This window comes from Delphinapterus leucas, chromosome 7 (genome assembly GCF_059928025.1).
Source record: "Delphinapterus leucas isolate spDelLeu-1000000601 "Yukka" chromosome 7, BTC_Dleu_Yukka2, whole genome shotgun sequence".
Lineage (NCBI taxonomy): Eukaryota > Metazoa > Chordata > Mammalia > Artiodactyla > Monodontidae > Delphinapterus > Delphinapterus leucas.
In genome coordinates, this window is record NC_143135.1 from 93,171,369 (window position 1) to 93,416,825 (window position 245,457).

The 245,457-nt window shown below is 47.9% G+C and overlaps 1 long non-coding RNA gene across 1 annotated transcript; it reads right to left on the reverse strand.

The window, feature by feature from the left end:
* Positions 1 to 45,553: 45,553 nt before the first annotated feature.
* Positions 45,554 to 207,492, reverse strand: LOC111166944 (uncharacterized). The gene is made up of 4 exons (XR_002642715.2): positions 202,104 to 207,492; positions 178,121 to 178,252; positions 173,081 to 173,219; positions 45,554 to 55,519 (listed from the first exon to the last, which is right to left on the reverse strand). It is a non-coding gene; the product is annotated as an uncharacterized LOC111166944 (long non-coding RNA).
* Between the last annotated feature and the right edge of the window lie 37,965 nt (positions 207,493 to 245,457).

Here is a 245,457-nt window from a genome sequence, read left to right on the forward strand (position 1 = left end):
ACTTGTTCAAGAAGGTGGTAGAGGGAGGGGAAAGAGAGAAAAACCTCTCAACCAAGACAAAGGCTCTAAATGCAGGAATGGGAAAGGAAGGAGAGGCAGTAATCCTAGAGTGTGCTTGGGTGCAGGGGCCACAGTGGGCAAGGACACTTGATTGGAGAGCCTAGAATGGAAATCAGGGACCATCAAGAGCCAAGGCTTCAAGGAGATGCCCAAAGAAAGGAGAGTGATCTGAAAGGGCACTTGTCCAGGAGCCTAGAAGGGCATGGGGACCAGGTAGCCCGAAGTTCAAGGCATAAGGAATAAGTTGGCCAACCTGATTAATGGGGTCATCTGAGTCACACCAAATTAAGTGACCATGTTGTGATTATGGAACTTGCCAAACAGTACATACTCTACACTCAGGACTTCCTTACACACAGCTGATAGACCTAGCTCGGGATGCATGCATGCCCTGTTAGGAGATGACACAAAGTATTCAAGTGAGGAGGCAGAATTCCCCTCCTGAGGATCCTTGGCCTGGCATAGATATGGGTGCAAAGGAAGGAGCAGAGGGTCTGGAGATCTGCTTTCAGACCACCCAGTCTCCTCCAGCATGTACCCTGTGCACACACGTGTGCAGGACACGCAACCCCCCTGTGCCCCACTCCCGGCTACCCACAGCTTGCCCATATTATCTTCACCCTCACCCCCAGCCTGGTCCTGAAATTATCCAAATCCATTGTTGTTTCACCAGCAACATCCGAGCCTGACTCTGCTCACCCCACCATGGGCCTTCCGATGGTGGGGAAGAAGCCAGGCCCGAAGCCTGTTCTGAGAGCCCTGGGGACTCCAGCTTCGTGGGCCAGGACCCAGCAGAACACATGCCACCCCCTCTGACCCCAGCGGTGGAGGATGTCAAATTTGATCAAGCTGAGCCTGACGTTTGAAGAGCGAGCCATTGGGTGGGCTGCTCCAAAGAGAAGAAGCAGACACAGCAGCAAGCGATTTCGTTCCTACTCTGCTGCCGGCTTCCAAAGAAAACAAGACAACTCTGAGGCAACCTGGGGCCATTGGGGTGCACGTCTGAGTACACTGGGGTACACATTTGCATTTGCTACTGAACTGATTCATGCAAGTAATAGCCAGCTCTCTGCAGATCCATGTGGAAAATAATTCATGGCCAATTTTTAACCCCTCCCCCACCATTCAGCACATTTCTAGGGCTCTCTCCAGATGGTCCAAGTCCCCACTAGGATTGCCCACCCACATTCTCTGCTTCTTCAAACCCTACCCACTCTTTTAAAGCCTAGCCCAAGCCCCCCAGCCTCCATGAAGCCTTCTTTAAAGACTCCAACCCAGGAAGAACAGCCCCATTTTGAACTCAGGCTGCATGTCTCCGTACAAGGCTTTTGTCATGAGGGTTCACTTGTCATGGAATGTAAGCTCCTTGAGGTCAAGGAAGACCCTGTCATGTACTGCTCTAGTGTTCCCTATAGCCCCCGATAAGGAAATGCTCAATAAAAACTTCCTTTTGAATCTATGTCAATAAGAACAGTGATCTCTTACAGGTTGTTACAGAGAACGACTTGATAACAGTTCAAGTTCTGGCTCTTTCCAGCTAGGTGAGCTCAAGGCATTGATTCAGCTTCTCTAAGCCCCCATTTCCTCATGGGGACAATGAAGGAATTAAGCACTACCTCACAGTGCTTTGAATCCAATGAAATAATGTGTGTTCAGGGTTTAAAACAAAAATTGACCTGTAATAGATGCTCAAACAGGGCTTGTCTGGTGCCACCAACTTCCCATGTGTGTTCAGTGCTTTTAATTTAACAAAACTCTTTCCTATACATCACCTCACCTGAGCCTCACAACAATAGAGGCTAATAGAATCCCAGGAGGTGGATTCTATTATTGATGGTATGCGTCTTACAGATGAAGAAACTGAGGTCTGGGAAGTTTACGTAACTCTAACCCAAGGTGACACCGCTAGTGAATACTAGAAGTAGGCTTCTAATAGAGTCCATCTGACTTTAAAGTCCAGGCGGCCTGGCTGGGACGCCGTGGCAAGGGGGCACCTAGAGGTGATGTCAGTTAGCGTGCAGACTCAAGCCAGTGTGCAGTGAAAGAACGAATATGGGGAGGCAGGGGCTATGGTGGGGCTCAGCAGTGTCTCACCCTGACCCATCACCCCGTGACAGGAAGGTACAGGGCCAGCAGGATCCAGGCATGACACCATTCTGCCTGGTTGGCTTTGCCTCTGTCAGGATGCTGAGAAATTCAGGCTGTAGGCAGTCGCCATGGCGATGGTGGTAGAGAAGGCATCCAGCGGAGAGCTCCTCCTGGCCCAGCCCTTCTTTTAGGGACAGAGAAACAAGATTCTCCAGGAACTTCTTGATCCCCAGACCTCAACCCACCCCACCCACTGGAGTCCGAGCCCTCCTTAGAGCCCCATCATCACAAGACTATGGGGCGGGGGACAAAGTAAGTGAGGAAACTTCAGGGGAGCCAAGAAAGGCTCTGCTGCCCCAGTGTCTCCCCTACCATTATGAATGCCACCTGCAAATGTTCATTGTGAGGCTTGAAGGAGGTGGCATGGGGCAGGGGTGCGGAAAGAAACTTGCTTCAATAGACACCAGCTGTGTCAAGCACTGTGCTACATCCTTGAGGTCCATGAGCCCTTTTGATCTCACAACATCCCTGATGAGGAAGGTATTAATATCTCCACTTTACAGATAAAGAAACTGAGACCCAGCTTAAGCACAAGCCAGTACTTAGCTCAGCCAAACTTTGAGCCCAAACACATCTGACTCAAAGTCTGTAACTTTGAAGGGGCAACACGTACACGTTTTATCATCCAACTGTTTGGGGAATGGGGCTATGACTGCTGGTTGGAAGGAAGGCTGAGGGAATAGTATAAAATTCAGGGCAGGTCAGGTTCACAGGTGGAAGATGAGGCATTGCTGGGGGGCAGCTCCAAAGCCAAAATTCAACTAAAGGAGTCATACTCTAGAAGCCTGTCTTTAAAGCCTGTCCTTCTCCTTTCCTCTGGCCCCCAACCTCTCCCTCTCACACCCCTTCTCCTGGGAATATGACAGGATGAAGGTGGAGGGTGAGGTAGGTGTAGAACACTGGTGTATATGCCCTGGAAGCCGCTTGGAGAGGGCAGCTGAGGTGGGGTGGCAGGTGGGAAGGGGAAGACCTGTCCCCCCAAGTCCCACAGCCAAGCGGAGACAGTCCCCCACTCTCATACAGACTTGTATTAAAGAGAATACGGAAAATAATTACAGGATAGAGAGGATTTATTAAATTGGATAAGTCCTGGCTACAGCCTTCTTTTTAGGCTTTGAGTGGTATATGTATTTTTTTCATCAAGGCTGCATAATAAAATAATTGCATAATTAGTAAGGAATTTGTTTCCTTTCAAGGAAGAGTCTTTAATCCCCCTAAAGAACACCTCCCGTCCCCCAGGCTCTGCCTTTATGATGGCTGAGGAAGAAATAAGAAAGAAATAAGAAATAAGGGAAGGAGGCTACCCTTCCCATCAACAACTCCTGGAGGTGAGAAATAAAAGTCACTCCCCACCCCACCCTACCTGCAAACTGGAATCACTGATGGCTTGGGCTGGCAGAGCCTCCTGGGGGTCATTCTATCCACCTACCTTATAGACCTAGACCACTCCCATGGCCCCTACCCATGTTCCCCAAATGTGGTTCTCAGAATCTTTGTCAAATGCAGAGTGCTGGGCTCCAGTCCTACATAAACCCAGGAGATTAGTGGAGTTGCACCTTTCTACACGGAGCATAACCTAGCGATAGTTATTCATATTATAGCTTGACAACCACTGGTCCATTCCCAACCCGGGGAGTGAGGCAGGGTACCAGGAAGAGGAGGGCTTGATGCTGTTGGAGAAGAGCCCAGGAAGAGCTGTGTGCCCACCCACCCATTCTCTCTCATAACATGAACAGTTAGGGAGATCCTCATTTATGATCAAGTCTAGCTACTTCTCTTCTCCTACTTGGTCCTCACTTTTCTCATCTGTATAATGGGGGATTGTGCCAGATTCTAAATTTCCTTCCAGCTCTGAGGTTCTTTGATTCAATGACCTGTTATCAACCAACTCCTTATGATCTACCATCTACTAGGATCTATTATCCCTCCCAGGTGCAGGCAGAAGTGACCCTATGATTCCGATGAAAGAAAATAGATGTCAAAACAGTTTAATCCTGGAAAGGACTCTCCTCTTCAGATTCCAGAATTAAAGCTCTGATCCCTAGTCTAACACAAACACAAACATCCCTGGGAAGGGTTAAGCTCTCATGAGCTTCTTTATTCTTCACAGCAGGTTTTAATAAGAGGAAGATGGAGAGAAAAATATAAGACTGATCAGCTAAGAAAGAAGTAAGAGGATGGAGAAATGGAGTGACATCAGTGGTCTGGGAGTCCAGGGTCCTGGATTCCAGTCCTAACCCTACAATGTATAACTGTGTGATGACAATGTTGGATTTTACCTGAGCCTGTGAGCCTGGAAAACAGTGCGGGCTAAAAAAATCCCCCACCCTCTGTCTTCCAGAAAACAGCATGCTGCAAAAATTCTCCCTTCCCCACATGACTTAGAAAAGATTCACAGATGTCCCCCTTTGTTTCCCCATGACAAGGCCAGACACAGACCCTCCAAATTCCCTTTCTTTGATCCATAATTGATTAGCTGAACTGCTCATTGCCACTGATCAATCGGAACTTAATGCTGCTTAACCAGGTTTTGGTTCTGCCTCTCCCTTTCCACCAGGCCCTGAACTTGGGCCCTGTCTTCCTGAGACAGCCCCTCCTGAGGACCAGCTGGCCTCAGGGTGAGCCGCTCCCTGGTCTACTGTCCCCTCACATCCCCTGTCATCCCCCTCCCCACACCTGGCTCTTCCTAGCTTGTTTACTGGTCTCTACAAAAGAACCCCTGTTTGCCCCACTTTTTTTAAAATTTATTTTATTGAAGTATAGTTGATTTGCAATGTTGTGTTAATTTCTGCTGTACAGCAAAGTGATTCAGTTACGCATATGTATACATTCTTTCTCATATTCTTTTCTATTATGGTTTGTCACAGGATATTGCGTATAGCTCCCTGTGCTATACAGTAGGACCTTGTTGTTTATCCATTCTATATATAATAGTTTGCATCTGCTAATCCTAAACTCCCACTCCATCCCTCCCCCAACCCCCTCTACCCCTTGACAACCACAAGTCTGTTCTCTATCTCTGTGAGTCTGTTTCTGTTTCGTAGAGAAGTTCATTTGTGTCATATTTTAGATTCCATATATAAGTGATATCAGATATTTTTTTTACATCTTTATTGGAGTATAACTGCTTTACAATGGTGTGTTAGTTTCTGCTTTATAACAAAGTGAATCAGTTACACATATACATATGTTCCCATATCTCTTCCCTCTTGCGTCTCCCTCCCTCCCACCCTCCCTATCCCACCCCTCTATGTGGTCACAAAGCACCGAGCTGATCTCCCTGTGCTACGCGGATGCTTCCCACTAGCTATCTACCTTACGTTTGGTAGTGTATATATGTCCATGCCTCTCTCTCGCTTTGTCACAGCTTACCCTTCCCCCTCCCTGTGTCCTCAAGTCCATTCTCTAGTAGGTCTGTCTCTTTATTCCTGTCTTACCCCTAGGCTCTTCTTCTGTGGTGCTTGCAGATCTCGTGGACAGATCATCCTCCCTACTGCAGTAGTTCCTTTCCCTGCCTCATAATCATCCTTCCGAAAGACTCGTATCTCTCCTTACCAAGTCTGGATTTGTTTTCATTTGACAATGACCACAGACAAATCATTTCACTAGAGTGTCTGTATCTGTCAAGTAAAAAAAGAAAAAAAAGTCACAAAGCTATAAAATCAGAGACATAAGTTATATAAAAGTACTTTGCATGCCATAAGAAAAGAAAATACAGGTCTAGGGGATGCTCAAAGTCCTCCACCCTGGACTTCCTGCCAAGCATGTCCTCCAGCACCCACCCGCCTTACGCTCCACCCCAGCTTAGCCGTTCTCTGTCTCTGGACCATCCCCGGCTCCTGCCCAAGTTTCCTGGGGCAATTCAGCTCTGTGGACTCAATCCAGAAAGCCACCCCTCCCTTCTCCGGGTGCAGCCATCCCTCATTCATCACTGTCACATCCCACAGAGGGCTTTTATTTAACAACCAATTTATTTCCAATTTAACTAATATGGGGATGGGCCATCTCTCTCTCACGCAAACCAACGATGCCTGGGTTGTAAATAGACTTACAAACGGTGTGCTGAATAATATAAACTCTCATCACAGCCACATCAGGAGAGAGGGGAGAGGAGGGAACAGGGGTGAGAGAGGAGATGGCACCGTGATGAAATATGCAAGCCCCCAAGGTAAACAACCCCTGCTACGCTCCCTCCAGGCCCCTGCACTCGGGTACCGCCTGGAATTTCTATTTATTTGTCTCTCACTGATTTCCCGGCTCCCCTTGAGCTCAGACAAATGCTTCATAAACAACGTATGAGATGCCAACTTGAGGTTGGGTGGGAGCGCACAGGTGCTTAGGAGGTGGCCATGATCCGGCCTGAAACCAAGGCCCCCTGACCCCACGCCCAGCCCCTGGCAAAGTTGCTTATACTTGGGTGAGACAGTGGCCCCAGATGAGAGAAAACTTGCTCTTTGAGTGGGATATAGCTCATCAGTAGTCTACAAGGCCCAGCCTGCCCAAAGAATACGTATTGATCCACTGGAGGTATCTGAGAGTAGGAGGGCTTTGTTTACAAGGCCCATGGGGCTAGGTCAAGGCTCAGGGTATCCCCCAGACTGGGTGGGTCACCAGTAAGCCCGGAGGCTGCCTCCATGTCTTGGTTTCCCTGCCACCCCCTCTCTCTAGATTCTCAGATTGTGTGCAGACCCCAGGAGTCCCATCCAGGGCTGGGGCCCTAGCTAGGGGTAGAGGCATCAGGTCAGGAAACTGGGTTTTAGAAAGAGTGGAGCCACTTCCTAGCTGGGTGATTTGGGGTAAATCATCTCCCCTCCCACCTCAGTTCCCTTCTCTGAAATGAAGGCCTTGAACGAGACAATCTCTGAGGTCTTTCCAGCTCTACCTCTTAGAGGTGGAGCCACAAAGAAGGCAACAAGGCTGTGAGAGAGATTTATCCCCAGCCTGGGAGGCCCACCAACACGACTTTAAATTACACCTCCTTAAACTCTGCGTAACTCGGCACTTTCCGGGGCTACCTTGGAGGGCAGAGCGAGTTTATGTTGAACAAACACCACTTGGTTAACAGAAACATATTTATAGTGGCTGTGCAGCTCCAGGAATGGAGAATCCTACCCAGGCCAGGCTTTCAGGAAGGATGTCCCCACTGAGCAGCTCTCTCCAGCCCCCAGAACAGGACCCTCCCTTCCCAACCCTGATTTCTGCTCTCTGCAGCTGCCATAATTCCATGCCTGTATCATGCGCCTGGTGTCTGGGGAAACCCAACTTACAGGCCTGCTGATTCCATTTAAAAGGCTGATGCACGTGGGAATGATTTTTAGTTGGGTATCCAACTCAGTTCTAAACCAACTAGAAGAGGGTGTGTTTATTGGGAGAGCCAGGGGCATCTGTTTTAGAGCCGACTTCAGAATGCTGGTTGTATGTTAGAGATATGGGTTGTAGGTGGGAACCCTCTATCTTAAGAGCAGGGAAAAAGCCCAGGAACAAGAGAAGGGGGAGAGGGTCCTCCCAGCAGAGCCATCATTCTCTGAGGAGAAAGCTGAGGACAAAAAGAGAAAGAAGCAATAAGACTTCCTTGCCCCTCCCCTTCCCCACATCCCACGGTTACATGGCTGGATTCCTCTAGTGGCCGGCAATATTTAATCGAATACTTTTGTTTGGATCTTGCATCCCTGGTAACCTGAAGATGTTACCATGGCAATCCCTGAGTAATACATCTCGATTATTTATGGCCTTGCAAACAGGGTGGGGAACCACTCTAGGCCTCACAGAAACAGCAGGGAGCTAGAGGCCTCATTTCCTCTTCTCACTGTTTCCCATCAGTCCCAGAGGAAGGGGAAAAAGAAAATGCCACCTTGGTTGGCTGGAAATAGCTCAAAGCATCTCAAAGCATTTGGCACGGAAAAATCTCCACCCTCCCTCCCCAACCCCATTCCCCTTTTATGCCCCTTTTAGAACTTTCCTGTTCCCCAGCTCTTCCATTCTGGGGTCCCCATAGTTCTCCCAGGTTGCCCTCCATGGAATAGCCAAGGATGGAGGACAAGAGTATCTATCGACTTAGGCCCCCAGTTCCAACATAAGCTGGGCTAGAATCCTATTCACACCACCTATTACATCTGTGACCTCAGACACAGTACTTGACCTTCCAAAGCCTCTGGTTCTTCAAGTGTCAAACGAGGGTAAGAATGGGTCTTATATTCACACGGTTATTGAGAGAGTTAAATGAAATAACGCATGTAAAGCTCTTTGTATGGCACTTGGCACATAGTAAGTGCTCAGTAAATCATAGCCGTTCTATAGCAATTACGTTATCAACCATCCTAGCATATCCATGTTTGCGGATAGACGTTGGGACTGTCAAGAGGGCAACAAAGGGCAGGAGGACAGAGCTGAGGGTGGACAGGTGTTGGGGGGCAGGGAAGACAATTTTCTTCTCTTACCTGGACAGAGGAGCAGCAGGAACCCCAGCGGCCAAATCAAACCTGGACCCCCTCAGCCCAGTCTCAGCAGGCCATCACCCTGCTCCTAACGAACAAATCCTTCTCACAAGGTCAGCCCTAATGAGTGAGCCCTGTACTGGGTTGAATAGTGTCCCCCCATAATCCGTGTCCACTCTGAGAACAGGACCTTATATAAAAGTAGGGTCTTGGCACTTCCCTGGCGGTCCAGTGGTTAAGACTCTGTGCTCCCAGGGCAGGGGGCACAAGTTCAATCCCTGGTCGGGGAACTAAGATCCCACATGCTGAGCGGTGCAGCCTAAAAAATATATATATAAAATAAATAAAAGTAGGGTCTTTGCAGATTAAGATAAGGTCATACCGGATTAGAGGAGACCCACCCTAATCCAGCGACTGGTGTCCTTATAAGAAGAGGGAAGTTTGGACACAGGCACACCAGGGAGAATTTGACGTGACAAGAGGCAGAGGCTGGAGTGATGCTGCCAGAAGCCCAAGAACAAGAATTGCCAAAAGGGCTTCCCTGGTGGCGCAGTGGTTGAGAGTCCGCCTGCCGATGCAGGGGACGCGGGTTTGTGCCCCGGTCTGGGAGGATCCCATGTGACGCGGAGCGGCTGGGCCCGTGAGCCATGGCCACTGAGCCTGCACGTCCGGAGCCTGTGCTCCGCAACGGGAGAGGCCACAACAGTGAGAGGCCCACGTACCACAAAAATGAAAAATAAAAAAAATGATTGCCAGCAACCACCAGAGCCGGAGACAGGCATTAAACTGTCTCCCTCCGAGCCCCCCAGAAGGAAGCAATGCTGCTGACATGTGGATTTCCAACTTCCAGCCTCCAAAACTATGAATGAATACACTTCTGTTGTTTTAAGCCACCCGGTTTGTCGTATTTGTTACGGCAGCCTTTGGAAACTAATACAAGCCCCCAGACTCTGGCTAATTTACTGGCCCATGTGTGTGCCTTCAGCCGTCAGGAACAGCTCCGTCAAGAACTGACATCACTGGGTGCACTAGAAAGAGAACAGAGCTAGGCCCCAGTTTCCCAGGCCACACTGGTCTGGATCTTGCAGACCCTCCTTATCTGTTCTGCTCAGGTCTCTGTGTCTCTGCGACCTGTTCAGGTAGCTTTCCCAGGTCACACACTAGTTGTGTGATGGAAGTGGATTGCTTACCCTCTCTGAGCCACATCTATGAAATGGGGACATTGATGCCTGTCCCGCCTGCTTTGCAGGATTGTCAGAGATTTGCATTTGATCCCATCTATGAAATGTTTTATCTAAAGTAGGCTGTACATGCAGCCAATTAGTTCATGTTTCTGTGACGACACAGAAGAACTTGTGTTTCCCACGTCCCTCATGCCTGCAGGTCAAGGTCCCCACCCACAGTCTAGAGCAGGTGGAGGACTTCTCCCATCCAAACCCGGCTCCTGGCTCACAGCCTCTGGCCCCTACTCTCTTGTTGGCATCCCTGGCGTAGCCCTTCCACCAATGGCCCCAGGCAACCACAGCCCAGTGCGTAGACACTTATCCACCAGTTATAATCCAAGGTAAAAACTATTGCCAAAGAGACCGCTGGAATTCTGGCTAACTGGGGATGCTCAGAGGGCAGCAAATTGTAGGAAATTAGAGCATCAGTCTGAAAGGTCTTTCTAAAAGGCGCTTCTCCCCACCCCCTGCAGATACCGACCCTCACCTAGAACCGCAGTTGTCCCCCCTTCATTCTTGGTAGTCCCAGTCTCTCCTGCCCTCAGTGCTAGGTTCCTGCAACTCAGCTTGGCTTCTGGGTTGCCAGGAGGCATCTTTTTTGCCTGTGCTGACCTGGCCCTTGTTTACAATAAATTCTTGGTATCTAACAAAGCCTGGCAAATGCTGGGTATTAAAGAAATATATTTTGAGTGAATGAATGACACTTAGGGGCTCATTGCACTAGATTCACGGTATGAAAAACCGAATTCAGACTGCATATAGCCAGGATGGAAAGAATAACTTACATATGTTAATGCTCCTGTACATTTACGGTGATGTGAGACTGGAACATTGCATGTTTTAGACTAAGATTGAACTTTCCTCTGTTGGAAGAGAAGATGGTGGTGGTGGTGGTGATGGTGGGTGTGTGGGTGTGTGCGCGTGTCTGTTTGTCTGTCTGTCCATCTGAGGGAGTGAGTAGGGATCAGGGAAAGATTTAGGGAAGGAGGCTATTTACAAGACCACACGCCTGATGGTGGTGGTGGTACAGTGGTCATGATGAGTGTGTGTGTGTGTGTGTGTGCGTGTGTGTGTGAATGTGTACATGACTTCATGTGTGTGCATGTGTGCCCTGGAGGACCAGAGGGGGTGCCATGCTGTTCACTCTGTCCCTGGCAGCGGTGGCGCTTGGGGGCAGAGGGGTGTCTACAGCCCCCTCTGTGGAGGAAAGCTACCTGAACAGGTCGCAGAGACACAGAGGCCTGAGCAGAACAGATAAGGAGGGTCTGCAAGATCCAGACCAGTGGCCCCAATCTGCAGTCCTCAGACATTTACAGGTTCCCACAGGTAGTAATGGGGGCTCAGGAGCTATTTTTAATATTTCTGTATGCCTAGCAGAAATGACACACCAAAGATAAGACTGCACAGACTGCTAACTGAGACATCATTTCTTTGCTTTTGGCTGGAATTGTATCAACTCAGTGTGATAACACGGCTAATCTCACGCTAATCTGAGCCCCTGATTGGCAGTCATACATGGCTTTGATTAATAAAAAATGGGAAAACAAATTACTACTTGATAAATGCAGTTTGTTTGGTAGACAAAAATCTCTAAAAATACGGGGTGCGTGGTGCAGAGGGAGGGAGAGATTACGTGGCTGTTAAGAACACAGGCTCTGGAGCCAGACGCTCAGATTCAAATCCTAGCTCAACCACCTATAACAGTAAGTGGTACTAGTCTTTTAATTCTCTAAGCCTTAGTTTCTTCATCTACAAAATGGGAGTCATAATAATATCCATCTCCTAGGACTAGTGTGAGGATTAAATGAGATAATATAGAGAAAGCACTTAGCTCCTCGTCTGGCACAGGGAAGTATGCATTAAATATCAGGTCTCTTTATTGTAATCAGTATGTATTACTACTCTTACCATTAGTAGGGATGAAAAAGTTGGGAACCCCTAGGCTAGATTATTCATGAGATCCAAGACACATCTGTCATCACTGCTCCCACAATGAGGTGAGAACTAGAGGAAATTGACCCTCAGCCCACAGGTCAGACCTCACTCTGGGTGTTGGTAGTCTCTGGGGGATTAAAAGGTTTGAAGAAGAAGACAGGCAACCAGTTGACCTGGGGGGTGGGGAATCAGGTTTTATCTGCCATGTGAGGCCAGAAACTAGGAAGAATGGAGTCCAGGCCGAGTGACAGTGTATTAGTTTCTATTGCTGGATAACAAATTCCCACACATTTGGCAGCTTAAACGCACACCCATTTACTAGTATCTCACAGCCTATAGGTCAAAAGTCTGGGCAGGCTCAGTTGAGTTCTCTGGTCAGAATCTCACAGAGCTGAAATCAAGGTGTTGACCAGCCCTGTCCCTTATCTAGAGGCTCTGGGGAAGAATTCACTTGCAAGTTCCTTCGGGTGGTTGGCCAAATTCAGTTCCTGTGGTTGTAGGACTGAGGTCCCAACTCCCTTGCTGGCCATCAGCCAGGGCTGCTCTCCGTTCCTACAGGGGCCCACATCCCTCCTCCACGGTCCCCTCCATCTTCGAGCCAGCATGACTCACCAATCCTTCTTGTGCTTCTCTTGACTTTCCTTTCCACCACCATCCAGAAGGAGCTCTGGTTTTAAAGGAATTGTTTGATTAGATCAGGTCCACCCCAATCATCTCCCTATCTTAAGGTCAACTGTGTTGTGACATAATCACAGGAGTGATAGCACATTCACAGGTGAGGGTGAGGGTCACTAGGGGTCTTGGGGGCCATTCTTAGAATCCTGCCTATCTCGCACAGGACGCCGGACAGGGGGCAGCTGGCTTAGGATAAGGCACTGAGGGCTCGGTAAGGCCCTGTTTGCCCCACGGGAGATTGTGTATTTCTTTCAATTCAAGGGCGGCATAGTCATTATGAAGGAATATTATTAATACAGGTGAGGACCAACCTTCCCCAGTTTCCCCCAGCAACTGTCGGGGGCCCAGGGTTTTGGGGAGCAGGGCTGATTTGTGTATGTGTCACCCGGAACTGCATACTCTGAAAACAGATGCTCATTCACCTACTGGCTTCATTCCCTTCCCTTCCTTTTCCCACACCACACCCCCAGCTCAGGCTGGGCCACTGTTCCTCTTCTCACCTGGAGAAGGAAAGCCTTTTGTTATTCAGCCACCTTTCCCCTCTCCTCTGCTGGCTTCCGTTCAAAACGTTGTGACTCGTCTGCCGCCGTGGCCCCAGCCCTGTCTTAGGAGAGTCCCTTCTGTTCCCTTAACACGTGGAGTACGCGTCGCATTAACCCGTAGTGGATCCGAGACCCCATCTTTGGTCAGTCGATCCTGTTCTAGGGCCTGTTGTCCCCAACATATGTTTCCAACCCACCTGCACCCCGTGTGCCCAGCTACATCTGGCATGTGCCCCCAGCCCTCCAGTAAGCCTTCCACGTGGGGACCTCTGGATGGCGCTCCGACTCTCCACGGTCCCCCCAGGCCGGTGCTCTCTGTGTGGTCAGTGTCACCTGCACAGCAATCAGTCACCTTCCCAGAAGCCATTCTGCAGGTGTCCCAGCACTTGGAAATGACCTGCTCCGTCACACTCCACCTTACTCTCTACATCTGTAACAGGGGGACAGGGACAAGGCTAGATCAGCAGTTTAACTCTAGCTATGTAGCAAAATCACCTGTGGAATTGGTAAAATACAGATTTCTGGGTCCCACTTCCAAGAGGTGAGTTGAAGCTCTGGGGTGGGGTCAGGCTCTGTATTATTAGGGCATCCCCCAGGCAGTGCTGGTGGCCAGCTCAGGAGCTCTGGCCCTTCCAGATCTAACTTCCCGTGCTTCTGAAAACCTCTAGGTCACGGATGAGCCAGACAACTTACAGCCCTCTCTCTGTGAAGCCCTCCAGGGGTACACAAGCCCTCTTGAGGAAGAGGCAGGGGCTTTCTGCCCCCAGCCTCTCTAGAGTGTTTTAGGTCATTTCCAATGGCTGTTCTGACAACAAGAATGCCTGAGTGTAAGGGCATCCTCCTTGTTCTTGGGATAAAGGATTTCCTGCAGCCTTGATGGGGAGGGGCAAGGGCAATTCCACTGGAGCCAGCGCCCCACCCCAGGACCAGCCCCCTTCCTGTTGCCAGGGTGCTAGGAAGCGACTTGCTGCCAAAGTGCTCGGAGCAGCGATTGTTTTGTTGGCCTGGTTATTATGGAGGGATCCGACACAGAGGCAATCAAACCCCTTAGCTCACCTGCCAGAGGAAGAGAGCGAACGACAAGTGTAACAGGGGGAGAGAACAGATCTTCCATGTCACTCAGCTCACATTATCGCTGGTAATGAGCTCTGCCCAACAGACAGCTGCTCACACGGCTCCACAGGTACGGCGCTCACTCGCAGCCCCACGGTGCCAGGGAACCCAGAGGAGGCTTCTCTGCCCCCCCCGCCCCGCAAGTCTGAGGCTCTGCCAGGCTCCCTTCGGCCCCAGCCTCCCCTCCCCCAATCCCAGTTCGCTGAACAGGCAGGAAACCAAACCATCCTCAGGGCAGAGGCTCAGCTCCCTGCGGAAATGGACAGATCACGAGAGCCTGATGTTCTCACATCCCCTCATTTCGGATGCATAGAAACTGCGGCACCTTGGCCAGTCAGACAGGGGCTGTAAAGGACCTGGCTTGAGCCCTTTGTGTGTGTGTGTGTGTGTGTGTGTGTGTGTGTGTGTGTGAGAGAGAGAGAGAGAGAGAGAGAGAGAGCGAGAGAGAGAGAGAGAGAGAGAGAGAGAGAGAGAGAGACAGGCAGACAGACAGAGAAAGAGAGGGGGCTGTAGAACATCGCTCTCTGAGTTTACACTGGGGCGGGAGTGGGGGGATAATAAAGCTCCCTGATCTTGCAGCCCCTGATGAACAACACACAAGATTTTAGAAAGTGTACCTTGAAGGGTCAAATTGTCAGGGAGGACCAAGACCTGGGTGGAGGCTTCAGGGAGGAGATGAGAGTCACACTAAGCTCTGGAGGAGAGACAGGGCGGGTGACAGGTGTTAGATGATGTCAGAAGGGCAGGGGGGAGTAAAGGGACGGTGGGCTCCCCCTCTGGCTGGGAGAGGGCCAGCCTAGGTCACTAACGTCATCTCTCCTTAATAAGCTCCTCCCTCACTTAGGACAGGCAAGGTGAGCGAGCAAATCCGACTTGGAATAAGGTCTCTAAGTTCTTGGAGACCCGAAGGTTTTCTAAAAGCCTAGTGGGGGGGTCAGGAGAGGCGGCTTCCAGTCCCAGCTCGGCTTCTGACCAGGGCATGGCATTGGGCGAGCCACTCAGCTTCTCTCCTCTAGCCCTTCCTAAAACCCTGCCTTACAGCCTTGTCTGCCGTGGGGCTGGGTTTGAGCCCAGTTAAGGGTGAGGAAGGAGGCGGGAGAGGCAGGGGACCTTCCCTGCTGTATTACTACAATGTTAAATCTACAGCCTTTGTGTCCCCTAGAAGAGAAGCTCTCGCCAGCTCCCACGCAAGGTTTCCCCAGCAGACCTCCCCAGGAGCCCGCAGGTGGCAAAATAAAACAAACTATCAATTCTTTGTTTTCTTTTTCCTCCCCGGGGTGTAGTAAACCCATTATCAGTTAACAGTTGGCCTGCTTCCCGCCTCCCCCTCTCTCTGTTGCTGCCGGCAGCCTGAGAAGCCCAGACACCTGAGGGATGCTCTGGAGAGCCCGAGGCCCGGGAAGGGTCAGGGCCTGGAGGGCAGGCGAGCAGCCAACCCTCCCCAGCCCGGCTGGAGATCTGTCCGCTGCCCTCTCCCCATTGGCTCCTCTCCCTCCCACAGCCAATGAGTGCGCTCCTCAGGCCGGGCTGCACCCAATGAGACCGAGCCCAAGCGGGCCAGCCTGTCCAGCTAGACTAGCGGCAGGATGCAAGAAAGGGAGGGAGAGGGAGAGAAGCAACCTGGGGAGAGCAAGAAGCAGGGGCTTGGAAGAAAACTCAGTGGTTTCTGAACATTAAATGAGCTGGTGTTTAAATGGGATGCAAATGACATGCAAATGAGCCTCTCATACTTTTGAAAAGAGGCATCAAAGCTTGGCTAAGAGAATACCAGTTAATCTCTCAGCCCTCCAGGGACATCCAGAGTGACCCCCTCCTCTCCGGGGGACTCTCTACTGCATTTAGGAGCTGCCTGAGCTCCCCAAAGCAGTCCCTGCCCCACTAGGGCCGCCAGCGACTCTGCTTTCTTTGTTTTCCACAAGCTAAAGGGCAAGGGGTGAAGGAGCACCCCCAGATCTAGAATTCCCAGCACCATAGAAGTCCAGTGAAGGGAAGGACCCCGCTATCTTTGCTTCCCCCATTTCACACGTGAGGGCGCCTGACCGAGGCCACACAGCAGTTTGTAGCAGAGCCGGGCTTGGAACTCAGGGCCCCAAGACCCACTGACCCCCTGCTCCAGTTCACCATCTCACCCTGTGAGCGGAACCTCCCTTCTAAGTCCAGTGAGGTGGGGAACTGCTCATAGGAAAGAGGGCCCAACAGCACCCGAGAGAAACGGCACCTGTGTCTCATGTCGGGAACTTCAGCCAGATTCAGAGGAAGTGGGTCGACACTTCCCCAAGGACTCCATGCAGTTCTTGAAGCTTCTCTGATCTCCATGGACTCCCCACCAACAACCCCCCTGCTTTCCCCACCCTTTCCCAAACCAGACCCTGCACGGACATTCCTAGACCGGAGCCTCCACTCTTGGGGCCCCGCAATGGTCCGCACATGGGGTCTGGGAATGCCAGAAGGAAGAAAGTAGGCCACTGGCAGAGGAGGGCATCACTCGTGCAAACGGAAACAGCCTTTGCCAGAGCTTTTAGGGGCTTGAGACGTCAGAAACGACCTCCAGAGGGCAAAGGGGAGCTGGCTGAGCCCCCTGAGAAGACAGGCAGCCGGGAGGAGAGGCAGGCCGGGGCGGGGGGGAAGAGTCAACCAGAATCTACAGCCTGTTCCTGGGGAGGGGCTCCCCAGACCACGAAGCGCCAGGTGCCCAGAGGAAGAGTCAGACCCCCACTCATGTCCCTCAGCCCTTGGCAGGCTTCAGAGCCCACCTTCCGGCCCTCAGCGCTCCTGGCCCAGCCCTTCCCTGCAGTCCGCCCCAACCCCAGGACGCAGGGCCCCCAAGTGAGCACAGGCAGGAGATGGGGCTGGGAGTAAACGAGGAAGCAGCCCCGACACACACTCCCTGACAGGCACCCCTTTAGTTCAGAGCCGGGCCCCCTGTGCCCTTACTAAAAGCTTGATAAATAGACGTGTGAATTGATTGGCTAATAAATTGAATACTGTTGGAGACCTTTCAGCCAGGGACTTCTCACCTCCTCCCCAGGTCCTGTAGTCACCCCACAGAGCCACTCCTCTACGCAGCCTGGCCACCCAGTGGCCCTGAATTCGAGATCCAAGGATAGGGAAGGGGTGGCGTGGGCACATCTTCCCAACGATGCAGGGCTATGCCACCCATGAGCCTCAATCCTGAGCCCCCTGCAGGCTCTGAGAACTTGGGCGGCAGAAGCCACCTCCTTGACTGTCCAGGCATCTGATTCACGTCCTCCGTTGGCCCCTCCCCTAAATGGACAGAGGGCTTGTACAGAGCACAGGTGACAAACCTCTTCAGACTCAGATAGAGAACCCAAACCCCAGAGCGCAAGGTCACAGCTGCCCAGGGGCCAGATCTTCTGACTAAGACACCTGCCTTCCAGCAGAGGGCGGTGATTATCCCCACCCCAAGGAGGGCCAATCTGAGGGGAGAAGGTGAGGGCTTTGGGGAAGAGGACAATCGCTGGAATTTTCCATGTGCTCCTATCCCCAAGCTCCACTTTGGTTCTGCCCTTCCCCAGCGGATTTCTGTCAGTACTGGGAAGACCAGAAGCCTCTTGGTGGGCAGTCACCCGCCTAGGGTCACCGTAGAATTTATTTTGCAAACCAGGGCTCTTTCAAGAGTGAAAGGGAGCACGATTAATTATTCACCGGCACCGCAGGTGCCAACCTGGACTCTCCCTAGCAAACGGGGACATGCGTCACCCTGACCGTGGTTGACACAAGGCCCCGCCCTCTCTCAGTCAAAGCACCTCTGATCATCTGGGTGTGACCACTGTGTCCTCATCTGGTGGTCTTACCCGTGGGGATGAGGAGATCAGCCAGCGAGATGAGACCCGGGATGCTGCTTAGAGAAGTATGGGTTAGGTAACGGGGTAAATAAAGAACTGAGCACCTGGTCACAGCACAGTCTGCATTTTCCAGTCATTAATTTGGGAGATACTTACCTGCCTACAGTGTGCCCAGCGTAATGCTGTGTGTTGGAGAAACACTGGCCATTAACACAGACAGTGACTCTGTCCTCATGGAGTTTACAGACCACTGTAAATATTGAACATTAATTACACATCATGTTCTAAACAGGGAAATACTAGTGATGTGGGAACATTCAGGAAATACAAAAGCCAAGCCTTTTCTAAGGGAGTCTTGATTGGTTCAAATCAATCCAGTGTGGAAGGTGACCACTCAGGAGCTATGTGACTTTGAGCAATTAATATAACCTCTCTGAGCCTCAGTTTCCCCACTTGGAAAAGGAGAGTGATAACTACTTTACAGGTTTAATCTGAAAATAAAATTAGGTACTAAATGTGTGAAATTGTCTCCACAGTGTCTGGCACAAGATAGGTACTCAACAAACACTAATCCCCTTTTCTTTTATTTCTAGAGAAAATAATATTTGGCCTTTACTCCTGCCAACTATTCTCTCCTTCCCATTATCAACCTGGCAAACTCCTATTCATCCTTCAGTGCCCAGCACAGCAGCATGAAAGCCAGCAAAAAGTAGTAGTTAAACAAGTACAAGGTTTTTGACCCAGTGTTCCTGGATTTGAATTCTGATTCTGCCAATTGCTGTGTGATCTTAGATAAATCACTTAACTTCTCTGTACTAATATCCTCCTCTGTTTCACAGGATTATTATGAGGGTAAAACATGCATGATGCACTTAGACCAGTATGCACTACTTAGTAGGTGCTCTATGAATTTTTTAAGAATAAAATGGCCGGCTCAGATGTCATCTGGAAAATCTGATATGTTACTGAATTAAGCTGAGCTTGCGGCACTGCTCTTAGCTGTAAATGATCCTATCCTTGGGCTCCCCTCCACACTGCCCAGGGTGGCCTGTGTATCACAGGGCAGAGAGCGAAGGTCAGCAGATGAACTGTGAACTAAGTAGAGGAGCCAGGGCACAAGCTGGCTTGGGGACCAGGAGTCTAGAACCAATCCAAACCCCAGGCCTAACTACCTCTCACTTCTACAGTTACACTTCTGGGGAGTTTAAAAACGGGACAGATTCTCCTCTCAAATGGTTTAGACACTGTTCTTTCAGAGATCATTTCTCAAGGTCATTGCAAACACGGGATCTGACGGCCTCTCCCTGCAGCCTTCCTCCCTAGAAACATAGTCCCACCAAGACCCAACTCTAGCTTCAAGAATTCAAGATGTGTTCTGATCACTTCAGGCGCCCTACCACCCACCGCCAGCCCTCTATCCCCCTGAGTCAGGCAGCAGCACAGCCACTGTCAGGAAATCCTATCCAGCCCTGGCTTGACATTTCAACAGCCCAAGACCTGGAGATAAAAGTTGTCACTGAACAAAGTTCATTTCCCCCTCCCTCTCCTTTCCGGAGGCTTGATAGGCGTCACTGTGTGTGCCAAGATGGCCCTCTCTCTCTTGCTGCTGCTGCCGCAATTCCTGCTTTTTGGGAGGGGAGGGGGGAAACCCTCACAATTGATGATTACAAAGAAGCAGTTTATCACCTGTGCTTTTATGATTGTGGCAACTAAGGGGAAAAGATGTCCTTTCAGATAAGCATTTGAAGGAGGGGGGAGAAAGATTTTCAAAGCCTCCTTTGTTCTCCTGAAGAGCCATGCCATGGAGTTCTGGCAGGCAGCCCAGGAGAAAGGAGAATTTTAAAAACAATCTGAGCCGGCTTCCAAGCTGCTACACCATCCCTGTCATCAATTAGGGATGTTACTTAACAGGGGGTATGGACCATTGTCTCATCCAGCCTGCTCTCCCTAATTGAATGTGGACTTGTGATGAATTCTCCTGGAAAGGGCTCTATGTTTAGAGGTCCTCGTCTGGTCCTTGACACTCAAGGCCAGCTCGGGTTGGGCTGGCACAGAGAAGGACATTTCTGAGACCCCTCAGTGCAGGCAGAGAGCACAGACCCAGAACTCAGAGAAGGGCAGGCTGCTGGGAACTGCAGTCCATGCTGGGAGCTGAGCTTGGGTAGCCAGGGAGGGGATGGGGGGTTGATTCCACGCCCCCTGCCAACTGCATCCCTGCCCAGCCGCAGCCCGAGGTCCTTCCACGGTAGACCCAGCCCCCAACCCATGTTCTGAAGATGAGCCTCATCAGGGTGCAAAGAGCTTCAGGGCCTCAGTCGCCAAAGGGATGGATTGAGCTGCTGCAGACTCAATAAATATTGTGCTCAAGAAGCCCGTATACTCTGAGTCACAGCCTCGCCACTGCCAACGATCAAGAAACGACCATCTTCCCTAGCATACTGAAACTACAGTTTGTGATGGGAGAACTGCTGAGGTGAAAGGGAACTGGGATCGCATGGTGCCCTGGACCACCTAGGCCTCTGGAGAAGATGGAGCCTGGAGCTCAGGGTGATTCCCCACTTCACCTTGCAACCCCAAGTGTAGGGAGGAACATTTTCTTTACTCTCTACAGTGTAGTGAGATCAAGCTAGAATGTTACAGAAAACTTTACCAAAGCTCAGGAGGAACAAAAGGGAATAAACCCAAAGTAATACAAAACCAGATGATCTGGTTCAAGACCTACAATTGGTTCATGTTCATTGTGGAGCCCTCACACAGTTGCCCCGCACCGGGATGGACCCCGGCTTGGACTCTTGCCAGAAACTGCCTTTCCCCTCTCTTCCGGGATCCTGGAGGTCCATGTCCAAGTAAGTGAGATGAGATTTACCCTCCAACCTATCTAAGACTTGCCTTCTGATTTCTAGGTTCTGTCCCAGAACCGACCTCTTGCCTGGGTAATTAAGGCAGGGAATATCCAGCAAATACCTCTAGGAAGAAGCACATCTCACACCTCAGCATCATGAGCATAGAGAAATGTAATCCCATAGCCTCTCACATGAGCAAGAAACACAGAATTTAAAAGCAAAGGGCTGTTTTCCTAGCCTAAGCGGGCCTAGCCCACTCGAAGACTTGGTCTTCAGCCTATGTTTCCTGCTCATTCTTTCAGTTCTCTGTGGCAGTAAAGCCATGCCCTGCTTGGCTGGAGTCCTAATGCACCCCTGCCTAGCTCTTGCCAACTCCCTGCGCCATGCATGGTTCTGGTTGCAATTCCCTAGAACTCCTATTTGCCGGCTGGGTCCCTACATCGACCAGATGCATCATTTGTATCCACAATAAAACCTGACTTCCAGCACTGACAACTCCTTACCCAACCCTATAGCTGACCCTACTCTCTGACACCAATTTGAATAAAGGCGAAAAATCATCCCAAGACTTCTTAGAACTTATGAATGGAGGGTCTAGTTGTCCTTTTATCAAGGACCATCCACATTGCTGAGTGAGATGACAACCTTCAGGGCAACAGATGGAGAACTCTTCATTCTCCGGAATTCTCAAGAGAAGTTGAGTCCCCCCCCAAGAGGTCTGGAAATGAACAGAACTGTTCTACTTGAGGCAGGAATTTGCTTGATACTCTGAAGAGGGAAGAGAAAAAAAGAAAAGAAAGAGAAAGAGCTGGCAAGATGGCCAAAAGTTGAAAGTGAACCATCTCTTCAATCCCTGCCTCCTCTAACCTTCATCAAGTCTACAAAAACTCAGCAAATCCCAGAAGTGATTAGATGGCATATGGACACCAGCCAAGGAGAGGATGCAGACAGGCCTGGAAGTGGAGCATCTGAGGCATGAAACACTAAGTGAAGGAGATCAAGAAATCACAGGTTCATCGCACAGGCCACAGATTTGAAGTTCTGGTCAACTTTAACAGATCTCTAAGGGTCAGGAGGTCCCAGCTCATAGCTTAAAGTATAATCGTTATAGCCACCATTTTACTGAGTACCGACTATGTGGTAAATTTTGCATAATTTGTTTTTTTTTAAGCCTATATAACCCTGTGAGTTAGGTACTATATCCATCATAGTGATGAGGAAACTGAGGTTCAGAGTGGTTAAATAACTTCCCCAAGGGACTTCCCTAGTGGCACAGTGGTTAAGAATCTGCCTGCCAATGCAGGGGACATGGCTTTGAGCCCTGGTCCAGGAAGATCTCACATGCCGCGGAGCAACTAAGCCCGTGCGCCACAACTATTGAACCTGTGCTCTAGAGCCGGCGTGCCACAACTACTGAAGCCCGCGCACCTAGAGCCCGTGCTCCCCAACATGAGAAGCCACCGCAATGAGAAGCCCGCACACCGCAATGAAGAGTAGCCCCCGCTCACCGCAACTAGAGAAAGCCCGTGCACAGCAACGAAGACCCAATGCAGCCTAATTAATTAATTAATTAAAATAACTTCCCCAAGATCATACAACTATTTTGTCAAAGCCGACCTTTTGGGCAGCTGAGTCTAAAATCCATGCTCTTCCCACTATGATGTGTTGGACTTTAGAAGTCTCCTAGTTCCCTTCCATCTTCAGCTTGGTTTCTTCCCATTTTCCTTTAGTCTGCTCCTGACAGCCCAGCTTGAGTCTATGGTGAGATCAGCTCAGTTAGACCACAGTCAGCCACTTTAGAAACATTTCTCAAACTCTTACCATTTGCCAGGAATTGTGCAAGACACTAAGGATTCCAACACAAACAATGACCAAGTGCTCGGTGCCATGATGGATACGTACCTATGGTACTATGGGACAGCACAAGGGGAGCCCATGTTCTGCCTTGGGGCAAGTAGTGGAGAGCAGGTCATTGGAAGTGCTGGGTGGTTCTTTGGCCAAAATGGACCACACACAGTCTCCCGAAGCCAAACAGCTGAGCCTAGAGCTCTCTAGGGGCTATTTCTTTTTTTTTTTCACTTTATTCCTTTGCCAATCAGGAAAGAACAGAAAATGCAGAAGCCTTAACAGATGCAATCCTACGCTGAAGGAAAGGAAAACTCAAGCTAACATTTTCTGAGTATCTATGCGCCAGGTACCCCTTCAGTTCCCACAACTTCATTTTCCTGCGAGAATCACAGGGTAGTTAAATAACTTAACCTAGGGCGTTCAGCTGGAAAAGGCAGAGCTGGGCTTCAGACCCAGCCCCACCTACTCCAAGGGCCATGAACGATCTTTGTCTCACCGCCTCTGGGCAGAAGCTGCTGGATGCCCACTTGAATCGACTGGTTGATTAAACGTGGGCACAGTATGTGGCATGTGCTGCATGGGACTGTACCAACCTGCCCTTGTTGGACCCTCCCCACGTCAAGGGATACAAAATAGTGAAACGTCTGAGGGCTCGGGGCCTTGCTTGTCCACGCTCTTCAGCCTCTTCGGCACCGAAGAGCCTCCCCTCAAGGCTGCCTTGATCCCCTTCATCTCCACCTGTCCTGCGCATCCGGGAAGCCTGAGCACCAGCCTCAGGAAAATGTCAGCCAGGCCTGGCCAAGCATATGCCTGTGTCATTGGCACCACGGGGAGCTCCAGCTGTCGGGAAGTGGAAGAACCCGGTGCCAGGGGCGGGGCAGGTGGCATGTCATCGGCCCCGCCACTGCTCTGAGAACCCTCCCACCTACTCTTGGCTTCCTCACTGATACAAGGGCTGCCCACGAACCTTCCTCCCCCATGTCCATGGCAACCCACCGGCCCGCGGTGCCATGCCAACCCACGAGCTGGCAGAGACACTACCGTGGCGAGATCCCCTCTGCCACCTGCCCGTTGTCACTCTCCGTTGATCGTCACTGCCCTTGCACGGGGCTGCAGTCCCAGGCTCCAGGCTTCCAATCTGCTCTCTGGGAGGCTGACAGAGGATGCGCAGGGCTCGGGGAGACCTCCGTTCCTCACTCCCACCAGCTCCTTGCCCAGGGCCTGGATGTTGGAACAAGAGCTAGGAGCCCAGATGGTAATCACTGCCATCTAATTATGCATGCATATGACACCAGCCAAAAGCATTTGACGGTCTCCTGCAGGCTCGGGCAGATCAAATGAAGAGGCGCGCGGGTTCGAGGATTACTCCAGCAGGGTAACGGCTGACAAGACTGCCTGCTGCCACTCAGGCGGCCACTGGCAGGCTGTCTCCTCCCATCACACTCCTCAGTCTTCACCTAAGGGAAGAGGAAAAGCTGGGGCCAGCGGGGGCTGGGGTCCTCCAAGGTGCGCGGCTCTTGGCCTTTCCCTAACCATGACCTGCCAGTCACAGTACTGAAGACCTTGAACTTCACCAGGAGAGAAGCAAAGGGTTCGTGTGTCCCCAGAAGGGCAGCTAAGTGCGCATGGAGAATTCTGTTCATGTCCCAATAACCACGAAGGAGTCCCACGTTCTTCTGAGATTACCATCTCTATCTCACCAGTTGATAATCCTTATCTAAAAGGAAACTTCAACCCATGTGGCACTTTTTTGCAATTAATTGGGAACTATTATTGCCTTGGCCTTGCCCAGTTTCCTGAAGGTTAGATACCCTAACCTTGGTTTTATTATCTTTCTGGAACCTAAGATACTTAGCACATGCCTTGCACACGTTAGGGGCTCAAGACATGTTTCTTGAGCTCAATTTCACAATTCAAGTCAGCTGCTCTCCGGTTATCTGCTATGACAGGTACCATGCCAGACACTGGGAGACAGACATGAGCAACCCACAGTTCCTGCCCTAGAAAATTCTCATCTAACCCACTAAGAGTTAATTGTGAATGACGGCAGAAAGGGAAGAGGGGTCCTCAAGAAGGAAAAAGACAAGTGGGAGAATCATCAGAGAAGGAAGAGTTTAGGCGATGGATCAGCAAGGACTTGCTGAGGGTTTCAACATTTGCATCGTCAACATTTGCATCATTCACTGCACCCACTGTGTATGAGGTGGGGGGTTCGCAGAGGGTCTCTGATCTCAAGGAATGTACAAGGAAGTCGAGGGAGCAGGACAGGTCTGTACAAAGATAGCATTGCTTCCTATACTCATCACTTAAGAAGCAAGAGAATGGCATGGAGAAAGCCCTGGTGACCACAGCAGTCAGAGGGCTTCATGGGCTGTTGGGATTTGCCAGAGCAGAGCAGAGTCAGTCTCTGAGAGCAGGATGGAGAAGGCAGGATGCAGCAGGGAGCCAGCACTTAGGTGCCCCTCGGGTGGGCTAGGTGCTGCGGAAGCTGACCCAGCTGAGGATAATGACATTTGAGGCTCAGTCTGGTGAACAAGCAGGTACCAAGGGACAGAGCTCTCTCCTGCCAGAACTAGAATTCAGGTGCATAAACAATGTCATCAGAACTGGTACCTGGCATCAAGGCAGGGCCAGCAAAGAGGATTGCGGAGCGTTCTCCCCTGGGTCCCTTTGGAGTAGCCCTGGACACAGGATTCCCTCTGGCCTGGACACAGGGTGAGGCCTCCTTCATGGGAAGGACCAGAACTCCAGCTGTGGGCAGGATAAGCTAGAACAAGAGGGAAGGGCATTATTGGCAGAAGCATGGAGTTAGAAAAGACACAGAGGTGGAATTTTTGTATAGCATGCTTCTGGTCCAGTTGGTAAATATGTTCTATCGGAGTGCAATATTAAGCTTAAAGAGTATTACTTATTACATTGGGGAATACAGATAGGGGCTAGATTGTAGGGGCGAGCTGAATATCAGACAAAGGAGTTTGGGAATTTTTCTGGAGGAACTCTAGAGCTGAAGAGATATAGATACAGTGCAGGTGGAGGATTGCATCTAGGTAAGGTGACCCTTGGGATCTCACATTATCTATGGAAAATCCAAAAAGAGAATAGCAAATACTCTCATAACCAGTGGGAGAGTTCCAGGTAGGAAGCAAGGAAAGAGATTGACTCAGGCAGTGCGTGCGTGCGAGTGAGAGAGAGAGAGAGAGTGTGTGTGTGTGCGTGCAGGGCTAGGTGCTGGACAAGAATAGCCATGCTTACGTTGTGCTCTCTGTGTTCACCCCACACCTGGCTTTGGGTCCAGGGCTCAGCTTTGGAATTAGACTTGGTATAAAGACAATGCAACACCAGCTGCCAGTTCATACCTTTCCCTCCAGCAGCTTTCTTCTCCTTTCCCTCCTCTTCCCTCTCTCTTGGTCTCCAGACAGGATGCCTTCCCTACTTCCACGTCCTTCCCCAGCAGCATGACTTCCTTCCAGCCACAGGGAAGCGGGTGTGTCAGGTTGTGGATCACCACAGAAGGGTTGACACCTCATGGGTAATGAAGAGAGAAAATGTATCAGGGATGTTTAGGGGAGATGACAGCTGATCACAGAGACCTCCTCCTCGCCCAGATGTATTTTGTCAACTGATCACTCAGCAGACCGGAGTTGGAGTTCAGTCAAGACCCCTGGGTGCTCCGGAGAGACGGGGACTCTTTTGATCCCAGATGCGCATAGCTCTGGTCTTAGCCACACTCCCGCTCTTCCCGTGGTGGGGAGGAATGAGGAGGGAACAGACTCCCTTTGAAGCTCATCCTGGGATGGGGCAGAGCTTCCTTTCCCTGTAGAAAAATGAGAGGGGCAAGCTGTGATGTGCTTGGAAATCAAATCCGCTGAGAGCAGAGAAGATGTTCTGGCCAGGGGTACTGTGGCTTTTTGCGTGGCCCTGACTTTCCCATGGCTCCTCCAGCCTGCGTTGACAACAACAGAGCCATGTGACCGTGAAAAGCCACCAAATCTCTCTGAACTTCAGCCTCATTATCTGCAAAACAGGCAGGATTCTGTATTTTCTTAACTCTAAGACGCCATTGATTTTAAGACCCATCATTGTTTTATTTACCACTAAGAAAAAAAAGTAAATGCTACCAATTAAACTATGACATGCCCTCAATTGTAAGACCCATCCCGATGTCAGAAATGTTAAAGTGAGAAAAAATGTCAGTGTGAACATTTATGAAATAGGATAATAATAATTCTCAGTGCAAGAGGTTTTCGAGAGGATCAAGTGAGCTGAGAAGCAGGGAACGTGTTTTGTAAACTCTGCACCCCAGGGACAGGGCGTGAAAAGATTCAAGATGGACCTGAGCTCTGTGCCCCTAGGAGCATTTCTTGGCCTCTCAAATTGGGTGGGCACATCCTTCATGGGTGGTCGTGAGGCTTACACACAAAGCATGTCACCCAGTACCTGACCATTATTATAGTCTGCCCAGAATGGTTCTTTATCTGTGGAGGGGAGAGTAAAACCACCTCCTAGGGTTGTCACAAGGATTAAGAGACAACTAATGTATTCGTATAGTAGGATTTCAAAAACATGAGCTCCTTCTAATTCCTTTTCAGTGCTTATCACGTTCTGCCATTTAGTATATTTACTTGTGTACTTATCTATCTTGTTCTTTATGGTGATTTATGCTCACTTAGCAGAGGCAGGATGGAACTGTGGCGATAAAATGGGTTTTAGAGTCAGACAGAAAGACCTAGATTCAAATCCAGGGACACTGCTTACTCACCAGTGGAGTGACCTTGGATAAATTGCTTCATTTTGTTAAGCTTCCATTTCCACATCTAAAAATGTCATCTCTAAAAATACTCCAGGGACTTCCCTGGTGGCACAGTGGTTAAGAATCCACCTGCCAATGCAGGGGACATGGGTTCGAGCCCTGGTCAGGGAAGATCCCACATGCTGCGGAGCAACCAAGCCCGTGCGCGACAACTACTGAGCCCACGTGCTGCAACTACTGAAGCCTGCACGCCTAGAGCCCATGCTCCACAACAAGAGAAACCACCACAATGAGAAACCCGCGCACCGCAAGGAAGAGTAGCCCCCGCTCACCACAACTAGAGAAAGCCTGCGCGCAGCAACGAAGACCCAACGTAGCCAAAAATAAATTAAAAAAAAAAATACTACAGTGGAAGTGCCTGGCTCGTGAAACATGAGTAGTAATATTCGTTGAGTGTGCGAATGAAGAGGCAAGAGAGAAGCTGCCCCAGTTGGCCTCCTTTCCAGTTGCTCATGCGAAAACCTGGTCACCCTCTTCTGCTCTCTAACCCCCTCACCTGATGAGTCACCAAGTTCTGGTCATGCTGTCTCCTTAATAGTTTATAATCTCTTTCTCCTTGTTGTCTTGCTGGTAATCTCTCAACCCAGGCCACCAGGCTTTCCAGGCTGAATTCCCGCAGGAGCCGCTACAAGATCTTCCATAGCAGATGCTTCTTGCTGCCTACCCAGAGTTGCCTCTCAGGTGTCCAACTCTTTCCCACGTGGTGCAAAGGTAAGTCTGGATTCACCAGAGCCAATCATGGTAAACTCATTCCCCTTGTCCGTGATTCATTTAGGAAGGGGCAGGGGACCCAAACCTGGCCAGTGAGGAATAGGAGGACATCTGCTGGGGTCTTCAAGGAAGGGTTTCCTTGCTGATAAAGAGAGACATACAGGAAGAGACGTGTCCTCCTGTTCCACCGAAGGCTGTCGCGTCTGTGCAGGTAGCCATCTCCCACTGTGAGGGGTCACGGCCAACATGCTGAGGACCGCAGAGCAGGAAGATGGGAAGGACCTGGGTTCTCAATGGCAGGATGGAGCTGGACGCAGTGTCCAAGCCTGGACACTCCCTGAGGCCCTGCTGCTCTCCACGTGAGATGAATGTTTTCCAGAAGCCTTGGGAAACGAATACAAGTACACATTTGACAACAGTGTCAGAACCAGAGTTGGAACTTTATCAATAGTTGTGGAAGGAAGGAAAGGAGGAAAGGGGAAAAGGAAAAAAATGAAACTGCCTTTTACCCCTTGCTCTCCGTCTAGACAGTTGTCATGGGTTTTTAGGCTCTGCATATGGGAAGAGAAGATTCCTTCCATAGAGTGTTATAAACATGCACTTGATGCATTCTCCTGAAAGAGCAAGTGAGTGAAGCTGAAGAAATGTTTCCTTCCAATAACAAAATAACATGAGGCTATAAAGCTAGAGTATCCCAATGGCCTCGTAAGCTTGGAGGGAGAATGAAACACTTTAAAAAAAAATTGTAAGAGGCAGCCCTGTCTAATTTCTCTTAAGTGTCTTCTGGTGTCAATAATAGACAGTGCATCTGGTGTGGGAACTGTCTTGGTGGGGAGGGTAAAGAATAGGGTGATGTTCACTGCGCTCCTTTCCTTCCTCCCTTTTTTCCACAAATATTGATAAAGTTCCAACTCTGATACTACAGCTACAGGCTCTGGACCTTTCCAGATTTGTCCAGACTGTGGCGTGGGTAAGGCTGTGTCAAAGAGCTGAGCACTGCACCGAGTGCCCTGGGAGGGGCGCTGCTGAGGCAGGGGGAAGGCAGAGGCTGGAGGGTGGGCTGACTGACCTGTGGGTGGCAGGGCCCGATGGCAATGGCGGTGAGGCAGTTGATGGTTCACTGCTGAGAGAGAGGGGAATTGTATTAGTTTCCTATCGCTGCTATAACAAATTACCACAAGTTTAGTGGCTTAAAACAGCACAGGTTTGTTATCTTACAGTTCTGGAGGTCAGAAGTTCAAAATGGGTTTCACGGGGCTAAAACCAAGGTGTCAGCAGAGCTGCATTCCCTCCTGGAAGGTCTAGGGGAGAATCCATTCCCTGGCCTTTTGCAGCTTCTAGAAGCTGCCCACTTTCCTTAGCTCCTCCACCCTCAAAACCAGTAACACTGGGCCAAGTTTTTCTCAAGCTGCCATCTCTCTGGTTTGTCCCCTTTTGCTCTTTCTTCTACCTTTAAGAGCCCTGATGATCACATTGGACCCACTTGAATAATCCAGAATAATCTCCCTATTCTCAGGTCAGCTCATTAGAAGCCTTAATTCCATGTGCAATTTTAATTCCCGTTTGCCATATTAAATGGTATATTCACAGGTTCCAGGGATTAGAGTGTGGACATCTTCAGTGGAGGTTGGGGGACATTGTTCTGCCTACTAGTCTGCCTTCTGATGCCCAAAGATACATGTCCATCCAACAAGCAAAACACAAATGCGTTCACCCCACTTGTGGTACCAAACTCTACATTAGTCAGGGTTTAACCAGAGAAGCAGAACCAGTAGAAGGTGTATATTAAGAGATTTATTGCCAGGAATTGGCTTACAAGACTGTAGCGGCTGGCTAGGCAAGTCTGAAATGTGTAGGGCAGGCTGGAACTCTGGAGCATGGCCTGAAGCTGCTGTCCACGGGTGGACTGTCTTCCTCTATAAGGGAATCCTCAGTTCTGCCTTTAAGTGCCTTTCAGTGGATTGCATCAGGCCTGCCCAGATTATCTAAGATAACCTCCCCTACTTAAAGTCACCTGAGTATGTATTTTAATCACATCTACATTAGACCTTCACAGCAACACCTAGATTAGTGTTTGACTGAATCACTGGAGACTGTAGCCTAGCCAAGCTGGCACATGAAAGAGACCATCACACAGATGAGGTGGCTCCCTAAGGACCCAGTCCTCTGCCTCGGCCTGTTTACCACAAGCTCCTATAAACCTGGAATGGATGCTCAGTCCTGAGGTTGGTCCTCTCTATGGAGTTAAATGGGCCTGGGGAGCCCTAGAAGCCCATTCTGCTTTTCTGCTCCACCGTTCCCAGAGATTAGAAGCTTCTAAGGACAAAGGCCAGGGTTTTGTGTTTATATATCTATATCTAGCAGGACCTAAGCTAGTGCTCCTTGTATAGGAGACACTCAGGCAATGCTGGTTGGAAGAATTTTATCTCTGTTAAATAAATGTATTCTACCCTGTTCCCACCCTGCGAGCCCACTATGGCAGCTACAAATTTTACTGCATTTCCAGCTATTAATTCAGATGTTGGTGTAATACAGTGTCATATATGGCCAAGTGGCATTGGTGGGATAATGGGGAATCATCCTAGGAGTGGAACTGGTGTGGGTGATGGTGAAATACAAGTAGAGGAAGAGGCCATGGCATCTCTTTGTAGAGACATTCACAAGCAGAAAAGAGCCCAGTCTGGCTGCATCAGAATGAATATTGACTTATCTAGAGACAAGTGTCCTCAGAATGGCCTGACAGCCTGGGAGTCTCTCGTTCCTGAGTGTTCAGATTTTGGGGAAATCCAGGATGCCTTTGCATCAAGGACATAGAGAAGAGCATGATGGGCTGGCCCTTGGAAAACATTTTGTCTTAACCCCTTGTTTTATAGAAACTCAGAGAGGGACAGTGATTTGCCCAAAGTCACACAGCCAGCCACAGGCAGACAGACCTGGAACTAGAACCCGGGCTTGTGATTCAGATGCACTTTTCACTTCTCACCATGCCGTCGTGTCAACCTCGGTGATATCATGTACCAGGATACCCAGAACTCAACCTATGCATCTAGAAGGGTTAGGCATATTTCTCCAAAGTTCACTGATACATTCACTGGTGGAATATACAAAAATTGACTTAGAGATGGCTTTACCATCTTCCCCTTCAATGATTTCCAAAGGCATGTCCAATAATCATTCATTCTTTTTTTTAAATAAATTTATTTATTTTATTTATTTCATTTTTGGCTGCATTGGGTCTTTGTTGCTGTGCGAGGGCTTTTCTCTGGTTGCGGTGAGCGGGGGCTACTCTTCGTTGCAGTGTGAAGGCTTCTCATTGCGGTGGCTTCCCTTGTTGCGGAGCACGGGCTCTAGAGCACAGGCTCAGTAGTTGTGTCGCACGGGAGGGCTTGAACCCGTGTCCCCTCCATTGGCAGGTGGATTCTTAACCACTGTGCCACCAGGAAAGCCCTAACCATTCATTCTAAATACAAACGGTTTGTGACTTAAGAAAAGTTCCTTGTCCATTCTCTTCAACCAAGTTACCTCCCTGAAGTCCATCCAATGCAGAAATTCTGGAGCCCTCACTATTTACACAGGATCATTGGTTACTTGCGATTGACAGGCTTGAGCCATCTCATGAAAACCAAGCCCAAGTAAAAATGTTTACGTCGCATGTATAGGGGTTCAGAACAGGCCTCCCCACAGTAAGCCACTTCGGCAAGTGTATTATTTTGAGCTAAAGACAATCAAGACCTTGTGGACTCAAAAGAAGTTACTGCCCTTCTAGAAGAATTTGAATTGGGGATTTTTCCCAGAAAAAGAGTTAAAACTCCCACAGATAAATTTTATCTAGGTGGGTCCATCTTATGGCAAACATCTAATTACCCAACATCCGCTCTTCTTCTTGTATCCTGTGAATGACCCTCCTGTCTTTGAGGTCCGCAGGCCCCTCTCCCATTCCTTAGCTCAGGATGGCATATATACCTCATTTTACCTTTGTGTCTCTGAACCTCTCATGTATGTGGGGTTCCTGTACATACAAATTAGTATAAATTTCCTCATGCTAATCTGTCTCATGTCGTTTTAATTATTTGACCAGCCAAAAGAACCAAAGAAGGGAAGGGGGAAAGGAAATTTTCCCCTTCCCCAAATATGTAACTGGATTATGAACAAGAACAACTCACGGATATAGTCATAACATTTTTGTTTCCCACTGTCCCTGTATGATTCATTCCATGGGGGCAGTTTTCCCTTTGCCTGTAATGATAATCTTGGTTCCGGGCGTGTTCCATAGCTGGGTGGCCATGGTGGGCAGAGTCCTAAGATGACCTCCAAGACTGCAGCCCACTGGTGCACACATTCTGTAAAATTCCCTCCCCTTGAGTGTGGGCAGGACATGTGAATATGCTGGGATAGTTACTCCTGTGAGTATGTCACACTACATAAGGCTCCTTCATAGCAGACTGGATAGAGACTCTCCTGCTAGGAGCTAAGGACCCAGGCTGACTGTCAGCAAGAAAATGGGGATATCAGTCCTACAACCACAAGGAACTGAATTCTGCCAACAGTTTGGAAGAGGCTCCCAAGCTTTAAATGAGAACCCAACAGCAGACACCTTAATTTCAGCCTTGTGAGACCCTGAGCAGAGAACCCGTGCCCAGGCTCCTCACCTATGGAAACTGTGAGATAATAAATGCGTATTGTTTTAAGGCACTAAGTTTGTGGTAATGCGTTACACAGCAGTAGAAAACTAATAAAGTAACTTCCTAGCATTCTATCAAAGCATGAAGAGAAAATAGTATTTATATAGTACAGTGAGATAAACGGGCAAAGGTACCCAAAGCTGGGGGCACTGCCCTGGGGCTCGAACACGCCCCAGGCCTCAGTCAGCCACTCTGAAAGATGAGGGGCTCCATGTCTACTCCCACCTGTCAAGAAGCTCTGAAATAGAAGGTCCCACTTGCAGTTTGAGCTGTGAATACAATCTCCCATTAGAATGTTTTGAAACAGGAGGGAAGGGGGCAGGGCACAGCCTTTAAAAGAATGACATAGCCCGAGGACACAACATAAACTGATTAGAACCAAATAGTCCCAAGACAGTGGACTTCCACTAGAACTTAGGCCTCAGTATACGCTCATTGTAACATATCAGCACACTAAATGACACACCCACAGGTGCCATGACAGCTCCAAGGCTGACCATAAAGTTCAAAAAGTGGGCGGTGGCCCAATTTTTGGAAATCCCCGCCCCTTCCCCAAAATAGGTGGAATACTCCTCCCACTCATTAGCCTATGAAATCACCCACCCCTATAAAAACTGACAACCCCATACTCTGGTGCCGCTCTCACCTTCCGAGATGGCCCACACTCTGTCTGTGGAGTGTGTTTCTCTCTAAATAAATCCACTTCTTACCTATCACTTTGTCTCTCACTGAATTCTTTCCACAATGAGACATCAAGAATCTGAGCTTCATTAAATCCTGAGACCAGGTGTGCGATCTCAATTAAAAGACCACGGGTTCAAGTCCCAATCTAGGTTTTGGCTGGGTTTGAGTCCTAGAGCATGGATTCAAGTCCCAATCTGAGATGCACGGTTTCGGTTTGAACATTTGGCAATAATAATTTGATTTGGTGTTGAAATCGAGCAGGACCCTGTGGGCCCCTCCTGGGTACAAAAGGCCCCCTGTGTCCCCTGTTTCTTGTCTTGTAGAAAAAGGCTTTAGTCTCCAAGGCCTTCCCTCAGTTCCAAAGAGCAGACTCAAGCAGTTACCAATTAGGGAAGTGAGGGAATGCAGAAACAAAGGGAAAGCAATTAAGCAAGAAAAGTGGTTAACAGTTCGGCAATAAAACAGAATCCTAGTTCCTCCTCAAGGAATATACATAACAATCTAATGCATATCTTTCGGGTTGTTCTGCGGAAACAAAGATCCCCATCCAGGTGGAGGATGCTGACCACAAGCACTAAACCCCAGAGTAATAGGAACCAGAATGTTGATGATTAAGATTCCTGAAACACCACCCTGTTACCTCACCACCAGCCCATTAGAAGAAAGTCCACAAACTGCAACCTTCACCCCAACTGTTGCCTTTTAAACCCTCCCCTAAAAGCCATTGGGGAGCTTGGGTCTTCTGAGTCTGAGCTGCCCAATCTCCCTGCTTGGTGCCTGCAATAAACACTGTACTTTCCTTTACCACAACCTGGTATCAGTAGACTGGTTTGCTGTGCAGCAAGTAGACCCAAGTTAGGTTTGGTGAGAGTGTCACATTTTTCTCCCACTCCAGCAGTACCCTGCTGCCTCTGGAATGCTTACCTTGGAAGAGGGAAGCACGATTCTCTCCTGTGGTCCAGCAATGGCATCCCCTTGTCAGTGACCCTGACTCCACATCCTTCTCACCCTAATCAGAACGCCTCTTCCAGGCTGCTGGCCCTGATGGCCACCGACAGGCCCTTCTTAGGAGTGCCCACCTGATACTGGAGCATAAGGATTCTGGGAGTCTGGGGGCCCTTCAGGCCTAAACATCTTCAACCTCTGTTCCCACACTGCTGAGCTGTGGTTCTGGAGACTGCAAGCTTCACTCAGGGTGGTCAGGCAATCACCCCTCTCCTTGAGGACCCTCAGGCCTGTCTGGGCTCCAGTCAACATCGCAGCCTGGGCCCAGTGGAGGGAGTGCTAAGCCCCTTCCCAGGGACCCACCAGTTTCCGCTTAAACTTTAATCGAGTTCCTTCCAATTCTCCCTCCTCCACTCCACCTCACCCCCTGGTTGAAATCTTATCTCTTTTTGGGCTGAGGAGACTGTTATTCTCCACAGTCTGGTTTATGATATAAAGTCTGTGCTCTGAGCCCTCTGGTTTTGGCTTTTGATATTTAAAGCCAAGCTTTTGAAATTCAAAAATACCCTTTTTTCTCTCAAGCACCTTGCCCTTAGAATTGAAATCCATGGCTCTCAATACCATTGCCTCTACAATAGATTTACAAAAGGCTACTTAAGAGCTCAAAAGCCAGGAAAGGGACTCTTTGTTCTCTCTGTATGGTCCCTACCCTAAGAGCAATGCAGAGAAGGTGCTGCTGCCACTGGAACGGTGAAGCGGAGAAGTGAGGGGGTTAAAGAACTGGACAGGCACCAGTTTAATATCAAATGTTTACCATGAGGCATTTATAAAACACTGAGGTGTGTTTCCCCAAGGCTTAGCTAGGTGTGGTTTTCATGACTCATTCCAGCAAAAGTACTAATAAACGCAGGAAACAGTGCCTTTATAAATATTGACACAAATCGTTGACAGGTAAATTTATTGTGTTCATTTATGAGCATTTGTTAACGAACTTTCTGAAAATAATCTTAGAATTTATACAATGTGCAATTTTAAATACACCACTTATTTTATACTTGAAAGAGTACATTAAAATATTTATGAGAATCCACACATATACGGTCAACTAATTTTTGACAAAGGTGCAAAGGCACTCCAGTGGAAAAAGGGTGGTCTTTTCGACAAATGGTGCTGGGACAATTGGCTATTCATATTTTAAAATATTAACTTCTATTCATATATCCACCATTTACAAAAACTTACTCAAAATGAATCATAGTCCTAAATGTAAAACCTAAAACAACAAAACTTCTGGAAGAAAATATAAGAGTAAATCTTTGTGAACTTAGAGTAGGCAAAGACTTTTTTTTGACACGACACCAAAAACACCATTCATTAAAAAAAAATTGATAATTTGAACTTCATCAAAATTAAAAGTTTCTGCTCTTCAAAAGATAGTGTTGAATGAAAAGAGAAGCCAAGGACAGGGAGAAAATCTTAGAAGATGTCTTATAAAGGACTTGGATCCAGGGTGAATAAGGAGCTTTAAAAATTCAATAATACAAACAACACAATTTTTCCAAATGAGCAAAAGATTTGAAGACATTTCACCAAAGGAGATGTATGGATGAGCACATGAGAAGATGCTCAACATCTTAGTCATTATGGAAATTTAAATTAAAACCACAATGAGATACCACTAACAGAATGATTAACATGAAAAGGCTGACCTGATAGAGTATTGGTAGGGAACTCTCATACATTGCTGTTGGGAATGTAAAATGGTACAACCACTTGGGAAAAGTTTGACAGTTTCTTAAAAAGTTATACATACACCTACCATATGGCCCAGCCATTTCTATTTTAGGTATTTGCCCAAGAGACATGAAAGCAGATTCCATACAAAGACTCTTATGAATGTCTAGAGCAGTTTATTTGTACTAGCCTCAAACTGGAAACAACCCAAATGTTCATCATCTGGGGAATGAATAAACAAACTGTGTATATCCATACAATGGAATACTACTCAGTAATAAAAACGAATGAACTATTGACACCCTGGGTGAATCTTACACTGAGTGAAAGACACTAGACAAAAAAGAATACATACTGCATGATTCCATTTATATACAATTATAAAAATGCAGACTGATCTCTAGTGATAGAAAGCAGATCCATGGCTTGCCTGTAGGGAGAATGGGCAAGAAGGGATAGAGGAGGACAGACAGGGGCAGGAGGAATGGATCACAAAGGGGCATAAGGAAATCGGGGTGGAGGTGATGGATATGTTTATCATCCTCATTATGGTGATGATTTCACAGGTAGATAGATATGTCAAAACTTACCAAATTGGACATTTTAAATACGTGCAGTTACTTGTCGTTATACCTCAATAAAGCTGTGAAAAAGATATGTGCGTAAAAGCAACGTGTGTTTCTGGGTCTGTCGTTGTTAGAAATGACAGACTTCCAACAATCAGGGACAGAGTTCTAAGAAAATTCATGCGTACCTTCTAAAGCCTAAACTTAGTCACATCCAGCTACATATGGATCTCAAAGATTCCCTTGTTAACCTCATTAAATGTTGTACACAAAATGGACATTTTTTACACGTGCTTACAATAAAATAGATAACTAATTTTTATTTTATTTTATTTATTTATTTATTTTATTTTTGGCTGCGTTGGGCCTTTGTTGTTGCGTGCGGGCTTTCTCTACTTGTGACAAGCGGAGGCTACTCTTTGTTGTGGTGCATGGGCTTCTCATTGCGGTGGCTTCTCTTGTTGCGGAGCACGGGCTCTAGGCACGCAGGCTTCAGTAGTTGTGGCTCGTGGGGTCTAGAGCGCAGGCTCAGTAGTTGTGGTACACGGGCTTAGTTGCTCCACGGCATGTGGGATCTTCCCGGACCAGGGCTCGAACCCGTGTCCCCTGCACTGGCAGGCAGATTCTTAACCACTGTGTCACCAGGGAAGTCCCTAATTTTTAAATGTTAATAGCTTATCAATAACTGAAACCAAGCAGGACCTGCGGGGCCCTCCTGGGTATGAATCCTTTCCACTTCTTCCATTTCTTGTTTGTAGGAAAAAGGTTTCAGCCTCCTAGATCTTCCTGAATACCAAAGGGCAGATTCACCCTGTTACCTCACTACCAACCAATCAGAAGAAAGTCACACACCCAGCAGCCTTTTGCATTGTCAACACATGTGTCTCCTCGGACAATTCATTTCCAAGTGTTAGACAAGAGTCCACTCTTGGGCCCTGGAAGGGGTCCCTCTTCTGGTAACACAGCTACAGGAGGGGAGAGTGATCAAGAAGAAAAACTGTACTGAGAAAGGCCAGGATGGGGAGAGGAAGGGAAGGCAAGAGTGGGTTATTGAGCCCCACATAGCCTGTAGGCACGCCAATCCTAACAAGCTGCTATGTGCAGGTGCTTCACTTGTTATCTCAGTTCATCCTTAAAATCCTACAAGTTAAGTAATACTGTTAAACTCCTTAAAAGGTGAGGAGACTGGCATCTGGTAGAAAATTTGAATAACTTGCCTTAGGTTAGAAACCATAACAGCTGGAGGAATTTCCAACTGTATTAGTTTCCTAATGTTGCTTGGTGCCTGTACCAATTTAGTGGCTTGAAACAAAACAAATTTATTCTTTCACAGTTCTAGAGGTCAGAAGTTCAAAATGATTCTTATGGGGCTAAAATCAAGGTGGGTCTCCACCTTGTTCCTTGTGGAGGTTCCAGGGGAGAATCTCTTCCTTGTCTCTTTAAGCTTCTCAAGGCTGCCATCATTCCTTGGCTTGTGGCTACATCACTCCAATTTCTGCTTTCATCGTGCATGGCCTTCTCCTCCCTTTGACTCCTGTTATGAGGACCTACCTCCCTCTTATGAGGACCCTTGTGACTACATCGAGCTCTTAAAAACAAGAAACAACAGGCACAAAATAAAGTCATTGGCCCCCATGACAGCAAACCAAGACTTAATTGCAGTTTCAACCTCTCCTAGGAATGTGGTCTTTAAACAGACAACCTGAAATTTCCTGATCAGCACTAGCAAAGCAATCTGCACAATAAGACCCCTGTCACTCCCTTTGCCTCAAAAGAAGATGACCTGGCTGGAAACAATTCTTTCTTTTCTCTTGCTAAAAACTTCCTTGCCCTACCCTCCTTCTGCCTATAAAAACCTTCCATTTTGTACACATCCTCGGAATATCACCCTACTACTTGCTAGATGAGATGCTACCTGATTCATAAATTGCTTAATAAAGCCAATTAGACCTTCAAATTTACTCTGTTGAATTTTGTTTTATTTTATTTTATTTATTTTTGGCTGTTTCAGGTCTTAGTTGCAGCACACAGGATCTTTGATGCGGCATGCACGCTCTTCATTGCGGCATGTGGGCTTCTCTCTAGTTGTGGTGTGCAGGCTCCAGAGCACGTAGGCTCTGTAGTTTGTGGCACTTGGGCTCTGTAGTTGAGGCACACAGGCTCAGTAGTTGCAGCATGCGGGCTTAGTTGCCCTGCGGCATGTGGGATCTTAGTTCTCTAATCAGGGATCGAACCTGAGTCCCCTGCATTGGAAGGTGGATTCTTAATCACTGGCCCACCAGTGAAGTCCCTTAAATTTTATTTTTTTAACAGAGCCCACCTGGATAATCCAGGGTAATCTCCCCACCTCAAAGGTTTGATTTAATCACAGTTGCAAAGTCCCTTTTTACCATGTGTGGTAAGATAGTCACGGGTTCTAGGGATTAGGACACAGACATCTTCGGGAGCATTGTCTGTCGACCACACCAACCCTGGTTGACACGACTCCCTCGATCAAGAGGGAAGGCCCTTGCTGACCAGTCCCCAGTCCCCCTTCCCCATCCCACCTTCTCTCACTCCATCCCCACAGTGGGCACTGCAGCCAGAGCTCACAGCCTGGAAGCTTGTGGCATTTGAGTACCATGTTCAGCCCTATGCTGGGTTTGTGTAAGCTTTTCAGGATGGAATCATGTCTCTTTCATCTGCGTAGCCCCTATAGCCCACAACACAGAGCCCTGCACACAGGGAGACTTCGTATTTATTCAGCACCTGAGTGGCTCAATGGAGGGATGACACAAAAACATCAACTTTGTCTCCAACCACAAATGAAACAAAGATACATACATTTGCCACCATATGGAGGTTGTGTTTACTCTGTAGTGCAGTCCTGAGGGCTCATACCGCTCTAAGGGTATGTTGAAATCCTAACCCCCAATGTTATAGCATTTGGAGGTGGGGTCTTTGAGAGGGAATTAGGCCATGAGGGTGAAGCCCTCATGAATGGGATTAGTGTCCTTATAAAAGAGAACCCAGAGAGCTCCCTGACCCCTTCTGCCACATGAGAACACAGCAAGAAAACAGCCGTCTATGAACCAGGAAGTAGGCTCTCGCTGTAACAGGGAAGAGCCACATCTGACTACATGTTGCATCTGTTTCTCTTACTTTAACTTTTGCTCTCTGCTGCTCTTGTTCACTAAAACGATACTGTCTATACATAATGGGCTGCCTCGGGGAACACTGCCCCTCTGCCTGAATGTTAAACCAAAGTGCCTTTGTTCAGACAAACATCCGGACCCTGTCCACCTGTGGGTGGCTATAAGAAAGAAGAAATTAACACATCCCCTTCCCGAGTCTGGCCATGCCAGGAGATATTTGCAAAACTTATGGCCTTTTTACTTTACTTCCTCATCTCCTCCCCCTCTCTGTGCTATAAAAGAAACTGGCATCCAAACCCCGATAAGATTGTTATTTTCAGACTCTAGTCCGCCATCTTCTCCGTCTGCCAGCTTTCCGAATAAAGTCGTCTTCCTTGTCTCAACACCTCGTCTCTGATTTAGTGGCCTGTCCTGCAGCGAGCAGAGTGAGATTGGACTTGGTAACATCGCCAGACACCAAATCTTCCAGCATCTTCACCTTGGACTTCCCAGCCTCCAGAACTCTGAGAAATGAATATTTGTTGTTTAAGCCACCCAGTCTATGGTATTTTTGTTATAGCATAGCAAACAGAGCTAACCACACCACACAGAGCTAACACCTTTTTGTTACCTACGAGGGCCGCAAAGCTCAAGGAAGGGAAGGCCCCAGGCATTAGGAGCACCACCAACAATTTCATCAACCAACATTTTTTGACAGTGGGCAAAAGGCACTGAGTTAGATACTGGTTCATCTACTCCAATCCCTGCACACACAGGTGCAGACGTTTGTGTGTGTGTGTGTGTGTGTGTGTGCTGCAGCCCCTATGGGATTGGAAATAGAGGTACTCAATATTCTTCAAGGCAGCCCTGCATTTCCATTTCTGGTGGATTAAATCCATTTCTTTGCTTATCTACCACCTCTGGGGACAAAGGGCTTTGAGGCCAGAGATTTACCCTTTAAGTTAAACTATAAGGCAATGACTCTTAAACAAAAATACTCCAGAGTTCCTCTGAGAATGTGTGAGTATGGGGAGCCAAGGAGCTGGGAATTGTTCTGGCCAAGAGTTTGGCACTTCCCTAAGTGGTGATGCTTTGTGTCCCCAGGATGGAATAGAGAAGAGAAATGGATATGAAAGAGGGAAAAGAAAGTGAGATGCTCTTACATAACCTTCCACCTCTTCATTAGTCAGATTCTCACATGTAGTTTGGAATACTGTAAATTTCCACCCTCACTCACCCTCCATCTAATAAAACTTTAGAAATATATGCTAATAGCAAACAAAGATGTCTTTTACCATCCCAGGGGTTTGGGACTCCATAGCATCTTTCTCTTGAGATGTTTTGACAGTAGCTGCTGCCCTGTGGACCTGCAGCAGCGTTCACACAATAAACAACAGACCACGACCACATGGGTAGGCAGGTGGAGTACTGAACAAATCTAGGGGGGCACCATTCATACTGTCATCATGCAGAGTTGTACATTCACTGTGACAGTTTTCCAGCAGATGGCAGTGACGTGTCTTGAGGAAGGAGCCCTTGTTTATAGGAGCTGAGGGCAGTGCTGTGATACCCAGAATGTCTGGTTCACCTATGTGACCTTGGGTTCTCTTCTTTAGAGAAATGGTGCTGGGAATACAAAGCTGGTCAGAGGGCTAAACCATCCCCACCTGTGTCCATGTGACATGTCCTCGATTGGGGATAGAAAAGTGACCTGGGTCTGATGAAGGCAAACTGAGCAGCTATGGGGAGTCTAACCTCCATCCTGGTCCCTGACCACATCCAGTGTGGAGTAAAGGGTACAGAATGAATGTCTTTCTCACTGCTATGTCCCCAGAACCCAGCCTAGTGCCTGACTCAGAAAGAGTGCACAGTACCAGTTAGTTGAGGGAATGAATGAATGACTGAAAGAAATGTTCCCAGCCACCTGTGGAGTACCTGGGTGAGTGTGTGCTTCCCTATCACCTCGTGCATTCTCTCCCTTGAGTCCTCGGAGAGAGACAACAAAAGCGATGCCCAGGGACCTCTCTGAAGGAAGGCAGAAGCTGCCAAAATGAATTCACTTAAAAGACCCCCCACCAGGAGGCAGCCCCTGGAGAGCCCGCTTTCTGGGGGAGCAAATCTCCTCCTTCATCACCATGTGCGGCCCTCGCTGCTATAGCTCACTCTGTCCAGCGGTCTGTCTAGCTCTCGGCAAAGCCGGTTTGCCCAACTCACTTGCAAGTCTGAGAGGTAATCACTGGCTTCCTCCAGTGTTAATATTCCAACAGAACTTCCCAGAGCCAGGCTGGAGCCCCAGCTGGTTTGGTTGGGTGTGGCCCTGCCTCTCTCCTCCCACACTGCCCATGCTCTGCACGAGAAATCCACAGATAAGGCAGAAATAGAAACCAGGTGAAAGTCTGGGCTGGGGCCAAGAGACTCCTGCTGGGAATTGCCAAGGGCAGACTGCCTGGAACAGTCAGCTCGCTGGCCTTAGGGAGAAAGGCTGGGGGACCCCAGGGTCAGGCTTCAGGTGAAGAGGGCTCCATCCTACTCTACTTGACTCCCTAACAAGTCAAAATTCAGATTGGTGAGACCTGCAAATGGAAGAATAATTACAGGAGAGGAGGATGGGGGAGCCACATCCCCAGGAGACTTCCTTGTTTACCAGGCATGGTGTCTGCGATTGTCCTGGGGGTGGGGTGTCTGCAAGGAGCAGCAACACAGTTTGGGGGAATTTGTGAAGCCAAAACAAGTTAGGGATGAAGGGATTGGCAAGGAAGGGACAATAAGGGATTTTGGCAGCCTGGAAACCTTTTCTGAGCATTTAAGGCAAATTCTATCCTATTCCTTCTCCCCTAAGTGATAGACACACTTGGGTATAAAAGAAGGTTACAAATAATTCTTCATACTTCACACTTCAGAAGGGATTTTCACATCCATCTCCTTGTGTGATTCTATAATAAGGTAGCAAGTAAGATCATTTTATTCCACTTTACAGATGAGGAAACTGAGAGCTTGGACAGTTGTCTTGAGCTCTAGGACAGAGCCGAGGCGGGAAGAAAATGGGTGGGGCTTGCTTTGGGCTTTCTCTTCCAGGATCCAGGCCTGGCGTCTCCTATTAGTACAGCCTTTCTCCCCTGGGATTCCCAGACCTTAACTATGATCATATCCAGTCTTCCTGGGAAAAATGCCTGTGTTACCTTGACTGGATTTGGGACCATTGATTCTTCACTCACTCAGATCTGGGGTTTCTCTCCAGTGATTTCTTAGAAGGTTGGTCACATGTATTTTGTTGGCTGTTATGACTATTCACATCCCTCTGAGGTCCTTTGTGAGGGAATAGGGTGGGACTGGGTCATTGTAACTTCCCACAGTAACAACGATGTCGTGATGTCAGCTGCTTTATTCCAGCTCTCTTCTTATTATGTCTGTTCCTATGTCTATTTGGCCCATGGTTTTGTTTATTCTGTTTTCTTAAAAGTTTTACCTTTTGGGCTTCCTTGGTGGCGCAGTGGTTGAGAGTCCGCGTGCTGATGCAGGGGACACAGGTTCGTGACCCGGTCCGGGAAGATCCCACATGCCGCAGAGCAGCTGGGCCCGTGGGCCATGGCCGCTGAGCCTGCGCGTCCGGAGCCTGTGCTCCGCAACGGGAGAGGCCACAACAGTGAGAGGCCTGCGTACCGCAAAAAACAAAAACAAACCAAAAGTTTTACCTTTTGGGGCCCTGGACACAGGACCATAAACTTATCCCATCAAACAGCAAATTTGCAGGGTTGGTATCGCTTCCATACAAACATTAGAGGTTTTGATATTTCAAGCTGCAGTTCTAGCAGTTTCTTTGATCTTTTACTGAGCAGTAAATTATTTATTGGGTCTGTCATAAAGATAAACCAAAGCCTATAAACTATATTTATAGTATCACAAAAATCTCCCTCCTACCTGGCATCGTCAGAGGTAGATGGTGGTCCTGATGATAATGAAGCATCCAGGGCTGGAGCGGCACTAGGCCTGGCCACTTTGTCCCCTTTTTAATACCTTTTCTTCTTTCCTTTCCTTTGAGCTGTTTTGCCTTCCTTCCACGATTTTGCCTCATTTTCCCTTCCCTCTACTATTTTTTTGGCTCCAGAGCTGAGATTTTTGTGAGGGTTGTTGTGAAGATCCCATTGCCCCTCCCTGGCCTCTGGGAGGCCACATCCCCTTTCTGCTTGAACCCCAGGCCAATCTCAGCTCTTCCCTACAGAAACCTACATCCCCAGCCCCCAGTACCAGGCCCAAAGCTATTTCCTTCCCGTGCAATCCTTCTGCCTTGAAGCCCAGACACTTGTCAACCCCTGGGAAAATGAACTGTGCCCAATCACTGGCCAGTTTCAACGGACACTTTGGGTTGTTGGGAGAATTCATTACAGAGAGTGTGTGGGGCATACGTGTGATCGGATGTGCTCGGGAGCAGATGACTGCCAGCCTTTAAGCACCCTCTTTCATTTTATTTTTCCTTTGAGTTTTAACTAGCACCTTCCTCAATTAAAGTGGCAAGGGCAGACAAGGAAATCAGTGGATCTCTTCCCGAACATCAATAAAACACATTTCTCTCCAGGATACCTATTTGTTATTTGGATATCAGGCTGACTGTAATCTGTTTCCATTTTCCCTCTTCGTGTCCCCCGCCAGAAGCTGGAGGCTCAGCCATGGATATCCTGCTGTTTCCATTTGGCTGAATGAAGGGATGGATAGATTAGATTCCTGTTTGCTTTGCGGACGTTTCCATCAGATATTCATTAGATGTGTCAGGGAGAGCCTGGAATATGTGTCTCCCCTATTTATTTTGGGTGTGGCGGGGTGGGATACTGGTGCAGGGGGCTCTTGGAAGATGTTACCACCTGCCTCAAAGATTCTTTCTTCCTCTGCTTGATGATAAATCATGGCCCGAGTTATTTCTGTTCTGAAAGATATGGATGTCAGGGACTGCTCCTTGCTGCTACAGAAGAAAAGAAACTGGACCTTGGTGGAAAGGTAGGAAGAGTGTCTTTGATGAGCATCCTACAGTGCAAGGTGTTCCATTGTACAGATGAGGAAACTGAGGTCCAGAGAAATTAAGTAGATTGTTTCCATGGGACTATCCAGTTCTCCCCTCTGCCTTCTTTCCTGCTGCCAGTTCTCCTGAGGGGTGCCTCCAGCCTAGCCACTCCCTGCCCACCTACTTGCCACGAGCTCTGGGCCCTCAGGAATGGATGTGTCATTGATATGTACTTGCAGCCAATCAGGAAGGCAGGGACATGCCTAATATTTGCTGTGTCTGATAAGTTGCCTAGCCTGTCATCAGGCACAAGGTGAGCTCACAACACATCCTGGTCAATTGATTGAACCCTGGGACTCACCTCTGAGGTTGCCCGTCCTCTATGGCAATTGCTTATTGAACCCTTACTATACGCAGGTCTAGCCAAACCTTCTGGCTCCAGAATACCCACGTCTTGGGAGCCTCAGTCCCGCCCTTCTGGAGGATCCATTCCTTCTGCCTTGGTCAACAGACTGACCTCACCCCTCCCTCCTTCCTTGTCTGTTTCCTGTCCCACCTCCATCAGTGCTGTGTTGCCAGGACCGCCCCCCGCCATTTGCTTGGTCCTGCCCCCACCCCCAGCCCCAGCCCCACTGCCAGCTGCTACTTTCCAGGTGTCCCCACTTCAGGGGGGCGGCTCCGTTTTACTTTTTTATTTTTTTAAACATCTTTATTGGAGTATAATTGCTTTACAGTGGTGTGTTAGTTTCTGCTTTATAACAAAGTGAATCAGCTATACATATACATATACATATACCCCCATATCTCCTCCCTCTTGCGTCTCCCTCCCACCCTCCCTATCCCACCCCTCTAGGCGGTCACAAAGCACCGAGCTGATCTCCTTGTGCTATGTGGCTACTTCCCACTAGCTATCTATTTTACATTTGGTAGTATATATAAGTCCATGCCACTCTCTCACTTCATCCCAGTTTACCCTTCCCCCTCCCCGTGTTCTCAAGTCCATTCTCTACGTCTGTGTCTTTATTCCTGTCCTGTCCCTAGGTTCTTCAGAACAATTTCTTTTTTAGATTCCATATATATGTGTTAGCATATGGTTTCTCTTTCTGACTTACTTCACTCTGTATGACAGAGTCTAGGTCCATCCACCTCACTACAAATAACTCAATTTCATTTCTTTTTATGGCTGAGTAATATTCCATTGTATATATGTGCCACATCTTCTTTATCCATTCATCTGTCAGTAAACATTTAGGTTGCTTCCATGTCCTGGCTATTGTAAATAGAGCTGCAATGAACATTGTGGTACATGACTCTTTTTGAATTATGGTTTTCTCAGGGTATATGCCCAGTAGTGGGATTGCTGGATCATATGGTCATTCTATTTTTAGTTTTTTAAGGGACCTCCATACTGTTCTCCATAGTGGCTGTATCAATTTACATTCCCACCAACAGTGCAAGAGGGTTCCCTTTTCTCCACACCCTCTCCAGCATTTGTTTATAGATTTTCTGATGATGGCCATTCTGACTGGTGTGAGGTGATACCTCATTGTAGTTTTGATTTGCATTTCTCTAATGATTAGTGATGTTGAGCAGCTTTTCATGTGCCTCTTGGCCATCTGTATGTCTTCTTTGGAGAAATGTCTATTTCGGTCTTCTGCCCATTTTTGGATTGGGTTGTTTGTTTTTTTAATATTGAGCTGCATGAGCTGCTTGTAAATTTTGGAGATTAATCCTTTGTCAGTTGCTTCATTTGCAAATATTTTCTCCCATTCTGAGAGTTGTCTTTTCATCTTGTTTATGGTTTCTTTTGCTGTGCAAAAGCTTTTAAGTTTCATTAGGTCCCATTTGTTTATTTTTGTTTTTATTTTCATTACTCTGGGAGGTGGGTCAAAAAGGATCTTGCTGTGATTTATGTCATAGAGTGTTCTGCCTATGTTTTTCTCTAAGAGTTTTATAGTGTCTGGCCTTATATTTAGGTCTTTAATCCATTGAATTTATTTTTGTGTATGGTGTTAGGAAGTGTTCTAATTTCATTCTTTTACATGTAGCTGTCCAGTTTTCCCAGCACCACTTATTGAAGAGGCTGTCTTTTCTCCATCGTATATTCTTGCCTCCTTTATCAAAAATAAGGTGACCATATGGGCATGGGTTTATCTCTGGGCTTTCTATCCTGTTCCATTGATCTATATTTCTGTTTGTGTGCCAGTACCATACTGTAGCTTTGTAGTATAGTCTGAAGTCTGGAAGCCTGATTCCTCCAGCTCCGTTTTTCTTTCTCAAGATGGCTTTGGCTATTCGGGGTCTTTTGTGTCTCCATACAAATTGTGAAATTTTTTGTTCTAGTTCTGTGAAAAATGCCATTGATAGTTTGATAGGGATTGCATTGAATCTGTAGATTGCTTTGGGTAGTATAGTCATTTTCACAATGTTGAACCTTCCAATCCAAGAACATGGTATATCTCTCCATCTGTTTGTATCATCTTTAATTTCTTTCATCAGTGTCTTATAGTTTTCTGCATACAGGTCTTCTGTCTCCTTAGGTAGGTTTATTCCCAGGCACCTTTTTAAAGAGAGTGTTGTTTCCTGTGACACTGGCAATCCTTCAGAATTGACAAGGCCTGTCTCTGCATCTCACACTCTGCCACCGGCTCTCAAGATGGGGCCTAAGTGACAGTCGCCGGCTCTGGCTGGCACTTGTGCTCCTCCCTCCCCGCTGGAGCCATAATCCTCCCCTTTAATATCACAGTTGTCTCCATGGCACTGAGTAGCCCTCACAGCTCTGCAGGGGCTCTCAGCCTTCGAGAAAAATGGAAACAACAGCAAGAAAGACCTTCTTAAGAAAAGGGTAGGCTTCCCTGGTGGCGCAGTGGTTGAGAGTCCGCCTGCCAATGCAGGGGACACGGGTTTGTGCCCTGGTCCGGGAGGATCCCACGTGCCGCGGAGCGGCTGGGCTGGTGAGCCATGGCCGCTGAGCCTGCGCGTCCGGGGCCTGTGCTCCGCAGTGGGAGAGGCCACAACAGTGAGAGGCCTGTGTACCGCAAAAAAAAAAAAAAAGAAAAGGGTAGTGTCCATCTCCACCCCCCATCCCTTCACCCTCCCGGGAAAACCATCTCTAGTAGAGAAGGTACCCAAGAACTGGGAGAATGGCAGAAAGACCCTTAGACAGAAGGCTCTGTTTGCCACTGCTGTTCCAAATGGTATTTTTAATTTTCCTGTTTAAGCAGCATGCCCAAGAGAGCTGGCTTCTGCCCCTGGTGTGACACGGGAAGCAGGGTGTCCAACAGCAGGATGGGCTCAGCTTCCAGAAGGGAGGCCCTGGAGTGAACCCCCTTAGGTCACCGGGGAGCTCAGGTCTGGGAAGGGATGGGAAAACAATGCAGGTTTTGGAATTCCCAGCTATCTCTATGTGATGCTAACAGTTTGGCATGTGTTATGCCACACCTACACATGTCAGACCCAGTTTTTTGTTTGTTTTTTTAAAATAAATACAAGATCAGCTTTATTGATTTATTTATTTATTTGGGTGCACTGTGCGGCATGTGGGGTCATAGTTCCCTGACTGGGGATCAAACCTGCAGTGGAAGCGTGGAATCTTAACCACTGGACCACCAGGGTTTTACGTGTTATGGGGGTTCTTCTTGATTCCCCCTGTCCCCTGCAAAACAGCTGTTCCTTGGGCATCCTTGGCCTCAGGATGTGCACCCTGCCAATGGATCTGGGGTAGAGGTCCTGGGAGCCGGCTTGGGGCTGTTGGGTCAGGAAATCCAAAGTCCCAGGTAGGGGAAGGGCCAGAGTAAGGCCCTCTGAAGCACAAGCTCAGCGCAACGTCTCTAGGTGGCAGGGGCCCCAGGAGCAAGTGTTTGTTGGGGTTTATCCAACACTGGCTGAAAGGGAGAGACAGATGCCACAAGTATTCCAGACTCAAGAGAGGCATTTGCGACAATGACAAGTGATGATTGGTTCATAGGGCCCCACTGTGCGCTGGCTTCCACTAGCCCCCAGTCCATGCTCACCTTTGGACCGATAAGTCATTTTCCCTATCGTTCTGGAACAAGGAGGAGCTCCAAAGAGCAGAGGGAGTCTCTGTCCACCAAAAAGTAACAGCCCCTCTGTAAATTGCTCCAGGGCAATTCTTTTTTATCAGTCTGGGGTGAGTTAGCATGAGTCAACCCCCCCTTGAGCCCAGTTACCCCTGGTTACCTTTGTCCCTCTTACCCTAGACTTTTAAAATTAATTTTTATTGGAGTCGAGTTGATTTACAATGTTGTGTTAATTTCTGCTGTACAGCAAAGTGAATCAGTTATACACATATCCACTCGTTTTTAGATTCTTTTCCCATATAGGTCATTACAGAGTATTAATTAGAGTTCCCTGTGCTATACAGTAGGTTCTTATTACTTATCTATTTTATATATAGTAGTATGTATATGTCAATCCCAATCTCCCAGTTTATCCCTCCCGCCTTCCCTTTTCCCATTGGTAGCTGTAAGTTTGTTTTCTACATCTGTGATTCTATTTCTGTTTTGTAAGTGGGTTCATCTGTACCATTTTTTTAGATTCCACATATAAGCGATATCATATGGTATTTGTCTTTCTCTGTCTGACTTATTTCACTCAGTATGACAATCTCTAGGTCCGTCCATGTTGCTGCAATGGCGTTAGTTCATTCTTTTTTATGGCTGAGTAATATTCCATTGTATATAAGCGCCACATCTTCTTTATCCATCCATCTGTCCATGGACATTTAGGTTGCTTTCATGTCCTGGCTATTGTAAATAGTGCTTCAGTGAACATTGGGGTACATGACCCCAGACTTCTGCCCTAGACTTTTAACAGGACAAGTACTGGCATTTGGGTGGGATGAGTCTTTTTGTGTAGGACTGTCCCGGCTCATTGCAGGATGTTTAGATGATCCCTGGTCCAGACCCAGTGATTATTGAGAGCCAGGAGCAGTCCTTAGTCATGGAGACAACCAAAGTCCCACATGGTTCTACGCACGGCCTCTCCCATGTGCAATACTGCCTCTCTACTTGGGAACCACTGCTCAAAGTAAGGAATGGACTTGAGGACACGGGGAGGGAGAAGGGGAAGCTGGGACGAAGTGAGAGAGTGGCATGGACATATATACACTACCAAATGTAAGATAGATAGCTAGTGGGAAGCAGCTGCATAGCACAGGGAGATCAGCTCGGTGCTTTGTGTCCACCTAGAGGGGTGGGATAGGGAGGGTGGGAGGGAGACGCAAGAGGGAGGGGATATGGGGATATATGTACATGTATAGCTGATTCGCTTTGTTATACAGCAGAAACTAACACACCATTGTAAAGCAATTATACTCCAATAAAGATGTTTAAAAAGAATATATACAACTAGGGAAGAAAAACTCGGGGAAAGCCATGGTCAGTTGGGAGACACAGACATGAGAATAGACAGATACAACAGATCAGACAGAAATGGGGACAGATAAACCATCCTGGGGGGCAGCCAGGACAGTTTATGATAAACCTGATGCACTTCTACCAACTGATACAATCAGCAAAATTGGCATTTGGTTCTTTTCTTTCCATGAGAGAGAGAGGTGAAGACACCTTTGAACCCAGCTGCCACCTCGAAAGAGACAATCAGCCAGTTTACCAAGTCTCCTCCCCCGAACATCCCTTTGGGATTTGGAAACCGGATGAGATGAAACAGACAGATCTGTCTTTCTCTTTCATTCTCCCTCCCAGCCTGCCCCTCCCCGACCTCACGGCGGTCCTATCCCTAATGGAAGCCAATTGCTGACAGATTGGTGGCAGGTTGCTTTGCTGTCTTCCTAAGTGGCTTTTCCCCACTTAGAGTAGGAGGCAGCTGCTGGCAGGGCCAGCAAAAATGTCAGGTCGTAAACAAGCTGGCCAGCAGCTCCATTCATTAGAGCAACTCAGTGCTGTGCCTCAGGCCCAGACTGCAGCCCAGTCTGGGGCGAGTCAAAGTGGAGGTCTCTGTGCCCACATTCACTCCCAGGAAGGGTCCCTGGGGATGAGGCCAGCACTCCAGTCCTTTCCCCTGCCCCCTCCCGTCCCCAGGGCTCAGCCTCAGAAGAGCCCTGCTCAAGGGGAGGACTGAGGTAGAAGCCCTCCAGGGCCCCAGGGAGGACTCTTTCCTTCCACTGTAGAGAGAGGACACAGAACTGCAGAAGGGGAAGCAATCTACCTGCACCCTGCTTTGCCAGCTTTGTCATTCTGTCGCTCGAACCCAGAGTGGTCACTGTATCAAAGGCCCCATCCCTGCATCCCCGCACACACATCTGACCCAGGCAATCGGCTGAAGGGCCCAGGGGCCTAGAATTCCCAAAGGATGCTGAGTGGAGGCCCCATGTGGAGTGTGGCGTGTGTCCAGCACGTGAGTTGTCTGGGTCCCTTCCCCAATTGTCACCTAAAATTAAGAAGGAAGACCCTTTCTTCCTCCATCAGGACCACGGGAACGCAGCTCTGCTTTCATAGCTGGCCTCCGTTTCCCTCCTCTGCTCCAAAACAAATCGACAGGGGCATTGTGTGCTGCTACTGAGAGCAACAGGCCACTTCATCGAATCTGTGGGACCTCGGGGTATGAACCGTGTATAAATACAGAGCACGGAGATTGATAATTACTATCTTTACCACTTACTGAGCACCAACAATCCGTGATAGTCTCTGAACCAAGCTCTTTCTATACATCAATTTATTTGATGCTAATAACAATCCCATGAATTGGGTGCTATTATTATTCCTCATTTTTAAAGCCAAGGCAACTGAGGCTCAGAGACGTTAAATAACTTGCCAAGGACCACACGTGTGCCATGCTCTACTCCATGGAGCACTGTACATAGAACAGAGACTTAATACTTGACAAACCAAAGAGTGAATTCAATACTCAGTTTTGTCTTCCGTGACTCAAACTTCTAACCCCACCCTGCAGCCAAACCCAGCCAGCTAAGCTATCTGCTTATTCAGTAAAGACTTACGGAGCACTTACTCGATTTTGTTCACTGCTGTGGGTGGGTACAAAAAAAGCAGCCACTGGAAAAGTTAATGGAAACACTCAACTAATAAAAAGTTAGCAACATTTAACATTAACTCGAATTAATTTCAAGGTTACCTGTTTCCACTTTTAGCTAATTAAATGTTAGTGAAATGGTGCAGAACTACTTGACTACAGAGTAAGGTAGCGAAAGGGCTCTGGATTTGAAGTCAGGGATCCTGGGTTCCAAAACCTCACAAGCCCCCTCAGCACGCGAACAGAGCAAGACACGGTCCAAGCCCCTGCCTGCATTTCCAACCTGAGACTGAGAATCCCTCCCACCATCACAGAGTCACCGTCAGGACTCAGAGGGAAAACGCACAACAGTGAGATTTATAAACCTTAAAGCTCCAGAAACATGGGAGATGGCATTCTTTTTTCTTTTTTCTTTTTTGAAGATTGAAATTAGTCCATTGACAGTGTTTTTTTTTCAAAAGCAATTAACGGGCAATTTGTCCATAAGCTCATGAATTTACTTGAAACTTTCTCTGAAAACAATTTGCTCTTCCCACATGATTTGCAGTATGACAACATAACAATGTTGCTAGACTACCATGTGAAGGATTTTTCAATTTGATGATAGCAGAGAAGGGAAACCATAATTAAAATAAGGAAGGACAGTGACACGGGTTAGCGCCAACAGCCTGGTCATTGGGTTTGCGTCTCATTTTCAACAGTTTTCACACTTGGTGGTGTTTTATAGGAATCGGGCACCTTTCTTTCAGTCCAACCAGACGACAAGCTCCCGAGGGCAAGAATAGTGCCTTCACTATCTTCTCACCCCTACACCTCCCGCCGCCTAGCACAGCCCCTCTCTGGAAGGGAACAGTGTGGGAACGTCTATTGCACAGGCCAGAATAACACAGGAAGCATCCCATACCCCCAGTCAAGGGTCACGTTCGACAGGAAATGCTATCAACTTCACGGTTAGGTTTGAATTTTGATTAAGGAATCAATCAGGGGAGAAAAAAGCAAAAGAAGGAGCGTGTCATCCTTGGAGCGACGCGGCTACAGCGGGTCAGCTGAACCTGTCACATCCCCGTGGGCAGTTGTGATTCTAATAATAGACGACGCCCATGGAGCGCTTCCTTGGTCCATTGCTATGTTCAGCTCATTTAATTCTCTCGACAACTATGAAGTCCGGTGAGTAGTCCTGCTTTGCAGATGAGGGGGCAAAGCACAGGGAGGTCAAGAAACCTGACCACACCCACGAAACACAACCCACAGCTGAAGGGTGAGCTGAGTTCCCACTGGCCCCAGAGCCCTGAATCCTGGACCACTGAGTAAACTGCCTCTGGATGCAGCAAGCAGAGTAAGTTATCTTGGTTTCCACTCAAAATGAGATCATTCTCCAACTTTCCAAAAACGGAGAGAGCCAAAGAGGACAATGATGTTTTTCCCATTCAGGTAAGTCCAGATTTGTGGGTAGATGGATGGAGCGGAGCCGCACTTGGCTTTTAGCCAGAGTCAGAGGGGCCGTCTTTCTACTGGCTATGACTGATCCAAGATGGGGCCTTGCTGACGTAATTTTGCAAACTTAACAAGTGAACTAGAGACAAGGGCCAGCGCTGCTGTGCAAACTGGCCAGAGGTATTTCTTGGTTGGGAATGTCTCTCCCTCCCAGTCATAAACAGAGTACAATGTCGGAGCTGAACGCTGGCGAAATGACTTGGCTGGTTACCAAGTATTTTTAACAGCAGCATCCTTCAATTTCTCTCCCTTGGCTTGACCTAACTATGGAGGAGATGGAGGCCTGGCAAGACTTGGAGCTTGCTTGGAGAGCCATACTCTGCAGCCGTGGAGGGAACCATGAGACTCAAGACCCTAGTACAGTGACTAGCAAATGAGGGGATACAGCAAATGGGGCACGTGTGCACGTGCAGACACACAGCCTGGCAGTCCTAATAGCACTAAGGACCTGTGGCATTGTGCTTCCTGGTAGACCCAGTCTTGGTGTCGGGGGAGACTTGTACCCTCAAGCTCTCTCTAAAAAGGTTTTCAGAAAAAAATATTATTCCACACTGAGGATATTGAATGAATGAGTGAATATTAATCATTTATGAACTCCAAAAAAAACCTAATTCTCAAAATGTTTCAGGTCTCTAACACACTTTTAAGCCAGTTCAAGCTAAGTCCTTTCAAATTATTGAACGTAAACACTGACCATTATTTAACTATAATGACGTCATAGATAAGACATTAATCTTTTAGCTCATTTGTTACTGGTTTATTCCTACACCCACAGGCGTGAGGAATCACCTCTGCCCACAAGGAGCTTGCGCCTAGTAGGAAAGAGGAGGCATGTACATGAATAATCTCAATTCAAGGCACTGTGTGATCAATGCCACGTGTAAGTAAAGAGAGGGAGCGTTTGCTTCTAGGTGGGCAATCAGAGGAGACTTCGTGGAGGAGTCACCTCGGAAAGGAAATTGAAGAATTGAGAGCAGGATTTTTACTAAGTAGATTTGGAAGGAAAGGGGAGGAAAGGAGAAAGACTCAAAATTGGGTTAATGGAATAAAAAGCGAACCAGTTTAACCTGAGCATGAAGTTTCTGTGGGGTGATGAGTGTGGCATAGTATTGGGAATGTAAAGTGGGACCAGATTGTGCTAAGCTGTGAATGTCAAGGTAGGGCTTACGGGATTTATTTGGGATACAATGGGGAGACACTGAAGGTTATTGAGCAGGGAAGACAAATGATCAAATTAGTTTGTTCCCAGTCCCTATTTTTTTGAGAACATATGATCCCCTCTGGCAGACACTACATATAGCCTAGACTAAAGCCAAAAGTACTCTCCCAGGCAGCGGCGAACCTGGCCGTGCTTCCTGCCTGCTCTCCGTGCCCAGAAAGCTCTTGCATTTGTCCCCTTTCTGGGCACGTGGCCGAGGTCAGCTTACCTAAGCTGCTCTCTCTAACTCCTGCTTTACTGAACACACTCCATGGTTCTTCAATGAGGCTCCAGATTCTTCTGCAGCGAAAATTCAATAACGTCAAATCTTTCCCTATTCCCAGAAAAATAAGTTAATTGCCTTAATTATAAATTTTTCAACTATAAAGTTATTGTTAAGTGTTGGCCTCTGCTACAGCTCACCTTTAATAGAATCTAGCATGAGATGCTACTTGATTAAGTACAAAATTATATTTTTAATTTGCCTGGGTTTTGAAGTTGGGCCCATCTGGACGGGAATCCTTGGTCCACCACTTACCAGCTCTGTGACCTTCGGCAAATCAATTGCCTTTTCTGAGCCTCAATACACTCGACTGCAAAATGTGGGCAGTTATGCCTTTCCCACCCAGTGTTAGGAGAACGAAATGAGATTAAGCACAGGTGGAGTGCCTAGACAAGTGGCAGGGTTTGGAAGGACTCAACAAGAGCTTTGTCCCTCGTTCCCTCGCCCACTCCTTCTCACTTCTCCCGCCCTTGGGGGTGAGAAGTGTGCTTCCTGCCAAGGCTGGACTTACCAGCATCCTGAGATGCTCCGTAAAGTGGGAGGCAGTGCCACAGGGTGGAACCAGCATGGACTCTAGGTGTAAGACAGAACTGGGTTCAAATTCTAGCAGTTCTCACTGGTGGCGTAATTTGAGCAAAACGTTTGTCCTCTCCAGTCTTCATCTCCTCCTATGAGAAATAACAGCAGTGCAGTTACTGCGATGATTCAATGAGCAGGTACGTGCAATGTCCCTTAGCCTCTCACTTAGTAGGGCTCAACTAATGTTAGCACTAGAAGCTTCCAGGAGCCAACCCTGGCAAGTTTGAGGACTGTCAGGCTCAGTTCTCTCCCCTCTTAAACCCACTGTTCCTGCTTCCACTTTCCTCTTCTTTTCTCAATAGTTTCCATCTCCTTGCATTCCATTTGCCCAGGAGGAGGTATATTATAATGAGTAATCATGTTGTCACCCAAGACAGACAGACCTGCATAGGAATCTTGGCTCCATTATTCAGAAGCCCAGTGACCTGAACCAGAGGGTTCAGATTAAATGAGAAAATGCAGGGAAAGCGCCTAGAAAAGCGCCCACTTGCGGCAGCCCTGTTGAGGGTAAGCCCTGTCACTGCCATGTGTTTTGCTCTTGGCGGCATCCAGCTCCATCAGCTCTGTCATCATTGCCTCTTCCCGGTCATCTTGGGCTCCTGTCCAAATTCACATTCACAAACCCACAGCAGTACTGATCCTCTTACCTTCAAAAACAAAAACCAGGGTCCCACATATATATATGACTGGTGGGGGGTGCTCATTTCCTGAGGGAAACTGGAGGGGTTGGCAGCCAGCACAGAGGAAGGTTAGTGGGCCCAGCAAAGGAGGTCAAGTTGATGATTTCCTATTCCTTCTTTGTACATTTTGCTTAAAGCAAAGCTCATTGCCACCTCCCCTCCTTAGTCAAAGGAACTGTTATTTCTGCCAACTTTCCCTGCAGACATTAATTAACTCTCTGCAAGGCATGGCCAGATCCCACAGAAGTCAGTGCCCCATAAGACAGAAGGGGACCCAAGTGGTACCTCCTCTCCCCTGCATGCACCAGGGAGGGGTGGCCATTTGTCCTCTGTCCCGGCCAGCCCAGGAGAGCTGGGGACTTTAGCCTCAGAAAGTCGGCTTCGGAGAAGGGAATTATCCTATATTCCTGAAAACCAGAGAAATGCCCTTGCTGCAGCAAGGATCTAAAGTATTAAAGTAATCACTTCCATTTGTATTTGCTCTGCTGTTTACAACTCATTGACCCCTATATCACCTCACTTCTTAGAGCTGGAAAGACCTTAGAAAAAAGGTCATCCGGCTTTTTCATTTCACTGTGAGGAAATGAGGTTGGAGAGGCTGTGAGACTTGCTCAGGGTCATCGGAAATGCATTTGGCTGAGCCCAAATGAGATCTCAGCCCCAGGGTTCCTTCCACAGCTCCCCACAGTAGGACACAGCCGCTACTCTGGAAGCAAGTTCGGGCGTTGAGTAGACACAAAGTCTATCCATTTCTCAGTTAGCATTTATATTATATTGAGCGCCTACTATGTGCCAAACACTGCGCTAGTCACTTTCATGTATATTATTTCATGGGATTATCTTGCCCAGTTTCAGACCCCGGCCAGCACTGACTGGCACATAGTAGCTGCTCAATGAATGTGGGTTTTCTTCTTTGCTTTGGGAGCTGCGTTGGGAGTAGAAAGAGAGTGGGTTTGGAGTCAGTCTAGGTTTGAATCTCATCCCTACCACTTGTCAGCTTTTTGGCTTTTACCTCCCTAAGCCCCAGTTTCCATATCTCTAAAATGGAGACAACAATGAAATTGGAGTATGGTGATAAGCTATTGCATGTGAAGGACCTATTACTCATAATAAGTACTCAATCAATTATAGTCATCTCTGTCATTCAGTGTGCTGTTATTGATATTGTTACATGCCTTCAAGGAGTCGATAATCTCAGAAGACACATATACACATAACCACAAAGCAAACCACAGAGACCAGTGGAGGGCTATAGAGGTTCCAGGAATGCCCTTATGTCTGGGGATGATGGAAGGATTCCTAGAACAGGTGTCACTATAGTTGAAGGAGTTGAACAGATGGTGGGGGCAATGATGCTGGGAAAAGAGCAAGGGTAAGGATGGGGAGGCAAGAGAATACAGCAAGTATTTAGGTCCAAGAAGGTAGAAATTTAGAATTTTTGGAAGACTCGAGGTTTAGGAGAGTAGTGAAGATAAATCTGGAACAATAGGTAGGATCAAATTGTGGAGGCTAAAGACTGAGGACCTTATTCTGCTAGCAGTGGGGACTCAGAGAAACATTTTGAATAGAGTAATGGTACGAAAATACCTAAGACTTAAAGTGATGAATTTGGCCAAGGGTTCAGTGTAATTTGGAAGGCAGATATCAGAGACTAGAAGCTACTGCAAGAGACCCAACTTGAGCAAATGAACGCCTGACAGAAGGAATAACATGGGGAGTGAAAATAAAGAGATATAAGACAAAGATCAGAGGTAAAGTAAAGAGGACTGAGCCACAGATTGGATGTGGAGTGAGGGAGAGAGAGGAATCAAAGATGGCTGGGGTGGAAGGGAGCTGAGAGAAGGGTGATGCCATCATCTCAGTGGGGAAGTAGCAAATGTTGATCAGAGACAAGGAGAAAGAACAGGAGGTCCCTTGCAAGGAGGGCTGAGGAGACCTCGTTATGCAGAAAGAGATGGTGGAAAGAAAGATGCTGAAGGTACAGGAAAGAGAATAACCAAGAAAGCAAGACCCTGCACGAGGCCAGAAGCCTTGTGGGGCCTCAGTCAGGACATGGGCTGGGAGTAGAAAGACAAAGGAAGAACTTTACGGTGGAGAGATGGAAAACTGAATTTCTTTGTCATACTCTCATTCATTCCATACACATCCACTGAGTACCTATTACCTGCCAGACAGGAAGCTGACCCTTGTTACCCTGCATCAGACTTCCAGCAACTTGGAGGCAAGGCCATCTGCTCAGGGAGAGGGGGTTAGGGTCCTTGGGAACTTATTTAGAAAGTCAATTCCTTGGCCCACTCCCTCCCCCACAACAATACCAATTCAGGATCACTCTCCAGGCGGTTCTTTGGGAGATATCCCAAGACCACAGTTGGAGAAACCGAATTAGAAGCTCGCAGGAGTTTGGGGGTCACAGCTGAGATCCCAGATTTGCAGAGGACCCAGGCTACATCCTTCACAGTCATCCTAGGAGTGTGGGCGTGAGGCAGTAAGTGGGGCTCACCCATCGTTGGGATGAACAAGGAAATAGCAGGTGAAGGGAAGGGGGATGATTGCAGGAATCACTAGGAAAACACTGCAAGTGGCCCGACTCTAATCTTCATTAGGCTTTGCACACCCCACAATTCTGACTTCATCTTCCAACTTTTCCCAACCCCTAAAAACCCTTCTAGGAGCTCCAGAGAACTAGACTCCTAAGGCTTCTAGGCTTCCTTCAACTCTGATATTTAATTACAGTTACACTTAACACATATCCAATGATCAGGTCTGTTCAAAGGAGGAGACAATCCTCATGATAGTGCCTAATGTTTTTGATGAATGTCACGGTGTTCAGAGAAATTTCATGCACATTACCGTACAGGATATTACATCAGCATTCCTCCAAGTATGAGCCATAGACCACCAGCATCAACATCACTTGGGAGTATGGTAGGCGCGCACATTTGTAGGTCTCAGCCATGACCTGATATATCAATCATCTTGAGAGCCAGGACCCTGGAAACTGAACCTGTAATATGCCCTGGGGTGATTCTAAAGAAAACTATAAATTGGCAATTTATAATCTGGTCTCTGTCCCTAATTCCTGGTACAGAGCTTCAAAAATTCTTAGAATTTCCTGATAGGAGTGTCTTATTCATAATGAGCCTCTTTTGATCATTCCTGAGTTTATGCTAATTGTGAGCCATTAGATAGTTCCAAGGGAGGGGATGGCCATGCCAGAATGACCAGTCCCACCCCCTAACCTCTGGGGAGGAGAGAGGGACTGGAGATTGAGGTCCATCATGTAGCTATTGATTTAATCAAATGTGCCTATATAATAAAACGCATATAAAAACTCTGGACACTGAAGCTCAGTGGACCTTCCTGGCTGGTGAACATATTATGTGTTGGGAGGTGACTAGACCTGATTCCATGGAAGCTCTGGCCACCCCCCACCCTGAGACCATTTGGAAGTTCCTGAGTTGTATCCTTTACAATAAAACTGTAATTGTAAGTATAGCACTTTCAGGGAGTTAGCAAATTAACCAACCTAAAGGGAGGTTATGGGAACCCCTGAATTTGTAGCCAAGTCAGACCGAAGTGCAGGTAAGATAGAGCCCCATTTGTGGCTGGCATCTGAGTTAAGAGCAGTCTTGTTGGGGACCTTGGTCTTTAACTCTGGGATCTGATGCTAACACCGGGTAGTGTCAGAATTGAATTGGACTGCAGGACACTCAGTGGGTGTCAGGGAATTGTCAGAACACAGGAACCATAGCCCTATATAAGTCAAACCACAATCTTGTAAGTTACATATCAACATCCCATGTTACAGGTGAGGAGACTGAGAGACAGGGAGGGTAAGTGACTCCCCCGTAGGCAGGGAGCTATTCTGGAGAAAAGCAGGAATATGAAGTTGGGTCCTTGGCCCCAGGTCATGCCTCTTCCCTCCAGGGTACAGCTGCCTCATGGTCCACTATACCCCCAAGTTGGTAGTAAAATCACAAAGCTTAGGGGCTGGGACCAGCCTTGGGTTTGGGGGTGAGGGTCGGGGGGATCACCTAAGTCAACCCAACAGAGCCAGCTGCCAGGGAGGTAATGAAAAAGAGCTGAGGCTCTGAGACCTTTGAAAGTTTAAATTCTATACCTTTCTGACTGTGTGTGTCTTGTGTAATCCTCAAAGATTTGTCATTGTGACAGCCTTGGAAAATTACAGGTGACTTGAAGCAATTTAGTGATAATAAAAATAAAATCAAAACAGTAAACAGCACTGCTTCTCCCTCTAATTTCCCAGCATCTTTATCATATAAATGCCTCCTATTCTTTTCTTCACAGACGATTAATGGAGCTGCAATTGCCATGCTGGATGCTGTGCTCACATCTCCTTAATTCTCCTTCTGCTGTAGCTCCAGCACTGGGGACGCCCCTCCCAGCTTCAATGGCAGGGATCTCACAGGGCCAGCCAGACTTCAGAGGCAGCCCTCGGAGAGGCACCCAGGCCTCCTCCATGCACCAGACTTTCCTCCCTTGCCCCTCACCCTAATGGTCCAGGGCTGGCTTCTCCAGACAAGTTTCTCCAGGACCCCTGGTGATCTGAGCAGCCACAAATTGACCTTCTCTCCGGGCATCTCCTTTCCTCACTCCTGGTGTTAATATGCCCCTTAAAGAGCTGCAAACTCAACAAGTCTCTCTTATGCAGGTTAATTCAGAGGCAGCCAAGCTGTGATCAAATGACCTTTACTCACGTCCCTGCTAATTTTGATGGGCAGCTCCATTTCCCTTCTCGCTCCCGGTCCCCCCTTACTCTAAATTGGAAATCTATCAATTTTCTAAGTAAATGGAAAATAAAGACACACAGGCACAAGCAACACACGCTCACCCACATACACACTAACATACGCTTGTTGAGACGGGGCTAGACTGGGCCTGTTTTATTTTTAAATACTAAATTTCGTGGAAGAATGCTAGAGCTGGATCCTGAGCTGATGCTAAAAGAAAATAAAGTTTCCAAGAGAGAATCCCTCCTCCACAATTTCATCTCTTGCTTCATCAGTGAGGTACAATCACAATCATAAATAGGGAGAATAATAACAATAAAAAGTAACATTTAGCAAGTGCTTCCTGCTTGCCAGTCATTTCCCAAAGATTATCTCATTTTTATTTTCTCAACACCTCTATGAAACGAGAACTATTATTATCCCCATTATATGGAAAAAGAAATTGAGGCTTTAAGAGATTATGGAGAATGCTTAAGGACACACATGCAGAAGGAGGCAGAGTGAGCATTTGAACCTGGATGGTCTGATTCCAAAGTCAAGTTCTTGCTTTGTTATTAGCAGCGTGACCTGGAACCTGTCACATAATCACATTTAGCTTCGGTTTCCTCATCTACAACAGGAGTATAATAAGACCGACCTCACCGGGCTCCTGCAGGATCAATTAAATGGTGACCATCCTTTGAAAGCTACAAATCACTGTCTGTTCACCATTATAACAACGACTATTAATTCAATTAATGAATTACTGGTACAAGTATTTCCTGGTCACCTACTATGTGCCAGCCCTGTCCTAGGCATAGAGATACAGCAGTGACTGAAACAGATAATATCACTGTCTCCGAGGAGCATGTATTCAAGTGAGGGAGACAGACTGACAAGAAACAAGTAAAATACATAGTTTATCAGATGAAGCTTAACGCCAGAGAGAAAATAAAGTGGGGAGGGAAGTATAAGGAGTGAGGGTGGGAGGGCTGCTCAGGGCTGACCACACAGAGAAGGTGATATTTGGACAAGGCTCTAAGGGAAGGAGGGGAGCAAGCAGAGCAGTTATGCAGAGAAAGAGTGTTCTGAGCAGAGGAACAGCAAGTACAAAGATCCTGAGGCAGAGCCAGCAAGAAGGCCAGAGTGGATGCAGCAGAGGGAGGGAGGAGGGAGTAGCAAGGGGTGAGTCCAGAGGGGTAAAGCAGGTGGTGGGCCTTGTAAGGCCTTCCAGGTCATTGGCTTTTATTCTACTTGCCGTGGCGGGGAGGGGTTTGGGGCCAAGCAGTGACAAAGTCTTAACATTTTTAAAGAGTCACTCTGGCTACTACAGGAGCAGAAGCAAGGAGACGAGTTAGTAGGCTCTTGCCACTAATCCAGATGACAGAAGATAGTGGCTCGGACCAGGGAGCCAGCAATGGAGGTAATGAGGTGTATTTGGATTCTGGATATATTTTGAAGGTAGAACCAACCAGATATGCCGACGGATTGGATGTCAGTGCGTAAGAAAGCAAGGGCTCACTGATGACACCAAGGTTTTTGACCTGAGAAGCAGAAAGAGTAGAGTTGCCATTTACCAAAATGAGATATAGTAGGAGGAGCAGGTGTTACGGATTGAACCGTGTCCCTCAAAAATGAGACGTCGAAGTCTTAACCCCCAGAATCGAGAATGTGACCTTATTTGGAAAGACGGTCTTTGCAGATGTAGTCAAGTTAAGGTGAGGTCATTAGGGTGGGCCCTAATCCAATATGACTCGTGTCCTTATGATAACAGGAAATTTGGACACAGATTCACACAGCAGGGAAAACGTCATGTGAAAATTGGAGTTATGCTGCCACAAGGCAAGGAATTGAGAAGCTAGGAGAGAGGCTAAAACGGATTCTTTCCTGGCGCCTTCAGAGGCAGCAGGGCCCTGCCAACACCTTGATTCGGCCTTCTCACCTCCAGAACCATGAGACAATACATTTCTGTTGTTTAAGCCACTTAGTTTGTGGCACTTGGTCATGGCAGGTTTGGCGTGAAGAGTCAGTGGTTCATTTCTAGACATCCAAGTGGAGATGTCGATAAGCAGCTGAGTATGGAGTTCAGGAGGGATAACTGAACTGTACACACACATATCTGAGAGTCTTATCTGCTGTGAAGTTAACAGCTGAGGATCAGCTGAGGTCACTTAGGGTAGATAGACAAGAGGTCCAAGGACTGAGCTCTGGGACGCTCCATCATTAAGAGGACTGGGAGTTAAAAAGCAGTTGGTGAGTAAAGAGGAAAACAGGAAAGATGTTCTGAAAGACAAATGAAGACAATGTTTTGAAAGGGTCAAACGTTAAATCGCTGACATTTGACGGCAAGGAGTCAAGTTGGATGAAGATGAAGAATTGACCATTGGATTTAGCAACTGAGAGCTCATTTGTGACCTTGACAATGGCAGTTTCAGAGGTGGGAGTGATGTTTAATTGGAATGGGCTGGAGAGAGAATGAGAGGAGAAGCTGGAGGCACAGGCACAGACATCTCTTCGGAGGAGTTTGCTAAAGGGAGACCTGGGGTCAAGAGAGAGCCTTTCTAAAGATAAGAGAGATAACAGTATGTTTTATGCTAAGATAAATGATGCAGCAGATTGGAGGAAACTGATGAGACGAGGACAGCAGGAAGAGCTGCTGAGTGATGTCCTTGAGAATCTGGTGGGGGCAGGACAGATCACACACTTGCCCAGGAGCATGGGCGGTGCGCCCACGGTCACAGGAGAGAGACAGGTAGATATGAGCAAGGTGCCCAGGTGGGTAGATGTGGTGGCGACTTGGGAGGTAAAGTCATCTGCTGAGGGTGAAGAGAGGGGAGGAGGCGCTACAGCTCTGAGGAGGAGGAAAGCGAGGAGACAGGCATGGGGGGGAGTGAGAGGTGGGGAAACACAACAGGGCTGTGGGGCAGAACTCAGGGCACGTGCCCATGAATGTGCAGTAAGGCCCGTACGGTGAGCATGCACTTTTCTCCAGCCGTGTTCAGCTGCCCACGTGTAAGCTCAAAGTCAACAGAGAGTTGCAGTTCATCTGAGGTGGGGTTTTGCTCCTGGAATGCAAAGACAAGGGGAGCAAAGGAGGAACAATCATGATGGACTGGGGAATTTAAGCTGGATACGGATAATAGGGAGGACCTGAGAAGGGCATTTGGATAAAGGGATTGTGGGTTCCAATAAGGGGAAGGATTGTTAGAGTCGGGATACTAGAGCCTGGGAGCTAGAAGAATAAGGAGTGAAGGTCCTTAACATGTATATCTTGGAAGGGTAGCAGTGATCGGCAATGACAAAGTTTAGGGTATGGCCATGGGGCAGGGTGGCGGGGGGCAGGATGGAGAACATTGGAAGACGTCAAAGAACTAAGAGGCCAAAGTACTAGAAAGATCATGGATATTGAAACCACCAAGAATTTTGAGAAGGTAGTACTGGAGAGAGTGACAGTGAGCCAGGAGCTCAAATCCTGAAGGAATGAGAGCAAGTCGCCCAGAGTCGTTAGGCACCTACCGTACCTCCTGATGACACGAGTTCCAAAGCTGGGGGTGCTTCCAGAGGCGACTGAGAAGAGCGTGAAAGCAGCAAAGACAAACCAGGGACTGTTGAGAGAAGAGACTGAGAAAAGAGGGGGTTTGCCGATGGCTGGCCATGAGTTCCAGAGGGCAAGAGCGAGGGCTGGGAGGGACCGAAAAATTCAGTCAGAAAAGGAGATGTGCAGAGCCTAATAGAGCGCAGGGCCAGGGGGTGAAAGGGCTTCTCCCGTGATTGACATAAAGGAGGATGAAAGGCACAGGAAGGGTCCAGAGACTAAGCCAGCGAGGGGTGGTGAGGCCGGGGCGTGGAGAGGAGAGAACGGTGAGCAGTGCTGGTGGGAGTGCTTCCTGGGAGCTCCAGGTACTCTGGAATCCTCAGTCACTCCTGCCAAAGGTGATGGATGAGAAGGGGCTTGTAGTTCTCCTAACATAAACATTATCATTTCCGTTCCTACAATATCAGTCAGACTTCTCAGGTGTAAAGAACTCAACTCACTCTGGCTAGTTCTCACAAAAAAAGAAGAAAAAAAGAAAAGATATTTATTAAAAGATACCCGGGGCTTCCCTGGTGGCGCAGTGGTTGAGGGTCTGCCTGCTGATTCAGGAGACACGGGTTCGTGCCCCAGTCCGGGAAGATCCCACATGCCGCGGAGTGGCTAGGCCCGTGAGCCATGGCCGCTGAGCCTGCGCATCCGGAGCCTGCGCATCCGGAGCCTGTGCTCCGCAACGGGAGAGGCCACAACAGTGAGAGGCCCGGGTACAGCCAAAAAAAAAGATATCCGTAGCTCCCAGCGACGCAGACCCAGCATCTAAGGCCATGCAGTCAGGTTCAAGGTTTAAGCTCACTGTGGGTGGTCTGTTGATGCCTCCATCAGCTCAGGACTAAATACTAGAAGCTCTGCCACTACCACCCTCAGAGACCCAAACAGTCAACCATTGCGCTGACCCGAAAACTAATTCTTCATCATCACCACCGCCGCCTGCCCTGCCGGTCACCTCTGCTTGCTGTTCATTCTCTGTGGACCAGTCTGGTTGACCCAACCTCAGTCATGACCCAGGCCTTAGCTGCAAGGGAGGCTGACGATGCAAGTCTCCTGACCTCCACCTTAGGAAGAATTACGAAAATCTGTGCGAATCACCCAGCTCTAAAGAGGCTGTTCAAAGATTTTAGCAAACCACCAATGTCAAATATTTATTGAATAGAAACAACAACAATAATAATTTTATTGTTAGTTTGCCTAAGCTTTGCAAGAAAGAGCTGGGGAGGATTCTGTGCAGCCACGTCACCCTTTGACTCTCAGATGAGGTTTCTGACCTTTCAGCAGCAGTTCAGAACACTGTTCCTATCGATTAGAGCCAAGGTCTCAATAAAACACGTGCGTGTTCTCAGGCAGGACCATCGGCCTGAGCCTTCCCGGATAAGATCAGCTGCATTTAGAGCTCACTTCACAGCAAAGCACACTCTTGACCCTGAAAAGACAAGATGATAGAGGCTACTATTTACTCAGCAGCCCCTGTGTGCCAGACCCTGTAATCTTCACTCGGTGTGCATGATCTTGTTTAATCCTCAAGGTGACTCTGTGAGGAAGGGAGTGGGATTATCATATTTCAGATAAGGAAATAGAATTTTAAAGAAAATACTAGTAAGTTGCTTGTGACCCCACCCCTGCCCCACCCCACCCCACCCCCGACCCCCAGCAGCAACAAGGTGCCCGAATGCCGTTGCACAGGTCGTGCACTGCACAAATCCAGTGTCCAACTGTACTTGATGGGGATGGCACCACATAGAGTTGTGCAGTGTGCCACCCGTGCCCTCAATGTAGGGCCTCTGCTCACTTGGTTCCGAAGTCCATTTCCTCTATCTTATAGCATCCAGTAATCAGTCTTTTAAGTCAGAGCTCCTTAAGGTCAGGGAATATTTCTTCTTTGGATGCACAGAGAGTAGCACAATGCCTGGCACTTAGCAGGTGCATTGATTAAATGGCTGCAAGATTAAAGGCTATCAAAGATGAGCATGAATGGGCTCATCAACTCTTGAATCACTGGATCTACCGAGGCACCACTTGAAGCCTGAAATAGGTAGTTTAAACAAATGAAAGGAAGGCCTACCGCTTGGCACAGCTGGCTGTCAGCTTGTAAAACTCATTAACCCAAGAGTTGGTTTAGGCAGCGAACACTAATGGACTCCAGGTGTGTCTAGGAACGTTCAAGGCTTCTACAGCCATAGTGTCCTATTAAGAAGGGTAGCCAAGGAGAGAACTAACATTGTCTGAGCACCCACTATATCCCAGGCACTGGGCTAGATTGAACGTGTTCTATTACTAATCTCTCCAAGTGTATTTCCTTTTATGTAAAATGGAACTAATGTTACCTGCCTAGGTGGGGGGAGGTCTTGTGATCATTAAATAAAATAATATACGTAAAAGCCCTTAGCACAGGCTTGCCACAGCATTAATGCACAGCAAGTGTTCACTATTATTCCTACAAAGAATAATAATAACAAATGCAATTGTGTGGACATTTCATGGGTAGGAAAGAATTTCAGAAAACTTGCTTCTCATACCAAGAAACCAGGTTCAATTACTTTCTTAGATGGACACTTCCCTGATCCAGACTTTAAGAAACTAACCTTTTCGGATTTCACATAAATAGAATATTCTTTTTTTCCATTGTGACTTTCAGCCAGGGTGATCTTGAATTAAAGCAGCAACATAATGACAAACTCCTGCTTCAGGCATCCCCCACCTCCTATAATTTCTACCAAGAGCTTTCAGGGGATCAACATCATGTCAGGCACCAAATAAAATATTCAGATGAGACTTCTGCCTTCCTGTGTAGAGATTTGTACGCAGAGTTTGCAGATACTGTCGTACACAGACAAGATTATAATACTTGAAGCCGGATCACAAAGAAAATCGTTCCAGATTTTCCAGCTTAGTCATGCTTAGAACCAACTTCCTTTCCTACAGATCTGAATGTAGCCCCTGCAGGCCTGTGCTGCTGTACCGTGTACCCCTTGAAGGCAATGACCCTTCAGTTATGTGTCATTTCTTCTCTGGATCCACAAGCCTATCATGGTGCCTGGTACAAACTAGATTTTGCCAGAGAGAGAGAGAGAAAGAGAGAGAGACAGACTGGAAAGATGGATGGAAGAAGCAGCATGGTATAACTGACCCTAGCATGAGCTCTAAAGTAATATTGGGTTCCAAAATCAGCTCCACCATTTTTTGGCCGTGTGGCCTTGAAAAAGTTTCTTAATCTCTCTGGACCTCTATTTCCTTAACTGAAGGATAATATGGGGATAATACTACTACTACTTTGTAGGTTTGTTGTAAGTATTAAGTAAGAGAATACATATAAAGCACTTACCTATCCATCAACACACATTTATTGAGCTCCGGCTTGGATGCTGGTCCAAGCATCGGGACTACCTCGTTAAACAAAGCATCGACATATATACAATACGGAATGTAAAATAGATAGCTAGTGGGAAGCAGCCGCATAGCACAGGGAGATCAGTTCGGCGATTTGTGACCACCTAGAGGGGTGGGATAGGGAGGGTGGGAGGCAGGCTCAGGAGGGAGGGGATACGGAGACATATGCATATGGCTGATTCACTCTGGTGTACAACAGAAACTAACACAGTATTGTGAAACAATTATACTCCAACAAAGATCTATTAAAGAAAACAGATAAAAATCCCTGACTTCATAGATTTTACATTCTAATTGGGAAATCAGATAAAATATAACAAATTAGACAATTATCAAGTATGGTAGAAGGTAAGTGCTTTTTAAGAAAAAAGAACAGAGTAAGGGCGTGGTGAAGGGTTCGCAATTCAAATTAAAGTGGTCAGGGTGGTCCTGACAGAGATGGGGATCTTTGAACAGTGACCGAAAGGAGTGAGGGACTGAGCCATGGGGATACGTGGAGGAGAGCACTCCAGGCAGAGGAAACAGACAGTGCAAATGCCCTGAGGTGGGAGCGTGCCTCATATGTCTGCAGCACAGAGAAGGTCGGTATGACTGGAGCAGAGAGAGACAGGGGAAGATTAGGAAGAGATGAGGTCAAAGAGGGAACGGGAGGTCAGATGCCATAGGACCTTAGAGGCCAAAAAGGTGTTGGGTTTTTTCCTTCTTTTTTAGTGAAATGGGGATCCCTCTGGAGCAGCAGACGGACACGGTCTGATTTCACTTTGACTGTTTTGTGGAGGACCTGACGCCTAATTGGGACACAATGGTAGGTGTTACGAATGCTTGGCAGAAACAGCTAACTTCTTGGGTCTTAGCAAAGCTGTTTGGCCTTCTAGTTACTTATACCATCTGTTTTCATAGACTGAAGCAGAGATCTGCAGAGTTGAATAGAAGGAGTTGGAAGCCAGCACTGAAACGCTGCATGGCTCACTGTCAAGGTGCTCCCAGAGCACAGGGTGAATGCACATGTACGTGGACATGTGGTTGACCCCCAAGAGGGGAACAATTTGAAATTGCTCCTCTTCTTGTACATCTGCTAAGGGATGCTTCCTCTATAGCTGTCAGGCAGCCTCCTCTGGCCCAGAGAGATGAGCATAGTCTCCCCAAAGTTGGTGGCGAGGACGTTTATAAAGTCCTTCACGTGAGACCTGGCCCCTTCCTCTTCCTCCTCCTTCATTGACATCATCTTCGTTTGTCCATTATCATTACCTTTATCGGCATCATCATCGCCACTATTCATTCATTGCTTATCCTGCCCCGGCTGTGATGAGCACTTTATATGCATAACCTAACTTAACTGCCACAATAACTATATGAGACAGGTACTACTGCTATCTCCATTTAACCCAGGAAGAAATTGAGGCCTGAAGAGGTGAGTTGCCCGAGGTCCCACAGCTGGTCCACGGCCGAGCAGGCCTATGACACAGATAGATTGGCTCCAGAGCCTAAGCTCACAGCCATTATGCTACCTGCCTGCAACTGCTTTTGACTGGAGGCTATTGTTCTTCTTTCAGCCTGTTTGAAAATCCCGTCCACATTCTCCTCCATACGTAGAAAAGGGGGAATGGCAATGTCGAGTGGGAAGGACAAACAGCCATGTAAAGGCAAATCGGCATCCCACTGCAGTGTACATGACTTCAAGACCACCTGTGTCCTGATACTCCTCTAGGTGTGAGCATGTGCAGAAAGGGAGCGAGAGAAGGTAGATTAGGTTTGGGTGTAGCTATGGATCTGGCCATGAACAAGGCTTACACTATCCTGGGAGAGGGGTCGTGAGGTAGGTGGTTAAGAACACCAGCTCTAGAACCAGAGCCTAGTTCTGCCCCTCAACTGCCTGGAGACCTTCATCTCCCAGGAGAACGTCACCTCTTCCCACCTCTGTTTTCTCATCTGTAAAATGAAGGTGATAATAGTACTTATCTCATAAGCTTGCTATGAGGATTAAATGTGCTAAGGCACAATGTAATAGGAAAACCACTAAGCACTTCAAATTACAAAATGTGTAGACATTGCCTAACTTCTGATTTTCAGCCCAGACATGGCCATCTACTGGCCAGAGTCTTAAAGAGAATTTGAGCTATGGATCAAAGGCAAAGGATCCCTTGGAAACCTGGTCCCAACCTTTGAAATTAAAAGGCATAGACCTGGGTGTGAGGCATGTCCAGGATGCCCGCGTCCCAGCTTAGGGACTTGCAACTTCCCTTCAGTGAAGGCAAGCCCAGGCTTCTGCCCTTGTGTGAGTTCCTCAAGGGAAAGACTTCCAATTATACTGGAATTGAATTGGGGATGACTCACTCTCCCCAATAGGTCAGTCCAGCCAGAGAAGGCATCTACCAAGTGTTCAGTGTAGCTGGGTCTGCCATAGAGCCGAGTGCATCCTGCAGTCATGGTTCCCTGTTTTCTTCACACTAAGCATGAAGGAACAGGGTAAACAGAGCAGCCATTCTAGCAAAGGACCAGAATGGACATTTTTTCCAAATACATACAAATGGCCAACAAGTATATGAAAGTTGCTCAACATCACAAATCATCAGGGAAACACAAATCAAAACCACAATGAGATATCACTTCATACCTGTTAGGATGGCTATCATCAAAAACATAAGAGACGGGACTTCCGTGGTGGCACAGTGGTTAAGAATCTGCCTGCCAATGCAGGGGACACAAGTTCGAGCCCTGGTCCGGGAAGATCCCACATGCTGCGGAGCAACTAAGCCCACGTGCCACAACTACTGAAGCCTGCACACCTAGAGCCCGTGCTCCGCAACAAGAGAAGCCACCACAATGAGAAGCCCGCGCACCGCAGTGAAGAGTAGCCCCCACTCTCCTCGAGTAGAGAAAGTCCACGCGCAGCAATGAAGACCCAACGCAGCCAAAAATTTAAAAAATAAATAAATGAATAATATTTTAAAAACCCTACAAGAAATAACAAGTGTTGGCAAGGACGTGGAGAAAAGGGAATGCTTGTGCATTGTTGGTGGGATGAAACAGGTGCAACCACTATGGAAAACAATATGTAGTTCCCTCAAAAAATTAAAAATTGAGCTACTATACGATCTAGCAACACCACTCCTGGATATATATCCAAAGGAATTGAAATCAGTATCCCAAAGAAACACCCATGTTCACTGCAGCATTATTTACAACAGCCAAGATATAGAAAAAACTTAAGTGTCTGTCAGTGGATGAATGGATAAAGAAGGTATAAAGTAGATATGTATATATATAATCACATATATGTATGTATGTATATACGTACGTACAATAGAATATTATTCAGCCACAAGAATAAAAGAAATCCTGCCATTTGCAACAAAATAGATGGACCTTGAAGGCATTACGCTAAGTGAGACAAGTCAGATGGAGAAAGACAAGAACTGTATGATATCACTTATACGTAGAATCTAAAAAATCTGAACTTATAAAAACAGAGAGTAGAATGGTGGTTACCAGGCGCTGCGGGTGGGGAAATGGGGGAGATGCTGTTCATGGGTACAAACTGACAACTAGTAGATAAATTAATTCTGGGGATCTAATGCAAAGCATAGTGATTACAGTCTATCATACTGTATAATAAACTTCAAAGATGTTAAGAGACTCAACTGTTCTTAACACAAAAGAGAAATGATAAATGTGACTTGATAAAGATATTGGCTAATGTTATAGTAGTAATCACATCGCATACATAAATGTACCAAACCATCACATTGTTCACTTTAAACTACACAAGTGTTATGTGTCAATTATACCTCAATTAAAAAAAGAAGCCCTTCTAGGGTTACTCCACTCCACAGAAGAGGGCCACTGATCTCGGAAAGCAAGGGCTGTGGCCGGGGTGCTCTCTGCTGGCTCCCCAGCACCTAGAACAGTGCCTAGCATGTGTAATAGTAGACATTCAATATTTGTGGAAGAAGAGACTAAGAAATAATGGAAGAAAGGAGGAAGTTTTGAGCTTTTTAATAAACAATACCTTTGGTTTTTCACCTGATAAAACAAATTTTCCAACCGGAAGAGACACTGATTTCCTGATCAGGAGAGGAATGTGGCATACACCTGGGGGAACAGGTGTAGCCTTGAGGGTTCGCATCCAGGATGACTCATCTTCTCATCACATCCATTATCCCAGCCCCTTCTTCAGGCAGTTCTTGCATCCCCAGGCGCTCCTCCAGAAACCCACCATTGTCAATTATAAATAAAGCGAACCACATTATTGCATGTGCCTCCATCTCTTAATTAACAAATAAATCAGCCCCGTCTCACCAATTAAGAAAAGATATCTGGGACCGCAAAACATGCCTTATTCCTCTCGGTGAGAATGAAAGGTGTTTGTCACAGGCCTGGAGGTGATGGCGGCTGCCCACCGCTCCCACCGGCCCCTGCCTCCTTCACACAGCTGTGACTCTCTCCCTGGGACCTGAGACAAGACCCTGGGAGGCATGCATACTCAGGAGGGTCCCCTGTGAGACCCTAACTAAGCCCTGGACAGTGGGTCCAAAGTGCTGAGAGTCAAGTTCAGATGAGTTCTTCCTCCAGCCTTCTAGCCCAGCATCTACATTCCACCTCTTAGGCGAGGACAGTACCCAAATCTGGACCAAGAGGCAAAGCTGTACTTCTCTTTTTTCCCCATCTTTGGACAAAATTGTATATATTTAAGGCGTATGACTTGCTGTTTTGATATACACATACACTGTGTATATCAGTGTATATACACCTTAAATATATACAATATATATCATTGTATATATTTAAGGTGTATGACTTGCTGTTTTGATATACACACACACTGTGAAATTTCTTAAACTGAGGTCCGAGGACCATTGACATCAGAATCATAGGGAGCTTGTAAAAACGCAGATCCTCAGGCCTCAGCCAATCCCTCTGGATCAGAATCTCTAGGGGTGGGACCGGAACGTTGCCATTTTAACCGGCTCCCCAGGAGAGTCTTACAGTTTGACAGCTACTGATGCAAAGCCTTTCTTTTCCTCTGCTTGGAAGTTTAGACGTTCTTTTGTTTACATTGGCAAAAACGGGGGAAAGTTTCTGGCAAGTGGTACAGGATCATAGAAGGTCCACGATGGAGGGGGCCCTAGTTCAACTTTCATTATGTAGATATGCAGACCAAGGCCTGTGTTCCAGGTTAAACTGTGTCCCTCTCATCTTGCGACCTCATTTGGAAATTGAGTCTTTACAGAGGTATTCAAGTTAAAATGAGGTCATTAGGGTCGATCTTCATCCGATATGACAGGTGTCCTTACAAAAGGGTGAAATGTGGATGCACAGAGGGAAGATAATGTGAAGAGACACAGGGAGAATGCCATATGGTTTCTTGGGTTTTTAAAAATTTATTTATTTATTTGGCTGCGCCAGGTCTTTAGTTGCAGCACGCGGGATCTTCATTGCCACGCAGTCTTCTCTATAGTGTGGCGCGTGGGCTTAGTTGCCCCGCTGCATGTGGGATCTTAGTTCCCTGGCCAGGGCTCAAACCCATGCAGCCTGCATTGGAAGGCGAATTCTTAACCACTGGACCACCAGGGAAGTCCCAAGAATGCCATATGAAGGTTGGAGCTTTGCTGTTACAAACCAACGAATGTTCAGAGCTACCAGAAGCTAGAGGAAGCAAGGAAGGAGCCTCCCCTACAGGTTCCAGAGGGAACACAGCCCTGCCAACGCCCTCATTTCAGACCCCTAGTCCCCAGCACTGTGAATACGCTTCTGTTGTTCTAAGCCACCCAGTTTGTGGTACTTTGTTATAGCAGCTAGAACCAACTAATATAGCCCATAAGGGGAAGATGATGTGCCCAGGGTCAGGCGGCTAAGTAGTGGCCAAGGCAGGGCTCCAAGAGGTTTTGGAACCCCTCCTGGGCTCCTTTCACTCCATCACACTGCCACAGAGTCTAACCCTCCCCTCCCACCCCTAAGAGGCATGACCCCAAGCCCTCTAGAGAGCCAGAGAGCAGGTGGCCTCTCCCAGGCATTCTTCCAGACACAGAAACCAGATCCAGCCTGCTAGACTGGTACACTGACTCGATGTCCAACCCACAGATCCCAGAATCAATCTGATCTTGCAAAGACCATCAGGCCAGGCAAGTGCCCACGGCGCAGTAGGCAAAGGGCTGTGGGTGCCATCCCAGCTGCCATGTCCTCCTATTTCCAACCCTGTTGAAACCCGAACTGGCAGTGAGCAAACACACCAAGGACCCTTCCATGGGGTCTTCTCAGAAGGACAACACCAGGCTGCCCAAGGAAGTCGGTGGTAGAAAGTAGGAGTCTGCCCAGAGCCCAGAAAGCTCCCCTCCTACCTTGCAGCCTCAGTGAGGCCAGCTCTGAAGAGACAGTGACAAGAACCACTGGGGGCCTCACCCGGTAGACGATACTGTTCGTACAAAAGGACCCTCACCTTCACTTACAGATCCTTTTCCATGATTCCTTCCCCTCCCCCTCCATGGCATACAGGTTACCCCACAGCCCTTATGAGAGTGTATCACAAGCTTCTGGTCTATGAGGACTGGATTGGGTGGGAGGGGCATCTAGGACCAGGGTGGAGAATTCTGCGTCAAGGAGCAAAGCAATGTTCTTCAGAACTATGGTCCCTAATTTTTGTTGTGGCTGATGGGATCAAGACACGGGATTCCTTAGTTCTCTAGGGAGACACCACCAGACAGAAGGTTAGTGCCCTGAGAACAAGGGAAGCGGCATCCAGGAGGAGGTCTCTGCAGCCAGCTCTGGGTAAGCAGAAGCTCCCGCACATCGCTACCACCGTCTCAACGGTCCCCATGCCAGGGTAACAGATCCATGAGGAAAGTCATTTGTGATGAGAAAGGAGAGAGAAAGAAGAGGGAGAGCATGCAATCAAATTAATCCTCATGACACTGACAAGAAGATTTGGAAGCACAGCCAATGACTCCATTAAAATTATGACTCTAGGTCTCTTCTGTCATCACCTAGGGTCTTCTCCCCTTGCCCACTATATCTCAAGAGTGCTGGCAATGACCACGGTGTTGGAAGACAGGAGGGAGAACAAGGATGGAGATTGATGCCACAGAGGGGGAGACTGTCTTTATACCAACTAGGTCTTGATAATCAGTGGTCAGTCCCCTTGGTTGGCAGCTGCAGGGAGGAAAATGAATCCCATCCTGATTATGGGAGCAGGAGACATGGACGGTCTGGAGCTTCTGCTGTCCCCTCTCTTGGCCAGAGGTCCCGAGGTTCCCCAGGGTGGACACAGGCCCACCATGCTCCACCTGCATGGACCATCACGTCAATGGTGAACCCTGGATTTGTGCAGAATGACAGCCCAGGGAGACTCCTACACATATATGTGGGCAGCTTCATAAGACAGGACAGGATGATGAGAAAGACAACCAGCAGAATTTACCCAGATCCCCTAGAAATAAGCCTACAATCTCTTTTTTGTTTGTCCATAATATTTTATCTATATGAAATTCATGTAACAAAATTAATCATTTTAAAATGAACTACTGGGGAAAGGTGGGGGGAGGGATAAATTGGGAGTCTGGGATTGACATACACACACTACTATATTTAAAATAGCTAACCAACAAAAACCTACTGTATAGCACAGGGAACTCTGCTCAATATTCTGTAATAACCTAAATGGGAAAAGAATTTGAAAAAGAATAGACATATGTATATATATAACTGAATCACTTTGCTGTACACCCGAAACGAGCACAACTTTGTTAACCAACTATACTCCAATATAAAATAAAAATTTTTTAAATAAAAAATACCACACACACACACACAAAATAAAGTGAACGATTTAGTACATTCACAGTATTGGGCAACCACTACCTCTGTCCAGTTCCAAAACATTTCCATCACCCCCAAACGAAACCCCATACACATACTCCCTCCTCCCAGCCCCTGGTGCCCACCAGTCTGCTTTCTATCTCTACAGATTCACCTGTTCTGGACATTTCATAGAAATGGAATCATATATGACTTCTGTGCCTGGCTTCTTTCACTTAGAGTGTTTTTGAGGTTCATCACATTGTAGCATGTATCACTACTTGATTCCTTTTTATGGATGAATAATATTCCATTGTACGGATATACTACAATTTGCTTATCCATTCATCTGTTGATAAACATTTGGGCTAAATCTAAAGCTCTGGTTGGACCCAGAGCTCTCAAAACCACCTTCCCTTTGAATTAACACACCAGTCCTAGCTTCCTGGCCCTGAGTCTGCCTCCCAGGTTGGCCTGGCTAGCTCCCATGCATGCCTAATTCTAGCACAGCCCTCCTGCCTGCATGTTTATATAGCCCAAGTAATTCCAAACTCACCATGCCCTCTCCAAGGAGAGCCCCCTCCCCAGGTGTTCAGGCTGTCTTCAGCTGAGAAAGGTGAAGATGCCTTAAACTGAGCCCTCACTCTGGGCATCCAGGAAGGAGGAGAGGATGTCAGTAGACCTTCTGTCTTCAATCTGGCCTCAAATTTGCAATCCCAATATCTCAATCAAGGAGAACTTGGACAAAGTTATTACTTAGTTTGAACTACTGTATTTGGTATGTGTTCCATTTGGGCAGATAGATAAATGTGCATGCATTCCGATTCATTGGCCACACTGAGACAGGGTTCAGTTTCACCTAACACATCTTCACTGGGTACCTCCTCCATGCCAGGCACCATGACATACCCAGGGATACGGAAAGATCAATGAGACATGGCCTGAGGAGCTCAGGGGCTGGAAAAGGAGACAGATATGTGCAGGAACAGGGTAAGACAGGGAAGATGGACCCTGAGTCCTATGGGGGCCCAGGAGCGCAGAGGAGGGGAGTTATCTTCTGGCAGAGCTGGGGAGGGAAGGCTTCTCAGATGATGTGACGTCGAGATTGAAGCAGCGTTTGAGCAGGAGCAGAAGGGCTTCCTGAGGGGCCAGAAGGAGGAGGGTGTGGTCCTCCACTCCCCTAAACCCACCCCAGCTACGAAGCAGGTGCTCAGGACAGGCGTAGAGCATGGGCTAAAGAGACGCTTGGGACATCGGGTTAAGGCATCTGTCCTAAAATATACACAGGTTTGTGACCAGAGGAAGAGGGGTCAGAAGGGGCAAAGACTGGAGGCGGGAGGCTGCGGCAGTGGCCCCTACCCCACCAGACCCCAGGAAGCTGACCCATCTGCACCGGCAGTGTCTCTATATAAAGCTGGCTGAGGGCAGTTATCTTGTGGAAAGGTGGGGAGCAGGCCCTGAAGGCATTAACGTGATAATTTATGCAAGATTAAGAAAACCAGTGGGGAGTTGATGGAGACTGGGAGGCTAGACCCCTCCACTCAGCCCCACCTTAGCACCACATCGTCTGAACTTGGGCAGCCGCAGGAGGTGCGGAAAGGAAGAGACTGTGTCAGGAAGACATTTCAGAGGAGCATGGCGGGGATGTTCAAAAATACTGTTGGGGGGCTTCCCTGGTGGCGCAGTGGTTGAGAGTCCGCCTGCTGATGCAGGGGACGCGGGTTCGTGCCCTGGTCCAGGAAGATCCCACATGCCACGGAGCGGCGTGAGCCATGGCCGCTGAGCCTGCGCGTCCGGAGCCTGTGCTCCACAACGGGAGAGACCACAGCAGTGAGAGGCCCACATACCACAAAAAAAAAAAATACTTTTGGGGTCTTCTCATGCCCAAACTGGGAAATTATCAAAAGAGCAGTTTCCCATGAAATCCACATCTATGAGGGGGCCCTGCCCTGTTTGATCCCCCCTGTGCCATTCTGAGTTTGAGGAGAACCTCCCAAGTCAAAACTCAGCTCCGAGCAGAAGGTGCCCACAGCCCCCAGTGGGAACCCCCAATGCCCTCCAGCTCCCATGGCGGCCTGGCCCGTCTCTTCCCAGATGGAATGGCTGAACTGCCCAGTAGGGTCCAGCGAAGCCTCCACCGCCACATGTCAGCACCAGGCAAGGGAGATGCCAGCCTCATCCCCAGACTGAAAGCCCATTCAGGGCTCTAGAAGATGAATTATATTTCATTTATATCAAAGAAGCAATCTTGGAGCCCATTTGTGATCAAATTTGCTGTCAGAGAAACTTTGCTTTATCTCATTACATCTGATATCTCTTGGCTTCTTGTCCTTGAGACTATTAAAGTTTAATGTCAAATTCAAGATGAAATGAAATCTTGGCTGTATCATCTCATCAGGACCTGAACATTCCCCCTTCCATCTAAAAATTTTTGACAACTAATTACAATGGGGATTGGGGGGAGGGAGAGTGAAAGACCTACTTCCTCCCATTTGCTGAAAATACCATCATTTGAAGGGGTTGCCAGGGAGCACAGGGGCCACGTGGGGCTGGAGGGCAAGGAGAGGTGCCTGTCGCCATGCAACTCCTCTCGGTCGTCCCTTCTCCCCAAACTCACCATCCCCAGGACTAATGACATCTGTTTTTCATCCCTGTTCAGACAAGGCGTTCCTGCCCAGGGCACACACCTTGGTGGTAGAGGAAGCACTCTGGCTGGGAGGGGCATCAGCACTCGATCCCAGGCTCTGCCAGCTATATGACCGTGGGCAAGTCACCCCTTCTCTGGGCCTCAGTTTCCTCAACTGTAAAACCATGTGGTTGGACTAGAAGCATGTGACTCCATTTAGGCACCAGGAGGGAAAGTGGATGACTATTAAACCATGGCAGTAAGGGACTGTGGCAGAGAGAGGAGTACATCCCCACCAAAAGTCACTCGACTTAAAAATAAAATTAAACAAACACCAGAAAATCATGTCTGTGGGGCTTATTTATCATGACAACTCTGAGACAAGTGATTTCTGGGGCTTACGATTGCCTCTAACTAGGAAAAGTACCCACAGAAAATGAGCTTTGGACCAGGAATATGCTCTCCGTAGAATAGAGCTGGTATCTTGATTAATAACACTGATTAAAATCCAGCCCTGTGCAATGCAGGGCTGTCAGAAGCTCAGGAACATGCAGGTCACAACTCCTAAAGAGCAATGTGCTTAAAAAAAAAAGGGGGGGAAGGTTTAAAAAAAATAATGCGCCCGTAAAAAACCCTATTGGAAAAGACTATGAAAAAGAATATGTGTATATGGATAAGAGAATCACTTTGCTATACACCAGAAACTAGCACAATATTGTAAATCAACTATACTTCAATTAAAAAGTTTTAAATGCATTCATGTATTACAATATATTAGCAAGCCCATTTATTCAACGAACATTTATTAAGCATCTCATGTGCACTTCCACTGTTCTAGGTACAAGGGATTCAGCAGTTAATAAGAAAGACAAAAATTCTTGACTTCATGGAGCCTAGACGCTGGTGGAAAGAGGACAATGAATGCGATAAATAAGTAAGTAATTCATTTTTACTGATCTGCAAATTCTTAAAGCGAGCACAGTCAAGGAGTGATGAGGCTGCTGGGAAGTTAGGAGGGCTTGAACCCTGGCTCTGCCACTGACTAGCTATGCAACTCTAATCAATTTGCTTCCCTCTCTGGGCCTTTATTTCCTCATTCATAAAACAGGGGCCATTGTGGTACCCACCTGTAGGGTTAAGTGAGTGGGTTTGTGTGACATGACCATATCTATTACGTCAGAATCATGTTTCTCTGGGAAAGCTTCCTGGAGAAGTTGAGCTTTACCAGCAGACTCCGGTGCCCAATGGCCGGAGGAGTGCAGCTGGGTGAAGGCAGAGCAGCCCACAGCTCAGCAGAAGGTCCCAACTGTCATCCAAATAGCTACCGTGCAGGAAAAAGTCAGGCATCACCTTCATGCACTCAGCCAAATGAGGATGCTGCTTCTCAATAAATGATCCCCCCCACCCCATCTCCTTTATTCACCCATCCCTCAGCCTAACCATCTCCAGGGGAAGTCCTTCATGAGATCCAGCCTATCTCATTTCTATAGCAACCAAATGCCAGGGCTTCTCCTATTCTCTTCAGAGGAATCAGAGAAAACCTTAAAGCCCATTCTGTAATCTAAGTCTCCAAAAGTTTGAAGGCAACAATTTATTCCTTAGCCCTTTTATTCTCTGGGGTAAAATAATAATCCAAAATGTGTACAGACGTTTTCTTTGAAATCAGTATACCTGGGTGCCAGAGTCCACATTCAGCTTTACAACAGCCCTGTAAAGTAGACATCATCCCCCATTATACAGGTGAGAAATTACCAGGCGCTTTAAATGACTACCCAAGGCGGCCCCGCTGGTAGGCGACAAAGCAAGGACATAAACTGCATCTGTTGGCTTCAAATGCCATAATCTAAGCACACTGTATTGAATGATCATTAGTCCCTGAATGACACATACCCGTACAAGGTATGACATAAGCCAGGGAGACTGAGTACTTTTAACAAACACTCAGGAGCTTATATATCCAAGTTAATGTTGTCCTTTGCAAGCTGATAGTTTGGGAGTCTCTGCATTTATTCCAGTGATGTTACCACTCACTGTGTTTTGGTTTAAGTTCTGTTTTTTTTTGCAGTTTTGTATTCCTCGCTTTCAGTGTTGTGAATCTGCTCCAAGATAGTAAATCTTTAATGTTTTGAGGGTAGATTCAATTTCTGGAAAAAGACCAAACATTTGGAGCCAAATCTTGCCAATAAGGTAAAGTCATTTATGTTAAAACAACTAGGGGACTTCCCTGGTGGCACAGTGGTTAAGAATCCGCCTGCCAGTGCAGGGGACACAGGTTCAAGCCCTGGTCTGGGAAGATCCCACATGCCATGGAACAACTAAGCCCGTGCGCCAAAACTACTGAGCCTGTGTGCCACAACTACTGAAGGCTGTGCGTCTAGAGCCCATGCTCCGCACCAAGAGAAGCCACCGCAATGAGAAGCCCGTGCACCTCAACAAAGAGCAGCCCCAGCTCGCTGCAACTAGAGAAAGCCCACACCCAGCAACAAAGACCCAATGCAGCCAAAAATAAATAAATTAATTAATTTTTTAAAAATGTTCTCAATTAAAAAAAAACCAACTAGGTGCCTGGGGCTCAATAAATATTTGTTGACTAACAATGACAACAAAATGAAAATTAAGCACATGTTGTTTGATTCTAAAGAAAGGAGACTAGTTTTATTCTTTGGCTCATAAACTTTCTCTGAGAATAATTCCAGAGAAGAAATTCCCGAAATATTTTGAACACCAGTAGGGTCATTGGAATAAGAGCAGCATATCAAGGAGGACAAGCTATGGTTACAGAAGCTCTAGATTTCAAATCAGTAGACATTTAAGGAGTCCCAAGTATATGCTAGACAAGGTCTAGACTCTTCTGTGCTCTGCCCACCAAATCCCAATGTGGGAGTGGGGTCCCCCAACACATACCCAACAAGCAACTCTCCAGACACTAGCTGGGTGTCCTACAGTTCAACCCAAGTCTGACACCATCTACCCAGAGATAGCATCAGATCACAGGTTAAGGGCTCCATCCCACAAGACTGCCCCTACCCACTTCAGAAGCCAATTGAAAGTCCAAGTTGTCACCTGTGCTTCTGACTGACTATAAGTCAGAGTTTCCCACAACCTTCTCCTTGAGTCTGATTAGTTTGCTAGAGTGGCTCACATTTGACTTACTAGATTACCAGTTTGTTATAAAAGGATATAACTTGGGAACAGCCAGATGGGACAGATGCAAGGGGGCAAGGTATGGGGAAAGGGCACAGAGCATCCATGCCCTCTCCAGCTGAGCCACTCTCCCAAAATCTCCGCATGTTCACCAACCTGGAAGTTGTCCAAACCGCATCCTTTTGGGTTTTATGGAGGTTTTATTACATGGGTATGATTGATTAAATTATTGGCCATTGGTGATTGATTCAACCTCCAGCCCCTTTTCCCACAGGAGGTGGGGTGGAGAGCTGAAAGTTCCAACCCTCTAATCACAAGTTGGTGCCTCTGGCAACCAGCCCGCACCCTGAGGTGACACAGGGGCATGCTAAAGGTAACCTCATTAACATAGAAGACACCAATACCACTCTCACCACTTAGGAAATTCCTAGGGTTTTAGGAGCTCTGTGCCAGAAATGGGAACGAAGACCAAATATCTATTTCTTATTACAACTCACAATATCATGTAGACACTGTGTGTAGTTAAACAAGAACAAAATTTGCAAAGTTCTTCCAGTCTTTTGGGGGGAGGGAAGCAGGGAGGATGCCTATAAAAAGCACTAAATATCCAAGATACAAAGCAGACCATAACAATTGGGTGTGGTATCTGGGGGAAGGGTGGAGCCTTCTGGCTGGAGGGTCTGGGAGGGGATTTGTGGAGGAGACTGCATTGAGCTGGGCCTTAAACAGTGCTTCCCAACCTTTGCACCATGTGACACACACAGAGAGTGGTATCAGCTGGCTGGCTCGCTGGGACACATGGATAATTCTGCCTTTGGATGGCAGCACAGGCCAGGAAGGATTCCAGTGGCCCAGGCCCCATCTGGCTGCGTTCAGGGCCAAGGGGAATGAGCACTTCGCTACACACTAGTTGGGAAGCCCTGCCTTGAAGAAGGAGCAACTTCAGCAGGTGAGTTGGGAAAAAGAATGTTGCAAGTTCAGGGGCACAGGGCAGAGAGGTCTAAGTGTCTGGTGTATTCTGACAACATGCTGATATCCTGTTTGGCCGGAGGGTAGGAACCCAAGGGGGAATCAGGGAATTATGACCGAGAAGGCAGGTTGACACCAGAGAATTGGGGGCCTTGAGAGCCATGTTACAGAATACGGAATTGATTCCACAGTCAACTAAGATCCTTTCAGAGTTACTGATAGGGAGCTGAGTGGTGTGCTTGAGGGAAAAAAATCCTCACACTTCTTATGGTTTACTTAAAAACAGCCATAAATAATAAACTTTAAACAAACGGACACATCCCCAAAGCTAGGATTCAGGCCTCTCTCCTGCTTCGAGCTTAGCAGGGTGCCCTGCTTAGAGAGAAAGGCCCATGTGATTCAGAAATAAGATGAAAATCTCCAACCCCACTGTTTTTTTTTAAATGCTGTGAAGCTAAAAAATAAACACCAATGTTTCCTCAGGAACTAAAAGCAGGCAGCCTCTTTCATGTATTTTTCTGTTCATTCCGCTAATAGTTTGAGTTGCCGCCGCTGTTGTCTGCCCCGACTGAAATGAGAATAAAGGTACACATGACTTATAAGCAAGCGAACCCTCGGCCTGTGTTGGAGGTGGCAGAGGATGGAAACAGGGCCTGGAGAGCCCTTCAAGATGGCTGCCGGCGTTGCTATGGAAGTTTAATTCCCCACTAGAAGCAAATCCCGTTCAAAAGGCCAAGAATGGCCATGTTAGGTCAAGAATGAACATGAACTAGGGGAAAAGGTTGCTTTTCAAGAGAACCGTATAATTAATTTAGCAGGGGAGCCACCCTACAAAGAGAAAACTACAGCGCCTACAAGGGATATGGTGCAGGGAAGCGTTCTCCACTTCAGCAGAGCAGTTTACACTGCGGCTGGAGGGATAGAGGTGAGGGGTCAGGAGAAACTTTCCCGGCAGAAGAGCTGTAGGACACTGATCCGTGTTCCCGAGGAAAGTCGAGAATCTGATTCTCTAGGAATTCTAAAGAAAAGTAAAATGAGGTACATGTCCCAGGTGGTTCGGGTTAATGCCTTCCAACATTTTGTAGTTTGGAACCTCTGAAAGGGTTCAAAACACCATATCCTCAGGTCTAATTTTAACTCAGGATTAGGAATCCATGGTCTCTCCCCTCCCCCATCTCATAAGTGTGTGCACGTAAAACTAGTGTGAGTCACATAAGCTGACCCACGAGTGGATGCCGTTGCCTAAACAATCCATAGGCCATGCTCACACCAGGCACTCTTCCACTTGTTCTCCTCTGTATTTGCACTCATCTCTACCCATCACTCTCCAGTCCACCGTCCAAAATTTTATTAAGGAAAGTGATGAATCAATCTGCAAATATTAATCGGGTTTGGTTTGAGGCACTGTGTTAGGTGCCGCAGGGAAAATGAAGAGGTAAAGACTGTATCCCTGCCTTCAAAGAACATGTCTGAAAGGAAGCTCGAATGTGAACGTATAGAAAGGTAACAGGTCAGTTTGGGGGCCTAGCTTAGAAAATGCAAGCACAGTAGGGAATTCTGTAAAAGGAGAGCTCCTTTCTTGCTGGGCTGGCCAGAGAAGGCAGGAAGAGCCTTCAGGGGTGGTAAAATATAATAATAATAACATAAAATTTACCATAATAGCAACATAAACTTTACCATAGTAACCATTTTTAAGTGTACGGTTCTGTAGTAAGTTCGTGCACACTTTTTCATTCACATTAAAAAATAACTCTCTGCTTCCCTTACCTCCTAGCCCCTGGCAACCACTATTCTACTTCCTGTTTCTATGAATTCAACCATGTCAGATACCTCACGTAAGCAGAATCATTACAGTATGTCTTCTTGTGACTGGCTCATGTCACTTAGCATAATGTCCTCAAAGCTCATGCAGGTTGTAGCGTGTATCAGAATTTCCTTCCTTTTTAAGGCTGAACAATATTGTTATGTTTATACCACATTTTGTTTATTCATCCATCAGTGGATATGTGGGTTACTTCCCTCTTAGATATTGTGAATAATGCTGCTGTGAACATGGGTGTGCAAATACCTCTTTGAAATCCAGCTTTCAATTCTTTTGGATGTATACCCAGAAGTAGAAAAGTGAAACTGCTGGAGCATATGTTAGTTTATTTTAATTTTTTTATTTTGGGAAACACCATACGGTTTTTCATAGCGGCTGGACCATTTTACAATCCCACAAAAAATGCACGAGGGTACCAATTTCTCTACAACCACCTCAACACTTGTCTTTTTGTTTGGGGTGTTTTTTGGTGTGGGGGGTTGATAGCGGCCATCTTAATGGGTATGAGGTGATATCTCATTGTGCTTTTGGTTTGCTTTTCTCTAATGATTAGTACTGCCGACTGAAAAAAAAATGCATAATTTGAGAGTTAAGTTTTATTTGGGGCAAAATGAGGACTGTAGCCCAGGAGACAGCATTTCAGATAGTTCTGAAAAACTGCTCCAAAGAGGTAGGGGGGAAGGTCAGTATACATGTGATTTTGGTGAAGGGGGGATACATACAATCAAGCACATATTTTTTTGTAGAAGGTTTCTGCTAGTCATGAGGAGCAGACATCTCCATGAAGGATTTTAGTGCTTTTCTAGATACTAGGAGATGCAAGAATTGGGCTCATAAAATCATCTCCTGAAAATATCTAACTATCTGAAGACCTTTTCTGCCAGTTTTTCCCATAGCACAGAGTGCCTCATCCCTGATCTCCACCCCCAACTCCTTCCAGGGCGTGTTGAAGGTCAGCAGCTGCAGCGGCTCATAATTTGATCCTTGTAGAGGTAGATGGCAAGTGCCTATTTGTAGGTGACAGTAATGTTGAGCATCTTTTCATGTGCTTGCTGGCCATTTGTATATCATGTATTCCAGTCCTTTTCCCATTTTTAATTGGGTTATGAATGGGGGGTGTTGTGGTTAAAGGATAAGAATCTTGAGCAGAGCTTGAAGACAGAAAAAAGTCCAGGCAAAAAAGGAGACAGTCCAGGTAGAAAGGAGACAGGCTTTTGTCAAATCACGAGTGCCTTAAGGAAGGTGAAGCAGTGGGCTGTGCTCACCAGATGAACAATGGGTGTGGGCAGGTTCTCCCGACCAAGATCCTGTAACCCCTTGTCCAGAATTTGGAGAGGTTGCGGGCCCCAGATGCACACCCTACTTAGCTCAACTGAAGCTCTGCAGTTAAACAGGACCAGCTTCCTGTTACCACCATCTCTCAGGCACATTCCTTCGGGGAAAAGGGCTCTGGGCTCCATCCTCACTCCAAGTGACTGCTGGTGCCGCCCTTTACATTTCTAGCCTTATTTTGAGCTTCCAAGTGATTGGTATCTCGGCTGTCTCCCTGCCTCCTGCTTGCCTGCTGTGTCTGAGGCAAGAACCCAGGCAGGAAAAAAGCTGATGCCATGAAGTGTTCGCAGGTGAAGCTGCGGAATCAGCCTACACACTCCGGAGACATCGTGGGGACACTGTGGGTTGCACACTACCTTGACTCTTGGGCCACTCCTCCAGCCAATAGATTTTTCTTTTTTTTTATAGATCTTTATTGGAATACAATTGCTTCACAATACTGTGTTAGTTTCTGTTGTACAACAAAGTGAATCAGCCATATGCATACACATATCCCCATATCTCCTCCCTCTTGAGCCTCCCTCCCACCCTCCCTATCCCACCCCACTAGGTCATCGCAAAGCACTGAGCTGATCTCCCTGTGCTATGTTGCTGCTTCCCACTAGCTAACTATTTTACATTCGGTAGTGTATATATGTCGATGCTATTCTCACTTCACCCTAGCTTCCCCCTCGCCCCACCGTGTTCTCAAGTCCATTCTCTGTGTCTACGTCTTTACCCCTGCCCAGTCACTAGGTTCATGCGTACCATTTCCTTTTTTTTTTTAGATTCCATATATATGCGTTAGCATACGGTATTTGTTTTTCTCTTTCTGACTTACTTCACTCTGTATGACAGACTCTAGGTCCATCCACCTCACTACAAATAACTGTTTTGTTTCTTTCTATGGCTGAGTAATATTCTATTGTATATATGTGCCACATCTTCTTTATCCATTCATCTGTCAATGGACACTTAGGTTGCTTCCATCTCCTGGCTATTGTAAATAGTGCTGCAATGAACACTGTGGTACATGACTCTTTTTGAATTATGGTTTTCTCAGGGTATATGCCCGGTAGTGGGATTGCTGGGTCATATGGTAGTTCTATTTTTCGTTTTTTAAGGAACCTCCATACTGTTCTCCATAGTGGTTGTATCAATTTACATTCCCACCAACAGGGCAGGAGGGTTCCCTTTTCACCACACCCTTTCCAGCACTTATTGTTTCTAGATTTTTTGATAATGGCCATTCTGACCGGTGTGAGGTGATACCTCATTGTAGTTTTGATTTGCATTTCTCAAATAATTAGTGATATTGAGCATCTTTTCATGTGCGTCTTGGCCATCTGTATGTCCCCTTTGGCCTATTTAGGTCTTCTGCCCATTTTTTAATTGGATTGTTTGTTTTTGTGATATTGATCCCCATGAGCTATTTGTATATTTTGGAGATTAATCCTTTGTCTGTTGTTTCATTTGCAAATATTTTCTCCCATTCTGAGAGTTGTCTTTCCATCTTGTTTATGGTTTCCTTTGCTGTGCAAAAGCTTTTAAGTTTCATTAGGTCCCATTTGTTTATTTTTGTTTTTATTTTCATTACTCTAGGAGGTGGGTCAAAAAAGATCTTGCTGTGGTTTATGTCAAAGAGTGTTTTTCCTATGTTTTCCTCTAAGAGTTTTATAGTGTCTGGTCTTACATTTAGGTGTTTAACCCATTTGGAGTTTATTTTTGTATATAGTATTAAGGAGTGTACTAATTTCATTATTTTACATGTAGCTGTCCAGTTTTCCCAGCACCACTTATTGAAGAGGCTGTCTTTTCTCCATTGTATGTTCTTGCCTCTTTTGTCTTAAATTAGGTGACCTTGTGTGTGGGTCTATCTCTGGGTTTTCTATCCTGTACCATTGATCTATATTTCTGTTTTTGTGCCAGTACCATACTGTCTTGATTACTGTAGCTTTGTAGTGTAGTTTGAAGTCAGGGAGCCTGATTCCTCCATTTTTCTTTCTCAAGATTGCTTTGGCTATTTGGGGTCTTTTACAAATTGTAAAATTTTTTGTTCTAATTCTGTGAAGAATGCCATTGGTAGTTTGATAGGGATTGCATGGAACCTGTAGATTGCTTTGGGTAGTATAGTCATTTTCACAATATTGATTCTTCCAATCCAGGAACATGGTATATCTCTCCATCTGTTTATGTCATATTTGATTTCTTTCATCAGTGTTTTATAGTTTTCTGAGTACAGGTCTTTTGCCTCCTGTGGTAGGTTTATTCCTAGGTATTTTATTCTTTTTGTTGCAGTGGTAAATGGAATTGTTTCCTTAATTCTCTTTCTGATTTTTCGTTTTTACTCTATAGGAATACCAGAGATTTCTGTGCATTAATTTTGTATCCTGCAACCCTACCAAATTCATTGATTAGTTCTAGTAGTTTTCTGGCGGCATCTTTAGGATTTTCTATGTATAGTATGTCATCTGCAAACAGTGACAGCTTTACTTCTTCTTTTCCGATTTGGATTCCTTCTTTTCTTTTCTTCTCTGATTGCCATGGCTAGAACTTCCAAAGCTATGTTGAATAATAGTGGCAAGAGTGGACATCCTTGTTTTGGTCCTGGTCTTAGTGGAAATGATTTCAGTTTTTCACCATTGAGTATGATGTTTGCTGTGGGTTTGTCATATGTGGCCTTCATTATGTTGAGGTAGGTTCCCTCTATGTCCATTTCCTGGACAGTTTTTATCATAAATGGGTGTTGAATTTTGTCAAAACCTTTTTCTGCATCTATTGAGATGATCATATGGTTTTTATTCCTTAATTTGTTAATATGGTATATCACACTGATTGATTTGCATATATTGAAGAATTCTTGCATCCCTGGGATAAATCCCACTTGATCATGGTGTATGATGATCCTTTTAATATGCTGTTGGATTCTCTTGCTAGTATTTTGTTCAGGATTTTTGCATCTATGTTCATCAGAGATATTGGTCTATAATTTTCTTTTTTGTGATATCTTTTTCTGGTTTTGTTATGGTGATGGTGGCTTCGTAGAATGAATTTGGGAGTGTTCCTCCCTTGGCAATTTTTTGGAAGAGTTTGAGAAGGATCAGTGTTAGCTCGTCTCTGAATCTTTGATAGAATTTGCCTGTGAAGCCATCTGGTCCTGGACTTTTGTTTGTTGGAAGAGTTTTAATTACAGTTTCAATTTCATTACTTGTGATAGGTCTGTTTATATTTTCTAATTCTTCCTGGTTCAGTCTTAGAAAATTGTATCTTTCTAAGAATTTGTCCATTTCTTCGTGGTTGTCCATTTTATTGGAACATAGTTGTTTGTAGTAGTCTCTTATAATCCTTTGTGTTTCTACAGTGTCAGTTGTGATTTCCTTCTTCATTTCTAATTTTATTGATTTGCATCCTCTCCCTTTTTTTCTTGATGAGTCTCACTAAGGGTTTATCAATTTTGTTTATCTTCTCAAAGAACCAGCTTTTAGTTTTATTAATCTTTGCTATTGTTTTCTTTATTTCTATTTCATTTATTTCTGCTCTGATCTTTATGATATCTTTCCTTCTACTGATGTTGGGTTTTCTTTGTTCTTCTTTCTCTAGTTGCTTTAGGTGTAGAGTTAGATTTTTTTAAATTATTTATTTATTTATTTGGTTGCGTTGGGTCTTCGTTGCTGTGTGCGGGCTTTTCTCTAGTTGTGGCAAGTGTCATTGCAGTGCGTGGGCTTCTCTTTGCAGTGGCTTCTCTTGTTGCAGAGCACGGGATCTAGGTGCATGGGCTTCAGTAGTTGTGGCACGTGGGCTTCAGTAGTTGTAGCATTTGGACTCAGTAGTTGTGGCTCACGGGCTCTAGAGTGCAGGCTCAGTAGTTGTGGCACATGGGCTTAGTTGCTCCGCGACATGTGAGATCTTCCTGGACCAGGGCTCAAACCTGTGTCCCCTACATTGGCAGGCAGATTCTTAACCACTGTGCCACAAGGGAAGTCCCAGGGTTGATTGTTTATTTGAGATTTTTCTTGTTTCTTGAGGTGAGATTGAATTGCTATAAAATTCCCTCTTAGAACTACTTTTGCTGTGTCCCGCAGGTTTTGGGGTGCCGTGTTTTTGTTGCCATTTGTTTCTATGTATTTTTTAAATTTCTTCTTTGATTTCTTCAGTGATCTCTTGCTTATTTAGTAGTGCACGGTTTAGCGTCCATGTATTTGTGTTTTTTTCCTGTAATTGATTTCCAATCTCATAGTGTTGTAGTCAGAAAAGATGCTTGATACGATTTCAATTTTCTTAAATTTTCTGAGGCTTGATTTGTGACCCAAGATGTGACCTATCCTGGAGAATGTTCCGTGTGCACTTGAGAAGAAAGTGTATTCTGCCACTTTCGGGTGGAATGTTCTATAAATATCAATTAAATCTATCTGGTCCACTGTGTCATTTAAAGCTTGTGTTTCCTTATTTATTTTCTGTCTGGATGATCTGTCCATTGGTGTAAGTGGGGTGTTAAAGTCCCCTACTATTATTGTGTTACTGTTGATTTCCCCTTTCATGGTTGTTAGCATTTGCCTTATGAATTGAGGTGCTCCTATGTTGGGTGCATAAACATTTATAATTGTTATATCTTCTTCTTGGATTGATCCCTTGATCATTATGTAGTGTCCTTCCTTATCTCTTGTAACAGTCTTTATTTTATCTGATATGAGTATTGCTACTCCAGATTCCTTTTGATTTCCACTTGCATGGAATATCTTTTTCCATTCCTTCACTTTCAGTCTGTATGTGTCCCTAGGTCTGAAGTGGGTCTCTTGTAGACAGCATATATACATATATGTGTCTTGTTTTTGTATCCATTCAGCCAGTCTGTGTCTTTTGGTTGGGGCATTTAATCCATTTACATTCAAGGTTATTATTGATATGTATGTTTCTATTACCATTTTCTTAATTGTTTTGGGATTGTTTCTGTGGGTTTTGTTCTTCTCTTGAGTTTCCGGCCTAGAGAAGTTTCTTTAGCATTTGTTGTAAAGCTGGTTTTGTGGTGCTGAATTCTCTTAGCTTCTGCTTGTCTGAAAAGCTTTTGATATCTCTGTTGAATCTGAATGAGATCCTTGCTGGGTAATCTTGGTCGTAGGTTTTTCTCTTTCATCACTTTAAGTATATCCTGCCACTCCCTTCTGGCCTGCAGAGTTTCTGCGAAAAATCAGCTGATAACCTTATGGGGATTATGTATGTTATTTTTTGTTTTTCTCTCACTGCTTTTAATATTTTTTCTTTGAATTTAATTTTTGTTAGTTTGATTAATATGTGTCTTGGTGTGTTTCTTCTAGGGTTTATCCTGTATAGGACTCTCTGTGCTTCCTGGACTTGGGTGACTATTTCCTTTCTCATGTTAGGGAAGTTTTCCACTGTAATCTCTTCAAATATTTTCTCAGACCCTTTCTTTTTCTCTTCTTCTTCTGGGACCCCTATAATTTGAATGTTGGTGCATTTAGTGTTGTCCCAGAGGTCTCTGAGATTGTCTTCAATTCTTTTCATTCTTTTTTCTTTATTCTGCTCCTTGACAGTTATTTCCACCATTTTGTCATCCAGCTCACTTATTTGTTCTTCTCCCTCAGTTACTCTGTTATTGATTCCTTCTAGTGTATTTTTCATTTCAGTTATTGTGTTGTTCATTTCTGTTTGTTTGTTCTTTAGTTCTTCTAGATCTTTGTTAAACATTTCTTGCATTTTCTCAATCCATGCCTCCATTCTATTTCCAAGATTCTGGATCATCTTTACTATCATTACTCTGAATTCTTTTTCAGGTAGATTGCCTATTTCTTCTTCATTTATTTGGTCTTGTATCCTTCATCCATGACATATTTTTTTGCTCCTTCATCCATGACATCATCCATGACATATTTTGCTCCTTCATCCATGACATATTTTTTTGCCATCTCATTATTTATTTATTTTTTCTTTTATGAGTGGGATTGTGTTCCTGTCTTACTGGTTGTTTGGACTGAGCCTTCCAACACTGGAGCTTGTGGGCTGTTTGGTAGAGCTGTTTCTTGGTGCCAAGACGAGGACCTCTGGAAGACCTCACTCTGATGAATATTCCCTGGGGTCTGAGGTTCTCTGTTAGTCCAGTGGTTCAGACTCAGAGCTCCCACTGCAGAAGCTACGGCCCGACCCCCAGCTCGTGAACCAAGATCTCACAAGCTGGGCAGCGCGGCAAATAAATAAATATGGAGAACAAATTACACTAGGAAACTAACAGATATGTTAGAAAGAATATAAAAATAAAAATATAGATGAAACAACAACCGGAAGGTAAAACAGAACCACAATAGTAAAAAAGAGGAGAAAAAAAAAAAAGGTGGGAAAGGTCTTGGCTGTGGAGGGTGGGACCTAAGCAGGGGCGGGGTTTGGGCGGCAGGAGGGGCCTATGCTTAGGACCCACAGGGCTGGAAAAGGCCCTGAGAGGTGTGAGGGGTGGGACTTAGACTCAACATAACAGAAGGGGCCCAGGTGCTCTTCCTGCCTCTGGTCTCAGAGGGTGGGGGACCCCACCTGGGAGCTCAGCAGGATTCCCGGGCCCCAGTGGGTGGGGCTAACGCCCTCTGCTCCTCCGGTCCTGGAGGGCCCCTCCTGCTTGCCCCTGCTCTCCCCTAGCCTCCCTCCTATGCCCCCAGAACCAAGGTGGTGGGTGTCGGGGTAGTTGCCTTGGAGGGCGGGGGACCCGGCCTGGGAGCTCAGTAGGTTTCCCGGCGGCCGAGTGGGCGTGGCCAATGGCCTCGGCTCCTCTCCCGCTTCTCAGGTCCCGGAGGCCCCCTCCCACCTGCCTCTCCTGATCTCCCGGGTCTCCCTCCTATGCCCCCAGTACCCATGCAGCCTGGAGGTCAGCCGGTAGATTTTAAGGTCCTCTGTCTTCACAGGGAGCAAGAGAGAAGCCGGGTCTGTCAGCGCTGAGAACCCCGAGAGCCCGTCCTCCCACAGTTCCCAGGCCAAACACCTAGCTACACTTTGTATGTAGCGTTTGCTACCTGGGGAAATGCTCCCAATACACTGTGATGAAGCAGGTGACAAAAAAAAGTATTACTGCGTGAGATTCCTGTTGAAAGACAGAGATAGAGAGCAGAGAGAAAGGGAGGGCCCATGAGGTCATACACTTCCCATGTTAATAGTGGCTGCTTCCAGATAGTGGAATATGGATGAATTTTTTTCTTTGTGCTTTTCTGTATTTTCCAAATTTTTGACCATGAATATGTATTACTTTTGCAATCAGAGAAAAGGACAGCACATGGTAATTTTTAAAAGCCTTTGTTGGGCTTCATGCCCACTTGGGCTTGGTGCTCTTACAGATTCCACACAGAAAATTGTCGAGTCCTTGACCCTTGGAGCGCCTCATCCCAAATACACCTGCTGATCTGCCCAAGGGGCCAAAGACATTCCCAGGGAGCCACAGAACAGTCCTTGATACCAGACTAGTCAGGGAAGAGGAGGATGGCCCAGGCACGAAACATGATGGATCCGTAAGGAGAGGTGGGCTTCCCTGGGAACTGGGGTCGCCTTCACCTCTCCTCAGATCAACCCAGAACACCTTCCTGGAGGAAGGGGCGATGAGAAGGGTTCTTTTAGAAGCTAGGAGGAGACTGCCTTGCAGATGAGACTGGAAAAAACCAGGGATGCCTGGCTCCCTGTAGCTCAGGAGAAATCATCACACTCTCAAGGACCAACTCTTTCTGGATGTTGATGGGCTCAGTAAGGAAACTGGATTGAGTTCAGCCAGGCAGAGAGGAGACTGAAAGACAGTATCTTGATTTGAATCAGTGGTACAAAAACATGGCAAATCTCTGGATTCTAGTATCAGCCATTTCCCTTCCTCCCCCGTGGGTCCTAAAGATAGCCCGGTGTGAGACGGGACTGTGAGGCAGCACCAGAAAAGGGTGGAGATAAAGTTCTCTCTTGGCACTCCCCCTTAGAAGATAAGGTTGGACTGCTGCCTGTTTTCACGTGTGTGAGAGATGAAAGTTACAACTATGATCCTTGGTGCTTGTAGAGCACCTCCCCACCCCCAGAGCTTTTGTACCATACATCCTGTTAGACAGAAGGAGAAACTGAGGCTCAGAGGGACAAGTGACAGGCCCAAGGCATGGAGTGATGCGGCTCAGGGCTCCAGACTCCAGAATCAGCCTTCCCACCCCTCCCCCACCAACAGGAGGGTTTCACCTGTGCTCTGGGACCTGCTCTCTGAGAGTCCAGACTCCCTCTCAGCCTTACTGGAAACTCCCAGCAGAGCCCCAACGCCTTCAAGTTGCTCATCCCGTCACATCAAGCTTGACCACAGCCATTCCTCACAATCAGAAAGACACCATTTCTGGGGTCCTGAAGAAGAAATCCCTGGCGAGCATCCTGTTGTCTATAAGCCCAGTAGGACAACTACAAGACCAGTCCCCACAAGCTTCAAGGGTCTCAGCTTGCACCAGCTGCCTTTGTTAAAATTAGAATAGGGTGCCCCCTCCTGGCAGATGAATTAGAACACAAGGCTCTTCTGGTGCCCACCAGACCCCCACCCCTGGGGCCTATGGATTTCAGCTCTGGATCAGCCCAGGGGTCGGGAACACTGTGCAGGACAAGCTATGGGCCACACCCCGGAGGACCTAAACGCCCATCCCCTTTCTCCCTAACCCCCTCTTCCCAGACAAGCACACCCACGTGGTTTTCTCTCAGGCTTCCCACTGGGTGCTCAGGAAGGCTCCTCACCCCGCACCCGCCCCTTGCCAGTGGTCTGGATTGGATTTCTAACTCCCTGTGTGGAGCTGATGAGATCTCATTCCCAGGAGGAACCAAGCACTTTCCTCGTCCTCTGCCCACCCCCCTTGGAGAGCTCCTTTATGCTCTATTTTTAGTTTCTTGATTGCAAGTGAGAAGTCGGAATCAGAGTATGCCAGGAAACTGCAGCAGAAACCAACCCACAAAAATGGACAGAAAGTGGCGAGGGGAGGGGAAGGGCTCAATGGGAGGGGAGAGGTGGCACTCAGAGAGTAGGAATCCCAAGCTTCCGGGGTGGGGGGGTGGGGGGGTGGGGGGGTGGGGGGGGTGGGGTGGAAAGCAGGGCAGAGGGTGTGGTAGCCACCCGCCAGCACAGCAAAGTAGCTTCAGTAAAGCCATAGAGCTAGAAGGACCCCTAGAGGCCACCTAGCCCAGCCCCCTTCTTTCCAGAGTTGGAAACTGAGTCACACCGTTGGGCGTGACAGCGCCTAGAGAAACACCCTGATTCCCGAGGCTTCCTTCTCTGGCCCTGCACCAAGAGATCAGGGGCTTGATGCAGAAACCTTTCCCTCGGAGATTCATCCTCCAAGCAGGTGCCATCTTCATGCCAGCCAGCCAGCCCGGTCTCCCGCGGGCCGGCCCAGGCCAGATCCATCCCCGCAGGTCCCTCAGCCACGCTGAAGCTGGCCAGTGTTCCTTTCCCTTCCCGCAGAAGTCAGCGGTGGCCCTTGGCCTCCACCAGATGCAGCATCTCCTTCCGGAGAACAGACAGAAAGGGTGCAGGGGGGCCGGGAGCGCTTCCCCGATGTGCCGCCACACTCCCTAAATGCATGAACCGGCAGCTCCGAAACGGCGGCGCAATTGGCAGTTTATCGGCATTCACGGATTAGGCCCGGGGATGATGGATCCCCTGTCTCGCTCAGCCCGCCACCCCGCGGGCCGCGCTCCACCCACCCAGCAGCCCCCCTGCGCGACCCGGCTCCTCCGAGACCCTCCTGCCCGGCATCAGCCGCCTGCCCGCCCCAGCCCCTCACTCACCGCCTCCCACTCCCGACACACCCTCCCCCGCAAGGAGACACATTTAAATAAATAAAACAAAATTCAAATGAGGACACTAAATTTCCCCGGCGTTTAATTGATGATCATTATGCTTGGGAACCTAAACTCTTTTAATTTCACTGCAGTGCAGGGAGATGAATTATAGAATTACAGTCACCAATTATCAATCACGCCTTTGCTCCGAGTCTCTTGGCTACCCAGCCCGCCCGCCCTCCCTCTCACAGGCCAGGGGTGGAAGAAGTGGAGTAATAGCTTTGGAAATATGAGCTCAGCCTGGGGAGGTGGGATGAACTCCGAGTTTGGGAGTACCCTGAGTGTCTCTCTGTCTGTCTCTCTCTGCCATCACCCCATTTCTAGCACACCACCCTTTCCACTTAATGTTGTTTGTTTGTTTGTTTTTGGAAGCAGCAAAGAAAACCTTTTTCATTTAGAGCTTGGTGTTATAATTCATTTAGCTCAGGGTAAGATGTGCTTGGAGCTTCCTTCCCCACACTGGGCAGGATTCCAACAGCAACTTCTGCCCCTACCCCAGCACCTGCTGCAGGGCCCACCTTAGCAGGAGGCAGCCTGCCTGCCTAAGGATTTAAAGAGGCTCCCAGGCAGGCTTGAGAATCCTGCCCCCGGCTGGCTGCTGCAGCCCAGGCTTCCACCACTAGGGACTGATTCCATTGCCCTCTCCTTCCTGTCCTCCTTCACAGTGAAAATAATAATAATAATTTGAATAATAATTTCCACCAAAGCTGTGAATGATTTGCATTTGTATAGAGCTCTGCAATTTACAAAGTGCTTTCATGTGCATTATCTCACTGGATCCTCCCAATAATCCTGAGAGAGGTCCAGAGAGCAGGTATTTTTGTTATTCAAACGTTTATTCATTCATTTGACTAACATTTATTGAGTTTCTACTTTGTCCCAGGCCCTGGGGATACAAAGGCAAGAAAAAAAAAAAAAAAAAGAGGAGAGCACTCTTTCCCCTAAAAATTCAGTCTACTGGGGAGACCTACTAAGTGAACAGAAAAGGAAAAGGCCAAGGAGATGAAGAATTCCACTTCACAGGGGAGGAACCGGGGTTCAGAGAGGCTAAGCAACCTACGGTTGAGTGACAGAGCCAGGATGGACCCCAAACCTGCTGCACTGGGCTCCGAGTATGTACTCCCGGACCCCTCCCCCCTCCCCATTATTGTTATACTGTCATCATTGTCTTTATCTGATCTATTTTTTAAGTGCCCATAGAATTCATTTCTAGCCTTGGGTCCAAAAAATTATCCTCATTGGTAAACAGCTGTAGGTCAGAAGAAAAGACTGTGGGAGCCTCTGACACCCAGTCTCTCAAGGCCAAGTATCCTGCTACCCCATAAAGAGAGATGAGGGCTGTGAATGGAAGCCAGATGCCTGGGTCCTGTCCTCACTGGGCACCTGGCACCTAGGGCTCCTTCCGATGAGATGCTGTAGTGAAGCTTCTGGTCAAGTTTTCCTGGTTGATTTATGGGTTGACTGACTAGTTGATTGTTATAATACCCTGTTTTATTCCAGAAAGAATTAGGTGGACCACGGCAGTGAATTCTCTCCTACAGGGGTCAAAGGAATAAGCTTGGCCTGCCCATTAGTCACTCCTCTATTCACCTACAGTCCCACCGCCAGGTTTACTCCTAGGATGGAGGTCCGATGCTCACGGGTTGACTCTGGTCCATGGCTTCTTAATCACCCCAGGCCCACTGACTGTAGGATCTGAGGGAGGTGGAATTAACCTTGGCCAGGTCGCTTAGCTCAGACTCCCCCTGCAGAGAGGCTGCAGATTCCCTATGGCAAGGGAGACAGAGCAAGGGGACCCTCTGGGCAGAGCCAGACCACCGTCCTTGCCTCTTAGCAGAGCTAAATATCTCCCAGAGGAGGTCCTGCGGGGATCACAGCCTGGGTCAGAGCCCACCTGTCTGCCTGGCCAAAGCCAGGACAACTCTATCCTGTCACCAGCTGGCTTCCCTGGGCTCTGGGCCACTGGCCTCCAGCCATGGGCCAGGCACCCAGCCATGCCAGGGAGCCAGCAGCACTGACATGAAGTGGCCCTGTAACATTTTCATAGGCCTTGGAAGGCTGAGATGGAACTGTGGAAATTATGTCTCCATCTTTAGGTGGGGAGGGCATCCCAACCTCTCCCTGGTCCCAAGGACTTCCTTCTTCCCACCCACATCCCACTCCCATCTTCATGCTGCAGGAAAGGGAAAGTTTACCTTTCAGGTTCTGCAGCCTCTTGGCCTCCCACCCCCATGACACACTATTTTGCTCCCAAGTTTTATACCTGTGTCCTTTTATACCTCTCCAAGCCCTGCAGCTTTAGCTCTATCCCAACCCTCCCTCCACTCTGTCTGCCTTGCAAACATCTCTTCAGCCTTCAAAACCTCAACTACCACCTCCTCTGGGAAGCCTTCCTGGCTATCCCCCCTCATCACCACTAAACCAGAGTTCACCCCCCTCCTCCAGGCATCCTAAATCTTGCATAGGCTTCAGTCTGCCCCCTTATCATGTGCTGTAACTGCTCCTCTCCTGTGCTCTGAGCACCTTCAAGGTAAGGCTGGCTTCTGTCATTACTGTGTCTTTGTGCCTTGCCCATAGCAGGGCTTCAACTAACATTTATAGAACTGAATTTAAGCTTTGTCGTAGGGTGCCCAGTTGTAGCACTGAAAGTTGTGTATCCTGGGAAACTCACCAGTCCCTGACAAAGCAGGGTGGTTGGTGGCCCTGCTCTGTGTGTCCTCACTGGGCACTGAGGGTCACAGTCTCCACTAATGTGAAGCCTGTTTGCAAGGCTGGGTTGTCCAGTCCATAATATCTGAAAGGGAGGGTGAAATAGCTCAGCTGTCCGGCCACCAGGCATGGTCTCCTCCATATAGGTCTAAGGATCCACAGAGTCCCAGATGGAGCCATACAATTTGGGCTTTTTAGAAGTGGACCACCTTGGAGATCATCTAGGATGAGGAGAAATGGAGTGGCCCACCCAAGGTGGCCCCAGAAGACTGAGAGACACTAAGGGGGACAGAAGGGAGCCTGGACTGGAAGTCCTAAGCCTTCTCGTCCTGGACCTTCCATGGGCTGCCCTGCTGAGTCCATGCTTTTGCCCACGAGACACAGAACGTGCCAGGCGGACGTTTTCTGCTGCCTCCAACCCAGGCAGGGACAGGGAGACCACCACTTACTGAGTCCCAGGCTCTGGGGATTATTTATTTACTCCTCCCAGCAAGCCTGGGTCATTCTACAGATGAGAAAACTGTGGCTTGGAGAAGTCAAAGAATTTCCAAGTTCACCCATGATGGAAGTGCTGGGTTTCAAACACAGCTCTCTGTGTCCAAAGCCCAAGCCCTTCCACTCCACCACCGGGCCCCTGATCACTGCAGTTCAGGTTCCTCCAAACCTAGCTTTGTTTTGCATCTCAAGGTAGCAGATGTCAGGGGCGCCGTTGCTGCCGAGTCAGGTGCTCACCGTCAGGAAGAAGAAAGGAGATCCTGAGCGGTGCACAGCTGAGGGCATCCACCTTAGGAAAGAGAGGGGGCGTGAGCAGAGGGGAGGAGGCTGCCGTCTTTGGCACACCTCTGGATCTCAGAGGCAGAACAAAGGCAGGTAGCTGTTTAACAATTAAATCTTCCTTGTTCAGAATGACACGTAGAAATGGAAAAATATCCCATGCTCTTGGATTTTCCAGAGAAGACTAATTCAAAAAGATACATGCACCCCAATGTTTATAGCAGCACTATTTACAATAGCCAGGACATGGAAGCAACCTAAGCATCCATCAACAGACGAATGGATAAAGAAGACGTGGTACATATAATGAAATATTACACAGCCATAAAGAAGCATGAAGTAATGCCATTTGCAGCAACATGGATGGACCTAGAGATTATCATACTAAGTGAAGTAAGTCAGACAGAGAAAGACAGGTACCATATGATGTCACTTATATGTGGAATCTAAAATATGATACAAATGAACTTATTTACAAAACAGAAACAGATTCACAGACATAGAAAACAAACTTATAGTTACCAAAGGGGAAAGCGGGAGAGGGATAAATTATGAGCTTGGTATTAATAGATACAGACTACTATATATAAAATAGATAAACAACAAGGATTTACTGTATAGCACAGGGAGCTATATTCAATATCTTGTAATAACCCCTAATGGAAAAGAATCAAAAAAATAATAATAATAATGTGTGTGTGTGTGTGTGTGTGTGTGTGTGTGTGTGTGTATGATCCAATCACTTTGCTGTACACCTGAAAAGAAAAGAAAAAAAATAACAGACTGACACATAGAGAAATACTGCTGGGGAGGAAAGCGTAGAAGAAGGAGGCAAAGGAGGAATGGAACAGGCTTCGTGGAGGGTTGATGGAGACAAGGAGGGCCGCGAAGGTCGTGGGTGTCCAGGTGAGGCTCTGATTGCTTTCAGCAGTTACCCTGGATGCTGCAGGCCTGTAGGTGAATGAGACACAGGCCCTGCCCCAGTGATGTCCCCACTCACTCAGGAGGAACCGGCACCCGCCCTCATCCCTGGACTTCTAATCCTTCTACAGCCAACTCTGGAAGCAGCAAGGGATGAACATTTCCTTCTAGCTGAGCCTGTAGAACGGCTTCACCCCAGCTCCTGACCTGGTCCCAGCAGATGGCCAGAGGCTTCTGTAGCCACCAGAAGATTGCTGCCTGGACCCTGCCCTGCCCTCAGCCCCTGCAGCCCGGTGGGTCCACCGCTTGACCTCCCCCAATTTTGGTGAATACTGCGGTGGCAGCTGCTCAGCAAGGACAGGGGATCCCACTGCCAGGGCCTGTGGGCTCCTCTACAGCTGTGAGCCAGCTTCAAAGGTGATGGATGTATAAGTACCGCGCGCTAACCCACTGCACCACTGAAGCATCCGCATAGCACAGGGAGATCAGCTCGGTGCTTTGTGACCACCTAGAGGGGTGGGATAGGGAGGGTGGAAGGGAGGGAGATGCAAGAGGGAAGAAATATGGGAACATATGTATATGTATAACTGATTCACTTTGTTATACAGCAGAAACTAACACACCATTGTAAAGCAATTATACTGCAATAAGATGTAAAAAAAAAAAAAAAAGTGACCGGATGAGCTCCTTAACCCCAGGAGTCTCCAGGCCGGGCCCCGCCCCCATCTGGCCCATCCCACTCTTCCCAGCCCATCCTTCCGGCCCAGACCCCACATCTTTGCAGCCTCAAATAGCCGCCTTTCCGAAATGTGAAGTGCAGTTTCTCTTCTAATTACAAAAATAACAGCTGACAAACACGTGCCAGGGGCCCCTCTTTTCCTCCGAGCTAACAGGCCCATTAGGACACATCCTGTTATCGTCAGTGCCCTCCGTATATTTCATGGAACAGCCTCAAACGTGCTGCGTCTTGCTCTCTCCCTCCTTCCCTCTCTCTTTTTCAAGGAGATGGCTTTGTGAAAGCTGAGGGGAAAAATAAAGCCTTTTACTAAAATGTCACTCTGGGAGAAAGTGGTGGGGGGGGAATTTTCTAATAGGCCATTGAAGGCTTGCTTTTTTTTTTTTTTAAGTGTGATAAATTTGGCCTGTCTCAAAAAGACAGTTCAGTGTTGCTTATCAACCGTGATTTGACCAGATAGCCATTTCAAAAAAACAGACACTGGTCTTCTCATAATAAACGAAAGCAATAAAAGCAAGAGCTGGGCCAGAACTATAATTAAGAATCAGGAACTGAAAGCAGTGGGTGTGTCAATGGAGGGCAGAGTCCAGTCTTAGGGCCAGAGGGAGTGGGCCCGGCAGGCTGAGAGTCCTGGGAGCCAACACCCTGTAGGAAGGGCGGTGTTTCCTCCTGCCCTCCCCCTGTTGTCCCCACGCTCTCCTTCCTTTTTTCCTCTCATTTGGGAGAATTCCTTCCCTAGACAGATGGGCCCAGGGGCGAGGAAGATGGTCAAGGAGGGGCTTATCACCCATCCCCAAAGCCAAAGCAAACGCCTGTTTGAAATTCAGCCAGAAATCCCCCTCCCTGCTCTGTCTGTGCACAATAAACATCCCAGACTCGGCTACTCCTAAAGAGCTGTCTGTTTAACACAATCTCCATCTCAAGCGACTGTTTTGCATTTCCTTTTGGCTTTATTAAAACTGATTTTCTATTTGAACTATAAAAATTGATCTGATTAAATTTCCATTTTTCTCCAAAGAAAAGACTCTCTCCTCTCTTTCTCTCTCCCCCCGCCCCTCTCTCCCCTCTGTCTCTCTTTGCCTTCTCCTCTTTTCTCCTTCCACTCTCTCCCTCCACTTCTTTTTCCTTGTTCCTTTCCGCAAACACGTAATTGTTGATGATTTTCCCTCCTCACCCCTCTGTTATCCCCCCACTGGGTCCCTGTCACAGTTTCCATGGGGATGGCCATGGACGGTGCTCCCTGGGAAGGGAACAGGAGGGAGATCCCGCCCTGGACACTGCCAGGGGGAGGGGGGGTCATCTGTGAGATTCCAGCTATTTCCCTGGCACCGCTTAGGAAGGGCTTCATACTCAGAGAGGCCCATGTGACTGGATGGAACCCAGGGCTGCCCACCAGCTCTGCAGGCCAATGTTCTAACAGAGCCAAGGTTGTGGGTTCAATCCTCCCTTTGGCCACGTAGCTCCTTCCTTGTGTTCAGGGCTCCAGTGCAAACCCATCACACTGACCAAACTGTGTGTGATTAAGCCCATAGGAGGCGGAACCAAGAGCGTGCAGGAGAGGGTATGTGAGCCCACTGCCCTCAAGGAAGAGAAGACCACAGCTCCTTCTCTGCCTTTCGCATTTTTGTTTCTCTCTCCTTCCTGACGAGAGAAGCCCTTGTCTTTTCCACCTCTGAATAATGACAATGACAGCTGTCACTTATTACAGACTCACTATGGTGTGCAGACAGGCAGTGCAGGACACACTCGATCCTGGTCATTCGTATCCCCACCCCCTGAGCGAGATGCCATCTCTGAGAGCTTGAGTAATTCGTTCATGGGGAGAGGCAAACCTGGGCATGCCCCTCCCAGCCTGTGTTTGAACCACTCCACGATGCTGTCTCATGAAAAGAGAGGACCCTCGTTAAAGATGAACCCAGAGTGCCCGGGAGCTTGGCAGAGAAGTGCTCAGGAAGCAGGATCTCTGACTAAAGGATGTGCTGATGAAGAGGTCACCTCTGTCCTCCTAAAGGCCACCCCCCCTCACAGTTCCTTGGTTCACTGTCATGCCCCGGCATCCGCGCCCCTAAAACTCCAGCCGAATCCCCTTCCAGTGGTGGTGCAGCTGAGGCAGACTGGCATTTTTTAAAAAAGACTTTCATAAATATTCAGGGAAAACAAAAAGTAAATAAAGACAGCAAATATAAACGACAGACGCCAACTGATTTCCCACTGCACCTCAGTGCCTGTATCATGAGTAATTAATTGTTGAATGAATGAATGAATGAATGAAAAGCTTGCTCGCTTACTGAACAAAATCAAAAGAGGCATGGGCAAAGTTTTCTACACAGCTAGAGCTGTCCACTCCAGGGACAGCTCCTGTCTACCTCTCAGACAGGTAGAATGGCAGGTGCTGACTTGCATACAAGGAAAGTCCTCACCTATCAGGCGAGAGAGACCTCATTTCCCCACACTGGAGCTGCCCAGTATAATATCTGATCCGTGCATCAACCATACCATGCTGATAAGAAGAGCTTATGCACATTTGTATCAATTCACCCCAGGTTACTTCCCTCTCTGGATCCGAGCCAAGAGATCCAGATCCACCAAGTCCCCTCCCACCAGCCTCAGCTCCCATCTCCGCACCTTGGCTCAATCTGGCCCCCAGCATCTGGGGTTCTCTCTTTCAACCACCACTGGCTGCACACAGACTTAATGCCAGGCCCAGGGAGTCACTGGGATGACTGGCAAAGACCCTGCCCTGCAATCCAGCAGAAGAGGCAAGCTATGCTCTAGATAATTATGCTACATGGGAGCTACAGAGAAGAGCCACAGCCATTAGAGAAAAGTACTGTGGACATTCAGCCAAGGAAGAGACTGCGGGGTGGGAGGGAGGGGAAAGGCTTCACGGAGGAAGAAGACTGTGACTCCCTAATCTTGAAGAATAGTTATGATTCTGACATTCAGAAACATAGAGAAGGCTCTTCCAAGCAAACGGTCCACCTGAGTGATCCATGGATGCCAGAAAGCTTCAAGCTGTCCCATTTGCTGGGGGCAGATTATGCGAAGCAAAGCAGGGCAGCAGGAGAGAAAGCCAAGGGTGGGCTGAAGCCAGAATGTGGACGGCTTGGCTACCATGGTGTCAGGGGAGACCCTGAGAGCTTAGTGCCTTCCTCCTCCATCCCCAGCAGTCCAAATCCTCCTCGCCTTCAGGGTGCAGTTGAAAGCCCACCTCTTCCAGGAAGCCTTCACTGATCTCTCCACAAAGGCTCTCTCTGCTGAATTCCTCTGCCCTTCCTGTCACCACCACTCACTGGACATTTCAGCCTTTCTATACACCAGCCTGGCAGAACCGGTTGGTCACCAACGCCTCCAGCTAACACTCCCCCGTGCGTTGCCTGTGTGCTGTTCCCTGTGAAGCACCCCGTCCCCTAACAACCACCCATCTTCCGCCTGCTGACTAACGCCTGCTCATCCTCAGGGGTCAGCTCCGCCAGTCCCTTCTCCAGGAAGCCTTCCTCGCCCTCAGCCCCTCATCTTTGCCTCCACAGCAACCGTGCTTCCTGCCTCCGTCGCCCATGCATGTTTCTCCTCCATCAGAGCATGGGCTCCTTGAGAGCAGGGACTGTTTCTTTTATCTTTTCATTCACTGCAATCAGCACAGTGGATGGCATGTTTGGGGTCTCCCATAAATGTCCATTAAATGAATGGACAAATGAATGAACAAATACTGCCTTGTGAATTTCCTGCACGGTGGTTTTGGTTTGCTACTTAACTCCCTGTGGATTGTTCCTCCAGTTTGCAAGTTCCCTAGGGGTGGGGGACCCTCGACATTTAGTACAGTGCTACGCTCACACAACGTGTTTCCCACATTTTTGACAAAAAAAAAACAAAAAAAAGTCTGGATCTTGTACTTTGAACCAAATCCCCTGCTTGAAGTCTTGGGAAGATTCCCAAGAAGAGCAAAGCACTGTTTCTGTGTCCATGGACAAGGAAACCCAGTCGGAGACCTGCAGCAAAGAGAGACCACCAAAACCTAAGCCCCATGAGGGCAGGGAGCCGCATCGGCTTTGTTCACTGCCGTATCCTGCACCTGGCTGCTCAATTCACACTTGCTGAAAGAAATATGATCATGCACAGAAAGGTACCTTGAAAACTGTAAACACCATATAAAAGTTTCTTTTGATAACTGCCTGGATATAAGAAATTAAAGAGAGAAGAATGCATTAAAAAGAAAGAATGCTGGGCGTCTCAGGGGGGAACCAGTGACTAGTGAGAGAAGATGCCGAATGTGGTTTGGGACGTTTTACGGTGACAGAAGACATTTAAGGAAAGATGTCCTACAGGCTGCTGGATTTATGAGACTAGAGTTCTGGTAAGAGGTCAAGGCTGGAAATGAAAATTTGAGCATCTTGGAAATAGAATAACTGCACAATGAGCTCATGCAGGAAGTAAATCCAGCAGGAGGACTAGGCAGCATCAGGAGGGGCCTGGGGGGACAGCCCTGAGGATGCGAGAGGAAGTGAAATGATGGAGAGAGAGAAGGCACAGCCAGGGAGACAGGAAGCAACCAGAGGACAGTATGGATGAAAGGACAAAGACGATGAGCAAAATCTTACTCACCTTTGGAGACGTGCGCCCTCTTTTCTGACAGCTTTCTCGGAACAGTGCAATCATGTCCTGTTCCAATTTCTGTCTTGGCCCTGGCCTCCTGTTCTTCAGGTTGCCCCTCCCACCACACACCCACTCATCTTCCCCTCTCTCCCTCTCTACAATCAGACCATCAGTAGTGGGACCACAGTGTATCATGGGCCACTAGCATATCACAGGTTAAGAAAATAAAAAGGGTTCCCAAAGCGTTGCCTCCTTTGTTCTCATGCAACAGAGGAGGCACAGAGAGGGAATGCAACCTACTGGAAGTCACACAGCTAGGGAGTGGTGAGCAGGACGAGATGCCAGGCTAGTGCTCTTGGATGTCTCCCACAGTGCATCCTACAGAGAAGCAGAGACCCAGAGGAGAGCGTCGCTTGCCCACGATTCACAGCTGGGCCAGGCTGGGACCAGAATCCAGAGACCACTTTCCTGTCTACACTCTTCCCAATCCACTGCCTGGACAAGAACAAGCTGCCTGCCGGTCTCTCAGATCTTCAGGCCAGCCTTGGTGCCCATGGTGCTCCCCAGAGCAAGCAGACACAGCCTTGCAATTTGACGCTACAGGGCAAAGATCTAGGGCTCAAACCCAGGCTGCTCCCTTCATCTGCAGCCCCTCTGCTCAGAAAGCTGAAGACCAGCCGCCTTTAAGGGCAAGGCACTTTTGCTCCCCAAGCAGCGACTGTTAACCTCCTTTCAGCCATACCTAAAATCTGGGCCATTCTAAAGACACAATTACACAGCCTTTACCATCCCGGCACCCGGAGCTGCTATCTGTTTAGAAACCCCTGGCCCTCCGTGTCCTGAAGCTGCCAATCTCCTCATCAGTATTTTATTTGTCTGTTTTGCTCATTTTTAAGCTGGTGGCAATTGCTATTTAAATTGTTTTGTAAAGTGTCTTTGCATTTACAATGCCGGCTGTCAGCAGCCCCACAATAGGAAATGAGATTTGGCGTCAAAGGTAAAGACACTACTAAAATACATTTTAATAAATATGTAAATCAATTAATCAATCACCCATCCAGGGAAGGAGCTTCGGGAACACAGGCAGGCTGGCTGAGAGAGAGGAGCTGGAGTGAATGTGGGGTCCAAGCAAGTGGAGGATGCTCTGTGGGCACTGAACCCGGAGGTTATGAACATATCTGGTCCTGGGGCCCTGGCCTGGCCTCCCACTTCCCAACTCCTCCTAAGTGGGCCCCCCCATGCAGGGTCTTGCACAGCAGCTCCAGCCAGGAAAGGGTACAGAGCCCCATCAAGGTACAGACAAAATCAGCTCCAGGGCTGCGACGGAGAAACCAGCCTTCTGGCTGAAACGCCCACCACCCCCAGTATTTTCTCCACTGATGCTGTTTCCTAGAGAACTCAGAGACTGGAAAGTGCCTGCAAGGTTTATGTTGGTAAGTTGGACCAGGCTGGAGGATTAGCATCAGGAAACGTCAGGAAGAAATGACCAGCTGTCCTCTCTTTCCCTGAGACGGCACCAAAGGAAAGGAGCTTAAGCTGTCACAGGCAGCTTGAGTAGTCGGGGAGAGGAAGCATTGCTGTCCGCTGGGAGAGGGTCCTGACTAGGGAAAGTAAATACGACTCAGGGGAGAGTATTGAGGGGACAGAGAAGAGCTCTACCAGTGAAGAGCTTTTGAAACAGGAGCCCAAATACACTGTAGCCAATGAGCAGGTGGGAGTGTCTGGTGGCAGGGGGCTGGCCACAGGGTCATAGATCCTTCATTTGTACCAAGGTGTGTTATAAGTGACATCATTCTGGCCAATAAAATCTGAGCTTGAGCTGGCACGCATCTCCAAGCCTTGGCTAGACAGACTCTACAGAGTCTCTTCTAGCCCATGGTGTACAGTTTGCTAACGAGGGTGCATCCTCACATGGCTTCAGTGTGACCTTGGGAAAGTTACTTGTCCCCTCTGGGCCTCTGTCTACTCATCTTGACAATGCAGGAACTGAGCAAGAGGAACTCTAAACTCAAAAACTCGATGACTCATTTTCCCCATCATTGTGGAGATGGAACCAGTATCTTCCCATTACAGCTGCCAGCCCTTGTCATCACCAGCATCATCAAGTTGGCCTGACCCTGACAGGGAAGGGACTGACAACTTGGAGGCTGAAGACCAGAGGGGACCCGTCCAAGGGGTCTAAATGCCTCCCACAAGAGACCAGGACGTGGGAAGACTGATGTATACCCACAGAGGAAGCCAAAGGACCAGCCCTCAGCTTCTCTCCCTCTCCTTCCTCTGCACTCCCTCCCACCCCATCCCCACTGCCTCCCCTGGAAGAGTTAAGCCCTCTGATTGAAGACCTGTCTGGTGCCCAAATTGCTTCGTTTTTTAAAACTGATGCCACCGGGACCAGAGGGCAAATGTTCCCATTAGGGCTGAAAGCATGCACACATGTCCACCCTGGGTGCCTGGGTGGGTACACAAAGGGCGGACACATGGGTGGTGTTTCAGTGAGCACATAAATGCGTGACTTTAGGCATATCTGCGTGTACTGCTGTGTGCCTAGAAATGTGCAGACCTCTTGCTCAACGTGTTCACAATCAGGCTCCTATGTATGTTACATACATGTTTGTGACATGCACATATGCATGTATGTTTCAGCAAGTCTGTGTGTGTGAATGGTGCCTAAGTAGCCATGCTTTGAAACACACCTGTGGTCAACACATCCCGTGTGCCAGGCAGGGGCTGGTGACATTTCTGTGGCTCTCTTGTTCATCTTGCTCTCTTCCCTGGGAGTATCTGTTTCACAGCGTTGCCCAAGACCACTGCCGGGCTGGCTGCCATCAACCTATGTCTGCTTCTTCCTAACCCCACTGAAGCAGAGGCTTGAAGAGGGCTGCTCTGAGCATGGAGCTGGGAGCTCATTTGGCCAGGGGCCAGCTCTCTCCTCAATTGCCCTGACCCACTACATGGGACCAGGCACAAGAGTGGGGGGAGCATTTGTCCAAGGAATCCCTCTAACCTCTCTAGAAAGATCCAGGAATCCTCCTAAGAGAGATGCCAGGTGGCATGTCCCTGAGCCCTCGCTGCTACCTCAGTCCCCACCTTGCCACCCTCACACAGCTGTTAAGATGAACTACTGAGTTGGCCAAAAAGTTCATTTTCTGTAAGATGTTACGGAAAAACCCAAACTTTTTCGCTAACCCAATATCTCAAAAGCAATCCTGACACCTTCTACATTACCGTTTGGTGGCTTCCTGTTGCCCATCTCCAGAAGGCTTTGTATGACCCAAATGCCCTGATGTGATATGTGTCCCATCTCCCTCTCCAGACTCTTCCGTGGCACCTCCTGCCTCATCCTCTACACTCTAGCAGCCCCTGCAACATGTCAGAAGGCTTCACACCTCCATGCTGTTCCTCCTGCTGTGCTCCTCTGCCTGAGTGGGACCCCCTCTGACCTCAGATCACCCAGCTTCTACTTAAAGACCATTTTCCAGGAATCCCTCTCTCACCCACCCAGGTCATCTTCAGTGGTTAGCACAGTCGTGATGCTGTGCTGTACTTTCTTATCTGCTTACTAGCCTTCCTCCCCTACTGGACTATAAAGCTCCCATGGTCAGGAACCATGTCCTAGTCACTGTGGCGAAGCAGACAGGAATGCCCACAGAATGACCTGATGGCTCTCTCTAGATGGCCTCGCAATGAGCTGGTTGAGGTTGGTGGCTCCCCATGGTCTCCAGAAGCTCTAACGCCGGGCAGTTGGCACGCCCAGCTGTGGTAGGTATTCCCTCAAGCAGTTGGCACCCATGCTTAGATTGTTTTGCAAAGTTGCTCTCAAATTCTCCCTCTAAAACAGGGAACAACCATAGTGCATGGCATTCCTCTCCTGGAGCACAACCCATGATGCATCCCGCATGCCCAGCCCAAACATGTCTTTTTCTTCTGATGCTTTGACATCTAATTATTTATTATTGTCTTGCTAACACTGGAGACACTTCCCCTGCCAGGGCTAGCTAACTCCTAGAGATAGCAATCACTCACCTAGCGTATACCTTTCATATACAGGCGAACCAATCCAGAGCCCATATGCCAAGCACCACCTTTACTGAGTTCTCATAGGACTCTTACACTCTGGGCGACTATCTACCTGTCCCAATCACACCAAAGCCGGATACCAAACAACTAGGGAAAGCCCCTATGCCTAGGAGCCCACTGAAATTATTCAGATTAGCCAATGCTAAGCCTGCTTACCCTGCCTTGTCCATCCTTTCCCTTGGAAACCACAGTAAAGGCTCTTGCCCAGTTCCCCCCCCCACTCCCTCTGCCTCCTGGCTGATCCTGGTGCTTCCCCTTGTGGCACTGTGTGATGTGGCACTCTCCCTTTTCTTGGGAACTGCAGCCAGCTATCTTTTCAATGACAATCATCTCCTGATCTGTTGGTCTCATCATACCTGCATAATAGTAAAACTTACATTTTAAGACAAAGCACAACTCTCCATGGGATACTGAGAGATTGGAGATCACGTGTCCTGTATATGTTAACCCTCTGCCCACAAGTACAATAGTTGCTGGGATTTGTCCAAGACTTTCACTCAAAAGCCATCTTTGTATCCCCAGGCACAAGGCACAATGCCTGGTACATAGAATGAATAATGACCTGGGAGCATCCTCATGGTACAGTGGTTGAGGGGTCAGTACAAATCTGATACTGACATTCTGTTTGTTTGGGGGTTTTTTGTGGTGCGTGGGCCTCTCACTGTCGTGGCCTCTCCCGCCGTGGAGCACAGGCTCCGGACGCACAGGCTCAGCGGTCATGGCTCACGGGCCCAGCCGCTCCACGGCATGTGGGATCCTCCCGGACCGGGGCACGAACCCGTGTCCCCTGCATCAGCAGGTGGACTCTCAACCACTGCACCACCAGGGAAGCCCCTGATACTGACATTCTGAACAAGGTGGGTGAGACCCCCTACTGCTGATCACACCTTCCTCATCTCACTTCAGACTAGTCTATAAAATGCTAAATGGGTCCAAGGATACCAGTACTGGAAGAGCCACACCAGGTCTGGAGCCCTCTGACCTCAGTCCAGAGCTCTGTCTGTATTTCCAGCTGCCTCTCTGAGGGTTAGGAGCCTCCAGAAGAGAAGAGGGAAGGGAAAGGGGATGAAGCCACTCCTTCAACACCAGACCAACGCCACCCAACAACATGGATTGACGGCAAGTCCTGGATGAAAGATGCAAAAATCATAGTCCTTCATGCTTATACGTAGGATCATTTGGGATGATGTCTTTTATTTCTGTTCCCCTAGCATCTAGCACACTGTAGGTACTCTGCAATGTTTATCAATGAAAATAAGTGTTCTGAAATTATTTTGTGCATGCACATACATTATAGTTTCCCAAATATGTTGTAAGTATCTCAATGGCAGGAGTATATAGTCTCTGCTCCTCTACGTCTTTGGAATTCTCCTCCCACCCATCCCCCACCCCCAGCCCAGTTGCTGGCTGGGCACTCAGAGGACAAAACTGGCCATATCTGATGACTGCCTGACTGTCCAGCTAACTGGTCACCCCATGGCCCCAAACAGGATGTCCCCCTTGCTCTCCGCGGCTCCATCATTTGGAGGATACCATTTCTGGGGAGACTTCTGAAGCACCATCTTTATTAAGATTGATTTGGCCTGCCCACCATTCTGACAGTCCAAAAGCAAACACGGCAGGGCCATGGGGGAGATTTGGTCATAATTACCATCTTTAATTACTGCTAAAACATCAATTGCTCTTGTTCAATTAGCAGTGCGGTTTCAGGCATGGCAAACTTTGCAACACAAAATAAGCTGAAAATTGATTTCTGAACATTAATGCAGATCTGAAATTGCTAACCTGATAAGGTTGTCACAGAAGAGCCAAAGTGGCCAAGGAGGAACTTTGTGGGGCTGTAATTGCCTTGGTAGAAGGATTAATAACTTGTATACTTACTTCTTATTCATCAAATAGGAGGCACTCATGGGTGGGGGGAGGGGTGTCCAGGAGCGGAGGGCGGGCATGAGGCACTAAGGCAGAGGGAGGGTGTTAACGAGGACGACGGCAATTAGGCAGGAGAGAGCAGCAGCCTGCACCCAATGGTCTGTGAATGAGGACATGCCCTCTGGGATGGGCCGAGGGAGGGGCCGGCTGCCTGGGATGGCTGCCAGGGAGAGCAGACCTCTGCAAGGCAGGCAACTACTGTCACAGGCAGGTGGGGAGAGAATGCCTGGGTCCCAGCCACCTCCACGTTCTCTCCAAGCCCTGGCAAAGGACCTTAAGGTCAACCCCCCTTAAAAGCTCACTTGGCCTCTGGAAGAGCTGTCTCTGTTCGGGACTCCTGGCAAGAGAAAGAGTCGAATGCAATGGACAAGAGGAGCCACAACTGGTCCCCAGGTTGCGAGAGCTGCCACCACACCTGCTCTCACCGTCCCTCATTCAGATGCCAGGGTCTTCCTGCCATGGAGTCGAGTGGATTTCTGGATGCATGTCACAGAATGGTGGACAGGGGAGCATTTTATGAGCTACTAGGTGCTCCACAGTGTGCAATCGGTATTATTAATTATTATTATTACTACTACTACTGTTATTCTTCTTCTTTGGGCCTATGGTTGATGTAGGGGCACAAGTCAAAAATCTAAACAGCCTTAGAAAAGACCGCTCTCTCTCTGCAGAAGTGAGGAAAATTTTACTCCCTCTCACCTTACAAAACTAACAACTACTGAGCACTGGTATGTGCCAGGAACCAGGCAAAGCAATAGAAAGATGGATCGATGGATCAGTGGATTAATAGATGGATAGATAGATGTAGGTATGTAGATGACAGAGAGAGAGATTATTGCATTTAATCCTCTCAACACTACTAGGGGGTAGGTATTATTATCCCTATTTGATGAATGAGAAAAATAGGACTTAGCAAGATTAAGTAACTTCCTCTAAAGTCACATACCTACTGAGTGGTGGAGCTGAGATTCAAGCCCATACCACTTTAAGGTAAGAGACAATACTCTTCATCTCTACTCTCTGCCCTGGAAGCATCCTTTAAATCTGTTTGGTGCTTTCACTAGACTATGCTGGGCCCCAGGGCAGACACCGCTAAAAATCAGAACTGTCCTTGGCCCAAGTCACTCAACCTGTAGAAATGGAGACAGACCCTCATCCAACGAGCTGTGCTGTGCATACAGCCAAGAAACACGCCCCAGCTGCACGCCCCGAGCAGTCCATCAGACTCTCCCAGCAGATGTCCTTGCTAAGGCCAGGCTTAGTCGGAGCCAGATTGTAACCAGGCCCTTCTCTTTTATTTTCTCCTTAGAGTACAGGCCCATGACCCCTGTAGATCCAAAAGTCAACAAAAGTTTATTGAGGACCATCTTGTCTGGCCTGAGCCCAAAGACAGAAGAGTGAGACCTTCCAAACACTTACTCTCCAGCAGAGGGACATAAAAGGGACAATCATATGGGTGTGAGTCGCACAGAACAGATGAACAAGTGCACAGGAGAGGGAGCAATCAGAAAAGGCTGCCCAAAGGAGATGATGTCTGAGCAGGCTTAGCAGCTTGTCACGAGTTAGCCAGGCAGACGAGAGAGCCAGATGGCCCTCTAAGCAGAGACATGGAGGTGTGAAGGGGTGTGGCCTGTTGGGGGAAGTAGGGTCTGTTTGATATCTCTGGAGCTTAAGCCTGAGGTTGGGTTTGGGGTATCAGGGAGAGAAGAGGCAGAGAAGCGGGCAGGGGCCAGATGATGAAAGGGCTGCAGACCATGCTAGACTTTATCTTGCAAGTGCTGAAGAGCAAGGGGACCGCTCTGCGTTGCAGAAAGCTCTCTCTGGCTGGAGGGGGAAAAGGGTGTATTCCTTTGCTAGGGCTTCCATAACAAAACACCACAGACTGGGTGACTTAAACAACAAAAATTTATTTTCTCACCATTCTGGAGGCTAGAAGTCTGAGGTCTGTGATCAAAGTGGGTGTGATCAGCAGGGGTGGTTTCTTCTGAGGCCTCTCTCCTTGCCTTTAGACAGACATGTTCTTCCTGTGTCTTCACATGGTCTTCCCTCTGGTGCCCGTGTGCTAATCTCCTCTGCTTATAAGGACACTAGTCATATTGGATTAGGGCCCACTCATTACGACCTCATTTTAACTTAATTGCCTCTTTAAAGATCCTATCATTCTGAGGTACAGGAGGTTAGGACTTCAACATATGGATTTTGCGGGGACACAATTTGGCTCATAACAGAGAGGCAACAGGTATCCAGACTGCCGAAAAGAAGACCAACAGGAGGCTGCTGCTGTAATCTGGGCAACGAGGGGGAGGCCTGAATCAGCAATGACTATAATCACGCTCCCAGGAAGGGACTGCTTGGGGAGCTGGTGTAGACAGAGAGCAAACAGGATGTGCGAGTAGCTGGATAGAAGCATTTTCTTAAAGTTGCAGAGGCTGTAGGATCAGAGGCTGGGCCAGCAGCTCTAGAGAAGCCGCTCTAAAATGCTGCTTTTCCAGATTCCCTGGGACAATATGATGTGCAAATCCACAAAGCTAACACACATGCTGTGCAAATCACTGATGCTGAGAAAATCTTCCATACTGATTAGAGAGGTAGTCAAGCATCGTGGAAAGGACACCAGATCAGAAGTCAGAGGCCTGTGTTCTGCAGCCCCTTCTCTGTGACAGTAAGGTCACTTCACTTTGGGCCTCAGCTTTCTCTTCTGTAAAAGGAAAGGGTTGAACTAGACTGTCTTTAGGGTACCTTTCATCTTTGACACCTTGTAATCCTATTATTGCATAATGAGCAGAGTGGGAACAAGAATACTGCGAATAAAGAGAAGCCAGAAGGAGATTGGGCTGAAGTGAGAGAGAAGCAAGTCCCTTATTCATCACACTGACCACAGTCCAGGGACCGTCTTCATATGCTCAGATCCACAGGCCACGCCCAATCAGTGACACCCTCATCTGGCATGAGTGTTTCAACCAGTCACTTAAGAGAAAATATTTATTGTAATAAGTAAAAACTGGTACAACAAACCAATTTATCTTATAACCTTAACTACTTCAATGCTGATGATCCTAAAAGCTCTCCCCTGCCCTGATCCCAGGCCCTGTATCTCCCTCCTGCTCTAGTTCATCCCTTCCACTTCCTGGTTTGGGTCAATGGTACCATCTTTGACCGACCTCCATTTTGCCCACATTACCAATTAGCACCTGAGTTCTGTGGCTCTGATTTAGCAGAGGATCTTGCCTCCAACCCTCCTCTGTCTTTCCTTCACATACTACCTCAGTCTTAGAATTTTCCAACCTCACAACTGTTGCAGCTTGTTCTTCCTGGTTTCAGGGACTTGTACCCTCATGTTGAGGGGCAACAGCCTCCTAACTGGATTCTTTCTCCAGCTTCACTCCCTTTAGTGCTTCCTTGCATATTTCTATTCCTAAGCCCCATCCTTCCTAGGCCCTGCACAGCTGTTGACTCAGTGGGTGCCACCCAGGTCCTGAGCCTGTGAGAGTTGCTGCTCTCTGGGGGAGTTCTCAGGACAGGGAGGAGAGGGAAGGAAGAAGCGTTGAGGCCCAAGAGCAACTGCATGAGTATCAGGCATCAGCCTTCCCATCTATTCCCCAAGAAGTATGCAGAGCCAGGTCCAGGGGCCTCCACTCTGGATCTCTGGATTCTCTTCTGAGTCTCAGCTGGGCAAAGTCTGAGACTTGAACTTTGGCTCAGTCAACCCTGAGCCCTGGAACTACCTAATTTCCCTCAGCCCTTTCCCCCAGGGCCAGAGACATCTTCTGCAGATCTTTGCATCAATTTGTATGTATTACCCTAGTCCTGTACTGGTGCTCAGCAGACTTGCTAAGGCACAGCTTCCCAGAAGCCTCTCCTGTAGCCCCACTGCTCAGATTGAACCTCCTGAATGTCAACATTGCCCAGAGAAGACACAAACTCATCGTGACCACTGGACTTGGTGATCTAGACTGCTGCCTGGCCCCAACCCCTGCGGAGGATAACCCCTTCTATCTTGGTTACTTCTCTTCCTCCTTTCAGCATGGCGAGGCATAACAACTCTTCTAAAAACCCTCATTTTTGTCACATCACTTTTCTTCAGTTTCCAGTGACTCCCTACAGCCTATGAGTTTAAGTCCAAACCGCTCAGCATTGAATTCAAGACCTTCCATAGCCTGCCACCCCCTCTACATGTTCAATCTCATCTTGTTCTATTTCCCAGACTGTTTTACTCCATCCAGGACTGGTTTGAGGGCTCTGCCCCAAACTCTCCAGACTCAGGCCTAACCCCAAGTCATTGCCTGGCCTATGCTTGCCCACAGAAACCCTCATGCTCATAGCCCTCTGTTAGGAAGACAATCCAAGACTGCATATCCTCTACTGTGTTGTTGAAGATCCCTGATCCACAGCTACTTGACCAGTGAAAGGAACTTGATCCAAGGGTTTTCCCAGGATCTATGAGAACAAAAATTCTATCCAAATAATGATAATGGTTATTAGCTGGAGCAACCAAATTGTCTCAAAAAGTTTGAATAGGAAAACATGGGGAGAGCATGAGTCAACTGGTAGCAGAAGTAAAAAGAAAAAAGATACGTAGAAATAGGTGTTGAGGTAACAGGATTATTAGTGTGCCCTGAGCAAGCAGAAATTATGAGTAAATAGAAACTATAAATTAACAGACCACACAAAACAAAGAAATACTCATGGAATTTCTGGTTGGTGTTTCTCCCTCTAAAAGATAAATAGTTCTCTTGAAAATCACCTAAAAACAAGAAGGAGAATAAAAAACAAACCCTTTCTTTGACAAAGCTAACAAAGGTCTATAAACTCAGACACAACACATAACTGGGGTGCGGAAAGACACAAAGAAAAAACAGCCATGGCACAGAGCTCAGGTAACGCTGGCCAAACTCAGCTCTCCAAGGTAAGTGCTATACCCCAGGAGCAAAAAATAACTCTCTTTTATTAGGAATAATAAAGGCAGGTATGTGGGCTGGCAGGGGGAGCTTTCCCGAATCTATTTTGACATGAAATAGAAACAGCAAAGGTAGGGCCAATGATGAATCATACAGAAAAGTCATATTTGCAGGAAGCAGTCTCTCCATGAGGTGGAATAGAGGAGAAGGTTCCACGTTATGAGCATATCTGCAGCTGTCACTGCCAGTTAGCTAGAGAGAAGTAAAGCTTAAAAGATCTTACCCTCATGTCCCTACAGGAAAGTTTCTGGTAGCCTAGTTCATGGTCATGCTCTCCCTCCTTCACTCCAGAAGCTCATGCAAACAGCTGGTCCAAGAAGTCACTTCATTCAAAGATGAATTAATAATCAAAAAGGAACTACCATGGAATCTATACAATGAAGATACTACAGTTTAGAAAGGGGAGAAAGAGAGAGGAAAAATAAATAGAAGATAAAAACCACTCGCCACAAAAATATTACCATGGAGAAAATGAACAAATATATTATCATGAATATTCTTTAAACTCAATGAAGCAATTACTTCTATAAATCAAAGCACAAAGAAGACATACAAATATTCAGAAAAAAATGTGGCAAGACACGCAAAGGATATAAGTCACGAGAGGGCAGAGCTTAGAAAATAAGTGGAAGCAAATGTAAAACCAACCACAGACACTGCTGAACCCATAAGAAGGGTATAGAGGACAGGATTGAAAAATGTGAGACAAACTGGTAGAAAGTAATCAGAGGACTTCACTGGTGGTGCCGTGGTTAAGAATCCACCTGCCAGTGCAAGGTACATGGGTTCGACCCTGGTCCAGGAAGATCCCACATGCCATGGAGCAACTAAGCCCGTGCGCCACAACTACTAGCCTGCGCTCTAGAGCCTGCGAGCCACAACTGCTGAGCCCGCATGCCACAGCTACTGAAGCCTGTGTGCCTAAAGCCCGTGCTCTGCAACAAGAGAAGCCACCACAATGAGAATCCCGCACACCGCAACAAAGAGTAGTCCCCTCTTGCTGCAACTAGAGAAAGCTTGTGCACAGCAATGAAGACCCAATGCAGCCAAAAATTAATTAATTAATTAATTTTTAAAAAAGTAATCAGAGGTTTAAAAAAAAAGATGAGAGAGAAAATAGCAGGTATGAAAGACAGACAAACATACATGCAATTCATGTTTCTACAAAGATAACAGATATTTAAAGATATGATTTATAAAAACTTTCCAAAATAAAAACGAATGAACTTTATAGATTAAAAAGGCCTATTGTGTCCCAGGAAAATACTGGCAAAGAATGATCAAATCTGGGAAAGATTCTGGCCCTCAAAGACAAAGAATCCTTCGAAACATCCAGCCCCAAAAGTCAAGTTGCCTTGAAGAGGGAGAAAAAAAATCAGGGTAACCGCAGATATCACAACATTATCAATACAAAGAAATAAATAAATTAACGTGCTATATCCAGGTAAACTATCAATTAAGTATAAAGGCAACATTTTGAAACATGCAAGAACATGAGAACATCAATCTCATGAGCTTGAAGAATCTACAAGAGGATAATTTCAAGCCATTTAAAATGAGTGGAAGAACATATAGCAGAACTGGGTGACACTAAATTCATGTGCCTGAGACTATGACCAACACTAAAGCAACATGGCAATTGTGCTTACAGGACCAAATGTAAATGTTATAAACCTTAGTAATGTAGAAATTTTATAACTAACAAAAACTGGCTCAGGGAAGGGAAGAGAAGGTAGAAAATAGTATAAGTATGCTGACAACTCTTTTGTTTATAGCTATTTGTCAAGGACATCATTTAAAGCCAATACAGTGATAGACATGCATGAATACTGAAACATATAAAAGGGAAACATTAAGAAACATGGTAATAATACAATCAACTAAAATCAAGTGGTGGAGGGGCTTCCCCCGTGGTGCAGTGGTTAAGAATCCGCTTGCCAATGCAGGGGACACGGGTTTAAGCCCTGGTCCGGGAAGATCCCACATGCCGCAGAGCAACTAAGCCCGTGCGCCACAACTACTGAGCCTGCGCTCTAGAGCCCACGAGCCACAACTACTGAAGCCCGCGTGCCACAACTACTGAAGCCCGCGTGCCACAACTACTGAAGCCCGTGCACCTAGAGCCCGTGCTCTGCAACAAGAGAAGCCACCACAATGACACGCCCGCGCACTGCAACGAAGAGTAGCCCACGCTCACCACAACTAGAGAAAGCCAGCACGCAGCAACGAGGACCCAATGCAGCCAAAAATAATAAAATAAATAAATTTTTAAAAATAATAATAATCCATTAAATAATAATAAAATAAAGTGGTGGAGTAGGGAGTTTGGATTCAGTGGAAAGGTAGCAATTTTGTCATTCTTAGAGAAAGTATCACTAGCTAATAGATAGTAAGGAAAAAATATGTGTGTAAAAAGTAACTACTGGGGGGAGGATAAAAGCCTTTCAAATTTTTGAAGAAATATACACATAAAAACCAAGCAAATAAAACAGAATATGGAATAAAAGATTGAAAAAATAAATGAAGCAGCAATAAAATCAGAAAGTATAACATAAAACATGGTTTTAAAGAAAAAGAAACTAATAACAAACATGTCTGTCATACTAATTTATGTTAATGGGATAATTTTACCTACTAAAACATTCTTACTCTCAGATGGATCACAAAATAAGGTCCAAATTTCTCATATATTTTAAAACACAATATTAAGGTTAGACTTAGAGAGGTTGAAAGCAAAAGACTGGGCAAAGACAGAATATACAGCACAAACAAAAATAAAGGAAGAAGCACAATTTTAGTAGCTGATAAGATTTAAATTGGGAGCAGGGAGTAGGCTGCAGAAGAGCATTTAACTAAAAAAAAGGAAACATTATGATGATAGAGTGCACCATCCCCAATGATGATCTAACAGTCACGAATATCTTTATATTTTTATATCATCACATCAACATCTTTAAATAAAACTATATGATATACAAGATGAAATAGAAACATTGTAGTAGAGACTATAGTTGACACCCAGCCCATGGCAGAAGAACTAAAAAAAATAATTAAGGGTATAAAGGAGAAAACAATCAAATTAATTAAGTTATTCTAGCTCATACCCTGAAATAATATTTTAATATTCTGAAATCGGAAAATTTTAAAACCTGAAAATTTTATGTTACAAAGATCACCTCCATTTACTCCTCCTCAAAAAAGAAACCATAAAAACAATGTTCCGGAAGTATAATGTAATAAAATTAGAATTTTGAAATAAAATCCTTATCACTCAGTAATTTTCATTCTTTCTCTCAAACAGCACTTTTGGGACAAAGAGGAAATCAAAACTGAAACTGGAAATTACCTGTAAATAATCCTAATGAAAATATTATATGTCAAAACCTGTGCTAAAGAGTGTTCATAGTTAAAAATAAAAGTTAAACAAGCATCCAACTAAGGAAGTTAGAAAAAAGATAACAAATTCAAGTTAAGGAAAGCAGAAAGAAGACAGTAGTTATATGAAAGCAGACTACAATGAATTAAATTAAAGAACTGGAGAATTAATATATATTATATCTAGGAGCTGATTCTATTTGTAAAAAATAAATAAATAAAAAGCCAATAAAAGAGACAAACCATTAGTTAACATTATCAAGCCAAAGGGAGAAAACTGAAATATCCAAAATAAATAATTGCAATAGGAAAAAAAACATAGAAACTGATAAAATTTTAAACATACTATGACACTATTTTGCTCTTTGTTATGCAAAATAATTTGACTACATGAATAAAAGGATAAATTTACAGGAAAATATAAATTGCCAAAACTAACCATAGTAAAATTAGACAATCTAATGGATCAACTGCCATAGGAAGCTAAAGATTAAAGTCAAAAGAGCACCAAGCCCAGGTAGCGTCACAGAAGAACTTTAACAAATCTTTAAGAAACAGGTAATTCTGATGCTTTATAAACTCCTTCAGAGTATACAAAAAGAAGAAAACTTACAATTATTCTTTATGTTGCCAAAACTTGGCCTCTGTTCACCAGTGCCAAATAGAAATGCGGAGACAGGTACTTCCCTGATGGTGCAGTGGTTAAGAATCTGTCTGCCAATGCAGGGGACGTGGGTTCGAGCCCTGGTCTAGGAAGATCCCCCATGCCGTGGAGCAACTAAGCCCGTGCGCCACAACTACTGAGTCTGTGCACCATAACTACTGAAGTCCTTGTGCCTAGAACCCGTGCACCGCAAGAAAGAGTAGCCCCCCAGCACACAGCAACGAAGACCCAAGGCAGCCAAAAATAAAAATCAATTTAAAAAAAACTTTGGGCTTCCCTGGTGGTGCAGTGGTTAAGAATCTGCCTGCCAATGCAGGGGACATGGGTTCGAGCCCTGGGCCGGGAGGATCCCACATGCCACAGAGCAACTGAGACCATGCGTCACAACTACTGAGCCCGCGATCTAGAGCCCGTGCTCTGCAACAAGAGAAGCCACTGCAATGAGAAGCCCGCATGCAGCAATGAAGACCCAATGCAACCAAAAATAAAAAATAAATAAATAAAATAAATTTATTAAAAACAAAACAAAACAACTTTGTTCTTTTTTTTTTTTTTTTTTTTTTTTGCGGTACGCGGGCCTCTCACTGTTGTGGCCTCTCCCGTTGAGGAGCACAAGCTCCGGACGCACAGGCTCAGCGGCCATGGCTCACGGGCCTAGCCGCTCCGCGGCATGTGGGATCTTCCCGGACCGGGGCACAAACCCGTGTCCCCTGCATTGGCAGGCGGACCCTCAACCACTGCACCACCAGGGAAGCCCAACAACTTTGTTCTTTAAAAAAAAAAAAATAGAAATGCGGAGACAGAGTCTTGGGTAAAGTAGAAAAGAGTAGCTTTTAGTGCTTTGCCAGGCAAAGGAGGCCACAGGGGGCTAGTGCCCTCAAGACTCTGTGACCCACCGTGGAGGGGGCAGTGAGGAGTCTTACAGTGTTTAAGGAGCAGGGCATGATCAGCTGGTGGACATTCTGATTGGTTGGTGGTGGGTGAGGTAAGTGGGAGTTAGCATCATCAACCTTCTGGTTCCAACCTATCTGGGGTCTACATGCTTGTGGGCAGCACACAGTTAACTTCTTCCACCTGGTGGGGTTCAGTATCTGCAAAACAGCTCAAGGGACATGGCTCAGAATATTATCTATAGTCCTTGAGGAAGAATTAAAGTTTCTTGACTTTGTTTAATGGCTAAAGTATTATTCCTTTGTCTTGTTTGACTGTTTTCCTTTCTTTCTACATTTTTTTACTTCTCTGATTAAATTTATTCTATGACTAAAGTTTTTTTTACAGACAAAAGGCAGACAGAGGACATAGGTGGGGGTCTATTCTGGGAAGGCCCCATAGGGTCCTGCTTGGTTACATTTATAAAAGTAGTATAACAGCAACATCAAAACCTGACAAAGAGCACATAAAGAAACTATAGCCCACATCACTTGTGAATATCACAATAAAAACTATATTAGAGGGCTTCCCTGGTGGCGCAGTGGTTGAGAGTCCGCCTGCCGATGCAGGGGACACGGGCTCGTGCCCCGGTCCGGGAAGATCCCACATGCCGCGGAGCAGGCTCGCTGCGCCTGTGCGTCCGGAGCCTGTGCTCTGCAATGGGAGAGGCCACAACAGTGAGAGGCCCGCGTACCGCAAAAAAAAAAAACTATATTAGAAAACAGAAATCAGTGGCACATTAAAAAGCTAATAACCAAGTAGAGTTTACTCCAGGAATTCAAAAATGACTATCAAAAAATCATTTTGTAATTCAGTATATTAAGAGATCAAAAGAAAAAAAATCTCATAGATCATTCTCATAGAAGCTGAAAAGACATTTGAGAAGCTCGTACCCATGCTTGATTTTTGTAAGGTGTCTTATAAAATAACAATGGATGGATACTCCCTTAACATGATAAAAGATATGCTTGGGCAATAACCACAAAAATGTTTAGTGTGGAAACACTGCAAGCATTCTCATAAAAGTCAAGAACAAGACAAAGACATACAATATTGCTACCACTACTTTACAGTGTTCCAGTGGTGTAAGAATTGGAAAGGAGAAGGTAAAATTAGCATCATTTTCAGTTGATGTGATTAGTTACTTGGAAAAATCAAAATAACCGACTAAAAATGTTACAAACAATAAGAAGGTCGATTAAGTTGGCTGGTTATAAAATTAACATACCAAAATATATATAAAAACAACATAGAGGATATAATGGAAGAAAAATCCATTCATAATAGCAATGGAAGATCAGATACAGAGAATTAAACCAAGAAATGTAGACAATCTAGGAGGAAAAAACCCTGAAAACAGTATGAAGCACCAATAGAAGACTGGTATATGAAGATCAATGTCAAAAAATATGAAAACTCCCCTTATGTTAATGTATAGATTCAATATAATGTTGCCCCCAAATACCAACAGAGTTGGAATTTGCTTTTTAAATTTTGTTTGTTTGTTTATGTTTGCTCAGGTGTTTGAAGGAGGAGGACTTAAAAGATGATTCTCAAATAAATAATAACCTCTAGAAGTAAATAAGCAAGAACTACTAGAAAACTTGTTTTTTGAAGAAGAGTAATGAGTGGTAGAAGTAGGACCAGCCTTACCAGATATTAAAAGACATTGTGAAATGACAAAGCTGTAATAGTTAAAACACCATAGGACATGGTGTGAACAGATGGACAAATCAATGGAACTGAAGAGACCCAAAGACACCCTTTCAAAGGGCAGAGGATAGAATTTTAAAATAAATGGCATTTAGCCACTGGACAGCCATTTGAGAAAGAAAAAAAGTAAAATTGGATCACTGGATCCCCATCTCACACCTCACACCAAAAGCAACTCAAGAATAATCAAATATTTACATTTTTACAAAATGAAACTATAACATTCTAGAAAAAGTGGGAGAATTTTACAAATTCAATTTGGAGTAGGATAGATCTTTCTAAATATGACCCCAAACTTTCAAAAAGTTGACTAATTTGACCACATAAAAATCAAATTTACCTAGTTTGGGGCTGGTGGGGTGGGAAACAGCATAAACGAAGCCAAACAACAAATGACAAACTGGAAAAAACAATTTTTAAACCATATCACAAACAGTTAATTTTCTGGAAGGAGAAAGAACATCTATAAATCAATGAGAAATTGGGCAAAGGAGATGCTTCTCAAACACAGAAGAGACAGTGGCCCTCACCTGTAATAAGATAAATGTTAACATTATGACACCATTTTTCACCTAACAGCTGATCAAAGACCAAAAGGTTCTAAATCCCTGTGTAGGAAAAAGTGTAGGGACACAGTTTTGTTTCTCTGTTTGTTTGTTTTGCTGGGAGAAGGATAATTCGATATCACCTCTATGGGGTTGTTACTTACTAGCTGGATGTTTGACCCTGGGCTAGTGTCTTACCCTCAGTCTCAGTAGCACACTCTCTTAGAATCATTTTCAGAATTAAAAGGACCTGTATGGGCTTCCCTGGTGGTGCAGTGGTTGAGAGTCCGCCTGCCGATGCAGGAGACACAGGTTCGTGCCCCGGTCTGAGAAGATCCCACATGCGCGGAGCGGCTGGGCCCGTGAGCCATGGCCGCTGGGCCTGCGCGTCCGGAGCCTGTGCTCCGCAAGGGGAGAGGCCCCAGCAGTGAGAGGCCTGCGTACCGCAAAAAAAAAAGACCTGTACACGTAAACAATCCCAGTACTCAGAGTAGTTAATACTGCTCTCCTCACAGATTTGTCAAGTACCACCTCTGCCCTTGTTGACTCCAAGAGAATGTTCAGTCCACAGCCAAGGTTTTCAGAGCCTCTGTTCTCCGGGGAAGGGACTTTCCTCCTCCTAGCGCTGGAGGAGGGAACTGTTGTATCCTGGATGCCCAACCATGCCTGAGGAGGAGCAGAGGCCCAGCCCTCACAGGGGAGCCCAGGATTTGCCTCCTGAGTAATCGTCAGCCCAGTCTGGCAGCCATAAGCAATGGGCAGGCCCACAAAACCAGGTGTGGTGCAGCCTTTGGACTGTACTTTGAGGCTGCTGATGTCCCCTCACTAGCCCAGATCCCCAACGGCTTGTTTCTAGTCCTACCCCCATCCCCATGAACCCGGGGCTGACTGAACCCTCTGGCCTCATCCCAGGTAGGAGAATGCATTGAAGCTCTGTTGAATGCCATGGCAACCACCTGCTGGAGGCCAGCCTCCCCATGCACCTCCTGACCAACCCCAGCACACACTCAGTTCTTGTTAGGGGTAGGTGAGCTGGTATGTACTTGATTTTAAGAGCCTGCTGGGTCCAGAACGCGGCTACTTCAGACAAAGGAGGTCTGGATCTGGATCCAGCCATGGCTGGAACTCACTGCGTCTATGAGCAGGTTGCTTCCCCTCCCTGAGCCCATAAAATGAAGGAGTAGGACTAATAACCTCTGTGGCGCCTTCCAGCTATGACATTCTGGGGCTCTAGGATTTCCCCCAAGAGCCAGCCCTGGAGACCAGCAAGGCTGCTCTTTCTGGTAAGTTCCCCAGGGAAAGAAAAGGGAAGGGGGCCTTGTAAACTAACCCTGCAGGCCTGGATAGCGGGATGGATCCCTTCCTCTGTAAGAATCTTCATCTGGGAGAAGACCTTCCTCCATTCTCAACAGGGTATTCCATGGAAATTTTGACTGAGGCACCATGACACAATAAATGCCAACATACCAGTAGAAATGGCAGAGTAGATGTTCAAAACCCAGTTAGAAGCCTCTTCAGTCCACAAAGAGGATGCAAACGGTGTAGCATGTGGGCCTGGGGGGATGAGTTTGAGAAGCAGTTTTCTCGGGAAGAATTGCTATAAGTATTCACCCCCCCTTACCCAGGCAGGAGCAGTGGGAAGAAGGACCCAACCAGAGGGGACTTGCAAAGGAGCTTGATAAGGGTGCCCTGTGGCTTGAGGGGCCCAGGGGACTGGTGTTTAGCTCCTGCCAGGGTATTAAGAAGCAAGAGAGCCAGGCCCATGAGCTGCTTTGGTGGCAGAGGAGCTCTGCTTCTGGGGTGGGAAGGCCTGCGCCCCTAGGATCTGTCAGAGACAAACGATGCTTCTGCATTTCCCCGCACCAGAAGTGGCTCCCGTGAGAGCTTTTCTGGAGCCATTTTGTGTCCTACACAAGGGGCACCTGGGAGGGCAACAGAACTCCGATATCGAGTAGACACCCCCTAGATTATAAATGGGGCGCTCTAGCGAGGGGATGAAAGCTGGAGGATGGCCCGTGTAAGGGCACTGCAATCAGAGAGGAGCCTTTGAGGAATCCACAAGAGAATGAGTCTGCTTCAAACATCTGTTCGGCCAAGAGAGCACAGGGCCATTGTGCCAGTTAGGTTTCCTCAGGAAAGTGGAGCTGCTCTGAGTAAGACGAAAAAGGGACTTATTATAGGGATTAGACTCCACACCATTGTGTTAGCTGGTGAAGGGGTCTGCTATCTGATGTTGAGCCTGAGGTCACTATAGGTCATGAAGCAAGGGAGGGGGAGGGCAAGGGCAGACCTGTCTCTCTGCACCTCCAACCCTGACCAGCTGCGGGAGGAGCTGGAGCCTCCGGTGACAGAGCCACACACACGCCTGGCCCAGGACTCAGAGAAGCTGAGCGGGAGACCCCGTGGGAGCTGCAACCTGACCCTAATGTGGCCGCCAGGAGATCACTGACAATACGTGGGAGCTATGTGGCACCTGCGTCCCTGCACCAGCCTTCCCAGCACAACGGCTGCTGCTTTCCTCTGTCTTACAAATCTTGCCCAAATTTCTCTTGTGGTCCAGCCTAATCCAGAACCACTCAGGGAAGGAAATTCTGGGAAACTGAATTCTAGCTGAGCTACGTTGATGTAGTACAAAATCACCGCAGCCACCTTCTGACAGCGTCATTCAGGTAAGCTCTTCTCCCGTCCTCAGCCTCCCTCCCTGCATTCCAGCAGCTCAGGGCTCAGCAGCCGGCAGTGGGGACCAAACTGGAAAAGGAAAGGAGGCTGAACCCATCTTTTGCTCCAGGGCAGGTGGCAGGACCCACCTCCCTAAGTACGCAACTAGAAATCAGTTGTTAGTCATCGAATCAACCCACACCATAAAGCATCTGGCAATTAACCTACCTAAAAATTCAAAGTACTTTTACAAAGAAAATTATAAATGAATAGGGGTAAAACAGAAGACCTAAAGAAATGGAGAGAAATTTCCCCAAATCAATCTATAAACTCAATACAATCTTAAATAAAATTCCAGCAGGATTGTTAAACATTCGTTTTTAGATTATTATGAATGAAGCTCAGTACCTTTTCTGTATATTTAGTTATTTCGTTATTTTGCTTCCTCCTTAGGGAACTGCCTATTTCTATGATTGCCTTCTTTCTGAAGGTTGCCTCCCAGAAGTGACGTGTCACTTAGGCTCACATTTCATTGTCCGAATCTAGTCATATAGGCACATTGAACTCCAGGTGGACACGGAAATGCAATTCTACCATTTTCTTGAAAGAGAAGAGAACTTTACTATTTGTGAACAGTCCTAATGACTACAATGATCATTTTTAAAAAAGAAAACTGTAGCACTGGCACAGGAACTAGTAAACCAATGAAACAGAAGACAGAACCCAGAAATATACATATATATACACATATATATATATATGTTATATGTTTGTGTATTAGACTGGGCATATGATATGGTGAGATCATAAAGCACTGGGGACAAAGGTGGTTTGCTTAGTCAGTAGTGCTGGGAAAGCTGGCTTACCATATAAATGACAATGAAAACCCCAAGGTTACTGGGGTTTCTTGACTTGCTGGACACTTTATTAAAGTTCCAAATTTTTATCAGATGATATCACTTATAGGTGGAATCCTTAAAAATGATACAAATGAACTTATTTTAAAAGCAGAAACAGACTCACAGACATAGAAAACAAACTTATGGTTACCAAAGGGGAAAGGGTGGGGAAGGGATAAATTAGGAGTTTGGGATTAACAGATACACACTATTATATACAAAATAAACAACAAGGACCCACTGTATAGCACAGGGAACTATATTCAATATCTTGTAATAACTTATAAAGGAAAAGAATCTGAAAAAGAATATATATATTATGTATATATATTAAAAATATATATGTATGTATATAACTGAATCACTTTGCTGTACACCTGAAACACTGTAAATCAACTATACTTCAATTAAAAATTTTTTTCAAAAAAAAGTTACAGGGACTTCTCTGGTGGCGCAGTGGTTAAGAATCCGCCTGCCATTGCAGGAGACAAGGGTTCGATCCCTGCTCCGGGAAGATCCCACATGCCACGGAGCAACCAAGCCCGTGAGCCAGAACTACTGAGCCCACGTGCCACAACAACTGAAGCCCACACGCCGAGAGCCTGTGCTCCACAAAAAGAAGCTACCGCAATGACAGAAGCTCATGCACCGCAACGAAGAGTAGCCCCTGCTCGCCGCAACTAGAGAAAGCCAGCACGCAGCAACAAAGCCCCAACGCAGCCAAAAAAAAAAGAAAGAAAGAAAAAGTTACAAAGTTTTTCCTGTCATGTTTATAAGGAATGTCTCTAAATTTGTTGATTGCCCTTAAATTCTGCTTATAGTGTGTGGGTATTTAGGAGTTTTATGCTTTTATGTACTAGAGTTAAGCCTGTCAGTTTGTGTGTGTATGACTCCTTCCATTAGTTTTAAGGTTAGAAACAGAAATCAGATATTTATTCTATTTTTCTATGATTTAATTTTTACAGTTAAATTCTTTGTTTTTGAGGTATAATTGACATGTAACACTACATTAGTTTCAGGTGTACAACATAATGACTCGATATTTGTATATATTGCTAAATGGTCACCACAAGTTAACATCCATCACCATACATAGTTATACAATTTTTTTCTTTTTTCTTTTTTTTAACATCTTTATTGGAGTATAATAGCTTTACAATGGTGTGTTCGTTTCTGCTTTATAACAAAGTGAATCAGCTATGCATATACATATGTATCCCCATATCTCCTCCCTCTTGCATCTTCCTCCCACCCTCCCTACCCCACCCCTCTAGGTGGACACAAAGCACTGAGCTGATCTCCCTGTGCTATGCAGCTGCCTCCCACTAGCTATGTATTTTACATTTGGTAGTGTATATATGTTCATGCCACTCTCTCACTTTATCCCAGCTTACCCTTCCCCTTCCCCATGTCCTCAAGTCCATTCTCTATGTCTGCATCTTTACTCCTGTCCTGCCCCTAGGTTCTTCAGAACCAGTTGTTTTTTCCTGTTTTTTTTTTTTAATTCCATATATATGTGTTAGCATACAGTATTTGTTTTTCTCTTTCTGACTTACTTCACCCTGTATGACAGTCTCTAGGTCCATCCACCTCACTACAAATAACTCAATTTCATTTCTTTTTATGGCTGAGTAATATTCCATTGTATATATGTGCCACATCTTCTTTATCCATTCATCTGTCAATGGACACTTAGGTTGCTTCCATGTCCTGGCTATTGTAAATAGAGCTGCAATGAACATTTTGGTACGTGACTCTTTTTGAATTATGGTTTTCTCAGGGTATATGCCCAGTAGTGGCATTGCTGGGTCGTATGGTAGTTCTACTTTTAGTTTTTTAAGGAACCTCCATACTGTTCTCCATAGTGGCTGTGCCAATTTACATTCCCACCAACAGTGTAAGAGGGTTCCCTTATACAATTTTTTCTTGTTATGAGAACTTTTAAGATCTACTCTCAGCAAATTTCAAATATGCAATACAGGATTATTAACTACAGCCTCCATGCTGTAACTCCATCCCCATGACATATTTATTTTATAACTGGAAGTTCGTACCTTTTGACCCTCTTTGCTCATTTTGCTCCCCCCAACCCCCTACAGTTAACTTCTTAATCCATATGAAATTTATTCTTCTTTTATATGTATCTGAATGTATGTCTGTCTTCCTCTTCCCACCTCCAACAGCTATCTAATTTTTCCCAGCATCTTTTATTTGTAACAAAGTGGATCATTTTGTATTAGCTTAACAGCTGGCATCAGAATTCCTCTTAGGGAAAAACTGTCACTATTTAGAAGATTCTCTTGATAAACATGGAATAAAAGGTGAACCCCCCGGGCTTCCCTGGTGGCGCAGTGGTTGAGAGTCCGCCTGCCGATGCAGGGGACACGGGTTCGTGCCCCGGTCCGGGAAGATCCCACATGCCGCGGAGCAGCTGGGCCCGTGAGCCATGGCCGCTGAGCCTGTGCGTCCGGAGCCTGTGCTCCGCAATGGGAGAGGCCGCAACAGTGAGAGGCCCGCGTACCGCAAAAAAAAAAAAAAAAAAAAGCTGAATCCCCTGAAGGCCCAAGTGACAGTGGCACCAAAATTTTAGATAAAGCCATTCTGAATGAGATTTAGAAGGAATGTACTTATTCACATAAAAGAAAGGGTGAGAGAGAATGAAAAAAAGAAGGGAAGATGGTGACAAAATGAGCCAGAAAGATGACAAGAGGTTGGAGTGAGTCAAGGTCAGTGGAGTATGTTGGAGACGTGGTACAGATACTTGTGCTTCAGAAGATGAGGCTTGCTGTGAAAACTAAATCTCTTTGCATTTCAGCAACATAAACCCCTCCCTCTTTTGCCATACTCCTGCTGAAAACTTCCTGTATTGGTGGATTTTTTCCAGCTGGAATTTCTTAGAAGATTGACAAACAAATTATAAAATGGAAGAACCGAAAACCACAGAGAACTAAGTAAAATTTAAAAGAAGAACAGAAAGGAGGGACATGTTCTACCAGCTTTCGGAAACGGTACAGCCGTGGTCACTGTTTTTTTTCAGGACAGGCTATATTTTGCTGCAGAAACAAAAACCTCCAAGTGCCATCGTTTAAAACAACCAAGGTCTGCTCCTCACTCATGTTGCATGTCCATCGAGGGTTGCCTGGAAGATCCAAGCTGACAGCACCTACCTGGCTGGAACATTGCAGTTTGTCATAGTAGGGGGAAGGGAACATGATGACTTACACACCGGCTCTGAAAGCTGCCTCGCAAAAGTGACATGTGTCACGCTCACATTTCATTGTCCAAATCTAGTCACACAGCCACATGAAACTCCAGCTGGACAAGGAAATGCAATTCTACCACTTTCCTGAAAGAGAAGAACTTCACTATTTGTGAACAGTCCTAATGACTACAGTAATCATTTTTTAAAAAGAAAACTGTAGGGCTTCCCTGGTGGTGCAGTGGTTGAGAGTCCGCCTGCCGATGCAGAAGACACGGGTTCGTGCCCTGGTCCAGGAAGATCCCACATGCCACGGAGCGGCTGGGCCCGTGAGCCATGGCCGCTGAGCCTTCGCGTCTGGAGCCTGTGCTCCGCAACGGGAGAGGCCACAACAGTGAGAGGCCCACGTACCGCAAAAAAAAAAACTGTAGCACTGGCATAGGAACTAACATACCAATGAAACAGAAGAGAGAACTCAGGAAAAAAAAAGAAAAAAAAAATATATGTTATGTGTTTCTGTGTGTCTTAGAATGGGCATATCATACGGTGAAATCATAAACCACTGGGGAGAAAGATGGTTTGCTTAGTGGGTAATCCGAAATCACTGGGAGACGGGCATCTGGAATTCACTCTCCTTCCTATAAGTCCAGAGTGGATTAACCATGTATGGATGAATAGCAAGTTGGCTGGATGTAAGGCCACGTGCTGCCTCACATCCATAGGGTCAGGGCAGGACCACACCTGGGGATGCAGGAGCATCAGTTTACATTTGTCTCAGTGGCTCTTTCTGCCCCTGCATCGCTTTTCCCCTCCTTTCCGTGCCCTGCCCTTGGTGCTTCTGCCTGGAGAAGAGCACTGAAGCGGGGCCTGCTCTAGGGCCAAGTCACCACGCCTACTCTGCTCTCAGCCCCCATACCTGTGGCATGAAATGTGAAAGCCCCTAAGACACATCTAAATGCTGTGATTGATTCTATTCCCCTTCTCTGGTGTTTTCCCCCTTAAGGGGACGCGAGCAAATAAGTTATTCTAATGGTGCAGCAGTACATGTGGAGGGAAGAGTCTAAGGACCACAGTCTTCCCTACCTGACCTGGTCATCGGGCCTTGGGAGGCCAATCTACCCAATTCAGTGTGACCCTCTCCCACTTGCATGAATCACTGCGGGCTGGACACAGAGGAGATGCCACATCTAGACTCTGCTCAAATTTTCCAGGTGTCATCCAGGATTCAGGCTATGGGAACCCTTATTATGCCTGAGGCCCTGGGGAAGGAGTGCCTGGACCTGGTGTGGGAGTGGGTCTGTCGTCCATCAGCCAGTCCATCCCTGGCTGCAGGCTCCTACAGCTCCCAGACTGAGAGACTGCTGAGCGCCCCACTCTGGGGAGCCCCATTCCCAACCCCAGACTGACCTCTCCTGGCCAGACCCCGCAAAGCAATTTGAAAGAGAGGGTGAGGAGTCATCGTGGGCTCATTGTTTTCTCGCCACCTACCCGCCAAAGAGGGGAGAAAGGGGACAGAGAGGAAATCAAAAGGAATACATTGACCCTCCCACCCTCCAGCTTCCTGCTTCTCCCCCCAGACTCCAGCTGTCGGCCTAAAATCACAAAGCCATTTCTCTCAAAACCCAGAGGAAAAAAAAAAGAGAGGAAAGCAAAGGGAAGGGAAGAGGCAGCAGCGAATTTCAGAAGGAGGGCTAATCTGTGCAGCGCCGGACAGCTGCATTTGCATAATGAAGTGTGCAGAGGATGTTTGGCTCATGTATTTTTTAGAAGGTTTAACTTTAATTTTATTTAGCCTAAGAAGGGCATGTCACTCAAACTCCGCTGGTCATTTATAAAAATATTTCAATTGTGTTTCCAAGGAGTTGTCTTTCTGGCCTAAGTGGCTGGTGCCCGAGGTTGCGAATGCTAATGCAGAGGTCGGGAGATCGATGGGGAGAGCGAACGAGGGAGAGAAAAACGGGAGGGGCAGCGACACCAAGAAAGAGACACCGAAGACGCAGAGTAGAAAGGACGAGCAGGAAAACAAAGGGAGAAAGAGACAGAGTGTGGAGTGGGACAAGGCCCCCTGGACTCAAAAGAAGCAGGTCAGGTAACCATCCACAACAGGAATGGGGATGGACTTTCCCAGTGGACCACACCTCACTCGTGCAGGTGGGCCCAGCTCTCCCAGCACGTGGCGTTTGGATTTTGTTTTGAGGATCGCTACTCTCATCTCCAACAAATACCATTTCCAAGAAACATACTCTAAGACCAAGCTGTCTTCCTTCCACCCCTGGGTCCCTCACTGGAAGCCTTTTCTCCATCTGTAATTCTGAACTGGAGTGAAGGAGCTTGAGTGTGGGCTGTTTGCCTTGGAGATGGGCAAGGGAGGACCGGGCTGAGCACGGCTGTGTACACTTCTTTCCTCCTGCCATTACAGCAACAATTACCCATCACTTCCCATCCCGAGTTTCCACCACAAACACCCCAGCCTCCTAAATGAAAAACTCTTCTATTTTCAAACCACGTGTTGCAGTGTCAGCACACAGACTAGATAAGGAGTGAGAGGAGGCAGCGACTGTGCCTGCAGAATCCCTCTCCTTCCCCCACTGGCCTGAAAGCGCTTCCGGGAAACCCCAGAATCTCAGACCCAAGCCAAGTCTCTGATTTACTGATGTAGAAACTGAGCTCTAGAGGAGGGAAAAACTCTACCCCAGAGGCGTCCAGGGCCCCCAGGTGAGAGCTCTCCTGGCCATGCCTCACCGTCTCCCTCCTTCCCTTGCTAATCCACCCCTGGGTTCCCTCTGCTTCCTCTCTTGGTCTCAAAGGCCAGAGAAGAGATTTCCAGTAACTTGCTCCAGAAAATTCCACCTCAGCAAAATGATTTAGATCTCCTTGTACACTTTTCTCTGCCGGTTGTCTAACTTGAATGTTTAGCGCTCAACTTGATCTGTGGACGCAGACTGGGGACCAGGCATTCTGCGTCTGGAGACACCTCCAAAGGTCCCAGTCTTAGAATTCACACTACCTGACACAGAATGTGGAGCAGAGGGGCTAGACACCCCCCCCAGAAAGTGCCCCAATGCCTCCTGCAAAAAGCATAAAAATTACACACTCGGCCAAGATAGCCTAGGGCTGGCAGCTCAATTCTCAGAGTTCATGGACTTAGCACGGCACAGGGTACAGGGTGGGGAAAATAGCTCATACGGGACATGTGACTTGGAGTTGGGTTGCCTGGATTCAAATTTGCTTGAATTAATGACTTGAGCAAGTCACTTAACCTCTCTGACCCTCCAGTTCTTCAGCTTACACAGGAGGAAGACTATCTACTTGTCACGAGGTTTGACATCCTGCATCCTACTTCGCATGGCCCTGGTGGTAGGAGGGGCCGAGGGGCTGTCTGCCAGGCACCCCAACGGAAAGGCTACACGTGCAAAGCCACCAACCGCGGGCAGCTTAGGACACAGGAGCAGAGGTACGAGAGCAGAGTCAGCTCCTCCCCCTGGAGAATGCCCCACGCGGTAACTACTACCGATGTCCCGTTATTTTCTCGGCCCTTGTTGTCAACAAAAGAGCTTTGACAAAGACTAGATAATCAGAGACTGCCAGAAACAGAGGGGTAGACACAATCAAAAGCAATGCTCCGTCATTCTCTCCAAGACAAGCAGTCTACAGCCCAGAGAGGGGACAGAGCTGGTCATGCAGAGCCCAGACCTGAACCCACTTCTCCAGGTCCTGGAATCCTCATCCTTTCCGATGACAAGACTAACAGCTTCTGGTGAGTGAAACTTCCCATGCCCTCAACACACACACACACACACACACACACACACACACACACACACACACGTCAGGAAAGGGCGTGGGCTTCCAGCACCCCAGTTTCCGATGTGCAAGGGAGTCCAGACTGGGATGGGAGAAGAGCCTGGGGAGGGGGCTGGCACCAGCCACCTCGGCCCCTCGGGAGGCACGGGCATATGGCCAGCCAGACCTGGCAGCCTGAGCACACTAATCGTGCTGTCAGCCAGGCCGGGCGACGGATTAGAAAATGTCACGTTTCAAAGGAAATTATTTCCATTTTCTCCCCAGGAAAGTAAAAGGCAGAAAGAAAAGCAAACTCCCAGGGTCGTGTAGTGGGAGACAGGCCAACATATAGGCCTTAGACATGCACATCCCATCCCTTACCCCCGCTCCCAGCCCCTCCAAGGATGCCCAGAAGTGACAGCCTCACTGAGTTTACCTCGGCCAAGGACAAATGGATTTCACAGTTTATCAAGGGAGGAAGGGGAGTGTCATGGATGCATCAACCATGACCCACCTTTGGTCCCTGCTTTCCTGGCCTGGTCTCAGCCACAGCTCCACGCTGGAGCCTCCTCGCTCGGCTGGCTCCCTGGGCCCTGCCTCCTGGGATCAGCAATTCCGAGACAGACATCGCCCTTGACCTTCCATGCAGGTGCCAGAACCTCTGCCCCTGTGTGGCCCTGAGACCCTGCCTCTTGTCTGGGGCTCCCCACTCTGCAGGCGAGACAGAAAACTCCAGACACAGAGAATGAAATCATACATTCTCCCTCTCTAGATTTCTCTATTATGTTTTTGCTTCTCTACCTCCCCCAGTCTCAGCTGAGACAATAATAAACATTTCTCATTCTCACTGCCACTGAAAATTATGGAGGTCTTAATTACAAAAGTAATGTCACAGTACTAGCGATTAATTAATTCTAATCTGGCCTGGAAGACAGGAGGTCGGGCATACCATCGCCTCACAGCCTAGGGAGTTGAGGACCACCCTGACGGGTATTGTGATTGAAATATATTTATACGGAGTTATTAGATACTATCTGTTATACGGAGTTATTAGATACTAATAGATACAATCCATTACCATAAACTTAAGCTTCCACGTTCTTTCATATTAAATGAATTTTCATGTCACACTTCCCAGTAAGTACTGCCTCAAGTCAACCCTTATTTATCTAACAATGCCATGCAAATATTTTATTATATTTCAATGAAATGTGTCGAAAGCTATTACCTTGTGCTGCCTTTGGGGTGGGGAGGGAGCAGTGCTGAGTGGGAGGTGGGGAGACTTATCTCTGTGTCTGCTCAGTGAAAAGCAGTCCCCTCCCACCCATTCCTCTGCCCGCACTCCAGCACTCCTGCTTCAGGGTGGTAGATCTGCAAAGAAAGTGTTTCCCAGCCCCAGACAAACTGAGGACCTGCAGGGCAAATGCAAGCCCTTCAAGAAGAAAAGCAGAAACCCGTCCTCAATTCTAAGAGCCCTCTGCCCCACCCCTCTGGCTGTGGACCAAGACCAAGGATAACCTCATGGACAGATGACCTGTGCAGTCACACAGAGGCCCACCCTCAGAGGGCCTCGCGCTTTGCTTAGTGGTCTGCCATCCCTGTTCTACAATCCTTAATCATTTTTGAACATAGGGCCCCTCATTTTCATTTTTCACAGAAGGATCCCACAAATGATATAGCTGGTCCTGTCCAGGATACATTTCAATTCCACTTCTCGACATGTTGCACCCTCTGGGGTGTTTCCCTGCAATCTAGCAGCCAAATCTTTGTGGTCAGAAGAGGCCCTTCTGGTCTTGCCTTTCCACCCTTCCTGACACAAATCCTCTCCCGGAGAGCTCTCCATGGTGCTGATGAGGGCCCAGAGGTTTGTGCCTAAGGCCATGCGTCCAGCAAGTAGAGAATCCTGACCGGGTCCCAAATCCTGGACCCCAGAGTTGGGATGACTCCCTGACATTGCATGGCTGGTGACACAGTCACGAGGCCATCCTGGGTGTGGGGACAGTTGGACCAGGTGAGAGCCCTAACAGCATCTAGCTCCAGCCCTGTTCAGTGTCTCCTAGGATCCAGCACCTGCCCCACATCCATCTGTGGCTACTCCATTGTGGCTGAGTTAGAGGTGAGTCTGTCCCCACTGTCCCCCGTCCCTTGTCCCTGCTGTTAAGGTCTAACAAGTCTTAGAAGGACCAGCCTCTTGGTGACCAAAGCTCCCAAATGGCCATTGGGTTCTCTTAGCTTTATGGCCCATTCAGCCAAGAAACACATTTCCAGGGACTGGTAGACATCTACAAAGCAATCTTACACACACATCCTCTTCCATTCTCTGGTCTTCAGTTTTACGATCTGCAAAATGGAGAATAACATCTGCCATGAAAACCTGTCAGCGCTTTTGCAGAAAATAGGTGAAATAGTGAAGGTTTTCAAGCACCACGTGGAGAGTTATTATGTTTGATTTCTAGTTCTCGGGCCAGTGAGTCTAGGATAAAATAGATCCTCAGTGATCTGCTTTCTATGCTCTTTCCCAGGCTTGTGGTGCCCTGTGTGAGCCTCCTTACACGTCACCTCTACCCCGCCCCCTAAATAATCCTCCTTCTTCCTCGATACTTTACCAAACTTCAATCCCTTTCGTTAGAAAGGCAAGGAGGGCTCTTGCAAACCCATCCACAGTAAAGTGGAATTGACCGATAATGAGAAGGAATAAACAGTCCCACTGAAGGAGCTGCTGTCCACTCTGCCCCCCGCCTGGTGAATACTAGATCCCTCACATTTGCAGGACTGAGCCGGCAGAGCTGGACCCGGCTCCCCAGGCCAGCAGGAGGTGAGAGGCTGGCCAGCCGCAGAGTTCTCAGAGATTTTGCTCCCCTCTTTCCAGACCCATTCCTGTTCAGGCTTCCTGCCTGCCTTCTCCTCTCACTCCCAGCCTACACATTCAGTCTCTGCAAAGCCATTTTACAGATGAGGAAACTGAGGCCGTCACTGCAGACTTGAGACTCTAATTAGGATCTGTCTGACTCAACCTCCTGCCCGACTCAACCTCCTGCCCTGCCTCTCACCCAGGTATTTGCATTGTAAAAGCTCCTGCTCACAAAATAAAACCTTGACTCTGGAAATCCTCAAAGGCCTTCATTCATTCATTCATTCATTCATCCAACCAATATTAACTCTGCATGGACGGTGTTCCAGGCACAGTTCTGGCCACAAAACAACAAGACACGAGCCTGTGGTTCCAAGAGTTGACGTTCCGGCCTTTGAGCTCCACCCTCCAGGTGATCCGGAAGCTGCCCTGGGCCCAGTTCTGACCCCAGAGAAGCCACCCCTTGGCATCTGAGCCCTCAAATCAGGAACCACGGAGAAAGGAGCCGAGGCCAGTGGCTTGCCCACCTCCCGACTAGGCCCCCTGCTCTCTTGGGCTTGGCCTGGCCCCTGAGTGGCTGACCTGAGATTTGAGGAGAGTCAGAGCACTGCTCACGGGAGAGCAACTCCAGCTACTAGGATAGAGGAGAGGTTTCACGATGGAGAATCTTCCCAGAAGGCCCTAAATCGTGCCCCATAGGAAACCACTCACGGGTTAGGTTAGCTTTTACTCAAGCCTCCTCTGTGTGTGTGAGAGAGAGAGAGACAGACAGACAGGCACCCATCACTCAGTCCTAAGCTCCCTGAAGGCAGAGATGCCAGCCTCTGTTACTCAGCCACACCCACCCAGCCACATTCAGGGGTTTGAGGGCTCTCAGTCCAGCAGGGGGACTGACCACCGCACAATATGCCTGCCTGCCTGACAGGGCGCAGGGCAACCCCACCCCTGCAGGAGGACAGGGCTGCTCCTCCCCACATTCCGTTCCCTCCCCCCTCCTCCCTCCGTCCTCTAATCATTCATGGTGACAGATTGACAGAAGTGCCCCCACCAGATAAAATTGCCTCTGGGCACAAGTACAAAACATAAAACATTTAGGGAGAATCATCCAAGAACAGTTGGCACCACGAGTAAACTGCTTTAAACACTCAACTATAAGCAACCAGTTTAAAACTCTGGCTCCGCTGCGTCCTGGCATCAGCCCAGCAGGGTCCCCCATGCTCAGGCACCCTGTGGCCCTCCTGATCACAGCCACCCTCTCCTGGCCTCCCTTCCCTTCCCTTCCTCCTGAAACTGGGCAGTAGCCCCTCTTCCCCTACAGGCACACCCCAGGAAGTCCCAACACTGGAGGGCACAAAAGGGGGGAAGTTCCCTTTTTTGGAATCCTCTCTCTCCAAACTCCCAGCACACACATCCTGCTACAGGGCTGAGGATTGAACAGGTCTGCCCAGGACTCACCTTTTACCAGTGCACTAATTCCACGCAGGCCATCACAAAGCCTGGCCTCTCTGATCGTTCTTCCCATTTGCATAGCACTTATGATCCACAGAGCAGTTCCACGTGTTTTATCCCACTGGCCCTCACAACAGTGTGGTGGGTTTGTAGCTCCCTTCATGAGATGCAGAAAAGGTCCAGAAGCAACTGCCCAGGCCATAGTGTTGGCAGATGCCAGAGCTGGGACAGGAGGCCAAGTCTCTCTTCTTCAAAGCCTTCCCACCATATACAGCTGCCTCTCAGTTCACATGGCTGCCTCTCTATACTCAGAGGTGTTCTCCTGGGGACCCTGGGCCCCGGATCAAGGGAGGACAGGTGCGGCTCCAGGAAGAAACAGCACTGAGAGCCTTGTGGGCTCAGAGGGTTGGGGCCTCCCACCGGCACCTGGCTCTCCTCCATCCCAGTCACCCCAGGCTGTGGCCTCCTCCCGGGGGACGCAGGCTGGGGTCCGCTCCCAGGCAGGAGCTGAGTCCAGGCTGCCCGTCTCCCCGCTGTGGTGCTCCCGGGAGCTTTGGAGCAGCTGGTGCTTTCTGTCCCACTGAGACCCATCCCCAGACCCTGGGGAGCAGCTGCTTTCCTGCCTGCGTCTGACCAAGCAGGGCTGTCTAAAGTCGCCCCTCACCCAAGTCCCTAACAGATGCTCAAGAGCCCTTTACACTTGCAAAATACCTAGCCCTTTCCACAACCCTCATCTAATTCTGTATGAGAGTTGGCATTAATATGAGATTGTATGAGATTGTATAGTATGAGATTGGCATTAATGTATGAGATTAGCATTAATGTCCCCATTTAGCAGTGGGAAAACCAAGGGCTTGGGCAGGTTGGAGGAATTGTCATGAGTTACCGGTAGCTAAGAAACGGCTGAAACATAACTTGAATCCAGATTCTCTGACCCAGAGTTCACTCCTGCTTCCACCATCACCAGTGCTGCCAAACAAGCACCAGGCAGCCGTCTCCTGGTGGAGATGGCCTCATTGCTTGCCAGAGCCTAGAGCCCTTCCTTGTCCCTAGAGGTCCTTGTCTACTGTGGTCCCGCTGGGCCCTGGGTCAGTTAAGGCATCACCTCTCTCCTTGCCCTACGCACTTTCACTTAACATACGTATATTGAACACCTACTATGTACCAGGCACTATGTGACGTGCCGGGAATACAAATGATGAGCAACATACAGCCCTTTCCTACAAGGAGCTTCCTGGTGGGGGTGGGGAAAGTGAGTAAAGCAGCTGTGAAATCACATTGTGCTGGTTTCCATGACAAAGCAAGCACAGGGCACTTTGGCGTGCTTAGGTAGGAATACCAGGGCTGGGCTTGGAAGATGAAAGTCTTCTTGAGAAAGGGGCTGTTACCTGAACCAGGTAAGAGCTTTGTCAGGCAACGAGGGGGAGGCGGGACACTCCAGGCAGAGGGGACAGCATGGCATGCTTGGGACAGCAAGTATTTCACCCCGATGTAGCACAGAAATCCAGGACAAGAGAACATTTCCAGGAGTGGTCAACTAGATCTAACGAGCTGGAGAAGACAAGCAAGACAGGAGCAAAGCCTGCCATTGCATTTAGTAAAAGGCAGGTCACAGGTCACCTCAGCAGAGTGGCGGGGTGAAAGCCCAGCGATTCTAATGGAGTGAATGAAATGAAAATGGGAAATTATGACAATGTTTCAAGAAGTCTGGCTGTAAAGAGGAAAAGAGAGCTGGGGCAATAACCAGGGAGGTATGTGAAGTCAAAGAGGGGGTATGTTTGCTTATGTAATGGGAGACATTTATGTCTAAATGGTGCATGGATGGATCCTGAAAGGGAGTGGCTGTTTGCAGTTTTAGCAGAGAAAAGAGCTCATTGATGGGTAAGATAAAGTCCCTGAACAGGAGACAGGACACTTGGTGTCACTGTCCACCAGGACAGGAACGATCCAGGAAAAGGCCAGATACAGATGCAGGGAAACTGGTGTGGGGGAGGCGAAGTGTGTGGTCAGCATTCTGGTCTCGGTGGTGCCAGAAGTGGGAAGAGAGGAGGAAGAGGACGGAGTGTTGAGGAAGTTCAAGGAGAATAAAGTTGGAGGTAGCCTCTTCAAGAAATGGAAAGAGGGCTACGTAGGGAATCAGAGAAGGATTGTTGAATTTAGGTGGTGCCAATCTGCTCAGCACCATGTGTGTGCTTGTGTGTGTCCAGCAGCTCTCATCACCCCAGACTGAGAAGTGGAGAGAGCAGACCATTGGATTGATCCAGGGTTTAGAGTTTTTCCAGGTCATGAGCCAGAAACAATGGAGCAAAGGATCTGAGGATATTGTACAAGGGTGGCTGAGATGGTGCATTTTCACTGACTGAGGCATGGGGTGCCCAGATATTTGGTAAACATTATTCTGGGTGTGTCTATGAAGATGTTTTTGGATGAGATTAACATTTGAATGCAGACTAATAAAGCAGATTGCCCTCCCCAATGTGGGTGGGCCTCATGCAATAAGTTGAAGGCCTGATCTCCCAAGAGTAGAGGAAAAGTCCTCCTGCCTGATGGCCTTCAAGCTGGGACAACAGTTCTTTCCTGCTTTCAGACGTGAGCCAAAACACCGCCTCTTGCTGGGTCTTCATCCTGCTGGCTTTTGGGCTGGAACTACACCATCACCTCCCCTGGATCTCCAGCTTGCCTGCTGCAGATCTGAGGACTTCTCAACCTCTATAATTGCATGAAACAATGCCCTATAATAAACCTCAGACAGAGGTAGAGTTAGGAGTAGAGATAGAGATATATCTCCTATTGGTTCTGTTTCTCTGGAGAATCCTGATTAATACAGTGTTTAAAAGATGGGCCAGAGGATTTAAGCCGGATGGGATAGGAAATGAAGGCGGGGAAGGTAAAGAAATCAAGGGACACTCCATGAGAGTGAAAAACACACACAGACGAAAAAAGAAACTGAGCAAGAGAACTTGGCTGATGAGAAGTTGTGGTCCAAGCACAGATGTACGATTTCAGAAGGGGCACAGTTCTGGACAATAAGATCCACATGTCATTATGGGAGTGGCTGCTGAAAGTACAGCAAAGATAAAGACCAAAATATACATGAAGAGAGGTGAGAGCAGCGAGGCCAGGACTTTGGATGAGTCTCCCATGTGGATAAAGTTCCCAGGACCTTGGGAGGGCTTGGCAGGAGGACGATGACAGAGGCAGATGCCACGTGTTCAGTGAACGAGGGAGAGTTACCTTTATTGCAATAAGCTGTTGGGTTTGGGGAGTTTATTGCTACTGCAGCATGACCATTCCTATGTGGTGACCAAGGGTGGTGTGAACAAGAGCTATGATGGGATTTAGCCAGCCACAAGGTTTCCATGAGAATTCATCACGCCATTTCCCTGGCAGATTGGATTGGCAGAGGAGACAGATGTGGGAAGATGGTTGAGGGAAGAAAGAGAAAGTGGGAAGGTAGGAAGAATCAGACTTTTCCAGAAGGCCTAATCAGCCACAGACTAGATGGATCAGGGCTCCACCCTCGCCTACCTCATTTGTAAACAAGATTCTCCCGGGCTCCTGGGATGTGTCACAAATGTGCTGGGCGACAGTCTCTGCATCTCTGATGTCTCCTTCACCCTGATAAGGTTTATTTGCTCCTTTATTCATTCTATAAATATGCATCGACCACCCAATATAATCCAGCACTTTGCTGGGTGCTGTAATTAGAGAGATGAGTAAGACACGCTCCGTGTCCAGAGACCTACGTCTCTCTCCGGAGGGAAAGTGTAGATGGAAAGCATTGTGGTGAAATGCAGGGCCCTTGGAAATCCTTCCAGGAGTCGTCCGCAGCCAGGGGGAGCACAGCGGCCAGGGTGCATCCCAGGAAAGATCCCTCTTCTCTCGTCCCTGCTGGGCAAGTGAGAAAAGACAGGACTTCCCCACCCAGCTCCAGGGCTGCATGGACGCATGGCTTCCCCCAGAGATGGTCAGTGTGGGAAGGCTTTGAACCTGAACAGCCTCGACCTCCCTGCCTCCCCCAAAGCCCAGAGGGATAACTCTGTGTCCAGAAGGAAGCTGGGGACCAAGGAGAGGACGAGTGGGGTGACGGAGGTTTGCAAGTGATGACGTTTTCACCTTTGGGGCTCTGGCCTGTCTGGTGTTGTTACTGTCACCCTCAGAAGTCCCCGACCTGCCCCCATGCCTTCTCTCTCCCAGCCCTCCTCCTCCCTCCCTGGGCCCCCTGCAAACCCCCTTTTCCTGCTCTCCCATGGCAACTCCATCTCGGGTCATCCTCCCTCGCATCATTGTCTCTTATCTTCTCCACTTCTGCCCTCTCTCACTCTCTATCCTCCCTCGCATCATCGTCTATAACTCAGGCTCTGCTCTCCCTCTCTGTCCCCCCTCTCTTTCCTCTTTCTCTCCTTTCAAATCTAATCAACAAGTATTTATTGAGTCTGAGCCCTCCCTCCTCTCTCTCCTGTTCCCTGACTCTGTCTTCCCTTTACCTCTACTCCCACCCGGCTCTGCTGCCCTGTGGTCAGCTCCACTCACCCCGGAGCCGGGCTGCATGAGGCTGTCAGGGGCTGGACCCGGGGGATGAGGGACTAAGTGTGTCCCTCACACATAAGCAGAAAACCAAGCCAGAGTCCCATCTCTCCCTCGGTTCCTCCTCGCTCCAGGCAGCCCGGGGAGCATACATTATTTAGAGAAATTATTTAGCATTCTGCTTCTGTCATTCTTTGCCATGGCGCCAGGCCCTGATATGTGATAAAAATATCAACGTTAAATCGACTCTGACAACTGCTAGTTACTGGCAGTGTCACTAGAGCCTAGAGCCGGGGGCAGAGTTGACAGCTCCTGCAGGACCTGGAGTGCCAGAGGTGACACCAGCCTCTCTTGGAAACATCTCCAGCCCCCCAGCCTGGGACAAGCTTTGAGACGGGCAGCCCCTGGGGACAGGCTGCTGCCCGCATACCGTGCCAGAGCCACCCCAGCCCCTGTAGTCATCCCGATTTGCTCAAACTCCTCACCCTATAAAGTGTCTATTTTGCCATCAGTAGAAAAATTCTGATAAAAAAAATATAAACAAGTGAGTCAAGCCACTAGGCAGCAGTAGGTCACATGGTGTCTTTTTAAAGTTACACATCAGGTCTGGCAGATGGAGATTTCATCCCCACAGTACAGATTTTAACACCAAGGCTCGGAGGTGTTAAGTAGCTTTCCTGAGGACGCACAGCTAATAAGCATGGAGACTGGGTTAGGACCTGAGTCTGTCTGGCTCAAGCCCAGGGCACCATGACATAATGAGCTGGCAGAGGGCATCCGGCATGCAGCAATCAGAATCCAGCTTGGGCCACTGACTGAGGCTGTGGATATCCTCTAGAGGCCAATAAAGGATGGATCCCTCCCCGCTAGCCTCTGACCACTGGCTTGGGATGAACTAATTCAACCCACCTGGGTGAGGGGGAGGATGAACTTGACCTGCCTTGAGGATGTCAGAGGAGACGTGGTACATCTTTGCACTCTCCCTACTCGTCATCCTGCATCACCAATCGGGCTAAGCAAGGCTCTATTCAGCAACTCTGAAGGAGGAGAGAGAGTGTGGAACTGCAGGGAGTGAGGGGCAGGGCACCAGGGAGAGCACGAGGAAGGAAGGACAGAATAAGAGACCTGGAACCAAAGGCAGGGAGAGCTCTGCCCTCACAGGACGCTCCCGTGGCCAACCTTGCCCCTGTGGGTCTCCCTCTTCTTGGAAGCAGAAGCCGTGTCTCCTCCTTCTTTTGAACTAGCCAAAGGATGAGCATGGAACGACCTCACAGAAGATGCCTGCTGGTTAGGTTTTCTTCACTAAGGGCAACGGCGTGGAGATGGTAACAGCCTCTAACGGGTATCTCCAGGGCTGTGGAGGATGATCCTGGGGTAAGGTCCTTGTGAAAAGGACTCTGGGGCTCCAACCACTAGAAAGTCAGCATTGAGAAGGGGGTTCCAGCCAAGTGGGCGGGCATGGGCTGCTTTCACAGAGACAGAGGTCCAAAATGAAGGAGGCCATAGCCTTGTTTGTCTCTGTGGACTAAGCCCTCCCTGGGAACAGAGTTTAGTGCTAAGTGCTTTAGAGAGATTCAGACAGAGAAGGGTGACCAGAATGCGGACAGACTTCAAATGATGGCACAGGAGAGATAGTAAAGAAATTGGGCATGTTTAGCCAATAGAACACTCGCAGGGACAAACTATCCAATATCTAAAGAGCTGTTAGAGAATGGACTGGAACATTTGGCACATAAAGTGTGGAATTCAGACTATTGTTGGAAACAGCAGGAAAAAAAAAAAGATGATTGAGGCCCCATGTGAGGACCCAGAAGTGATGGCTCTGAATCATGTCATATAGCAGTGCTTCCTGACCTTGTTCACAGCATGGCTCACACAGAAACTGATCACATATGTACCACTCACTGGGGAAAAAGGAATGTATGAGGATGCCCAAAGCCACAGGTGACCAGTGATGGGACTGTGGCCACCCACGTGGCAGCCCTGTGGCTGAGGAGAATTCACAAAATGTGCCCGACGGGAGTACACTGGAGACGCTCTGCTTCCGATCACTAGAGGTGTGCAAGTAAAGACTGGCTGAGGGTTTGGGGGAGAAGGGCCGCTGCAGAAAGGGTTCCCGTACTAGAAAGTGAGTTGGTCCCTTCAGCTCAGAGCTTCCAACATTCTAGGTCTCCCGGGAGGACTGGCAGGTGGAGGCATGGGGGCTCCATGCCCACGCTCAGATCGGGGTCCTTCTGCCCCTCAGAGCAGAGGGTTTCTACGTTAGCCAGCCCCGCACAGCGATGACCCATGTCAGCCTACTTGCTGTAGGAGACACAGGTGACCCTGGGCTACGACTATCCCATTAGCTGCCCCACCACTGTGTGGGATAAGGCCTCCAGATGAACTAATGAAAACCACCTAAATTGAGTTCAATTGAGCAGAAGAAAGGAGGGTGGACCCTATCCATTATCCCTAGGCTGACCCTCATGCATCATCCTAAACACAGAGCAGTGCCACTGTAGACAGACAATAGCAGTTAGTGAAATGGGACTTTGATGTTGTCAAAATAAAGATCCGTGCTCTGCTCACAGAGTGTGAGATGACGAGATGGCCCCAGGTTGTCCCAGCGAGATTGTCCCAGTGAGATTGTCCCAGCATGTCTGGTTGGAGAGGCATGGACTGCAGAGCCAGACAGACCTGGGCTTCTCCACTTACTGGCTGTGTGAACTTGAGCCAGTTACTTGGCCTCTCCGAGCCTCTACCTCCTCAGCTGTAAAGCAGCTTGGATAGAGTCCACCTCACAGGCTTGTTAAAGGATTTCATGAGCTAGTGTGTGGCATTGCCACGGACACTCTGTGTGACCTTGGGAAGGTCATTGTGGTCACGAAGCCCCAGTGTCTCGCTCTGTAAAATGAGGGGTTTGTCCATAGATCGCTAAGGTTCCTCAGGCCCTAAGGTCCTGCATTCTCTGATTTGGGAACGTGCAGCCACAAAAAGCCACCAGTCCCTGAAACCTGACCTCTCTCCCTTCCTCAACTCCAAATTCACCCCCTCAAGATAAGGGTCCCGGGGGCTTCCCTGGTGGCGCAGTGGTTGGGGGTCTGCCTGCCGATGCAGGGGACATGGGTTCGTGCCCCCGTCCAGGAAGATCCCACATGCCACGGAGTGGCTGGGCCCGTGAGCCACGGCCGCTGAGCCTGCACGTCCGGAGCCTGTGCTCCGCAACGGGAGAGGCCACGGCGGTAAGAGGCCCGCGTACCGAAAAAAAAAGATAAGGGTCCCCAGGTCACCTCCCCACCCACTCCTCACCCCCAATCAAACCCAGACGCCAACTCTGCAAATGCCCATCAATCTTACAAGACCCAGAAATCACTAACTTTTGATTCATGAAGCTCTTCAGTGTCCCTAGCCAGGTGCCCTCCACTTCTGCCCTCCACAAAAGACAGCCCACACCCTGGAAGACAAAAAGCCACTAATTGTTTCCCTCTGTACTCCAATATTGATTAGGAGACTACAAGTCTATTGGTATTGCATTGACAGCCAGCTGGCTCTCTTGCCTGGGGTAGATGGTCTTTAATAAGATAGAAAGAGAAGAACTCTGTTGGGTCATGGAGTCAGAGGCCAGGATGGCGAGGCAAGGGGCAGGCTGGGCAGCTGGATGGGGTGGGGTATAGTTCTGCATTTCTGGAACAGGGGCTCAAGGGCCACACCTGCCCACCTCCAGCCTAGCCCAGCCAGTGTAAGAGGGGAGGCCTGTGGATTCACACATCTCTCTGAGCTGATGCTCTCAGCTCCCCCACATCTGTGCACTGGGTCTCATCCATTCCCTCCCCTAATCCCGGCTGCACCCTTCTCCACCCTGCAGTGTGACACAGGTGGCCCACCTCCACAGATTGCATTACCCAAACCCCCTTGCTCTCTGGTTTCCATTTGAGTTCATCAGAGGAAACACTGGCGAGGGACTGAAGGGTGGAGGAAAGAGGAGTATTTATTCCCAGCTCCCTCCACCGCAGGCTCTACCTAAGGCCATGACTCCTACAGCTGCAGCTGCCTCTCAGGCCTCAGGCCTCGGTAGTAACACTGTACCACCATTGCTATGCCCTGGGGTGCTTTACCACCCTGGTAGGTTTTCCTTAACTCTGTCAATAGCCCCTGCATTAGATCCCCTCTCTTTAATTACCCCTCTGAAGCAGAGACCATGACCTGACCTGCTCCTTGGTCCAGACCAGTCAGGGACCCTGTCCTCAGCCCTAAGCTGCCGTGAGGATGCCGTGACAAGAGCACAGTGGGGAGCGCAGTATATGAGGTGCCTTACAGAGGACACCTGGTGTCCTCATGTGTAAGAGCATCACCGTGCAGACATGGGAGGCCTCGCCCACTTACATCACAGAGTCAAGGTTCTTTTGTCTGGTCCCTTCCTCCAACCAGAACTGTATCCCCCAACCCACCCATTCTTTCTCTCATTCAATAAATCTTTAGTGAGCCCAATCTCTATTCCAGGCACAGTGCTAGGTACCAAAACATAAAAATAATTAGACACAGTTCCTGCCCCAAGGGAGGAATGTGCATAGAATTAGGGATGCAGAGTCTTGGAGGTGCTGTGAGAACAGTGGTCGAGGGCACAGTGGGCATCGTCCATCCCTCTCTGAAACCTGAAAAACAGATGGGGTGTCTTTTGTTCAATCCATCAATGCATCCAGAGATGAATTTTCTGTTAGGGGCTGTTTGGATTTGGACCTCTCTAGAAGTTGGGGAATGACCTGGAGGACATATCTGAGCCCTCACACAGCCCTAACCCCAGGATTCCCTTGTCCAATTCACCAACCTTGAGCAAAGAGCTTGACCTTGCCCTTGGCTTTCTCCCCTTTGAATGTGTGTGGTAATTGGCAGCTTGCAGGATGGGGTGGGAGCAGGGTCCCAACCAATATCCCACCACTCCCTCCCAGACTGCCGCCCTCCAGACACCAGATGGGGCAGGTGTCAGCCCAGGAGTCCAAAGTCGCAGATTCCCCTCACAGGGCTCTCCCTGCTAGAATATATTCTGTCAAGGAAGGGGCCTGTTAAATGATCACTGCAGCTCAGAGAGGAATTTACAGAATTAATCTTTAATACTTGTCAGCATCATTATTTGGTTATTAAAAGAAGAAATAATAAAATAACAAGCTGATCCCATACCATTTGACGAGGTTCCCTCCTACCAAACACAATGCTCCTACACACAACACACATGCACACACAAACACATGCACACACACATGCGCTTGCACACACATACACATACATGCACATACACCAGAGGTCCCAGAAAATCCCATGATGGCAGCAATGAGCACCAGGACCCCTGATCTCAAAGGGTGAAAGTGAGGCTGTGACAGGTGGTTGGGCGGAGGATGTTTCTTTAGGCTCCAACGACAGCTATTCACAACAGACAGACAAAACTCAATTGAGCTATCTAGAGCCTGGATATAGAGTTTGGGGAGGGTCGCCCAGTGCTACTGACAATACATATTAAATAAGTTAAAAGCTACCCAAAATGATAAAAAATTGAATGTTGTCATGTAGATCCTACATTTGAATATAACCAGATTATAAATCACACTCCAAAGACTTCAAAACCTACATGTTGATTCAACATGCCATCAAGGGAACTCACTGCTGGCAGAAAAGGTTATAGGAAGGTCACTGTCACATCCAACAGACATTTATTTGGAACCCGCCATGGGCCAAGCACTATGTCAGACACTGGGATACCAAGAGGGCTGAAGGTCACCCTGGCCTTGTTTACTCACAAGCTAAAGAGAGAAGCAGACATGGAAACGGGCGGTAGCAGTACGATGGGCCAGCCCAGGCAAAGGCAGCATGCTGTGGAGGGACAGAGGAGGGACAGCGCCTCTGCCTGGAAGAATCAGAGAGGGGTCAATAGACAAGGTGACAACTGAGATGGGTGGTAATGGGAAGTGTTGACCAGATGGAGAAGGGATGAAGGCATTCTAAGCAGAGGGAACAGCATATGCAAAGGTGCAGAGGTGTGAACGAGCATAGCGCGTTCAAAGAGCAGCAAGTAATTCCTTGGGCTGAAGCATAGAGTGTGAGGGACACTGACAGGAGTGAAGGCTACAAAGGTTAGCTGGGGCCAGGTCATGAAGGACTTTGATTGCCAGGCTAGAAGGTGTAGAACTTATTCAATAGCAAGTGTCAAGCCAGTAAGGCTTTAAACAAGAACATGATAAATTAGAGCCGTGTTTTCAAAAGATATATGGGGAGAACAATGACCATGGGATCCTGGAGGCAGTGAGGACCAAGGAACCCTCCTTCCACTGGGGAGGAGTTGATGCCTTTCTAAGGGGAGCACTCGTGAGACAAGCCCCATAGAAAGTGGGGTCATGATTTCAGGGGTCCTGGGTGGAAACCACCCCCTTCCATTTTCATCAGTGGTGTGCACCAGGTAGGGCTGATGGGTAAACAGACCCTCAGTGGGGAGGGTTTCTAGGTCCTGGAATAGCTTGGCTGGCACAGGGCCTGGTCCTCCCGTACAGACTGGACAGTGGTGGAGAAGTCCTCAGGGAAAGGAGCCAGAACCCAAGATTAGCATGCAAACCTCCAAATCAGTTTTGTTTTGGGCAAAGTTCAGGTCCATAGAAAAGGTAGAGGGTTCTTGTATAACTCAAGTTACACTTTGATAAATCCAGGTCTCAAGAGTCAAGGAAGATTTCCAGTGATGGTGGAGTGCAGAGGCCAGGAAATTCTCTTCCCAAAATCTGGGACAAAATGTTCAAAAACAAAAACAACCATTTTGGGGCTCTGGAAGTCAATCAACCAAAGGCAAAACAACAAATTGAGAAGAATTTGTCACCAAAAACCAAACTGTGGGTAAGAAATTTGGGAGTCTGCAAAGTTCTACCTGGGACTGCCCACATTCCCACCCCCAGCTCTGGTTCTTCTTGGGTGGGGCTGACCATAAAAAATAATAAGTTGCACTGCAGGAGAGGGCTGACTCGATTTAGGGCAGAAGGTGAGAAGTTCATGTCCAGCAGTTGGCAGTAAAATGCTTGATCAGTGGGGAAGCAAATGGGCGAGGCCCACAGCTCTACCAGACTGAGGGTGCCGTCCCAGCTGGGGCAAGCAGCAGAGCAGCAAACTTGCCAGAAACTTAACAGGGAGCCCCTGGAAGTTAGAGAGCCACAGAAGGGCTGGAAAAGCATCCCTGTCTGGTATCCTTGGAGGCTGCATACCTGAAGGGAAGACCAGATGGCCTCAGAAAGTAAAAGCAGGGAAGACCTGAAAACTGCCTGAACTTGGAATGTACACCCCGTACCCAGAATCCACGCACAGAGATGGAAGCCTTCTGGCCCAAGGTGTTTGCCTACACCTCTGGCTGATCACTGGCTGACAACTAAGCTACGCAGACATGGACAAAACCCTCAGGAAGCCAGGCTAAAGATTAAAAGAATTTCTAAAACACTGAGTAGAGATAGCAGCAGCATGTACCGCTGGGGAGAAAAATTCCCCAGATTAAGTCCAAATGAGTCACTTAAAAAAAAAAAAAATCCAGCAACAACAGCCCTCAAGAGTGAAAAATCAGAAGCCAAAGTTTGTACAACATATTATCTAAAATGTCCAGTTTTCAACAAAAATTTACCACATGGAAAGAAACAGGAAAGTAACCCATAATCAGGAAAGGAAAAAGAAGTCAAGAGAAACCAACTTTGAGCAGGCACAGATATTGGATTTGGTAGATGAAGACATCAAAGCAACTATTATAAATGTGTTTAAAGAATTCAAAGAAGCCATGTTTAAAGAATTAAAGGAATACATGATGACAATGACTTAACAAATGGGGCATCTCAGTAAAGAAACAGAAACTATGAAAAAGAACCTAATGGAAATTGTAGAATTGAAAACTATAGTAACAGAAATAAAAATTACATGCTATGGTGTCAACAGCAGATTTGAGATGTTAGAAGAAAGAATCATTGAACTTGAAGTCAATAGACATCATCCAATCTGAAGAACAAATAGAAAAATTATCGAAGAAGAATGAACAGAGCTTCAGAGGCCTGTGGGACAAGGAGAATTGTACCAACATACCTATGATGGGAGGCCCAGAGAAGGGGAGGAAGAGAAAGGGGCAAAAGAATCAAGAGTGGCTCCAATTTTGAAGTCCCTTTCACCACTCTGCTTTGGATGTGGAAGGTCAGAGGGTGCTGGGGAGTGGTGTGAGCCCCTGTAAGCCTCAGCCCTGAGCTGCCTCTCAAGGAGGGGAAATTGTACTCACGGTGTGTTGGGCACCATACTCTCACGTACTTCAGCCCATTGGCCCACACAAGTCTGTGAGCAGTTTGATAGCCACAGTCTCAGGATACAGAAAAGGCTCAGAGAGGTAAAGCAAATGCCCAGCTCACAAAGCTGGGACTAGAATCCAGTTCCCTCTTCTGCTCGCCTTTCCCACTGCACCTGGTGCCTCTCGGCTCACATCCTCATGCCCTAGAGACTCAGCTGTGGGGGAAGGACTGGTGTGACTGCAGGCAGAGAGCAGCGCTGAGTGTGGCCCTGGGGCTCAGGAAGGGGCAGACCAGAGATGGGGGTGAGCACAGACGTGGCTCAGAGCCTACAGGACCCTCTCCTCTTTCCACAGGGAGGTGGGCCTCTTGCCACGATGGGCTGTCCCACTGCCCAGGGAGCCAGGCCCTCCCTCCAGGTGTTGACTCACCAGCCAGAGCGGGGGCTGGACAGGATTCCCAAGACCTACAGCCTCCCTTGATTCCCACCCTCGAGGGTCAGGCCCAGCAGCCTCCTTCCCGAGCCTGGCCTGAAGTTGGGCTGGGCCTGACCTCTAGAGGGTCAGCATCGCTCCCCGAGTCCTTACCTCTCAGCTCCACTCATGCTTCCATTCAACCTCACAACTCTCCTGAAAAGAGGAGGCCAGGTGAGGAGTGTGCGGTCCCTCAGGTTAGACACTTTGCGTGAAGTCACACAGCTGATGCGCCAGGATTCGTGTCCTAGTGCCCTGACTCCAAAGCCCTGCTCTTCCCTATGTCTCTCTCTGGGGATCTTGCTCCAAATAGCCACCCCCAGCTCCCCTCCTGAGGGGCTGGGACCAGCAGGGCATGTGCTTCATACCCAAAGCTCAGCACTGGAAAGAGGAACAATGTCTCCATCACAAAATCAGCTCCCAAGTCAGCCGGGACACCCTCTCCCTCCCCGGTGCCCTTTGCCCACCCTGCACCCCTCACCTGGGGTCAAACCGGAGGAAGGAGATGTAATTGCCGTTGGAGGCAGAGCCATTCAGGTTCGCATAGTGACCGCTGGGCTAGGTGCTACCCATGGCCTCCTCTGGACATCCTCAGCCCTCCCAGGGCGCCCCTCCCCTGTGGACAAGAGCTCAGCGGGCACACCCCCAGCACTCCGAGGGCGCCACTGCTGTGGCTCATCCATCTCCGAGTTCCCAGAGTGGAGCTCATGGAAGGCACCTGGAGATTGACGGTGGAACCTCAATTACTGGCCTCCTTTGGTGCCTTCTTTTGTGTGAATCAGATCTGATGTTTAGCCTTTCTGAGCCTCAATTTCCTCATTCTTGAAAAAAAGGACAACTCATGTCTACCTCACTGGAGTGGTAGTATAAGTGAGGAAAAGGATATAATAAGGATAATATTAATATTAATAATATTAATTCCTATTAATGATATCAACAATAATATTGATTAATAGTAATAAGATCACTACTGTTGATAATAAGGATAATTATCATTTATATTATAAATGATAGCGCGAAGATGCCAGGAGAAGGAAGGGCAGGACAGCAGGGGAGAGGACGGGGTGAAACCTCGGGACTGGCTGAGGACAGAAAGGTTGGGAAGGGCCTGAAGACGAGGAGTGTTGGGGTTTGAGAGGTGGAAGGAGGCCGGAGAGCACTAGAGGAAGAGGAGGCGTGAGCAAAGGCTGGGTGGGTGCTGGGCACCCAGGTGGGACATAAGGGCTGGAGGAAGGCGGGACCAGCAGGAGGATAAAAACCAAGGGCAGCGGCCTGCGGAGTTTGGTGCCCCAAAAGCTGGGGTGAATGAGCAGCAAGTCCACAGGCAAAGCCTGTCACCTGCATGCTCCAAATTAAATAACTGCAACTCCCCTTTTATTTCCTCTCTGACAGCAACTTACTGCAAAGGCAGCCGCTTCTGACATTCTAATATTCTGAGTCACATCCTGTAGGGTAAGCCCATCACTGTTGTCTAAGCCGATGATTTGTACCAGGAGAGGAGGGAGCCAGGAGGGGCCGGGAGAGGCTGGCCTGGGGCTGCTGTTGGCAAAGGAGAGAAGGAGAAGCTGGACCAGCCCAGGCCTCCGGCCCTGGAGTACTTGGGACCATCTCATCGCCCCTCCCCTCTCTACCAGCTCACTCGATAATGTTTTGGAGCACTCACTACAGGGCAGTCTGTGCCAGGCTCTCTGCGGGGGTCACGGACCCCATCGTCAGGAAGCTCACACCCCCAAGCCAGTATGGGCAGGCCCCAATTTCCCAAGCCCACAGCAGAGCCCAGGGGTTAGAGACAGGTGCTTTGGAGACACACAAGACTGGGCTCATATCCTTAACTCTGCAGCTTACAAGTCCGGTAACCTCGGGAAACTTTCCAAACATCAGTCTCTGTATCTTAAGAATGAGAATAGCCACGTGGCCTCTCCCCTCATGTCAGCCAGAAGAGTAAAGAAAGAAGGCAGAGAAAGCACTGACGGACCCCAGAGCAGAGCAAGCGCTTACAGCGGCTGTGAAAGTGACACCTCAGGAAGGATGCAGTGCTGCCCAAAGCAGGGGGGGGGGGGGCCCACAGAGTGCTGTGGCAGTGTTGGGGAGCACCTGCTCCTACATCAGACAGTCCCGGGCAGCTAGGAGCCCCCCACAGTCCACACACCCCTTGCCTGGCCTCAGACACATGTGGAACCCTCCAGGCAGCTTTGTGTATAATGGGATGCTTCATGGAATTTTCTGTACACACCAGCCGAGCACTAGACAGCCAAGCACAGGCAGGAGAGAAGCAAATGGGTCAGCTGACCACACTAATGGGGCGGGCGGGTCACTTCCAGAGCAATAGGAACAAATGACTGGGTGAAGCCAGGCTGGTCTTAAGCTGGAGAATAAGGCAGAAGGTTCCAAGCAAGGAAGAGTGAAAGGGCCCACCTGACGATCAGGGGCTTCCTTGCCCAAGGGGTTCTCGGTAGGGAGATACTGGCCCCCTAAAAGGACCAGCCACAGAGAAAACTGAGGGGATGGGGCTGGGAACAGGGCCAAGCCAAGAGGCTGGGGAAGATGGAGCAGAGGGGAGGGGAGAGAGACCATAGGGCTTGTGGGAGGTGCGAATGGACAGAGATTTGGGTCAAGTCTTCCCAATTAGCCTTGAAAGGGAAAAAATATTCTCCAAGGCCTGAAAGGAAGAACAAAAACAAGTAAGAGAGGAGCTCTGAGCATACCCTGAAGAGTTGCTGAAGGGCTGCTCTGGCCTATAAAATACAGGGAGTATGGTAATCTAATAAACATGGCAACAAAGCATTTGTCACCAAGCTAATTTTATTAGAACAGATCTCAAACGGCTAATTTCCTTTTACTAATGAGCAAATTAGTTGAATCTCTGATCTGCTTTTAAGGCACTTATACTAATAAAACATGAATGACAAGTGAAATTTGTTGTGAGATGTGGTGACGCATGCACTTGGGTTGACGGGAATCTCCAAGTGTGGAGGGTTGCTCTAACACGGCCTTGCCCACAGGGGCCTCTGGTCTATGCAGGCCAGCTGGGAGACCCACCCCACCCAAGGGAGGCAGGGTGGCGGGGAGGAGCAGTGGAGGAGGTAGGGCCTGGCCGGCCAGCAGGGTGGGTGAGGCTTCTGCAAAACCCCCAGGGAGTGGCGGGCAGGATGGCTTCAAACTTTCTGCGTGCTCCCTTGAGGAGGGGCCTGCCCCCTGCCTCCCCACCTCCCGACCCCTGTGTGTAGGGAAGAACTTTCTAAACATGCCCAGCGCCCCGATGATCTAGGCTGGCTCACACCAAAGCTGAAACCCATTTTGCCAAACCATCTTTCCCATAGCCAGACTGTGGGCTCCTGAATCCAGCTCTTCACAGCAGGTTTGCAGGTCCTGGGGAGTGGGAGACCCGACGCCCCGCCTCTTCGCTAGGCAAAGGGGCTTTGGCTGGGCTCTGATCAGGCCAGTATTCATTGCAAGCAGCCAGGACAGGCCTGCGAGAGTGCAGCACAGAGTGGCGAGGTTGGTTGCCACCCGGAAGAGAGGTGCACAGGAAAGCCCTCAGCCAATCAGAGCCCAGGGATGCTGCCTCCTTCCTGCCTGAAGGATGGGGGGAGAGGGTAGGCATAGGCCAAATTTGATCTAAGAGGAGTGGTCCCCTACTTGCTTTGGTGGCATGCTTGGTGTTGGCAGACAGAGAAAGCCTGCTGGGAAGGTGCCCCCTGCAGCAAGACCAGGGAGAAGGGCTAACAGATGGTCCCACCCACCTGGCAAATACAGGACATCCATCTGCTTCAACAGGCTTTGCAAAGAAGGGGAAAAAGGAATTCCCGGGAAGGAAATCCAGGACACTGCCGGCTCCCTGGCCTAAAACTTGCCCTAGTAGTTACTTACTGCTAAGAAGGGCTTGAGAGAGCTGGGCACCGGGGCAGCTGGCAGTCCCTGACAAATTCCCCCAGCAGTAAGCTGGACTCAAAGGCCCTCAAAATGCCCAAGAGAAGAATGAAAGCCTCAAGTTCCGATCCCAGCTCAGCCACATACATTTGGATCCCAACTCACCCATTTCATATTAGCAGTGTGCTTTGAGCCCAGTCACCCAGTCTCTCTGTGCCCCCGTTTATTTCTCTTTAAAGCAGAGATTCTCCTGCTCACATATGTGAACTGCCATGTGGACTCAATAAGGAAAGAACCAGACACGTGGCAAGCATGCAGCAAACATGTGGCCCCTCATTTCTGCAGGCTGGGTTTTGGGAGCTGCTGCCCCTTTTAGAAAGTGTGAGGACAATGTTAAGGTGACGGAGAAAGCAAGGGGTGGGAAGTCCCCAGGTCACACACATGGGTGCCCACATAATTGAACTGCCGCCTCAAGAGAAGAGAGCGTCTTGTCACCAGCAACAATCAGGTATCTGGCAGGGATGCCCCAGAGGACCCTCCATCCCCTCTGGGGACTGCCATGCAAGCCGCCCTTGTCCAGCACCTGCCAGAAGTCGCAGGTACCATAACCACCCTCGTGGTTAGTCTGGCCCTCCTCTTGATGCCCAGAAAAAGTCTCCTGTCCATCAGCCCTCAGCTTAGGAAGGGCTCCCTGGATCCAGCCTATATCCAGCCCCACAGGTAGTTTTCTTGGGAGGAGGCTCAAGGTGGGAGGACAACCGGGAAGGCTGTCTCAAGGTTAGACGTGTGACAGGCTGCAGGTTTTAGACACAATCCATACGCAAGCGCTCGTGGCCACTTTCCTCTGTGTGAATCGCAGCTGTGACCTGCAGCAGAAGCCACTACCACAGACCTCATCAGGGCTCCTGGCATCTCTCCACGAGCTGTCCCTCCCCCAAATCTGTCCATGCCCCTCCCCCTGCCCGCACTGTCCCTGGGCCCACCTCTCTGAAGCGCTCTGGCCTCATTCATTATTCAGCCATTTCCTCAGTTCGGAGGCCCAGGGGCCAGAGGGTTGGCAGTCTGTGTGCTCTTTCATCTCCCAGGTTGCACGGGGAATGCAGAGATGCTGGGCTGGTGTCCAGGATGCAGATCAGAGGCTCTCAGTCCTGGGTCTGGGGGAGCCCTCATACTTTATGCCCTGGGACCCACCCCCCATAGGGCCAACCTCTGGGATTACCCCACAGGGGCTTTTACTCCCTTCCCCGGGGAGCCACAACTGGACCCCCAGCCCCCATCCCTGCCTCTAAGTGCAGAGCTGGGATTTGATGCCAGCAGGTGAGTCCAAGAGTCAGCTCTTTTCAACTGGCGAGACTTGCCTGTTCTGTAAATAGCACACGACCCACCTGAGAATGAGCTTTGGGCTGAAGGCTGTATAAAAGCCTTAGCAAACCCTGGGGCAGGTGGAGAAAGACCCCTCCTGAAGTGGTGCCAAGGTACACAGTAAATCAAATCCCACACGAGGACCAGCTCCTGCAGTTGTCCCCGACCCCCGCTTGGTGGGCTGCGTTGGGGGTGGGGTGGAGGGCAGAGGTCTCTCTCTCACGGTACCATTTACCATGCAATGTGATGCGGGAGGTTGACATTGCTCTGCTCTCCCCTCTCCGACCGCAGGTTCTGTCCTAGTCACTCAAGTTCCCCTCCCAAGATGCATGGCCCAGCAGCTTAGTCTTCAGTTACTTGAATAAATGCAAGAGCTGGGGGAAGAGGAGAGCTTATAGGGTTAAATAGGGTCAAATATCCTGGTTCTCAGTATTTCTTATCTCTTTGCTATCCTGGGTCCATCTCCCCCACAGGTTTCACTCTCCCCATAGATGAAAACTGGAACCCCCTCTGCATGTCTGCAGCCACCCGAGCCGAGTGTTGGATTCCCAGGCCAGGTCAAAGGAGACGGAGCAGGCCTGCCCCCCATTGGCAAGCGGAGTGTTAACAGGAAGGCCCCCGCATTGCCTCAGATGCAGGAAGGTGGCAGGTGAGCTGGCACCCGGCAGGGATGGTTTCCATCTCTGCTGCCCCCATGCCTGGCACTGCAGGATCAAGCCTGGAGCCCGGCAGTGAAATGAGTCTTGGTCTTCCCCTCCACAAAGTCGTATTTGAGAAACAACCAAAGGGGACATCAAGGGAGAAGTCACCGGTGAGGCCACCAAAGGCACAGAGGAAAGGAAGCAGGATGCCAGGGACAGCAGCTCCCCATGGGTTTCAAAGTGTAGGTTTCCTCGTAGAAATCTGAGTTTCCCAGTTCGGCACCTAGGAAACCTAGGACCTGGCAAGGGGACGAGACAAGATGTCAAAGTATGACTTTTTCATCGACTCCGACAACCCACGTGGCTTTTTTAAAGCCTGACTCCCAGGCCTGCATTCCTTCTCTGTGCTTTCTGCCGTGGTTCCCATGGAAGGGATCAGCCTTAGTGTGGAAGATGGGATGAGAGTTCTAGGCTGGCCAGAAGAGACAAGATCAGCCTGTCCAAGACTTTATGGAGATCCTGGCCTGGAGGGCTAGAGATCTAGAGCCTTCCAAGGAGCAGGGGCTGGAAATCCTCACCTGGGCCTTCCCAGCGACCCCAGCCTCCAAGCTCCAGAAACCCAGAGTGTAAAAATATGCTGCAAACGGGGAGATCAGCTCGGTGCTTTGTGACCGCCTGGAGGGGTGGGATAGGGAGGGTGGGAGGGAGGGAGACGCAAGAGGGAAGAGATATGGGAACATATGTATATATATAACTGATTCACTTTGTTATAAAGCAGAAACTAACACACCATTGTAAAGCAATTATACTCCAATAAAGATGTAAAAAAAAAAAAAAATGCTGTGAAGACTATGCATTCACCAGCTCACCTGACGACAATGGAGTGGGCACGGCCAGGCGCTGGGACACATGTGCCGCAGCCCCTGTTATGTGCTAACAGCACTGTCTCACCCCAGACTCCTTTACCTGTATGACGAGAAGCGCTGACTTTAGTCCCTGTGGTCCCTCCCACCCTCACGTCCTGTGTGTCCCTGACTCTCTGAAGTCCCAGCCTGCCTCCAAGGGTGGTTTGAGAACCAAATGAAGTGTGACCATGGAAGTGCAGGATGGCCCGGGAACAGAAGAGATAAACTTGGGAGCCCCAAGAGGAGGGAGAGAACAGACTTGCCTAGGCACAGCCTCCAGTGGGACGACACAGAGCCCTGGGTGGCTGAGCCAGGCTTCTCCCAAGGGCCTGGGGCCACCTGCACTATCTCTCTGATCATAGCAGCTTTGTAGCTATCTCCATTTGGGTTGGAAATGGTGGGCTTTTTGTAGTTTTAAGGTCTTCAGACCCCTCCCTCTGCTCTTTTCCTTATTAAAGTTTCCCTCACCCAGCTTATATAATACCCAAAAATCAATTGCTTGTTTTCCTGTCTGTTTAGAAATGAAAGTGGGACTTAGAGGGGAAGCCTGCAGGCAAGGAGGCAGCCCCAGGCTGAGCCAGAGGCTCTGGGAGAGAGAGGGCCCAGGCAGCTGGCTTCTAAGCTCAGTTGTAAAGGAGCTGAGTGCTTGGGATCTCTGAGGGCCTCAGGGTTGGAAAAGGCCCCAGAGCTGAGCTCTCAGTTGACAGGGCCACCCCTCCCCTCCTCTGGTTTCCCTCAGCCCCAAACAGGGCCTGGAGCACCAAGCCCTCTTCAGGCCACAGCTCAACCAGTGGGATGGGGCTAGATCAGCCAGTTCCAGCAATAGTTGGTCTTTAAAAGAAAGCAACTCAAACTTGTGTGCAGGCTGCTCACACACACCCCAAACTACCTCCCCATGAGGCCTGGGTTCCAAGAAGCCTCTATGGCTAGGTGTGGTTGGGTCTAGAGAGCCAAGAGGGGAGACCTTTAGAAAATTCTAGAGAGAAGCAAATAAAAGAGCTCTGGAAAAACTATGGAGACAGTTAAAAGATCAGTGGTTGGCAGAGGTTAGGAGGGAGGGAGGGAGGGATGAATAGGTAGAGCACAGGGGATTTTTAGGGCAGTGAAAATATTCTGTATGATACCGACGTGCGTTGGTCAAAACCCATAGAAGGTACAAGGCCAAGAGTGAACCTTAATGTAAACTGTGAACTTTAGTTAATAATAATAATGTATCCATATTAGTTCATCAGTTTTAACAAATGGCCCACACTAATGCAAGATGCTAATAATATAGGAAACTGGGTGGGGAGGGGTGTACGGGAACTGTCTGTACTTTCAACTCAATTTTTCTGTAAACCTAAAACTGCTCTAAATTATTATATCTATTAATTTAATAATAATAGCCAAATCTGGAGACAACCCAATTTTTCGTTCACAAGTGGACGGTTAAACAACCTATGGAACATGCATACCATGAAACACTGCCCATCGAGAGAAGGAATGAACTGTTCACACACACAAACACATATGTACACACACACGTACACATACACACACAGCCCTGGGTTCTAGTGACAGTGCCACTATGTGCTGTGTGTCCCTAGGCAAGTCACTTGCAGTTTCTGGGTCTCACTGAGGTCCCATGCAAACCTTCTCACTCCGGCCCATCTCACTGCCTCACTCTTGTCACCAGATGAAGGATGAGATGAAGCTACATTTGATCTCTCTCTTGCCCCCAAGAAGGAATAAGCTCTCCACAGCCCCTGGGCCCTTGGCAGCCCTGACAGCTTCACCCTCTCCCAGCCAAGCACCCAGGGTTTTCCTCTAATCTGGCTCAGCCAGGGCCCTGCTTGGCAGGACCACAGGCCAGGTATCAGCAGTAGCAGCACATGCCTCACCCCCCCGCCAGCCCCAAGGCTCCAGCCACTCTGGAGTCCCAACTCACCTCTCCCTCCCATCCCGACTTTCCCTCTGCTCTCCTGACTTGTCCATACATCACCAGGAGTGCAATAACCTTTAAAAAAAACCATTTTACTCTGAACTAACAGAGTCAGGCCTCATTGTTCCCAATATCACCAAGCAATTTCTGAGCTAGGGAAGTGTTGAATTGGAGCCGGAAGATGGGCAATTGGGCAAGGTCAGCTGACATGGTACCGAGCAGGGGCTGAGAGCTCAAGGGGGGTGAGAGGAAGGGCTCAGCTTGGAATGTGAGAAGACGGACGCTGGGGTCTCTGGAGGTGGAAGCAGAGGTGACACCCTAACATTTGTCATCCCTACACTTCCAACCCCACTCACTGTGCTCAATTATGGGTTCACCTGGATTGTAACTTCTTCACCAACTGACAAAATCTCCTTTAAATTGCGCCCACCTGCTCTAATTGCTCGACTCTCCTTGCTGCAAGTTTTTACAGCAGAAATCCAGCCAAAGAGCGTTTGAACAACTCCAGATGCCGGAGAACATTGCCCAGTCCCCGCCTGCACAAGGACTACAAGTATCCTTCAAGGAAGGTCCCCTGGGTCCCTCCTCTAACCTAGCTTTCAGAGAATCACTTGACCCTTGCCCTGGCCCTGGCTATCCTGACATTTGGTTCTTGCACAAATTTAGTGCCTCTCACATTCATTTAGCTCCTGGACCACATGCTACAAACACAACATTGGGCTCTGTACGTTAACAATCTAATGCTATTATAAACTACACTTATGAGCGGGGACCATATTTATTTATTTATCTTTATATCTTCAGTCCCAAATGTGGTTCCAGATACACAGCAGGATCTTAATAAATGTAAAATGAACAGAATACTCTAGTGGTTGTACAGTTCTGGACACAGTGTTCACTGAATGACATCAATTATCTAAAGAGACATCCAGGGACTTCCCTGGCTGTCCAGCGGTTCAGACTCCGCACTTCCACTGCAGGGGGCGCAAGTTCGAACTAAGATCCCGAATGCTGTGTGGCACGGCCTAAATAAATAAATAAGCAAACAAACAGATATCCAAAAACTCTTAAGGGAAAGAACTCCATTTCCCACAGTCCTAGAACAGTGCTTTCCAGCAGAAATCTCTGCAATGATGGGGGTGCTCTGTATCTGAGTTGCCCCAATGTCTAGCCACCAACTACCTGGGGGTATTGAGCACTTGAAATGTGGCTAGTGTGACTGAGGAATTGGATTTTACATGTTAATTAATTCTAATTTAAATAGCCACAAACTGGACAGTGCAACCCTAGAAAAAGGTGATTCTGGAGATGGGCTCATAAATGAAATGAATGTAAAAGCTCCTATTAAGAGCTCGGTGCCACAGCATGGTGTGTAATAAAGAGCATGGTCTAGGGTTTAAATCCCCGTTTTCAAGTTACTAGCAAGTTATTTAACTCTCTGTGCTTCTGTTCCTAATCTGAATAACAAGAATAACATTTACCACATAGGATTCCTGTGAGGGTCCAATGAGTTAATACATTTAAACAGTGTCTGGAATATTATAATGAGTACTCCACATATATGAACTGTTGCTATTACTGGCATTAAAAATGTTTGTTGAAGATATATATATATATTTATTTATAAACTAAACAACAATGATCTACTGTATAGCACAGGGAACTATACTCAATATCTTTTTTTTTTTTTTTTTTTTTTTGCGGTACGCGGGCCTCTCACTGTTGTAGCCTCTCCCGTTGCGGAGCACAGGCTCCAGACGTGCAGGCTCAGCGGCCGTGGCTCACAGGCCCAGCCGCTCCGCGGCATGTGGGATCTTCCCGGACCGGGGCACAAACCCGTGTTCCCTGCATCGGCAGGCGGATTCTCAACCACTGCGCCACCGGGGAAGCCCTATACTCAATATCTTATAATAATCTATAAAGGAAAAGAATATGAAGAAGAATATATATGTGTATAACTGAATCACTTTGCTGTACACCTAAAACTAACACAACATTGCAAATCAACTATACTTCAATTTTTAAAAAGTTTATTGAGTCTGAATGTGCATCTACCAAAGAATATTTGCTAATATTTATTGATCACCTATCAAGTGTCAAGCACTGTGCTAAGAACTTGACAGTCACCCTAAGAGTGAGGTATGATTGTCAACATATTAAAGGTGAGAAACTGAGGCTAAAGGAGGTTGAGTGTCCAGATTCCAACTGACAATATGTCTATTTCCACAATCTCTACTCAGTCTGTTTCCTCATCTAGAGACTGAGCCTTAGGCCAGTGTCTATATCACCACTTTGGCAGGTAAATACATAAGAGTATGCACATGGCCTGTGCTTAGTATAAAGCAATCGTTCCCAACAGGGGGCAAGTTGCCCCGCCAGGGAACAGCTGGCAGTGTCTGGAGGTGTTTGGGGTTGTCACAACTGGGGGCGGGGCGTGGGTAGGTGTTGTTACTGGCATCTAGTGGGTAGAGCCCAGGGTTGCTGCTAAACTTCCTACAAGAACAGGCAGCCTCTACAACAAAGGATTATCTGACCAAAATGTCAGTAGTGCCAAAGTTGAGAAGCACTGGTCCAGAGCCTCACTGACAGTATTCAATACTGTGCTGGCAATGAGAGAAAGAAGGCAACTGAATCTACAAATTTAAAAAGGTGCACATTTTGTTCAGAGTCTGGAACAGCAGTGCTGTAGCAGGGCAGTAGGTTCAGGGAAATGGTTTCATTCTTCAAATCACAGAGGGTTATCACTTGCCAGATGACAGAGCAATGCGCCTGACACTGCAGGGGCTCGTGCTTAGAAAACAGGATCCCCACTCTCTAGACACTTGTGATGAAATTGTACCAACACAAGGTTAGGAAATAGAGGAGGAGGAGTCAGGTGGCTGAGTCGTCCAAGACTACAAAGGGAGGGGGGTGAAATCACTCCAGCCCACTCCCTCATTTCACACTTGAGGAGCATAGAGGGGAGAGAAAGGGCCCTGAGCCACAGACACTATGGACAAAAAGCGTGGAGCTCCTGAAGAGGCCAATCACCCCCCGTACCCCAATTTTCTACGTACAAAATAGGAATGATACATTCTGCTCCTCCACTTGACCGCAAGTTGCCCAATCTCCAACCAGGTAGCATGTCAACCAAACACCATCATCAACATCAGTACCATTTATTGAGCACTTACTATGTGTCATGTATCTCACTGAGAGCAAAATCTCACTTAACCTCAGAACAACCCAATTTTACAAATGAAATAACTGAGTCCAGCCCCAGACTGCCAGACCCTAGAGCAACAGCTCTTAATCTCCATGCTATACATCCTCTCTCGGCATCAGACTGGAGTCTGAGCAATGATGGGCCCATTTCACGCTCTGCCCCTCCACACAACACAACTGGACCACCAGCCCTTGCCATGCCCTGACCCACTGCAGAAACTGTAAGGGTCTCCCAGGTCCCAGCACAGCACCTGGCATCCAGGATTGAGATGGGAGGTTGGCTCCTTGGGCTCCATGGACAAAAGTCAAAGTCATAGCTTCTCCCCACTTGTGCACAGGACCCATGCCTGACACTCGTAACCCGATTAGGGCCAGGGAGATAACAGGTAATGAAACAATAACGGTGCATGACAGCATAGGTGCTGAAATTAACAAAACTCTGTGGGAGTTTGGAGCTCTCACCTTAAGTGCTTAGAGATCAGGAGGCAGGGAGAGAGAACAGAGAGGGCTTCATCAAATCCACGCACTTGCTCTGGAACTTAAAGGAAGGGGAGGAGCTCTCCTGACAAACTCAGGGTGAGAAGTGAGGAAAAAGGCATTCCCAGCAGAGGGACTTGGGTGAACAAAGGCAGTGAACAAAGGGTGCCCAAAGGACTTGGGCAAGGCTGCTGAAGTGGGCAAAAGAGGATTCCAGTTTGGTAGGAACAAGATAGGACCTTCTTGTGATATAGACAAGTGAAGAGGGGCTAGGCAGTGGGCATCCAAAAGCATCCTCTAGATTGGGGCAGGTTAGTGTTAGCGATGTTTCAAAAGGGATTTGCAAGTGAATTATTTATGGTGGTAACAAACAAGCACTCATTTAGCTTATATCCCACATTGTACAAACACAGCATTGAGTGGTGCAAGTTAAGGTCCTAATGCCACTCTAAATTAAATTCATCAGTGTCTTAATTAAGGTCTATATTTAGTTCTTAATTAAAGGGGAGAGAAAAATCCACGATGTTGCATAGTAGAGATCTGAAATGGAGATAAATCATCTTTCTGCCAGTGTACTGGACACATGCCCACCCACTCTCAAGACTCAGCCCCCTACTGTGGTTGCAATCCTTTAATCCTTCCTTCTTTTCTTCCTTCCTTCCTTCCATCTTTCCTTTCTTTCTCTTTCATTCCTTTATGAAATTTTATTTATTTATTCTACATCAAATTATTGAGCACCTACTATGTGTCGGGCACTGAGCTTTGATTATGGGGCACAGTAGGGAATAAACTAGAGATGGTCCCTGCCCTCAAGGGCTTGCACTCCAGAGAATGCCAATGGATACATACATGTCTCAGCTTTGAAACCTCCCTGGGTCTCCATTGCTCTCCAGGCCCTTTCAGCCAGGAGAATCCTGGTGTCCGGACACCCCAGGTGATGCCATAGCTGATGCCTTCATCTTATCAGCCAGAGAGAACCTTGAAGAGTGGCCATGTGGGTCCTCCAGTCCCCTGCCCTCACCATGCTGGCCAAGCTCCCATGTGGACCAGTGGCAGGGCAAACCCTCAGTACCGAATTCTACTCTGCCGTCCCCTCTAGCAAAGGATAAAGACTTGTCAGAAGGATGAGGAAGGGGTCGTGAGCTTCCCTTTGACCCTAAGATTCTAGGATTCCCCAACACCAAGTGGGGCACTGGGTCCTGGGAGTGGCTTCACTGAACAGGGTTTATGAAGGAAGATCCCAGAACACAGGATGTTACAGTCACAAAAACCTGTGCAGCTTGGCAATCTGAGTTCCTGGGTGGTCAAGTGACTTGTTCAAGAAAACAGAGAGTTAACAAAGGGCAAGAGCTAGAATCCACATCTGCTTTGTGCCAAGGACTGTATCCAAGGGGACACAAGCATGGGTAAGCCAGGGTTCCTGCCCTCAGCACATCTGCTGAGGGAGGGGGGAGCCAGTCCAAATTGGGAGGGGGAAGCTTGACGTTGGCAAGGCAGCCATGTGGATTATCAATAAAATCTGCCCATCTTCATCCCCTGGAAAATGTTTTTCTCCAGGGCTGACTGGGCCCTCCCAGTGCACAGTACAAGCCTGCTGGGATTGGGGGTGGGGGGCGATAATCTAGATCGTGACAGCACAATGCCAGGATGCCAGGACAGAGGCTCCCCTCACTTGCTGAACCCACTAGAAGCATGAGGACTGCCTTCGGCCAGGGCAAGAGGCTTTGGGCTGTGCTAAAGATGTCAGAGTTGGTTATGAAAAGAAATGGGACAGAAGGGCATCCCAGTCGGGAAAGTGGATTGCACAAAGGTACAGAATCAAGGAAGCAGGGCAAGTTAAGAAAACCTCAGCGATTTTTGTGTGGTGGGAGGGGGATGGGGCAGGTGAGGTGGAAAAGATTGGCTGGAGCCACAATCCCACTACGGGGCATATACCCTGAGAAAACCATAATTCAAAAAGAGTCACGTACCACAATGTTCACTGCAGCTCTGTTTACAATAGCCAGGACATGGAAGCAACCTAAGTGTCCATCGACAGACGAATGGATAAAGAAGATGTGGCACATATATACAATGGAATATTACTCAGCCATAAAAAGAAAAGAAACTGAGTTATTTGTAGTGAAGTGGATGGACCTAGAGTCTGTCATACAGAGCGAAGTAAGTCAGAAAGAGAAAAACAAATACCATGTGCTAACACATATATATGGAATCTTTAAAAAAAAATGGTTCTGAAGAACCTAGGGGCAGGACAGGAATAAAGACGCAGATGTAGAGAATGGACTTGAGGACATGGGGAGGGGGAAGGGTAAGCTGGGACGAAGTAAGAGAGTGGCATGGACATATATACACTACCAAACGTAAAATAGATAGCTAGTGGGAAGCAGCCGCATAGCACAGGGAGATCAGCTCGGTGCTTTGTGACCACCTAGAGGGGTGGGATAGGGAGGGTGGGAGGGAGACGCAAGAGGGAGGAGATATGGGGATATAGGTATATGTATAGCTGACTCACTTTGTTATACAGCAGAGACTAACACACCACTGTAAGGCAATTATACTCCAATAAATGTTTTTAAAAAAAGAAAATTGGCTGGAGCCGGCCTGGGGAAGGCCTTGAACGCCGGCATTTCACTCCTCAGCTCAGCCTCTGGGCAACCTCGGAAGGACGTACACCGCTCACTCTCAGAGCAGAGCTACCAGGAGGAGAAGGGTGGTCCTCGCCGGTGTCCGGCCCCATGCCGGCGAGCCCCGCAGCGCCCGAGCAGAAACTCCACCGGCAAGCACCCCGCTTCACAGCACAGCCTCGGGGTGGGCAGGGGTGGCGCGTTACGTTAGAGCTAGCGACTTGCTACCGGGGAAGCGGCGCTAAAACCCAGGGACCCGGTGGGTGCAGCGGGTCCGGGGAGCGGCGGGGGCGGGAGCCGAACCAGCCCGTAAAGGGAACTTGGCACAATCGGCGCATCAAAGCGGTGCAGCTGCGGCTCGCTGAGCCCGCGCATCTTTCTTCTCTCCGCTCTCTTCTCCCCGATTAATCAGCGGCTACAGCGCGGCGCTTTGATCCCCGAAATCAAACCCTCCGTCTGATGGGTGACTTGATGTTATGCTAATCCGAGCTGATTGAGCTGAGATAATTACACTTCATCCAGGTTTCCTGGGAGTTCCGAATAAATATTGATGCACATCTGTCCCCGGCTCAGGTGTAGCGGGGAGCTTTGCGATGGCAACAGTTTCGGCCGGCCCGGGAGCGCGCGCACTGCCGCCAGCCGCCCGCCTTCGCCAGCCTCCGCCCGCCTTCGCCGCTGCGCCGGGATGCTGCGAGCCGGGTGGGATTCCCAGAGCCTCGCTGAGCGGGGCCCGCGAAGCCACCGGGGAGGGGACGAAGACCTGGCGCTTTGCGGTTCGGGGGCCTGGTTTGAGTTTCAGCGTCCCCGTATGGGCTGTGTGGTCTTGGACGTGTCTCTTAACCTCTCTGAGCCCCAGAGCCTACCCATTTCTTTAGATTGCCGCGGAGATTAAATGAGATGCGTGAGAAGGGGCTGACATGTGCGGAGTCACACTTGGCCTTGCTGCGGAGCCCTCCCTACCGAGAGCCCGGAGGCGCTGGAAGTAGGCACCCCAGCCGGGGTATCCTCCCCGCCAACACTCGTGCGCCGGGGCTGCGCGCTCCAGACGGTATAGAAATGAATAATAAAGCAAGCATTTCGGTGGCGCCGCTCCTCCCCGCGGGCTAATTAGATCGTGTTTGTAAAGCACTTCGAAGACAAAACGCGCCCCAAGTGTTAATTATCGTTAGCCCCGTCCCAACACGCTTCCTGAGCAGCGCGGGAAGCCGGGAGAGGCCCCTTGCCAGCCTGCGCTGCAGCTGCCGGGCAGGTATAGAGACCCCAAGCGCGGGGACCGCCGCAGGTCCGCTACCCCCCACCCTTCCGAGCTCTAATCCCTTTCCCAGGCCCTCCGGAGATCCGGACGCAAGAATAAAGACGGGGGGAGGAAAAGGAGCGGGTTAGAAGACACAACAATCTGCAGATGTGTCCATCCCGCTCCGGGGAAGAGCTAGGGTGTGTCCAGGAAGGCCTCACTGAGGAAGCGCCCCACATTTTGGAGGTGTAGGAGCTGGCCGAGAGGACGGGGGGGAGTACCTCCTGGTACTGACCCTGGACGACCTTAACCAACGTGTCTTCCGAAATCTTGCACGATTTGCCCCCAGAACCACGCGCCCCATTGACCAGAGACCCTGTTCTCCAGTCCCCGCCTCCTGTAAGGCCTGGACCAGCGCTGAAGGACCATGGGGGCACAAACCCCAGCTCAAGCGGGATCTGGGTGTACCAGGCAGTAATCCTAGCAGAACTTGGCCTTGCACTCAGAGTTAGACTCACTTGGAAGTGGTAAAACCGAGACAATATTATCTAGTCCCTTTTCCCGCCTTTATTGGGATGATGATCGTAAGACCCAGATCAGTGACGGGTCTCCATACACAGAGCCAGGTGGAAGCAGAGCTGAGCCCCAGTCTCCAGACTTCTCCTCCAGCGTTCTGCAAACTCACCTTACTGTTCCCTTGGAACAACCACAGCAATACTTAGAAAAATAATAATGAATAGTGTGCAGAGTTCATTACCTTTTACAGAGGGCTGCCATATGCACCATCTCAATAGGTCCTAACGAGCCACCGAAGCCCAGAGGTGTTAGGGGATTTGCCCTGGGTCACACCCTGGTTAGTGACAATGCTGGGGCAGGAGCCCTGGGTGCCATCTACAGATCCTGTGCAGTACCTTCCAGCTCACCTTCTTAGAGTGCCTGGAATCGTATTTCTTTAAATGCATGCAATTCTTGCCTATACTGTAGCTCACGCTGCTTTCCTAAAATTAAGCATTTTTCTGTCAACAAGCATCTTTGCCCAGAGACGTTTCCTATTATCTTCAGAAGCTGGTGGATGCGGCTGAGCCCCTAGACCTCTTCCTCAGAAGCATGAAAAGACAAGTCTCTTGAACAAGGGGCGTGGGGCAGGGTTGGATGGAGGGTACCCCACCCTCTGAGAAAGAAAAGACTCTAAACTCCTCGGAGCAGGGATTGGACCGCACTATCCCTTTCTTCTCCATCATTCCTAACACGGTGTTTAGGGATGTTGGTTGAATGCCCAGCAGGTGTGAAACTGAGAAGCAAACGGCCTGAGGCCTGGGAGAAGGAAGGAGGGGCAAGGCGACCAAGTTCAGCCCTTTCCGGACACCAGTCATGGCCAGCTTTCACGTGCATATAGGGAGTCACCTGGGAGCCCCTTAAAGGGCAGATTCCCAGATCCAGCCAGGGATTCCGATGTAGAAGTCTAAGTTAGAGACCCTGGAATTTTCTTTAAACACTCACTGCACAGCCCCTCCCCTAGGCATTCCTCCAACCCCTCTCTGAGAAGCCCTGCCTACCAGGAGCTGAGCATTGCGCAGACCCCCTGCGGTCAGCCTGGGGAGTGCAGGGGAAGGGAGAACGCTCATTCAAACAGAAGACAGGTGATGCCCAGGGAAGCAGGGCATTGGGCCTGGTTGTGGGGGGGTAGGAAAGCTTCGGCCCCCTCTATGGGAGTGGCTTGGGTTTCAGAAACAGCAGTGAAGAGGGGCCAGGGAGAGGTTAGGGACAGCCTGGGGGCAGAGCTAATACAGGCTTCCTCTGAGGACTTCTGCAGAGAGGAACAGCATTTAGTCCACTGGACCCTCGAGCCCTGCTACTTGTCACTAGGTCAGGGGGCGAGTAGGTGGGCTGCTGGTCAAGAGCTTTGGGAGGTAGGACAGGGCTGCCTTATCCATTAGTCACAGGGCACACAGGGCCCACCATACTTTTAGCGGCCAGAGGAAATGTTTGAATTTCTTTTAAAATCAGAAGAAAACAAATGAACTTTCAGATAGGATAAAGTGTTTTAACATGTAATATCAATTTTTTCATCTTTATACCAATACAGTTGTAAAACAGAATTTTTTATTTTTTTTTATTTTTAATGGAGGAAGGGACCCATGAAAGCAAGAGTGCCAGGGGTCACAGAAGTCAGAATGCAGCCTGGGCAGGAGGTTGAGGGATATGAGGAGGGAGGAAGGTGAGTGGCCTGGAGCCTAGGATGCTACCCACTGGGAGATACGACTTCTGTGGTAGCCAGAGCCTGCAGTCGGCCTGGCCCCTCCCTGGCAGCGCCCAGGGCTCTGTGGGAAGAGGCAGCCTCTGAATCTGCCCTAGAGTTACCAAAGTGATTATAATTGACACTGGGGCAATGCTCCCTAAAGAGACAGAGCCCCACAGCCTGGGCCCTGCCAGGGATTAGCTGGCTGGGCTCAAAATGGGAACAGGGAAGAGGACCCACCTCCTGTGCCTTCGGATAGAAATAAATTAACGTAAATGAGATCCAGGTGAGTGCATTTATTTTATAGCTAATATTTGGGCACTTTTTGATCCTGAGCTGGGATCTTCATTCTCGTCCAGAAGTGACGAGGAAGAGGAGAAGAAACAAATAGAGAAGGACCACTCTGGCCAAGGGTCCCTCTCCTCCTCTTGACTTACCTCCCCACCATCCTAATACCCTGAAAGGTCCCAGACTGTGTGTGGTGAGCAAGCAGCCCTACCTGTAGTCAGAGGCCACATTCCTTAATCCAGAAATTAAAGTGCCCGGAGAAAACAGGCTAATCAAATTATACATTCCTGAGAACCATTTATAAGCCGGGTACATTCTTTAATCTTAATTAGAAATCTGAGCGGCTCTCACCGTCTCTGTAATCAACATTGAAACAGCGCTGACCCCCATGGCGCTAACCTTGAGAGCCCCACACACAGGTAAGTTAGGAGAGCTGGAGGCTGCTCTGCCGCCTCACTGGAGAAGGGGTGTTCGTGGGGCTGTGGGCAAGGTTGAATCCCTCAGCTGCCCCTGCAACACCCCAAGTCCTCCCCCCACCAAGGACGCACGTACAGAGTCTCAGTCCAGTTCACACTCATTCACCTCCACCCTGAACCAGGACCAGGTTTAGGACCTTGAACCTCTCACCTATCAATTATAATACCTTTCTAGCTGGCCTATTCTCTGTGCTGCAAGCCTATGACCTTTCTACAGAGCACACCTAACCACGGGCTTGCCTTTAAAACTGCTCCAGGTTTCTTGGAGCCTTCAAGACACGATGCAACACCCCCTTCTCCCCAGCACAGTGCCTTACTTAGGCTTTGTGGTCTAGCCCCTGCCTACCTCTCTATCCCACTCCCCCATGACACTGAAGGGGTTCAGGGCATGCCACCCCAAAACATGCTACTCTGGCATAAGGATTATTTTGAGCTGAAGGCAATTCTTAAAAAGCAGACACAAGGCGAACTCTCTGGCCTCCTCTTCTCTACCAGGAAGAACAGGATGATTCTTAATCACTGTAAACTCTAGACTCTTATCAGCCCGGACATGGCACTAGAGGAATCAACATAAAGAATCTTGCTAAAACAACTTTTATCTTCTTTTAGTTTCCTCCACATGTTTACCTTTCCACGTCTTACCACCTTTAAAGGCCTAAACCCTTGTTTCTTTTCTTATCACGTCTCTACAAATTTATTCTTCCTTGTCAGGATGCTATATAAGCCTCAGTTCTGGCCTTTCTCACCTTCTGAGAGGGCCCACGCTCTGTCTGTGGAGTGTGTTTCTCTCTAAATAAATCCACTTCTTTTTTTTTTTTTTTTTTGCGGTACGTGGGTCTCTCACTGCTGTGGCCTCTCCCATGGTAGAGCACAGGCTCCGGACGCGCAGGCTCAGCGGCCATGGCTCACGGGCCCAGCCGCTCCGTGGCATGTGGGATCTTCCCGGACCGGGGCATGAACCCACGTCCCCTGCATCGGCAGGCGGACTCTCAACCACTGCGCCACCAGGGAAGCCCTAAATCCACTTCTTACCTATCGCTCTCTCACTGAATTCTTTCTGCAATGAGACATCAAGAACCTGAGCTTCATTAAGTCCTGAAACCAGATACCGAACCCCACCAGGTGGGAGAAGTTAACTGTGTGCTGCTCACAAGCAGGTGGACCCCAGAATGGTTGGAACCAGAAGGCTGACGATGCCGACTCCCGCTTACCTCCCCACCAACCAATCAGAAGAATGTCCACCAGCTGATCACACCCTCCTCTTTGAACCATTACTGTAAAACTCCTCACTACCCCTTCCAGGTTGGGACACAGTTTTGAGGGCGTGAGCCTGCTGTGGCCCCCTTTGCCTCGCAAAGCAATAAAGCTATTCTTTTCTACTTCACCCAAAAAAGAAAAAAAAAAAAAGCCCCAGTTCTGACCACCTCTTTGAGTTACTCACCACTGAGTTCTTCCACATGTCTATGCATGACCTAATAAACTCTGTTTTTTTCTCCTTAATCTGTCTTCTGTCAGTCTAATTTTCAGGGCCCCAGGCAATGAACCCAAGATGGGCAGAGGAAAAGAGAGTTTTCTTTCCCTACAGTACTGAACTACTATCATCCCCTGTGTATACCAGGCACGTTCATTTTCTGAGCTTTTGCACATATTGGGCATTTCTCCCAGGATGTTTTCCTCTGGCTTTAACGACCTAGTCAGCTCCTACTTAGCCTTTAAAACCTTGCAAAGAAAACATATGTCCACACAAAGGCTGGCACAGGAAGGGTCACAGCGGCGTGATTCATAATAGCCCCAAACTGGAAACAATCCCAAATGTCCATCAACCAGACAATGTATAAACAAACTGTGGTATATCCATCCAATGGAATACAACTCAGCAATCAGAAGAAACAAACTACTGTCACATGGAACACCAAGAGTGAACGTCAACAATATTATGCTAAGTGAAGGAAGCCAGACACAGAAGACTATGTATTGTATGATTCTATTTACCTGAAATTTCCAGAAAAGGCAAACCCACGGAGGCAGAAAGCAGACTGGTTGTTGCCTTGTCCCGAAGGAAGGAGCCGTAATTGACAGCACACAGGCACGCAGGGCCTCTGGGGCTGGTGGGAGTGTTCTAGAAGGGGCTTGTGGTGAGAGTTGCACAACTGCTCAACCTTCAAAAATCATTGAAATTCCACACTTACAATGGGTGAGCTTTATGGTGTAAATAAAATTAACAGCAAAGCTATTAGTAAAGCTAATTGATGAATGGATGTAGAGATGAATGGATGAGTTTGTAATGAAACAAGTATAATACATGGTGAGAGTAGAATCTAGGTGTTGGGTGGAGTGTTCACTGAATCTTCTTTCAGCTTCTCTGTATGCTTAACATTTTCCATGATACAAAGTTGGGGGAGAGCAGTGCTTGCTAAGGTCTCACTTTTCTGAAGTGTTTCTCCTTTGTCTCCCTTCGCTCCACACACCCACCCTGGAAAGGACTCACCACTCACCCTTGTTACTAACCTTGTTTCCCTTGTTCCTCTTCTCTGTCCTTGAGAAGCTGATCTTTGTTCTGCCCAGGGTCACTTGAGGAATCCTGTTACTTTTGCAAAGATGAAGTCTGAAGGAGTTCATCGTTTGAAGGATCAGAATATAACAAAACCTGTATTGGGGGGGGGTTGTTTTGTTTTAGTGGTTTAGCAAAATTTGCCTTACCGTTTGATTGCTGGGGCAGACGCTCAATTTATGTAACAAAGCAGTGCCTCTTGGGAGGCAAGAGATAGATGAACTGCCTAATGTCTGCTCCCCAAGACTCAGGAATCAGGGAGATCTGTGGCTGGACTAATGGCCTGTAAAATCCAGTCCCCTAAACTAGAATTATCTTAGGATTACCATAAGCAGGTGTCCAGGTGAGTAACCTAGGCCCAAGTTAAGGACACAGAAGGGGCTGGGAGAGGGCTGGTTTGGGGAAACCGTGTGGGTGGTGCAAAACTTCCTCCAGACCCAGAGAGCCTCAGGCAGTTTCTAATTCTGGTATTGATAACAATGGCTGAGCATGTGAGTTTGATCCATGAGTGCTGAAGGTTTGAAGACCAAGTTGGGGGCCCCACTGCGGTCTGGCAGGGGCCTTAGGATCAAAGGACAAGAGCCTGTGGGCTATGCAATCCTATCTGGACTGAGCGAGTATACCACCAGGATTACTGGACAATTCAAGGGGTTTGGGGGGGACTTCAAGAGAGAGGTCTCAGACTAACTGCTAATCAGGAAGGTGTACTCTCGGGCAACCAGATCTTAAAATGTGCCCCAGGTTTATGCAGTGGTTCACACCAGCTGCAACTGTACAGAACCTATGACTATGTTTCCTCATGTATCTGTCCGACTGGAGAGTAAGGCCTGTGAAGGCAGGGACTGCATGTCATTTGTCTCTACAGCCTCAACATAGGTCCTGGCACATGTAGGTGCCAGTCTGGAAGCCAGGAGTCCCAATCCATGGGCCCTGTTCTGATACCTGCACACTGTATGGCAACAAGCAAATCCCTGGAGCCTGGATTTTCTCTGTCCTGTGTCACCCATGCCAAGAAGGGAGTAGGGACAGCATGCTTGTGAAGGACCTGCAACTTTTGGAAGAGGGAGGGAATTGATAATAAAGCAGACTCTATGGCAGAACACCTTAAGGCACGGGTCCTCAACCCCCTGGCCACAGACCGGTACCGATCCTCGGCCTGTTAGGAACAGGGCCGCACAGCAGATGGTGAGCGGCGGGCGAGCAAGCGAAGCTTCATCTGCCTCTCCCCATCGCGCCCCATCGCTGGCATCACCGCCTGAACCATTGCCCCATTCCATCCACGGAAAAACTGTCTTCCACGAAACCGGTCCCTGGTGCCAAAAAGGTAGGGACCACTGCCCTAAGGAGTAAGTCCAAGTAAGGCTCGAGTTCATGCATTCACTCATTCAATCCACATGGGGACTGGTATTCCAAGGCACAGTGCTAGGAACCAGGGACGGAGCTACGTATATGACAGTCTGCTTCTGAGACTCTCGCAGCCTGGAATATGATATGATCTCACAGGGGTGCAAAAGTACTATTGGAACTGTGTCAGTTAGCATGTATTTGGCTGCAAGTCACAAAAATCCTCATTCAAGATGACTTAAATAAAAAGGGAAATGTATTCTCTTATGCAGCAGGAAGTCCAGCACTAAGGCAGGATCCAGAGTTGGCTTCCTCAAGGGCTCAGTGATGCGACGGGGAGCCCAGCTCCTTTCCGCCTCTCCTTGCTTTCCCCGGTCTGGGTTTCATCTTTAGTCTGGTGACAAGATCAGCTGGGGCAGTTCAAGCCATCTCTTCTAGACTTGGTGCCATGCAGCACACAAAGAGGGTAGATTTTTCTCTTTTGTAGCTGTCTTCTAGAAGTAAGAAGACCTTTTCCAGAAGGTCCTTGGTCTATCTCTTTTTGTGTCTAACTGGCCCAAATGTGGGGTACCTTCTCAATTCCTGAACCAACCACGGGCAAGGGGACTGGGTTTATTTTAGACCAGACTCACCTCTGAGGCTTGGGAGTCATGAGGAGTCAGCTTCCCCTAAAGCCACGGACTGTGTGGAAGAGTGGTGAGTACCCAACTGAAATCAGGGTCTGTCATAAATTTTAAAACTTAGAGATGAGTAATGGGTAAACTACCAACAGTGTCCGCGATAGGATACCCAAGGAAGGCGTGGGTAAGCCAGGAAAGCTTCTAGAGGGGTTGACCTATGAGCTGCGTCTTTAACAACGGGCAGGAGTCATTGGTGAGATGAGAGAAGGTTATCCCAGGCACTGGGCTCAGCATTTGCAAAAGCATAACTAACTGTTCAAAGAACAAGGAGATGCCTGGCGAGACTGGAATGCTGGGGGACATGAGTGAGAGGGGAAATCCAAATCAGGTTGAAAAGATGGTCAGGGGTTGGGCTTCCCTGGTGGCGCAGTGGTTGAGAGTCCGCCTGCCGCTGGGAATTAAAGGTGGGGCAAGCACTGACAGCAGGTGAGCAGCTGTGATTACTGCCTCACGGTGGGTGTGGAGCAAGGACACGGGTGCACGGATAAAAGGGAATGAACACAATCCCCTCCCAGTAGCCCTGAATGAAGCCACCACTCATGGGCATAGAGAAACAGGTCTGTTTCTCCAGCCCAACTGCTCCCCAGTGAGACTCGTCCTCACACCCATCATGCAATCAGCTACCCAGGCAGCCAGCCAGCTTTGCTAAGGTAGCTGCTGTCCCTACCACTGCTGCCATGTGGCCTGCTGCCCACATCCTGCTGGGAGAAAGGAGGCATCACACTCCCATGAGGGATTCCAGTGAGGAAACCACAAGCTACTCACCCCAAGCCATCCCCCCTCCCCCACCCTCCCACTCCTACATCATCCTACAGATGCCAAACGCTGCCCCACACTGCTTCTCCCTTGCGTTACTGAGCTCTGCTCCTCTCTCCCCTTCCCTTCCCAGCTCCACGGCAGGGTCTGCCCCAGCCCCTCCTCTTCCTCACCACCTCTTTGCCCCCTCAAACTCCCATAATCTGTCTCCCACCCCAGCCAGGCTATAATAGGGCTGAGGCCACTAATCGCCTCCCAGTGACCACATGCAGCGAGTTGTTCTCAGTCCTCATCCTCCGTGACCTCTGAGTGGCGTTTCTCACTCTGGACAACCCCCTTCTGCTTAAGCTCAGTTCCAGGTACGCAACCTTTAACTTGCCAACCCTTGATTTCAGCAGCCCTGCACTGCTGCTTCCCGGGGGCTCCTCTCACAACTCCTCCCCGACCAAGCCCACGTGTGTGCTCCCACTGGCTCTACCTCCAGCCATGCTTTCTCACCTCACCCTTTCTCCCAGTGGCCTGTTTGTGTGTAAAGATGACTTATGTCTAAATCTCCAGGCCCCCTCACCTCCTGAGAAAGCCCCAGTCTCCCTTCTTTATTATTTATTTATTTTTAACATCTTTATTGGAGCATAATTGCTTTACAATGGTGTGTTAGTTTCTGCTGTATAACAAAGTGAATCAGCTATACATATACATATATCCCCATATCCCCTCCCTCTTGCATCTCCCTCCCACCCTCCCTATCCCACCCCTCTAGGTGGTCACAAAGCAAAAGCACAGAGCTGATCTCCCTGTGCTATGTGGCTACTTCCCACTAGCTAGCTATTTTACATTTGGTAGTGTATATATGTCCGTGCCACTCTCTCACTTCATCCCAGCTTACCATTCCCCCTCCCCCTGTCCTCAAGTCCATTCTCTACATCTGCGTCTTTATTCCTGTCCTGCCCCTAGGTTCTTCAGAACCTTTTTTTTTTTTTAGATTCCATATATATGTGTTAGCATACGGTATTTGTTTTTCTCTTTCTGACTTACTGCACTCTGTATGACAGACTCTAGGTCCATCTACCTCACTACAAATAACCAGTCTCCCTTCTTGAGGGTTCTTCTGGATCCTTCTCTCTGGTTATCCTTATAACAGCTCAAACCCCAATGTCTGGCGCCAAAGCCATCGTCTTTTCCCCACCCCACCCAGTTCCTCCTCTTCACTTCCCAGCTTCTCAGAATGCCACCACATCTCCCTAGCAGCCAAATTTGAAACCCTGGAGTTCTTCACGATGCCTTACTCTCCCTTGTTCTTCCCATCCTATCGGCAGCCAAGCTTTTAGAGTCTCACAATTCTGATATTTGTCATGTCTTGGCATAAACATTAGTGGTTACCCATATACCTGTCCAATGAAGCTCAAACTCCCCAGCTTGGCATCCAAGGCCCTGTGTGGTCTGCCCCAGCCTGTCCTTTCAGCTTTGTTTGCTAGCACTCTGGGTACCTCCCCACTTTGCTCCTGCTGCCTTCTCTTCCTGCAATGCTTCCTCTCCCCAACCTGATGTGTCCGTCCTTTGCTGCCTGTCTCAAGTATCAGTTCCCTGTATGGGAGCAGAAAGAACCACCAGCTTTCGTGCTGAAAAGCCTGGGTTGGAGGCATAGCTTGGATCTACACCACAGTTGGGCTCTTAATGCTTTTGCTTGGAATTGAACCTTACCCTCTGAACCTCAAGTCTTTTCCCTTTGCCCCACTGAGGAAGAGAGGAATGCAGGCTCCTTGCAGACAGGACAGCCCTGACAGGAGAGAAGGGAGGGTGCCCAGGCCCCTCTTCCCATCTCATCAACTCATTTGGAGAGAGGGAGCAACTGAGAGCACAGAAGGAAGAGCAGAAGCAACTCTTACCACTGTCACTGAAAGAGCTGCAGTTCCCATATTGCAGGTCCCAGTTACAATGCTGAGCGAGAGAGAAAGCGATTCCTCCCACGCTGCCATATGCTCATTTCAGGGCAGTGAGCCAGAGCTGCAAGACACATCAGTCTGTATGGCTCTGTCCACGAACAGCTCCCTTGTGAGGGGCACATTCATCAGTTCTTTGTGTGTCATAAACAGCAGCTTCGTCTACATGCAAGGTTGACCACCCTGTGCTATTTCTGTAAAGGTTCGAACTATGACTCAGATCTTTTCCTCTCATTCCCTCTCATATTCCAGTTTCCAGAAGAAAGTGGGCTAGTACCTGTGATTCCAGAGCTGGCTGATTCTCAATATCCAGTCCTGTATCAGCAGCCAAGTCCTAAGGGTCTCGCCTCAGATGGTGGTGCAGGGCAAGAGCCAGAGCTTCTGCATCTCTGCCCTGACCTCTTCTCCCCTTCAAAAAAAAAAAAATAATAACTTCAATTAGGTGTCCTCTGAAGCTACTCTTTTTAAAAATTTCCAGCTGGGGCCTCCCTGGTGGCGCAGTGGTTGAGAGTCCGCCTGCTGATGCAGGGGACACGGGTTCGTGCCCCGGTCCGGGAGGATCCCACGTGCCACGGAGCAGCTGGGCCCGTGAGCCATGGCCGCTGAGCCTGCGCGTCCGGAGCCTGTGCTCTGCAACAGGAGAGGCCACAACAGTGAGAGGCCCGCGTACCACCAAAAAAAAAAAAAAAATTTCCAGCTAATAATTTCATGAAAGAATTTTTAAGGCCTTTTCTTTCTAGTGCTCTCACCTAAGTGAGAAGTTGGCTCTTCACCTGGCTCATCCAATTCTTTCTTCCCCAGTTGCAATTCCAGTCTCAGTGTGGGTGTCCATGTCCCTATGGCTTTCTAGTGATATTCCATGGCTCATGCTGACTCTATCTCCACCACTTCACCTCAAGTCCAGCATTTAGGAAACAGTAGCTCAGCCAAATGGTGTTCATCCGCAATGCAGCTACCCCAAAAGGTAGCTCCCCAGTTGTTATCATTAACTGTGCTCTTCCTGGAAGCACAGGAAGGTCAACCCATTATCAGAAATAAATCTTCTACACGGAAACAACCTAAACGTCCATCGACAGATGAATGGACAAAGAAGATGCAGTACAATATATACAATGGAATAGTACTCAGCCATAAAAAAGAATGAAATAATGCCATTTGCTGCAACGTGGATGCAACTAGAGATTATCAGACTAAGTGAAGCAAGTCAGACAGAGAAAGACAAATACCATATGATATCACATATGTGGAATCTAAAATATGACACAAATGAACATATCTATGAAACAGAAACAGACTCACAGACATAGAGAACAGACTTGTGGTTGGCAAGAGGGAGGGGGATGGGGGAGGGATGGATTGGGAGTTCGGGATTAGCAGATGCAAACTATTATATATAGAATGGATAAACAACAAGGTCCTACCATATAGCAGAGGGAACTATATTCAATATCTGTGATAAGCCATAATGGAAAAGAATATGCAAAATAATGTATACATATGTATAACTGAATCACTTTGCTGTACAGCAGAAATTAACACAACATGGTATATAACTATACGACAAAATAAATTTTTTTAAAGAAGAAAGAAATTTTCTCATCAGGCAATCAAGCACACAAGCTAGAGGAGAGTACAAAGTAGCTCTCTCCTTTGCTCCGTGCCAAGTCCCCCTTGACTGACATCTGGGGTTCTGTCCTTCTGCTCCCCTGCCCCTCTCAGGCTTCGGGCCTCTCTTCTTCCCTCCCAGGGTCCAGCTGCCTCTTCCTCTGACCTCTGGCTGAGAAACTCAGGCAGTGGTTTCCATCCAGTTTTCCCCTTGATGGAAATCAAAAGGGGCTTCAGATTATGCAAGTCTTGCATGTAGGATGAAGGAACCAGCCCCCCAGAAACAATACCCAAGAAGAGAAAGCTTCTCTAGCTCCACAGGTCTTAGCCTTCACTATGAATCAAAACTACTCGGGCAGCTTTTTCAGAACAAAAATGCCTGGGTGGTCTGGGGTGAGGTCCAGGCACTACCTTCAATCTCCAGGTAATTCTGAAGTGCAGCCAGGGTTGGGGACCACTGCACTGATACTGATCATCATTCATGGTGTAACTGAAATGCATGATTATTGCTAACAGAGTTTCTGTTGTTTTCCCTCTCTCTTACCAAAGCCCTCTTCTTCTGCTGGATATAGGCCAAGTGCCCAGTACAGAGACAGGTCTCCATCCCAGGAAAGTGGTCCAGATACATAATCAAACAGCCTTCCATTTCATACAGCTGTGCTAACCTGGGGCTAGAAGACAAGAGTTGATGGGGTTGGTTCTTTCCAGCTCTCAATGACAGACAATAAGTAGTACAAGGCAGTGTGCAATGAGGATAGTAAAAAGGAGATCATTGTTGCCAGTACCTCCTCTTCTCCCCCCTATCAGAATCTGGTTGAAGACACCCACTGATCTGGGGGTTTCAGCCCAGCAGAAGGGCTGCCCCTCTGCTGAACTGGAAGATGGAAGAGGGAAAGGGAGGTAGTTTGGGGCCAGAATAAAAGACTGAGGGAGTAGGCTAGACTCTCACTCCTCAGAACTCTTCCAGGTCCCCAGAGGAACTCTGGATTTCCCCCTTCATCCCAGGAGCTCAGGGTCCTCTGAAACATGGTATTCACACCAGCAGCCCTGCCAGGGACCCCTGTGTCCTGGGAGATAAGATTGAATGCAAGGCTGGCTTCCTCAGGACCAGCTCAGGCATCATCCTCAATCCTTCTCACTCAATTCCTTGGTCCTCAGCAGCAGCATCTGGCCCTGGGCTCCTGCAAATACAGTTTCTTCTCAGTTATTTGCTGATGGGCTCTGCTGCCTGGGCTGCAGCAAGAAGAGATCAGTGTGATGCAGAAGGGACCACAGTGTGTGAGATGTGTGTCTCTATCTAGGGACCAAGGTTAAATACAGATGCTCGGGTTGTGTTCCTTGCTGTACTGACGTTCTCGGTGCTGTGCTGCTTTTCTCTATAGTGCCTTTTATTCTACTTCCCCAGCTGCCTCTCCACTTGTGGAGAGGCAGGTGTGATCAGCTCCATTCTACAGATCAGGAAATGGAGACTCCAGGAAGCGAGGCCCTTCTCCCAGTTAATGGCAGGGCTAGGATGACAGTCTGGGCCTCCTTACTCCCATCCCCATACCCTCCTTCATCTTTTCCCAGGAATACTCTACTGGGGGAAAAGCTGTGGACACCAACACCCAGTCCAGCAGGATGCTTTTCCAGGGGCATCTCTCCCCAGCCCCCCAATTCTGACTCAAGGATCTGCCTGACAAAAATCTTCCCCCCAAAACCTGGTCAAGAGACACAAGTCTTGATCTCTTTGCAAGACTGCAGTCAGTGGCAGACTCTGTTCTTTTCCTTCCCCACCGGTGGGAGCAGTCACTGTGGCTTCTACAAACATCTAATCAGTCTTAAGGAAACTGCTCAAATGTCACCTCCTCTGGGAAGTCCTCCATGCCTTTTAGCACCTTCCTCTCTGCTCCCTCAGCCCTGGATTCATGATTCTCAACATTTTATGATTTTTTCTCTTCGGTTATTTGTTTACAGATTGACCTCCTCTACCAGACCGTGAGCTCATCAGATAGGATACTGCCTTAGTCATCCTGATGTCCACGGCAAAACAGGCCAGAAATTATTCTCAAACAGGCTCAGCCTGGGGTTCCTGGCAGCCCTCCTAGAACCCTCGCCCTGGATCTGCTTTGCCATATCCCTGGAAAGCTCAGGATCTGGAAGGTTCCAGTGGGGAGGATGATTGAGTCTCCAGCTCTACCCTGAAGCCTTCTCCATCACTAACTATCCCATCCAAAGCCAGAAATCCCCAAGTTGAACCTGTTGGATCTCAGGATTAAAAGACAATGTGGTAAAGGGAGATGCCACCCCCCAGGGCCAGCCAGAGGGCCATCTCCCATCATAGATGAGGCAGCTGGTCAATTCAAGATGAAATGAGGGTAGAGGACCCTGATGGGCAGTGTTACGGTGATGGGGTACCATGCAGTGCATGGTCAGAGGTCCACAAAGACTCAACTTTTGACCACATGTCTACCCAGAGGTATCAGGGACTGAGCTCCCCCCTGCCACCGCCCGCCCCCCATAAGCTCAAGAGCAGGCTCTGTTTCTAGATGAAGATAGGGACTTAGCTATTGGCAGAGTGGCCCATGTATAAAAGATGCTGGATTCATGCATGTTGAATAAATGAATGAAGAATGAATGAAACTCCACCCTCACCTGAGAGCCAGGCTGAGCGCCTCTGCAGGGAAAGGAGATCCAACCCTCGGACCGTGCAGAGGATGCCCCCGCCAGGGCTGAGAACAAGAGTGCCTAGCGGCTTATCGGGAAATCAATAAGGAGGCGGGCCTTGCCTGGGCAGTTGACACGCTGTAAACAGGCCTTGTGCAAACACAATCATCTCCTCGGTTATTAATGGGCTTGCTCGCTGCCTCTTCATTTGTGCTCAAATATCAACAGAAAACCGTTTACTTACCATGGGGCTCCTGCTTACGCCGAGCAAATTTGGACAGGGCTAGTCAAACAGGGAGCTTGTTGTTTGGGCTAATGACAGAGCCCAGTGTAAAGTTTAGCAGTGGCAGAAGCAGGCAGAGAGGGCAGTGGCCTGCACCTGCCCCCAGGGATGGCCTACAGGAGCTGGGCCGGGGAGAGAAGTGGGCCGGGGAGAAGTGGCCTTGAGCCACACAGCCATGGTCTCACACGTGAACCCTGCTGAGCCCCTCACACCTTGTGGTCAGCTGTGATCTCCTTGGATCTTCACATTGATCCTGGGAACCAAGCCTGGCAGGAATTGCAATTGGAGGAGTGGCAGAGGACAAGGGCTTTACAGAGAGACAGCACAGCACAAATCCCAGCACTGGCTAATGGCCTGACTAACGCGCAGCTAGGTGCATATTCTTTGTCCTAGGCCTCAGTTTCTTCATCTGTAAAATGGGAAATGTGACAGTGCTTACCTCACAGAGTTGCCATGAAGATTAAGTGAGATAGAGCACAGCACAGTGCTCAATCCCCAGAATCCCCTTTTGCAGATGAGAAAACTGAGGCTTGAATGAATTTGAGACTCGCCCAAGGTTGTGTGCTTAGGAAGTGGCAGAGCCAGCCTAGAGGCCACGGCTTCCGCATTCAGCATTTCGAATGCTGTCCCTGGGCACGTTCCCCGGGCTCTCTGCTGTCAACGTGTGCCCCACGAGCCCAGCCCCAAGACCGCATCCCACCTCTGGTGGCCAGAGCTGCCCTGAGCGCTCAGCGTGGACCAGCCCAAGCTGACCTACCCAGAGAGCCCCGGCCCCTGCTCTTGCCCCCATTCTCTGTATCTCTGGTAGAACATTAACTGAGAATGGGGATCTCTGGGGCTCCCCTTTCATCCTCACGCAGCCCTGTCCTCTCAGAAAGTGTTGTCTCTTCTCGGAGTCTCCCCAGAACAATCTGTCTGGGCACTATGCGGGAGGAGCTTTGCCAGCTTCCTGAGCGGCCTGAGTCCCGAGTCCCTCTGCCCGGTGGCCCAGGCCTGGGGGAGGTGCCCCAAGCACCTATTTAACGCCTTCCCCTGCGGGTATCAGAGGCTCTCAAGCTGAGCCCCAGAGTCACCGGAAAGGACTAACCTCTGGTGGCCGCAGAATCAGGGGGGCTGAGGGGAGTGGGAGGGAGCAGAAGATCCTGTTATTGGAGCTGCACGTTTCACCTTCCTGCTGGACCGCACATCACGTGCCTGCTACAAACAGTTACCAAGCGTCTATTGAGCACCAGGGCGCCCCCATGCTAGGCCCTGGGCAAGCTACACCCCTGTCTGCGAGAGGTTTGGGTCTGTTACGGAGGTACACAAGCAAACATGCCAAGTGATCAGAGCTATGAGGCCCACAGGAGGGGCCCAGGGCGCAGGGATAAAGGGGGACTTGGTTCTGCATAGGGAACTGAAGATGACGTCATAGAGCTGGAAGGATGAGAATGAGTTTCCAGTCAAGGAGAGAAGCACGGTCCCCCAGGTCACAACAGCAGCATGTGCGGACAGGAGGCATGAGAGAGCACGACACAGAGAACAGTGAGGCTGGGGAGGTAAAGTGGGACCTGTCCTCGACGACCCTTGTGTCCCACAGTATGGGAACCCATAAGTGTGCAAAGCTAACAGCATTCATTCAGTCTCTATTTGAATGCTTTCCATGACAAGGAACTCATCCCCTCCCACGCCAATTTGTTCTGAGTCTGTGTCTTTGCTTTGAAGCAATACCCACCCACCACCGAGACCTAAGCCAGCCTTTGGGCAGCACAAGGAAGCAAATCCTCACTCGTTCTACCGAGCCCTTAGCGAGTGCCTGCTGCATACTGTACTGGGTGTACAGAAGTGAACAAGAAAGACCCGCCCTGCCCTCAGGGAGCTGCATCCTGCAGGAGGCAGAAGGAGACCACCCTTATAAACAAACACACAGCAAGATAATTTCCGTCAGAGATAAGGCTGTGAAAGTAAGGAAGTGTGTGCTGCAGTGGAGAACGCTTGTGGAGGGGACGAGGGAGCAGTTCTGGCTTTCGTGGTCATAAAATGTCTATCTGAAGAGGAGAAATATGAACTTGGGGTGAAAGGGAAGGAAAGGACTGCTGGGTTTGGGGCTTGACAGCCGGGGGTGGTCAAGCTGGGTGGTACCCATTAACGAGATGGGAAGACAGTGAGTAGGTGGGGATGAGCAGAGGGATGGGTCAACTACCACCCACACCTCAGACAGACCAGCTATCAACCTGCAGCCCCCACACACCCAGGCACTGATGGGTGCCTGCCTGTGCACACGTGTGCACACACTCCCACACACACCTGATCACTTCTTTGCTCTGTGCCCACACTCACACACGGACCCAAGTGTGGGTCTTCCTCTCTGCAGTAAGGAACGCACTTGCAGGGCACACGTGCAGGGCCCGACCCCCAGGGCTGGCCACCCTCGTGGACACCAGATGACTCGGATGCCCAGAACACGGACACACACCTTTGTCCCCTTCCTCATCCTCATGCACACCTCTTAGTCCTCGCCGTGCTCACCCGTTCATCGGCTTCTTTAACCTCCACTAACATGAATGCCCACCCCAGGGTGACTGGACTGGGTTTCTCCTCCAGAGGGAAAGAAATCCTGACGCCTGAGTCATCTGAATCTGTGGCAACGAAAGGTCTCCTGACCAGAAGGAACAAGAAAATGTCACTGGCTGATGGGAACAATTTTAACGCAAAATGCCACATTCTAATGATTGCACCTTTTGCTGTGGCTGCCAGCAAAAAGACACTTAGCTCTTTCCCAGGGGCCAGACTCTGATCAAACAGTTGTACTTCCTTCTGCCTCCCCTTTTCCCCAGAGCTGCACATCTCTAGCCAATCCTGCCTCCTCCCAGTGCCAGGCCAGGCCTCCACCTGGAGAAGGCAGAAGGATGCCCCCTGGATGGCCTGTCATGGGGCCTCTGTCACTCCTCCACCTTCGGACCCCTGGGGGGGGGGTGGCAAGGGGCTCCAGCTCCACCCACTTTAACCCAGGACCTGGGATGAGATGCTCTCCTTCGGGCTCTCATAGCCCCACACCTTCCCTATCACTGCAGTCCCCTCCGTACAAGAACCTCTCCTTCGCTTCCTCTCTCCTCTCCAGACTCTAAGCTGCAGTTAGAGGAAAGGGATGGTGCCCATCTTGCTCACCACTGTGTCCTCAGAATCTAGCACAGGTCTGGCACATCGTAGGGGCTCCATAATATTTACTAAATGGGTGAAGAATAACGGAATGAAGGAAGAAAGGAACCGAGTTCCTCTTACGTAGAGCAAAGGAGAAGAACATTTTTGCTTTTTCCCAGACCGCTCTGGTGCAATGGGGCCCCCGGGGTGCACTCAGTCACTCTCTCGACCTAAACCATCCCAGGTAGTCCCTCCCATCCTTAAACACCCTCAGAGCCCTCCCCCTCCCCTCAGCTCAGTGGGGAGCTTCAGCATCTCACCACACCCCCCAACCCCACCTCACCTCTCATCACAGCACCTCCAACCCCATAAACACTCACACTCCTCATTCTGGGCTCTCTACCTGCAGTGCCCTCCTTCACCCTTGGAAATCCTGTTTATCCTTCAATCCCCGTTCTAAGGATACCCCCCATGGTACACGGAGGTCTAAAATAAGCCCCAAGATTCCCCACCCTTTGATATTTCAATCAAACCCTAGTCTAGGTATTGCTATGAGGAATTTTGCTGAGGTATTTCAAGTTCCAAAGCAGTGACCTTAAAATACAGAGATTATTCGGGTGGCCTAACGTAATCGCCAAGCCCTGTAAAAGTAGAGCATCTCCAGCTCATCCCAGGAGGGAAGTAAGAGAGGTGGGAAGCACGAGCTGCTGGCTTGATGGTGGAAGAGGCCGCATGGACTGGACCAAAGAGCAGCCCCTGGGAGCTGAAAGTGACCACCAGCCAATCAGCAGCAAGGAAGCGGGGGCCTTGGTCCTACAACTGCCAATAACCTGAATGAGCTTAGAAGTGGATTTTCTCCTAAAGCCTCCGTATGAGAACTCAGCCCGGCCAGCACCGTGAGTTCAGCCTTGTGGATACTCTGAGCCAGGCTGGGCTTCTGACGTCCAGATCAGGGGAATCATAAATAGGTGGGTGGGGGAAGGGAATGATGGTGGGGGGGGTTATCGTTTTTTTAATTGCGGTAAGATACACACAGCATAAAATGTACCATCTTAGCCACTTTCTGATGTGCAGTTCAGTGGTGTTAAGTACATTTACACTGTTGTGCTGCCCATCTCCAAATCACTTTCCGTCTTGCAAACAGAAACTCTGCGCCCATTGCACAATAACTCCCGATTCCCCCTCCCCGCAGTCCCTGGCAACCACCTTTCCACTTTCTGTCTCTATGAATTTATGGGTGTTGTTTTAAATGGCTCGGCTTGTGTGATCTATTCTGCAGCCAGAGAAGAGCAATCCACCTCCTCTCTGAAGCCGTGCTGATCCCCGACTTTCTCCTCCAGGCTTGCCCACAGTCCAGACCCGAGTCGGGGCAGCGTTTGTGCCCATGTCCAGGTGGGGAACAGAGCTCAGGAGTCCCCTTGAGAGTGAGGACGAGAATGTATTCACCACTGGCTCCCCGTGTTGCCTATTACCATAATAGCTAACAAAAATGACAGCTACCATTTTCCCATTTGTTAAGCATCTACTGTGTACGTTAATAAGCCCTTATATAAGCCTCACTAAAAACACACCGAGATGGTAGTATTCATAATGAAAATCATAATCACTAATTTACAGCATGCTACGTAAAGTGCTTTATATATATATATATATATATTTTTTGTCATTTAAATCTCACTGCCTTATGAGATCAAAATTATTATTATCCCATTGCAGAGACGATGGGAAAGACTCCGAGAGATTAAAAATGACAATAATAACTTGCCCAAGATCACATAGCTGGTAAATGGCAAAACCAAGTAGGAACCAGCAGGCTGCATTCCATGGAATTACACCTGCTGGACCAAGAGAACAAGGCTGTGTGGATGGGTCTTCTGGAGTGTGATCAGAGACTCTCAGGGCTGGAAGAGACCTTGGCGTTCATCTGTGGAGACTGGGCGAGACCTGGTGAGAATGCCAGGAGGGCCTTGCAGGGTGAAATCAGGGTCAGATGCTGAAGCTGGGCCTAAAACAAAGCAGGACCTATGGGGCCTTCCCAGGACACAGCCACCCCTCCCCCAACCCACGTCTTCTGCCTGCCTCTTGTCTGTAGAAAAACTTTAACCGAAGAATAAGTTTAGTCAGAGAAGTGAGAAAATGCAGAAGCAAAGGAAAGCAGTCAAAGAAGACCAAATAATAATAGTTTAGTCATTAAGCAAAGTCAAGGACCTATAGTTCCTCCTCCAGAGCTATAGATAATACTCTGAGCCATAGACTTTGAGCTGTTCTGCAGATACTGAAAACCCCACTGAGTGAAAGAAGTTAACTGCATGATGACCATACTATAGCCATGACATAAGCTGCCACAATTCCAAGAACTGGCCGCAGAGAAATGGGAACAAACTGACCCTGGAACCGAAGATTAAATGTACTCTGAACAATCAAGCGGGAAGCTGCCGCATAGCACAGGGTGATCAGGTCAACGCTTTGTGACCACCTAGAGGGGAGGGATAGGGAGGGTGGGAGGGAGGCTCAAGAGGGAGGGGATATGGGGATATGTGTATTCATATGGCTGATTCACTTTGTTGTACAGCAGAAACTAACACACCATTGTAAAGCAATTATACTCCAATAAAATATTTTTTAATGTTAAAAAAATGCTAAAATAAATAAATAAACAATCAAGATGGTGCTGACGAGACCCACTGCATGACTAACTTCAAGATGATTGTGGGAGCTGACTGTGCTGCTCTGCACACAGTGCCCCGTCCCTCTGCATATGCACCCCTGAAACTCCCCTCTAAGAGCCCTTGCCCCATGATCAGCTGGGGGAGTTGCCCTTTGGACACAAGAATGCCTTCTCCCCCGTTGCCAGCTTCCAAAATAAAGCAACCTTTCCTTTCTACCAACACTTGCCTCTCTAGTATTGACTTTTGAGTGGTGAACAGCCAGACCTGAGTTCAATAACAGGACCAGTAGTTTCAAACCAGGTGGGGGAAGATGGAGGGAAACAGAGGGTAGGGCCATCAAACCTCCAATTCTCTTCTGCAATGAGAGTAAGTCCTCTTTTAACTCTCTCACGTGTTAGAGTTCCAAATAAGGTTCTAAAATGCAGTTCCACTACTAAAAACATAAGCTGAAAACCACTAAACTGTTCCAAGCCTTTTTACTATGAAGATGCTATATTTAACTATAAAGGCTCAGAGAGGTGAAGTCACTTGCCTAAGCTCACACAGCCTTTCTGTGGTCAAACCAAAACCAGACCACAGGTCTTCTCTCACATCTCCTTTTGGATCACTGGGAAGATCTTGTAGTAGACAACCAAGACTCCTAAATTCCATAGGAGTTCTGCTGTTGGACTTGAAGCTGCCCTTAGCCAAAAAGACTGATAGGCACAAGAAGGATGCCAGGCAAAGAATGAGCAGTGGCCTGGGAGTGAGCACATGAGGTGCCAGTCTCGACTCTGTCCCTACCCACTGTGTGACCTGAAGCAACTCACTTTTCTTCCTTGGGCCCGTTTCCCCATCTGTGAAATGAGGGCATAGGCTGGGTATCCCTACATTTTTCCCAGCATAGATGTTTTATGAAGCTATGGTTCTGTGATCATAGGAAGGCCAGCAAGGAAGAAACTCAGACCAGCAGCAGTGACTCAGCACTCCCTTTCAGCTCTCTCCAGTGGCACCCCACCGCCACCAAAAAATGACAAGAGACATTAAAATACAAAGCAGCTTCAGACAGGGAAGTGAAGCAAAAGTACACAGACCCAGGGCTTCCCTGGTGGCGCAGTGATTGAGAGTCCGCCTGCCGATGCAGGGGACGTGGGTTCGTGCCCCGGTCTGGGAAGATCCCACATGCCGCAGAGTAGCTGGGCCCGTGAGCCATGGCCACTGAGCCTGCGCGTCCGGAGCCTGTGCTCCACAACAGGAGAGGCCACAACAGTGAGAGGCCCAAGTACCGCAAAAAAAAAAAAAAAAAAAAGTACACAGACCCAGGCAGGAGGTGTCAGCCCCAAAGGAAGTAATTTAATAAGGGCCCACTTGGAAATTATATCACCCCAAATAATATAATAAACCCTAATTTACTCACATTTATCTCCCAGAGTTTTTGGGGGGAAGCATAATCTTTCCTGCTCTACAGTGATGGATTAGTGCAATGGAAACTCCACTGGAAAATAAAAAAAATACATCTTGTTGTTTCTGACACGTTATTATTCAGTTTATGCTGTATGCCTCCTTCTAGGCCCATTACTCATGTTCACTTTTTCTCTTCTGTTTTTTCCCCCTTCCCTTCTTAAAAATCAGGGAAGGCAGGGCTGCCAGCACATGGCATCACTCAGCCATTCGCCTGAGCGTAGCCTAGTGTTAGGGACTCCTGGGTTGGACAAAGTATGGTAGGAGAGAGAGGGGGACCTTCAGGAAGATTATTCAGGGGATAAAGGACATTGCTGGTGGTCTGTGGTAAGATGCTACCTCATCTCTGCCCCCTTTTTCTAGCCTGGAATCAGAGCTGCAACCCACAGTTCTCCACGAACCCAGCTGGCCCCTCTAGTCTGAATGGACACTAAAGCCCTCTAATCTCCAGCTGACCACCAGGGCTGGCCTCAAATAGCTCTGTCTGAGCTTACTAAGGGACATGGGATAGGAAACTACCTCAAGCAAGTGAGGGGATTTTATCGGAAGGATACAGAGGGAACCAGAGGGGAGGAAGTACAGCCAGGCCTTGCAAGGAAGCAGAGAGTAAAGAATCAGGGATGATTTTTTTTTTTTTTTTTTTGCGGTACGCGGGCCTCTCACTGCTGTGGCCTCTCCCGTTGCAGAGCACAGGCCCAGAGGCCATGGCTCACGGGCCCAGCTGCTCCGCGGCATGTGGGATCTTCCCGGACCGGGGCACGAACCCATGTCCCCTGCATCGGCAGGCGGACTCTCAACCACCGCGCCACCAGGGAAGCCCCAGGGATGATTTTTGTGTCTTCTGTCGCTTCACATTTTCTTTTCTGTGGCTTCATATTCATATTCTCTCTCCCTCTCTCTCTGCTTCTGTGAATCTAGTTCTAGTGTCTCTCCCTAGACACTGCCTTTCTTTGTTTATGATTCTAACTGGTCCATCCAGGTTCCTGGTTCTCCATTATTTCCCATGTCGAACATCCAACAAACTGTGTCCCACCTCTCCATTTCCAGGAAAGAGCCTCTGAGTGGCCCAGCTTGAGTCAGGACTCCAGCCTGGTCCCAGCAACTATGGAGGCAGAGTGAGGGGAGGGGTGGAAGGAGGGCATGTGGTAGTTTCATGGCAGTCAGGCCCAAGGTTTCAGTGGGCTGTTCTCTAAGAAGGGGATGCATGCCAGGTAGACACACTAAGAGGTGCCTGCTATTACTTAACCTTTCTAAGGCTCACTTTCCTTATCTGTAAAATGGAGATGGTGATAGAAGGAAAGAAGTAATAGAAGCAAAAGTACTTTGTAACAGGCATCGTGCTGTGCACTTAGCACCCCTCGGGCTCTCCCAATTTGTGCTGGAAGGCCCTTCCCTCTCTTCCCCTCTGAGAAGAAGCAGTTGGCCCTCTTTGGTCCTAAGCAAGTCCAGGCTACAGAGGGGAGCAACAGGAACCACCCGTGTGACTGGTGCTGCTTTTCCAGGCACCTGAAGGCAGCAGTCCATAGACCTGCTCTCCCCAGGAAAAGGAAGAAAAGGGGGAAGGCCTGTAGCACCCCGGAAGATGCCATGCCTAATTGCTAATAAGCAGGCGTGACCGAGCCTTAACAATAATTAAAGTTACCAACTGAGAACTTGTCCTTTTCTGGGTCTAATGGTTTTTCAGCACATTAAACATTAAAGGAGTAATCACCTCACATGCACCAGTGCCTATGCAGCCGTCCTGTGTCTTGCCTGCTGACAGTAGGAAGCTGCAGGCAGAGCCCCAAGCAGAATCTGTGGGGTCTCTGCCTACCCTGGGGTTCCAGGCACAAAACCCCATTAGACCACCCCCTGCAAGCTCTGGTCACTGCCTGCGAGAGCTGGCCTCAGCCCAGGTGATATATCTCCATGAGGTCCTGCTCTGCGTCTCAAGGGACTGAGGTCCCCGAGGTCTGAAAGGAGTCAAGCTCCCACATCAGGAAAGCCCCTCCAAAGTCCCCTTGCCACCTCTTCTCCACTGACACTACTCCCAGGGGAGGCACTCACGCTACCCCTCATCACCACCTGCCTGGTAGACCTCATCCCTTGGGGAATAGGACAGGTCCTGGACATTCAGTGTAAACAGTCCTCTGTAACTCTGTGCGCTGTGTTAGGTCATGCATATGTTTCCTCTTATTTCATATAATTTGTGGGGTAGATTTTGTTATTCCCATTTTGCAGTTGAGGAAATGTTGGCTCAGAGAAGCTGATGAATTTGTCCAAGATCACACAGCTACAAGAGGAAGTACCAACGTTCAAAGGCAAGTCTACCTTCCCCAAGACCTGTCCTCTTTAGAGAAATCCTCCTGAATGCATTGACCAGACTCCCATTGGCCTGACTCTCCATGTGCCCTGAGAAATTGTTCTGGGCCATAGGGGCGGGGCTGCTGGGACTACTGGCCTCATCTGAGGTGCAATAGAAGAGACTCTTGATGTGGAATTAAAAGACCTGGGGCCCCCAAGTTCCAGCTGTGTTCCTACTAACAGTACAACCTTGGGCAAGTTGTTCAACCTTACTCGTGCCTCAGTTTTCTCATTTGAGAAATGGAAAGAATATTTTCTACTTCACAGAATTTTTAGGAGGGATCAAAAGAGATAGTACATAAGACCTAGAAAGCTGAAAATCATCATCATTCTTGGCCTTCAGAGACCATCGTGTGATGACCAGCCAACACCACGTATGTGGATAAAAGTGCAAATAGGCCCTCCATACGTTTCTGTGCATATTAGTGATGTGTATAGGTACCCAGGTCTTCCTCTGTCCTGGTGTCTCCTTGCATGTCTATGTATGTCTGTGACCCCTCCCATGTACAGATTTCCCAGGAATGGGGAATTCACTGACCAAGATTTGCATCCCACCCTGACTCCAGCAAATTTTTCCAGAGGCAAAATTATGACGTTGTCTTCAGCGGGTCCTCCCACCTGCTCCTGCCCCTCAGATGCCACAGGTCCCGTTACTCTGGCATACCCCCAGCCCACCCTCCCTGGTCGATGGCCTCACTCCAGATCTTTCCAATTCCCCTTCCAAGAGGTACCTAACCTATGGCACTCTCCTCTCAGCTAATATATTTGCATTTTACGGGGTCTTTTAAGCTATCTCAGGCTCTCAAAGGTAGTATGTCTTTGGGAGAATGGGGACAAAATGGCCTGGAGCCCCTCAGAAACACTTTTTTTTTGGCCATGCCTCGTGGCTTGCAGGATCTTACTCCCCGATCAGGGATTGAACCAATCCCGGGCCCCCGGCAGTGAAAGCGCTGAGTGCTAACCACTGAACCGCCAGGGAATTCCCAGAAGCACATTTTGTAATCCCCTCTGCTTGAGCAGACCTGTATCCAAACACAGTAATCCCAGACCAGCCCAGTGGTCTGTGAGCTCAGATGCATTGGTACAGTAAATTACATCATCTTAGAAATGACAGTGTCCGCTCCATGGTTCCTGGGTTTTGGAAAGGTACTGGCCATGTCCCTGGATTACATCAGCTGAACTGAGTCTTGGACCATGACTGGGCCCTTGGCCCTGTCCAAGGTGCTGATAATTTTCTTGGTTGCTACAGTCCCTCTGTGGGAAAACAATGCCCCCTTGGGCAAGAAGACCCATGAACATGAACCTTCTCAGACAGTGGATAGAGGTGGGAAAGCCACAATCCATATTTTCTTGTTAGCTTCAGTATTTCCCTCTGTGAAATGGGGGTAAGAATAATGACTCACAAGAGCCATTATGAGAATTGTGTCTGATAACATATTGACGCACAGGGTAGACACTCCTTTCTTCTGGAAGATAACTGACCTATATCAACACCCTAGAAATCAATCTCTCAACTCTCTGTGGGAGCAATTCCACCCCCTCTGTGAAGCTTTTCCTGGCACCTGTCCCATCAGCAGGGAAACTAATCAATAGCTTTCCCCTAGGATTCCCACAGTGCAATGCACACACCTCCCCTCCCAGCGCTGACTCACTACATTGCATTGTATTTATCCATGTGCTCTTGTGCTCATCTGCCTTCTCCTTTGAACTGGTCCCCAAGGGTGCCTTATTCCTTGGCATGCCCATGCTGCTAGGTACATGAACACATGAGTCCAGCCACACAGAGGACAGTGTTTTTTCTTTGTGTAGAATTTCTCATCCATGCCCCCCATCTGCCCCACTCAGCTTGCCCTGCCCCTGCCTGCTCCAGCCTGTCTGTGCTAAGCCCACTCATCTCCCACTCTCGGAGCCTCAGCCTACCCCACTCGCTCGCACTAAATTTCTCCAGGACACAGTTTCTTCCATCATAAGGTGCAATTGATAATAACCTTGGATAGAACCTCTTGGAGTTATAATTTTCAGTTCATAAATGGCATCCACCATACAGTAGGTGTCACCCCACCCTTTGCACTCTGTGCATTTCTCCTCGATCCTTTTCCTCTCCTGATGCCCCCAGTCCCCACTCCCTTGCCCTGGACATTATGCCTTCACTGTCAGGATGGGCTGGATCCTCCTAGAAAACTTCCTGGTCAGGCCTCTGCCACCATCCCCTCCACTTCCCCTGCAAATGGGGCAGAGTCTCCTGAGAAGGGGTGCCGAGGTTTACAGTGACTTCTGTGCAGGGAGTGGCGTGTCGAAGCTGGCTCCAGGGCAGCCTGAGCCTCCTGGACTCTGGGGTTGCCTGGCATCCCCTGACCTCAGCAAGCCACCCACTCAGCCAGAAAGTGCCCCCCTCCAGCCTCTCCCCCTCCGTCTTGGCTGCTTCTTGCCACTGCCATGGCCTCTCCTGCCCAAGAGAGCCATTAACAGCTCCACCCTAGGCCTGGACAGCCTCAGCTCTCTCTCAGCCTCTGGCCTCATCCCTTCGTCTCCCTCTTTCTCTCCCCCTTTCCTCCCCCTGTCCCTCCTTCTTATGCAAAATCCCGGTCTTGCTCCTAATGCAGAAATGGAATTATCTACAAGGATTTGAAAGGGCAAATGTACAGGGAGCCAAATGGCACCAGGCTTTCCTCTTCTTCCTCGCCTGATAAATTCCTTGCCTGATCCAACAGTCTTTAAATTAGGTGAATTAACTGTAAGGGAGAGTTCTGTGGGGCGGGGGAGGAGCTGCTTGGGGGAGGCTCTAAGTTCTGCCAGAAGAAGCTGATGGCTCCAAGGGGGCTGCCCTACCCCTCGGAGGCCAGAGTGCTTCCTTCAGTGCCAGCACCACGTGGATCTCTTATTGTGCCCAGCACTTTACAGCCTGCAGTCTCCTTTTCATCCTCATTATCTCATTTGCTCTTAACAGGACATTACAAAGTATCTATCACAATCCCTATTTTATCAATAATAAAGGAAGCTTAGAAAGTAGTTGACCTAAAGTCACAAAGCAGAGCTTGATCCTGGGCAGTCAGGGTGCTCCCATCATTCCCTGCCCTGTCCAGGCTCCCAGCTGCCCCATCACACAGGCCACAAAGTCCCCAGGGAGCTGGGAAGGCAGAGAGCCCAGAGTAGAGGCATCCTTGGATGTGCATAACTGAAAGTTTGGGCAGGTAACTCCATGAGACTTGAGAAAACAAGATATCTTTTCTGTAAAATTCGAAGGCAGCAAGGCCCTAGACTCCACAGAAAGCATCCTTGGTTTTCCAGATTGCAATACTAGCGTAGGGCCATAGCCAGAGAAGGATGGCACAGGAGATAAAGCTGTGGTAGGCGATGTTGCTAAGGAGGAGGGTGTCTCCATGAGCTCCACCTATAGGTCTTTTCTGATGAGACTTCTGCACAGAAAATGGTCCCTTGGAAGCAGATGGCTGACACAGAATAGATAACAATTCAGTACCTGTGTGGAAACTGAGCCTCAGAGCTGGGAAGTGACTTGTCCAGGGTCAAATGATAAAACTATTAAAAAGACCTTGGAACAGGACCCAGGTCTCCCAACATCCAGTCCTGAATCCTTCCCACAGCACCTTACGTTGGGTCAAACGGCTGAGCTCTGTGGGAGGTGACTGAGCCGGGACCTAGGAGAGACTCTGGAAGATTGAGAAATCTTCTAAATGTGGATACTATTTGTTAAGTTCTTTTAAGTACTCTTTAATTATATAAAATAAAATATCTTCCAAAATTGCAAGGACCCTTTGTACTTAAATTTATTTGTTAACTATTAAGCATCTATTGCATGCAGGGTGCTATATAGCAGGTACTATGGGAGACAGGGGAAAAGAAAAAGACCTTGTCCAGTCCTCATGAAATATACTCTATCGATGCACATTTATTCATTCCATAAACATTCACTGAGATCCCACTAGGGATGTTAAGATGGTCAACATAGATAAGATCCCTGTCCTCTGGGAGCTTATATTCTGGTGGAGAATCATAGCTTATTAAGCATTTACTACATGCTGGAAACTCTTCTAAGTGCTTTACCTAGAGTATCTTGTATAATTTGCACAAGCGGTCTGTGAATGCTCATTTTACAGATAAGGAAATTTGAGATCCAGAAAAGTGAAGAAACGTGCCCAAGTTCAGTTACTTCTGAGTTTAAACTACTTAGGATTTGAACCCTGGCAGTGTAACCTCAAAGACTGTACTTTTACCTGCTTTATTACTGCATGTTATTAGTGTGAAAAAGTTCCAAAGAACGTATACCCTCCCAAAGGCGGCCGTGCAAACCACTTGCCCCCTAAGCTGACAACGTGCCTGGTCATTAGTCTCCGGGGCCCTAATGAACACCATCACACCATCACTATCATTTATAGGCCTATCATGTTCAAGTTTGGATTTGGTCCTCTGCGGTCCCGCTACACTTTACCTCGGTAATGACTTATTGTTTTAATTGAGACTTCACTTAAGTCGAACTCATTGCCACAAGCACGAGGGGTTCCAAGCCCCCCAAGTCCAAGGCCAAGGTTGGCCCAAGCCAGCTCTCTCTCCCTGGCTCTTCTGACTATAGCCAGAGAGTAACAGAAAGCTGCAAGCCACCCCCCGAGGCGGGGGGACCGTACTTCCAGCAAGACAAATGGCTTTGTATTCCATGGAGACGCGGCCCTGACGCTCAGCGGCCTTTGGGTTAGTGAGTGAGCACAGCGCCCAGATAGGTCAGCGCTGCCAGGAGGGAGGGTGGGACGGCGTGTGCGTGGGGAGCCCAGGTGGGGAGAGGTGAACCCTGTCACCACAGGGGAGCGAGCCTGTGACAGCAGTTTAGCAGATCTAATGAGCAGCCCAGCTCCCCTGCGTCAACCCTGACATCTCTGTTTCCCCAGGCAGCAGCACCTGTCCCTCTGCCAGGCTGGGCCCTACCCCCGCCCGTCCCCCTCCCTGGTAGCCAGTGCCAAAGAAGTGGCTGTGTGACAGTGAGATGGAGAGCTAAGGAGAGCAAAATTGGGGGTTGAGCCAGCCCCCTACCTCAGAAGGGCACTTCCGCATAGTTGCATGGGCCTTGGACATGGCAGAGGCCAGAGATGCTGAGTGGAGGCCCCCTTGATAAGCCAACATTACCAAGGACCTACTGTGTGCAGGCCCTGGCCAGTGTGTTTTGGGGATTTGAAAGTGAACAAGACTCAATCCAGTCCTATAAGGGCTCCAGGCTGGTCAAAAGGCAGACGCTGATAGCTACAAACAATCTACCATGGGAGTACAGAGAGAGCCATCACGCCTAGCTCAGAGGCATTGGGAAGTCTTCATGGAGGAAGCAACTCTTGAGATAACCGTTGAACAATGGGTAGGGTTTTGACAGGAGAGAGAACCACTGGAGCCAAAGAAGAGAAGCAGGAAAGCAAGGGGTTGTCTGGGGATTCCAGGAAATCAACTTGGCTAAACCATAGGACGCAGGAAGTATAACTAGAAAGGTAACTTGGGACCTGGTGATGGGAAGTCTTGGATGCCAGGGGAAGTAATTGTTCTTTTTTAGAAGATAATGAGAATCTATTAAGTTATTTGATTTGGGTAATGACATGGTCAAAACTGGGGGATTGACCAGGAGACTGAAAGAGAGAGGATTATTGGAGAAAGAGCTACTGGACTTTACTACTCCCTAGGCAGGGAGCAGAAAACAGAAAGAGGAGTATATCACCTAGGGTTAGGTATGGCCGAATATAACAGAAACCCAGGGTCAAGTGTTTGTCCCTAAAAGAAGTCTAGAGGAGGCCAGTCCAGGGTTGACATGGCAGCTCCAGATACACCGTAGACCTAGGTTCCTTCTGTTCCTGTTCTAACATCCTAGCATATGGCTTCCATTCCCAAGGTCACTTCATGGACCAAAATAGCTGCTGAAGATTCTGCCGTTGTTTCTACATTTTAGGCAACCAGAGGAGGGAAACGGGAGAAGGCAAAAATCTCTCTCTGAGCCAGCTCCCTTTAAAGAACCCTCACACTTTCTCTTACATGATTTCCTCTTACATCTCATTGACCAGAACGCAAGGGAGGGTGGGAAATGGAGTCTTTTAGCTGGACCCGCTGTGCCCTGAATACATTCAGGATTTATCGCTAGGGAGAAAGAGGAGATGGCTATTGGAGGCCAAGCAGTAGTCTCTGGCACAGCAACACCTCTGAGACTGTTAGAGCAGGGGCCTGGGAAGATACTGAGCCCAGGGGCAAAATAGAGGAATCCAAAGAAAGAGGAGGTTTGGGAGTGAAGACAGACCCTGGTTCTGATGCTAGGGGAAAGACATCTGCTGGGGGGTCCCTGCTCTACCAGCAGCCAGGGACTCCCACTGGCCTCCCACCTTTCTTGGGGTCAAGCCTTGGAGAAAACCCTCAGCGACAGAGGGTGAGTGGAGATGAGGGGATGGAAACGAAGGCTTGGGAGGACCAGAATCCCTTGTCCAGAGATGACAGGGGAGAAGCATAGACTCTGCCTCATCAAGTGGGGGTGGGCACCTGGCACAGGCTGATACCACGTGGCTCCAGGAGGAAACCAGGTAAAAAGGCCTCAGGACAGAGTCACAGATGGAGGCAAGTACAGTGCACGGGCTGGGAGGCTAACTCCAGGAAGCCTTCCCTGGAGGAAACTGCCACACGGGGTGCTCCCCTGCCTGGCAATGAGGCCACCAAGCAAGCTGAACAAATTCTCCTGTCTCAGGACACCAGGCCGGCCTGCCACGGCTTGGCTTCTGGACTCAGCCACACCCCACGTGACATCTCTGTGGGAGAGCTGGAGACATGGGGAAGGGGAGGCCTGGATAGCTGTTTTCAATCTCCTCTCCCCTCCCTCACTCCAGCAAAGCATGTGGGGCCCACAGGTTGAATGCCTTCTAGCAAGCATGCGTCCTTTGTGTACAAATGAGTGCAATGAGCATTGCCCTTTCTTCCGCTCCCATTAGGATCGGGTACTTCTTTTTCCAGATGAGCTCTCACCTTGAAATATTTCTGTTCACCCCAACAGTTTGTCTCACGACATAAATCTCTGGGTTTCCCAAAATGTCTAACATACGGATGAGAAACAGATTTCTTTTCACCATCCAGTGCCAATAAATTCTTAGTCTCTATCTGAAATGCTGTGTTGAGAAGGGCTCTGAGGACCCTTCTTGACTCCGTGGGAAAAAGTGCTATAATCTAGTTTGATGTCTGCCATGGGAAAGCGAGGAAGGATAGTGAAGCAAACTCCAGCTAACTGCCATCCTGGTGTAGCACTTAATAAGTGTTTAGTAAATTAATGCATGAGTTACAGTGGGTCAGTCAAAGGGATAGTCGTCCCTTCTCTCTCTAACTGCCTCCCCCAACCTGGGTCTGGAATGAGCACCTATTGTGTCATCCCAAACCATAGTCAGGTGTCTAGGCAGAAGGACTTTTTTGGGCTATTAAGTGCAGGGTTCTTGATAGGCAGCTCACCTTTGTCTCTCTGAGAGATTTTCTTCCTGCAACGAGGGCTCTGATACCATGGCCCAGAATTCCATGGCAGTCTAGGGGAGTCCTGAGGCCAGAAACGGTTGTTACAGGAAGGGGCAGCCAGGCCTCTGTTCCCTGAGACTCTAAGTGGAGTAAGGCAGCTCTCAGGAGCCCAAATCTTGAGGGTTTATGAAGAAGCCCCAGCTAGGGTGATCCAAGTCCCATGCCTAGATCCACCTGGCAGGGCTATTAGAAGGGGTCACCATTGTTTCCTCCCATTCTCTCCTAGCAGCTACCCAGACAGGCCTCTCAGCTGTCAGGGTGCTGTTCCCAAGCTTTACGGAGCTTCTCTGCACCCCCATCCCAATCACCCCACACTCCCCTACCCCTGTCCAGGCAGAGCGCAGCCTCTTGCTCCACCAGGCAGGCTGGCGCGCTCTGCCTTAACTCTCCTGAGCCCTCCAACGTTAGCCAGCTAACAAGAACAGATCTGACAGAGCAGGATTACCCCCTCGGAGGGAGCCGACTGATTGTGTTTACTCCCAAACCTGGCCCTATTTAGTGGTCTGTGTGCATCATTAATCTTCTTCCACAATCCGTTCCCCATCTGCTCCCACTTTTTAATGAACTGCCACTTGTCGCACTCAATAAAATCAGCACTTTGCGAGAATTTCAGCAACGATGGATGGATGGGAGGGAAGGCAAGAGGCCGCCAGAGCAGGCGATGGGGAAGAATGAGGGAAAAACCAGGGGGAGCTGGGCAAGGAGGCGGCGATAGAGATATCCTCGCGGGTTCAGGAACAGTGTCCGATCTGCATGGGCAAATGAATCACAGCACGCCTGGTGATCTGGGCAGCCTTGCCCCCAGGCGAGGCACTAATAACCACATCAGACCACGGCGCCAGCAATTCTTACACTACACCATGTCAGGCTGGGTTTGATCGAAGCCAGCCTGCTTTACACAATTATTTTCCTGGTCATGAATGCCGCAGGAAGCATGGGGATGCAGTTTTCCAAATGTGGCTGCCAGCTCTGGGGATTCATCTGATACCAGACTATTACCTCCTGATTACTTGACTTGGCAGTCAAACCACTCCGAGCCATGAATCAACAGCAGGAAGGGTGCATGGGGAAGCTGAGGCTTCGGGTTGCACTTTTTCAATCACATGTCAGAGGTGTGATGAGGGCTCCATCCAGGGCTCCTAGAATGGGGAAGGGCGGCGGGGAAGGGTGAAGATGGGGGTCCCTGCTCTACTTGCGAATCTCAGGGCTAGAGAGGTCAACCACGGGGGTCATCTAGTTTGAGGCTCAAGAAGAAAACCAGGGCTAAAGAGGCGAAGGGACTTGCCCAAGGTCACTGCCTCAGTCCCCTGTGGTTGCTCTAACAAACTACCAAAAACAGGTGCCTGAGAAACAACACACATTTATTTCTCACAGTTCTGGAGGCTGGGAATTCCAAGATCAAAGTTTCAGCAGATTTGGGGTCTGGTGAGGGCCTATTCCTGGTTCGTAGATGGCCATTTTTTTCTTTGTGTCCTTGCATGGCTGAAGGAGCAAGGGACCTCTCTGGGGTCTCTTTTATAAGGGCACTAATCCCATTCATGATGGCTCCACCTTCATGACCTAGTCACCTCCCCCACCCCACCCCCCGCCCACCAAAGGCCACACCTTCTAATACTATCAGATGGGGCATTAGTATTTAACATGTTGAGCATTTAGAATTGGGGAGCGATCCAAATATTAAGTCTATGGCAGTCTCACAGTGACTGTCAGCATGTGGACCATTTGGGTAGGGCTGTAGCCCAGGGCTGACCTTCTCTCTCATGGGGAGTAAGGGCTGGGAGACAGGCTCTGCCTTCTTGGGGACCCCTTCCCTCCAGATCAGAAGTCCTGATACCCTCTTCCCAAAGGCTCTAGTTTCTGGACAGATGCAGAGCAGGGCAGGGAGGGATTGGGATCTAGAAGCAGTCTTGGCCTCATAAGCCTTATGTGCCCACCAAGTCGATGGCTGTTGCTCTCTCAGTCTAGGCCAAGGAGCTCCTGCCTTAGGGTTTGGTCAGTCAGTGGGTCTGTGCACAAGTGTGAACACCTGTCACACTGCGAGGTGCTGACAAACAGGTCACATGTACGGCCCGCCTGCAGCTCAAGGGGCCTTGAGCCTACAGTTCAGGGGGTTTCCCACCAGGACTCTGGCCAGCCCCTCCCTGACAAATAGGATTCTGCTCCTGGGGCCCGCAAATGATGCACGGTTCTGCACCCCCCACCACTAGGCTGTCAGCTCCATCAGGCAGGGTCTCGAAGTGTCGCATTCATACATTATCCCCGGCATCCAAAGCAGAGCCTACTAGGTGCCCAATAAATATTTACTGAATAAGCAGATGACTGGATGAACGAAATGAAGGTCCAGAACCACCTCACTTTGCATGTCATCTGTCTTTGGGGCCTTAGAGGCTCCTTCCTCCTCTCTCATCTCCTTGGTCTCTCTGAGGCTGCCCACATGACCCTCTCAATACTGAGTGCTGAGCTGGGGTGGGCCGGAGCCTAGCAGGTCCAAGCCTGAAGGTGCATCCTTCTCCTGAGCCCAGCCCTCCCCAGGACCATTTTCTCCCATGCCTCACCCACCAGTGCTCCCCAGGCCCCCCTCACTCAAGGCTGAGCTACCAGGAGTGTGAAAGGAAGATGATCCTACTCACAGCATTTGCTCCAGTCCTCAGAGTCGCCCTAGCCTGGTCGACTCTGCACAGCCCTGTTCCTGCTCCAGCTGCTCCCCTTCTTCAACTTGGGCACTCTGGGCTCAGAAGGTGTGTCCACCCCCAGATTTTGCCCACACCTGTGAAAGGAAGTACCACTTGAGGCAAAGAGTCCCTTGAAGATCACAACTGCAAGGGGATAGAAAGGAAAATCAGAGTTCCAACTTCCCATTTGCGGAAATGTAGTGAACAATCAGGGACCAATGGCTTCCTCCTCCAACCCCAACACTGGGGACATTAGAGAAGCAAGAGAGAGAAACACAGGCAAGAAAGTAAGAGTGAACATGAGATGGACGGAGAGAGCTCCACGTTGCCTTGGGAAGGAGACCTCTGCCCACCCTGTCATCACCATGGGGCAGAAAACAGCAGAGCAAGCCTGGGGTGGGCTGTCAGTAAAGTTTCATCCAGGTGGAGATTGAGAGCCCCCCCCCACACACCATAAAGAATAGGATTAAAACTTAAGGCAGTTCCCTGGGGGTCAGGGTCACCTAACAGAGAAGGGGACGGTGGTGGTCCATGGGCAGTGATTGGACACTGGCTGTACTACCAGGGTTCTGCATATTGATGTGCACTTATTCATCCTCCCACCTCAAATACCCTAAACTCACCTGGAAAGGCACCAGGTGGGGCCCGGAATTCATCTGCTCCCCCCTCACTATGTGTAACAGCCAAGATGGCTGACACCTCTAGAGGATATCATTTCACAGAGGAAAATAATAAAATATCTGAGGAATGCAACCCTTATTTCTTAAAAAAAAAAAGAAGACAAGAAACTATAGCAGACAAAAATGGAATTAAAAGACTAAACAGAACAATAATTTAAAATAACTTTATAATAATGATTTTCTAAGAGATAGGGGAAGGTACTGGTGAATGAAGTAGGAACACAGAGTTCTAAAGAAGAGGCAATTGGAAATTCCAGTAGGAAAAACATCATAGTTGAAATAAAGAAGTCAGTATATGAGTTGAATAGCAGAATAGATTCAGCTAAAGAACTGGAAGATTAGATTGATGCTAAACAGCACCGTAAAGGGATAAAGAGTTGTAAGCTATAAAAGAAAAGTAAAGAGATATGATGCACAGAAGTAGAAATGTCAATATATGTTTAATAGGAGTGCTCAAAAGAGAGAAAAATGAACAGAGGGGAGAAATATTTCAAGGAATAATGATTGAGAACTTCTCAGAATTAAAGCAAGTTGAAAGGCTTATATAGTGCCTCATATAGGATGGATTGGGGGGAAAAAATACTCTAGACATTTTATAGAGTAACTTAAGATCAAAAGTAAAGAGTAAAATTTTTAAACTATCCAAGAAGAAAAGAGCAGATAAACTACATATGAAAAATGATCAAATCAACGTCAGCTTTCTCAACAGTAATCCTAAATAAAATTTTTTTAAAAAGAGAAATATAGTAATATTTTCACTGTTGCAGGAAAAAAATCTTTAAACCTAAAATTTCATAGCCAACTAACCCCTATTTAAAAATAAGATCAAAATAAAGGATAGTAACAGGCAGGTGAGACCTCAGAATATTCTCTTTGGAAAACTCTTGGAGGAGGTACTCTGACAAAAAGGAAAAGAAATTAAGGAGTATGTTGGGAAATATATGGGTAAAAAAGAAAAAGGAAAGAACTGAAACAACAGTGCGCCCATCAGAATCTAGAAGTAAGATTTTAAGCAAACCTAACATGGTGGGACAAGGTGAGAATCATCATGAAAGTGAGAGATACAGGTTGAGGACCATATTCAGGGGAAGAGAAAAACATGGATATACTTCAGAACTTAAGAAAAAAATGTCATCAGAAGTCTTAAAAGGGCAACCATCAGAAAAATTAAAAATAGAATGAATTACTTTTGACCAGTCAGCTTTTGCAAGGTTATGCTACAGTGACAAGCAACTCCATCTCAGTGGCTTGCAACAACATAGGTTTATTTCTCATTCAGGTGTTGGCTGCAGGCCAGCTACTGCAGGTGTGTTTGATATATCTTCCCAATTCAGAACCTGGCTGAAGGAACAGGTCTTATCTCAGCCTCATGGGAGAGAAAAAAGTATAGTAGGGGAACCATATGATGATACTTAAAGCTTCCGCTCAGAGATCATGGTCAGATCTTTTTGACTCATATTCCATTTGTCAAGCAAATCTCAAGCTATGCCTGGTGTTAATGGGATAGGAAAGTATAATCAACTCACAGGGAAATGCTGCAAGTCACATCACAAAAGGCAGGGATGTATAACCCTACTGTGGGGAGGATGGTAACATCTTTGAAACCAGGAAAAGAAAATTCACTCTGATTAATGTAAGGCATAAAACGGGAGAGGGGATAGAAACTTACATAAGACATGACATAAGATAGCAGAAAGGAGTACTAAAATAAATAAAAAGTATAACAAAGATAGGGAATCATATATGTGTCGAATTTTCTTAAAAAAGCAAAAGCCAGTAATATAGAGATGTATTTTAAAACAAAATTTAGCTTTCCAGTCTGGATAAGATGGTGTAGATCCATCTCCCTGCTCCTCTCCCACAAAGTGCAACTATAAACCCTGGAAATAATGCCAGAAGCAACCGAAGGAGAACTCTGAAATGTGGTAAGAAAGCACACTGGTTTGTGACCCTAGAACCAGAGGCACAACCAACAGCAAGGCATCTTGTGTCCCCATCCAACAGAAGAAGGCAACCAGACCCACCATTTCCTAAACCGCAACCCAGCAAGAGAAGGCAGCCCAGTAGGCTAGTTCATTCTCCCAAATTAAACAGAAGTTCGTCTGACAACATCAGGTAAGCCCAACACCACTGGAGAGGGTGACTGATGGGGAGCCAAACCGACAAGCAGCCATGGAAAGTACTCTCCTGCCCTACTGGGCCTGAGACACCCTCCCCCACTGAGAGAGCCCCTGGGCCCAGCCTGGGTTTCCCCTGCTACCCCTCAGGCAGCACAAGCCTAGACAAGTGAAATCCTCAGTAGCATCAGATAAGCCAAGCAGACCAAAATAACACCAGAAAGGCTCTTGGAAACCTTACTGTCCTTAGAATAACCACCTACAAATGTAGGTCAGGACCCGTATGCTGAAAGGCTAAGAGTTTACATAGGACCCTGAGACTCATAACATAATATATAAAATGTCCAGGAACCAATTTAAAAATCACCTCAAGAAAAATCACAAGCTGAATTTTAAAAGGCGATCAACTACGCCAACACTGAGATGAATCAGACGTTGGATTTATCTGACAAGATAATTTTTTTAAAGAAGCTATCATAAAAATGCTTCAACAATCAATTACGAATTCTCTTGAAACAAAGAAAAAAATAGACAATCTTAAAGATTAAGTGATTTTTTGAAAGAACCAATGGACATTATAGAATTTTAAAATACAATAACAGAAATGTTTTTTAAAGAAAACCTCACTGGCTGAGCTCAGTAGTTAGAGTGAAGATGATAGAGGATAAAATCAGTGAACTTGAGGACAGATAAGTAGATTTCACCCAGTCAGAACAATGGAGGGAAAATAGAAAAAAGAATGAGCACAGCCTCCAGGATGTGGGGGATAATAACAAAAGATCCAACGTTCGCATCATCAGAGTCCCAGAATAAGAGGAAGAGAGTGAGGCTGAAAGATTATCTAAAGAAATAGTGGCTGAAAATGCTTGAAATGTGGCCAAAGAAACAAACCTACAGACTCAAGAAGCTGAGCAAACAGAATAAACTCAAAGAAATCCATGCCAAGGAACATCATAATTAAACTTCTGAAAACCAAAGACAAATCAAATTTTTGAAAGCAGCCAGAGAGAAACGACGCATGACCGATAGGGGATCACCAATTCAAATCCACCAAATGATAGTGGATTTTCATCTGAAACCATGGGAGTCAGAAGGATGTGGCACAACATTTTTCAATTTCTCAAAGAAATGAATTATAACTACAAATTCCATGTCCAGTGAAAGCATCCTTCAGAAGTGAAGGGATATAAAGATATTCTCAGACAAAGGAAAACAAAAAGAATGTTTTGCTACCAGACCCCAGACCTACACTTAGAGATTGACAAAAGAAATTTTTTCAGACAGAAAGGAAATGATTTTTTTAAAAAAGAAGTAGAATCTTGGAGCATTAGGAAGGAAGAAAGAACAATGGAAAGAACAGAAATATTGGTGCATATAAAAGACTATCCTATTCCTCATATTTGATGACTGAAACAAAAATTACACCACCACCTGATACCCAAGCTCCTGAAATTTGGAGAATTCATCCAAAATTTTAAAGAGTAATTAACAGCACTTTTACACAGCTCTACCAAAAACAGAAAGGGAGGAAAATTTTACCAAATTTATGAGGCCAGTGTTACCCTGATAACAAAACTAGACAAAGAAAGTACAAAAAAGGAAAACTACAGACCAGTACCTCTCACAACTTAGATGGAAAAATCCTCAATGAAACGGCAAACTGAATCCAACAACATATAAAAAGAATTATACATATGACTGAGTGGGACTTACCCCAGGTATGCAAGGCTAGTTCAGTATTCAAAAATCAATCAATGTAGCCCAGCATATCAATAAGCTGAAGAAAAATCATTTGATCATATCAATTGATGCCCCCAAAAAAGTATTTGATGAGATTCAACATCCATTCATTATTTTTTTTAAAAACTCTCATTAAATTAGGAATAGAGGGCAATTACCTCAACTTGATGATGAGCATTTACAAAGAACTTTCAGCTAGCATCATACTTAATGGAAAATGACTGAACACTATCTCCCTAAGAGAAGGAATGAGACAAAGATGTCTACAATCACCACTCTTATTCATTGTAATGCTGCATGTTCTAGCCACTGCAATTAGGCAAGAGAAATAAAGAAACAAGGGGCATACAGATTTAAAAGAAAGAAATAAAATTTTTGTCTCTATTTACAGATGACATGATTGTCTACATAGAAAATCCCAAGGAATCTACAGAAGATTCCTAGAACTAATAATGAGTCCAGACAAGGTTTCAGGATAAAAGATAAAACACACAAAAATCAATCACAATTCTATATACTCTCAATGAGCATACAGAAAAAAATTTAAAAGCACAATACCATTTACAATCACTCCAAAGAAAATGAAGAATTTAGGTATAAGTTTAACAAAGTATGTGCAGGATCTGAATCCTGAAAAACACAAAATACTGATGAAATAAATCAAAGAAGATCTAAATAACTGGAGAGACATACCAGGTTCATGGATTGGAAGAATTAACATAGCAAAGATGTCAATCCTCCTGAAATTGATCTATAGGTTTAATGCAATTCCTATCAATGAGGTTTTTTGTAAACACAGGACCAGTAAGATAAGAGAGAGAAAGAGAGAGACTGATTTATTATAAGGAATTGGCTCAGGTGATTATGGAGGCTGATAAGTCTCAAGATCCACAGTTGGCAAGCTGGAGACTCAGGAGAGCCAAGTGTATAATTCCTGTCTGAATCCAAGTCTGAAGACAGGGGAAAAGCTGTCTTCAAGCTGATGTCTCAGCTTGAATACAGGCAGGCAGAGAGAGAGCAAGTTCTCTCTTACTCAGTCTTATTGTTCTATTCAAGCCTTCAATGGTTTGGATGTGGCCAACCCATGTTAGGGGAGGGCAATCTGCTTTACTCATTCTACGGATTCAAATGTTAATCTCATCTGAAACATCCACAGAGCCTCACAGACACACCCAGAATAGCTGTTAACCAAATATCTAGGCAAGTTGGCATATAAAATTAACCATCACACAAAAGAAACTTTAAAAAGAAAAAAATAAATTTTAAAAAATTAACCATCACAGTAGACAAGCTTATTCTAAAACTTACAGTTGGCCCTCCATATCCACAGATGTGGAACCCACAGATAATGGAGGGCTGACTGTATTATGCCATTTGATATAAGAGACATGAGCATCTGAGGATTTTGGTATCTGTTGGTACAGGGTGGGGGGCAGGGCAGTGGCCTGGAACCAACGCCCTGTAGATAATGAGGGATAACTGTCTGCAAAAAGGCACAGGCTCTTGAACTGCTAAAACAATGTTGACAAAGAAGAATAAAGTGAGAGAAATCACTCTCCCAGATATTAAAATTTACTTTATAGCCATACTAATCCGGACAATGTGGTACTGGCAAAGAGATAAACACATAGATCAATGGAACAGAAGAGAGAACCCAGAAATAGACCTACACAAATATGCTTAACTGATTTTTTTTTTAATTAATTATTTATTTATTTGGTGGCACCGGGTCTTAGTTGCAGTAGGCGGGCTCCTTAGTTGCAGCCACGGGCTCCTTAGTTGAGGCATGCAAACTCTTAGTTGCGGCATGCATGTGGGATCTAGTTCCCTGACAAGGGATCAAACCCGGACCCCCTGCATTGGGAGCACAGAGCCTTCACCACTGCGCCACCAGGGAAGTCCCTGCTTAACTGATTTTTGACAAAAATACAAAAGCAGTTCAATGGAGGAAGAATAGTGCTCTCAACAAATGATGCTGGAACAATTGGACATCCATAAGCAAAAAATGAACACCTAAACCTGACACCTTATACAAAATTTACTCAAAATGGATGACGAATTTAAGTGTATAGTGTAAAACTATAAAACTTTTAGGAAAAAATAAAAGTATGAGAAAAATCTTCTGGTTCTAGAGCTGGGTAAAGCATTCTTAGATTTGATATCAAAAGCAAGATCTGTAAAAGGAAAACTTGATAAATTAAACTTCATAAACATTAAAAACTTTTGCTCCATGGAAGTCTATATGACAAGTTACACAATGGAAAGAATATTTGCAAACCACATCTCCAATAAAGGACTAGTATCTAGAAAACATAAAGAACTCTCAAAACTGTAAAAAAAAAAAAAACACACACACACACACAATTAGAAACAACTAACCAACTAACGCTGGAGCAATTAGAAGCCCATAAGCAAATATATAATTAGAAAATGAGCAAACGACATGAACAAACATTTCACCAAAGAGGACAGATGGTAAATAGGCAGAGGAAAAGATGTTTAACATCATTAGCCATTACAGAAATGCAAATTAAAACCACAGTGAGATGTCACTATACACCTCTCATAATGACTAAAATAAAAAACAGGAACAACACCAAATGCTGGTGAAGATGTGGAAAAACTGGGTCACTCATACATTGCTGGTGGGAATGTAAAATGGTACCGCCGCTCTGGAAAACAGTTTCTTATAAAACTAAACATGCAATTACCATACAACCCAGAAATTCCACTCCTGGGCATTTATCTCAGAGAAAAAAAAAATTTATGTTCACCAAAAAAAAAAAAAAAAAAAAACTGTAAAACTGTACACAAATGTTCATAGCAGCTTAGTTTGTAATAGCCAAACAATGGACATTTCAGATGTCCTTCAATAGATGAATGGTTAAACAAACTGCAGTGCAGACATACCACAGAACACTATTCAGCAGTTAAAAAGAATAAACTATTGACACAAACAACTTGGATAAATCTCCAGAGAATTATGCCAAGTGAAAAAAGTCAAACTCAAAATGTTACATATTACATGATTCCATTTAAATAACATTTTTTTCAACAACAAATTAGTGGTTGCCAGGGATTAGGGATAGTAGGGAGAGAGGATGGAGGTGGATGTAGTTACAGAAGGGCAATAAGGATCCTTGTGGTGATGGAACTGTTCAGTATCTTGACTGTGGTGCTAGATACACAAACCTACATGTGTGATAAAACTGTAAAGAACTAAATGTGTACACACAAGGATCTAACCATCACACACACACACACACACACACACACACAAATGAGCATAAGTAAAAGTGAGAACATCTGAATAAGGAATAAGGCTGGTGGATTGTATCAATGTCAATATCTTGGTTGTGAAATTATACTACAGTTTTACATAATGTTACCATTACAGGAAACTGGTTAAAGTGTACATGGAATGGATCTCTCCATATTTCTTATAATGCATGTGAATCTACACTTATCTCAAAAACTGAAATTAAAAAACCAAAATCTACAGAATAGTTGAAAAATAAAGATATGGTATGGCAGAGATGGATGATTGTCAATTATACTCATTCTTCCCTTCTTCTATATAATACAACACAATTTTCAACTGGACACAGGGCTTCCAGGAGTAAAGACTACATTTCCCAACTTCCCTTGCAACTAGGAGTGGCCTAAGACTAAATTCTAACCTTGGAATGTAAGCAGTAATGATATATTCAACTTCCAGGAAGTATTCTTAAAGAAAGGGGACATGTCCTTCTCCTTCCCCTTCTTCTTTCCTTCTTACTAAATCATGAGCACAAGGGACATAACCTAGGGATTGTGGAAGGACCTCGGGTCCCTAAGGACTTTATGTGGCTGCCATAACAGCTCTTATCTGCCTATGTTTAATTAAGAAGAAATAAACTTCTATTATGTTTAAGCAACACCATCCTAGGCTTCTTCTGGATTTTATGAAATAAACTTCTACCTTATTTGGGACACTGGTATTTTAGGTTTTCTCTGACTACAGTTGAATCTGGACCTAACTAATACAAATAAAAGATATTCCATGGAAAAATAAATCACAGTTTTATTTTCAGACCATGTGGAATTCCAGGCCAACTGTAAGAGACAAAGAAGGAAGTTAATTCCTTTCTCAGCCATTATAGGGGTTTTTAGTAAGGGGAGACCCAACTTTGTTGGAGAATTCCTTGTTCGTCTTTCCATGGGGGATGCGAGCCCCTAAATCATACCAATATGCCAAAATATGGTCATTAAACTGTGTTCTAAGGAAAAAAAAAAAAGAAGGAAGTTAAAAACTGTAAAAGAACAATAGATCAGGACACTATAAGGATCATGAATATATGTGTGTTTAATAATACAGTCTCAAAGACTGTAAAGCAACAGCTGACAAGTACTATGGGGGAAAAGAGACACATCCAAAACTGCAGTTAAGGAATTTAACATACTCCTCTCAGAAGCCACCAGATCAAGAAGACGAAAATGAGCAGATAGATTTGAATAATAGAATTGATAACCTTGAACTGAGATAGAATGAAGAATTTTACACCCAAGACATGAGTGTATACTATTTTTTAGCTCACGTAGAACATTCAAAACAATACACCATGAACTCAGGCTACTAAGGAGGATGATTCAACCATTTCCAAAGACCGTAATAAAAATAGGAATCGATACAAAAAGACAGTTTTTTATTAATCTCAAAGGTATAGAAACTGAAAACCCAAGCTACTTAATAATACTTGTATTAAATAGGAAATCATAGGGGAAATTACAAAATACTTAGAACTGAATGACAATAAAAATCCTACATGTCAAAATTTGTAAGATTAAAGTGAGACCTAAGGAAAATTAATGGCTTTAACTATATTTACCAGAAAACAACAAAGATGGAAAAAGTGAGCTAAGTATTTAACTCAGGAATTTAGAAAAAAAAGATTACAGAATAAACTCAAAGAAGAAAATAATAAAAGAAAAAGGGGTAGAAATCAATTAAAATGCCTTCAGTTAAAATATCACCTTATTGCAACTCCTAATGAATTAACTGATCTAACCATTGACCACCAATTGCTACTAAAACCAAAAAAAAGAGTCAACCAGACACTGTCACTAAGTTCCTCTTGAAGGAAGAATATAACCTACTTATGAGGTAGTCATGTAAAAAACGCATATATATGTAGATATCAGTATAGATAGACAGGTAAATATGATACAGATAGATTTAGATATAGATGTAGGTATAGATATATAGATCAAATCTGATCAACCCTCTAGATCCAACTGCAAATTTGCAGGAAATTTCATGAAAGTTCAATCAACTCTAAATTCAATGAAAGCCCAATCAAAATTCTAGTAGATTTTCTTAGACAGTTGACAAATTGATTCCAAAATTAACAGATAGAAAAATGAAGGCTCAAAGTCCACAAATAGCTAAATCAATTTTTTTAAAGAGCAAAGTATGGTGATTTGCTATATCGGATATTAGGACATAATACAGAGCTATATAATTTTATAAAAGTTTGGTTCTAACTCAAGAACAGACATATAAATCCAATGGAGCAGAAGAGAAAATACCTATATGCATAGGAACTTGATATATGATAAAGGTAACACCACAAATAAGTGGGAAAAGGATGATTCATTTAGTTGATGGTTTGCCAGTAAAACCTCTACCTCATACCATACACAAAGGTGAATTCCAGGAAGATTAAAGACCTCAAATTGAAAGGTAAAATAATAGATCTAATAGAATAAAAACAAATGAAACTCTTTTTGTGATCTTTGTCAGGGATGAACCTCATAATCAAAACCCAAATAGCAAAAACCATAAGGCAAAAATTGATGAACTTGACTATAACAAACTTAAAGATTTATATTAATTGAAAGGATGCTGTGTTTATTTCCTAGGGCTGCCACAACAAAGTACCACAAACTGAGCAGCTCAAAACAAAAATTTATTGTCTCATCATTCTAGACGCAATAAGTCTGAAGGCAAGGTGTCAGCCAGCCCTTGTTCCCTCTGAAACCCACAGGGGAGAATCCTCCCTTGGTTCTTCTAGCTTCCAGTTTTTGCCAGCAATCCTTGGCATTCCTTGTTTCATAGGTGTATCACTCCAATCTCTGCCTTTATCACCATATGGCTATCTTCTCCCTGTGTGTCTCTGTCTTCGCATGGTATTTTCCTCTCCTTATAAGGACAGCAGGCATACTGGATTAGTGTCCACCCTACAGACTTCATTTTAACTTGATTACAATCACAAAGACCTAATTTCCAAATAAGGTCACATTCACAGATACTATGGGTAATGATTTCAACATGTCTTCTTGGGGAATACTATTCAACCCACTACAGTCTGCCCTATGCCCCCAACCCAAATTTACATCCTACCCACATGCAAAATACATTCACCCCATCTGAACATTCACAAAAGTCTTAACTCATTCCAGAAACAATTCTAAGTCTAAAATCGTATCTAAACATTATCAACTCACAAAGGCCCAAATCTCATCATCTAAATAAGGTATAGACGAGATCCTGGGTATGATCCATTTGGGGACAAAATTCTTCTCCATCTGTGGACCTGTAAAACTAGAAAACAAGTAGTCTGCTTCCAAAATACAATGATGGGACAGACATAGAATAGACATTCCCATTCCAAAAGGGAGGAATTTAAAGGAATAAAAAGGTCACCATTTTCAAGCAAGTCTGAACCCCAGAAGGACAAATTCCTATGGATTTCAAGGCCTGAGAACAATCCTCTATAGCTTGATGCTTTGTCCTCTGGACCTGTAGTGATAGCTGCTGCCTCTCTGGCCTCTGTCTCTGTGTCTGTGGATCTGCCCTCGGAGTCATTCATCTTTTTCTTCAAGGGTAGTACATGTTTGTAGTTGAGTAGCTCTATCACCTACTTTCCTGCCTATAAAATCCCAGAAATCTGACAGCTTTCCTTTTCTTAACCAGCCTCTGTCCAAGCTGGCAGTGTTTTAACTGGCATATCATTCTCACAAACCTTGTGGGTTTCCTGTGTATGTCAGAGACATCTATGCCATTAGACAAATGTTCCCCACAGACACTTTCCACATAACTCTGCCTCTGTTTCTGGCTTCTGCTGAGATTTGATTTGACCCATTGGTCACATACCTAAATCTCTTCAGCAAAATATTGTCCAGCCACACCTTTGGTGCTCTCTCCAGAGTGTGCTTTCTCAACAGTGAATTTTCTAATTTTGGCAATCAGCATAAGCCAAGAAACTCCCAAACCATCAAGCTCTGGTTCCTTTATTTTTAACCATTTCTTCTTCAGTTGATCTCTCTCCTCTTGGAATTTGCTATAAGCAGTAAAGAGAAGCCAGGCCACACCTTCTACACTTTGCTTGGACATCTCCTCAGCTAAATATCCAAGCTGAGCTCTGATTTTTACCCAACAACAGAACATAAATCAGCCAAATTTTTAATTTTATTTTTTAATAAGAATTGCCTTTTTTCCAGTTTCCAATAACATGTTCCTCATTTCCTCCTGAGGCCTCACCAGAAGAACCTCTAATGTTCATATTTCTAGCAGCATTCTGTTCATGATGAGTACTGTATTCTCTAAGATGATAGAAGCTTTCTCAACTGTGCTCCTCACTTCTATCTGAGCCCTCACTAGAATAGCCTTCAATATTCATATTTCTGCCAACAATCTCTTCAGTTTAATATAGGATTTTTTTATAATGAGCCTCAAAATTCTTCCAGCCTCTGCCCATTACCTAATTCTAAAGCCATCTCCGCATTTTTAGGCTTTTGTCACAGCAATACCTCACTACCCAGTACCAAAATCTGCAGTAGTTTCCTAGGGTTGTCATAACATAGTTCCATAAACCAGGTGACTTAAAGCAACAGATGTTTATCCTCTCATAGTTCTGGAGACCAGAAGTCTGAAGTCAAAGTGTCAGCAGGACCATGCTCTCTCTGAAGGTTGTAGAAAAGAATCCTTCCTTGCCTCTTTCAGCTTCTGAGGGCCCCAGGCATTCCTTGGCTTATGGCAGCATAACTCCAATCTCTATCTCTGTCTTCACATGGCCTTCTTTACATGTCTTTCTGTGTCCTCTCCTCTTCTTATAAGGACACCAGTCATTAGATTTCATCTTGAGATCCTTAACTAGTTACATCTGCAAAGACTTTATTTCCAAATAAGGTCACATTCTGAGGTTCCTGGTGGACATGACTGCTTGGAAGACACAATTCAACCTGCTACAGATGCTATGGACAAAATTAATAAACAAGTGACAACTGATAGAAAATATTTTAAAAGTCTAAAATCATTAAAGATGATTACTATCTCCAACATGCAAGAGAACTGTGAATCGACAAAATGGAAAATCCTATAGAGAAAGAGGCAAAGGATATGAATAGGCAATCCATTGAGGCAGAAACTCAAATGAATAAAACTTTTATAAAGAGCTATTCAGTCTCATTAATAACAGGAGAAATCCAAATTAAAACAAGGAAACTCTACTTTATGTCCATAATTTTGGGTAGAAAAATTAAGTTTGCTAATACCAAGTATTGGCAAGAATGTGGAGGAATGGGACCCTACATAATTTATACTGACTTTCCATCTTGCTCAGAGTAAAGTCCACAAAGCCCTGGATTTCCTGGTCCAGCTACTTCTCCAGCCTCATCTCCGACCACCCTCTGCCCCCCTCTCTCTGCTGCAGCCCACCAGCCTCCATTCTGTTTCAAGTGTGCCAAGCACACTTTGACGCCAGGGTCTTGGCATTTGTTTCATGTGCCTGGAATACATTTACCCCATTCATGGCATGGTTCCTGATTTCCTTGAGGTTTCTGCTCAAATGTCACTTTGGGGGATAGGCTTCCTTGACCAATCTGGTAACAGAGGACAGAGGCTCCCTCTTTGCTTGGTGTATTTCTCTCCATCACAGTTACAACTCTCTGACACACTTTATATTTTGCTTGTTTGTCTGTTGATTGTCTATCTCCCTCTACTAGAATGTTCACTCTGCTTTGCTCACTGCTGCATCCCCTGAGCCTAGAACAGTGCCTGGCATATTAGAGGTGCTCGGTAAATGTGTTGAAAGAACAAGGAACTACTAATATTTATTGAGCGATTACTGGATATTGAATGCCTTCATTTAATCCTTACAGCAACCATATTAGTCATTATTACTTCCATTTTACTGACTTGGAGACTGAGGCTTAGAGGGTTTAAGCATCTATGGGAGGTCACACAGACAGCAGATGATTGAGCTGGGACTTGAGCCCAGCCTGGTTGATTCCAAAACCCAGGCTCTTAAACACTTCACTATACTTCTGTCAATCACCCACAGGGTTCATAATTCTCACATGGTGGACATGAATGTTCACGGCTCAGTTCTCCTGCCATAGGGAACACAGCTGTCATTCCTCTAGATCCAAAACCACATTAGTGCCGAGGGCCTGCCTCCCCGGGGTTCCCCCAGGCAATGACCAAGCACAACCGGTACTTGTGCTGCCCTCTTCTAATGGCAGCTTTGGCTGGGGACTCTCCAATGCCTTTTTAGAGCTCTGCTAGGTCTCAGATTCTTCCTATGCAATCTTCCTTCCTTCCCCCTCTCTTTTCACAGAGTCACACTGCCTACTCCCGCTCCCTCCCCTTTGTCCTTCACAGGGTTTTCACCGGTGAATCTCTTGCACCCCAGATCCCATCTTGGCTTCTGCTCTTTGGAGGTCCTGATCTAACATAAGCATAGTACCTACTACAGCTGGACATACACACCCCCCGTGACCCAGCAATTCCCTTCCCATATATATACTCAGAAGAAGTGCACACATACTGTCACCAAAAGACATGCACAATAATGTTCACAGCAGCTCTATTCATAATAGCTCAAAACTGGAAACTACCCAAATGCCTATCAACAGTCAAACGGGTAAATAAATCATGGTATATTCACACAATAGGACATTATACATCAAGGAGAAAGGATAATCTACAATTACTCACCACATGGATGGATCTCACAAACAGAATGTTGAGTAAAGGAAGCCAATGCAAAAGAGTACAGACTGTGAGATTCCTTTTATATAAAGTACAAAACCAAGCAAAACTAATGCATGGTGTTAGAAGTCAGGACAGTGCTTATCTCTGGGGGCCGGGGGTGAAGACGAGAGAGAGGAGTAACAGGGATTTCTGGGGTGCTGGGGATGTTTTGTTTCTTGATCTGCATGGTAGTTAAGTGGCTTGATTTATTTTTTGGAAATTCTGCACTTACAATATGTGCATTTTTCCCTAGGTACATTATACTGCAATTTTAAAATATTAACAAAAAATAGAAGATCAGGACAATGTTGAACAACGCTCACCAGAACGACAAAATCACAAGCCAACTGGTAAGCTCTAACCCTGTCCCCTGCTCCTGTCAGGGTTCCACCATCCTCATGGTCACTTCAAGACTCGAAAATGTCCCTTCCTTTAACCCTTGATGGCCAGTCTGCCACCAAATCCTCCTGGTCATTTCTTCACAATATCTGTCCGCTTTGACCTGGTTTTTTTGTGTTCCTGCTGTCACTGCTCCATCAGATGGCTAGGCTCAGCAGAAGCTGGCTTCTAACTAGTCTCCCAGCCTGGTCAGGGACTAGTGAGGCCAGCAAGGCACCCAGGGGGCTAAAATTTAAGGAGGCATCATTCTCAGGGTGCTGCAAGCATGGAGTTGACAGCAGAAAGTGATGTTTCTTTAAATTCTGCAACCAGGCACCTGGCTTGCCTCACACTAGTCCCTGCTCTGTCATGCTGGATTAATCTTGTTTTCATCATGTCCCTCCCCTGCCGAAAGATTTACCATTGTCCCATCTGCCTACTAAATTAAGGATGATCCTGGATAGGTCATACCATCTCCTTTAGCCTCAGCTTCTTTATATATACAGTGAGGAGCCTGGACTTAGAGATGGCATATAGATTTCCTTTTTGAGTATAGCAAATCTAATTGGCTATAACAGCTATCTGGGGCATTGGGTTAAGAAAGATTCTGAGGACAAGTACAGATTCACCTGGAGAAAGGTACTGTGATCAAGTCCTGATATTTGGCGTGAGCGAGAAAGAGTACAGCCTTGAAACACATACCAGGTGTTTGCCTTAAGTGACTAAGAACAAATTCTTTATCCTGGCATTCTAGACACTCCATAATCTAGTCTCATCATACAATGGTCCTATTTCCTAGATAATCAAGTGGAAAGTGTTCAGCCTAGTTTCAAAACACAGTACGGTGAAGTGCCCTGGGACAGCTGCACCGTGCTGAGTTGCAGCGTGGTTACCTGTGGTTGTAACATCACTCTCAGGCCCACTTGGGCAGAGCTCCCATTGGTCAATCCTTGGGCTCCCACTGGGCTCATCTCCATTTCCAGAACCTAATTCCAAAATACTGTTCTGAACTCCCTCCAGAGAGCTGATTTATATCCTGGTTAAGAGAAAAGGAACCCAAAATATTGTGCCCATTTGTTTGAGCCATGGATGGTTAAACAGGGTCATCTCTCACCTGCCGACCAGCCTGGGCCTCTCGGCTCCTCTGGTACCTGCTGGATTTGACAGCTCAGCCCAGAAGACAAAGCCCAGCCGATGAGCCCAGAGAAATGCCAACACAGGGCCTCTTAGAGGTGCCCCCAGGGACTTGTTCATGGGGCTTTCTGAATCCAGGGTATACACACACACACACACACACACACACACACACACACACACAGAGCCCAAAGTGCATGATTCATTGAATGGGGAAATCTCCCCAGTCCTAATTTTTCTTTTTTTCCCTCTTTCCCAACATCTTTCCACCCAAAATGGAGATGGCTGGGTTCTGCCTGAGCTGGCACATCCAGGACTCTGGGGTCAGAGAGAACCCAGCCCTGCCCAACCCCTCATCTCTTCTGGGTGGACACCTACATGCAGCTACCCAGAAGGCAGGTACATGTACATACATGTACTACAGCAAGATTTGTGCTCTGCTTAGGCCGAATACCAGGAAAATGCAAAGCAGTAGTGGTTAATTCTCCACAGTGATGTATGGATGGTTTCTCAGAGGAGGTGACTGAGGTCTTACAGGATAAGTAATAGTTGGCCTAGAAGAGCAGAAAGGGAAGGGAAGGCTTGTGTCAAGGATGTAAGTAGGAATGAACTCAACATATTATCCAGCAGCGGTGGGAGCTCAAAACCCCAGGACAGGACCTGTGTGTCTCCAGCCCAGGACCTCATTTCCCCTGCTTGGAGGTCTCGGGGACATTCCTAACATCCCTATCCAGGATGGACCCATTAAGTACCGCACAATGGGTGAAACAGTAGGGAGATAACATTCTAGAGATCAGAGGTCCCAGAAGAGAACAAGCGGGGGCACCTCTGCATCCCGTTCCCCTGGCAACGCCCAGCAAGTGGTCCTGTCGTGCTTCCTGCTGAGCTCATCACTGTCTATCCATTCAAGGGCCGGCTCCTGTCTGCTCATTGACTGAGCCCAGGGGATGGATGTGTGATAGAGTAAGCAATGGGGAGGAAGCGTGATCCCCTCCTGAGGTCATGAGACTGGTGGGTGGGGGCCCATCGCCATCCCAATGAGTGAATCAAGTAACCTGATTCTCAGGAAGGGATTTCAGTGAAGTCATCTGGAAGGAGAAGAACTCGGATACTGTGTGGCAGCAATATGTGAGCACAGAGGGCAAGAGGGGCAGCAGGGAGGGATGAGGGAGGGGGAGAGGCAGAAAGTTCCTTTCCCACTGTCCAAGAGCTCTATCCACCGACTCCGCATCCCCAAGACACAACTACAGGCACCCTTCAAAGCCCTCCTCCTCCATGGAGCCTTCCCTGAGTGCCCCAGGCAGAAGGGCCAGAAGCACAACCAAGGTTGAGAACCACTCCCTCTAGACAGTCCTGAGGAAGCAGGACCCTGCAGTGGAATTAACAAGGGCTCAGGAGGCTCAATCTGGGTTTTATTTCCAATTCCGCCTCAACTAGATGGGTGACCTTGGGCAGCGTACTCGTCCTTAACAAGGACAATTTTCTCATCTGCCAGTTGAGAAGTGACCATAATACGTACATCTCTCAATATCGAGAGGATTACATAAGATATTTGTAAAGCCCCAGAACTTAGTAGATGCTTGATAAATGTATTTCTCTTGTAACATGCTTCATTTTCAAGCACACACCTCATCTCCTCATCTAGACTGCAAGCTCCAGAAGGGAAGTTTTGTAACACACACACACACACACACACACACACACACACACACAGTGACAGCACAATGCCTGGCACGTGGACAGCTCAATATATGCCTTTCAGAAATAACAACTTATAGAGCAAGAGGGAGAGAAAGGAAGCAAGGAGGCAGAACCTTGATAAGAGAGATTTGCTCCCCCTAAGGCTGGGCAGGAAGCTGAGTCCCATCCTTCTCGTCTAGTTGTCAAGTGCCTGTGTTCATTATCTTTTTTTTTTTTGCGGTACGCGGGCCTCTCACTGTTGTGGCCTCTCCCGTTGCGGAGCACAGGCTCAGTTATTTGTGATCAAACGGTTTGATGTTAATGTGGATCTAATGTATAAATCCATACGGGTCCCACAGTCATTTAGTATTAATTAAGCAAGGCCATTTTAAGGCTGGGATTCCACTGAGTTTACTGCGCTTAGCGTTTAATGGCAGGAACCACTTGGCCACTCCGCTTTCTCTCTTCTCTTGCCTTGTCCCTTTTACCTCCAGAGGCCAGAGCTGGAGCAGAGTCACAGCTGCCCTGGGATGGACAGCGGTGCACAGGAGGACCCTGGCTGGGGTGCAGATAGATGATTGACAGGTGGGGAGTTCACTAGAGGCCCAGCCTTGACCTTGAGAAGCTGACATTTCATTAAGAAGAAATAAGGGCTGCATTGGCAGAATGCTAGCCTGGGAGTCTGGAGAATGGGGTTTTAGTCCTGCTCCACTGCTGCTGACTGTCTGTGCAGCCTCGTATAAGACATTCCCTCTCTGTTCTTCATCGGTTAATTAAGGAGTCTGGACAAGCCAAGTTCATTCCCTCTATCTGGAATGCATCTCCTTCAGTTTCCCCCGGCTTCTTTATTCCATCTTTCAGGTCTCAGCTCACATCAGCTCATCCAGGAAATCTCCTAACCAACTACTCCCCACCACCCCATCATTCTGGAGCATATCCTCTCTGCTTTATTTTCTTCATGGGACCTGTCACTATCTAAATTATCTCGGCATTTGTACTCATTTGTTTGCCTGTATATTATCTCTGTCTCCTCCCACTACAAACTCCACAAACCAAGGACTTCATCTGTCTTATTCAACACTTTAACACCAATTCCCGGATCAGTACCTATTCTGTACGTGGCACATGTATATGGCACATGGCAGGGGCTCAAAAAATAACCAACCACTGAATGAATCATTAGGTGATCACTAAAACCCCTTCAAGATGGGCATTCAATGGCCCTTGACATCTGGGCCCAGAAAGCAAGGGCAGAATTGGGTGCAGACAGAGCTGGGTTAGCCAGGAAGACTGGTGGGGGAAGGATGATTGGGACAAGTCCCAGGGGACGGAGCAAAGCCGGCCTGGGGGGGAGGAAGAGATGGGTGCTGCCTTGAGCAGACGGCAGACATGAGCCGCAATGGCGGAGAGCTCCGAGTCTCCGCAGCTGCTGCCCTGTGGGCTTCCAGCCGGGACCATCTGGTGACGCCATGTCAGTAATCGCAGCACAAGGATGCCCTGTGGACAGGGAGTTTCCCTTCCAAGGCACCACTATGCATATCACTTCACGTTACTCTCTTGCCATCCCCTTGACACGGGGCATGGGGAAATATCTTCTGTCGTTTATAACACTTATATAAAATTAACACCACCAAAATTATCCATTTGTTTAGTACTTTCCAGTTTCCAGAACACACTTTCCTATACAGGAAGGCTAGTACATTCCCCATTTTGCAGAGGAGAAGACTCAGGGAGATGAAGTGACTTGTCCAAAGTCACTCATGGAATAGGTAGCCTGAAAAACTCACACACAAAACTCAAATATGGTCTACAACCCAGTAGCCTGCTTTCCAGATGAGGAAACTGAGGCACAGGGTACCTGGTGAGATTATGACAGTCCCCTCCACATATACCCAGGGGGACTAAACTACTTGCAGGGCCAGGGTGAGGCCTGATGAGAACAGGGGGAAGGGAACAATCTCCCTTTCAGACTGCAGCATGGAGATGGAGATTAGCCCAAATGAAATATTTCATTATTCTAGTTCAGGGAGACAGCATCAGAGAACCACGGTATTACAGACTCCTAGAATTTTTAAGCTGAAAAGGATGATGGAGATATCTCCTATCTCTTTATACTAAGATTATATAGAGGGCTCAGTTCCCGGTTCTAAGCTCTTTGACTTATCATATAATTTCTGAAATGAAAAGCAAGATGCCATGCACAAAGTAGGCCCAATGAATATCTGATGCAGGGTCGAGCACTGAAAGCAGACAAGTAAGGTAGATCAAGGGTAACAAGTCAAACCGTGGTCGCCACTCGGCCTCAGTGTTGGGGTCCAATAGGGAGCGGTGAGGACTGTGGCAAGTTGGAGAATATAAACCTGTCTGAGGGGGGTATTACTGCAGCCAATCGTTGCCATGGAGGCGTGCAGGCTCAGTGTTATACCAATTCTTAAAACTTCCAAAGAAACGCCAGAGATGAAGATCCCTATTAGAAAGTCTAGAATTTTAAATGTTGGCATGTAAATGTAAAGCACTGTGTGAGCCAAGCAAAATATGTCTAACAGCAAGTTTCCATCCATTGACAGTTGTAGTTAAGTGGATAACTCAACTCTGTTCAACCCCTTCATTGTGCAGAGGGGGCAACTCCAAGAGTTAAGCTATGGTCCTGAGATAACAAGCAATTACGGGCAAAGACTAATCGCTCCAGATTTCTAATCCAATTCTTAAACTGTTGACCCAGAGATCAGGCATCTGAGAATCCAGTAGGTTTGGAGACACATCACTACATGGTTTGATGTCCCGCATCCACACATTCCATCCAGCCCAGACCCTGGCCCAGAAGTCAGGGTCCATCCTCCCGCCTGACCTGGAAGGCCTCGCCCACAGAAGATGGGCAAGGGATGGAGGTAGCACCTCCTGATCTCCTTCCGTCCAACGCCTTGGGAGGTCCCCCCACCCTCTTCACAATGCCCCAGCCTCAGGCCACTTAGAATGCAGCACCATGGCACAAGCCAGCTGTCACTTAGGCACTTACAGGCATAACCGTGGAAAAACCAAAGCACTGTTATTACACTTAATAACCAGTTTCCACATCATCAACTCATTGGAGTCTGAGAGGCGCTGTTAGGGTGTCAGCTCCCTCAGCCTAACAAGTCAGCACTAGAGTGGGGCACAGGTGGGGCTGGGCACCAGCCTCCAGGAGTTACTCTGTACCCTTCCTGCCTCATGCAGAGGACACTTCACCCAAGGCCAGCCTGAGGCTCATTCCTGCCCTCTCCCCCGACTCGACAGTGCTCAGGAACTTAGCAGCTACACCAACGGCATCCAGGGTTTGGAGGAGGGCCAGAACCCCAGAGAAGGGGGGTCTGGGCCCTGACTGGTATCTGAACAGGAGGAAGCAAACTGGCTTGGCAGACTGGGGCCCAGGGGTCTGGAGGAAGAGTATCCAGGACTAGGACCCCTGCAGTGGTATCCTGGCTCTGCTGTGTGACCTCAAGTAAGTTACTTCATCTTTCTGAGCCCCCGTTGCCCCATTTGTATAAGGTGGTGCCTCAAAGCTTTCTTATAAGGGTTCATTGAAATGTATGCATAGTGCCCAGGATGGCTTCCACACCCAATACATGGCAGGTATCGCCGAGCTCTTATTGAGCAGAAAGATGCAGAGGTTGGGGGTCCTGAGCCGGGAAACAAGGACAAGCACAGGGATTAAAAGGAAATAAGACCACTAGGAAATGTTTCTGAATTGGCCTAATACACTGAGGAAAGGTCTTTTACAGCTGCGATGAAAATAGTTAGCAATAATAAAACCTAACGTTATCCTTATTGTCCCCCTTTTAGAGTGAAAGTTCAGAGAGGTTGATTTACTTACCCAAGGTAATCCAGCAAGCAAGTGGTAGAACTGGGCTTGGAGGCCAGGCAGTGAGACTGCAACTGAGATTTTAGCCATCCTTGCCGTCCTCCCTCTCCCTCCCCTCCCAGTCCGTTTATCTACAAGGGAAGACCTGCCGTGATGTGGGGTTGGGGGAGGGAGCAGTTCCAGGATGGAGGCCAGGGCAGAGGCCTCCAGAACACAATGATCCTCCTGTCACTCTGGGTCAAAGCCACATGAGCCACACCTTCCATGAGGCCCAGTCAAAGCGGTGGTCCCCACCGAAAGCCTTGGAGGGCGCGCGCGCGCACACACACACCCCCTCTGGACGGGCCTCTCCCGCTGCCCCGCTCTGTCCTGAGGCAGTGCAGTGCTGCCATCTTTCGGCCCCACGCGGCACTGCAGCCCCACCCGCCCTCCGGGGTGAACCCAGCCGGAGCAGCTGCCCCCCGTCCTGCAGAGTCTGTGCCTGGAGTGGGGGGTCCTCCTCCGTGAGCCCTGGAAGGACGGCTTCTCAGCATCAGCCATGGCCCAAGACTCCAAACCAGCCCAGGCAGCCACAACGGGGCCCTCTGCCCTTGGAGAAAGACAGTGTGTTCAGGCCCCAAGCGGTACAGGGCTCCCTGAGGTTGCCTCCTGCCCCGCCCCATGCCTGGGCTTGTGCTGGGACCTGGGACCGCAGAACAGGGAAAGGGAGCGGGTGAGTGTGAGAGAGAGCATCTCTGAAGACCTGGGGGGAGATTCATTGCCAGCTTCTGTGAGATTCCCAGAGAGCCAGGAGTCCTTATCTCTAGAGGAGGGATTGTGGGTAATTAGTGTGTATGTTTTTTGTTAGTTTGCCTTTTTATTTGTTTTGTTGTGTTTATTTCTTATTTTTTCTTTCTTTTTTTTCTTTATGCTTAATTGGAATTTTACATTTTTCTGCAATGACCAAGTAAGCCTCAAGAAATAACGTGATATGTTTATAAACTTACCTGCAAGTAAATTTGCTTTTAAGTAAAGACACAATAATTTTAGAGCAAAAAGGGACCTTTTGCCAAACCCCTTTCTTTCACAGATGAGGAAAATGAGCTCCAAGATAGGTGACTTGCCCAAGGTCACACCACTAGTCAGTGGGGAGACAGACTGGAACTTCCCTCTCAGGACAGGATCTTTCCTTTTTGAGAGTGGGCTGGGCCTTCCCTGACCCTCCAGCCAGGGTATGATCCCCTATTAGTCCCACAGCACCCATTTTTCTGTTTACTGTCTGTCCCTCTCATGTAAGCTTTGTGGAGGCAAGAACCTCACCTGCATTGTTCACTAAGGTATTCCCAGTGCCCATGTTGAGTGAGTGAATGGAGTTAATCAGGGAAGGTTCCCAGGAGGAGGTGAGTATACATCCATTTTTGAAAAAGCAATGGTCGTAGATCAACAGAAGACAGGAAGCATCCCAGGAGGTGGAGGATGGCCTAGAGCTGGCACACAGTAACTACGTATTCCCAAATACTTGTGGGGGAGGGGAAAATGGCGGAATGGCATGGATTGTCCTCACACACACATAGGTGAGCTAGGACCGTTTTGCTCATCCTGGGAATCTGGGACAGAAGCTAGAAAGAGCTCCTCTCTGGCACCAGGAAGGGCTCACTAGGAACCGAAGCCTCAGGGCAGCCTAGCTGGGTCAGTTGGGATCTGGCTGGGCCTGGTTGACTGTCCTGGATGGAGTCTGACCAGGCCTGGTGGGTGCGCTGGCTGAGCCTGGCTGAACTGGCAGCTTCCTCCTTGCTCCCGTATTTACGAGCGCCTAGCACCATCATTTCAGTCTAATCTCCCAGGGCTCTAGTTTAGAGATATATAGGGGGGAAAGTCCAGAAACGTTGAGGCTAAGGGGAAAATGTGAGGGGGGGTCCAAATTTATGCAATGTCTTGTTTTTAGGGCCCTTCATAATAATAGCACTATTAGTTTAGGAACATAGATGCATTAAGATATAATGATCAAGTTGAAATATAGAGGCCATTTACTGTGTACAGATATGAAAGTCAGAGAAAAATGGAAATTTTTCAGCAGAAGGAAATGGATACTTCCTAAAGGAAAAACATTATTCTCTTAACATTTCTGGAAAAGTCCCTCAAAAGGTTCTTGGGGAAAAGCTTTATTGCCCCTAGAATGTTACATAACACCTATGTGACGAGGAGGCAGAAGGCTCCACGCAAGTCCCTCCTCAGGAGACACACACGTACTGGGCACCTGCTGTGTGCCCGGCTCGGTGCCAGGCTCGTCCTGTGCACAGCCTGGTGTGACAAAAAGGCGACACCTGTAGATCACAGGCACATGCAGCAAACCTCAGGACGGCATAACCCGAACACAGGGGAGGCAGGGCCTGTCAGCCTCAGCACTTCCTCCTGCAAAGTCTTTAACACCAAAACCTAAAGAGACGGGGTGCTGGTTAAGGACCCCTCCAGGGATGGGAGCAGGGATAACTCCTTATTGTTTCTGATTCAAAACCGAACTCAGAGAGAGCAAAGGCCAAATGATAGAGAGAGACTCGGAGAAAGATACCCAGAGAGGGATGGAAAGTGAGAGACAGGGAGAAAAAGAAAGATGGAGAAATAAAGAAGTAGGGAAAAGAGGAGAGAGACAAAGCGACAGAAACGACGAGAGAAGCTTACAAAGCAGGAGAGAAAGGGAAGCTTCCAGGGCAGGGGAAAGGAAGGCAAGCTAAGGAGACAAAGGGATGAACCAACACTGAAAGGACCAGGGAGGCGGGAGAAACAATCTCTCCAGGCGGCCCCAACCCTCTTCCACCCTCCCCGCAAGCACAGCTAAGAAACGGGAGGCGGGAAGAGGAAGCAGAGCCCGGTGAAGTCGCTGGGTAACCTTGGAGACGAGAGCCAGGCAGCCGGGCGTAGGGAGGGGCGCAGCGAGAAGGAGGGAGGGCGGCTCCGCAGAAGACCCGCAACAGGTCCGGCCGCCGGAGGAGGAGTGGGGGCGGGGCATAGAGGCCGAGGCGTGAGACCTGGATGAGCTGGGGGAGGGGGGGGAACAAAAGATTCCAGAAACAAACCTAACGAGGACTGAGGAGTCGAATAAAGAGAGATTTTACCGAGAACCAATTTAGGGAAGAAAGGGCAAGGAGTTCGGGAGCTGTGATAACAGGAAAGGGGGGTGGGGGACTGGGGCGGGGAACCGGGTGGAGACGATGCCAGCAGGAGCCAGCCCAGATGACTGGGCTGGAGCACGGAGGGGCCAGGACATCGGGGCTGCGCAGAGGAGTGCAGGCAGAAAACAGTCACAGCTGACTGGCCAGGAGGGGCTCCGATTTCTGACCCCTTGCCTGAGACTCACTGGGGGCATCCCTGCAGCATCGACCCCCAGCTGGGGATGCAGGGTTTCTGAATCCCAGATGGTTGGCTGGGGGACCATTCCACTCACTGTGTCCTAAATTCTTGCTGAGCTCCCACTATGTACCAGGTGTGTGCGGGGCACTCTGGGGACACAGGGACCATTAGACAAACATATGCCCTCAAGCCACTCATACGCTAATAGGGCGGAGAGCTCTCTTGGATCAGTTAATGCCAGCTTGGGGCACATCAGAGAAAGCCTACCCCTGGTTGTTATTGAGCCATACTTCGAAGGCTGGGAAGGGCCGAGATGGAGGGGAAGGGCTTGTCAGGTGGAGGAGAGGCAAGAGGCCCAGCAGGAGGCAGAAAAGGAAAGCCTGATTTGAATCCACAGCTGCTGACTAGCTGTGTGTTCCCGAGCAAGTTACCTAACTTCTCTAAACCTCTCTTTCCCCATCTTGCAGAATTGTTTAAGGATTACGGACAACATCTGTATAGTGCCTGACACATACTAGGTGCTCTATAAATATCAGCCATTAGGGACTTTCCTGGTGGCGCAGTGGTTGAGAGTCTGCCTGCCGATGCAGGGGGCATGGGTTCGTGCCCCAGTCCAGGAGGATCCCACATGCCGCGGAGTGGCTGGGCCCGTGAGCCATGGCCACTGAGCCTGCGCGTCCGGAGCCTGTGCTTCGCAACGGGAGAGGCCACAACAGTGAGAGGCCCGTGTACCGCAAAAAAAAAAAAAAAAAAGAATGCACCTGCCAATGCAGGGGACACGGGTTCAATCCCTGGTCTGGGAAGATCCCACACGCCACAGAGCAACAAAGCCTGTGCACCACAACTACTGAGCCCGCGTGCCACAGCTACTGAAGCCCATGTGCCTAGAGCCCATGCTCTGCAACAAGAGAAGCCACCAAAATGAGAAGCCCCCCACACTGCAACTATAGAAAGCCCATGTGCAGCAATGAAGACCCAACACAGCCAAAAATAAATAAATAATTTTTTAAATGTTTATAAAATAAATGTCAGCCATTATTCTTATAAAGAATAAATAGAAAACATAGCATTAGAATAAAAGGAAATGGCTAGAGGTAGGCTGGAAAGGCAGATTTAAGCTGTAGCAGGGAGGCCTCAAATGCCAAGAATGAGGAGATTGGGTTGATGAGATGAGGCTGCAGACTCACCCAGCACTCAAAAGAAGCTGTGAGCAACAATGGGGGGAGTTTTCCCCAAAGAGCAGTTTGGTGGAGCCCTGGTTGCTGTCTGGTAAAAACTGGGTCGTTTATCTTTACCAGCAAAAAAGAGCAGTTGAGAGTGTGGTGGTTTTTAAAATATGTCCACGATCTTTTATGACACTCCTCCCTTCTAAAAATGAAGTCCCCTCCACTCGTGTGGGGCCAGACTTAGTGACTTGCTTCTAACAACAAAAACGTGGCAGAAGTGACAGTGTGACTTCAGATACTAGGCCATAAAGAACACTGCAGCTTCCTCCTTGCTCTCTGTTGGATCACTCACTCTGGCAGCAGCCATACTGTGAAGACACTCAAGCAGTCCTACGGAGAGGCCCACACAGCAAGGAGCCGAGGCATGTGAGTGTGCCATCTTGGAAGTGGCTCCTCCGGCCACAGTCAGGCCTTCAGATGATGCAGCCCTGGCTCGAAAGCCGATCTTGGCTGCAGCCTCATGAGAGACCTGGAACCAAAACCACCCTGCTAAGCCATTCCTGAGTTCCTGACCCACAGAAAGGGTGTGAGATAATAAACCTGTATTTTAAGATCCTGAAGTGTATGATAATGTGTTACAAGGCAATGGGGAGCTGATACAGGGGCTTGCAGTCGGGTCTAGAGCCACACCCCCAACAATGGCCCTTGGGGACCTGTGTTGTAAACTCAGAGCCCGCAGCAGGGAAGGTGAGGAGAAGATGTAGAGGCACCGAGGCAGGACGTCAACAGGTACTGCAGCAGACAGAGTTCTGAATGACGCCCACAGCAGGCCTGGATATGGAGGGCATGGGCAGGGCCTGGGTTGTTCAGAATTCCCAGGAAAAGCAGGTCCCCATCATCCCCAGCTCTTCCCACATTGACACAGCTGTGTAGCTTGCCTAGGCTAGCGGGCAGGCCAGGGTAGAAGTGAGAACAAAATGACATTTGCCTCCCCTGGCCTTAAACCTCAGTCTACCACTTACTACCTGGGGTATATTGCACAAGTGACCTTGATTCTGCCTCCGTTTCTCATCTGTAAAATGATGATGATAAGCCTGGCTTCCTTGGGTATTATTCTCATGGCACGGCAAAGAGTCATTACATGAGAATCAAATGAGAAATAAATATACAACATCAAGTTCAAAGTTGAAGTCTTGGAATACTCACCCCTTGAAGCCAGGAGAGCAGGTCTGGCTGGGGATTTCCCATTTTTTATTTACCTTCTGACTCCCAAGTTGCCCATTTCCTTTAGGGCCTGAAATAATTTGCAGGGGGAGCATAAAAGGAAAGGTTTAAAAAAAAAAAAAAGAGGACACGGGTCATTCCTGTCCCATAACAATTCTAAGTAGTTGCAGGCTTGTTTACAGAGCAAATCTTGTCCTTGACCTCATTCATTCTCATCACAACCCTGGGTTACTCACTAGCCACCTTTGCTCTGCTAACCTCTCTAAGCCTCAGTCTCCTCCTCTGTGAAATGGGGGTAATAACAGCATCAGATCCACAGTGTTGCTACGAGAGTTAAATGAAATCACGGTGGAACAGGCCTGGTGAGTCCTCCTCAAATGTGCGGGATGATTGAGACAATGGCACCTGTGATACCAAATAAGGCCATGTTCTTATAGCACAGAATTTAAACAGCTCAGGGAGCCCAATTTCATTTACAGAGGAAGGTCCATTCTTCTGAGGCCTTCTCCTCAAGTAACAATTGTTGGGAACCCCAAGAAATTCTGACATGGGGTGATAATCTGTCCTCCTCCTCTACACCTACGGCCCCCCAACCATCCAGCATTCATTCATCTCGGTAACCATGAGTATACCTCCCACCACAGTGCCTGCACAGAGTAGGATAAAGACATGTCAGATGGATGTGTGGGCAGGTAGATGGATGAATGGGTGGATGGATGGATGGATGAAAAATGGATGAATAGATGGGTGGATGAATGAGTAGGTGGACGGATGGATGGACGAAAAGATAGATGTAAGGATGGACAAACAGATAGATGTAAGGATGATTTGAGGGTGTCCTTCACTCTAGGCCTCATGCCAGACCTCACCCTAGTCCTTTCTTGGGGCTCAGTGTGGGCAGAGAGACTTCCTCTCCTGCAGGGAGAGAGAAGAGACAGAGGAACATCAACCATCCCACAATTTGTTCTCAATCTTAATTAAACACATTTTTGATGAGTTCATCAACTTCACCGAATTAGGCTGTCCTAGAGCCATCTCTGCCTTAGGGTATGTTGAAGGTGTCTGGGCTTCTCCCTCAGAAGGGCAGGAGGAAGGACTCTAGTCAGATCTAGAAGCCTGTGCTCTTCACGGCCCGGGGGGCCCAGCGGCCTGAGGGGAAAGCCTAGGCAGCAAGGCAGGAGACTTCCACCACGTCCTCAATCTCCATGAAGTCTTAGGATTCTCTGGGGCGAAGGCAGGGAGAGAGGAAGGGGAGCAAAGACTCCTCACCGGATGCCCCCGCCCAGAGACACCCAGAAGTCTTCCAGAGAAGAGATGGGGCTGGCTAATGGCCTTTGGTGTCATAGAAAGAACCTGAACTTGAGTTGGAGGTCTTGGCCTGAAGACTCAAACATACATGTCCCAGCTGTGGGCAAGTCATAGGACCTCTCGGAGCCTCATTTTGGGGAGGAAGTTGGATTGGATGATCTCGTAAGATCCCTCCCATCTGTCAAGACTCATGAGTCCAGAAGACAGACTTCAAGGTCATTCAGGAGCTCATGATCTGGACACCAGGATGGAGTCAGGAAAGTTCCACCCCCTGGCTGGCCGCCTGGGGGCCTCGATGACTCAGCCTTCTGAGTCCCTTCTCCAGATCTGTGACTGGTGTTGGGAAGGACACCCTAGCGGAGCCTGAGCCTCAGACCAGTGGGGAGGGGGAGGGGGTGGGGTAGGCAAGGAGGCTGTGACAGTGACTGGGGCCTCTGAGCATGCCACAGACCCTGTTTTCTCTGCAGAGGTGGCTGCCCTAGAGGGAGCAGGTACCCTCCCAGCCCCAAACCTTCTGGGAGATGGAGAGTCAGGCTGCTGCCTAGTGCCAACGAGGAGCTCTGCTCGCATCCTCCCTCACCAAGCCCTCAAGAGCCAGGCAGAAGCTCCAGCCACAGGGAGGGAGGGCCGAGCTGCCAATCTACCCCAGTCACCACCTTGAACTCTGAGCCCCATTCTCCCTGCTGTGAGTGCCACCTGGCCAGCCCAGACAGCCCTAGCAAGGACCTGGAGCCAGGCCAAGCCCCCAGCACGGATAGCGACTCATGGCACTCTAGCTCTACTAGGCCAGACTCCCCCAATCAGGGGATGAGTCACTATGAACGTCGGCCTAAACAGCTCCAAAACAGAGCCAGGGACGTGGGAGGGGCAACACAAATGGCCAGCCCTCACCTTCCACCAAGCCCAGGAAAGGACAAGAGGAGGCCAGCATCACCCAGGAGAGAGTATCTGTTAGGATACTTTGCCTCCCTCTGGGCTCCAACCCAGCCTTCCCACCCTGTGGCCACGAGCACCCCTTGCCGGCCCCACTCACAGCTCCCAAAGCCTGGTCATCGCACAGAGAAAGGGCTGAGCCCAGGGAGGAGCAATGGCTTTCCCAAGCAGCCACAGTGGGGAGCAGGGAGCTCTTCAGGGCCAACCTGGGGTGTGGCCCTCAGGTAGAGGGGCCAAGGTGCAGGCTGCAGGGCCTAGTATCAGGCTCGCCTTGGGTTTCGCTGAACTACATGGGAGGGTCCCTAGGCAGACAAGAGACGGTGGCTTGAGCTGTGTCTGGCTTGGAGACTGGCTCCACCTGTCCTCATGTCCCTGCCACAAACCTGCCACGTGATCTTCCACAAGTGAACTAGCCTCTCTGTGTCTAAGTTTCCTCATCTGTACAATGGGCATAATTTCTGCCCCACATTCCCCTCAGCTCAGGGCTTCTTGGGAGATAAACACTCTGTCAGTCAGAGACTGCCAGAGCTGCAAACAAGCCAGGGGAACACCCGCCCCTCCTGGTTTTGCAGTTGTAGAAGAGGCTCAGATAATTAAGGTGACTTCTCCAAGGTCACACAGTTCATTGTGCTAGAATGTGGATCCAAACGCTCACCACTGTACAAATAACAGAAACAATGTTTCTACAACAGATATTTGCCTCAGTGGTCATCTGATGCAAGTTACAGACCCTTCCTCTGAAAAATACTCATATGCACTGACATGCAGACTGCTCATGTGACCTACGGAGATTTGCTCCTGAAGCCCATTCATGGATTAGCTGGTGGTCAAGGATTCTAGCTCTGCCACTGTGTGACCTTGGTAAATTTACTTAACCTCTCTGTGCCTCATTTTTTCATTTTTCAATAATCAAAGGGGGACAGTAATAGTACATGCCTCATAGGTTGTTTTGAGGATTTAATGAGTCCTATACGTGTCAAGTACTTGGAACAATGCTTGGCTCATAATAAACGCTAAATGAGTGTTTGCTGTTATTACTCCCTGAATAGTCTCGGCTTCCCAGGAGCAGCCATCCTCCTGGAGGTCCTTCAAATGTCCAAGTGTAGCTGCTCAGGTCTGCCCCAACTCCCAGCCTCACGCAGGCTGGGTCAGTAAACTCTGTGGGATGAGGATCCCTCCACCACCAGGCAAATGCCCCACCCCCCGCCAAGCCTTGACCATCCCCGGCTTGCCCAATGCCCACCTGGGCAGCTGCTGCCAGCAGTTCCAGGAACCCAGCCTTGTCCCTCCCCTGCCCTGCCCTGCCCTCCCTGCTGCCCAGGAATCAATGCAATCCCCTAAAAGCTCATAACTCGGAGGTAATTATAAGAAGCATCAATTACCCAGCAATGTGGATTTTATGAATTCAATTAATTTGCATGGCGATCGATATGGGAGGGTTTGCTGGGGTCCCCGGGGGAAGTTAGGACATTGTTCTGCACACTATTGATTTTACAATGTAAAACAAAACCTCTCTCCTCAAATTCATAGATGCCCATTCATCCATATTAACTTTCAGATCATTTATTTTTGTATGTCTTTCAACTCTGTTTGTTGCTATCACACAAATGCAGAGTTTTACATTGTAGGGAATAATTGAATCAATACAGTCATGCCACGCCAGGCTTCCCTGACTTGAGGAAGAGATGCTGGTCAGTGAGCTGCTCTTCCTCATATTCCTGCCCTCTGCTCTCCCCAGACATCCCCTCACACCCGTCCCCCCACTAAACACTCCTTCTCCCACGCAGGTCACTCCCTGAACCCTAAGTCCCCCACTCCATCAGATTCCTGATAGACTTAAGAGGACAGCTGGAGGGACGCGGTTAGACAACAGGCAGAACTTTTCAAACCCAAGAAGAGTTGGCAGGAATAGAACACTCCCCTTTTCCAAAGGATCTTCAGAACCAAAAACATGCAAGCACAATGGTGGCCTAAGTCAGGGGTATGGACCCAATGACCCCTCAGTGACCTGTGTCTCTGCTACTCAGAGGAAAGGCATTTATACCCTGGGCTGGGGGAAGAGTGTTTCTTCTTCTTCCCCAGAGCCAATGAGGTTGAGGAGACAGCATTTCCCAAAAGTTATCCCACCCCCATCCTGTGGAAGAGGCCAAGTTTAATAGGAGAAGTGGTCGTCAAAAAAGTAAGGGGCCCACAAACCTTAGCCTCCCATTCTCCCCGACTCAGGGGTCCCCAGCCCTGCTGTGTTCCTGACGTCCTGCCCATCCCTACCCAGTGGCCAGCTTCCCTCAGGCCTCCCTGAAAGAGGCCAGGCTCTGCTCTCAGCAGCATCTAGAAACTGGCACGAACACGCAGGCGCACGTACGTGCACACACACGCACACAGCAGTGCAGATACAAGGCTGGGACCCCCCGACACAGCCACACCCCCGGGAGAGCATGAGCTGGGGCTACCCCACCTCCCTCCACAAAGCCCCAACTCAGCTAACGCCCTCAGCACCCCGTGTCTGGAGAAGGAGAGAAACCTTTTTTTTTTTTAATTTGCCTCTGCCCACCCCGCCCCTGTTAGGATATTAGACAGCTAAACAGCCTAGCGCCTGCTTCCTTCAGATAACCAGTTCCTGACGAACCCCCTAATTGTCCCCAGAATCTCAGCACCAGTGTATAGAGTAGGTCATTTAACCAACAGTACACACAACTAAATAAAAATCCATTTTCCAAGAGAAAATTCTATTCTTATCAGAGGTTTGCAAGAGGGTTGCAAGCAGCCCATGTTAATTGAAGCTTTGATGTTTGTAGGAGGAGGCCTCTAATCAACGCCACAAAGGAGGCTGATACACTGCAGTGGGCCCCTCGGCCAGCCGAGGACCGGACTCCAAGGAGCCGGTGACAGCGGGCAGGGGAGAGGACAGAGGGCCCAGGCCAGTCACTGGACACCACAGGGTCCCAGCTATTGCCCCAGGCCCAGAACCAGCACAAAGACACCAGGAGGCAAGTGGCTGGGTCAGGAAGGTCACTGAAGCCGGAGGTGAGCTGGGGCCCGGGGTCAGGAGGCACCTCATGATTGCTCACTCGTGGCCTTGGGCAAGTCACTTGCCCTTTCTGAGCCCCAATTTCTCCTCTGCATGACCAGAACCCTCTTTACCTGCTCTGAAAACCCATTTGACGATGATCAAATAAAAATAAAATCCAGAAAGGGAAGTTTCATTTTTGAGGACGTCCTGTGAGCCAGCTAACCACCACTTTACAATCTATAGAGTACACAGTACACGTTATGCTCACTGCTGATTGCTCTGTGTTTATTCCTGATCTCATTACATCTTCAAGGTGGGGAATCTTACCCTATTTTGCAGATAAGGAAACTGAGGCTCAGAGCAGCTAAGTGTCTTGCCCAAAACCTCACAGTAGAAAGTGGCGTGGTTGGGATTCAAACCTGCTGTCTTTGCCTCTAGAATCCAAGCAGCTATCTCTTATCTGAGCTGCTTCTCCTAAAATGAGGTGGGAGGGCCCATCCAGCCCTTCCTCCCTATCTCCCCCACTTGCCCTCCCCTAACCCCAGTAATGACTAACATCCACACATACACATGCATCATTTCCCTTGTTCCTCACAGCAACCTCCAAAGCAGGCAGGAGGCACCTGGAAACAAGAAGATGAGTCTTGCAGAAATGTGTGTGGGTTGATGAGGTAACATTCATAAAGAGTCAGCTTCATCTGGACCATGACAAGCTCTCAAGGACTGGCAGCCCCAGCACTGTGATGATGTAATGATGGTGGTGGCGATGCTGATTTTCATACCTGGTAACCAAGCACACACTGTACCTTCCACACAAGGCATAGTTAGCAGTAGTAGTTAAATCCTCCTCATTTTCTACATGCAGAAACTGAGCTCACAGGATGTCAGTGAGTTTTCCAGGCCACACAGCCAGTGAGTGGCACTGGGATGTCTTGAACCTCAGACTTCAGTCACAAGCCCATGACCGGTCCACTGTGCCCCTGTTGTCCAGTGCTTTACAAGGCCACTGCTGATAAGGGCTGAGGTGGGAGGGAGGAGGGAGAAATCCAAACACGGAGCTGCCTGGGTGCTATGGACTGAATCGTGTCCCCCCCACCAAATTTATATGTTGAAGCCCTAGCGCCCAGTGTGATGGTATTTGGAGGCGGGGCCTTCAGGAGGCGACTAGGTTCCGATGAGGTTGTGAGGGTGGGACTTTCTTGATGGAATTAGTGCCCTTATAAGGAACACCCAATCTATGGGCATCTTGATCTTGGACTACCAGTCTCCAAAACTGTGAGAAACAAATGTCTGTTGTTTAAGCCACCCCATCTACGGTATTTTGTATGGTCGCTCAAGCTAAGACATGGGGCTGTCAACATCACAACTCATACACTTGGGGTGTGACAGCTGGTCCTGAGGACCAGCTGAGGAGTCAGGGGTATGGATGGGACAGAAGTGATGGCTGTCCTCATCCTCAGGGGCCTCAGGGGCTAGAGTAGGGCAGGAGGCACACTAGAGTCCTACAGCCATGCTCAGGCCCAAGACACAGAGGCAGTGGTCCTGGGGAGGAGAGAGGGTGAGAGAGACGGAAGTGGCAGTTTTGGGGGGCAACAAGGTGGAAGTGTCTTCAGAAGAGGAAGGAGGAGGGGACTGGATGAATTTTCCAGGCCAGATTAGGTGAACGAGAGTTAACATTTATTTCTTCAACACTGTTTACCTAGGACCTGCCAGGGGCTGGGGGCTCAGAGATGAAAAGACATTGATGAGCAGCAGCCACTCTAGTGGGAGCCATGTTTAAAGCCGTGAGAGTTTAGCAGAGGTCCCCCTGGGCCCTCAGGAAGAAGAGGTCGTTCTCAGCTGCCATTTCAGGGATGCGTATAGATATGCCGGGCAGCGGATTGAGAGATGAGAGGTTTACCAGGAACCTCCACACCCAGGACCTTATTCGATGACTTGACCTGCTGGGATAAACCAGCGATGAGAGAACCAAGGCCCAGAGAGCTCCGGTGACTTGTTCAAGATCACAGGGCTTGCAAGGAGCTAAATTAAGTCCCAAATCCATGTCTTTGGACCCTGTACCAAGGCCACTAGGTGCAGGGTGCAAAATGTAATGTGGCTAGCTCAAAATCAGGAGTTAAAACCAGGTGCCCAGAAACAGGCACTGGGCTCAGCCTTCCCCACAGCGCCCTGGGACCCAAAATCTCTGGCAGGCAGACAGCTGTGTCTACAGAGTGTGGTGGCCCCAAAAGGGAAGGAACGGGGTGGGGTAGACCATCTCAGGGTGAGCTGAGTGATTCTTACAAGGGTAGAGGCCTCTAGTTTCTGGCTGTCCAATTGCTGGTGGGTCCTGTAGAAAGATGAGGAAGGTTCAGTGGACCAACTGCACTGAGTCAAGGCCAAGGTGGATGGGATGCCTCAGGACACACAAACCTCCTCATGTTTAACCAACTCAGCTGATCCATTTGCCTTGGCAGCAGTGGGACTTTTTGCTTATGTGCTGACATGCCGAGAGTTAAAGATCGGTAAGCATTTAGAAAAACCCTTATAAAAGCAGAGGAGGGCTCACGACCTGGGTCCCCTGATCATGAGATCAACTCCCAAGGAAGCTGAGTGACTCGAAGTCTGCTAACTGGTCTTCTGACCCTCTCCCTGTGTCCCCTTCATTCTGTTCTCTACTCTGAAGCCAGAGCAGAGAACTCTGGCCATGTCACTCCCCAGCTTAAAACCCATCAGTGCTTCGTTCTGCCCAGGAGATAATATCCCCAAGCTCTGCTGACAGATAAGACCCTTCCTCATCTCCTCCTTCAGGCCTCTCCAGGAGCCTCCAGTTTGCAAGCCCCTCCTCATATTCAATGCCCCTACCAGGCAGTTCCCCATGTGCCAAGCCCAAGCCTGTGCATGCCCTTCTCTTACCCTGTAATATCGCACCACCACCATCACCCTGCATCCACCCATGTGTGACAGATTGTATTAAGTGCCACCATTCTAAAGAGGTGGAGTATGATATTACCCCACTAAAGAGGTAGAATATATTTCTTTTCCACTTGACCTTGGGTCCAGACACATGACTTGCTTTGGCCCATGAAATGTTAACAGGAGTGACATGACTAAAGGTTTAAAAAGTGCTTGCCTGATTGGGCTGACTCTTTTGTGCTTTTTCCATCATACCCAAGCTAGCCTGCTGGTCCCAGGAGGAAGATAAGAGACTCATGGAGCAGTGTTGCCTGATCAGGCCCAGCCCAGATTAACTGACCTTCAGCCAATTCACAGAAGCATAAACTAAATAAACGGTAATTGTTATATGCCATTGAGATATTATAGATGCTTGTTACACAGCAGATGGTAGTAATAGCTAATCGATACATCATTTGAACCTGAATCATTTCTATCCATTTATCAGACCTCAGCTGAGGTAAATGCCATTTCTTCTCAGAAGTCTGACCTGAGCCCCTCACCACTTCCACAGTTTAGGGTCAGGTGATCCCCCTCTGGGCTCCCCTGGCACCCTGCATTTACCCTTCTTCCAGCACTTTAGCACACACTGGATTACCATTTCTACTTCACTTTCCTGTCTCTTTTCCTGAAGACAGGGATTGCATGTTATTCACAATTTCTGACACAGAGGAATTCAATGACTATTTGTTAAAAGAAAAAAATGGAGTTGGCCTTTTCCGAGTGGTGGAAGCAAAGAGCACTTCTCACTTTTCCACCCCAGCCCACCATCATCATGGAAAGACTCATGTGAGTTCTCTACACCTCCTGACGGCCACTTGCATACATGCACATGCATACACGAACCCCACACATACTCAGGCTACATGTTTCCACCCCTCCGCTTGCTTGGTGACTAAGCGCTTTTTGAACCACTTTGCTCCATCTTTCTGCAATATCCTCCAGCAAATCAAGCATCCCCTTCTTGGGATGTTTTCAATCTGTTTTATGTTGATTTTAATTAAAGAATCCAAAACTGAACAAACAGTTCCTAGCAGGTGGCCATACAAGTGTGAAATAAGCAAACTGTTTTATCTGCCACAAACTCTGCTAGTAAATTTCTTCAAATTAATCCAAGCCTCTGTGAGTCTGCTGATTCCAAGGAGAAAGCTAAGCAATCCCTGCGCCCAAATATTTGCTTCTGTTACAGCTCCTGAAGCCAACGACTAGTGGTGTCCACCTGCGCTCCACCCTCATCCGCCTTGTCTCCTAGGCCCATCTCTGGCACTCCATTGGCCCAACCTCAGAGCCACAAATATCTATACTGAAGAGGCATTCGCTATGTGCCAGGCCCTATTCTATTACACACTTAATAGTACTAGAGTGATAACCTCCATTTCTGCCCACTGTACTTGCAGGACCACCCCTAGACAACAGTAGTATCTCTGGCCATCCCCGAGAAATGTGTCACGTGTGCTCGAGTACAAAGTACAGGTCCAGTCGGCCACCCATGGGCCTCTGCCCAGCACCATCCCCTCTGCTAGGGGGCGCCAACCCTTCTCCTGGATACCTCCCCACTGGCCAGCCTTAGGGCCTGCACTGGTCCCCTCCACCCACTACAGGCTCTCAAGCCTTGAGGTGCCACATCTGCATGCAGCTGGCCAGCAAGGGGAGAAAATCTCTGTATTTGTTAGGTTGACATTAGCTGCTATACGGATAAATAACTAAATCTCATGTACTGAACACAATAAAAGTTTATCTGTTGCTCACAGCACAGCCTGATGGGGTGTCGGCACCACAGAGTCATTCACCAACTCAGTCTCCTTCTATTGTGTGGCTCCACCCTCCTCTAGGAGCCCAGAGCCCTCTCTGTTTTACAGCAAATGTAAGAAGAGAGCAAGGATTACACAAGGGAGGTTCTAAGGGTCCATGGCTCCAAGTGCCCACATCATCCCTGATCATATACCATTGGCCAGGACTCAGTCACATGGCCACATCTAATCACAAGGGAGGCTAGGAAATGTAGTCCAGTCATGTGCAGCCCAGAAAGGAGTGGCCGTGGACTGTGGTGAGCAATAGCAGCTTCTGCCCCTCCTCTGTCCCCACTTTCTAAGTGACCCACTTGGGGGCATCCCAGCAGTGCAGTCTCACACTCCAGTGCCAGGTGGAGTTTCTCAGAAGCAGCTCTTTCCACCAGCCTCTTCAATTCCCTGGGACCCAGACACATATCCTGGTAGGAAGGAGAGACCAAGGATGCAGCATAACACTGAGAACACAGTGGGCTCTCCAAACCACCTGTTGAGAATTGAATAAAATGTCCCCCTCAGTCCCTCCTGACCCAAATACTTAGAAACTGTAGGTCTCCAAGGACCACAAAATTGCCAGAAACAATGACTTTGCTTTAGACTTTCTCTGAGCCTTTCCTCCTCTCTTGGCTACAAAACCTTGTGCTCCCCTGGTTTTCCTTCTGCTCCTCTGACTTCACCTCCTCTGTCTCCTGTCAGGGCTCCTTTTTTTTTTTTTTGCGGTACGCAGGCCTCTCACTGTCATGGCCTCTCCCGTTGCGGAGCACAGGCTCCGGACGCGCAGGCCCAGCGGCCATGGCTCACGGGCCCAGCCGCTCCACGGCATGTGGGATCTTCCCGGACCGGGGCACGAACCCGCGTCCTCTGCATCAGCAGGCAGACTCTCAACCACTGCGCCACCAGGGAAGCCCAGGGCTCCTTTGCTTACTCCTGAAATGGCAGTGTTTCCCAGGCAGCAACTTCTACCCTCTCTCCCTTCTTTCTCCTCTTTCCGCTCTCCTTCCCTGGTGGACACACCTGCACCCCGCCTCAGGCACTGCCTTTCAGCAAGCCCTCATTTCTGGCCTGGATCTCTCTCCTAAAATCTGGACCTGCATTTCTAACTGCCTGCTGGTCACATGCTCTTCTGTGTTCCAACAGTGACCTGTCCAAAGGTGGGCTCACTGTCATGTTCTTGAAGTCTCCTGTCCTTCTTCTCTTGCTTAAGGAGTCCACCGTGGACCCTGGCATCCAGGGAGAATCCTGGGAGCCCCCCCGAGTCCAGCTCTGTCTGGCCCCAGAGCCAGGTGGCAATGAGCCTGCCACGTCTGGCTCCAGCTGCCTCTGGGCACTGTTTTCTTCAGTACCTCTACCTCCAATCTGACCCAGAGCACCCAAGAGACTCTTGTCTGGTCTCCTCCCCACCAGTCTTCCCCCTCCAACCCACCTTCCTCAAAGAAGCCAAAGCACAGATTTCACCATGCCACTCCCTCCAAACACGCAAGATGTGGGGACCTCTGGGAAAGGCCAAACTCTAGTTTGGTAGGAAACACAGTCACCATCTGGACGCCCTCCCCGCGTCGCGCTCCAGCCCACCTCTGTCGGCTCCTCCCCCTCCTCTAACTGCGGCCTCCACCACACCCTCTCCCAGGCTCACCATACCAAGACCTTTGTGGTCCTGAGCCTCACACCTCTGGGGCTTTGCATGTGAAATTGTCTCCTTTCCACCTGGAAAAATTCTACACAACTTCCCTGAGCAAACTCCCCCTCCAGCACCCTAATAAACAAGGGCAAGTCCTCCCAGCCCTGTGGTCCCCCAATACTGTTTTCTTCCTTGCAGCCACTGTCATCACATCTTGTTACACTTGACCATTTCTGGTCTAATTCTACTACTCGACAGCGAGTCCCTGGGCGCCTAGCACAGGGGCTGGTGCTTGAAAGGGCACATGAGGCTTTCAAAGGAAATTAGGTGCCGTCCTGAGGCCAGGGCACTGCTAAGAGCCATACACATAGTGGGAGGCTTTGGGAAGCCTGGATTTCTGCCTGGACCCTGTTCCCCAGCAGGGCCTGGTGAGGCCTAGCTAACACCCCTCTCTACTCTGCCAAAGCCACCTTGGCCGTAACCTTGAAGGCACAAAGCCAGCAAGGACCCTCTCTGCAGCAGCGGGCCCTGGATGTTGATGGGGCAGCCAAGGGGCAGGAGAGGCAGGCGACCTACACACTCCCCTCCTCCTCCTGGGAGGAGGTAGCACGAGGGGATGGCAACAAACAAAAGAAATCCTTCCCTTCATCTCCTGCCCTCTCTCGGAACTGCTCATCGACATCTTGCAAAGATCACTGAGCCACCGATTTCTGGGACTATCGCTCCCGTGTATAGTGTGGCAGCCTGCACTCGGAAGCCAGACCCACCACCCACTGTGGGGTTGCAAGGCTGCATTCCCAGCCCAGGGGGTCCAGGAAGTGCACTCAGCTGGGGGATGGAGAAGTAGAGGTACCCCTTTCCCAACCTGGGGGCAGGGAGGCTTAGGGATCCACCAGGGTGAAGCCACAGAGCCAAATAGGTGCACAACATCACACACACACACACACACACACACACACACACACACACTTCTCATCCCAGATATGGGCACATACTGCCTCATGTATAGGCAACATGTCAGAGGCAGATACACACCCAGGAGGAACTGCCATCTGCCCACTCATCTAGAACAAAAGCCTTTCTGGTCCTCAGTTTCGTTACCTAAAAAGTGGGGGTAATCATACCTCCCTTGACTCAGTAATAAAAGATATTTAGGAAATGAAAGTTAAGAAACTTCCTCTTCTCAGTTCCCCACCTAACTCTGGTCGCTGGCAGGGGTAAGTTAGGAGAGAGGACAGGAACCCAGTGCAGGCACCTTGCCAAACATAATGGATCCCTAGTGGAACAAGGGAGAAAGGTTAAAAAGAGCCTAAGGTCATTGTGGAGACAGAATAATGGCCCCACAGAGATGTCCACATCCTAATCTCCAAATCTGCGAATATGTTACCTTACATGGCAAAAGGAACTTTGCACATTTAAGTTAAGGACCTTTAGATGGGGAGATCATTCTGGATTATTCAAGTGGGCCCAGATAATAAAAATAATAATAAGGATCTTTAAAACTAGAATAGGCAAATACGAAAATAATAAAGGATCTTTATAAACAGAATAGGCAAATATGAAAAACAGAATGGAGAGTCCTCAAAAACTTAAGACTAAAAGTATCATGTGATCCAGCTAGTCCACTTCCGGGTATTTATCTGCAGAATACAAAAACACCGATGGGAAAAGATATCTGAGCTCCTATGCTCATCACAGCACTACTTACAATAGCCAAGATATGGAAACACCTAAGTGTCCATCGATGGATGAATGGACAATGGACATTGTCCACGTGGTACAGTACAATGGAATACTACTAGGCCATAAAAGGATGAAATCCTCCCATTTGCAGCAACATGGACAGACCTTGAGGGCATTGTGCCAAGTGAAACAAATCAGACAGAGAAAGACAATCACCATACGAATTCACTCATATGTGGAATACAAAAATCAACAAAAAAATCAACAAAAAAAATGAACAAACCAAACCATACGAAAACAAACACAGAGATACAGAGAACCGAGTAGTGGTTACCTAAGGGGAAGTGGTGGGGAGGGCGAAATGAGTAAAGGGGATCAACTGTGTGGTGATGTATGGAAACTAAACTTTGGTATTGAGCACGCTGTAGTGTACACAGAAGTTGAAATATAATGTACATATAAAACTAATACATTGTTCTAAACCAATGTTACCTCAATAAATTTTTTAAAATTTTAATTCAAGTGGTATAATAGTATATAAGATAGAAACTAAAAGTCCCAAACAAGAAAAAAATGGAATAGGCAAACAGAAGAAAAGGTCAGAGTGATGCAGTGTGAGAAGAACTCAACTTTCTTTTGCTGGCTTTGAAGACAGAGGAAAGGGCCACAAGACAAGGAATATGGGTGGCCTCTAGAAGCTGGAAAATGCAAGGAAACAGATCCTATCCAGAGCCAACAGAAAGGAATGCAGCCCTGCCAACACCTTGATTTTAGTCCAAAGAGACTTGTCAGATTTCTGACGTACAGAACTGTAAGATAATAAATTTGTTATGTGGGCTGCTGAGTTTGTAGTAATTTGTTATAGCAGCCACAGAAAACTAATACAGTCACTCAGTATATGGGGGAAGCAGGATCCAAACCCAAGTTGGAATGAGTTAACAAGAACTGATGTATAGGATGAGTGGTGTGAGAAAAAGAAAGGAGTCAAGGATGACTTCAAGGGTTTTTCCTGGGAGCTACATTTACGCAAGGAAGAAGACTGTGGGATGAGAAGGTTTGGGGGAGAAAATTAGAAGTTGAGTACTGGACATGTCACATTCGCAATACCTATTAAGTAACTAAGTGGAGATGTTGAGTAGGCAAGTAGATACAGGAACCTGGAGATCAAAGGAGAGGTTCAGGTTGGAAATATAACGTGGGAGTCATTGGCATGAAGAAGGTATTTAAAACCAGGAAATTGAATGAAATCACCCAGGAAGAAAAAGAAGTCCAAGGACTGAGTCCTAGAATTTGGGGAGATGAGGAAGAATCAGCGAAGGAGATGAAGAGGGGCACCAGAAGTCCGGAAGAGGTTCACTGGGGCCTGAAATCCCTCTTGGCAGCTCAGACAACAATCTCAAAATTTTAGAAGCTGAAAGCTGAAGGACAAGATAAGTGATGACTAACTTAGTGGGCCCAAGAATGCTGAATCCTCAGCTAGCAACTCGGAAGATGAGAATCAATGTAATTTACACTACAAAGCCTCAGGAACCAAAAGGACCAGGTATCTCTGGAACCAGAAGGTGGGGTTTGGGGGGAATACCTAGTATAAGAAAGATTAGATGAACACTGTTTCTAGAAGCACCTAGCTATGAAGCCATGAGCACATATGAAATCAAATGGAAAGAACTGTCCACACTCAAGGTCACCATTTGCTCTCCTACCATTCTCTCTAGAACTCATTCCAACCAGGCTTTTGTCCCCACGCATCCAGGAGACATCTCTCATCAAGGTCACCAATGACATCTGCACTGCCAGGTCCAATGGTTAGTTCTCTGTGCTCATCTTACTCCTCAGACTATTTGACAGAAGTGATCACTCCCTCTTCCCTAAAACCTCTTCTTCACTTGCTTCAAAGATACCACTCTCTCCTGGTTGTCCTTCAATTTCACTGGTCACTCCTTCTCAGAAGTCTCCTTTTCTGATTCTTCCCTCCCCCACCCCATGCTGCTGTGCTGCTGCCCCTCCCTCACCTGTGGCCAAAGACTGAAGGTTTATTCTCTAGAAAGGGGGTAAAAATAGAAGATCTCTGGACTAGGGGTCAACCAGCACAATTGAGGGGATGAGTACCAGACCATAAACAATGAAAATCACTTATTGTGTGATACTAAATATAGGGTCCTGAGACTTCCAGTCCTGATCATCCATGTGGCTCCAGAATGCTGGCAACCAAACCTTCATCCTTCAGGTAGCAGTTTGGTAGAGACTGTCTGGGGACCAGCCAGAGGACAGACTAAGACACTGAAATTGTTCTCCAACAAACAATCCAATGAAGTTGACAAGCGATCCCCTCAAGCTCAAAGCTTCCAATGAGCTCTTTGGTTTGCTACTGGAGCCTGAGCAGACAGTAAAGGATTATCAGATACTTGAGAGAGGAAAAAGCCTCTAATATGAAAGACAGAAGCCAAAGTAAAGAAACAGGAAAAGGTAACTTGGAGGAAACTACGCAAAGGAGGAAAAAAAAATTTTTTTAAACATTAATATCCTCAGAGAAGAGAAGATACTGCATCCACGAAAGAAGAATAGGATGCTATAAAAAAGAATATTGAAAGGGAAAAAAAAAGAGCTTTTGGAAATTTCTGATAGTAAAAATGAAAAATTCAACAGAAATATGGAAGATAAGTTTGAGGAAATATCCCAGAAAGTAGAGCAAAAAGGATGGAAAATAGGGGAAAAAATTTTTTAAATTAGAACACCGATT